The sequence below is a fragment of the Purpureocillium lilacinum genome (genome assembly GCF_023168085.1).
Source record: "Purpureocillium lilacinum CBS 284.36 DNA, scaffold_3, whole genome shotgun sequence".
Taxonomy (NCBI): domain Eukaryota; kingdom Fungi; phylum Ascomycota; class Sordariomycetes; order Hypocreales; family Ophiocordycipitaceae; genus Purpureocillium; species Purpureocillium lilacinum.
In genome coordinates, this window is record NW_027072113.1 from 2,351,926 (window position 1) to 2,608,010 (window position 256,085).

The 256,085-nt window shown below is 60.1% G+C and overlaps 73 protein-coding genes across 73 annotated transcripts; 42 read left to right on the forward strand and 31 right to left on the reverse strand.

Moving 5' to 3' along the window:
* Positions 1-510: 510 nt before the first annotated feature.
* On the forward strand, positions 511-2,193 carry PLICBS_004297 (uncharacterized protein; the record flags this gene model as incomplete). Its single annotated transcript, XM_018326979.2, has 5 exons — positions 511-812; positions 884-908; positions 961-1,280; positions 1,348-1,779; positions 1,827-2,193. 5 exons carry the CDS (start codon positions 511-513, stop codon positions 2,191-2,193), a joined length of 1,446 nt encoding a protein of 481 aa, XP_018174441.1.
* A 2,621-nt stretch (positions 2,194-4,814) lies between these two features.
* On the forward strand, positions 4,815-5,696 carry PLICBS_004298 (uncharacterized protein; the record flags this gene model as incomplete). The annotated part of the gene is made up of 1 exon (XM_018326978.2): positions 4,815-5,696. One exon carries the CDS (start codon positions 4,815-4,817, stop codon positions 5,694-5,696), a length of 882 nt encoding a protein of 293 aa, XP_018174440.2.
* A 1,043-nt stretch (positions 5,697-6,739) lies between these two features.
* Positions 6,740-8,794, reverse strand: PLICBS_004299 (uncharacterized protein; the record flags this gene model as incomplete). Its single annotated transcript, XM_018326977.2, has 1 exon — positions 6,740-8,794. The coding sequence occupies one exon, from the start codon at positions 8,792-8,794 to the stop codon at positions 6,740-6,742; it is 2,055 nt and encodes a 684-aa protein (XP_018174439.2).
* An 865-nt stretch (positions 8,795-9,659) lies between these two features.
* Positions 9,660-11,732, forward strand: PLICBS_004300 (uncharacterized protein; the record flags this gene model as incomplete). The annotated part of the gene is made up of 3 exons (XM_065600485.1): positions 9,660-9,761; positions 9,824-10,560; positions 10,610-11,732. 3 exons carry the CDS (start codon positions 9,660-9,662, stop codon positions 11,730-11,732), a joined length of 1,962 nt encoding a protein of 653 aa, XP_065456557.1.
* Positions 11,733-11,910: 178 nt separating this feature from the next.
* PLICBS_004301 (F-actin-capping protein subunit beta) lies at positions 11,911-14,542 on the reverse strand (the record flags this gene model as incomplete). Its single annotated transcript, XM_018326975.2, has 3 exons — positions 11,911-13,662; positions 13,723-14,196; positions 14,273-14,542. 3 exons carry the CDS (start codon positions 14,540-14,542, stop codon positions 11,911-11,913), a joined length of 2,496 nt encoding a protein of 831 aa, XP_018174437.2.
* A 1,011-nt stretch (positions 14,543-15,553) lies between these two features.
* On the forward strand, positions 15,554-17,329 carry PLICBS_004302 (uncharacterized protein; the record flags this gene model as incomplete). The annotated part of the gene is made up of 1 exon (XM_065600486.1): positions 15,554-17,329. One exon carries the CDS (start codon positions 15,554-15,556, stop codon positions 17,327-17,329), a length of 1,776 nt encoding a protein of 591 aa, XP_065456558.1.
* An 8,519-nt stretch (positions 17,330-25,848) lies between these two features.
* On the forward strand, positions 25,849-26,904 carry PLICBS_004303 (uncharacterized protein; the record flags this gene model as incomplete). The annotated part of the gene is made up of 1 exon (XM_018326972.1): positions 25,849-26,904. The coding sequence occupies one exon, from the start codon at positions 25,849-25,851 to the stop codon at positions 26,902-26,904; it is 1,056 nt and encodes a 351-aa protein (XP_018174434.1).
* Positions 26,905-28,364: 1,460 nt separating this feature from the next.
* PLICBS_004304 (uncharacterized protein) lies at positions 28,365-29,612 on the forward strand (the record flags this gene model as incomplete). Its single annotated transcript, XM_018326971.1, has 1 exon — positions 28,365-29,612. The coding sequence occupies one exon, from the start codon at positions 28,365-28,367 to the stop codon at positions 29,610-29,612; it is 1,248 nt and encodes a 415-aa protein (XP_018174433.1).
* Positions 29,613-29,820: 208 nt separating this feature from the next.
* Positions 29,821-31,260, reverse strand: PLICBS_004305 (uncharacterized protein; the record flags this gene model as incomplete). Its single annotated transcript, XM_018326970.1, has 2 exons — positions 29,821-30,879; positions 30,937-31,260. 2 exons carry the CDS (start codon positions 31,258-31,260, stop codon positions 29,821-29,823), a joined length of 1,383 nt encoding a protein of 460 aa, XP_018174432.1.
* Positions 31,261-31,968: 708 nt separating this feature from the next.
* On the reverse strand, positions 31,969-34,113 carry PLICBS_004306 (uncharacterized protein; the record flags this gene model as incomplete). The annotated part of the gene is made up of 3 exons (XM_018326969.1): positions 31,969-32,772; positions 32,829-33,724; positions 33,780-34,113. 3 exons carry the CDS (start codon positions 34,111-34,113, stop codon positions 31,969-31,971), a joined length of 2,034 nt encoding a protein of 677 aa, XP_018174431.1.
* Positions 34,114-39,744: 5,631 nt separating this feature from the next.
* On the forward strand, positions 39,745-40,584 carry PLICBS_004307 (uncharacterized protein; the record flags this gene model as incomplete). Its single annotated transcript, XM_018326968.2, has 1 exon — positions 39,745-40,584. One exon carries the CDS (start codon positions 39,745-39,747, stop codon positions 40,582-40,584), a length of 840 nt encoding a protein of 279 aa, XP_018174430.2.
* Positions 40,585-40,943: 359 nt separating this feature from the next.
* PLICBS_004308 (uncharacterized protein) lies at positions 40,944-42,469 on the reverse strand (the record flags this gene model as incomplete). Its single annotated transcript, XM_018326967.1, has 3 exons — positions 40,944-41,593; positions 41,701-42,040; positions 42,095-42,469. 3 exons carry the CDS (start codon positions 42,467-42,469, stop codon positions 40,944-40,946), a joined length of 1,365 nt encoding a protein of 454 aa, XP_018174429.1.
* Positions 42,470-44,385: 1,916 nt separating this feature from the next.
* Positions 44,386-45,405, forward strand: PLICBS_004309 (uncharacterized protein; the record flags this gene model as incomplete). Its single annotated transcript, XM_018326966.1, has 2 exons — positions 44,386-44,662; positions 44,807-45,405. 2 exons carry the CDS (start codon positions 44,386-44,388, stop codon positions 45,403-45,405), a joined length of 876 nt encoding a protein of 291 aa, XP_018174428.1.
* An 894-nt stretch (positions 45,406-46,299) lies between these two features.
* PLICBS_004310 (uncharacterized protein) lies at positions 46,300-46,780 on the reverse strand (the record flags this gene model as incomplete). Its single annotated transcript, XM_065600487.1, has 3 exons — positions 46,300-46,455; positions 46,555-46,641; positions 46,706-46,780. 3 exons carry the CDS (start codon positions 46,778-46,780, stop codon positions 46,300-46,302), a joined length of 318 nt encoding a protein of 105 aa, XP_065456559.1.
* Positions 46,781-51,453: 4,673 nt separating this feature from the next.
* Positions 51,454-53,804, forward strand: PLICBS_004311 (uncharacterized protein; the record flags this gene model as incomplete). The annotated part of the gene is made up of 4 exons (XM_018326963.2): positions 51,454-51,493; positions 51,664-52,136; positions 52,463-52,707; positions 52,766-53,804. The coding sequence occupies 4 exons, from the start codon at positions 51,454-51,456 to the stop codon at positions 53,802-53,804; spliced, it is 1,797 nt and encodes a 598-aa protein (XP_018174425.1).
* A 683-nt stretch (positions 53,805-54,487) lies between these two features.
* Positions 54,488-56,635, reverse strand: PLICBS_004312 (uncharacterized protein; the record flags this gene model as incomplete). Its single annotated transcript, XM_065600488.1, has 1 exon — positions 54,488-56,635. One exon carries the CDS (start codon positions 56,633-56,635, stop codon positions 54,488-54,490), a length of 2,148 nt encoding a protein of 715 aa, XP_065456560.1.
* Positions 56,636-57,522: 887 nt separating this feature from the next.
* On the reverse strand, positions 57,523-58,638 carry PLICBS_004313 (multicatalytic endopeptidase; the record flags this gene model as incomplete). The annotated part of the gene is made up of 3 exons (XM_018326961.1): positions 57,523-58,201; positions 58,255-58,508; positions 58,573-58,638. The coding sequence occupies 3 exons, from the start codon at positions 58,636-58,638 to the stop codon at positions 57,523-57,525; spliced, it is 999 nt and encodes a 332-aa protein (XP_018174423.1).
* A 695-nt stretch (positions 58,639-59,333) lies between these two features.
* On the forward strand, positions 59,334-61,458 carry PLICBS_004314 (histone deacetylase; the record flags this gene model as incomplete). The annotated part of the gene is made up of 4 exons (XM_018326960.1): positions 59,334-59,534; positions 59,590-59,890; positions 59,950-60,491; positions 60,541-61,458. 4 exons carry the CDS (start codon positions 59,334-59,336, stop codon positions 61,456-61,458), a joined length of 1,962 nt encoding a protein of 653 aa, XP_018174422.1.
* Positions 61,459-62,192: 734 nt separating this feature from the next.
* Positions 62,193-63,575, forward strand: PLICBS_004315 (34-kDa subunit of RNA polymerase III (C); the record flags this gene model as incomplete). Its single annotated transcript, XM_018326959.1, has 2 exons — positions 62,193-62,476; positions 62,636-63,575. The coding sequence occupies 2 exons, from the start codon at positions 62,193-62,195 to the stop codon at positions 63,573-63,575; spliced, it is 1,224 nt and encodes a 407-aa protein (XP_018174421.1).
* Positions 63,576-63,966: 391 nt separating this feature from the next.
* Positions 63,967-64,910, reverse strand: PLICBS_004316 (phosphatidylinositol transfer protein csr1; the record flags this gene model as incomplete). Its single annotated transcript, XM_018326958.1, has 5 exons — positions 63,967-64,153; positions 64,209-64,315; positions 64,376-64,545; positions 64,769-64,833; positions 64,897-64,910. The coding sequence occupies 5 exons, from the start codon at positions 64,908-64,910 to the stop codon at positions 63,967-63,969; spliced, it is 543 nt and encodes a 180-aa protein (XP_018174420.1).
* Positions 64,911-66,472: 1,562 nt separating this feature from the next.
* Positions 66,473-68,229, forward strand: PLICBS_004317 (epsin-3, clathrin recruitment and traffic between the Golgi and endosome; the record flags this gene model as incomplete). Its single annotated transcript, XM_018326957.2, has 4 exons — positions 66,473-66,554; positions 66,607-66,647; positions 66,689-66,768; positions 66,819-68,229. The coding sequence occupies 4 exons, from the start codon at positions 66,473-66,475 to the stop codon at positions 68,227-68,229; spliced, it is 1,614 nt and encodes a 537-aa protein (XP_018174419.2).
* A 1,465-nt stretch (positions 68,230-69,694) lies between these two features.
* Positions 69,695-70,363, forward strand: PLICBS_004318 (uncharacterized protein; the record flags this gene model as incomplete). Its single annotated transcript, XM_018326956.1, has 2 exons — positions 69,695-69,862; positions 69,962-70,363. 2 exons carry the CDS (start codon positions 69,695-69,697, stop codon positions 70,361-70,363), a joined length of 570 nt encoding a protein of 189 aa, XP_018174418.1.
* Positions 70,364-70,579: 216 nt separating this feature from the next.
* On the forward strand, positions 70,580-70,888 carry PLICBS_004319 (uncharacterized protein; the record flags this gene model as incomplete). The annotated part of the gene is made up of 1 exon (XM_065600489.1): positions 70,580-70,888. The coding sequence occupies one exon, from the start codon at positions 70,580-70,582 to the stop codon at positions 70,886-70,888; it is 309 nt and encodes a 102-aa protein (XP_065456561.1).
* Positions 70,889-71,800: 912 nt separating this feature from the next.
* On the forward strand, positions 71,801-73,630 carry PLICBS_004320 (uncharacterized protein; the record flags this gene model as incomplete). Its single annotated transcript, XM_018326955.1, has 1 exon — positions 71,801-73,630. One exon carries the CDS (start codon positions 71,801-71,803, stop codon positions 73,628-73,630), a length of 1,830 nt encoding a protein of 609 aa, XP_018174417.1.
* A 318-nt stretch (positions 73,631-73,948) lies between these two features.
* On the reverse strand, positions 73,949-74,682 carry PLICBS_004321 (copper Transporter integral membrane protein that functions in high affinity copper transport; the record flags this gene model as incomplete). The annotated part of the gene is made up of 3 exons (XM_018326954.2): positions 73,949-74,047; positions 74,108-74,470; positions 74,539-74,682. 3 exons carry the CDS (start codon positions 74,680-74,682, stop codon positions 73,949-73,951), a joined length of 606 nt encoding a protein of 201 aa, XP_018174416.2.
* Positions 74,683-76,713: 2,031 nt separating this feature from the next.
* PLICBS_004322 (uncharacterized protein) lies at positions 76,714-77,373 on the reverse strand (the record flags this gene model as incomplete). The annotated part of the gene is made up of 2 exons (XM_018326953.2): positions 76,714-77,227; positions 77,297-77,373. The coding sequence occupies 2 exons, from the start codon at positions 77,371-77,373 to the stop codon at positions 76,714-76,716; spliced, it is 591 nt and encodes a 196-aa protein (XP_018174415.2).
* Positions 77,374-80,515: 3,142 nt separating this feature from the next.
* PLICBS_004323 (uncharacterized protein) lies at positions 80,516-81,784 on the forward strand (the record flags this gene model as incomplete). The annotated part of the gene is made up of 6 exons (XM_018326952.2): positions 80,516-80,549; positions 80,608-80,675; positions 80,741-80,952; positions 81,014-81,095; positions 81,163-81,454; positions 81,522-81,784. 6 exons carry the CDS (start codon positions 80,516-80,518, stop codon positions 81,782-81,784), a joined length of 951 nt encoding a protein of 316 aa, XP_018174414.2.
* Positions 81,785-81,904: 120 nt separating this feature from the next.
* PLICBS_004324 (uncharacterized protein) lies at positions 81,905-83,316 on the reverse strand (the record flags this gene model as incomplete). The annotated part of the gene is made up of 2 exons (XM_018326951.2): positions 81,905-82,722; positions 82,800-83,316. The coding sequence occupies 2 exons, from the start codon at positions 83,314-83,316 to the stop codon at positions 81,905-81,907; spliced, it is 1,335 nt and encodes a 444-aa protein (XP_018174413.2).
* Positions 83,317-85,241: 1,925 nt separating this feature from the next.
* On the forward strand, positions 85,242-87,410 carry PLICBS_004325 (uncharacterized protein; the record flags this gene model as incomplete). Its single annotated transcript, XM_065600490.1, has 1 exon — positions 85,242-87,410. The coding sequence occupies one exon, from the start codon at positions 85,242-85,244 to the stop codon at positions 87,408-87,410; it is 2,169 nt and encodes a 722-aa protein (XP_065456562.1).
* Positions 87,411-88,826: 1,416 nt separating this feature from the next.
* Positions 88,827-90,156, reverse strand: PLICBS_004326 (uncharacterized protein; the record flags this gene model as incomplete). The annotated part of the gene is made up of 3 exons (XM_018326949.2): positions 88,827-89,147; positions 89,194-89,898; positions 89,989-90,156. The coding sequence occupies 3 exons, from the start codon at positions 90,154-90,156 to the stop codon at positions 88,827-88,829; spliced, it is 1,194 nt and encodes a 397-aa protein (XP_018174411.2).
* Positions 90,157-92,971: 2,815 nt separating this feature from the next.
* On the forward strand, positions 92,972-95,749 carry PLICBS_004327 (K(+)/H(+) antiporter; the record flags this gene model as incomplete). Its single annotated transcript, XM_018326947.2, has 4 exons — positions 92,972-93,571; positions 93,624-93,723; positions 93,776-94,338; positions 94,388-95,749. The coding sequence occupies 4 exons, from the start codon at positions 92,972-92,974 to the stop codon at positions 95,747-95,749; spliced, it is 2,625 nt and encodes an 874-aa protein (XP_018174409.2).
* A 1,047-nt stretch (positions 95,750-96,796) lies between these two features.
* PLICBS_004328 (inorganic phosphate transporter pho84) lies at positions 96,797-98,751 on the reverse strand (the record flags this gene model as incomplete). Its single annotated transcript, XM_018326946.2, has 4 exons — positions 96,797-97,164; positions 97,227-97,805; positions 97,869-98,101; positions 98,180-98,751. 4 exons carry the CDS (start codon positions 98,749-98,751, stop codon positions 96,797-96,799), a joined length of 1,752 nt encoding a protein of 583 aa, XP_018174408.1.
* Positions 98,752-101,217: 2,466 nt separating this feature from the next.
* PLICBS_004329 (uncharacterized protein) lies at positions 101,218-102,147 on the forward strand (the record flags this gene model as incomplete). The annotated part of the gene is made up of 1 exon (XM_018326945.2): positions 101,218-102,147. The coding sequence occupies one exon, from the start codon at positions 101,218-101,220 to the stop codon at positions 102,145-102,147; it is 930 nt and encodes a 309-aa protein (XP_018174407.2).
* Positions 102,148-103,476: 1,329 nt separating this feature from the next.
* On the reverse strand, positions 103,477-104,808 carry PLICBS_004330 (uncharacterized protein; the record flags this gene model as incomplete). Its single annotated transcript, XM_018326944.2, has 3 exons — positions 103,477-103,982; positions 104,113-104,443; positions 104,629-104,808. 3 exons carry the CDS (start codon positions 104,806-104,808, stop codon positions 103,477-103,479), a joined length of 1,017 nt encoding a protein of 338 aa, XP_018174406.2.
* Positions 104,809-105,606: 798 nt separating this feature from the next.
* PLICBS_004331 (Hsp90 cochaperone) lies at positions 105,607-109,429 on the reverse strand (the record flags this gene model as incomplete). Its single annotated transcript, XM_018326942.2, has 6 exons — positions 105,607-106,778; positions 106,840-107,001; positions 107,080-107,100; positions 107,568-107,712; positions 107,778-109,284; positions 109,359-109,429. 6 exons carry the CDS (start codon positions 109,427-109,429, stop codon positions 105,607-105,609), a joined length of 3,078 nt encoding a protein of 1,025 aa, XP_018174404.2.
* A 3,742-nt stretch (positions 109,430-113,171) lies between these two features.
* PLICBS_004332 (uncharacterized protein) lies at positions 113,172-114,716 on the forward strand (the record flags this gene model as incomplete). Its single annotated transcript, XM_018326940.2, has 1 exon — positions 113,172-114,716. The coding sequence occupies one exon, from the start codon at positions 113,172-113,174 to the stop codon at positions 114,714-114,716; it is 1,545 nt and encodes a 514-aa protein (XP_018174402.2).
* Positions 114,717-114,913: 197 nt separating this feature from the next.
* Positions 114,914-116,377, reverse strand: PLICBS_004333 (uncharacterized protein; the record flags this gene model as incomplete). The annotated part of the gene is made up of 2 exons (XM_018326939.2): positions 114,914-116,205; positions 116,272-116,377. 2 exons carry the CDS (start codon positions 116,375-116,377, stop codon positions 114,914-114,916), a joined length of 1,398 nt encoding a protein of 465 aa, XP_018174401.2.
* Positions 116,378-116,579: 202 nt separating this feature from the next.
* Positions 116,580-117,045, forward strand: PLICBS_004334 (uncharacterized protein; the record flags this gene model as incomplete). Its single annotated transcript, XM_018326938.1, has 4 exons — positions 116,580-116,609; positions 116,714-116,785; positions 116,838-116,912; positions 116,971-117,045. The coding sequence occupies 4 exons, from the start codon at positions 116,580-116,582 to the stop codon at positions 117,043-117,045; spliced, it is 252 nt and encodes an 83-aa protein (XP_018174400.1).
* Positions 117,046-117,307: 262 nt separating this feature from the next.
* On the reverse strand, positions 117,308-117,969 carry PLICBS_004335 (uncharacterized protein; the record flags this gene model as incomplete). Its single annotated transcript, XM_065600491.1, has 2 exons — positions 117,308-117,450; positions 117,612-117,969. 2 exons carry the CDS (start codon positions 117,967-117,969, stop codon positions 117,308-117,310), a joined length of 501 nt encoding a protein of 166 aa, XP_065456563.1.
* A 1,532-nt stretch (positions 117,970-119,501) lies between these two features.
* On the reverse strand, positions 119,502-122,479 carry PLICBS_004336 (uncharacterized protein; the record flags this gene model as incomplete). Its single annotated transcript, XM_065600492.1, has 5 exons — positions 119,502-120,727; positions 120,789-121,075; positions 121,133-121,918; positions 122,030-122,101; positions 122,325-122,479. The coding sequence occupies 5 exons, from the start codon at positions 122,477-122,479 to the stop codon at positions 119,502-119,504; spliced, it is 2,526 nt and encodes an 841-aa protein (XP_065456564.1).
* A 975-nt stretch (positions 122,480-123,454) lies between these two features.
* Positions 123,455-124,651, reverse strand: PLICBS_004337 (uncharacterized protein; the record flags this gene model as incomplete). The annotated part of the gene is made up of 2 exons (XM_018326935.2): positions 123,455-124,045; positions 124,103-124,651. The coding sequence occupies 2 exons, from the start codon at positions 124,649-124,651 to the stop codon at positions 123,455-123,457; spliced, it is 1,140 nt and encodes a 379-aa protein (XP_018174397.2).
* Positions 124,652-125,076: 425 nt separating this feature from the next.
* Positions 125,077-126,506, forward strand: PLICBS_004338 (uncharacterized protein; the record flags this gene model as incomplete). The annotated part of the gene is made up of 4 exons (XM_018326934.2): positions 125,077-125,288; positions 125,341-125,624; positions 125,678-125,819; positions 125,870-126,506. 4 exons carry the CDS (start codon positions 125,077-125,079, stop codon positions 126,504-126,506), a joined length of 1,275 nt encoding a protein of 424 aa, XP_018174396.2.
* A 437-nt stretch (positions 126,507-126,943) lies between these two features.
* PLICBS_004339 (uncharacterized protein) lies at positions 126,944-129,308 on the reverse strand (the record flags this gene model as incomplete). The annotated part of the gene is made up of 6 exons (XM_018326933.1): positions 126,944-127,359; positions 127,413-127,875; positions 127,928-128,186; positions 128,246-128,929; positions 128,996-129,087; positions 129,231-129,308. The coding sequence occupies 6 exons, from the start codon at positions 129,306-129,308 to the stop codon at positions 126,944-126,946; spliced, it is 1,992 nt and encodes a 663-aa protein (XP_018174395.1).
* Positions 129,309-133,391: 4,083 nt separating this feature from the next.
* Positions 133,392-135,154, forward strand: PLICBS_004340 (uncharacterized protein; the record flags this gene model as incomplete). The annotated part of the gene is made up of 4 exons (XM_065600493.1): positions 133,392-133,449; positions 133,506-133,598; positions 133,664-133,787; positions 133,855-135,154. The coding sequence occupies 4 exons, from the start codon at positions 133,392-133,394 to the stop codon at positions 135,152-135,154; spliced, it is 1,575 nt and encodes a 524-aa protein (XP_065456565.1).
* Positions 135,155-135,534: 380 nt separating this feature from the next.
* Positions 135,535-136,455, reverse strand: PLICBS_004341 (uncharacterized protein; the record flags this gene model as incomplete). The annotated part of the gene is made up of 1 exon (XM_018326930.2): positions 135,535-136,455. The coding sequence occupies one exon, from the start codon at positions 136,453-136,455 to the stop codon at positions 135,535-135,537; it is 921 nt and encodes a 306-aa protein (XP_018174392.2).
* Positions 136,456-137,327: 872 nt separating this feature from the next.
* On the forward strand, positions 137,328-139,058 carry PLICBS_004342 (uncharacterized protein; the record flags this gene model as incomplete). Its single annotated transcript, XM_065600494.1, has 6 exons — positions 137,328-137,586; positions 137,747-137,873; positions 137,934-138,182; positions 138,237-138,345; positions 138,400-138,604; positions 138,709-139,058. 6 exons carry the CDS (start codon positions 137,328-137,330, stop codon positions 139,056-139,058), a joined length of 1,299 nt encoding a protein of 432 aa, XP_065456566.1.
* Positions 139,059-139,445: 387 nt separating this feature from the next.
* Positions 139,446-140,361, forward strand: PLICBS_004343 (uncharacterized protein; the record flags this gene model as incomplete). The annotated part of the gene is made up of 2 exons (XM_065600495.1): positions 139,446-139,646; positions 139,729-140,361. 2 exons carry the CDS (start codon positions 139,446-139,448, stop codon positions 140,359-140,361), a joined length of 834 nt encoding a protein of 277 aa, XP_065456567.1.
* A 1,644-nt stretch (positions 140,362-142,005) lies between these two features.
* PLICBS_004344 (uncharacterized protein) lies at positions 142,006-142,476 on the forward strand (the record flags this gene model as incomplete). The annotated part of the gene is made up of 2 exons (XM_018326927.2): positions 142,006-142,129; positions 142,274-142,476. 2 exons carry the CDS (start codon positions 142,006-142,008, stop codon positions 142,474-142,476), a joined length of 327 nt encoding a protein of 108 aa, XP_018174389.1.
* A 739-nt stretch (positions 142,477-143,215) lies between these two features.
* PLICBS_004345 (uncharacterized protein) lies at positions 143,216-144,694 on the reverse strand (the record flags this gene model as incomplete). Its single annotated transcript, XM_018326926.2, has 1 exon — positions 143,216-144,694. The coding sequence occupies one exon, from the start codon at positions 144,692-144,694 to the stop codon at positions 143,216-143,218; it is 1,479 nt and encodes a 492-aa protein (XP_018174388.2).
* Positions 144,695-145,367: 673 nt separating this feature from the next.
* Positions 145,368-148,589, forward strand: PLICBS_004346 (uncharacterized protein; the record flags this gene model as incomplete). Its single annotated transcript, XM_018326925.2, has 2 exons — positions 145,368-145,532; positions 145,629-148,589. The coding sequence occupies 2 exons, from the start codon at positions 145,368-145,370 to the stop codon at positions 148,587-148,589; spliced, it is 3,126 nt and encodes a 1,041-aa protein (XP_018174387.2).
* A 3,204-nt stretch (positions 148,590-151,793) lies between these two features.
* Positions 151,794-153,193, forward strand: PLICBS_004347 (uncharacterized protein; the record flags this gene model as incomplete). The annotated part of the gene is made up of 2 exons (XM_018326924.2): positions 151,794-152,470; positions 152,728-153,193. The coding sequence occupies 2 exons, from the start codon at positions 151,794-151,796 to the stop codon at positions 153,191-153,193; spliced, it is 1,143 nt and encodes a 380-aa protein (XP_018174386.2).
* A 1,702-nt stretch (positions 153,194-154,895) lies between these two features.
* On the forward strand, positions 154,896-156,668 carry PLICBS_004348 (uncharacterized protein; the record flags this gene model as incomplete). Its single annotated transcript, XM_018326922.2, has 1 exon — positions 154,896-156,668. One exon carries the CDS (start codon positions 154,896-154,898, stop codon positions 156,666-156,668), a length of 1,773 nt encoding a protein of 590 aa, XP_018174384.2.
* Positions 156,669-157,161: 493 nt separating this feature from the next.
* PLICBS_004349 (uncharacterized protein) lies at positions 157,162-158,549 on the forward strand (the record flags this gene model as incomplete). Its single annotated transcript, XM_065600496.1, has 4 exons — positions 157,162-157,194; positions 157,343-157,478; positions 157,638-157,940; positions 158,020-158,549. The coding sequence occupies 4 exons, from the start codon at positions 157,162-157,164 to the stop codon at positions 158,547-158,549; spliced, it is 1,002 nt and encodes a 333-aa protein (XP_065456568.1).
* Positions 158,550-158,906: 357 nt separating this feature from the next.
* Positions 158,907-160,291, reverse strand: PLICBS_004350 (uncharacterized protein; the record flags this gene model as incomplete). Its single annotated transcript, XM_018326920.2, has 2 exons — positions 158,907-159,794; positions 159,860-160,291. 2 exons carry the CDS (start codon positions 160,289-160,291, stop codon positions 158,907-158,909), a joined length of 1,320 nt encoding a protein of 439 aa, XP_018174382.2.
* A 1,187-nt stretch (positions 160,292-161,478) lies between these two features.
* On the forward strand, positions 161,479-162,865 carry PLICBS_004351 (nitrogen permease regulator 2; the record flags this gene model as incomplete). Its single annotated transcript, XM_018326919.2, has 3 exons — positions 161,479-161,521; positions 161,582-162,046; positions 162,111-162,865. The coding sequence occupies 3 exons, from the start codon at positions 161,479-161,481 to the stop codon at positions 162,863-162,865; spliced, it is 1,263 nt and encodes a 420-aa protein (XP_018174381.1).
* Positions 162,866-163,092: 227 nt separating this feature from the next.
* PLICBS_004352 (tyrosyl-tRNA synthetase) lies at positions 163,093-165,060 on the reverse strand (the record flags this gene model as incomplete). Its single annotated transcript, XM_018326918.2, has 3 exons — positions 163,093-164,263; positions 164,400-164,756; positions 164,810-165,060. 3 exons carry the CDS (start codon positions 165,058-165,060, stop codon positions 163,093-163,095), a joined length of 1,779 nt encoding a protein of 592 aa, XP_018174380.2.
* A 520-nt stretch (positions 165,061-165,580) lies between these two features.
* PLICBS_004353 (membrane anchor subunit of succinate dehydrogenase, Sdh4) lies at positions 165,581-166,366 on the forward strand (the record flags this gene model as incomplete). Its single annotated transcript, XM_018326917.2, has 3 exons — positions 165,581-165,734; positions 165,882-165,899; positions 166,014-166,366. 3 exons carry the CDS (start codon positions 165,581-165,583, stop codon positions 166,364-166,366), a joined length of 525 nt encoding a protein of 174 aa, XP_018174379.1.
* Positions 166,367-167,210: 844 nt separating this feature from the next.
* On the forward strand, positions 167,211-168,808 carry PLICBS_004354 (uncharacterized protein; the record flags this gene model as incomplete). The annotated part of the gene is made up of 4 exons (XM_018326916.2): positions 167,211-167,669; positions 167,735-167,837; positions 167,916-168,191; positions 168,243-168,808. The coding sequence occupies 4 exons, from the start codon at positions 167,211-167,213 to the stop codon at positions 168,806-168,808; spliced, it is 1,404 nt and encodes a 467-aa protein (XP_018174378.2).
* Positions 168,809-171,558: 2,750 nt separating this feature from the next.
* On the reverse strand, positions 171,559-174,280 carry PLICBS_004355 (uncharacterized protein; the record flags this gene model as incomplete). The annotated part of the gene is made up of 4 exons (XM_018326915.2): positions 171,559-173,379; positions 173,446-173,763; positions 173,827-174,204; positions 174,269-174,280. 4 exons carry the CDS (start codon positions 174,278-174,280, stop codon positions 171,559-171,561), a joined length of 2,529 nt encoding a protein of 842 aa, XP_018174377.2.
* A 3,892-nt stretch (positions 174,281-178,172) lies between these two features.
* On the forward strand, positions 178,173-180,228 carry PLICBS_004356 (transcriptional regulator; the record flags this gene model as incomplete). Its single annotated transcript, XM_018326913.2, has 2 exons — positions 178,173-178,596; positions 178,745-180,228. 2 exons carry the CDS (start codon positions 178,173-178,175, stop codon positions 180,226-180,228), a joined length of 1,908 nt encoding a protein of 635 aa, XP_018174375.2.
* A 1,891-nt stretch (positions 180,229-182,119) lies between these two features.
* Positions 182,120-185,028, forward strand: PLICBS_004357 (urease; the record flags this gene model as incomplete). Its single annotated transcript, XM_018326912.2, has 5 exons — positions 182,120-182,140; positions 182,226-182,312; positions 182,497-183,683; positions 183,751-184,642; positions 184,708-185,028. 5 exons carry the CDS (start codon positions 182,120-182,122, stop codon positions 185,026-185,028), a joined length of 2,508 nt encoding a protein of 835 aa, XP_018174374.1.
* A 1,052-nt stretch (positions 185,029-186,080) lies between these two features.
* Positions 186,081-187,907, reverse strand: PLICBS_004358 (uncharacterized protein; the record flags this gene model as incomplete). Its single annotated transcript, XM_018326911.2, has 3 exons — positions 186,081-186,488; positions 186,545-186,922; positions 187,731-187,907. 3 exons carry the CDS (start codon positions 187,905-187,907, stop codon positions 186,081-186,083), a joined length of 963 nt encoding a protein of 320 aa, XP_018174373.1.
* A 3,669-nt stretch (positions 187,908-191,576) lies between these two features.
* Positions 191,577-194,685, forward strand: PLICBS_004359 (uncharacterized protein; the record flags this gene model as incomplete). Its single annotated transcript, XM_018326910.2, has 5 exons — positions 191,577-191,700; positions 191,770-192,327; positions 192,387-192,566; positions 192,622-193,166; positions 193,237-194,685. 5 exons carry the CDS (start codon positions 191,577-191,579, stop codon positions 194,683-194,685), a joined length of 2,856 nt encoding a protein of 951 aa, XP_018174372.2.
* A 6,352-nt stretch (positions 194,686-201,037) lies between these two features.
* PLICBS_004360 (uncharacterized protein) lies at positions 201,038-203,281 on the forward strand (the record flags this gene model as incomplete). Its single annotated transcript, XM_065600497.1, has 5 exons — positions 201,038-201,041; positions 201,115-201,139; positions 201,338-201,455; positions 201,499-203,182; positions 203,244-203,281. 5 exons carry the CDS (start codon positions 201,038-201,040, stop codon positions 203,279-203,281), a joined length of 1,869 nt encoding a protein of 622 aa, XP_065456569.1.
* Positions 203,282-204,454: 1,173 nt separating this feature from the next.
* PLICBS_004361 (uncharacterized protein) lies at positions 204,455-206,485 on the reverse strand (the record flags this gene model as incomplete). The annotated part of the gene is made up of 1 exon (XM_018326907.2): positions 204,455-206,485. One exon carries the CDS (start codon positions 206,483-206,485, stop codon positions 204,455-204,457), a length of 2,031 nt encoding a protein of 676 aa, XP_018174369.2.
* A 1,173-nt stretch (positions 206,486-207,658) lies between these two features.
* On the reverse strand, positions 207,659-212,676 carry PLICBS_004362 (uncharacterized protein; the record flags this gene model as incomplete). The annotated part of the gene is made up of 2 exons (XM_018326906.2): positions 207,659-209,268; positions 209,328-212,676. 2 exons carry the CDS (start codon positions 212,674-212,676, stop codon positions 207,659-207,661), a joined length of 4,959 nt encoding a protein of 1,652 aa, XP_018174368.2.
* Positions 212,677-213,731: 1,055 nt separating this feature from the next.
* Positions 213,732-216,358, forward strand: PLICBS_004363 (uncharacterized protein; the record flags this gene model as incomplete). The annotated part of the gene is made up of 10 exons (XM_018326905.2): positions 213,732-214,234; positions 214,300-214,730; positions 214,782-214,904; positions 214,964-215,111; positions 215,173-215,432; positions 215,484-215,627; positions 215,685-215,784; positions 215,854-215,987; positions 216,041-216,190; positions 216,249-216,358. 10 exons carry the CDS (start codon positions 213,732-213,734, stop codon positions 216,356-216,358), a joined length of 2,103 nt encoding a protein of 700 aa, XP_018174367.2.
* A 1,014-nt stretch (positions 216,359-217,372) lies between these two features.
* On the forward strand, positions 217,373-218,369 carry PLICBS_004364 (3'-phosphoadenosine 5'-phosphosulfate sulfotransferase; the record flags this gene model as incomplete). Its single annotated transcript, XM_065600498.1, has 3 exons — positions 217,373-217,623; positions 217,684-218,128; positions 218,190-218,369. 3 exons carry the CDS (start codon positions 217,373-217,375, stop codon positions 218,367-218,369), a joined length of 876 nt encoding a protein of 291 aa, XP_065456570.1.
* Positions 218,370-219,082: 713 nt separating this feature from the next.
* On the forward strand, positions 219,083-220,483 carry PLICBS_004365 (peroxisome assembly protein (Peroxin-2); the record flags this gene model as incomplete). Its single annotated transcript, XM_065600499.1, has 1 exon — positions 219,083-220,483. One exon carries the CDS (start codon positions 219,083-219,085, stop codon positions 220,481-220,483), a length of 1,401 nt encoding a protein of 466 aa, XP_065456571.1.
* A 1,155-nt stretch (positions 220,484-221,638) lies between these two features.
* On the forward strand, positions 221,639-223,894 carry PLICBS_004366 (uncharacterized protein; the record flags this gene model as incomplete). The annotated part of the gene is made up of 4 exons (XM_065600500.1): positions 221,639-222,067; positions 222,145-222,359; positions 222,456-223,172; positions 223,327-223,894. The coding sequence occupies 4 exons, from the start codon at positions 221,639-221,641 to the stop codon at positions 223,892-223,894; spliced, it is 1,929 nt and encodes a 642-aa protein (XP_065456572.1).
* A 4,312-nt stretch (positions 223,895-228,206) lies between these two features.
* PLICBS_004367 (adenine phosphoribosyltransferase) lies at positions 228,207-228,959 on the forward strand (the record flags this gene model as incomplete). The annotated part of the gene is made up of 2 exons (XM_065600501.1): positions 228,207-228,735; positions 228,814-228,959. 2 exons carry the CDS (start codon positions 228,207-228,209, stop codon positions 228,957-228,959), a joined length of 675 nt encoding a protein of 224 aa, XP_065456573.1.
* A 693-nt stretch (positions 228,960-229,652) lies between these two features.
* PLICBS_004368 (alpha mannosidase-like protein) lies at positions 229,653-232,808 on the reverse strand (the record flags this gene model as incomplete). Its single annotated transcript, XM_018326901.2, has 2 exons — positions 229,653-232,640; positions 232,710-232,808. The coding sequence occupies 2 exons, from the start codon at positions 232,806-232,808 to the stop codon at positions 229,653-229,655; spliced, it is 3,087 nt and encodes a 1,028-aa protein (XP_018174363.2).
* Positions 232,809-245,096: 12,288 nt separating this feature from the next.
* Positions 245,097-246,614, reverse strand: PLICBS_004369 (uncharacterized protein; the record flags this gene model as incomplete). The annotated part of the gene is made up of 2 exons (XM_018326898.2): positions 245,097-245,582; positions 245,655-246,614. The coding sequence occupies 2 exons, from the start codon at positions 246,612-246,614 to the stop codon at positions 245,097-245,099; spliced, it is 1,446 nt and encodes a 481-aa protein (XP_018174360.1).
* Between the last annotated feature and the right edge of the window lie 9,471 nt (positions 246,615-256,085).

Consider the following 256,085-nt stretch of genomic DNA (forward strand, 5'->3'; position numbering starts at 1 on the left):
TGTCCATCTGCAGACGTTGTGTCTACGAGAATAATGTAAGTTATCGGCATACTTCTCTAGATTTAAACCATTGCGGCATTTCTACGTGCTGCTGTGATATGTGACAGGATCAACAACACCGTCAACATTCAGCTGTCGTGACCGATGTGCCGAGAAAAGAACCTCCTGAATCACTCATACTCGACTGTCCTTGCTCGTGTCCTTCTCCACCGAACTGCAGGCAGCCTAGCGAGGAAAGACGTCCAACCAATGTCACCTCATGAGACGTCAAGTAGCGTTCTCATCGGAGACGGTGAAGTAATGCAAACTACATCGCGATGAACTGAAAACATGTACACTGCTCGCGTTTCGGATCTCTATATATGATCCCCTGTGACGCCCTTCTAACGAAACGTCTTTGCCCCCGACTCCCACAGCACATCGCAGTAGATTGCAGCAAGTCATCAATCGATCTCCGAAGTTCAATTTCTACGCATCATCATTTCGTACTCACGACATCACGCCGACAAGATGCCTAACCCACCCAACCGCCACATGCACAGAGTTGGAGGCGGCGATGGTCGAGGGAACACCGACATCAACTCGGCATACTGGAAAGCCTTCGTGATGGCGCTCCAGACGAGGATTGGAGGAGCCGGCAATGACAGGCTCTTTTACGCGGCTGCCGAGACAAACCGAAGCATTCCGGCCTCCGAGTACATTCCGATGGCCACCACTAACGAGTTCCTCTACAATGAGGCGGATGCGTTGATTCCGCTTGATGAGCCCGTGTACAACCCAGGCAACGGAGGATATTGCGCAGCTCTGTTGCAGTACAAACACCCACCATAGCTTACCGCAGGAGGGACTTAGTGCCAGTGCTGACAACCCCCGTCTTGTCTAGGTACTTGAACTTATACAGGGTTACCGTGGGTAAATTGCTCTTCAACTTGAACACGGATTGCTTACCTGACGTTGCAGCTCACTGACACGCACGACCATGACAAGGCAGACAAACTGAGGAAGGAGATGACCGACGCGATAGCCGAGCTCAGGGTCGCCAAAAGCGCCGCTTTGAAAGCATACAATGAGGATGTGAAGAATGGCATCACAGCAAAAGGCCAGGGCTTTCCCAAATGGTGTGAGCAGAACGATCCCAGCATCAAGGCATTGGAAGAGACCATGCGCACGAAGAGTGCCCTGTTCGATGCGTGTCAGAACGGCGATGGCGTCGCATCGAACTTGAATACTTTCCGCAACAGGGTTAACGACGCGGCCCTGGGCGCAGGGCAAAATCCGGGGTTAGTACGAGAGGATCGCAAACCCCAACACTGCCAGCCGACGCTGCCATTGCTAACTCAAATGAAGTATTTGCATGCAATGCTGCCCCGAACCGATTGGCGACATCGCAGCCAAGATCCACACGCCGCCTGGCCAGCCGAAGCCTCCGATCGCCCAGGAGCCTGACGTGAGTGCGTCGTACTGGCGAGCTGCATACGTACTCGACCCAACATACAGGGGCACCATGGACCGCTGGTCCTCAAACTTTGAAAAGTCTTCGGCCCACAACTCTATCAATCTGGACATCCAAAGCGCCATGAACAAGAGTTGGAAGGACCTTGGCTACGAGCAGGTGGCAGCTGGGTTCGACGCCAGCTGTGCTGGTTTCATTCGCGTCGGAGCTAGCGGCATGGAGACTTCCAAGTACGAATCAGCTGGCATTGAGCATCATCAGACCGGGGTTTCTATGTCGATGTTTTGGAAGGAGATGCAGCTCTTTAACGTGAAGCGCGGGACCTGGTAAGAGTCATCGCATTACCACGGGTCAAACGCTGATACTACGCCAGGGATGTCCCCAATGTTCGCCAAACGTTTGCACTCCCAGCTGGCCATGCGGGAACCGGGCTTGGTAAACGCGCCGTACCAACTCAGTTCCTTTGCGCTTCTGGGTTTGGCCTCAAGTGCGTCCTTCAGGGCGAGGCCAAGAAGGCGTTCAATGAAGCTTGGGAACGCCAGGTTGCCTCCAAGGGCGCAGCCAGCGTGCGAATTTGCTGCTTTGGTTTTGACGCGTGCGCCAAGTACGACAAAAAAGACGAGCAAGAGTCGTCGACTTGGGAATACGATGCAGCGAGTGGCACGATCACAATCAACCCAACCCCGACTTTCGGTAACGCGGTGCTGCTGGGCATCTGCTGCAGCGTGGTCGAGCTTTAGGTGAAGGAGGACGAAATTACTCGACCGGTCTTCTTTCAACAAGAGATCGGGGTTTGCAGCAGGCTGAATGGAACTTGGAACCGTCCGGTGCGGCACACCAGACAAAGAGACGACGACCAGGGTCTACTTTGACCATGGAGGGGGACTTGGTGGGATTTGCATCTCACATTCGCTTTGATTTTTAAGTCATTCTTTCCCCTTCTGAGGGACAACAGCAACACTCCTTTGAATATACGAAGATGCATCTCACATTGACGCGGGGCAATGATCGGGAGGTGTTTCGCAATCGCCAATGCATCGTATGTCTACATGCAATTTCGCTGACCACTCTAATCCCCACAAGTCTTCGCTGATGACAACGAGCATCATGGCCGCATTGATGTGCATCATGAGCTGGGTTGCTCCATGGAGCTCCGCACGTGCAGTGTATGAAACGGGTTGAAGTTGAGGGAAATGAAGTAGGTTTGGATAACGGCCATAATTGAACGTGATACGCATGACCCAACGGGAGACAAAAGCCAGTTCTACGGCATGCTGATAGATGCATCTGCGCCTGGCCCTCTCTTGAGTATTCCATGATGGCAAATGAAGTTTGACGGCATAATCTGATCGTCAGAGGCTGCGAACATCACGCACCGAGGATCCCCAAACATTGTTTGCTGATTTTCGCGGAGATCAATGGGGCACAACCCTTTTCGGTCTCGTGGTGGCGACAGCATATGCATGTTTGCCAGGTTGTCCTTCGCCGGGTTCTCGTCCTCCCGTCCAGATCCCGTCGTCTCGGGGCAGCCTCGCGAAGGCTGCCTGCAAAGCTCAGCTGACCCGCACTCGTCAATGGAGGACGTTCTGAAACATAACTACAAGGCCGGAGGCAGTTGGCCCGGCATTTGGGAAGCCACACACGCTCAGTCCCTTGTGCACAAGCGCTAACCTACTTCCGAGGCGACAGAGCGAGCTGTGAGGGCTGCAGGCCGATTGGGAGTTTCCGCCAAGACGGAGGTCAGCCGGCGGACACTGAAGGCTGTTATTTCCAGCGCGTCGAGACAAAGCGTGCCAAGATGCAGGCCGTCAAAGTGGCTGTGCGCCGCACCAACGATGGCCTAATACTGGCGACGTGCAGGGGCTGGGTGCCACCAGGAGTTTGCCAAGCCACTGGGCAGAGGATCTTGAAAACGGGTAGATCATGTTCCGGCGGCTCCCTGTTCCCGTTCGGCGGGGTGGAAACTGGGCTTTGTGATCGTTGAAGTACGAAGAAACAAGAACGTGAGCTCGGGCGTCGCTCGGGCCTACAGACATGGAAGGAGGCTTCTTCGACGCCCGCAAGCGCAAGCGCAGGCCTGGCCCTTCAGCCATTCCGTCGTTGCGGCAATGGTGCACAAGAGCTTCAGACGTCAGCCCCGTTCTCCGTCATGCGGTGGCTCCTCAAAAAGCATTGTCAGTCGAGTCAGTGAGCGACACTTGACGGGCGCACCCCATGTCCAGAGGAACCGCTGCCTTGGCCTGGTGGTCTGGATTGGTGACGGGGCCCCTTCCCCAAGAGTTAAGCGGTAGCGACGACGGGACTTAGACTCTCTTTGGTGACAGATGGGGGGCTTGGCTGGCGTTGCAGGTTGTTGTGTCAGGTTCCAGGGGGCAGGGGTTCGTGTCAACGGCGCTCCCGCACGGGCAGCGGGGGCCTACCGAATCGGGCAACGACGCCACTTACACGGGGGGCTTGCGAGACGGCGAACGACGGGACTTGGACCGTCACGGAGCTCGTTCTGCGGCACGACTCCGTGCTCCCTCACCGACATGCTGAAGATGCGGCGGGCGGGCTGCTGGAGAAATCGCCAAGGCCCTCGCTTCGTTCCGAGAAGCAAATCCGCATCGGCATGCAGCACGCGCCACAAAGCACGAGGTATGCTGAACAAGACATGGGCCCGCTCCTTGCGTCGGCCGCATCCGAACCCTCGAGCCCGCCGTCCCCACGCGCGGCAGCGCTCACTCACTCAACCGCGTACCGTGACGCCGGGGCCCTTGAAACTCACCTGGCACATTCGTGACGCTGGAAGCTCGTGTGCTCGCCCAAACTTCACGAGGTGCTTCGTTTCGACTGATCTTTTGCCCCCTCGCGCGTCCAATGGCGGCCGCCCCCTCGCGGCTCACGATCGCTTCACCTCACCCCGGACAGCAGGGCCATCCGGGGCCCTGGCGCGAAAGAGATGGGCCTCCTCAAACGGGCTTGTGAGCTCAGCGCTGGTCATGAGCGCAGGACAGGAGCCTTCGAGAGGCAGGAGCCGTTGAGAGCGAGGCGCTCGGCAGCTGGGACCCTGGCCTGTTTCGATGCGCGCCCGGCGCTGCTGATCATCGACGGCGGATCATGGCCGACGATGGATGGGAGAGGGCGAGGGGCCGGCGGATGCGAGTATAAAGCAGGCGGGTGATCGCCAGTCGTTGGCATTCGATTCATCACCAGCAGCCTCACTCAGCAGTCTACTCCCCAGAGCCCACTCTCCCCCCTTTCCTAACATCTTCACTTCAACGGACTCTTTGCAGTTCTTCCTGCCGGCCAGGTTTTTTCTCGACATACACAGCTTATTTGTACCATTTTCTCTATTACATTTGACATCAACACTTCCGCCATGTCTCTCAAGGTCATCCTCACCACCTCGGCCCTGCTCGCCGCGCAGCTCGTCTCCGGCCACGCCGCCATCATCAAGGCCGTCGGCGACGCGGGCGGCTCGGGCATGGCCATCGGCGTCGACCCCAACACGCCGCGCGACGGCACACGCCGTCGCCCTTTCCAGGCCGACTCGACGCGCTTCCGCGGCGCGTCGGCCAACTCGGTCGGCGAGACCATCGGCGCGGGCACCAACGACGCCGAGTCGGGCACCGCAAAGGTCATGGACCTGTCGGGCGGCACCCTGCCCCAGATCACGCCCGGCGGCTCGCTCCAGATGACGGTCCACCAGGTCAACGCCGACGGCGCGGGCCCCTTCAAGTGCATGATCAACTCGGACGGCACGGCCCAGAGCTGGGAGAACATCCAGGTGACGACCAACGTTGCTGGCAACCAGCGCGGTCGAAACAACGCTGGCAGCGCTTCGGACCACCCGCTCGTCGCGGCTATTCCCGCTGACCAGACGTGTACCGGTCAAGTCGCTGGCCAGGACGGCGTCTGCATGGTGCGCTGCCAGAACCCTGCCAATGCTGGCCCCTTTGGTGGTGTCGTCCCTGTCCAAATGGCCAATGCTGCTGGCGCTGGCAATGGCACCGCCCCTGCGACTGGAAACACTGGCAAGACTGGCAATGCTGGCAACACCGGCAACACTGGCAACACTGGCAACACTCCCGTTGGAAACACCGGCAACACCGGCAACACCGGCAACACTGGCAACACTGGCAACACCGGAAACCGCGCCGGACGTGCTGGCCGCCAGGGTGGCCGCAACAACAACAACAACGCTGGCAACGACGCCGGTGCCGCCAACAACCGCGCCCGCGCGGTCGAGTTCACCGCCTAAGTTGAGGATACCTGGTCCGCGCTATGGACTGCCGGCACACCTGTCTACGGGGTTGCGACATGGAGCTTGTTGAGTTTACAAAACCGCCGAGTTTTGTGAAACCATGTCAACTTGTCGACGGCGATGCTCTGGCGTTTGATTAGACCGCGTGGGACATGGGATTGCGGGGGAGCTGGGCTCTGCTGAGAAAGTACATTTTGTCATAATAGTGCTGCTGCTACATTATTTCTTATGTCTGTTCAAAATGGTATATTTTCGCATGAGTGTGTGTGCCGTTACCATCATTGTGTAGTTGTGCCCACATGGTGACTGGATTGCCTTGTGATACTCACAGACATGTCGCGCCGCTCTTGTCAAGTGCCTCTGAACACTCAAAACCGCACTTGCACTCGCATGTTTCGTGCCACCAACCCTTAATCCTTGACCTTGACCCTGACTCTCATCCTGGTCCCCAGCAGCCTTGGCACCGAGGCCGAGCATCCGGATCGTCTTGTCACACGACGCTCCAGATATCCCCGCCTCCGCCTCCGCCGCCGCCTGCGACCGACGGCCGCGGCCAGACACCAAACGTCACTGCACCCGCATAAATGATTTGCCCGCGCGATGTGCGAGCTAGTCGAGCGGAAACGACAACCCTGCCCTCCAGGTTAAACGCCCGTTTCGAGAAATGCGATTGGACGGTGGTTCGCGGCGGTGATGCGACAGACGTGAGACGCAGAGCCGCCTAGCGGGCTGGCTGGCTGGCTGGCGGCCTGGCTGAGCGAACCGCCCAAAACCCATGGCTTACCCGTTTATAGTGGTTACGAGAGTAAAAGAGAAAGAACAAATATTGCTAGTTTGAAGCATCGTGAGGGGCTGTGCGGTCTCAGGACACGATCGATGCGGAATCAAGCGTCGCGATGCATGGGAAGGGCCTCCCGCCGGCGCAGACACTACAGCACATGACCCCTCCCAGTTTGCCATACAAGAGTTGCATTGCTGTGCTATATTGAGGGCAGGTAATCAGTTGACCCCAAGCATGCCCAAACCTGACAGGAATAGAATTACATGCGCCTCGGGAGCAGCCCAGGGTTGACCAGCGCCAGCTCCGCCAAGTGCTCCTCCCAAATCTCGAGCGGGCTCTGCGTCTTATGCTCCGTCACCGTCACATCCCCCTTCTTGACACCGTACAGATACGGCTTCTCGTTCGCGTAGCAGGCCGTCTCCTGCTCGTCGGGAACGACGCCCTCAAGAATAAACTTCTTGGCAATGGAGTCGGTGCAGTTGGACGTGTCGCGCGACGAGTGGCCGTAGCCGTGGTGGGCAATGAGCCTAGCGTTCTTACCCATCTCATTGAGGAGCCTTCTTCCGTTGCGCAGCGGCGTCGCCGGATCGTACGTCTCGGCAATGAGGAGCACGGGGTGCTTGAGCGTGTGGTTCAGATCGCCTCGATACACTTCGGCAGGCTCTGGCCAGTACTTGGTAAAGTGACGACAGGGAAACACGTTGGAAAAGCGCGAGTTGCCCGCGATCCACGAACGCTCCGTCATGTTCTGCCACAGGCCCTCCCACCAGTCCATGCCGCCCTCCGGCTCCTTGGCGTCGTACGAGTCGGCGCAAATCACCAGCGTGCCGAGCTCCTCAGAGCTCGGACGCTTGTTCGGGGGTGACGGCAGCGTGGGGTCGTATCCCCATGCGACACGCTCGAGCATGGCGGCGGCGAGGGTTGCGTTGCCCGCCTCGAGCTCAAAGAGCATTTGCGCGAGCGCCGGCCAGCTCTTGGCGTTGTACATGGAGCCGTACAGGGCACCAACAAGACTCGAGTAGGTGATGAGCGACGGGCCACTAAAGTCGGTATATCCGGGAAGAGGGCGCTCGATGAGGGAGCTGATGAGGGAGTGCATGCGTTTCTCCAAGGACTTGAGCGTGACGGACTCTGCGCTGACTTGCTTCGCGAGAGCGCAGTGCTTGGGACCGGCGTTGAGGCACTCGCCGAGGAAGCCATCGTGCCAGGCATTGGTTCCGTTATCCAGCGCCGTCCATCCAAACCCGCCGACCAAGCGATGGTCTCTGACGTACTCGGTTCCGTCGAGAATCATCCTGCCGACACTATTGGGAAACATGCTGGCGTACGTCTGCCCGATGCCCGTCCCGTAGCTGACGAGGTAGCCTGTCAGCTCATCCTCGGCGAGAGCCTTGCGAATCTCTTCAAGGTCGCGCGCCACAATTGCGGTGGTCATGAAGCGTGGAATGTCCCCGTGCTGCTTATAGCAGGCGCTGAAGACGGAGTCGCTCATGGCATCTACAAACTCGAGCTGCGCTCGGGGAGAAGGCGAGGTCTCGCGGTACTGGTTGGAGCGCAGGGCCCAGTGATCGCGATCGGCGTCAAAGGGGAAACAGGAGATGGCCGGTAAAGAGGCGTTGACGCCGCGGGGGTCCCAGCCGAGAACGTCGTACTGGCCGTCACTCAGGCGCTTCGTGATTTCCTCGGACAATCGCCAGGCCATGGAGGTGCCGCTGCCGCCGGGGCCGCCGGGCTCAATGACCAAAGTTCGCTCGCTCTTCTTGCCACCCTTGTGGTGGCCGCCATGTCGGCCACGGCGGTGGCGCCCGTGAGGGACCAGCCCAGACACCTGGAACTTGGTGACGGCGAGACGGGCGATGCGTTCATCGGACTTGTTTGAGTAGTCAAGAGGGACGTCGAGATAGCCACAGAGGTAAATGCCGCGCCCGGAGAAGGGGGTATGGGGATGGTGGTGGCCCCCCTCGTGGTCGGCCGCGGAGGCATTGCCCCAGTTCCAGTTGGTGGGATCTGGGTCGAACAGCCTCACCCAGCTGCGAAGAGGGTCGGGGTCCTCAAGAGCCGGCGGCGTAGTCCTGTCGGTGCATGGAATGAAGTGGAAAGGGTCGTCGGGGCGGGGGAACCTGCCGAAGGGCGAGTCCTTCCCGTGGCGGCCTCGGCAGAGATGCGGTGCGAAGGGGAGCTTGGGGTTGACGGTGGCGAGCAGCACGACGGCGGCAACGCCCGCGCCGACGAGGAACTTGGAGATGCGACTCCGTGGGCGGGGCCGGCGCGCAGGCAGCTCGACCGGGTGGTCGACGAGCGGCTCCTTCTCCATCTTGTGGGGGGGAAGCTACGAGCACGAGGGTGAGTGCGGTGGCGATGAGCAAGGTTCAAGGTGAAGGTTGAGAGATGAGGATGGTTCGTGGCGTTGCGCGTCCCTCGTTCGGCGGCGCGTGTCACTGCATCAGGACGGGACGGGAGCTGCCAGCGCTTGCTTCAGTGCGCACGTCACCAAGCGGGCAGCTGGATAGGCTACTGGCTGCAGTGGCCGGTGCCTGCTGCAGCGGCTCCACCGCCTGGACCGCCCCGCCTGCCGGGGGTGGCGTACCCGGATGCCCAGTGGCCATGATCGCGACTTTCCTCTTTGGGCAGTCCTAGGTACAAGTTACGGAACAATCAACTCAACGCCGATGCTCGTCGGTGCCGGATGGTACGGAAGCAGATGGGCATGCGTATACGAAGCGTCGATTCCGGCTATATCAACGGCGTGGGACCCTGGAACAACGTCTCACGGCGCCGCATAATACGAAGTAGCTCGACAAAAAGCCCCCCCGTCTCCGGGCCGCGGGTATCTACAGTACTTGTCCCATCTCACCAGCCGCCACCACGCAACCCAGAGTTTCATCACCACGCAACCCGCAGTCCGCAGCCCGCTTGAGCCTGAAGGCGAACCACCCGTCCCCACTTGCAGTTCTGACGGACAGACGACCAAAGGCGGAAGCGCAGCCTTTGGCATTGCGGGGGCGGGGGGACGTGGATCGTCCACGGCACAGCAGGGCCGATGTGCAGCGGCAAAAGCAACGTATAAGAAATGCCGGCAGACTTTGTCAGAGACACGGAACGCCGAAGACCGCACCTCCACATCCTGAAGCTATCCAGAGGACTCCCAACTACTCAATTGCATCGGAGACATTGCAGCCATGACTGTCAAACAAGTCGCTCGTTACGGAGACTGGACGTCCCCCATCACCGTCGACTCCATCGTCTCCAAGTACAGGGCCATCTCCGCCCCCAGGGTAGCCGTATGTGCTCTACCCTAGATCAAACACGATGATACACGATAGCGAGCGCTGACGTCCGGAAGCCCAAATCCGGTCGGGCATTCTATAGAGAAACGACACCAGACGACCGCGGCACTCTAGTCGAAATTATCGGCGACGCCATCACAGAGGTCCTCCCCGCGCCATACAGCGTCACCAACCGCGTCTACGAGTACGGCGCTTCCCTATACGATGTGCTGCCCGACGACCGCATCATCTTCTCCCACAGCGACGACTCCGTGTGCGTCCTGGACCCGGACACAAAGGATGTCAAGGTCCTCATAAAAAGCCCCGTGCTGCGGTACGCCAGCTTCAGCGCCAATCCGCATCTCCCATGGGTGCTGGCCATCGAGGAAGACCACACTCATGACAGTCCCCTCGAGATCCAAAACTATGTCGTGGCCATCAACGTCGACAGCGGCGAGGTCAAGCGTGTTGTCACGGGCTCCGACTTTTACTACATGCCGCGCTTCAGCCTCGACGGGAAGCAGCTCGTCTGGATGCAGTGGGATCACCCGGACATGTGCTTCGACGCCGCCGAGCTTTACCTCGCGGACTGGGACGACGGCTCCGTGTCGGGTCGCAGACTCGTCGCCGGTAAGGGGTACGAGAGCGTGGGGGAGCCGCGCTGGGGCCGCGACGGGTCGTTGTTCTTTGCCAAGGAGGCCGGTCCTTACAGGCAACTGTTCCGGCTCGCTCCCGGGGCCGAGGCAGCGGAGCACATCCACCTCAAGGGTCTTGAAGATTCCGAGATTGGACAGATGGGACTGAGCGAGGGAAGGTACGTTCACCTGAATGCATGTCATTTTCGAAACACTTCAGCGACTAAGCCCAGCCCGCGTCATCAGCTGTACCTACGTGCCGTTGTCGAACAACGCCCTCATCGCCAGTGTCGGTCATGACGGAGACCGACGACTCATCACCGTCAATCTCAAGACGAAGGAGTGGCACCAGATCGCCGACGACGACGACGTGTGCCAGGTCTCCGGCGACGCCATGGCCCGGCTCAGCGACACCTCGTTCCTGGTCGTCTCGAGCGGCACCACGACGCCCACCTCCATCCGCAAGTTTGACGTCGCGCGACCTCACGAGAACAAGGTCATCCGCAAAGCCACCGACGAGTCGTACCCGCCCACTCTCTACTCCAAGGGCGAGCACATCACCATCCAGTCCAAGGGCTCCCCGTCGAGACCCATCCACGCCTTCCTGTGGATGCCGCGCAACCCGGACTTCACAGCCCCAGAGGGCCACCTGCCGCCGCTCATCATCAACGCTCACGGCGGACCGACCGGCCGCACGGGCAGCGGCCTGGACCTGCGCACGCAGTACTTTACCTCTCGCGGCTATGCACTCCTGGCGCTCAACTATACGGGCTCGACGGGCTACGGGCGCGCCTACCGCAACGCACTGTTCCACGGCGGCTGGGGCGTGCTCGACGCCGACGACGCCGCTGAATTCGCGCAGCACCTCGCCTCGGCCGGACGCGTCAAGCTCGACGGCATCGCCATCACGGGCATCTCCGCCGGCGGGTACAACACGCTGCAGGTGCTGACGCGGCATTCGTCGCTCTTCGCCGCGGGGCTGTGCGTCTCCGGCATCAGCGAGCTGGAGCGCTTCGACGGCAAGACGCACAAGCTCGAGTCTGACTACTCGGCGAAGCTGCTCCTCCCACAGGGCGGCGTAGACGATGATGTCAAGAGGAAGCTGTATCGTGAGCGCAGTGCATTGTATCATGTGGAGAGCATCAAGTCGCCGCTGGTGCTGCTCCATGGTAGGGACGACTCGGTGGTGCCGGTGGAGCAGGCGACGCTCATGGCGGACAAGTTGCGGGACATGGGTAGAGATGTTGGGATCGTGGTCGTGGACGGGGAGGGGCACATGATGGCCCAGCCGCCGAGTGTGAGGCTCTGGCTGGAGGAGGAGGAGAAGCTGTGGCGGAGGACGCTGCTGTAGGGATATGCCTGGCTATACAAAGTTACAATCGGCAGTCTCAGTGGCAGTCCCGGCAGGTGAGAGATGGCTGCTGAGTGCCAGTCGTCTTGAATATACCAAGTTCTATTGCGGCCGTTGCGGAAATCATGAAGCTCATCCACCTCCCCCATTCTTGTCTTGTCACAGCCCCCTTTCCATGTCACATGGCCTTCCGTCCCGGGTCCTGTATCCTCGCCAACTCCAACAGCAATCTATACACGTATATAACTCTATCCTCCTCCCTCATAGTCTTGGCCGCCCACTCCCTCCCCCGATCCGCCACCATCTTCGCCCTCCTCCTCCCCTCTTCCGTGCCCATCAGCCACGCCACCATCTCCGGCAGCTCGCCCAATCCCTGGCTCACGGGGAAGTAGTGCACCCAGGGCACGAGCCGCTCATCGTGCCACTCGCGCAGCAGCGTCTGCTTGAGCACCGCGGAGCGCGACGCGAGCAGCTTGTTGAAGCGCCCGCTGATGCCGTTGCCGTCGAGGTCGAATACGAGCTTCGACCCGAAGGGCGCGTTTTGGTCCGCCCGGCCGTGCATGTCGAAGTACTTCTCCTGGGCCTTGCAGATGTCGTCGTCGCATTGGATGGCGCTGGAGAATACCACGTCGAAGAGGTCCTTGCGGAGAAGGGGCGAGGTGAAGCGTCGGAAGACGCCGTCCCGCTCGCGGAGGTACCAGTGCTTCTTTCCGGGATTCAGGCCCCGCGCGAGTGCGACGAATCTTTGTCGGTGAAATTTCTTCCAGTCGTCGTTGTGCCCGTATCCCCCGGTTGTCGACCCGGCCCAGTAGAGGTTGTCCTTCTTCTTGTCCCACTCCACGTCATCGCTGTCGTGGTAAGTGAACCCATCGCCCATATACGACGGGCTCGGGAATAGCACGTCTCCCATCGTCGATAACGTTCCCGGTGTCAGTACCGGCACTGCCCCCTCAATCAAGATGAACGACGTGGGACTTATCACCAGCCCATGCATGTCTCGATACTCGGGGTGTCGGCAGAGGTCCTTATCCACGCGCGTATCCGTCACAAACGGCAGTCCGTGTGGGAAGCCCTCGAAGCCTGCCAGGCCAGGGAGAGCGCGGGTAAGCTTTGGCGATTTAGGGCAGCTTCCCGTGATCTTGTCAAAGATCGGCCGCCTGCCAATGTTGCTCACCTCGACTTCGTCATCTTTTGCAGAGCCTGCGCCGTGCAGCATCACGCGCGGCTCATCAAGGTAATTGGCGAAAAACTCCAGATCCGGGAGTTCGGCCGTCGGGCCCTTAAGCCACCTCTCAAAGGCATCCTTGATGTAGGCGTCGTTCCGAAAGGGGTGGTTGCAGTTCACTTCCTTTATCTTGCCCTTCAGCTCGCACTTCCACAAGTCGACGCCATCAATGCCGTTGGCCTTTGCCATCACCTCCCTGACCTTGGGTCCCGTCATCCTCAAGAAGGGCGCAACGGCTTCGTGAATCATGTCGAAGTCGTCGATGATGGGCGACTCGTAGGCTCTCGAAAAATTGTACCAGCCTTCGAAGCCAGGTGGCGGCTCGATGCCATATCGTCGGCGGTACTCCGATTCGGCGGCGACGTAGGTGCGCGATTGTCGCGCTACGAGAGCATCGAAGCGAGTCTCGGCGGCCCGGGCGAGCGCTTCAATTGGGTACATCTCTCGGAGCTGGAGGATCGTGTCCATGCTGTATATATTGGCCAGCAGAAAGAGCAAGGGAACGACAGCGAGAGTCCATAGATTCGATCTTGGATTGGCGCCTTTTGGGCTCAGGCGGATCGTCTGACCGAGAGAGAATAGGGCGGCGACGATGTGAGATGCGGCATATAGGTAGGAAAGCTGACCTGCGAACAGGGTGTTGCGGGTGGAGGTGATGGCAAAGGTGCCTATCGTGCCGGCGACGCACCATGACGAAGATCGAGCCTATGGATGTGCGTCAGCATGCGCTTCAAGAACGAATTTAGCAGAAGGAGACGTCCATACCGCCCTGAAAGTAGAGAACCAGCTCAGTGCCTTGACGGCCCCGACGACAACCGCCCTGACGAGAGTCCCGCTCGGCCTGTGTAGGACTGACGACCTCACGCACGCGATGATCACCAAGAGCGGCAGAATGCAAAGTGCCAGCGGCAGAAGAAGAGCCTCATCGCCAGAATTGAAGCCCACAGCCGTATCGCCTGTCGGCTGCTTATCGTCTGCGCTCTCCGGATCGACGTCCGCTGCCAGTGCTGCAGACCTTGAAGCTGCGAGGTAGCCTCCGTACAATAGAGCGATTACGACGACGCAGACGGCAAGCGCTGGGAGACTAGGCTCGTTGGAAGTCACCAGGGCGAAGCAGGAAAATGTGGCGATGAGGACGGAGTTCCATTTCGTTGTCAACGGGGCCCAGACTATCCGTGAGTCGGTTACGATAGGAGGCGTTGGTCGTATGCCGAAGACGAGGAGAGGCGTCAGTACCGGCTGACATGGTGTATTAGTATTGCATACAGCATTCTCGTGCAGTGATTTGCTGTCCGCAGCGCGGAAGATGACTTACATAAAGGACAACAGTCCGTTCTTCCGCGCGATACCAGCACGCAGCCGCGATACCCAAGGCGAACAGCCACGCCCTCGTCGAGGCAACGGCGCTGGAAGCTATCTGGCGGATGTCACTGCTTATCGCTCCATTGCTTCCTCGGCGCCTCGACAGTTGGATAGCCGCAGCGAGGGCAAACCAACAGACAATCTCGGACGCGAGTTCGATGTCCGGCGTGGATATGTAGTAGCCCAGCGACGTGCTAAGCAAGGCCGCGCCGACTGGAATCATGGTTGCCGTTAGAGAGACGCTTCATTGACGGCATTGTTCGTGGGAAGGAAGAAGTTGTTGAGGGGGAGGCGGCGGCGGCGGCGGCGGCGGCTCGCCGAGCAGATTCCGTGCCGTTCAACATGTACGACGTCCCAACATGGTGATGAGGCGCTGTGCCACGACGGGGAGTTGCACAAGCGGCTGCTGACGGGGCCCTTATCTCAACGCAGCAGGGAGAAGAGGCAATATGGGGCACAAGCGACCCCTGTTGGCGTCCCGCCTTGGTGGCCTGACCCGGTCACCGACGTCAGCTCCCTCATCTGTACTTTTCTTGTCAAAGTTTCGACCGGGAGGAATGCGAATCCCAGTCGGGTCCCGGGGCAAGGTCAGGGGCAGAGTTTGCTGCGAAAATGTCCCATCAGTGCCACCCTGAACTCGGGCTCACGTAGCACAGCTTATTTCCTTACCCGCCTTTAAGCTTCGTGGTTGCTTGTGTGAGGCCCCGTCTGTGGTTGCACAACATCCCATGCAGGGCGAAATGCTTCCCGCGCGCCTGATTGCCGAATTTAGCATGTGGGACAGCGAATGAGAAGGATGCCAGGGAGCCACAGGCCTATGAGGAGCATTGATCACGGTGCGGAAGCGAGCCAACATGCCTCCTACGTCCCTGGTCGTATGAGCATATACATACATTGGACACCGGTGAGGCTGCAGGTTTCAGGCCGAGTAGTGCGTAGCGCTCGTACCACTTCAAATGTACTTTGTATGGCTAGCTGGACGTCCTGGCAAGTGCGACGCTGGTAGCAGGATGTGCAGCTGTGATCCGTGCTGGGTAACACAATTCACGCTCATGTTCTCAGCTCAAAATTCATCCTTATTGACCAACACTTGAAGATGGTCACCTCAATTTTTCTTCTCAATTTTCTTGCTCGTCTGTCAAGGTTTCACATTTTCGTTGCCTCAGCATGAATGCACTTTAACTCGAGACCCCATGTCCTTGAACGAGGGACGAGTAATTCACCATTCGAGTCAATGGCCATGCTTCCAAACTATGCCGCCACCAACACGCTCCCTCTCGTTGTCCTCGCCCTTGCATCCGGCGCCGTTGCCGATGCTAACCCCAAAGCGGCAACCTGGCATGACACGCCCATCGGTCCCGATGGTCCCTGGAACGCCGTTGAGGTCAAGCTCGGTACGTTGGGCCAAACCGTTGCGCTCTTCCCCGGCCGCAATTATCAGAGCTATGTCATCACCTCCGACTACTGCGCGTACAATGCGTCCATCAGCCACTGCGGGGCTGGGACGTACTCGAAAGACGAGGCCATCCAGAAGAACCTCGCCGGGATCCAGTACAAGCCAGACGCGCAGGACTTTCTTGCCGGCGCGGAGGTCAAGGGGAACAAGACTAGCATGTTCATTGACACGATTGACCTGGGCTGCGAGGACTGTGTCATTGCAAATACGACGCTGAGCTTGCTGGAGTCGCAAATGATTGCGTACCCCGGCGGTGTCTGGTACCCCATCTTTGCCGGCTGTCTGAGCGTTGGAGCAGAGGCCGTCAACCAGACTTATACCCAAGATGATGCACCTGCCATAAACGCCAGCGTCATCCCGTGGTACCTGTCAAGACATCGCAGCACGCCGTCCAGTTCCTTTGGCATGCACGTTGGCTCGGCTATATCGAGCTCGGCCATGACTGGCTCGTTGCTGTACGGCGGATACGATCGAAATCGCGTGGTGGGAGACGTTCTCGGCATGGACGGTGTCTTTACGGATGCGATCCCCCTAAAAGACATTGGCATTCGCGTCGTGAGAGGCGTTTCGCCCTTTGCCTTCGAATCGAAAGATGGCCTCTTGGCTGGCGGCAATACCTCACTCTCGTCGGGCGTTTCTGTCCGTTTGGATGCTTGCAGTCCCTACTTGACACTCCCAAGGTCGACCTGCGATAGCATCGCCGCCAACCTCCCTGTCCACTACAACGCGTCCCTGGGGCTCTACCTTTGGAACACCGAGGACCCCAAGTACGACCAGATTGTGCGCTCCGCATCGGCTTTGACCTTTACCTTGAGCAGCGCCAACAAGGAGCTGACCGTCAATGTCCCGTTCCACCATCTGAACCTGACGTTGGCCCCTCCGCTGTCCCATAAACCGACCCCTTACTTTCCCTGCAGCACAGGGGGGACGGGCTCTTACGTGCTTGGACGAGCCTTCTTCCAGGATGCCTTCATGGGTGCCAACTGGGAACGGAAGAGGTGGTGGTTGGCTCAGGCCCCGGGGCCAAAATTCCAAGCCGGCTCCAACGTCGTCAGCATCCTCAAGGGCGACACCAACATTTACAGCGGCGGCAGCGATTGGGCATCATCCTGGGACGGTGTTTGGACGGAATTAAAAGCGCCGGGGCCCAACAACAGCACGGGTTCCAACGGCACAGTGTCCAACGGCCCGGGCGCTGCGCCTCCGAGCTCCGGGCTTTCAACGGGTGCGAAGGTCGGCATCGGCGCTGGAGCCGGAGTTGGTGTGATAATTTGTGCTTGCGCTGCTGTTTTCCTCTGGAGGCGCAAATCCCAACGCGCACGACAGACCGAGGTGGCACAGGGCCAGAACGCGCAAAATGGGTCATATCCCAATGACGATGTAAAGATCGCGGGCATGCTTCAACCCCACGCACCTGCGGAGGTCGTAGGCACTACAGCAAAGGGCCCTTGGGACGGCTTCGACTTCGAGTTGGCTGGCGATGAGCGGCATCCCGGTTCACGCATCAACAGAAAGCCTTCGCCGTACAGCGGCGAACTGCAAGAATTACCATAGCGATGCGGTTCTGTATTTTCTGCTTGGGGTTGGAGTTGGGAGAAGCACGTAGGCTTAGTGGTTGGCGTTTGGAATTGAGCTTGTGAAATACTTTGTACGCTGTTAACATTAAAGTTCAAGAAGGTTGAGAAAGGCTCACGACGATGCTTGTAATACAGTGTTTAGGATGTATTGCCTGTACTTGCGCTCAATTTTGGTTATCGAAGACGCACACGCGGGACAAGCCGGCGCTTCGTTTAGATGTCAATTGACAAGCTGAACCTTGCCTCGTCCATCGCGATTGACACGCTCAGCAATGACAAGCAATAGCAAGGCATATTTGCGGCCGCTCATCCCCAATGCAAGGACGATCTTGATTGAGCCGGATTTGTTCACAGCTCAATCCCTTGCAGAGCGTCATTCAACTTGAAGATTTATAATTATAGATCTGCAGGACTAAGGCACGCCGCACCTCGTTCGCAGTGTGTATTACTCCATCCAGTCCCTGCCGACTCAGTGGAAGATGCGGATTTAGCTCCGGTGGGGTCGCGCGAGCTACCTGAGCAAAGCATGGATGACTGGGGCGAGCCGCCCCGAAATGTCGCGCGACCGTCATGCGACCGAGACGATATATCTAGCAACCAATATCCGTATTTTAGCTACTAGGAAATATGTAATCTACTAGCATATCGTCGATAATAGTCGCGTCTACTCGTACACCATCATGATCTGGGAGGGGAGGAACCCTAGAAGTCTTGGACCCATCTATCACAAGGCATACGGACATAGACATCGGCAAGCTGCTCTATAAACACCCTTTGGATAGGTCGATATAGATAACTATCCTACGTTGAGCAGATATAGCCCTCGCTAAAGTGCTAGCGAGTCGCGTCGGACCGTAAGCCTAAAGACTTGTATCTAGAGTAGCAAGGAAATTAGGCGCTATAGCCACACCGTTAGCGATAATGCTTCCTATTGCCTCATTGTCCCGATGTGCCCTACTTAGCAGCGCAATATCTGGCATGAGGAGCAGATATGGCTGTGTCTTTTCCCGGCGTCCACTTTAGCATGCCAGGTGGCATCCACTTGAATCTATCAATTCGATAAGGACCAAGTTTACAGCCAATGGAGCGACAACGACGTGGCCACGTGCTAATCTCTTGCCCTAGAGGTCGCCAGCCTGTCACCACATGCAAGGTGAGAGAACATTATAACACGACGAAGGTCTGAGACTTCCATATGTCTTGCGTTTATACAGTACATCCAGCGGCCTGGACGAGTCACTCCTATATTCTGTTCTATCGGATTCCACAGGGGTTGAGGGTGGTGGGAATGTACAAGCATGTCGTCCTAATGCTTGAACTTTCTCATTTGGGTCAAAAGGAAAGGAGGAAGGGTAGGCGCATCGCAACGGCGGCTTTGAGACGGCTACGCAAGTCGAATGTACATGGAAAGACAGCAGGAGGGGCATCTCGATATTTATGTTGACAAGCTGTTGCGCTCGCGACGAGGGGTAGCCTGTGGTCACGTAGAAGAATCGCAGCCAAAGAGCGGCAAGGGCGTCTTACCCGATTGGGGCGGGCGCCCATTCCGGAGGCGGAAGCAGCGTGTTCGAGATTATCCTTGAGAATACAGCACATGTAAATTACCTACTGTAAAGCGGGCTATGGGCGACTCATATTATACCCCGCGCCGCCGCGCGTCTTATAAGACCGAGCTGTCTAACATCCGCTGCCTACGCCCTTTTCCATCTCCTTCTACATGCCGTCAGTATGAATAGGCACACTCGGCTTCATACGCTGGAGTCTCTTAATGCCGATGTTCTTATTGCAATTTTAGCCGCATGCGACTCTTTTAGCGACCTTGCCTCCTTTATCCGTGCCTCGCCGATCTTTCTTCATGCTTTTCTCTCCGCCAAGGCCACCGTGCTCCTGCACGTCGTCAGCAACATTCTCGGGCCTGCAATTCGAGACGCTGCCTCACTCGCGCAAACCTCCGGGTTCGACGGCGAGGACCGCGAGCGCAAAGTCGACGCAGCTGTCCAAGACTATAGAGCTCGCTTGCATGTCACTAGCGCGCCATGGGTAACGACTCTAAATGCTGATATGGCACTTGCCCTGGTCCGCGTCACACGGCTCGCCCAATTCTACGTCGACCTCTTCAGCTACTTCCGCTTTCAATATTTCGCGCATAGGCTGGATCCAACTCCAGTGGAGCGTCCTCCCCCTCAGCCGCGTCTGAGTCGGACCGAACGTGGCCGGATTGCACAGGCTGTCCTGCGCTGCCAACTGCTCAAGCATATCCACGAGGGAAAGTACTGGGAACCCCGCGATTATCACCGATTCTCCAGAGACGTCCTTTCGCTCTTTCACCCATGGGAATTGCAACAGATCTCGGATATGGACGAGTTTCTAAGCCAGCTCGTCGTATCGCTGGCAGAGTACCAGGTGAAGAAGCAAGACCACAATAGCGGGCACACTCCCCCGCGCTGGTACTTCTGGTGGCAGCACTACGCCCCCGGCCTCGAGGAATTCGCCACGAAGATAAAGCGTGCTCTCGATTTAGACAGCTCTCTACTTGACAGTGTATGTCAGGAGGGAGAGGTTTATAGTGGCCGCCTATCCGCAAGCTATGGTTTCTTTAACATCTTCAAGGGAAGTCACCGCTTTGCAATACCAACTTCTTCACAGAGCAGCCAAGAGTTGGCTGGCAATATCGCCGCCACCGACTTTAGACAGGAAACCAGTACGAGCAGCAAACCCTGGGCTTGGGACGATGCGCTCCGAGGACACGAAACATCTCGATGGGGTCGTGACCTGGTGAAGGCATGTCCGCCAAGCAGCGCAAACCGACGAGAATACGAAAAGACTAAGAGTGCACTTGACTCTTGGAGGTGGTTTGGTATGGTCTTTTGGGACGGCGAGCGAGCCGAGCAGCTTACACAATCGAGCGCGCTCAAGTCATGCAAGTCTGGTTGGCTCGTACCGTGGCAGGATTGAGACAAAGCCCTACTCTACCAACTTGCCAACCCCTATAGTAGCAATGGGAAAAGGCTCTAGACGTCGCAATTGGCGTGCGCGGCCCTCTCATAGGCATGCATGGCTTCATCGGGAACGCGCAGGAGTTCGGAGAGGCTTCCTGCGTCGAGTGTCAGCGTGTTGCCCGGGAAGCTAGCACCTGCGTCTTCACCAATCTGCAGTCAGACAGCCTCGTTTACGACCTTGATGCAGTGCATTCGGAACATATAGTCGGGCTGGATACTTGACAACGGAGTCACTTGGCCGTGGTGCAGCATTTGCATTATTGTTTGCGGCGGACAGTGGTTTGACATGACAGGAGAAGGTACTAGGTAGATGGATGAGACGACACACTTGGCATGGCCATTGCATGGACGATGGCCAAAATCTACGGGATCAGGCAAAGAGACATGTACCGATTGTCTCCGATGAAATCCAGCGACGATGGAAAATCTAATGGAATGGACAGGGTGGCTACCTGCGGGTTGTGTGGCGGCGCTGGCTATCGAGGAGGGCCTCCCGTGGAATGCCCTGGAGGGGGTTCTTGATCTCGCCATTGATGTTCTCGGAGAAGCTCGTCTTCAGGCGCTGGCCGTCGTTGTCGATACCCTCGTTGCTGGGAACGCTTGCATTATCAATCACCGGCGAGTCACAGCCCAGAATCCAATGGAAACCCGATCGGGTCTGGAATACACTTGCAGAGCTCAGCAGGGCCCGCCCGCCCATTTTGTCGTCCGTCAGTTTTGCCAACTGGCTAGATTGGCATGCGATACACAACCCTATATGAAGGCCCGTCAAGCACGATGCATGATGAAGCTTCTCTGCGCCTACGCTTCCGAACGATCTGTGTGGAAACGTTGTATGTCTTGTACGTTTATGATTGGAACGGCTGGGATACCGTGGATCTGGTTTCAATGGGAGACGCTGCCGGTCCCAATTTCCCGCATGGGCCGTACTTGCATTTCCCATGTCCTGGGAGCCCGAGTTCGGGACGGACATGTTGAGTGGTCGCATTCGCCACCGTCTGGCCTAGTCCTTGCTGGAACAGTTCATGCACGAATATTCGGCCACCAAGGCCCGCGTGCTCTCCTGGCCTGGATGGGCTGCTCCAATCTTATCGCGGCCAAGGATGAGCTGTCATGTTGGAAGTTGCGTTTCCCCATGTCCAACCACTAGCAAATTGCTATGGCACGTTTGACGTGGCACTGTGACCATCAATGGCCGTCAAATACAGCCACATTTTGCAATTGTGTGTACACCCTCGAAGACGCACCGTCCTGAGCGGGCATGCTCCACTTGAATGAGTCCTTCCCAGCACCTCACAAAGGTGTCTTTCGGAGCGCAATTGCAGGTATGTCCTCTGGAAAATCTGAGAAAAAATCAGCAACCGTTTCCCTGGGGTGCCGGGGGGTCGTGGGCTTCGGGCCAGGCAGCAGCAGCTGATGACCTGACTCGCCTCCAAATCGGCTAGAGACACGATTTCAGCCCCATTTCGGCGCAAGATCATCGCGGTGGATGGTGAAGCAGCTGCAAAACCGCCACCAGTTACGCCTGATCAATCACTATCCCAGGCCATGACTCTGTCCTCGTTCCATGGCAGCCCTGCAACGCTGTTCCAGGAACACTACACGCTGCCCATCTGGCCGCTGCCGCCCAGACGGACGGCAAGGGACCAGGTGACGGGAAATTCCAGCGAATCAATTGTTGCGGAATGCTGCTGCCTGCAACTTGCCCCTCGGGTCATAGTGCGTAGCCAATACTTCGTAGTGTCCGCACCGCAATATGCACCGTGATTGGACTTTGTCAAAGGAGAGAACTGTCAACGACCTGGCGCATAATCTTGCAACGAGTTTGAAGGATCATATCATCTTGCCTTCTGTGGCCGGGGGGGCACTGAGCATGAGGCGCCTGCGCCAAAGCCCAGACAAATGAGATGGCTCGCATTGTCCTGGGGACTACCTGCCGGCAGCCGTCCAAGGGCGTTTGGGGCCGAGTCGTCGTTACTGGTCGGTTCAAGCTGGGGCGGTTGGAGCGCGTCCAGTGACGCACAGGCTTCACCAGTTCATGTGGTGTCATTCGGTGGCCTAGTCAACGTGCGTCTACTACTCGTAAAAGGATGTGGTGCCCAGACGGGCAAGGTGGAACCATTGTCCCGCTGCAGACGGGCCGGTGGACTGTTGATGTGGATTCGCTATGGCCATTACACTTCATTTTACTGGCTATTCTTAGGCAGAAGCAATAAAAAGAAAAGCTGGGGTAAGGCCAAGTCATGGATCGGACCGTGGCTTGTCTACGAGCGGACGGAGGGAGCTGCACTTCGCCTGCCGTGTAGTGGCAACGAGAATAATGGAAGTGGGGAGTGTGTTGGTTGGAGCTGTGGCGTTTGCGGAGTTGACGACTCTAATTCGGCGGGTAGCTGAACTCTACTTTTGTGGCGCAACTAAGAATCCTTCGTGCCACTGCGGTTGGATGGGGGGTCCCAGGCATCCAGGGACCGCATGTCTGTCCGTGTACCACGCTGTGGAAAGCCACAATTGCTCCCCAATCTCGGGTCGATATTGGCCCACCCGCCGCTAGAACCACAACTTCAGTCACTCGCAGGTTGATGCCTGATGCAATCAAAAGGGACCGCAAGCACTACACAATGGCTGCCATCTCATGAGCCCGTGATTCCTTGCAATGCAACAGCCAACGTCACTGTCGACTTAAATCTCACTAAGCCATCGACCGCCCAAACATTATGACTATCCACGCGCCATGGCTCCAACGGTATGGGCTCTCCACCAAGAACCAACAAGTTTTCCACACCACCGTCGTGATCGTCCTACTTTTGGAAACTGGCGAGATGTAGATGACAAAGAGGCATATATTCTGGAGGGATGGGGCGAAGGCTTCATGTTCGGCGCCTTGCTGATCATGGTAATTATCACCGTCGCGAATATGAGAAAAGGTGTCCTTCTGCACAAGGTCATTCTACTCGAAGTAAGTGACGAGTTGTCGAGACGACGTAGGTGCATCCCGCTAACGGAGTCAGTTGCTGCTTGCGATGAGCCATGGCACCTTCTGCTTCATGTCATTTCATGGCTATGGGTTTTATCTCTCGTCCACGGCAGCACTTCTTTATTGCTCCTATTTCACGCATAATGTTGCGGCGTGGATGAAGATAAAGCCATTCTTCACCGGACCCCGGCCGCTATTTGGGCCACGATATTGTGAATGGGTACGCTGGACGTATCTGACGACGCTTGCGATGACAATACCTGCACTCATCTTCGAGATATTCAACAACTTTCGCTACTTCAACAACTACAGTACATTATACCGGGCCGTTCGCCCATATGAGCCATTGATGAGAGACCCTTGGTGGATCTTCAGTTGTTTTACTCTATTCCAGGTGATTAATAAGAGTTACAGCTTGAAATTCGTCACGTTGATAGGGCGCTCTACAAGATTTGTGATCATGGTCGGCGCAATATTGCTGGCTATAAGTTTCACCATCATGGACATTTTATCGTCAGTCATCCGGGGATTGAGCGGTACAGATGGGTACGTACCAAATTGCTAGCTTCTCACCCACTTCACTAAACGCCACGACAGAATCAATCCCTACTGGAAATTGGCACTCGTCTTCAAGTGCCTCTCGGATAATATCTTGCTGGATGACTTTAAGAGCGTGCTGCAACGTCTGTGCGACCTGAACGCAGATCTAGTGGCCCCGGTGCTACTGAACTCGGTGCATACGAACCCAGGTCAGGACGGAGGTTCAGCTGATAACTGCGAAGAACCGCTTGTAGCTTCTTCATCACGAGAAGCCAGGGTTCAGCCTTCGGACGCGGTGCCGGACCACACCCAACGACAAAACGATTATAACGATTGGTACAAGGCACGGGATATGTCAGCAAACGTAGTCGGAAAGGTTGGGATAGTAGTCCACGAGTTGCCGAGGCTACCATCGTAGTCGTGGGGCTAATGGTGTCAACGAATCTGTCAGAGGATATACCGTCACAGTCGAGGAGGCTCCAGGCGGCCCGGCCCAATTCGACATCGCTGTTAAGATAACTGCGACCTTTCTTCCTCTTGACGAGCAATAAAGAATAGCCAAGTCGAGCCGTTCCGTTGCCGTCGCAAATTGGACTGCTGCACGCACGGGCTTCATGTCTGGTGTCTCGTATTCATGAGTGGCTTCCATCCGGTCCGTTTCCACCTCTACCATCATCGAACGTTCCAGAGGGATCACAGTTGGAATCGCGTCAATTGATGAGAATTATCTTCAGGAGATAACATGTTACCAGATTCCTACGCCTTCAGCAGGTCGAGGTCCTCCGGACCGATCGCAAAGGAATGAACATCTGATCTTCTGGCCTTTGCATAAGTACACGTTACGTCGAAAAAATGCCAAACTCATGACCCTCTGCGAAGGCAGTCACATGGGGCCCGACAGGCACCCATCCCGACCGTTTTTTACTTGGCGGCACAGGGTGCTCGATATGGAACTATCCTCCGAGCCGAGCGGCCAACAAGGTATCTCAGTCGATTACGGAGAGTCCGAATGGTGGTGTCCTGGTCGACCTTTGCTTCGGAATTGAGGATCGCCACAACTTTGAATCCCGACCAGCCAGTTTCTAGCGACAGACAATGCCCAGCCGGCCCCTAGCCTCCAAGGTCGCAGTAAACCCTGCTGTATGGGAAAACTGGCAGAGTTTTACAAATAGAATGTCAGCATCTACTGAGGAGCTTTCGCAGATGCTTGGGTTATATCCTGTGCGGTTGAGTTCAAATATCGTGATGAACTGGGCGGTATGGTTGGAGTTAGATTCGCTCTCACGCAGTTTGTTTCAATTTGAGATATTGTTTTGGATTTATCCAGTCCGATATCCTTTGGTATGTTTGGCGAACAGGTTCGAGTTGGCGACCTATGGTCTAAAGCCTGCAGTTTACCGGCATTACCATTCGTCACATTTCACATCTGGAAAACTTCGTTCTCGTTCACCGAGGATACTGTTGCAGACCCATATTACGGTAAGGAGAGGCCCTTGTATCGCCGGCAGATTGTGATACAGGTGGCGTAGGTGGCGGAGTGTCCGCACCAGATCGGTGGAATTCGCCCCGCCTGGCAACTGGCAACCCTACGGCATTGACCACTATAGGTGCAGCAGACGGGCGAGGAACGTGACGGGTAATTCCGTCTATGGCCTCGGCTTCACCGAAATGACCATGGTTCAAGCCGCGCGCCCAACCCAATTGAGTCACGTCTGGGGTTGGCGGAGCGAGATTGACAATCCCGAAACGGTGTATCGCTTTGCAACGCCTAGATATAGCCCGACAACGACAGGTAGCGTCAAGCTGCAGCGATAGGAGAATCGGAATTCAGAACTCAAACCGGCATTCGGGGCTCTATCACCGGGTTGGGACGCACAACAGGTCAAATTTTTTGCACCATGCGAGGGAGTGATATATACCCAGAGTCGTCAAAGCAAACCGGCAGCTCCCTATTCAAAAACACAATTCTCCTCTCAGCACAAAATGGCTTCACCGTCGCAAATTCTTGTCCTTGTCACTGGCGGCTCAGGTTTTGTGGGCTCTTACTGCATCATCGATCTGCTTAATGCCGGCTACAACGTTCGAACCACTATACGGTCCATCTCCAAGTCCTCTGCCCTCAGGGATGTATTGAAGAAGAGCGGCCGTATTGAGGAGGCATCACTCGATCGACTGTCTTTTGCAGGGGCTGACCTGACCAAGGATGACGGCTGGGAGCAAGCGGTCTCCGGCTGCACATACGTCTTGCATGTCGCCTCCCCATTTCCTCCCGGAACCCCTAAGCATGAGGATGACCTTATCATTCCCGCCAGAGATGGTGCGCTCCGAGTTCTCCGAGCTGCCAAGGCTGCCGGCGTCAGGCGGGTCGTCATGACCTCCTCCTTCGCAGCAGTCAGCTACGGGCACCCGCAGCAGGCAGCTCCCTTTACAGAGGACTCTTGGACGAACACTGCTGGTTCAGACGTCTCGCCGTATGCGAAATCGAAGACACTTGCTGAGCGTGCTGCCTGGGACTTTATTGAGTCTCCGGAAGGCGAAGGGCTTGAGCTTAGCGTCATAAACCCTGCGGCTATCTTTGGTCCTATTCTAAGTGCAGACACCTCTGCCAGCATCCTCCTCATCCAACGACTTCTAAACGGCGAACTCCCGGGCTGCCCGAACTTGGTATTTGGCATTGTGGACGTCCGGGATGTTGCTTCGCTGCACTTGCTGGCCATGACAAACCCTGCTGCTGCTGGAGAGCGTTTCATCGCCATCTCTCCGAAGTCAATGACTGTGCAGGAGATCGCCATCACGCTGAAGGAGAGGTCACCGAACTTGGCGACGAAGACGCCAACGAGGGTCATTCCGAATCTTTTGCTTAAATTTACAGCACTCTTCGACAGAGAAGTGGCATCGGTGGCGCCGCAGCTGGGCAGGTGGAAGGAGGGCACAAATGAGAAGGCTGTCAAGCTGCTGGGATGGAAGCCAAGAAATAGGGAGGATGCTATTGTAGCAACTGCGGAGTCGTTGGCGAGGCTGGGCTTGCTGAGGACGTGAAATGCACTTGCGTCTCCCCGACGGCCATAACGTCTGTATCAGCACGGTGCTTGTCCAATCCATCTCTCGTTAGACAATCTAAACAATGACAGGAGGGTTAGTCGCAGGTAAATTGACGTGTCCGAATGTCATCGAACGATGTCATCAGCTCACCGAAGAGGGCTGCGTTTGTTTCCACTTCACTCTTGATTCAGCCAAAGGCTGACTTGAAGGGTTAGTTCATGCCCTGCGACGCAACCCCTTATCGCTGGTTGCGCGTCGGTTGGAACACCAGCTATTCTTTACGCCGCGTAATCCCGAAGCAGTATTCGTAGATGTCGAGTAGAGGCCTGCCACCGGCGATTGATAGGGCCGTCTGGTCGAACAGCTCATGGGCTCAGCGAGCCGATGGTGCTGGCTTGCTCTGGTTTGAGGTTGGAGCCGTCGGGACGGCGAGATTGACCGCACATCCATATATCCGGTCGAGGGCCTCGAGGCAGCTCTGTCCATGCGCGTGACGAGAACCAACATGAATGAAATGCAACCAACCCAGGCGCTGAGCCAGCCGCCCGTCCTCCTGCGCTTCAGAGGTGCCGAGCTCAGCCAGGTCGCGCGATCACACCTACATCGCTGACCTGCATGGCTCACCCGGCTCACCCAAGGTCGCGCGATTGGCCAGAGCGCCGGAGCTACTGGCGCATATGCCACAGAGTCCCCCAGATGCCGGCGAGCTAGCGGCTGTCAGCGACAAGGGTAGCCGGGCTATAAATAAAGGAGTCGCCGCCCACGTGTTTGCATCACTGGCTCTCAGTGCTCGACGATGTTGAGGCTCAGATGCCGTTTACCCCCATCCAGTATGCACTGCGCTGGAGATTTTGATGGAATGCGCTGACAGGACCGATGTTCTGGCAATGTTGCGAAAGATGTCGCTGTCCGTGTGAGGCAGCGCAGGACAGCACGAAGACGGCGGCACATGCGTGTCTAATCGGTGACACTTGAACACATGCATTGACGATGAGCCCAGACAGCCTGCTGCTCCTCGGCTTTAGGAAGAGCCGGGTATGCTACAGAAATTGTGAGAACAGTGCTGGAAATGCTTTAAGGCGATGGCGTCTCACTGGTCGCGTGTCCCTGGGCTTCATGCGGCTCAGCTGGCGTTTGGTCAACGCAGACACTGATGGCGGTAAGGCTCACGGAGTCCGGAAAGGGGCTCAACACCGATTCGCGCCGCCTTTCCTAAAGGAATAAGCTTATTCTGTACAGGGGATCCGGTCGCGTTCAAGCACCGCATTACCCGAATCGGACGCCGCTTGAACCCCGTGTCGCGCTCTGGCAGAGGCTGAGTACGATAAGCTCGGCCATATTCAACATCCGACCACAGGCATGGATCGTTATATAAGTTTACTGCCTTTGGCACGCAAGAAGACGGCACTCCCCTGACTGGTGCAACAACAGACCGTTTCTGGCAGACCAACTCAGCCATGGCAGTCACGTCGTTCAAGCACTGGCTCGGAGCCCTGCTCCTTGCCGTCCTCTCCTTCAACCTCGCGTCGGCCAAGGTCGTCGATCCCGCCAAGGACACGGCGCAGTACCACAAGGCCTTCCCGCTTTTCCGCAGCTCCAACATGGCCGGCGCCGACAAGCTGGCCAGCGGCATCGGCTTCCACTCGTTCCGCATCCCCAGCGTCGTCACCACCAGCACGGGCCGCATCCTCGCTTTCGCCGAGGGCCGCCGCCACGACAACCGCGACTTCGGCGACATCAACCTCGTGTACAAGCGCACCAAGACGGCGACGAACAATGGTGTCAACCCCTCCGACTGGGAGGGTCTCAAGGAGGTCGTCGGCTCCGGCGACGGCACCTGGGGCAACCCGACGGCCGTGGTAGACGGCACTACCATCTACCTATTCTTGAGCTGGAACGGCGGCGAGTACAGCCAGAACGGCGGTGACGTTCTCCCCAACGGCAAGCGCACCAAGGGAATCAACAAGAGCTGGGAGGGCCGCCGCCACATCTTCCTCACGGAGAGCCGCGACGACGGCGCGACGTGGTCCAAGCCCGTCGACATGACCAAGCAGCTGACGCCCGAAGGCAAGGCCTGGGACGCCGTCGGCCCGGGCAACGGCATCGTGCTCAAGTCGGGCGAGATCGTCATCCCCGCCGACGGCCGCAACATCATCGGCCGCGGCACGCCCGGCAAGCGGACGTGGACATACCAGAGCCTTGCGGGCGCTGGCTCCGAGGGCACCATCGCGCAGACCCCCGACGGGAAGCTGTACCGCAACGACCGCTCCCCCAAGGAACATGGCTACCGCAAGGTGGCGCGCGGGTCGCTGACGTCCCTCTCCGCCTTCTCGCTCGACAAGGGCCTGCCCGACCCCGGATGCGAGGGCTCTACGCTCTTCTATAACTTCAAGGAGCCCAAGGCGCCCTCGCGTGTCGTCTTCCTCAACTCGGCCCACAAGACGAGCCGCCGCCACATGCGCGTGCGCATCAGCTACGACGGCGACGCCGCCAAGTGGACGTACGGCCGGTCCATGAGCGACGTACCCGTCGCCGGCGTCGGCAACGAGGGCGGCTACTCGAGCATGACCAAGACCAAGGACTGGAAGATCGGCGCCCTTGTTGAGACCGACTTTTGCCAGACCAAGTGTGACAAGGATGATCACCGCGCCATCATCTGGCGCCGTTTTAATCTGTCATGGATCGTTCACGGCCCGAACAACTAAGCCATCGCATGTCACAACCACATGCACAAAGTAGCATTGGCGGCAGTCAGGGGGCTCAGCCTCTACCACTCCTCAGCAGGGATTCTTCCGTACCTTTCATACCATATTGTAAATAGTACATGTATATAATCATTTCAAGCATATCAGAAAGGTGTTTAACTTACAGCGACAAGCGCTCAGTTGTGCCACGCTCCATGTCCGCTCTTACTTAGAGCCTGGACAAAAGCTCATCGGCAGATGGACTGATGGCGCGGACTACCTCATCTGCCACTCGTGAGCCGGCCGCAAGCGCCCCCTCCGCGTGCCCTCTCCACACGAAGCCTGTCTCGCCGCCAGCGAAGAAGACATTGCCTTCCGGTCGCCACTGGTCCTCCTCCAGAGCCCGCAGGCCGGCGGCAGGCACAGCAAGGCTGGGCGCCTGCTGCTCAAGCTCGACGATGGAGAACGGCGCGGGCACGTCGCATCCGAAAATGCTCTCCACATGCTTGACGACGCATGCCTGTCTGTCGGCAACCTCCCACCGCCAGAGCTCCCTTCCCGGTTCGCCCGCGACAATGCATGTCAGCGAGTATCCTTCCTCCTCGTCGCGCGACGTGTCCTTGACCAGGCAGACCGGGCCGTCGACACCAATGCCCCAGCCCGAGAGCCCGCGCTCCTGCCACCACGGCTGCTCGTACGACAGACGCACCGCGGCGAGGAACCCAGATGGCGCGCTCGCCAGCCACTGCTTGCCCTCGCTCAGCAACGGCGCCAGCTCGACGTCTCGGCACTGTGCCGCCGCGCTCGCGAGCACGACCTTGGCGCACTGAAATACACCGCCTGACTTCGTTGACACGATACACCGGCTCTCGGAAGTCTGGTCGACACGCTCCACGGCCTCTCCCAGGCGGACAGTTCCGGGGCGGAGCTGAGCCGCGAGCGCCTCGCGCAGCTGTTGCTCTGCTCCCGCGCTGCCCGCTATACGCCATCTACTGCTGCCACTGCCGAGACCCTCAAGAGCCCGAACGAGGCCGCCCGAGCACTTGCAGTGCAGCAAGAAGGACAGGGCGCCAACTTCTCGCGCCGAGAGGCCGAAAAGGGCGTAAGTCCAGGCGCTGGCAAGCTTCTGGACGGAGGGCGTCGCGCCGTGCGAAACGACGAGCTCGTGGGCCGACATGGCGCCGTAGTTGGGGAGCATCTGCGCAGGGTGGTTGACGTCGACGCGCTGGCTGAGCTCCTCGATGTTGTCGACAATGCGCGTGTACGAACGCAGATCGTCCTCGCTCAACTACAGAATGGTCAGCGCGAACCCTCGATACCGCATGCACCCACCAGGAAGACGTACGCTGGGTGTGCCGTCTGCGTGGGAGGCTCCCAGCCCTTCCACTGCGTCACGCCCACTGACGAGATGACGCTGGATATCCAGGCCCAGGCTGCGAGCGAGCTCCAAGACGCGGACGTGGGCGTCGCTGAAGCTGTCCTCGGTGGACCAGCCGCCAATGCGCTCTCGGCGTTCGAGAAGCAGGCATGACGCGCCGGCCTGCTGGAGCTCGTAGGCGGCTGCCAGACCGCTGAGACCACCGCCGACAACGATGACCTCTGCCGAGGTCGCTGCGTGGCGAGAGGGAACACCTCGCGGTCGGTACGCCATTTCTTGAACCGCGGCCATGGTGTGGAAGGTGAGCTGTCGGAGGTTATTCGGTGTTTCGGACCACAGCTGTCTTTTTTTCTCAACCAGGGACCCGTATTACTGAACGGCAGGGGGGAAAACAGTCAGCGCTCCTTTTCGCTTGGAAAACACAACGCTCTCAAGCAAGGTAGACGCTGGGCAGAGTGACAACTAAAAGACCAGCCAGCTTGGAGTCGAAGTTTGAAATCACCAGCGGGGTAGGATCCATTGCGTGAAGGAAGGAAGGGATGGGTCCCGCGGCACGGTCATTATCGATAAATCGCCAACATAAACGGCTGTCGGGGGACTCCGCGGCACCCGCCCCCATCGTGACGGCCGGTGGGGCGGCGAATGGCGACGGCAGGCTCGGTGGATCGGCGCGCCCTCCGAGTCTCGCCCGACCCTGGCCGGCCCCACTCGTGCCGGCACGCCGGATTGGCCCGGCAGCCGTCCCGATGCATGTCCCGATGCACATTCCGATGCATGACCGGTGCACGGCCGGACGCACGGGGCCCGGAGTGAGCTGTGAGCACTGGGAACGGAGGACTCGGGACTCGTACGGTGAGAAGCACCTTTGTGGTGTCATTCACTGGGCGCTCATACCGCGCCCGTTTGCTATTTCGTATCGCATGTGTCTCGTACCAACATGAACATAGAACAAGGATAAACAGTCCGTCATCGCCAAATACATACACGGTCGCCCCGCGGCTAGACATCCATCGTCTTCTCCTTGACCAGCTCCATCTTGTCGTCGCCGCGGTGGTGCAGCGCCATCTCCAGCGTCGGGTACAAGACGTCCGCCTCGCCCGTGCGCTCCTCGCCCGCCTTGGCCAGCTCCCACTGCGAGCGCGCGAAGCGCTCCCTCACCGGCTCCGACATGTTGACGAACCGGAACTGCAGGTCCTTGCCCACGTAGCGCCGCAGCTCCATCTTGAGCTCGATGAGCGTCAGCACGCCCGTGATGTCGATGAAGGACACCATGCCAAAGTCCAGCACCACGTGCCGCAGCGGGCACACGTCGCCGTGCAGCGGCGTGATGCCCTTGCGCTTGCGCACCCGCCCGACCGTCTTGCTGGCGTACGAGTTCCACCGCCGCTCCGGCGCCGCCCCCGAAACGTCCAGCGCCGCGTCTGAAGCTGGCTCGTAGTGCACCTTGACTGACTCGACGACGGCCGACTTGACGCGCTCTGCGTTGGCGAAGAGCACGTCCTCGGTGAAGCGCACCATGTATGCGTCCGCGGGGACGTCGACGCTGGATGCCGCCTCGTGGTTTGGTACCGTCCAGTGCGTGTTCTCCGTGTCCATGTGGGACAGCCCGACCCAGCGCGGGAACGCGAGCCGAAGGAGCGTGTACACGATGCTAAAGCCCACAGACGCGGCAAGACCGATTTCCGTCGACGTGAAGAGCGTCACCCAGAAACCGACCTGCGAGGCGACAAAGTCGATGAAGCTCATGCGCCAGTAGCGGTAGAAGAGGCGTGGTGGAGAGATCAAATGCACAACCGCCATGATCTATAATTCTCGGGTTAAAACATGTGCTATAAGAGGCATAGAGAATTATTACTCACAATGATAGCTGATAGTGTCGCCTTGGGAATCCAGTAAAGGACGCCGCTCAGCTCGTAGAGTGTAAGCAGGATCCAGCCCGCGGTGAAGAGAAAGTTGACCGGCGAGTGCACGCCGCACGAGTTATTGACTGCCGTCCGCGACATGGCGGCGCCAGTCGTCATGGACCCAAAGAAGCTGTTGACAATGTTCTCCACGCCCAGGTAGAAGAGCTCCTGGCTCTGGTCGATCTTGTAGTTGCTGCGCAGGCCAAACGCCTTGCCAACGCCGAGATGCTCCACGCTCATGGCGATGAGGGGCGCAAAGGAGCGCGCAAACACCTTGGACAACAGCTCATTGTCGTGTGCGCGTGGTGCCAGGATGCCGTTCGTGTGAGGCTGCGCCAAGTCCCACTTGTAGGAATCTTTATCCAGATTGCGGTTCACCAACCACGAGATGAGCGTGTAGACGAAGAGCACAATCACGGCACGGCTGGTGCTGATGAACTTGATCCACTTGTTCTTCTTGCCCCACGTTGTGCCCATCTTCTCGAGCGCATAGAGAACCGCGAGGCCCGTGAAGCCAATGGCAAGTGTCAGGGGCTTGATGCGGCCGAGGTGGCCCAACACGTCGCGAATGATCTGCGCAGTGCCGGAGCCCGTCTTGAGCCCGACAAGCGAGCCAACCTGCCCGAGGCCGATGACCAAGGCCACTGCCGAGATCCAGCCTGACAGTACGGGGCCGGAGACGAAGTCGAACAGAAAGCCGAGCTTGAGAAGGCCGATGCACAGGGCGTAAACGCCTACCATGAACGAGATGCCGGAAGCAATATCGGCCGGCGCATAGCCTTCCTTGGAAATGTCCGCCACGGCCTCTGCCGTCAGGAGGCCGAGAATACTTGTCGGGCCGACGGACAGTTCTGAGCCATGTCAGCCACCCATCACTCACAAACGGTTCACATCGAATTTACGCACCCTTAGACGTCCCCAGGAAAAAGTACAATGCCGAGGGGATCCAACTTGAGTACAGGCCATGCTCGACAGGAATGGTCGCAATCTTAGCGTAGGCCAGCCCCTGCGGGATGAGCATCACGCCCACCGTGATACCGGCAATGACATCCCGCAACAACCACTTGTAGTCATAGTGCGGCAGCCAGCTCGCGACGGGCAGCTTCTCGACGAGGTACTCCGCCGTGGCCGAGGGCAGGCGACGCGCGATGGGCCCGACCCAGCTACGCGCCCTGTTGAGGTTCGGGTCGGTCCGGTACGCCTCGACAAGGCCCGCCTTGAAGTTTTGGACCTTCTTCATGGCGGGTCGACTGCTGCGTGCCCGGGTAAGGTCGGAGACGGACTGGACGAAGGGGGCCCTGCCTGGAGATGGCTCGGGATGTTCGGCGTTGGTGGTGTTGGACCGCGGCGAGGAGGAAAGGGGGCCTGCGGCGGTCTCTCGGCGTTGAGAGGTCCGGACGGGAAGCTTTAAACAGCTCTCTCGTCGCCAGTTGTGCACATGGGTAGTAAGGGGAACGATATATCGCTGGATGGGACGACGGAAACGAGGTCACGGATGGGAGGAAGAGGGGGATTACGACGAAACACAATGCTGGAGAGTCAAGAGGGGAGCAGCAGTCCGAGTATATACTCGGGGCGCGGCTGCTTGGTTCTCTCGTTTCCCTGATCGCCCGGCTCGTCCATCAAATCATGCACGGGACCCAGCATCAACGGCCAACTTCCCAAAGAGCAATTCGCCCTTCAAAAGCCCCAGGTTTAGCCTCGACACGCGCACGCCCCCGCGCCATTCAGAACCGGGCACACACACACACGCACTTACTCCTCCCCTCTCACTCGCCGTACCATCGCTCCCGGCGCACGGGGAGCGGGATTGAGTTACACGACGCGGGGGCAGACCGTGAGGGGAGAGCAGGTCGTTCGGCCACCCACGAATGGGCGACGACACATCGGCCCAGGAACTACTTGCTAGGGGGGGCTTGCCACGAACGGGACGGGGGAGGAGAAAGAAGGTGTGGCCAGGTGTCTGCGTGTGTGTGTGTGTGTGTGCGCCGCAGCAGGCAAGCAGCCATTCGCATCAGCGCCATCCTTCGCGGCATTGCCAGATCTGGGAACTGCAGTCTGCGCTCCTTCTCGCGTCGTGCCGCCGCACTGCCTCGACGGATCCCGTCCCGTCGCCGAGACAATGCATACTTCATATGTAAGTCCCAGCGCCCGAGCGGGCCTTATCACGACTCCCGGTGAACGGCTCTGGGTCAGTAGTGTAATAGTGTCCCGTCCTTCGCTTTCTTTCTGGGGTGAAGGCGGGTCCCCATGTCAACCTCGTACTTTCGGTGCTGACGCTGCTGACGGGCTGGTCGGTAGTGCGATGCGTGATGTGGACACGGCCGAAAGCTGGGGCCGGATGCGCCAGTGGCTTTTTTCGGCTTCGACACCCGGAACCAAGTAGACAGGATTGCCTGGCCACTCACGCTTGAGATGCGCCAAGGGAGAGGGCGTGTCACGACGAGCCATTGGGCCCTCGGTGCTGTGTTCTGGAGCCCGTTCAGAGGCGACGATCGCCCAGCCCTGCCATTGAGAGAAACGCCACGAGGAACAACCATGCACGCGGACAAAGGCCCGTGCAAGCAAGCGACGGGAGGAGAGTTTCGCTGCTGTGTGGCTGGCTGGCCCCTGCCTTCCCGGCCGAGACACAGGCCGTCGTCGCTCCCCGGGCTGTCCCTGTTTCGACGAAACGCGGCAGTACTGGATCATCGTCGCCGTCATCACCACGAAGGCAGAGAAAAAGAAGGTAGTATCAAGGCGGGTCCCTCGATTGTCTCGATTTCGCAACTGCCGCGGATGGGTCCTCTGACTGCAGTACCTGGGCTGCTCTAGCTCGCTGGGGGGGGAGGACACCGAGCACGACTTGGACGCAACGCAACGCACGACTGTGGTGAGAGCGGCTCGAATGGACGGACAGGCCCACAACGCAGTCAGTCATCACGGACGGAGGGCTGAGACGATGCAACGCAACTCAGAAACGTGCCGTCTTTTCCGGGCGCAACGCTGGGCAGGGACCTGCCAAGAGAGGCGCGTCCAAGAGTACCCTTCTCTGGCTTTCGCCAAGGCAAGCCGTGGGTGAGCCTCCCGCTTCGTGGCTGTTGCCTTGGAGAGACGGTGGTGGTGGTGCGTCCAACGCCGACACATCTCCGTAAACAAGTGCAGTACTGTGTATGCAAGCTCAAGTAGCCATGGATGAGGTGTAGATGTCGGCTGCGGCGTCAGCTCGGTCAAGGGATCAGAAGCCTGGATACCTGAGGGATGCTTCGGTCGGTCTCGCCCTCTCCCGGGGGATGTTGGCGGCGCTCACTGCTGTGCTGACGGGCTGCTGCCCATGGATTCATTCATGGCGGTCATGCGTCAACCCTCAGATTGAATTCATAGATGCTCCCTCTAGCGCCGCATGCCAGCAGCCAACCCCACGACCTGAACGGCAAATCTGTGCTGAATGATTTGAAGCGAGGTGAGTGAGGGAGAGGAGGGAGACTCATTTGTGGAGTTTTTGGTGCCCAGGGTCGCCGCGGCCACCCGCCAACAGCGACGGAAGAGCCCCGCCGCCGCCGCTACAAGGCCCAGGTGCCCCAGTGAACCCCCTGTACCCTGCAGAGGCGCTCTCGCTAGGGCGCCACGGGGGCTGCAGGGCCTCGATTCGATGCCCGCAGTGGAGGGCCTGCAGTTTCCTACCGGGTGGGCTCCAGCGCTCAAGGTTTACGGTAAACGTCCCGGGCCATGGAATCCAGTCCTGGTGTCGACTCGGCCCTCGGGGCATTTTCCAAGTGGCGAGACCGCCGTCCTGGCACCCAATGCTGCTTCACGACGGACAAGCAACTCCGTACCACATCACGTACTATCCTTCATCGCTTCACTAGCAGCCACCCCTCCGTCGCTACACCGGCTAAAGTGTCAACCACATGGCACTCTGATCGTCGCCTCGCAAGCGGCCAAAAGCAACAACAGCCTGTTTATTGCCGTTCAAGCTCTCGAACGTATAGTTGTAGGAGCAGTGCCATCGGAGCGAGGCAAGCGAGGCTATCGGGGTGGACACGATGTGAGAGCGGGGAAGCTGTACGATGCGGCGGGGCCGTGATGCGGTGGCCCGGTCACTTACACCCTTGCTGGCGCCAGCCTGGTCCGGCTGGGGACGTCAGACGGTAACCTTATGCAAGCTGACTACGAAGTACCATTCCCTCATATTAGCTTGTTTGCGAATGCTCAGCGTAATAGCGATGGGATGCTGATCGCCTCGACGTCGCCTGTGCTGTGCTTCATCGCCGTGAATATGGTACTGGCCCCTGACCACCATGGCCAGGACGCTTTACGCCCTTGGCAACCCAGGTGCAAGGATGATAAACATCTCGAGCTAACGAGGTTCTTACTGTAGTGGCGCACAGTCGAGGCCTTCTAATCAAAGTGCTACCTGCATGTCACGATGCAACATATTGAGTGTTTGAAGACAGGACACAACACACCGAGCATCACCGCCATGGCACATCAAAAGCTCTCTGCTTCCCCTCGCTCAGGGACATTGCAGCTGTTGATCCATCCCTTGACCCTGACCGTGATCCCCTGGCAGGCAGTCACACAGCGCGCACATCCCAACCCATGTCACACCCCTTCCATTCGTCCATCCTTCGCCGCCTCACCTTAGCCGGCCACATCCAGCCCCCCTCACCACATCACACTGCAGCCAGCATCCCCCTCTCCGTGCTAACCTCCGCCGACATGGACACGGCTGCCATCTTCGGCCTGGTCTCGGTCACGGTCGGCAACGACATCGACACCGACATTCGTCCGAGCTGAACTCATCCCCTGAAGCTCCCATGACGATCACACAGCACGCGAAGGACAATCAATATCATCCGCGACGCGGACTTACGCGCTGCGGCACGGAGCAACTGTCGAGCCCTTTGGTCTGGTGCTAGGATTCATGCAGGAATGCGTAGCTTCGCCCGACTATCGAATACGCCGTCCCCGCTTGAACCACCACGGCTGTCAAGTGGTCGAGGCCATGCCAAGCTCCGAGCCGCGATGCTCAACCCGCTGCACGTCTATCTGTGACGGACTTCGCTTCTCGCTCGGGGAATTTAGACAGCGGGATCCATGGGGGCGGCGAAGCTCCTGCCACTGACCTTCCCGACCAGCTTTAGAGACTCACGGGCATCTGTGCCGCATCAGAACCTTGATCAGAGCCCCTATCCTGCAATCCTCATGCCGGGACCTGCTCCATGCCGTGTGCACCCGCCATGCCCAGTTGGGGTTGTCACCGAGCGTGGCAAACCGGCCACTTCCCTCACGGGCACCAAGTCCCGTATACAGACGGAAAGCTGTGGATTTGGTCCCACTGGGGCTGCCGTCAGCAGGAATTGTCCGACGACAGCCGAACGGCGGCGTACGGTGATAAAGTTGAAGTCTCGAAGCCGAGGCGAGAGAACATCCATTGCAGGCACACTGGCTGAGGAACTCAAAGGTACTTTCATATTGCATAGTGTTTAGTATCCTTGATACCAAGAAAGAAATGAGTATCAGCTCGAGACAAGTTTGAATTGTGAAGAAAGAGGACACAGTACGGGAGTGGTAATTATAGACACCAGACTAGGTTCATGTCTGTATGGTGTTGGATAACTCAATGACTAAACGAACCCACGACATTCCCGCACCGTATCTAGCTCTTTACAGAAGCCAACTTCAGTGTTGTCAAGCACTGACGACATGGTGAGATAAATGTTACCGTAGTGCTGAGAAACCGCACCGGGGAAGGACGAGCTTCGGTGCAACTTAATCTCTGGTTTCCTGGCTGCGGAGGCAATAGGCCAGATATGGACGCGTCCGTCGTAACGAAGCCACTAATACTCTCATTTCTGAGCTTTATATCGATGTTTTACTTGGAAAGCTCCGTGAGTTTGCCACCGTACTCACTGGAGATAAATCAAGCAACCATCGCCATTATTCGCGATGCATGTGCTCGTGCACATGCAAACGTCCAGTCTTCCAGGCTTCGATGTACGTACATATGCTCCTCGTAGCACGAGGTCCGCGGTGTGAGGATCAAGGCATTTTTTATGAGAATCTCCAGTTCAAAAGCATTGCTGATTCGTCGCCAGTGCTTTTGATCAACGTCTCGAAACATAGAATTCCGAGGTACATGTAATCCTCTATATGGACGCAAACCGTGCTCATAGCCAACATGGCGGCGAGGTGTGGTGATACTAAGGAGGCCCAAAACATGAAAATGCGATGGGCCAGCTTCAGGGCTTTCAAGTTGGAGGGGAAAAGCTTTGAAGTTTTGGCCTGCAGGCAAAAACTTGTACAGCCAGGCGCCATGCGTGCCGGGTAGGATGCTCTCGCGAGAAGAGGCCGCCCTTGGGCAGGGTTACATGCGCCGTAACTAACCACCATGATTACTTTTTTAAAGTAGCAAAGTAATTCAGAACGTGTAGACGGCCTCAGAGGGAGCAGGTTGCGAGGGCTTCGATTCGGATTCGTGAAGGTCGAGGGGACAAGGCTGATGCATGTTGTACTTTGCCATATTGCACCGCAGCACAGGACGTACGGCGGAATCGGCAGATACATTGGGGCCGGCCACCAACGCCGACCAGCAACAAATGTCTGGGCAAATGTCCAATTCTCGGCAATCCCAACCGCGCAAAGAATGTCTCGGCCCATGATCCGCGCTGGATCAACATCATGCGCCCGCGCACTGTCAGCACCACGGACCCACCGCCAATTGCATTCGCGCACGGCGGCCGTCAACAGTGACGCGCTTCTGGCCGCGCCGCCGCGCCTTCGCCATCGCCGCTGGCCAGCACAGCAGGACAGCAGCCGGCGTCCCCGGTTCATGTCATCCGGTCAAGCATTGCACTTGAAGAAGAAGGAGTTCATCGCAGACAAAAATATGCCGCCTAACTGGAGGGAGGAAGTCGAGGAGAGCCTCGCCAAGGTGGATAGGGCTGCGGCGGAGGAAGGTCTGAAAGCGAACAAGTCTCATCTCGAGGATCTCGAAGAGACGCTCAGCAGGAAAACCCTCAAGCCCGACTCGCCATGGGGACTCGCCGTCTACCGCACGTGCTACAATGACGAGGCCGCGTGGCAGGAGATGAAGGAGGACTTGGAGGCGAGACCACGTGAAAGCATGGAATTCTACGTCGACGACGGCCTGTTTGACCGCCATCAATTCGTATTCATGGACGACAAGGCGCGGTTCGACGGCGCAACGCCCTACGAGATTCGAGGTCATTTCGCGAAATGGGCCAGGGAGGAACTGGCGAGGTATTGGGCCGTGCAACCCGTGACGGAGGAGATGCTGCAACGCGACATCGACCAGCTCATAGACACCGCCGGGACGCGATACAACGTCTGCATGGTGGTTGACGACGTGAGCCTGCTGTCGCTGAGCAAGGAGGCGCTCATGGGGCCCCTGACGATGCTGGTCAATAGGAGACTCGGACCCCCGGTTGTTGAATCCCTGGAGGATGAAGATGACCAGCATCCCGACTACGCAGATGGGTGGATGCATGATCGCAACGAGGGCTATGGCGGGTGGGTCTACTCCAGCACGTTGGAGTACGTCGACACGTACGACAAGTTGAGCGACTGCAACAATTGGGAGGAGGATTGGATGTTTGCGTATCCGTCTGTAGTGTACGACAACATGGGCCTCGAGAGGTCGCCGGCGTTTTGGAGGGATGATATTGCCGCGGAAAGGGCAAAAGCTGCCGCCGCGAAGAAGCAATAGGTTGAAGACTTTTCTGGACCGTAGGGCGCGACTCAAGCGTCATGGACCTGGCGCCTCCCCTGTGTGCTGGGAGGGGCGTTGCGAGTCTGCACGGACATGGACTCTGAGACACCGGACGGCCTCGGCCGAGACATGGCGGGCCGTTGGCGCCGTGCCGTGCTGCACGTAAGTTGCAGTAATGGGAAGGCGCGGGCATCAAAACGCAAGCCGTTTACATGCAAGGAAAAATATAGATTGACGACCGATATAGTCCGTAGTCTGGTGTATAATTACAATTTTTTTTGGTTTCGTCTTTGACACGACATCCAAAGACATTGATCCAACGACTCGCCAGTAGCAGTTGGTCTTTACTGTCCCGTTCAGGGCTTGGTGATCTCGTCCTTCTTTGCGTCCTGAACCTCCTTCCAAAACTTCTCGCCCGCCTCCTTGTCGTCGGCAAACAGGTGGTCGAGGACCATGCGCTGGGGCGTCTCACCCATCCACTGGAAGAGCGAAAAGTCGCGGAACTGGTCGGAGCGGAAGATCTCGAGCATCTCGACGGGCTCGTCGCCAATGTTCTCGACAAAGTGGCCCATGTTCTTGGGGACGATGCCGACGTCGCCGGGCATGTAGTCGAAGGTGCGGGCGTTGCCCTCGGCGGCGAAGATGGTGACGCGGGCGCGGCCGCGGATGAAGAAGGACCACTCGTCGGCCATGGGGTGCCAGTGCATCTCGCGCAGGGCGCCCGGCTCGATGATGGCGTGCGCGGCGGCGACCGTCTTGGAGAGGGGGAAGTTGGTCGAGTCGGCGATGCGCACCTCGCCGCCGCTCGTCTTCTTGGGCTCCTGGTCCAGCATGCGGTGCGTGAAGTTGTACTTGCTCTTCTTGACGTGCTTGCCCGTGGGGCGCTCCTCGTCAATGGAGCCGGGCTTGGAGCCCTGGAAGATGTACTTTTCGCCCGCGGGCAGGTGCTTGAAGACCTCGGGGTCGAGGTGGAAGTTTTCGGCGATGACCGACTTGGGGGTGTGGGCTGGGTAAGGGTCCCGTCAGTATATACGGTGCCGTCTAAACACAGATCCATCCCCTCCACACTCATCATGAGCGTGGATGATCTCGGAGGGGGGTGCGAGAACTCACCCAGCCAGTCCGTCAGGATAAAGGTCGACTCCTCGGAAAAGTGGCCGTCGTCAAAGATGAGCAGGAACTCGGTGCCGTTCTCGCCCAGGCCCTGCAGGGAGTGGGGGACGCCGCTGGGGAAGTACCACAGGTCGCCCTTCTTGAGGTCGTCGATGAAGTTGCCGCCCTCGTAGTCGAGGGCCGTGACGCGGACCTCGCCGTCGAGGACGTAGGCCCACTCGGCCTCCTTGTGCCAGTGCAGCTCGCGGATGACGCCGCTGTCGAGGCGCATGTTGACGCCGGCCAGCTCGACGCTGGTGGGCAGCTCGCGCACCGTCGTCTGGCGGGTCCAGCCGCCTTCCTGCACGGCAGTCAGCATTTAAGATGTCAAAAAGTCTAGCTGGCGAGGAAGTACCTCGATGCGCGTGTGCGAGTCGGTAAAGCTCCAGCGCATGTTGGCGACGTTGCCGTGGTCGGTGCTCGGCGGGCGGATCATGTCCGGGCTCTGGCGCGAGCGGTCGCGGTTGTACGGCCCCAGGACGGAGGCGCCGAGGCCGTTGCGCCAGGGCCGCGGGTCGAGGTCCTCGCCGATGGGGTCGACCTTGGAGTCGTAGGGGTCGCGGTGGCCCGGCGTGTATGGCCGCCCGTTAGTGTTCGCCGCCTTGCTGGCCTTGCCGAGGAACTTGTCGGGGATGTCGAGGCCGTTGAGGAGGCGCTGGCGCGGGCTGTCGTAGTGCGGCAGCGCGGCGCACATGCCCGCCAGGAGCAATTGGCTCGTCGAGAGCTTCATCTTGTGTGGTTGGGTGAGGCACGGGATGGAGGAGCACGCCCTGGCTATGCTACGGACGAGAGGAGGGGAGGAGGACGGAGGAGGGCAACGGTGGTCGGTCGGTCGCGGGTGGGAGGACGAGGGCCGGAAACGGGGCAGGCCGGGTTATAAGGCAGAGCTCACTTTCTGCTGCTGCTATTGAGGTGTGCCGGGGAGCTCCCAACCATGTCATCCAATCCGTCAGATGTCTGTACTCTGTACCGCAGTACGTATGTACAAGAGAGCGACTACCTTCCAGCTTCCCAATTCCACCTATTCCCGATGCGTGGCCGGCCGCAAAGTCAATCCGGCGATTGGTGGGCGCGGCCTTTAGCTCACGGCTACAGTCATCCATCATCCCGCGGCCGGCGGTCCCCCCGGTGATGAATCCATGATGCGCGACGAGCTCTGTGGAGCTCCTCGAGCGGAGCGCGTGGGCGGGCAAGGTGGAGCATTGCGCACGAGGGAAAGGGAACGCTGGGATTGCTTGGCTGGCTGGGCCGGGGCTTGGCTTGGCTCGGCCGGGAGACCGGGGAGGCATATTGGCATCACGGGCGTGTTTGGGGCAGGCAATGGATGACGGACGACAAAACAGGCACTTCGGCGAACGCCAGAACCAGCAGAGGGAGGGAAAAACAGGCTGATGCGAGACCGACTTGCCGAGCAAAGTCCGCCCGTGACCCTGTCACGGAGGGCGTCTGCAGGGGGGGGGGGCTGTGTCGTGTGTGCGCCGCTGAACCTGATGAGATGGGCAAGGCTCGGCATGAGATGGATTCAGATGGGATGGGGGGTTTGCGGCGGGCGGGCAGCTTCCCGGCGAGGAGCGAAACCCTACTTGTAGCGCCCGCGCCGGCTGTTCTTCTGGGGCCCGAGACACCACCTCCAGCGCACCCCGGCCCCCCCAAGCGCCCCCCCGAACCGCCCCCCCGAACCGCATGGCGCCCATGCGATTGATTCGGAGGCATGTGTGTCGCATGCTTGCAGCAGGTTCCGTCTGTCTGCACTCTGCAGCACCATGCATCAAACCTCCAGCCACTTGCAGCGCTGCAGAAACAAGAACGCCTATCCGCCCGACGTCAGGGCGGCCGACCGTGCTCCTTTTGAAGGCTTGGCCGACGTCCCTTCCATCCCCTTTTGTCCAACACCGAAGCAACAGCACCGTCAGCTCCATGCAGCACTCCGAGATGCCGAAGCGAGCGCGCTGCTGCTGCTGTCTGGATTCCCAATGGCTCGTCCCCAGCCCATGTCGGCGCTAGACCTGGGCGAAAAATGTCGCCATTTTTTTGCAAAAGACGGGAGCGATAGAGCAGACCCGTCCACCGACACCGGGACGGGGTGACGCAGGGGACGACGTCCCACAGGTACTGCACCGGGCCGTCGCAACAGCGGGCCTCGGCGCTACCTAACAGTCACCACCTCTCCACAGGGCAAGTGCTCGGTGGACCACGGGCCCTGGAGGTACCTGATGCGCGCTGAGGCACGGTTGACGACCTGCCTGCCTGTGGTGCAGAAAGGCTCAATGGATTGATCGTCGGGCCCCACGCCGTCCTGCGGCAAAAGGACCACCACCACCGCCACCACCAGCCCGAGCAGTCTCCGATCGCCGCCGTCCGCCGCGGCTCCCAAACGTCTCACACCGGCCCCAGCGTCGCAGAGCTCCCGCCCGCCTTCACACATCCGCCCTCCGACACAGCACAGCTCGCGCGCCGGGTATTCCGCCCACTCCTCGCCCTCCCCCCCTCCTCCTCGCCCGCGATCGCGCAGCAAGCAGCCGAGCAGCAATACTTCAGACATCCGTCCTGCTGCTGCTGCCGTCGCCGTCCCTCCCTTCCTCCGACCCCGTTCCCCGACCCGGCGTGCGACAGACTCTCGGCGCCGCCGCCGAGTAAAGAAACACCATGACGTCCAGCTACGGCACCGCGACCGCGCCGCCCGCTGCCGGCAACGGCAACGGCAACGGCGTCCTGCCCGGCGACGAGGAGGAGCCGCTCCTCGGCGGGCGCCACGGCCGCAAGCCCGTCTCCAAGTCGCTCCTCGTCCGCTGGCGCAAGCAGCTGCGCGCCGAGGTCTCGCGCTCCTGGGCCGACCTCGTCCTGCTGCTGTGCTACGTCGTCACCGGCCTGCTCGACAGCTCCTCGACCCAGGTCTGGGGCGCCTTTGTCTCCATGCAGACGGGTACGTTCCTGGCCCTCCCCATGATCCCCATCCATTGGCAATGCAATGCAACCTCCTATGCGCGCGCGGTCGCCGTCGAGTCGTGCTTCCGCCGACGTGTGTGGTGATGCGACGAAATCACTGACTTGGCTTGAATCCGTGCAGGAAACACCGTCTACGTCGGCCTCGGCCTCGCGTCCCTCATCTACCCGCCCACGAGCCCCCGCCTCTACAAGTCGGGCATCTCCCTGCTCTCCTTCTGCATCGGCTCCTTCTTCTTCGCGCGCTTCCACCGCTTCTTCTCGCCCAAGCGCCGCTGGGTCCTGTGCGTCTCCTTCGGCGCCCAGGCCCTGCTGACCATCGCCGCCGCCTGCATCGTCACCTTTGCGCGCAGCGGCTCCTCGGACGACAAGGACGCCGTCGACTGGACCGTCCTGGTGCCCCTCGCGCTCGTCGCCTTCCAGAGCTGCGGCCAGGCCGTCACCAGCCGCGCCCTCAAGTACAACGCCCTCACCAGCGTCGTCCTCACCAGCATCTACTGCGACCTCTTCTCCGACCAGGACCTCTTTGCCCTGCACAACGTCGAGCGCAATCGCAGGGCCGCTGCGCCGATTCTGCTGCTGCTGGGTGCCGTTGCTGGCGGAGTCTTTTCGCACAGCGCCGTGGGCATTGGCGGCGCGCTGTGGACTGCCGCCGCCATTAAGCTGTCCATGGTGGTCATGTGGTTCTTCTGGCCTGCCGAGCCGGAGGAGGATGAATCCTGAGGGAGTTGTCAAGCGGGGAAGTCTCACGGCGTAATGCTAAGAGGTACTTGTATAGAGGCTCCAGACGTAGTGCACGTTTACGTAGCCATTAGTCGCAGCGGCGTGCCCCATTGCGCCCATCGCCGTCTTCGACAGACTTGGATAGTCCATGAAAAATTACACATCAAAACACTAGCGATGCCACGCGCGGAGTGTCTAATTCACTCTAGACCAGTAAACATGGACTAAGCTCGCTGTTTACTTGCCGACTTGCGTTGTCGTATTAATTTTCGGCCGTCCTCGTCCCGAGTTCTGCGGATCCGCGAGGCATCCGTATCTAGGGTAGTCGAATATGTCGCAGTTGATCGCACCACGAGACGACGTTTCTTTCAGCATTCGGAAACCGGATGGAGGTACAAGAGGCGCAATTCTTGTATACGCAGATGCAGCGGCCTCGCTCGCGCACCGTAGCAGAGGAATTGGAACTCCCTAAGCATTGGTCCTATATCCACAACAGGACATGAAAATACGCGCTCTCCTTCGACCATCTCCGATTGCAATGTCCAGTCCGGTGTAAGCCAAGTGAATATGACCTGAAGGAGATATACAGCACAACAGCGTTGTTACTGTCGCTTAGATCGTGGCTCAAGGGGCCGCATATAACTCGGTGGGAAGACCCCTTGGTGTCTGAGCAGCACAGCGGGCCACGCAAGTCGGCACGAGATTTGCTCGGTCTTGGATTCAGTATATCAAGCTCTGAGGGCCGAGGTCGCCACCGCATAACCATCTCAATAACTTTCATCCATCGTCGTTACAAATACAACGTGCCTGTGACTTGCAGAGTAGTCTCGGCCAGCAGCCCTCGTCGCTCACAGCGCTTGCGCTTAAACAGTTTCCCCTAGATGGTAGCCTCAACTACGACACAGGCTCGACCTTGATGCGCTGCTGGCACTCGACCGGGGTCTCGAGAAAGTCGAACATTTCCTGAAGCTTCCGTACACCGTCCTCGTTGCACATCGACCGGTCCTGCCCGTGAATCAGCGCGCACTTGCCGCTCGCGAGATGGTGGCACTGCACGAGGTCCAAGCCCGTTAGCACGCCCCTTGTAGACGCAGTATATACGGAGTATGCTCTGCAGATGATGAAGAGGGTTTAGTCGGGGCGACTCACCGGAAAGTCTGCCCGGCACGGCACCACCTTGGCCGCCTTGCCGCCCATGATGGGCTCCGATACCAGGCACCCGTCGGTGTAGCAGGTCTGTTGCGTCACGTTGAGATAACATTCCATGCGTCTGGGAACTTCTTTGTTGCGCTTGACTCACCCCACGGAGAAGTTGCAAGGCGGCATGTGCCGTCGCACCATAAGCGACAACCAAGACGAAGAGCGTCTGCTTCATTGTCGGGACGCGGCGATGCCTGCTGCTATTCTTTCACAATCCAAGAGCTTGCGGGGCGGCAATAGATAGCGGGAACAATATTACACCCACTTGCCCTTGGGGAGGGCGTCCTGATAAGATATATACGTTCACTTACTTTATGTGTGTGTGGAACGGTGACGTTTGTTAAGACGAACTGGTTTACCAATATATGATATCTCGCACCCGACGCTAAACCCCCACGACGCGGCAGGGCGACGAAGGGCACGCAATGAAATACGCAATGGAAAATAAGGCCGTATGTATTGGGTTGGGTGAAACTGGTCAACGAGGCACTGGCTGGTCCTTGCCTGACGATTCGCGCGCGATCTTTCGTTGCTCGGTGCTGTCTGAGCGCTAGATGAAGAGAAGCCCGGACCAGCTTCGTAGCCCTGCGGCCAGGCACGTCCTATGGGGGTTACGCAGGGTTTCAGGGCCCTGCTAGGGTTTATAAAAGAGTTTTGTCCGGCATTGCCTACCAGCTGTCCGTATTGGACACTCTTGATGCCCTCCTGCGCGACGAATCGTGACACAACTGCTTTGGCAACGTACTAGACCGGGGCGAAAGAAAATGGCGTGTTTGCTCTGTTCCGTTATTTTACCTACTGGTACCGTGATTTGCATTGTCATATTCGGGGATGAGTTTGGCAGGTCCAGCATGTATTCAACTCAACGCTGTTTGATGGTGTGTCTCACAGACCTACCATCATGGATGCTTCGGCGTTTTTGGGTACACGACTGTGGGCAGGGGCAGACCGCCGCATCTGTACTATGCAAGTGACTACGGAATCATGAATTCCCCGCATTGTTGCATCTTGCCGTCACATCTTCTGGGCTGGTCGTGCATACTGACGTTCAAGTTTGTCAAGGGTGACTGACGAGTCGCGATACGTTGCGGCGAAGTACCAAATTGGGGCTGCTGAACACCAAGCCCAGAAACTTCAGGTACTTGTGGAGGGTGGCGAGCCACCGGAACTACAGAGCAGATACCTAGAGTCTAGGTGATTGTCGTGTGCTATAGTTGTTGAATGGATATCGCCGTCAGGCCGTACGTGGGTCATGTAACGTGCGATTTGGTCAGAACATTTACGCCGCGGCAGGCACATCTAAGCCGGTGGCAAGCAATACAGACAGAGAGTGGGATAATGCCTCTATTCGCGTCTCCTGGCGGCGCGAACGGGCGGTGGCGGGACAGGACTGCATGCGACGGATCGATCACCGAGGACTTGTGTCATGTGGCTGGCAAGATGCCTTGCGTCGAGCACCAGGACGCCCCGGGGGGAACGCCAGAATGTCGATGCGCCTTAGCAGGCAACGACTGCCGATCAGCGCAGTTCCGTGGGTGAACTGACCGTGGCCGTGTCAGCGCGAGTCCTTGCCCAGTTTAACCAAGGCAGGTCCGAGGCCGAGCCACCATGAACTCCCGGGCAGACCTCACAGACGTCATCATAACGCAGCACCGCGTTCACCACGCGCGCATCGAGCTTCCCTGATTGCCTGACACGTACAGAGGCATACGCACGACCGTGCCAAAGTACATGGTATTGTCTTCGCCGTTTTTTTTTTAAATAGTGTCAGTTTCGCGATGCAGTGAGTGGCGCCGATTCCTGATGCCATCCGGAGCAACCCCTCCGACGACGGCGCCCCGACCCGGTGCCGGATGGGCCTGCAGGGCGAGCGATGCAAGCGGACGACATCCGGACCAGAACCAACACACGCTGCGGTAGTGGCCGCGGCAGCGCGGCAGAGAGACAGCAAGCAAGGTGGCGCACGTGGGTGTCATGCGGACGATGGGCTTATGACATCACGTGGTAGGAGTCAGGAACGAGCCGTTCGCCACAGACGTTGACGGTTTGACGTCTCAGCTCAGGGCGGCAGGGCAGCGGGCTAGTAAACGCGGCGTCGCGGGCATCGAGATTACCTGCCGTGTTTCACAGAGATGATATGGGCCACGGTGACGACGGGAAGTAGCAGGGCCAGGCATCCAGGCATGGCATGGTTCGCCAGCCGCTTACGGAGCGGAGGTGAGAGGGGGAGCTTGGGAGGTGAGCTGATGGCAGGGCATGCGCAGTGACGGGGCCCGGAACGCGCGCCGATCGGGCTGCCGAAACAGTGGGGGGGAAGCCCGAGAAGGGAGCGTACGCATCCCACTGCGCCAGAGCCTCACACTCCCCTGGGACGCTGCGCGCTGCAGAAGCCTAATCAAGCAGGCACGCGGAAGCTATGAGATTGAATTGTCCGGGCTGGGATAAATTGAAATCCATCAGAACTCGTCCGGCCCGGCGACGCCGTGTGTCCTTTGCGCCTGTGACTGGCGGACCTCTGAAATGCCGTCGTCGTCGTGCCTCTGGGGAGCTCCGTCCCGGTTCCAAGGCGTGGTGGAACAGATGGAACGGTTTCCAGGGCCTGGATCGGTCGACGGCAGGGGTCAGGTCCGCTCCGTAGCGCCGGGCCACGCCAGCCCACAGCGCGCGTAGCGACGTAGCCCTGGGACGTCGCGGGGAGTTGGCTGGGCCCTCGCCACGCGCATCGTTTGCCGAGCGGACCAAGAACCCACCCCAGGCGATAGGCGACATTCACACTTTGTCGGTGCCCGGCCACATGCTCCATCGTGAGATACTTGCCCTGCGTTTGGCGAAGAGAGGCTCGCTCAGCGCCGGACAGACCGGACATTGGAAAGCGTGCCCGTTGGTCGTCGGTCCAGGTTGGGTTCGACTAGCTCCATGCAGAAAGGGTCTCGAACCTCAGCTGCCGCCGCTGCGTGACGCCCGCCGTGGCCGTGGATGGACCGCTGCCGGCGGCGGCGGACGCGGCGGCGATGACGGCGACGACGGGCTGGTCGCAGAAATGTCCGGCGATGGGGGAAACGCACGTGCGATGACAGGTGTGTCGCGGGAAATGGCCCTATCGACGACGTCTGGGTGTCGCATCCGGCCTGTCTGCCGCCTCGCTTCGCTGGGTCGACAGAGTGGTTCAAAGGCAATCATGCAATATCGTGTCGCGGTGCAGGCAGCATTCAGGTGACAGACAGCCCAGGAACCGAACCAGGCAGCCCGCCCCCGCCATCACGTCGTCGCGCAGCTCGTGCGCCGCAGCGGGTATCCGCCTGGAGAGAGGCGCCAGGCAAGTGATTGGCCGGCGGTGTAGTGGGCAGCGCAGGGCTAGCGGGGGGATGCCCTGGGCGACCTGCCTGCCATGACGTAGCCAGGCGCGTCATACTTGGCACCTACGCTTGGGTCGGGATGGACGCTGCTGCAAAAATTCCGCCAACGCGAGGAGCCCCGCGACGACGACGCATCCGTCCGCGAGAATGAGACGGCGAGAGGAGGCGGCGTGTTCATTGCCAATGCGATGCCAGGTACCTGAGTAGGCATTTGCTTGGCTGCGAGGGATGGTATCGAGAGAGGGAGAGAGCAAAGAGACGAACCTTCTCCATCGCCCCCAGACGCCGCTGCCGTGCTGGAGCGAGGGCGGCGGGGACCATCTGTGTGAAGGTGTGTGCCGGGGAGCGGACGCGCGGGCTGAGGAATCTCGACGACCAGGACTCGACCTTGATAATGATGATGATGCACTTGCAAATTAATGATGATGATGATGCCCAATTACCCTGTCGGCAGCCTATCCTCCCCCTACCACCCACGCGAGAACTGATCATCGCCTCCCGCCTGCCCGCCGACCCAGACCCAGACAACCTCGCCGCCCCATGACTGACTTCATCGCAGCGCAACCCCCCCACCACCCACCTACCCAGTCCAGTTCCTGTGGGTGAGGCCCGCCCCAGTTGCCTCCGTCATAGGGCCCTCTTCCACCTCGCCCCCCCGCGACCAGCAGCAGCCCAGCCAGCCTGGTTTCTAAGCACCCGCCCGGAAGATGTAATACTGCCCGCCCGTATATTCCATCTCGCCCAGAGCAGTTGACCTAGTGACAGCAGCCTGCCTGCCTGCCTGCCTGCCCGCCAGCCAGCCGCCCAATTTCCAATTTCTCTGAGCCCGCCGCCCGTCACCACCCGCCTAGCCAGCCGTCTTGCGTCACAAAATCCTCGCCGCGCCTCTCGCCCACCCCCAAAACCACCCGTCGTCCTCACCTTCAGCAAATCGGCAATTTTTCCTCTTCGCCCGACATCAGCGTCCCGCATCCTCCCCCGTCTCGAACCGTGCCCCCCGTCGGTCTGCAGCAAGAAACATTGGCCGTCCGTCCCGTCGAGCGCGAACATTGTGGAACGAAGCAAGCCCGCCGCCGCCGCCGCGCTCCATCAGCAGCACCATTAAACCCCGCATCCTGCTCCTCGCTCTCCGACCGGCCCTCCGTCATTCTATCCCACCCCTCCCTGCCTGCCTCGTTTTCCTTTCGCCTTTTTTTGCATTCTTCCGCGACGGTGCGTTTCGGCTAGACGACCACGGACACGACTGCTCGACTCGGCTCGGCTCGACTCCATCTCGAACTCGGTTCGCTTGCTCCGTGCACCGGCACGCACGCACCACACGCGGGCTACGCTTTCTGTCGGATTTCATTCGCCGCCTGGCCGTCGACCGTGTGCTGCGCCCTCGACTCCAATTCCGGCCGGACACTTTTCCAGCCTCGAGATCTCTCTTCTCTCCCCCCCGATTTCCCAGAGCAGAAGAGCAGTCGCGAAGGCGCCGCCCCAGTAGCCCGCCATGTCGACCATACAGCAGCTCAAAAACTTTATCCGTCATGGTATGTTGTCTCGCCGAGTGCCTGCCTCCCTGATGGATCGCCCGCCCACCTGCCAGGTCCCCTGGCCTCTGACCTCATCCTTGCTTCTGAACCCCCAATGACGGCATGACCTCCGCGACCACGCCACCGTGTCTCGGACGATGCTAACATGCCCGCCTCTCTCTCGCCAGGAAAACAAGCCCGCGTCGCCAACATCAACGACGAGGCCCCGCGCAAGGAGGACGCCCCGCAAGCACCGCATCCTGTGCAGGACAGGAACATGCACGCCTCCGAGCCCGCCTATGGCCATATGCCGGCGCAGCAGGAGCCCCTCGACGCCTACTCGCAGGGCCCCGGTGACGCCCACAACCGCGCCGTGCAGGCCGGCTTCGCCGCCGCCCACCACGTCGAGCACGCCCAACCCGCCGCCGCCAAGGGCACCAAGACGAAGCGCGTCGACGAGGCCGAGCTGAAGCAGCTCGTTGCCGAGGAAAATGCGAGCAGGGCAAAGTTCCCCCGGTATCCCGGCCTCGAGCGCTGGGAGCTGATCGAGAAGATGGGCGATGGCGCCTTCAGCAACGTCTATCGCGCCCGCGATTTGCAAGGCGGAACCGGCGAAGTTGCCATCAAGGTCGTCCGCAAGTACGAGATGAACAGCATGCAGGTGAGTGTGTGCTGGGCTTCTTGTCGCCCTGTTTCTGTCTTGTCTGCCCTGCCTCGGTCTTTTTCTGTCCAATGCTTGCCTCGTCTCCGTTCTGCCTGCGTCTCCTTTCCAGCCGCTTAACCAAGGGGACTCATCTCATCCCTGAATTAGGGAAACAAGCATTTACATCCGGACTTCAAGAAGGTTCCGAAGGCAGCAGAGGTGCGAGCAAATACTTTCCTATCGTCACTATCTTCAAGCTCGCTTTTTGTTGATTTTCTGTTCTTTGTACTGCGCGGGCGACACCACTATGCTGCTACCGGCGACGCGAGACTAACGAACCACAGCGTTCCAACATCCTCAAAGAGGTTCAGATCATGCGACAGCTGGACCACCCCAACATTATTAAGCTCGTCGAATTTTCCGAGTCGAAGCAGTACTACTACATCGTGCTAGAGCTAGCTCCCGGTGGCGAGCTATTCCACCAGATCGTCCGCCTGACATACTTTAGCGAGGAGCTGTCGCGACATGTCATCGTCAAGGTGGCCAAGGCCCTCGAGTACCTGCATGAGGAAAAGGGTGTCGTCCATCGGTGTGTTGCTGTTCCCGTGTATGATTGTCCCACGACTCAGTCTAACTGACCGCCACAGCGACATCAAACCGGAAAACATTCTCTTCAACCCGATACCATTTGTCCCGTCCAAGGTCCCAAAACCGAAGCAACCGGGCGACGAGGACAAGGTCGACGAGGGCGAGTTCATTCACGGCCAAGGTGCGGGCGGCATCGGCGAAATCAAGATTGCCGACTTTGGTCTCTCAAAGATTGTGTGGGAGACTCAGACCATGACCCCTTGCGGTACGGTCGGATACACGGCGCCCGAAATCGTCAAGGATGAGCGGTATTCCAAGTCCGTCGACATGTGGGCGCTGGGTTGTGTCTTGTACACGCTGTTGTGCGGCTTTCCCCCGTTCTATGACGAGAGTATCGAGGTCCTCACAGAAAAGGTGGCCAAGGGCCAGTACACCTTCTTGTCGCCCTGGTGGGATGACATTTCCAAGTCGGCCAAGGACCTCATCACGCATCTCTTGTGCGTTGATCCCGACAAGCGCTACACTATCAGGGAGTTCCTTGCCCACCCTTGGATCCGCGCGAGCGGGCCCACGCCCCGCGAGGAGAAGAAGAAGTCGGATGTTCTCCGGGCCTTCGACGCGAGCAAGTTCGAGGAAACCGGCAAACGCTACGACTTCCGTTCGCCAGCTGCCGTTAACCTGCGCGAGGTGTTCGATGTCAGCTACGCCGTGCACCGGCAAGAGGAGGAGGTCAAGAGGCGACAGCAGGTCGGCGCCCGGGCTGGCGGTGCCCAACCGCTTGCAGGCCTCGACGAAGAGGAGGAAGACGAGGATCGCATGCAGGTCGACCAGGAGGCCGCTCAGAAGCCCAATGCGGCGACTCAAGCGCTGGAGCAGAGCATGCGCAAGGCCAACCTGAAAGACCAGGAGCAGGCACGAGGTCGCGAGCCGCATCGCGCCAACGAGAAGGGCTACGGCCAGCACTCGGCCACTGTAACGGCCGCGGCGCGACAGCAGGTCAGGGACCGCAACCGCCAAAAGGGCCCCTTTGAGCTAAACCTCGACAACGCCACGCTTCTGGGCAAGCGCGGCAAGAAGGTCCCCGCCATGGGTGCTTAGGAGCCTACCCATTCCAGAGGCGGCGGAGCTGCCAATTCGACCACACAGGCTGGTGGTGGCGGTAATTGTCTAACGACGTTGCACGCCACTGCACGCTCACATGGAACATGTTGTCGGTGTTCGACGTGGCCTTCCAGCGGATGATACCCATGCGAATAGGTGACGAGGGGGACTTGATGCGGCCAAGGAGCAGTGGGCTCTTGGCGGCGTGCGACGGACGGGATGAGGAGTCGAGGACGGGGCCTGGCGCTCGGAGTTTACTTGGCAACGCGGAATACTGCATTGACGTTTGAGAAACTGGCCTACTGGGTTGACGAGTTCAACCCATGGTTACTACCACCAAGGGAGAGACGGAAGGTTCGAGTCTTGTGTAGCGGTTGTGCATGCCAGCACCGGGCACATATACTATACGGAGTTTGGGCACCTCATGTCGGCACGTTTTCTGCCAGCGACAGCTACATGAATTTAAACGTTATAACGAAGACTTGATACTTGCGTGATGTGATGTTTATTACGAGTGCTGTTGAACAAGAAGTGACGAAAGCTGCGAAACGCCCCATAAGTGTACGCTCCGGTGTAAATGCATGCCAAACGACAGAGTGCTTCCCCAAACGCCCCGGTAGATGATGCGACAAACGCTAATGAACAACCTCGATACATGAACTGACAACCGTGGATACACGCTACTTTCCTTCATCCGTCGCCCTCGAATCACAGCTACTCGCCTCCCCGCTACTACTACTCGTCGCCGCCGAGTCACTCCCGCTCGTCGTCGTCGTCGTCGTGGTGCCGCCGCTCGCGGCCGTGTCATCCGACGACGCCGGCGGGGACCTCTTCCGCGCAAGGATCTCCCGCTTGACGCTGGGCCATGCACGGCTGCGACGGATGGACCCGAGCTGGGACAGCGGCAAGCCGCCCGTGGGGCGCGCCGGGATCATTATGGCTGCACCCCCTCTCGTTCGGCCGGATGACTGCGTCGTCGCCGTCGTTGTGGATGTCGCCGGGTGGTGCGGCGGGCGGAGGTGTGACGATGATGCGGGTTTGGTGTAGCAGCTGCGGCGGCGGGGGAGGATAGGCTTGGAGAGGGTGAGGGCGTCGAAGTGGATGTGTCGTTTGGTGCTGGTGCTGGTGCTAGTGCTGGGGGAGGAAGATAGCGGGTTGGCTGCGGTGGGTGGGTGTTGTTGATCCTGTTGCGAGGGGATAGGTTGAGATATGGGTGGTGGAGTTTTGTTGATGGGCCGATGTTCGACGGCTGGGTCAACAGTGTCAACCTCTTGTCGTTGCGGCGTCGTCGGTGAGAGAGGTGACCGCAACCCGTGAAGAGCCTCCAGGGCGAGCACCTGTCTCTTGAGGCTGTGGATCTCGCCCATGAGGTGGAAGCGGGCTACCGCGCAGAGGAAGTGGCCAACATGGCTGAGTCGTAGGTTCGGACGAGGTGCGCGCGCCTCGTCCTGTCCGAGGGCACTTCCGTAACGGGGGCCTGCGCCGATGCCGTCACGGTCATGAAGCGGGTCCGGGCATGGTGCTTCCGGCTGTTGCGGGCTGTCCCGTGGAATAGTCTGTGATGACGCCTCGCGGACCGGGATGGGCTGCTTTGTCGGAAAGGCCGGGGGCAGGCCGCGCTGCTGCTGGTGCAGCTGGTGGCCTGCGGCGAGGTCAGCGGACACGACTCGAGCGGGAGGTGCTCGCCTTCCCCGGCCGCGGCGCTGGCGGCGGCGACGGCGGCGTTGCTGAAGTCGTGAGGATAGTATCCGTACCTTGTTACCGCTTCCCCCTTCCGGTTCAGACGGACGTCCCGTCCCAGCGCCACACACGCGGTGATCACCACACCCCGACGGCAGCGCCAGGCCCGGCACCTTCGAAAGATCCAGCCCAGCCCTGTGCAACAAGTCCACCGAGTACACATGCGACGCCGTAAACGGCTGCAGGAACCTCGCACTCGCAAACACCGGCGCCCTCTCCGGCGTCAACGCCTGCCGCTCGTCTCCGCCCTTCAGCGCCGCCATCTTGCGCAGCAGCCAAAACACATCCCCGGCACGCAGCACGATCGCGCTGTAGTCCCCGCCGCCCAACGCCCGGATGTAGTCCGTCGCCACCGCGTCCGCCAAGCACGGCAACGTCAGGATACACGCGCCGAACGCGTCCTTCGCGGGGAGGGCCCGCAGCGTGGTGAAGAAGCCGTCGTAGGGGCGGACGCGGACGGGGCGCGGGATGCCGTCTGCGGCGGTGGGCACGCAGAAGCCTACGCCTTCGCCGCCGCCTGTGCCACCGTTGCCGTTGTCGTTGCCGTTGGACTCCCAGCGGTCGCACAGCGGGAGGCCCTTGGCGACGGCCCAGCGGAGCAAGGGCGCGAGCGAGTCGGGCGGGCACACGAGGGAGACATGCGCGGGGCGTTTGAGGGGGGTGTCGCCGTACCACATCATGGCGGAGTGGCCGCACACGGCGTAGGGAATGTGCGGGAAGAGCTGGCCGATGGTGGCGATGACTTCGCGGACCTGCGTGCGCGTCATGGGCGTGGAGGAGCCGGCGATGCGGCGGAGGAGCGGCGACGGGGCGAGACCACGGCGGGAGGAGCGGGGTGAGACGGAAGACGTGGTGGAGGATGTACGGACGACATTGTTGTTGTTGGGCTGCCTGGAGTTGGGGTTGCCGTGCTGGACGGAAGGGGCTGGTCCTGTCGTAGGGGGCGGGTTGGTGAGCGTGTTGACGTTGACGGGCCACAGGCAGGAGCTTGCCATCACGGACTGCTGTGTGCCTATCGGGGCCTGCGTGCCTGTCATGGGCTCGGCGTGCTGAGTGTTCGACGGGTGTCGGGCCTGCGAGTCGTCCATTATGGCCGAGCACTGCCCCGTCGGCCGCCTCTCATGTATCCGTACAGGCATCTGAGCCCGTGGACCATCCGAGGCCGATCCGTATGCCGTCGCCCTTCTTCCTTCACCGTGCTGCGGCGAGGACGAGTTTACGAGCTCTCGCTGCCTTTGCTTCGGATGCGAACGATGCTTGCCAGCCTCGTCAGCATCCGCATCAAACCGTATCGAGAGCCGAACCGGAGGGCTATCCGGCTCAGCAGCCCTCCCTCCCCTCCGCCGCCGCCCGCCCCTCGTCTCGGCATCATCGCCGGCGCCGAGCCGGTGCCCATGAGCGCCATCAGTGCGATAGCAAGACCGGAGAATAGATCGCAACCCCATGGTACAATTATCTCAGCCAGGCGAAACTCCTCGTCTCCTTGAGTGCTCTAAAAGTGGTTTACGGAATCTGTGCCTAAATCAGCCAAAAGCTCTGACGCAGTCAACGAAAACCATGCTACCTAGCCAAAAGGGTCTTGGTTATGGTGTAGATATCAGCGATGAAAGCGAGTATGAGAGTGTCAAGAGTGCACGGTGTGAAGAGAAGAGAGAAAACGGCCAATAGTTGGGGATGAATCCTGACTCTTTAAATAGCAACGACGGCGGCTCGATCGAACACAAATGCCGTGATTGCGATCGTTGAGTGCCGCAAGGGTTCGGTCCGGTCTTTGTTGCGAACCCGTCGATAACAAAGGAGCACACAGCCGGCCTGATCTGGAACATGTTTGGCCTCACACGCGACCGCTCAGTGAATGACCCAACGCAGCTTGATGCCTCGTCTAATCGTCTTGTCCCGCCCGCCTCTAACGCCTAGTAGTCGTACAATGCAAGTGCAAGGCTCGAAACCCGGGGGAATAACGCGCTCGTCGTCCCTACAGATCCTCTTCGACGTCCATCCGCTCGCCATTAGCGTGCCCGGCGTCCTTCTTCGGCATCGTCGCCTCCTTGTCAATCATCTGCCGCGACACCGAGACGATGTTGTCCTCGATCAGCTCCTGGCCGACGTCCTCCAAGTGCTTCTTCGGGTCCAGCTTGCCGACGTATCGCGTCTTCAACTGCTCCTTTGTGAGCTCCGTCTCTTCTTTGACGCGCTTCTCGTAGCCGTCTGCCAGGGTCACCAGTCTCTGCAGCCGCTCCTTGTTCTTCTCGCCCTCTGTCCGGAAGTCGTCCATCTGCAGGGCCTCGGTCCACACGTGCTTGTGCAGGTTCATCAGCATGTTCTCCTCGAGCGCCGTCTTGCGATAGTTGATGCCGATTGAGTAGTAGTGGCGGTTCAGGCCGTGAATGAGCGCCTGGATGGAGGGCTTGTTCAGGTGTCCCAGGTTGCTTGTGCTCTGTCGAGGCTCCTGCCCCATCATGAGGAGTTGAGGATTGATAAGGCGGAATGCGTCGATGACAACTTTACCCTTGACGGACTGGATGGGGTCGACCACGACGGCCACGGCGCGGGGGTTCAGCTGCTCAAAGGACTGTTGGGTGTTGATATCGACCGAAGAGAGCCAGCAGCCAAAGCCAGGATGCGAGTGGTACCAACCCACGACGGACTCGGGCCTGCAGTCGGTTAGCTCTATGGTCGCCGCGGCGAGGGTGCTGCTTCTGCTTACCTCCCCGTTTGCCGCAGCATGTCCATCATCTTGGTCTGGAAGACGGGGTCGACGGCCTCTACACTGACACCCGTGCCGCTCTGGGGCATGGCAAAGACATCCATGACCTTGACGGTGAAGTCGTCCACGAATTCGCCCAGCATCAAGCCCATGACCTCCATGGGCACGCCGGCGCGGCCGTGCCGAAGCATCTTGAGCAGAGCCAGGGACGAGATGTAGACGGTCTCTGAGTTATCGATGAGGTTTGTGTTGTCCTGCGGGGCGAGTCAGCACATCTGCGTCGTGGCATCACGGCGGTTCCAGATGGGAGCAGCTTACCGTGCCGGGCGCAGCTCCCCCAAGGCCCATGCCGCCGCCGCCCAGCAAGTTCCTGAAGCGCTCCATTGCGGCGTGACTGTGAGATGTAGCGGTCGATGTGGTGTTGCGGAATTAAGGTAGTGGTGTGACAGCTGGATCCGCGACGTGTTGTGGAAGGGTCGAGGTTGTGCGGTAATGGAATCGGTGACGGATGGAGCTTGCGGCGAGGCGAGTTGACTTGACTGACGCCAGTCCCGGCAGCCTGCTGGTGGTGCTTGAGTCGCCCGAGCTACTGGGCCTGCAGAGCTGCGCTGAGTAATGTCACGTGTGGGTCTCCCTGCAGCTCACAGAGGTGAGGTGTGGCGCGCGCGCCCTGGACGCGAACCTGCCAGCGCAGCCTCGCCAGCAGCAGCGCCACCGCTGTGCTGGGCGCCTCAATGAGGGCGGTGGGCCGGGCGAACAATGGCGCCAATAGGCGCACCGCACCGTTCTATACTCGCGCGCACTCAGTTTCCTGCCAGCCTCGCCGCCCCAACTTTATTCCGCCGCCATTCCCAGCGAGCCGCGTCGTGCCGTCTTCTCGCCCTTCTTCATCACCTTCTCGCGCCGAGGCCGCACTCTCCCCCTGCGACGACATCAGCACGCTATGCGACGCGCTCTTTGAGCATTCGTCTTGAGAATCTTTCGACAAGCATCGCAACGTCCCTCGCGCCCCTGCCACGCTTTGCGCCGAAGCTGACACCGACCCCCGATCTGCGCTCCTCGAAATCGCAGCCGAAGCCATGGGCGAAGGCGATTCCAACATGGCCGCGCTCGGCTCCGTGGCCCTCAACGGCTCCTCGCCCAAGAAGGTCGCATACTTCTACGATTCCGACATTGGCAATTATGCCTACGTTACGGGCCATCCCATGAAGCCTCACCGAATTCGCCTGGCGCACAGCCTGATCATGCAGTACAATCTCTACCAGAAGATGGAGATTTACGTGAGCACTCCTCGCGACTGTGCCTCGCCTCCCTGCCATTGACTAACCCATCCAGCGCGCGAAACCTGCCACTCGCGGCGAGATGACGCAGTTCCACACGGACGACTACATCGATTTCCTCCAAAAGGTCACCCCCGACAACATGGATAGCTACATGCGCGAGCAGGGCAAGTACAACGTGGGCGACGACTGTCCCGTATTCGACGGACTCTTTGAGTTTTGCGGTATCAGTGCTGGTGGCAGCATGGAGGGCGCCGCGCGCCTGAACCGCCAAAAGTGCGACATTGCCGTCAACTGGGCTGGTGGACTTCATCACGCCAAGAAGTGCGAGGCTAGCGGTTTCTGCTACGTCAATGGTGAGTCGCTTCCAACTGCGCCCGTGAGAAGAAGTTCGTAAAGACTAACTCTGTCGCAGACATTGTCCTCGGTATCCTCGAGCTGCTTCGCTTCATGAAGCGCGTTCTCTACATCGACATTGATGTCCACCACGGCGATGGCGTCGAAGAAGCCTTTTACACCACCGACCGCGTCATGACCGTCTCGTTTCACAAGTACGGCGAGTATTTCCCTGGAACTGGCGAGCTTAGAGACATTGGCATTGGCCAGGGTAAGCACTACGCGGTCAACTTTCCTCTCCGTGACGGCATCACGGACGAATCGTACAAGTCGATTTTCGAGCCCGTCATTGAGAACGTCATGAAGTATTATCAGCCCGAGGCCGTTGTTCTCCAGTGCGGAGGCGACAGTCTGTCGGGCGACCGACTTGGCTGCTTCAACTTGAGCATGGATGGCCACGCCAACTGCGTCAACTATGTCAAGAGTTTCAACCTGCCCACTTTGGTCCTCGGCGGCGGTGGCTATACCATGAGGAACGTCGCTCGCACTTGGGCCTACGAGACTGGCGTCCTCGTTGGTCAAGACATGGAGCGTACTCTGCCATATAACGAATACTACGAGGTATGACCCTTGCTTACAGGTCCTCCAACCACGACTAACCATGCTCCAGTACTACGCCCCCGACTTCGAGCTGAATGTCAGGTCGTCAAACATGGAAAACTCGAACAGCAGGGAGTACCTCGAAAAGATCACCGCGGCCGTCATCGACAACCTTCGCCAGACGGGCCCGGCACCCTCGGTGCAGATGCAGGATGTCCCTCGCAAGCCATTTGGTGGCATGACTGACGAAGAGGAAGCCGAGCTTGACGACCTCGATGAGGACGAGAACAAGGACGTTCGTATGACGGAACACCGCTGGGACAAGCACGTCACGAATGATGCCGATTTTGAGGCGAGCGACGACGAGGACATGGCCAGCGCCAATGGCGCGACGCGTCGGAATGGCAATAAGCGTACCTTTACCGACTTCCGTAAGGGAGAAGCCGATGTGGAGGCTGAGACCACCACTCCGCGAAGCCGCAAGGAAGGCGACGCCGACAAGGAACCTGCGGAGGAAGAGACTCACGACATCAACGATGACACGATCGAGGATGTCGGCGCCACCGAGGAAGCCGACAAGAGTGAGGCCGTTCAGGAAGAGGCGCCTAAAGAGCCAGAGGAACAAAAGGTCGACAACGACGGCGATGTGGGCATGACAGACTCTGCTCCAGCTGACGAGACAACCGTCAAAACGGAAGAAGTCGAGCCCGAGCAGGCACCAGAGGCCGAGGCGGCCGATAAGCCCACCGAGGAGAAGCAAGATGAGCCAGAAGCTCCCAAGGAAGAGGCCCAGGCTGAGCCTGAGCCGGCCGCCACAGAGGAGGAGAAGCCCGCAGAGCCGGCCAAGGAGGCTGAGACCGAGAAAGCTGCTGACTCTGACAAGACCAAGGAGGATGAGGCTCCGGCGGGTGAGGCCATGGAGGTTGACCAGGACAAGGAGGAGCCCAAGAAGGACGTTGAGGGTGCTCCTGACGGCCCGGCCAGCTAGCCGGCGCCCACAAACCTTGACCTGGCAAGGTCTCCTTCGACTGGCCTTGGCAGCCTCTATTCAGGCTCGCCATGCCCTTCCTGTACTCTAGAAGCTGGGGTATGGCCAAAGCGGCGTTCAGGCGTATGGCATAGCGATTGATATCAGGGGCGGATACCGTCGCGGTCTGGAGAGGGCTGGTGTATTTCTGGCTCACGATTTCTCTTTTAGCTACACAAATCACGGTGCACGTCTATTTCATGCCTCGGGTACACGGGTCCTGATCTGTATGCTCGTCTCCTCGAAGAGTTGCAAATGTTTGGCAATTGAATAACGACTATTCGTCGTCGAGGTGGGCGACCCTGCGAGGCTGGCTGGGACCCCGTCTACAGGACCCCGCTGTGGTGCTAGCGCCACCTGCAAGGCTGTAAACTCCAAAGTTTGGGGGCAGGCAGCGGGGGCCAAAATTTATCGATGAGCAACACTCGTCACCAACCTCGACAACGACCGGTCCAGCCATCCATTCTTCCCAGTCCTAATTCCGGCGGCGTTTTCTCAATTCTTTCCATGTAGCATCTTCTTGAACCTCTCACCCCCGCGACTCGTCACCGGACCCCGCGCGCATCCTACCTCCGCCGCTCGCACCCTCTAGCAACCGCTACGATATTCCTCCCCCCGTCGAGTCACCCCCCGCGACGCCCTCTCTCTGCAAGCAGCAGCAACGACGAACCCGCGTCCCTCCCCCCGCGCCCGCGATGCCGACGCCAGTCCCGGCCGCGGCGGGCACGCCCGGCGGCGGTGACGCCGAGTCGGCGAAGCTGGCCGTCTGGAAGGAGGCGCTGTACGACCGGTGCAGGGAGTCCGGGACGGACCTCTTCTCGCAGGACGACCTGCTGCGGCTCGATGTCATCCCCAACCGCGACCTGATGCTGCTCGCGCGCGTGGTGCAGTCCCTCAGCGATGACAAGCTCTTCATCACCATGCGCGAGGCCTCGGGCCAGGTGCTCTGGAAGTGGCGCGACGCGCAAGAAGCACACAAGTGCGTTTTCTTCTGTCCTCTTCTTCTTTGTACCATGTCCTCATTGCTCCGGGGACGCAAACCACCTTTGAGCAATTGGGAGATCTCTCTTACGCCCCGATGATGGCAAGACTCATTTGGGGGACTGTTGGGCTAATTATTGCGGTCGTCGTCGCACAGGTACAAGCAATGCTCGACGGACGAACAGGTCATGGTGTACTCGCTCATCGACGACTCAGGCGGCGACGGCATCTGGTCGCAGACGCTACAGAAGCGCCTCAACATGCACGACTCGGTGCTCAAGAACGCGCTCAAGCAGCTGCAGACCAAGGGCCTCATCGCACCCTTCAAGAACGTCGAGCACCCCAACAAGAAGATGTTCATCAAGGCCTCCATCCGGCCCTCGGACCGCGCCACCGGCGGGCCTTGGTACACGGACCAGAACCTCGACGAGGCCTTTATCGAGGAGCTGCAGCGCGTCGTCTTCGACTTTGTTAAGCGCCAGAGCGGCTACCTGAGCACCCATCATCATAATTCCTCCTCCGCCGCCGCCGGCGCTGGGGCCGGTGCCAGGACACAGGTGCCGAAAAAAGGCGTGCTGAAAGGCAGCGCCTCTGCCGCTGCAGATAGGGGCAAGAAGCGCGGCGCGCAGGAAATGAGCGGCAGCACGTCCGCCACCCCGACGCCCAAGACGGCCCGCATCTCGTCGACCAGTCGGCGCGAGCCCGCCTTGCTGCCCCTCCCGGCGGGCTACATGGGCTACCCGACAGTGCGGGACATCGCCCGCCTCCTCTCCAGCAGCGGCATCACCAACAACACCATCTTGTCCGAGGACGACGTCAAGAAGCTCGTCGACGTGCTCGTCTGGGACAACCTCGTCGAGCCCGTCAAGATCGCCGGCAAGGTCGGCTACCGCGTCGCCCGCGTCGCCAAGCAGTCCACCGAGAGCTGGGCCGGCCGGGAGGACCCCACGGGCCGCGACGGCGGGCCGCAGCCCTACCTCAGCCCCTTCACCGAGGCGCCGTGCGGGCGGTGTCCCGTGTTCGAGCTGTGCGAGGAGGGTGGCCCCGTAAGCGCGAGCAACTGCGAGTACTTTAAACGCTGGCTGGGGGTAGATTAATGGCGGACCCCTTCGCGGAAAATAGTTTCAAGGCGCATTGACGACGCCTTGGCACGAGTATGGGGCGGCACACTGCCGGGACAAACCTTGCATGGTCGGAGTTGGGCGGCATGGAATTTGCGGATTTACAAGGCATTGGCGTGGATTTAGACAAAGCCCCGGCATTGTAGTACAGTAATGGCATCACTCGGGGCTTGCCAAGAACACACTGTTACGAGACAACGATCAAAACATCATTGAACAGAACAGGAATTGGCTTCAGAAGTCAACTTTTATTGTGGCGTCAGCTAAGCTAGGTGACCATCAGGCCGTCTTCCGAGAGCTCTGTCTGCTGCCGTTTTTCGCGTGCCTCCATTGACCAAAGGTCCCCGATACACAGATGCTACACAGCTTACAGCTCACCAGACTTGACAATGGTGGGGCGCTTGTTGTACTTGACGCTGCCGCTGGCGGAGCCGGTAGCCTCGAGGGCCTTGACGACGTCCAGGGAGTCATTGTCAGCGACCTCGCCGAAGACGACGTGGCGGCCGTCGAGCCACGAGGTCACGACGGTGGTGATGAAGAACTGGGAGCCGTTGCTGTTGCCAGAGGGGTTAGCAAAGACGTCTTGTGATGCAACATTCAGAGGCTTACGTGTTGGGGCCAGCGTTGGCCATGGACAGCAGACCGGGGCGGGTGTGCTTCTTGGTGAAGTTCTCGTCGGCGAACTTCTCGCCGTAGATGGACTTGCCGCCAGTGCCCTGCATGGGGGGTCAGCATGTGTGCCCTCGGAGAGACGAAAAGACGACAGCAGAACGTACGTTGCCGCGAGTGAAGTCACCGCCCTGGAGCATGAACTCAGGGATGATGCGGTGGAAACCCGAGCCGGCGTAGCCGAAGCCCTTCTCGCCGGTGCAGAGAGCGCGGAAGTTCTCGGCGGTCTTGGGGACGACGTCGTCGTAGAGCTTGAAGTTGATGCGGCCAGACTGGGCTGCAGTCCCAATTGAGTCAGCTGAGTGTCATGACGTGTGGCGCAGGAGCTCGGCGGGTTGGGGCAGTGCAATTGAGAGAATTCGAAGTTGTGTCGCCGTCGACGGCTGGGCAGCTTCGATGCGCTCGCGGCAGCATGCCAAGTCTTGCCATGAAAGCTTCTCTCAATCTCGTGGTGATGGAATACAGGGAATGCCCGGTCGGCGGATGCGCACGGTACTCACCCTTGACGGTAGAGGTAGGCTTGCCGCCCTGCATGACGGGACCCTCCCACTCAATGTCGAAGTAACTTTTGACGTAGATTAGCTTTGTATGCTTGGCAGCAGAGAGCGGGACGACGATCAGTACTCACACCTTGTTGCCCATGATTGCGGTTGTGGCTGAGAAAAATCGAGATGCTCGGAAAGTGTTGGAAGAAGATGCGAGTTGTGGGAGAGAGAAGGACCTCGAGACGGGGGAGCAGAGGTTATAGCGGGGTAGGAGGGGTCGAAGAAGCGTTGATCTCATTTTGAAGGGCTGCTGGAGGGGTAACAGGTTAGTGGGAAGACACAGGCCAACCAGAGCGCGCGATCGCGAGAAACGGTGGGGTGGCGAGGGAGACAGCGGCCAGTCACGTGGAAGTGCGGCGCCGAGATGGGTCGCTTGGAGGCTCCAGGAGCTTCCAGGGCGCTTTGGCATGACCAGCCACCCGCAGGCAGAGCTGCCATTGCTGCAGCTCCCCCTGCAGCTCCAGCTGCACTGGAGGGGCGAGAGGCGAGGACAGCGTAGCCCGCGAGCCCATCTCAGCAGCGCGACAGCTCGACGACGGACCCGGAGCAGCTCGGCCATCCGCGAGGGGACCTCAATGGACTGGCGTTGGGCCGATGCCCGGCAGCAAGCTCTGACGCGAGCTGAGAGCCGAAGCCTCTGCTGGTTGCTGGGCCGCCCCGGAGCTGCAGGAGCAGAATAGTGGGGTCGCGGTTGGCTGTCAGGGAGACCCCGGTGGCCAACCAGCGAACCCGTCCGGCTGCCCGTGTGCAGAGTGCTGGCGTGGCCGGGTCCCCACGAAACTGATGACGCTCCTCATGCGGCCGGTCCAGGTTGACGCCGCCGACGTGTCGAGCGTCAGCTGGGCCAAGGCTCGAATGGGCCGGCAAACTGCGCGACTTTCCGGGCTGCTCGGGACTGTCGTCTGCTGCGAGGGACTGGGACCGGGTCTTGGTAGTCGCGCGTTCGTCCCATCCGAATCGACGTGTCTGTGAGGGAAGCGGCTCGCGCTGCTGCGCATGCAGCGAGAGGCATGTGACGACAGCAAAGGAAAGGCACCTACCTGGATATTACAATTGGTACAAGAGTGGCGAGGTTAAAATACAAGAGCCGGATGAATCGCAGTCACGAGTTGCTCGATGCTGTGCTGGAAGTCTTCGGAAGGGGAAAAGTTGGCCGTCGGTGCTCAGCAGTCAACACAGGGGCTAGTGCCGGGCAGCCTGGGAGTCGGCCTGAGACTTAAGGTACCAAGAAGCCGAAGCGAAGCCACCACTCCCGGCAATCCATCGCGTTGGCTCAATGGCCTCGACGTCGACCCAGGTTGTTGCAGCAGGGCTGCGGAATTGTTCATCATGCCGTTCGTCCCAAGAATTCAAAATCTCGCCAATTGGAACGAGTTCGATGCCGGCTTGCGCGGCGCTTTGTCTCTTAGCTGTCTGAGCACCTTCGTGGTAGCCCCAAGCTTGAGATTGGCATGGTCACGTGATGGGTCCCCTGACCCCCAGCGCCGGACCCAGTCGGGCAACTGACGCCGCTCGGCAGCCCGAAAGTCCAGCTGTCCATCGCGACGAGTGTCACCATCTCTCCCCAGGACACGCATCACTGCACCACGCATCCGCGGCCGTGGCCTGCATTCACTCTCTCGACCCTCGACCCCCGGTGTTTGCGCTTGATCTGCCAACATGGATTTGAACGATTTGAAGAACACGGTCTCGAACCTGACCTTGTACGACCTCAAGGCCGGGTTCCGGAAGGCCCAGAATGGTGCGTGAGCCATCGGGAGCCCCGGCGCCTCCAATGCTAACAGAGCGTCCAGCGGTGATGAACTATACCGAGATGGAGTCCAAGGCATGTCGGGTTGCGGTCGCGGCATGGGACACTGGCTAACGCGGTCACAGGTGCGGGAGGCGACCAACAATGAGCCCTGGGGAGCCTCGTCGACCCTGATGCAGGAGATTGCAAACGGCACATTCAACTAGTGCGACAAACCATCCTCGCTCTCGTCGCTACCAACGCTAACAGAGCCAGTCAAACACTCAACGAAATCATGCCCATGATCTACCGTCGATTCACAGAAAAGTCGGCCGAGGAATGGCGTCAGATCTACAAGGCCCTGCAGCTCCTCGAGTTCCTCATCAAGCACGGCTCCGAGCGTGTCATCGACGATGCAAGGGGGCACATTGCCCTGCTAAAGATGCTCAGGCAATTCCATTTTATCGACCAAAACGGCAAGGACCAGGGCATCAACGTTCGGAATCGAGCAAAGGAACTCGCGGAGCTCCTGAGCGACGTCGACCGGATCCGCTCTGAGCGCAAAAAGGCACGCGCGACGAAAAACAAATACACGGGTGTCGAGGGAGGCATGTCGTTCGGTGGGGGCTTCTCGGGCGGCAGCAGCAGCGGCCGCTACGGCGGCTTCGGTAGCGAGTCGGCCGGCTACGGCGGTGGCAACGCCAATTATGGCGGCTATTCCGGCGGCGTTTACGGCGATGGCGGCGGCTTCGGCGGCCAAGCCAGCGATTTCCGAGACACCAGCGGCAGGTCAGACAGGTTTGAGGAATACGACGAGTTTGACGAGGGCGAGAGACCCGCGGCCTCGTCGAGACCAAAGAGGACGACGGAGCGCGCGGGTGTCAAGAAGACGACTGGAGAGGTAGCCAAGAAGAAGGAGCCAGAGGTGGACCTGTTCTCCTTCGACGAACCCTCGCAAAGCTCCTCCGCGGCCGCTCCGACGCCTTCCAACGGCTCCGGCCTGGCAGACCTGGGCGGCCCGAGCGGCAGCGCTGCGAACGATGATGACGAGTTTGACGACTTTCAAGAAGCCACGCCGGTCACACAATCCGCGGCGCCGTCGGGCGGCTACGCCCAGCCGCTGTCGCCCCCCCTCACCTCGGCCGCGACCTCCTCTACCCAATTTGCCGCTCCGCAGCCGCTCTCCGCTCCTCAAAAGGCGGACCTCAGCCAGATGGTCAGCACGTCGTCCATTTCGCCGGCGCCGAGCGCCGGGGTCAACTACTCGGCCTTTGCGTCACCCCCCGCTCAGGCACAGGCTCCGAAGCCGTCCGGCTTCCAATCCACAGGTCCCAACTACTTCGGCACGGTCTCATCTCAGCCTACTCAGGCGAGCGCGGGCATGTCAGCCATGTCCCCAATGGCGACTTCCAGCGGCCCGACCACCATGGCCAGCATGAAGCCCGTCACCAGCCCAGGGGCCAAGCCTGCCGCGGCAGGCGGCGATGCGTTTGGTGCGCTCTGGGGCAAGGCCAGCGGCGGAGTCAAGAAGACGGGAACACCTACCGCCGGGGCGTCCATGGGCCAGCTGGCCAAGGAGAAGAGCGCGGCGGGCATCTGGGGAGCTCCGGCTTCCGCGTCCTCGCAGCCCGCAGCGGGTCGCCCTGCGCCAAGTGGTGGCTCGGCGTCTGACGACCTGCTCGGGTGAGGAACTTGAGACGGAGTTGGCATGGGGATGGGCCAGATGGCAGCACGCTGAACTGGGTGACGAGTGGTGCGCGACACGGAGCAACAAGGTGATGGTTGAGGAGCATGCGTCTTGATTGGGCCTTAGATAGGCGTAGGGGCGCACAAATTGAATTGGCATGTCATGTCCCTTGTTTGCGGATGACATTCGTCCTGGTGGTTACTAGCACCGAAGCTCCAGAAGAGCTTGTGAGCGAGCAAGCTTGGCCAGCACATGCAAGCCAAGCAGCGCGCATACTCTGAGACGGACGCGGCATGCGACGCCGGCTCCGCGAGCCTTTCATCTGGCCCATCTGGCGACCGCGGCTAACCAGGATCGCAGCCTCATCGCCACAAACCAGCGACATGCGTCCTGACCCAATCACGTGGAATTCGAGGCCAAAGTCTCTGGCCACGTCCACCGGATGTCTTCCCCGTGCGCGCGCGTCCCGGTACTGCGTGCATTTTACGCGCTTGCAGTGCCGGGCTTGTGTCAGTAAGCGCCCGACCCAATGGCGCCGCACCGCCGCATCGCGGCACCGCGACTTACACGGCGACGAGCGCCTGCGATTGGCTGCGCCCGGCGGCTGCCCACACCGGCGGCAGTGTCAGGTCGGCTGCGCTGCTACGTCGAGGGCGAACCGAGCAAGGCAGGGCAACCTTTTTCCTGCTCGTTTCTCTGCATGGCTTGTTCTTTTCGCAGGGCGGCCGGGTGGGCTGCCGGCCCTAGCTGCTGAGCGGCTTGCTGAAGGACGGAAGGGAAGGGAAGGGGACATGGATGCCGTCGTCGTCTGGGTTGCTGAGGTTCTGAAACAGGGACGGCGACGTGCCCATTGGATGGGCTTGCTTGCGGCTGTCTTTGACGCTGCGTGATGCTGTATTTGGAAACGAGTTGGACTTGCTGCGAGGTGGTGGCTGGTTGAGCTTTTGGGGTTGCGCGTGAGGGCCGTCTGTATAAAGAAGGGAGGGGATCACGCCGTTGATGGTTTGCCTTCTCAGCAAGCAACTGCCAAACAACCACTCGCATCTTCTTTCCCCATCTCTTCTTTGTCTCTTTCCTAGTGTCTGCACTTTTGGGTTCTGCTTTGGGTCTCGTCATTTCCATCTTTTCCAGTGTGCCATCACGCTGCTCTGTCTCTCTCCGTTCGTCTACTACACGACAAGACCGCTCTGCACCAGTCAACCCATCCCTTCTCTTCGCTACGCACAAGTTCCGGGCTAGATCGCCGGGTACTTTCAAACGCACACGTCCTTCTTTGGCAACTCTCGACCGCGCCGCGAGTCGGGCTCTCGTGTCAGGCAAAATTCCGACTCCCACTTCGCCGTCCTCGGCTATTCTGCCGTTCCACGCCAAGCACTTTCCGCTCCGCACGGCGCGCTGTTCCTCGCGGCCGCGTCTCTCACTCGTCACTCCGTCAGCGACCACTACGAGCACGTGTACCGCCAACATGGGTGCTCCTCCGGCTCTCGGCGCCCTGGGCCTCACCTTCACGGCCATGCGGGGCATGCAGGCCATCGCCCTCATCACCATCATTGGCCTGACGTCCAACTTCATCTCGGAAATGGTGGCGGCCAGCTACGAGGCGCCCTCTGCCCTCGTCGGCACGCTCGTTGTGGTAAGTCAGGGGGGATCTTTTCGAACCTCAAGGGGGGGGCTGGACTCCTGGAACCAGACAAGGGGCTGACAAATAGTGCGTTGCGTGGGTGGTGTGCAGTCCTGCCTGGCCGCCGTCTACACGGTCATTACCTACATTCTCTACTGGGATTCGATGCTCCCGCTGCTCATCTCGACCGGGGCCGACGGGCTGTGCCTCATCGCCGTCATCGTGGTGGCCTGCGTCGTGGGCAAGCCCGTCAGCTACCTCTCGTGCCCAGCCCTGCCGGACAAGGGCAACACGGCCAACTTCATCCACTCGCTCTTCCTCAACCTCTCGCGCAAGGACTACTTCGAGTGGGTCGACCCGGACAAGGCGTCGTGCTTCGAGATCAAGGCCGTGTGGGGGCTGAGCATCTGCCTCTGCATCCTGTACTTTGTTTCGGCCGTCACCTCGGCCTGCCTGTGGAAGCGCATCAAGGGCGGCGCCTCGCGGCCCGCGGCCCCCAAGGACTTTGAATGAGGGTGCGGCCGTGGGGAGCCCGCGGGGGCGTCGGGGCCGTCGGCGGCGCGTCGCGAGGAGGATTCAGGGGCGACGAAACCAGCGCGCCGTCCTCCCGCCGTGCTGAAGAAGGCCCGCAGCCTGGGTACCGTGGCGCTGGGACCGCGGTCGGAGAAGCAGCGAGTGCCACCCGCGTACGACAGCGACTCTGTGTCGTCCACGTCGGACGAGGTGACCATGAACATTGCCTATCCGGCCCCCAGCGACCCGTCGTACCCACGGTTCCCCCCGCCACCCACGGCGCCGCTGCGTGACAAGGCGAGTGAGCGTCCGCGCCCTCGTCCCCTCGAGAAGCTGCCTCCGGTCCCGGCAGTACTTCCCCTTGCGGTGCCGAGTCCCGGGCCGCAGAGCCCGCAGGGCAGGACCGCGAGTAAGTCGAAGCGGAAGACCATATTGGAGCGAATCGAGGGCTGGTGGGATCTCGGCCTGCTCGAGAAGAGACAGACGCTGTTCGGCGGTGGCAACAAGTTGCCGGGACCGCGATGAGACTGCACAACTGCTATTTTTGTTTGGGACATGGGTTTTTGGGTTTTTGGGTATAATGCATAGATTGGACTCGTCGAGTGTTTTTTGCTTGGTGCTAGTATTGGTTCGTGTGGTATAATGGTTTGGGTTACGGTCATGTCTGGGTCGGGTCACCTAAAAGCAGAAAACCTATCAATGGCATTCAATCGTTTTAGTTCATGCAGGTGCGGCCCCATATGCATAATGACTCTTGTCAGTTGAATTCAGGCTCAAATGCCGCTTGGCATTCCTGTTGGCTGCAGCGGCCTACTCATGTTCGTGTATCGATTTCTAAACACGGTCAGTCTGCCAGGGAAGGCAACGTTTATGTCTTCATTTACCCGTTCTGACCTCAGACCAAAGGGCGTGGTCTAGCCTGGACGCCGGGAACAGAGACCGATCAGGAAACCCGACATTGCCATTGTGTCCTTGATCATGAGAATGCCTGCCTATTAAAATGTTGATCATTCCAAATAAATGGCGGCTTTTGATGTAAGACGGCAAGGAGCTTTAAGTGCAGGGTAGTCTTGTGGGCTCAGCTTATTCCGAGGTTCTTTGTATGCGCCTCACAGAGGTTGCACAGCATTATTATCCCGCCACTTATCAAGCATCAGAGCAACTCAGCGGCAAAGATAAAGCCTCCTTGATTGCCCCTCGACGACAACTTCATCGCCTTTAGTTTCCGCGTCAGCTTCTTCCCTTCGGCTTTGGCGAGTCGCGGCCCCTCGAGCGGGATTCGACTGCTTACAAATCCGGTCCGGCACTTGAAAGGTACTTGAGGCTTTGTACCTCCACTCCCCATCTCATTCTCCACTCACGGACCTCGAGTCGCCCCCTGCGTCAACCAACAGCCCACAGCAGCTGGTCGCTGAGACGCATTCGCACTGCACCGCCATGTCGCTCTTTCGGCAGCTCATGTCCAACAGCAAGACCCGGTCCTCGGGCGGCTGCTGGACATGCAGGGTGAGGAGGAAGAAATGCACAGAGAACAAGCCCGAGTGCGACACGTGCAAGGCCCTCGAGATCACCTGCTACTTCCAGGACGAGAAGCCGGAATGGATGGACGGCGGGCCCAAGCAAAAGGACATGGCAGAGGCCATCAAGGCCCAGGTCAAGAAGCAGGCCAGCCAGCGCCGCGACCGCAAGTATCTCGAGATGCTCGAGGCCGGCACCCAGTCTGTCTCACTCAGCGATGACACTCTGACACCTTCAACCGTTCGCAAGGATCGCCACGACGGCATGTCGGGGACGTCAGACACGGATCCGTCCCCGCGGAGCAATGAGATGGACTCCACGCCCGCCTCCAGCAACACCAACGGCACCTCGCCGCCCGAGGCACCCTGGCACAGCCAGCTCTTTGTGCGCGAAGAGGACCCGGCTTCGGCACCGGACGTCGACATTCACTTCCTCATGATCTACCTCGACTACGTCTTCCCCTACCTCTTTCCGCACTACCGGCCGCCCGTCCTCGCCGGCGGCCGCGGCTGGATCCTGGACGTGCTGCAGAGCAACAAGTCCGTCTACCACACAGCCATTTCTCTCGCCAGCTCTTTCTTCGCCGTCGTGCTGGCCAATGGCGAGGAGGAGCACGAGGAGTGCACGCTGCGCATGGTGCACAAGCTCGAAAGCCAGCTAGAGCTGGGCCTCGCCGAGCTGCGCAAGGAGATGCGCCTCTTGACAAGCGGCAAGTCGGGATTTAACAACGAAAAGGCCCTCATTGTCATGCAGAGCATCATCCAGATGCTGTTTTTCGAGGTCTCTACGTCGAACAAGGACAACTGGAAGGTGCATCTAGATGCTGCCGTCTTTCTCTTTCATCAGATCCTCCCAAACCCGGAGCAGTGGTCCGAGACGCTGAACAACTTATACACGCCAAAGTGGCCACCACCCGCCATGGGCCTTCGGCGGCCTTGGAGCACAAACCAGGCAGCCTTGCGCTTCTTCACCGCGACGCTCGTGTACATTGACGTCCTCGCGAGCGTCACGCTCGGCAATGCGCCCCGACTGCACCAGTACCAAGCGAGCGTCATCCCCGGCTGCCCATCCGAGGACCGCACGCCCGATCCCGTGCCGGTGGGGCCTCTCATGTTGGAGGAGTTCTTTGGCCTACCCAACTGGGTCGTCCAGGTCCTGGGCGACGTCGCCGCCCTCGAGTCGTGGAAGCGAGTACAAAAACAGACCGGCTCACTGTCTGTCAGCGAGCTGGTCTCTCGCGGCCAGGTGCTGGCCGATGCCATCAAGGGCGGCCTCCAGATCCTCGAAGCCGGCTACGAGACGCGGCCACATACACAAGAGATTACGTTCCAACTGCTGGTCTCAGACCCCGTTGGTGGGGAAGAGGTTCGGCGGCCGTCGTTCCAAGTGATATGGCTGCTCGCGACCCTGAGCTACCTCAATGTCGTCGTCAACGGCTGGCAGCCGTCGAGCCCGGACGTCCGGTGGCCCGTGTCCAGGGCCACGGAGCTGCTGTCCAACGTGCCCAGGGGCTCGTGCCTGCGGGCCCTGGCGTGGCCTATGTGCGTCTGCGGATGCTTGTCACCAGAGGAAGACGAGCCGGCATACCGCGCAATGGGTGAGCGGCTCGGGCCCCTGAAGATCTTTGGGACGGTCAAGGAGGCTCTGGAAATTATGGAAAAGGTGTGGTCGATGCGCGGCCAGCTCGACGAGTCGTGGGATGTGTCCAAGTGTCTCAACATTCTGGGACATGGCGTTTTGCTTATTTGATACCCTGGGTAATTGGAAATTGCGAGTCAACTGGTCGGTACACGACGGGCTGGAGACGGGTCAATGGCAACTCGTTTCTTCTATTCAGCACCTATTAAAGCGACCCTTGATCGGCTAAGCGACGTGCGCACTGGGGTATAACGACCAAATCATCCTCTACGCGCGATGGCCCTCAGCAGTTCTCCTCCTGGCAAGTCGAGACGTCCTCCCGCTGTTCGTCAGCCACAGCAAACGGTGGCCTCCTGTGCAGCGCTGGTCTGTTGTCCACTGCGTCACGGTCAGCATCTTCTCGCGTCTCCGAGGGGCACAGACTTATACTCACACAAGAGGCAGCGTCTCCCACTGGAAGATGAAGGCCCCAAAGAAGGCGCCGAGGATGATGCTCACGATGATGTAAATGTTGAAGTACATGGCCAACTATGGTCCTGTCAGCAACCCAAGAGAGCCCTTTCCGGTCAGAAACCAGCAGACACCTACCAGCATGAGAAAGTACGCGACCGTGAACTGGAGAAAGTGCAAGAAGGCGCGGATCGCCTGTTGGAAGACGTTGGGCCGGAAGGGCGGCACGACGGCAGGACAGACACCGCCGGCGGGGGCGGCGATCGGCGCGGCAGCGTCCTTGCTACTGACGGAGCCGCGGTCGGCACCTGCGCCCTGGTGCTTGGCGATGTGCTGGCGGACGAGGAAGCGGTCGAACTCCTTGACGGAGCGGCGGATGAACTCGAGCGACATGGCGAGGAGGAAGACGCCGATGCAGGAACCGGCGAACATGCCGCGCGAGGTGACGTGCCACTGGCTCGAGAGGAAGCACGCGTCGACGGTGTAGAAGTTGAAGAGCATCTGCAGAGGCGGCTTCCCGTCAGCAAACGATCCGGTCATGTCTCTGACGATGGGTTCGGTCATCTTACGGAGATCTTGCAGCTGTTGCCGCCGCCCATGCCCATGCCGCCCATGTCGTGGCCCGCGTGGGCGCCCGAGGTGGTGGCGGGCATGTCCATGGACATGGTGGGGGACATGGAGCCCATGGTTCCCGTCATGGTCGCGTGGTCCATTGCTGCGCGCGCGCGTTTGGTATTGTCTCTCCTCACGAGGTGGTCGCCGCGCGGCTCGGTGCTTCAAAAGGAAGACGGGCGAGTTATTCTCGTTTGTGTACCTTGGGAAGGGCGGAGGTGAACTGCGACGGTGAGTGCGGGTGCGGTGGGAGGGAGGAGGAAGAGAAGGTGAATGTCGGAAACCGGCAACGAGAAAAAGCACACGAATGTGTCCAAGAGAGGAGGAGACGGAGGACAACTGCGGGTTTTGTAAAGGGAAGTGCGGTCCCGATAAAGTTGGACAGGCGTGCAAACTTAATAAACGAAACCCTGACATGCGGCAAGCCTCTGCGCGACGGCGCGCGGAGCCGGCTGTCGAGCCGATGCAGCAGCACCTCGTCTTGGCCAGTTGCGCTGGTTTTTTTGTCCCTTTCTCTCTCTTTCTCTTGCTCCTCTGCAGGCGCGCCATACGCGGCTACTACACAACCTGGTTACCCGAACGCGCGAGGGGAGCCCAAGCTTCTTCCTTCCCTGCGCGCGCGCGCGCGCAAACGCGCTCACAGGTCCACTCCCCTTCGGAGACTTATGCCGCTCGCAGGTCGCAGGTGTGCCTGTTGGCCCAGCGATTGCATGTAGTACATCGGACGAGACGGAGGGATAGCCACGGCCCGTTCGTTCGTTCGTTCGTTCGTTTGGCCTAAGCAGGCGCGGGCGAGTGACCCGTGAGGGCGTTTGCGCAAGTTTTCCTCGCAGCAGGGCCGGAAGGTGGGACGATTCTGCGAAAATCGATATTGTCCCCCCCCTCCCGCGCTCTATGCTCCTTCGTATTTTATTTGTAGTCACTGTACCTTTTTGCAGTGGAGGGCGGGCGGCAAGCCAGTGTCCGGTATTCACTCCGTAGCACTCGCACAGTAACTGGTTGCGGGCATGCATGCCGCCGCGACGGCTTGGCCATGGCCAGTGCGCGGCGAGTGGTACAGTAGTGGTGGTGATGCCCGAGTTTGAGACACTGGAGGGGGGGCCGGGGCGACGCGGGGAGTCGTGTGACGATGCCCTGCAGCTGGCGCATGAATGAATGAATTGGGGTTCGAAGAAACCACGGGCACTTGCGCCGGGCGTGACGAAGCCCACCAAATTCATGAAGTCGGCAACGATGCGTATCGAACCCGGGATCGAGGCGGTACTTCTCTGTCGACTATTACGTGTGTTGTTGGCTGGCCTCCCCACTGAGTCAGTCCCCAGGGTCTTGACGTCTGCACAAGGAGGAGGGAAAACCCACAGCGGGACATCATCATCAGGCAATCGTACAGATCCGAGGCGCGGTGCCGCAAGGGATGGGGGCCCCGACTGGTTGGTTACACCTCACTTCCTCGACCCGTGTTTTGGTGAGCACGAAAGAGCCCGTTGTGGTGCCACGGGCGCTCGATAGTCCCTGTCTGCTCGCGGGGACTGGCCCTCTTTACGAGCACATAGTCATACTCATGTGAGCGCAAGTTTTGGACCCCAGACGAGGCGAACCTGATGACATGTGTTGTTTCCCTTTCGGTTACGTGAAGCAATCCACCGTGGTCAAAATCTTTCACGCGACAAGACACTTACGAAATCTGAGGCTTAAAGCCACTGTAAGTTAACGTGCGTAGACTCGATGTAAACCATTTTTGGAGAATTGCCTGAAGGTCTTAGCTAGGTGGACCAACGCGTCAAAGCAGCAACAGAGCGATGGGAAGATGAAGTACATAGTCAGGGACATAGAGGGGTCCCGTATCGAATTGATCAGACACTTTGGCCTTGTAAAGGTAATCTCAGTATCACGTATAGTACGCACCGCATGAGTAGGCCAATCTACATCCTACAAGCCAGTCTATTACAGAGTCCTCCTAGCCAAGTCACGCCATGCATGCGCGTTTCATATTTGGCCCGTTCAAATCCCGGGGCTTGCCATTACATTAATATCGCTGTATCCCATCCCGCATCGCCCGATGCCTGCCCGACTCGGAGTCTTCCCTTCCATCACCAAGCACTCCCTCGCGTCTATCCGTTCACGTCCCAATATCAAGGCTTGCTAAACGATAAAGGCCCGGAATCGAGCTCAATTGGTCCAATCTCAATCGAAGGTAACAGCTCCGGGAGCGGCAGCATCGTCGTCGATACCGCCGTGGCCGTCGTCGCCGCCGTCGTCGTCGAGGTCATCGTCATGGCGGGCTCCATCGACGCACCTTCTTGCGCCGCCGCCGCCACGGGCGCCGCCACCTCGTGGTCTTCTTTCGTGTCGATGAGCGGCTCCCCCGCCACAATGTCCGGGAGCTCCAGCTGCGGGGGCTCCGCCGACGAGAATCGTTTCCACTCGGGTAGCTCAGCCTTTGCTGCGTCAGTCGCGGACTCGCCCGCGGCACGGCTCGTGTCGTCTGCCTCACTCTGTGATGCCGTGTCCTCCGAGGGCGGGAGCTTCGCCGCGCCGCCCGTCAGGCTCGCAGGCTCTCCCGTCGCGAGCGCCGTGGCGGCACTGAGGACGGCCGCGGCGCCGATGGTGTCGCCGTGATTATCGTGCTCGGGATTACTGCCGTCTCTAGGGTTTGGAGAGACTCGCCGTCAGCATCCAGCGCAAATCACGCCTTTCGTTTCGGGATATCCTCACTTTTGGTCCGCTAGGGCTGGTCGAGGTGGGCCGTCGTCCGCCTCGAAGCCGTTGTGTGTGCTCATTCCGCAGCCCATCGTGGCGGTTGGTTGCTTTTCTCTGCTCGTAGTGCGGTCTCACAGTCGACGGTCATGCAAGTGCTGCGTATCGCGGAAGAGGTCGGCGTCGGTACAGCTCGATGGAGAAACTGCGCTGCTGCCAGGCAGTCGAAAAAAATATTCTTCCTACTGAGGCATGAACGGCACCCATGCAGCATGAAGACGGGTCTCGATGGAGCGACCAAGCGACAGGGCACGCCGGCCGGCGGTGAATCACTTCACTCACTGCTTCTTGGTTCGTTGGCACAGCCCGCAAGCTCAGAGGGGCGAAAGCAGTCGAAAAAGAAGCACCGTTTTACCACGACCCAAGCAAAATAGCTTGGACGGAAACGCCCCGTGCACGGCTTTGCGAGATTGCGTGGCCGACATCTCGTCCAGCTTTTGCGCGACTCCGCAAAAGGAGGCGCGTATCGCAAATGATGAATGTCTGGGATGCTCACGCTGCCGTTGGACGACTGCCGGCAGCGCTGCTTTTTGAAAGAGTCTCGGTGGCTCATTGTGCATCCTTGTCGCGGCCACCGCGCACCACCGCCTGCTTCATGTTATTGGCATCGCTGCTCCCTTCGGGATTTGGGACGCAATAGCCGGTGCGAAGTGCGGGCAGTCCGGTGTGCAATCTCGGTTGCACCAAGTCTCCACGGAGGCAAATCCCATTGCCCCGTCTTCCGTCTTGGCTTCTCATTCCCGTGACTCGTGAGTCGCGGCTCCGTTACGAGTACCGATGGAGCCCCCAGCTGGGTTGCGTGTCGGCATTGGCAGCCGCGTCGACTTTCCCCATCGAATAACCTGCGGCTCATGTCCGGCCCGAGCGGCTCGGGCAGCCGCGAGCCGTACGACAGCCGCGAGAGGCACGGGAGGCGCGAGGGGGCCTTTGCCATGAGACGGCTGCAATATTGACTCTGGAGAGGCCCTTACACGTAGGTAGGACGCGAGTACCTTGGGGCGTCCATTTCTGAGGAGGATATCGTAGCGCTCCAGCGACCACAATGCTCGCCTCTCGTGCTTAGTTACAAGCCAGTCGGTTGAGGGACGCGATAGAATCACTTGATGGCGTCACCAAGATCCCACGAATGCCAACCAGGATACGTATTAATCTTTACCTGCGCTGCTGTCCGTGCCGATGCGACAAGGGGTTCATGCCATGACTACTGCTGGGTTCTCCCCATGGGGCAATGTGATCCGGTGCTCGGTCTCGATGGCTGCCATCGTACCCGTGCCCACTTCGGTGCCCACTCCGGTGCCCGCTCCGGTGTCCGCTCCGATGGCCATCTCGGTGTCCGTTTTGGTGGCTGTAACGTAAGGAATTCGGCGGGTTAGCGCGTAGCCTCTACTTGAATGATGCACGAAAAACATATGCGGCCGGACGTCAGAGCCTACTTACCTACGACAGGGGCGATCGTACTCCGGATCGCGTTCGCCGGAGCCGAAACACATTATGATGTAGGCGCTATAGTCTGAATTGGAGCAGATTTCCAAGTTTTCCGGTTTTCTGCTGATGGGAGAGGCGGTGAGCTTGCTGGATAGGGCGACGCTTCAAAGGCACGGAACGAGAAGGACGAAGCTCTGTGGGTGTCTCAATATATATGTTATCTTCCAATGTCGTGACGAATGGCCACCATGAAGCACCGTCGGCAAGACGTTCTCTCGTCAGAACGATGGGTCAAAGTGATGGACACACAGCTTCATTGCCAGGCTGCCGTGAGTCGCTGGTCAATCCGAAGGATTCAAGAGCTGCAAAAACGGAGTGTGATTCGGAGGATACCACGCAAACTTGCACAACAGCAGGGTAAGGTTTTAAACATTTCATTATTCCAGACAAAGCGAGCAGTGTGAACGACCATCCAGGTCCTTTACAAGAGCCACGTGTTGACGCCCAGCTGGATTACAAAGTTTCTAGTATAAACTAGCCCGCCGAACTCTATGGCCTGATTCATGGCGATGGTAGTTTGAGAAGTGCGATCCTCTACGGCGTGGTGGTGCAGCAGGGTCATGGACATGTACCGCAGCCGAGTTGAACGCCCAGTATGCCACTCTGGTTCTGAACTCTGCGTCATCCTCCGCGTTCGTGCGCCCGTAGCGAAGTCTCCTTTCGTCAACATAGCGAGGGCGACCCGTGTAGGGCCTTTTTAGGTAAATACAGAATCGGGGCATAGTGAACTCGAACGCAAAGATCCTACTCACGGCAAACTATAGGTTGACTCGTCGTCGTAGTAGTCTGAATAGCCTGAAAAACAGCACATGATGGGCTAGTTTCGAACATATGTGATGCAAGCGAGTTTGCCGAGTGTTTCGAAGCGAGGTAATACGACCCGTGGCTTGAAAGCGACATGGATGCATGGAAACTTACAACATTCAGGCGACAACGATTGAAAAAGACAAACCCCCTGGCGAATTTATGTAGAAACTACGAGTCTGTCGCACGAGAGCCGCAGGGATTCACTCGAGTGATACCCACTGCCCTTTGGAATGCGAATCTCGGATTCATGTCCTACTGTGCTCGTCACCCGCCTGATACGATTTCTGGACAGCGTATCACCGCTGCAGGCGTAAACATGTAGGTTGGGAAACAAGAAACAGAGTGTTACCATGCTAGTGGCTATCTGTCCCCGAGATCGCGACCGATCTAGAGCATCTTTGTTGAGAAGTCGAATCTGGCGTCCGGTGCGGGAGAGTGGCTTCAACGCTTTATTCCACGGATTTGAATGCGCTCAATCTCCAAACAACTCGTAAAGAACTTCATATATGGCAAGGGGCATATATGCTGGAGTCGCACTTAACCCACAGGATCGACGCGGGGATGTCGTCCACGCATGTGGACTAGCTCAGTGTTCGCCCGAGCGTCGGCGGAACAAGACGCGCGGGCATCGCGCAAGTTCGGCCGAACCAGCACTTCGGCCACACCTGAGACAGGGCCCGACACCGAACCCCCCAGGCTATAAGTAAAACTCAACATCCGTCTAAATCCTGGGAGATGTATTGCAATGCCATCGTAAAGAAGACAATTCTCACATATTTGCGCGAGCTCTTGCGATTCCAGACCGCGTGGTACTTCCCATCCTCACTCAACCAGTTGATATCAAATAAACTCAGCCAACGCGACAAAACATCACGAACAAGAAAAATGGTCAAGATTGCCATCGCCGGAGGTTCTGGCAGTTTGTCTCCCTCGTAGCCCTCCGTTCACCGAAATCCAGTCCTGACCAAGCGCCGCAGATGTTGCCCAGGAGATCATTGACGTACTTGCCACCAAGAAGCACGAAATTCTGCTTCTGTCCCGAAACGTGCGTGCACATGCCCGACATCATCCCTTTATATCATCTCAGGTACAAATAGCTGACTTGTCTAGGATGCGCCCGCTGGATGGTCCGTCTCTGGCGTACGCTGGGTCCGCACGGCCTACGAGGACACTCAGGACCTGGCAGAGATCCTGCAAGGGGTACACACCGTGCTCTCGTTCATCGTCGTGCACTCCGACGTTGGCAATGTGTCACAGCGAAACCTGATTGACGCAGCCGTTCAGGCGGGCGTGAAGCGATTCGCGCCAAGCGAATGGGCATCGTATGCCGCACCACCCCATCGCGCGACACGTTCCACCGTACGTCTTTGCTCATCGTTGCAGGTCCTCCTTCGATTACATGGACTGGTACGCTGGCAAAGCTGAGATTCGTGAATATCTAAAGCAGTTGAACAAGGATAAAAAGGTGAGAACTATCGCTGTGAGGTGGACAGCAGCGTAGACAAGCAAAGACAGCTGAAGATGCAGCTCAGATTATCGAGTATTCGCTATTCCAGCCCGGACTGTTTGTGAATTACTTCACCTACCCTTACAAGTCCGCCAACCACGTTGTGCCCATCGAAACGCCCATCGACTTCAACAACAGCCGAGCCCTGGCGATAGACGGCGCCGAGGAATCCCGCCTCACGCTCACAACGGTCCAGGATCTCGCTCAAGTCGTGGCGCGGGCAGTTGAGTATGGCGGAGAATGGCCAATTATAGGTGGTGTGCAGGGCACGGAGATCACCGTCGGGCAACTCATCGCGCTGGGCGGCAAGATTCGCGGTTTGTGGCCTCCCCGTCCGTGAGTCTTTGGAGGGAAACGGTTGGTACTGACCACAAAACGCTCTAGGCAAAGAATTCAAGATAGAACGGCTTCAGTCTGTGGACCTCAAAGCTGGCGAGCTAAAGTCCTCGTGGAAGCCGACCGCTGGACATCCGGCCTTTTCCCCAGAGCAGTTTGAGGCCATCTCGACAAAGCTCATGGCAGGAATCCTGCTGGGAATATCTGCTGGAGCTTTGCGCGTCTCGGATGAGTGGAATCGCCTATTGCCTGATTACCGATTCACTCATGCCGATGACTTTTTGACCGAGGCATGGTGTGATAAGCCGTAGTCATTGTGCTCGTAAACCCAGAAAGGCAGCAAGATGGGGATTACGTATCGGATGTATAGGGTTACAAATCGCCTTTAAAGCGCCCAAGCATGGTTACTCTAGTGTGCTCCGTCGTTGCCTTCAGATCTCTGATCCGTCCTGAGGTCCAGTTGAGACCGTCTCATCAGACTGCGCTAGGGCCGTCTGAGCCTTGGCTCTCTCCTGTTGCCTCTCCCAAGCGGGCATCGCAAACTTTACAAAGTACTCCGAAGCCATCATCTGCTCGGCTGTACGTCTCTCTGCGGGATCAAAGGTCAGCATGCCCCTCAGCAGATCCTCCAACGCCTGCAACTCTCCTGCCTGGACATCCCACTCGCACGTCTCGAGAGTCTTGCCACGTCCCATATTCCACATGCGATCGTGCAGCGGTCGGACAAATCCACGAAGCACAACATCTTGTTTCCAGGAGCCGTCCTGCTCGAAGAACTCCCCGCGCTCTTCCCAAATATTCCACCAACGTGACGGTAGAGGGCCCAACGCGCCGATCATGTCTGCAAGCATGTTCTCCGGGGCAGAAGGGAAGAAGAGTATCCCCGTGCCCATAATCTCGTACAAGTTGACGCCAAGTGTCCAAACATCTGCCGCGAGGGTGATTTGCTCCTTGAAGTAGTGTTCCGGCGGGAGGAAGTACGGTGGCGTACAGAGCTTGGGGGATGGTTCGGTAGCGACATCGAAGGAAGTCCCAAGATCAGAGATCGTGACGATGGGGTCAATGAGCTTGTCGGCTGACATTATGATTTGCATGGCTTCCAGACCGTATCGCGGTGCGTGCTCGTCGATAGGAGCACCATCGACCCTTTCGACGGGGATCTTGTACAGCAGAAAGCGCTTGTATAGCTCATGCGGCTCAAGATTGTTGAGGTTTGGTCCTCGCAAGAGGATATTCATGAGATGCAAGTCTGCGTGCTGTGTGAGAATTATTGCCAAATGCTGGATCATGTTCGCTCAAAGCCGAGGTGGGTGCGGCATGACTTACCGCCATGACAAATTCCTCGGGAATGCAGAAAGGCAAGGCCCATGATCACTTGAGCCGCAATGGACCTTGCAGTCTCGACGGGAAACAAGCGGTGCACCGAGCAATCCTTTGCAGCAGCTAAGTTGCAGCCCGCGGGCTCGAGCACGACGCAGGTGTGTTTCCCATTGGGGCCTTCGATAGTGAAATGGTCCAGCAAACGAGGTATGAATTCTTGTCCGGTGATCGGGGCATCGGAGCTTTGTAGTCGATGAAGAATACCTGCTTCTTTGCTGGTCCCGAATTCCCAGGCACCGAGTATCTTCAGTGCAACGTAACGATCTGATTCTTGATCGCGTGCGAGCCATACGGTCGAGTAGCCACCATGACCTAGCTTGTGAACCACTCTATATCGGCCACCCTGAAACGTGTCTCCAATGATTGTTGGATGAAAGCCACCGGCTTTATAGCATTCGAGATCCTCAAGCTCGGTATTCCCGATGTAGACATCCTCTGGCCACTCGGATACGTCGGTGGCCATAGTGTAAATTGGCGAGCAATTAGGTGGCGGAAGCCGGTGCTAAAACGGGAGGTGAATGGGAGAGAGTAAGAGCTCGAGAAACTGGTGGCCAATGAGGGAGATGTCATCGTTCAGTGAATGGCGATGATGGCAAGATATACGAACAGCGGGACGCTATGGCCCCCTGTGCCAGCTGGGCTAAGGGAGGAGCTCATGTTTGCTGTTGCCTGGAGGCGGCGTTGGGTCCAGGGCAGGGCCTTCATGCGGTGCGCGGACCGGTCCTCGCAATGGTTGCCGCAGCGACTGCTACTGTATGGAAGTACGAGCCGTGCAGGCAGGCCTGGTAAGCCATACTGTAACAGCAACCGAACGACATGTTATCGCATGGCTCGGGTAGAAGTCTGGAAAGTCAACGCTACTGCTACTAACGTCCAACAAAAACTGAGGTTCAGTACTCTGAGAATCTCCTTGGTAAAACATCAAACGGGGGTTTGTTCGCGGACCACTGCATGGGCGGATGCAGCGCCATACGAACGAGATAGTTTGCTCTGACAGCCTTGACCCTGCACAAAGCAATACTCGCCAGGCCGGTAAAGAACAATTGGCATTTGCTATTGTCGACACGTTACAAAGAATCTTGACAAAGACGCAAATAGCATGTGCAAAAATATGCGACGGCCCAATGATGGCAACTCTGAAGACAAAGGGCGGACAGATCACCCAGTTTGAGAATGAAGTAATTACCTGACAAAAGCGGATGAACAGAGTACCCAGCTTGAGAATGAGGTTGACGGCTTTTGACGAACAAGGACATAGGCGGACAGAACACGCAGCTTGGGAAACAAGTTGACCACTCTCGACAAGAGAGGATGGATAAAACACCCAACGTGGGATTGAAGTTGCCAACGTCCCTGACAAAAGACGGACAGAATAGCCAGCTTGAGAATCAAGGTAACGACTGAACACCTTGTCTTTGCATTTCTCTCTAGTCACATATAAATCATGTTGAGAGTCCCGTCAGTAGTCCCGACTTCTTGGGATGCAGTCATCTTGGTACTTTTGTCTTGGTACTTTCATCCTGGGACTTTCATCTTGGGACTTACTTCTTGGTACTTTCGTCTCGTCGTGTAACCATGTCTCAGGAAATCGTCTACATCTGGAAGGTTGAACGACCGGTCAAGGAGGAGGAAGCGATAGCTATGATGCGCGCGGCTTACCATATCGCTATGCAAACGGATCCCAAGACGACTCAAATCTTGATTCGGTAAGCCTAACCCTACTTACAAGCCATATTTGATGTTATCCTTCAACTGACTACTACAACCCTAGGTCCCATGTTCACTGTACCACTATGGTGGGTGGTTATCCCAAAAAAGACGACCCCCATCTAACCGTGTCTGTGAAAACCCCCGCCACTGCAGCGCACAACAAGCATCAGACCAGCCATGGTTACACGGCACATCTGAAGTCTTACGATGTGCTCAGCGTCAAGCCTAATAAGTTCAAGAAGCCGGATTCTGAGCAAGATTGGCCAGCGCACATGGCGACGAAACCCAGAGAGATCGTCCGGGGGGAGCCACGTCCTTTGGCGCCGCAGGCTGGTCCCTCCACTCAGCCTTCGAAGTCTTCGAGGCCGGCGAAGAGGGGCGGCAGGTGAGAGACTCGAATGCCTGACAACCCGTTGGCATTGATGGCGGCTGAGGGCATTCTTTTTTCTGTTGATCGTTGTGAGCTGCAGTGGTTTTTCATGGGCTTCGTGTACTGCCTAAGTGGGCAATGTACGTGTAAGCTGAGGAGGACTCTATGGCGTGCTGTCGAGCGCTGTTTAGTGGGCTGTGCTTGACCCTTCGTTAATTGACCTTTCGCTGATTTCCTGCATCATCCACACATTTGCATCCTTTTGATACAAACGTCTCATTTGATCACCGTGAGTTGCACCTGCGAACATGACAGCGCACAACAATACCAGCGGTGACGCCGTCGAGCCACAGGCCAAGAGGCGGAAGGTCCGCAAAGGCACGCAGAGCTGCTGGCAGTGCAAGCACCGCAAGGTCCGGTGCTCATTCACCACCACCCCCTCGTCCGCACGCCTGGCTACCGACACCATCTGCGACGCTTGCAGGCGTCGCGGCACGAGCTGCATCAGCCAGGAGTTTCCGGACGAGGCTCTGAAGGCTGCGCAGGAGGTTGGGGATAGGCTGGGCCGCGTGGAGGCTCTGGTTGAGCGGCTGACGAGCAGCGCCGGGTTCACAGCTGGCGGCGCTCGTGAAGAGGCGGCTGCTTCAACTGTGGTGGTGAGCGATGGCAGCAACGGGTTGCGGAACGAGAGGCCTCAGCCAGCTCCGGCGGTCGCGACGAACAAGTTTCTGGCTGATGACGACTCGGCTGTAAAGCATCGCGATGTCTCTGATCGGCTTGCCGCAGCATGGCCCAGTCCGCGCGAGATGGACCTCATCCAGGCCATCCCCGCCACCATCCCAACCCTCACAAGCACCTCCTGCACACCCCCCAACCTCGAACCACACCCACCATCCTCCCGCGACGCCCTGCACCTCCCCTCACCCGGATCACATCCCGTACTCATAGCCCGCAAGTTACTCCTACTCGGCTGGTTCCTCCAAGGATGTCCTACCCAACATCTCACCCATCTGGGCATCGACCGTCGCGACGCCATCATGTCGCACGCAATGCGCACGGCTCACGACGCGGTGACGTCGCAAGACCATCTCGTCGGCTCAGTCGAGGGCGTGGAGTGCCTCTTGATTGAGAGCCTGTATCATAATCACGCGGGGGACCTTCGGCGCGCGTGGCTCGCTGTCCGGAGAGCGATACTCATCGCTCAGCTCTTGAGGCTGTCCAGCGGGGTGAAAGAGACGGCGCTCGACGATGACGCCGACACACATAGCGAGATCGATCCGGTGTTTCTGTGGTTTCGTCTGATGCAGATGGATCGGTACCTCTCGCTCATGCTCGGTCTCCCACCAGGCTCTCTCGACAATAGCTTCGCAACGCCCACAGCCCTCGCGACATGCACGCCCCTAGAACGCATGCAGCGCATCCAATGCGTCGCCGCCGGACGCATCCTGCAGCGCGACCAGGCAGACACCCACACCGATGAACAAGAGCTCAAGGACACCAACGAGATCGACGCCCTCCTTCGTGAAGCTTCCGCCCTGATGCCCCCAGAGTGGTGGCTCCCTCCCAGCGCCGACACCGACAAAGACACGACCCGCATCATGGACCTCCTCACTCACCACCATTTAGTACTTCGCCTCCACCTCCCATTCCTGCTCCGGTCCCCAAACAACAGCAAATACGACTACAACAAGCTCACAGCCGTAAACGCCAGCCGCGAGGCGCTCTCGCGCTTCGTCTCGTTCCGGAAATCCAAGTCTCCGTTGCCGTACTGCCGGGGCATCGACTTCCTGGCCTTCATCGCCAGTGCAACGCTCTGCGTCGCACACATTGAAGCCCATCGACATTGCTACAACCCGCTCGGTGATCTTTCGCGCCGGAATGCAGCCCTCCAGTTTCTCGTGCACCAACGCCATGCCGACCGGGCGTTGATGGAGCTCACTCTTGAAATCATGGACTTCATGGCCTGCGGCGGGGCGGATGCCATCGCTCGCAAGATTGCCACCATATTGCGGCGCTTGCTTGGAATCGAGGCCGATGCCGCTTCCGGTGCCGCATACAGGGCCGACTCCTCGCGTGACGGCTTCTCCTGTGAAGAGAGAGAGTTTGACTACTACAGCGACCTTGCGGGAGGTGACGGCACAACTACGCTGCGTGTCCACATACCACATCTCGGCACAATCAAGATTGAACAGGTCGATGTGTGCAAATCGCCTGCGCTTGACCTAGTTCTTCCCGCGAATTCTGCTGAGGTCCAATCAGGGATCCAGGCTGCTCCTCTAGACTGGCCGACCGCCTTGTCCTTGACAAACGCTGCGGCAGACGATTCGCCCACCTTCACAAACGTGGATGGATCGCAAATGCTTCTCCCTGAAATGGGGTTTGATGATGTGGTGCTACCTGACGTCGCAGGAAGTTGGATTCTTCACGTGAGCGACAAGAACCCCGAGCTTGCCTATCAACTCCAAAGATCTGCCTAGCGATCGTACCTCAGCGCCGCCCGCGCGATCACCAAGAATAGCTCTTGGGCGCATTGCGCTGCTCTGTCATGGAGCTGCTGGGGCCTCTTCTGGGTTGGGGGCACCGGCGTCGCATTTTAAGCCAGTTCCCTGCCATTGTCCTTTCCGGCCGAGCGTGCCCGAGTGAGATCTCTGACAGCGCAATGGCGAATTAGTCTGCCGGAAACGTCGATTGCTGCCTGCAAGAGTTGTGCATTATGGACGTGTTTCAAGGTTAAAAAGAACATCGTATTCGTATTTCGTTTTTTCAAGTCGTTTCCATGGATTGATCCTCTGAACCGAGCTCCGATCCTGACTGGGAGTCTTCAGATGCGGAGTCATTGGTTTCTTCCAGGGACAATCGGTCGTATTTGCTGGCGAGGGCCTCCAAAGAAGACGCCTCTGGATCGCCATCGCGGCCGAGGATTGCCAACGGCCACTCTGACTGAATATGCTGGGCCACAAGAGGCTCGTTCTCATCAACCGGGTTCCATTGGGCATGGCCCCGAACCGCCGACAAGTCTTCGGGTGACAGCCTGCTGCGAAGAAGCCTATAGGTGGCTGCAGCCATGTGAATGTGCTGTCCCTGGTCACGCAAACCTTTGATGCTGAGTATAAGCGTGGACCGAACATCTCTCAATATTGCGGCATCCCCCTCCGCTTCGCGGAGACTCTCCAACGCTGCCATTCCCAGCGTGGAGAGGAAAAGGAGCAAAAAGGCATCGCAGAACTCGAAGCTATGTCGGACGAAGTACAGACGAGCGACCGTTTCGAGCCGGCGCAGGGCGCCTAATCCGCCGCCCTGCCATGTTTCGGCTGCGCCTTTCTCGTCGGAAGATGCAGGCGATACTGGAGATGGCAGGTGCTCCGCGGTCCGTATTTGCGTCACGGCAAACGCTAATGCTTGGTATTCCATGCTGCAAAATCCAATTAGCATCCCTTCGCGTTGCCTCCTGAAGACAATGCGGCAGGAAGATAGCATGCAAGATACTCACTGCAGCTTTAAATGCCATGGTAGTGCAATATTATCAGGGCCCAAGGACGGTGGCAGACTCGCATACCAAGATTCAAGCCTTGATTGTATTTGGCGCACGCTCTTGGCGGTCAAGCCCTGCACGTCTTGAGAGTTGGTGTTCCCAAATTGGAGGATGGCAAGGTCGTTGATAATGACCCTCAGCCTCGAAACCACGTTGAATAAAAGTCCCAAAGGCGACAGAAACGGTGTCGGATTTAAGCTGTATCGGAGAACAAGGCCACCATACCAAGACGGGTGGCGGTCAGGGTCTGGAAGCGCTGATGCCGGCGGCGCCTTGATGATGGGGGCTCGGAAATAGTAGTAGCCCATCAAACTAATTCCAACGTCAGTGTTGTCGCCCGGTTGCACAGAGGGCTGCGGGCTTACGTCTGCCAGTTGAACAAGCACCACGCAGTGAAGTCGCGTGCGTGTCTTAACCGGGTACTGCGAATGTGTTTGTTACCATCTAGCAGGCGGAGCTGCTTCGCCATCGTCACAGCTCTGACGAGATAGGGGAAGCCGATTTTGTCCATGCCATGCATGCTGTACGTGATGTGCAAGATCAGGGTCGCCTGCAAAGTTGGAAGGTCGACTGTGGTATCCGCGTAGAGTTCCCATAGGCGTTTTGCTTCGGCAAGAAAGGAGTAACCCAGAGTTTTTGGGTTCCAAAACTGGTCACGGTGCGGGAGGCCAATAAAGCAGTGCTGCGTTTGTCAGTCCTTGCGCATGGCGGGTCACCGGGTCACTTACCGATGCTTCTGCCAAGAGAGCATTGACGAGCAGTGGAGAGCAGAAGCGCTTGTCGTTGTCGATGGCTGCCTGAAGGAATATGTCTTTGTGGAGAGCCGGGAAAGTCGGGTATTCGTGCAGTAAATAGGCGTGCAGCATCTTTCTCATGAGCCGATTGTCTGCCGTTACTGAGGTCCAGCGAGACAGTTCGACCTCGGAGAGACGATCATCGATGATTGTGGCAGAGTGATATGGCTGCACATACACCCCGCGACAGTGGCTGAGTCTGTCGTCGGGCTGGAGAGATGGGCTCGGTCCGGGGACAAACCGGTCGTCGATGGTGATACCGTAGACGGGAGAACGTAGATAGGGGTTGTCGGGGGTCTGCAGATAGGCGGGCATGGTGGAGGAGTAGGGAAACTCGTACCGCCTTCGCGACTCCGGGACCAGAGACAGTTGGAGGAGAAGGTCGCCCTCTTTGATTTGACGCAGGACAGTGCTGACATCAGCGCCCAGCCGTAGCTTGTCAAGCACGGCGCGGGAGTCCTGTTCGCTCATGGTCCGCAAAGCCGCATAGAGGCGCTCATGGTCTTCGATCCTCTGCTGCATCTCCGTGACCTTTCGCTTGAGGGCTTCGGAGTTTGTTTCGGACGCGGTGGCCGAGACGTATTGGCAATGCAGGCCGCGGTGGATGCATGAAGCGCATCTTGGCCGCTGTCCGTTACACTGTGCGTGGCCATCCGGTCAGCAAGATAGGAGCAGAGGCGGAGGAAGAGCAGGGGGGAGCAACAGAGCCCACGACGCGAATCAACGTACCCTCGACTTGCGCTTGCGGCAGGGCTCACAGGCGACGGTAATGCCTATGCGGGCGCGGCGCGGGGGCAGCGGACGAGATGGCGGATGCATGGCCTGGCCGGGACGAGGCGCTGCCATGGCCAAGGAGCGCAGGCTCGCGGGGACCTCCTCAGGCGTGTCGCTCGACATGTTTGCATCGTGGAGCGCGGTGGTCGACGGCTGCCAGCGTCTCTCGACGAAGGTCCCGTCGACGACCCCGGGCAGAGGAGGCGAGAGGTTTGCCGGGGGAGTGGGACAAGATGGGATTCTACTTTGCCATGTTGCCGTGGTCGAGGAAACGGTCTTGGGGGAGCGGCGTCTGGTGGCCCTTGGGTGGCTCTGGGTGGCCCAGCTGGGTCCGTGCCCCACTACGTCATTCCAAGGCAGGAACAGCCAAGGCGGATGCAGCGATCGCATTGGCCGACGAGGCCAGACGGGATCGGAAGGCACGGCCTGGCGGGGTGAACCCTTGGAAAGTTGGAAAGAGCGTTGAACCCTTTTCCTGCCTTGCTTGCCTTGCCTGCGTCGACTGCCTGAGCCTGCCTTGATTGGGTGACTGCCGCCGGCGCTGCTGACTGGGCGAACACCCAGGCAAGCCGGGCAAAGCACCCTGGTTTTGCTTTGGCCAGATGGATCTGTGGATCCACCCATGGATGCCTGGCCCGTGCGGCTTCCGCTGCCAATGTCTGCCCAGTAGCAGTGGACGGAAGCTGCTCCACGCGCCGTGTCTCGTCCACACTGGCAGCTCCCTCGCTGTTGTTCGTCGAGGACATCGCACTGTCAGGTACGATGCTGAAATATATACGATTGGCGTTCCACGAGTCGGACGCGTCCCGTCGCCGAACATCCGAGCCGGTCACACGGCATGCCTTTTCGGTACCTGCGAGGAGGTGCCACAGTCAGCAACCTGCCGTCCCGGCAATGAAGCTCATCATCGGCTTCAGCCCCTCACCCGCCCCAAAGCAACCCATCTAGACGACAACCTTGCGATGGCATTCCGCTCCCTTTCGATGAGCGCCTTCTTACTCAATGGATTCTCAGTGAAGAGCGCGGCCTGCCCAAGGTTTGAAAATTGGCACGCGCAAGCCAAGCCCCCGATTTACTTTGCACGTGAAGCGGTCACACCGCCGCGCTGCCAAGACGTGCTTCAGACTCGGCTGGTGACTCGGTGAGCTGTTGCCAACGCGGCCGGCCACTCTAGTCGAGCGCGTTTCCGTTGCTCGGGAGCCTGGACAATGGCTAGTGAGCACGGGAAAGATCTCGAGCGCATGGCCCGGATATACAGATACGAAGCACGTCGTACAGTCATCTCAAGGGCAAGGTGTTGGCCAACGGCGCGCATCAGCCCATGGAGCGAACGCACAGTCGACTGTGAAGGGTCCTGCGTCCTGGGGGGGGGGGACGGAACCTGCAGCTTGCCGATGGACGCAACGCAGCGCCGGTTGACGAAGGCCCTCCTCATATCTTCGTCAACTAGGTGCGGATGCAGAGGAGCATCTGGGGCGCAGTGGCCGCCGTGTAACCATGCCCGACATGACGATATCCCAGCCGGACGCCGATGGCAAGCGGTCAGCCCCCAAATGCGAGCTTTTGGGCGTTGCGGGCGTTGCCAAACCTCGACCTGTGACAACGGTTGGACGCCACGCAAGCCCTGCCGCCGCCGATAATGCTGGGCGGCGAGCGATCGGCGGGCATGCCTCAGACCCGAACCAACGCGCCACACTCTGTCAATTCAGGCTGTTGCACCCTGGCCCTCCATGACAGCCGATCCGTGCGGCCGTTGCTGCCCGCCACCGGGATCGTGCAGCGAAGGCACGGCATCCTTGCTGCCCGGGGGCTTTGCCGCCTTGAGCGCCGTGCACACGGCGTTGAGAGCTCCCATCACAGTCATCACAAGGTCAGTGCAGCTGCTCCGGCACACCCTCTCGGCGGTGGATGGGGGCCCTTGGCATTCGTGGCAGGGCATCGATAGCTTCTCGCAGGAAGCGCCGCCTGCTTCCGCTTCTGGGCCCTATGGCCTCGTGCGGCTACCACCTCACTCAAGCAACTGCTACCCTTAAGCGTATGCGAGTTCAGAGTATATGCGCGCTGCTGTTGCTGTCACTCAGCCTCAAGGTCTCACCGCCCCGCCGCTTGCGCGATGGCACTGTCACATGGCAGCGTGGCAGGCAGGCCCAGTGCCCGCCTCCACACAGGCTAATGCACGGACGACGACGCCATGGGGAGATGCGCGAGTTGATTAACGTCGGACGACCCCCCTTGGCCATTGCGAATGACTATCTTGGCGGCCCGTAGGTATTGTTGGGGGATGACGAAGCTGCAAGGAGGCTTGCTCCAAGGTGTTGCGAGTAATTTAGCGGTGCCAGTGGGCCAACGGGCGGCTGACAGGCGGGGTCGGGCGACGCGCTGCTAGTGGCTGACTGCGCTGAGATGCGCGGGTCGTGGATTCGGACAGGCGACCTCCCGTCAGCAGCAGCTACCCGTGCGGCCAGGCGAGGTCAAGGGTGCCCGTCCGGTGGGGTGGTTGGTTTCGCAGGGTCCCTGGTAGTTGGGTGCCGCAGCTTGTTTTGCGTGAATTGGTGGTGTTAAGGTATGCGAGGTAGGGGGCTGTTGGCTGCTGTTCGCGTACAGGCGCCGCTGCTTGGCTGCTGCGCCCGGCGGCGTGGGGTGGTGGGGGAGCTTGTCGGGTTCCGACGAGCACGGTGGACAACGTGCAATAAATGGACCTGTTCATCCGCTGTGTATCCACGACCGCTCCCGTCGTCTTGTTCGATCGTCACCCATTACCGCTGCCTGCGCCCGCGCTCGCAAACCTCCTGTCCTCGTCAGCCTGGTCCTGACTGCCATTGCGAGACGACATCGTCGTCGACCGCGGCAGGACGTCGCTGTTTCCACAGCGTCCTAAGCCAGCAGCGCCCGTCGATCCCAGCCAGCTTCGGCATCGTCCCCACGGGGTTGTCTCACCATGTCCACCTCCATCACCTCGGCCGCCTTGTCCGTCGCGACAAAGACGCTGACCGTCACCGCGGCGGCGGCGACGACTGCCGCTGGCGATGCGAACCGCGCACCTCCTCAGGGCGGTGTCCTCGAAGGCGCCAACCCGTCCAAGTACGACCCGAGCAATCCCATCATCCTCTTCATCATCCAGACATGTCTCATCGTCATCGTCTGCCACGTCCTCCACTGGCCGCTCGCCAAGATTCGCCAGCCCCGCGTCATCGCAGAGGTCGTCGGTGGCATCATCCTGGGCCCCTCGGTCATGGGCCACGTCCCGGGCTTTCGCGAAGCCATCTTCCCCAAGGCGTCACTCCCGAACCTGAATCTCGTCGCCAATCTCGGTCTGGTGCTGTACCTTTTTCTTATAGGCCTTGAGACCGATGTGCGCTTCCTCGTCAGCAACTGGCGAGTTGCGACCTCTGTCGCCTTTGCCGGCCTCGCACTGCCATTTGGTCTGGGCTGTGCCCTGGCCTGGGGCGTCTACCATGCCTTCCGCGAGGATGCCGGTATCAAGCCCATCAACTTTGAAGTCTACATGCTGTTTATCGGTATCGCAATTGCCATTACAGTACGCTCTCTGCTGTCGGGCATGGCTCTGCGCTTTCGCTAACATTCACCAGGCGTTCCCCGTGCTTTGCCGTATCTTGACGGAGCTCAAGCTCCTCGACACCTCTGTCGGCGTCATTACTCTGTCGGCTGGCGTCGCCAACGACGTCGTCGGTACGTTCACGGGCTCGCTATACACATCTATACGTGCTGACAGGACCCGCAGGATGGATTCTCCTCGCCCTCTGCGTCGCACTCGTTAACGCGGGCAGCGGTCTCACGGCCCTGTGGATCCTGCTTTGCTGCTTGGGATTCATGCTCCTGCTGCTGTACGGCGTCAAGCCAGCCCTGGTTTGGCTCCTCCGTCGCACCGGAAGCATCGAAAACGGCCCATCGCAGGGAATCATCTCGCTCATCCTCGTGATTTGCCTGGCGTCCGCCTTCTTCACTGGCATCATTGGCGTTCACGCCATTTTCGGTGGTTTCATGGCCGGCCTCATCATCCCGCGCGAGAACAGATTCAACATTCGCGTCACGGAGAAACTCGAAGATCTCATTGGCGCCATCTTCCTCCCGCTCTACTTCACCCTGTCTGGCCTCAACACGAACCTGGGCCTCCTCAACTCGGGCACCGCCTGGGGCTACGTCTTCGGTACCACCATTGTCGCTTTGCTCAGTAAGATTATTGGCGCGTCGCTTGCCGCCCGCTTTACCGGTATGGTGTGGCGAGAATCGTTTTCTATTGGTGTCTTGATGAGCTGCAAGGGTCTCGTCGAACTGATTGTGCTGGTATGTCCACTTACCAACAAACTGCTCTGACTTGCACTAACACGCGCAGAACATTGGCTTGAACGCAAACATCCTTAGCACTCGCACCTTTACCATCTTTGTGGTCATGGCCCTTCTTACCACCTTTGCAACGACTCCCATTGTCTCCGTCCTCTACCCCCCGTGGTACCAAGTCAAGATTGCCGCTTGGAGGCGCGGAGAGATTGACTGGGATACGGGGGCGCCAATTTCGCCTTCGGACACTGATGAATCAACCAAGAGGCAAGCTTCGATGAAGAGGGTCGGCCGGATGCTGGTATATCTCAGGCTGGATAGCATGCCTACGATTCTCAACCTTCTGTCCCTGTTCGGTAGCTCCTCGGCGGCACAGAACCCTACTCGCTCTACCCAGGACGGCGACATCGAGCCCGTGACGGACAACTCAGTCTTGTCCGATGGCCCAGCCAGGGCAGTCTGGGCCCACGGATTGCGTCTTCTGCAGCTCACCGACCGAGACTCCTCTGTCATGACTGTATCCCAGGTCGCAGAGTACAGCAAGCACGACCCTGTTGTCAACACGTTCCGCACCGTCGGTCAACTTCACCACCTCGCCGCGTCAGGAGAGGTGGGTATCATGCCCGAGACGCGCTTCGCCGAGGCGCTCGCCACCAAGGCGACCAAGATGTCGTCAGACCTTGTGCTCGTTCCTTGGAGTGAAACTGGTGGCATTGGTGACTCGCCTATCTTGTCCTCGGCAACTGTGGACGACAAGATGGGTTCCTCATACGGAGCGTTTGTGAGGTCGGTCCTGGAGTCGCATGACCACAACATTGCCGTCTTCTTCCCTCGCAGCGACGATGCCGACAGCAAAGACAAGATGGCAGAGCGAGCCAAGCTCACACGACAATATTCCATCAGCCACCTGAAAGAAGACATGCCGGCTGCCCCCCAGGCCAACAAGCCTTACCATATCTTCCTCCCGTACTTTGGAGAGGAGGACGACAAGCTAGCTCTCGTCATCGTCCTGCAGCTTTGCGAAAAGTCCAACGCCACGGCGACAATCTTGCACGTCACCACTCACGCACCTGGAACCGCATCGTCTGGCGCCGAGGACCTCTTCGAGCTGGCCGCAGAGAAGCTTCCCGCCGAGACGGCCGCGCGCGTCAAGTTTGAGCGCTCCAACGGACCGACAACCATGGAAGAGCTCCTTCAGCACAGCGCTGCCGACACCAACGCCGACGAGGCCAAGTCCCAGAGGCTCATTGTCGTTGGCCGTGGCAGCGGCGCCAAGATGGACGAGGGGAAGCTGAATCACAAGGCGAGAGAGGAGCTGAGAAGCTGTCTGGGCGCGGTGGCCGGCCACTTTATCGCGGGCGGCGCGCGGGCGGACATGATGGTTGTGCAGTCGAAGAAGGTTGCGGAGAGCTCTTGAGTCATGATACCACGAAGCTTGTTTGCATGCACGCATACTTGCGCGGCAAGTACGAATTTGTGATTAGAATTTGATGTTCATGTACACAGTACGAGGCGCATATAGCATGTACAACCAGTTTAGCACCCGGGCAATGGCCTGAATTGCCATGAAGATTCCCCCTTGCAAATACAGGTTTCTTGACTTAATCAGGCCAATATCGGAGCATCTGGGGCGATTTCCACGCACGCCTTTAATGCTCAAAGCCCTTTGTCCACCCAGTATCCCTCGCGAACCGCATGTGCCCGTTGCTACCATCGCTCTCCTTACTCACTTTGCCAGGCTTGTGTCTGCCACATCAAGCAGATACGCGCTGGAAACCTTGACAAAGTACATACTAGCTTAGAACCGCCTAGCTACTTCGCGAATTGCGAATAGGAGTATTCCCTACGAGTCAGGCTCGGTGCAATCGAATATATCGTTGTGCCCCCACAGACGTCAGGTCCGCCATCCCGCGGCGAGAAGCCGAATTATGTTCCTATTGAGCCCGCAGGACAATAGCTGTTCGCGTGGAGCTCACCCATGGCGCTCGGCCACTGAGACGGAGCGCACCACGTGGATCGCGCCGGCCACCTGAGTCCAGGTCCATCGTGGCCCGTGCATCACAATGAGCGGGCCGACCCGGCACGCTGGAAATAGTGTGGCTTGGCAAAGCTGCAAAGGGCATCAAACGGCGGTTGGCACTTTGCATGGTCGGAGTATTTTGGGCAAATCGTGTCACCATGTCGCTCAAGCCAACGGCCGGGCATCATTGGGTTGCGATCTTGATGGAGGTGTGGCTGAGATCACATACGTATCTTGACAGCGAGGGTATGTAACTAACTATATGTAACGTTATGATAAAACGACCTTGAACAGCCAGCCCCCTTTCAACCAACCGCCGAGACCGAGCATGGAACACCAACATCAAATCGTGAAGCGGGTCTTGATTACATGATTGATACGTTTTCTGATTTGTCTACAAGGAATGAAGGGGGGCGGTTGCCGAGTGCCGGTAGAAAGTGCCGCTCAGGCCGCCTTGACGGGTTCGTCCTCGTTGCTGTTGGCCCGGTCGTGGGCGCTGACGGAGCCCAGACGGCCGGTGACGGCAAAGTCGTCCTCGCCGCTGAGCTCTTCGAGGGTCTTGCGGGCCGTCTCGGGGATGAGCAGCGTGGTGAAGCACCCCAGGAGCATGAAGAGGGCGTAGATCTCCAGCACGTGGTCCATCCAGGGGGTGTCGCCCGACTTGACGGCGCCGTGCGTGCGGAGCGTGGAGATGGCGCCCTGGCCGATGATGGAGCCGATCTTGCCCGAGGCGGCGGAGATACCGTGCGAGGTGGAACGGTATCGCGTGGGGAAGACTTCACCGGGCACGATGAAGGTGGTCGTGTTGGGACCTGTTGATAGACGTATTAGCAAACTTGACACTTTCTGGCGCGGAGAGACGCATGCTACGTACCGAAGTTGAAGAAGAATTGCGCCAAGACATAGATGGCAAGCAGGCCGTTCTTGGAAATGTTGTGGTAGGCGAAGCCCATGACGATGAAGAGGATCGTGAGGATGATGAAGCCGCCGAGCTGGATCTTCTTGCGACCGAGCGTGTCAATCGTCGCAACCGAGACCCAGTAGCCCGGCACAGCACCCGCCAGAACGATAATCAGGTTGCCAATGGCGGTGTTGTACAGGAACTCATAAACGTTGTGGACGTTGCTGGTGGAGAAGCCAATCGCCTCAAGGATAACACCGTTGTTGAGCGACAGGCCGTAGAAGGCGACGTCGAGGCAGAACCACGAGCCGGCAGTGCCGAAGAGGAGCAAAAAGTTCTTGGGCTTGCCGTAGTGGCGGCGGAAGTCGGCCCAGCTGGCCTTGGGCACCTCGAGGTTGTCCTTGGCGGCGCGGGAGGTGGCGACCTGGGCCATGGCGTCGGGGTCGCCCTCGCGCTTGCCCGACATGTAGGCCTTGACGTCGTCCTGGGCCTTTTCGACATCGCGGGCGACGTCGAAGGTGTAACGGGGCGTCTCGGGGATGGTCAGACGGACTGGGCGCTAGTGTTAGTGACTTTCAAGTGAAAGCGATTTTGGACGAGGAAAAGGGAACGTACAGTACAGCGCGATGCAGGCGGGAACGGCACCGAAGCCGATCAGGGTACGCCACATCTTGTCGACGGCAACCTGGCAGTCGCCCGTGCACGACTTGACCGAGGCGGCGCCCTCCAGCGAGCCCTTGAAGCCGAGGGTGACGAAGAGCATGACGAAGGCAGCGCACAGCTGGCCCATGCCCTGCATGGCAAACACGGCAGCCATCATGGCGCCACGCCACTTGGTGGTCGCGAACCTGATCCGTGCGTTAGCACTTACACGGCCACCACTTTTCCGCCCGTGCGGTGCGGTGCGGTGCGACCAATCGACTTACTCGGAAGTGATAATGGACGACAGCGGGTAGTCACCACCAATACCAACACCCATGATGACACGCCAGAAGATGATGAGCCCGATGATGTCGCACGAGGGCGAACCGCTGGTCAGGGCCTGGCCAATGGTGGCAAAGATGATGACAATGAGCTCCAGACCGTACATGCGCTTACGGCCGACCAAATCGGCGAGGAAACCGAAGCCCAGCTGGCCGACGACGGTGCCCGCCGAGGTGGCCAGCTTGATGGCGTTGTCGGAGCTCGTGGGCATCTTGCCGACGCCCGGGTAGTAGACGATGCCCAGCATGATGGTGAGCAGCGAGGCCGTGAAGATGTCGTACGAGTCGGTGAAGAAGCCCACACCGGCGACCACGCAGGCGCGGACGTGGTACCACCCGAACGGCGCCTTGTCGACCTCGGCGAGGGCCAGGCGCCGGCGCTCGTTGAGGTCGGCAATGTGCGTGAAGTCGTTGTGGAAGTTGTGGTAGGCCGAGTTGCCGCCGGCGGTCTTGGCGACGACCTGCCGCGGCGCCGCCGCCGTCGGCGACGGGATGTTGGTCCCGTTCTCTGCCATTATCGACTGTCCTGTTTCTGAAGGCGAGCTGTTAAGGTCGTGCACACAATGTTCACCGGCCTGGGGAAAGAGGTCGATGAAGCAAGAGGGCGACACTCAGCAAGTGAGAAAGAAGTGAAGCAGTGAGAAGAGGAAAGGAGAGGACGAGGCGCGCCAAGAGGGCGGGCCAAGACGGGAGGAGCAGCGCCCAGGATCTATATACGGGAATTTATTCCCGGACATGGGACATGGGGCTGCAGGACGTGGGAGCCTGGCAGGAGGGTCGCGACATGGAACTATGGATGCTACACCGGCTGGCCCCACGAGAGCCAAGCAGGACGACGGATGCCGGTGCCGAGTTTGACCAGGTTATGGCAGGCTGTCCCGCATCGTCAGCAGGGGGGGCGCCACGGGCAGACACGGGCATCCAGGGCTCGAGCTGATGGGCCCAACGAGCACAGCACCGGCGGGCCGAATACGGCAACAGGGCTCTTTGGTGACTGTCTCTCGACCGAAAGCCACGGCTAATGGATGGATGGATGGATGGATGCGCGGAGGGGCAATGGGGGCGTCTTCTTTCCCAGCCTCAGCGACACACTGCCCATCCACTTTGCCTTGAGCCAACCGTTCAAAGATCAGGACCATCGTCATTTATGCCTCACCATTGGCGCGGGACTCCGTGGACCTGCTGCGCCAAACGGGGGCAGTTAGGTTAGGTCAGAGTGTCGCGCTGTGCTGTGCTGTGCTGGCACACTATACATGGCAACGGACGTGGTGCTGCTGAAAATCGAATCGAAGCTGACACGCGTGGGCGGCACGGCGACGGCCACTGAGGATGTAGGAACAGGGGATAGTGGCCAGAGGCGCAGGGCGTGAAGCTCGCAGAAAGGGAAAACCTGCAACGGTCGACTTACACGGAGACCGGGCACGTTGGAAGTTGGAACAAACGGGCCAATCAGCGGCGCCGTGGCCGACACGTTGTCGAACCGGGCGCCGTGCTTGGCAAATCCGGGGGACCGGGGGTTGGCCCGGCTAAGTGGGGCGCAGCCCAGTGTCCCCCTGCCGGCGCCGGAGCGGCGCTAGTATTCGAGACTCAGAGCAGGGGAAAAAACCTCCAGTTGGGTGTGTGTGCTCGTCGCCGGAAGAGAGAAACGCCAACCCGCGCGCCCCCGTGGCGCCAACGACACACGAGCATGGTGCACTTCCCGCTTCGGGCGACCGAGATCTCTGGTTCCATGCGCGCGCCGAAGGAGCTGGCTGCCGAGGGCCCGGCTTGGCCTGCGTGGGTTTGGGGGCGCGCACGAGGCGGACGTTCGGTCGGTGTCTGCATCTGGGGAGTCGGCGGCGCCAAGAAGGCTGGGCGATCAGCTCCCGTCTCTTCGCGGCGTTGGCACGTCGAAGCATGACGCATTGGTGGTGTATGTTGTAGAGTAGTATGTATGGCTCTTCGGATCCCAGAATGGAGCAGCCTGTTGGCGAGTGCTGAAACGCAACTTGCAGGCTGCGGCACAGCACAGCATTTGCTAGTAGATGACGGACGGGATGAGCAAAAGCACGGAGCAGAGATTACACAGCACGTTCTACGTTCATCCGTACTTGCGCGCAGGTGCCTCGGAGTTCATCATCTGAGTTTGTGCCACCCCTGGTGTTCCTCGACGGGGTGGCCACCGATGTGGCGCCCGCGAGACCGATTCGGGCAACGCGACCCTGTCCCTGGTTCGCCCGTGGCCCCAGGGTTCGACGTGTGTGTGGTGTGTGCCAGACCGACAGGCCCTTTCGAGTCGACCGAAGGACCAGGAAGACGGCGGCGGGCGTTGCAGAAACTGGACGCACGCCTCGCAGCAGCTGGTGACTCCGCCCGGCAACTTGGATGCCGAGAGGGCCCCAACTGTGGATGCTCCGTGGCGCGCGTGGCATGAACTAGGCGCTCAATTGAGAATTTGAGGCTCGTTGGGGTGCTGTACCACCACCACCACATGCACCTTTACCCAGCATCTCCGGGCGGGTTGGGCAGATTCGGGGCGGACGGAGCTGCCGCAGCACACTCACTCACTCACTCACACTCACTAAGAAAGGGTACCAGAATGCGCGGTCCTCGTAGACAATCGAGTAAGCTTATCCACTTGCTCTGACACGGCTGCCCACGTGCGTCAACGCAGCATCGTAGCCCGTCCCGTCGGGCGGACACGCGATATAACAAGTCGACTATTCCCTGACGTGGGCCGACTGTTCCGGGCTGTAGCGCACGTGTGCCACGCGGATATTGTCCTTTTTTTTTTTCTATTCACTTGGGGCCTGTTTATCTCTCGGGTGGACAAAGTGCGAGGCTGCTTGTTTTGGGTGGCAGCTGAGGCTCGCATTTTCATTTGCCATTTTGGGAGCGGAGCTCCAAACTCACGTACCAGCTCACTCAACACCGTCGAGTGGGTTGCAGGCATGGCTTCGTCAACCTCAACCTCAAACACCACAACCACCTTGGCCGCGGCCATGGCGCGCACCACCCGCGGCGCAAAGTCGCCAGCCCAGCAGCCAAGCTCACAAACATCATCATTATCATCACCATCCTCACAAACACAATCACAGTCAGAAGCGGAGCCGCCGCCACCGCTCACGTACGAGGTCCTCACCAGCGACGACGCCAAGCGCGACGCGCTGCAGCTCGTCGCCGACAGCATCGCGCAGCAGCGGCAGGTCGCGTCCCTGGCCGTCATCTTCCACCCGGCGTGCTTCGTCGCCGTCGTCGTCGCCTGCACGCTCGCCTGGCGGCACAATGCCGCGCGCGACGTCGGCACCGCCATGACGGCCTGCTCGGGCCTCGTCATCGCCTTCCTCGCCGCCGTGCGCCTCCTCACCTCGCGCTACGTCAATATCGCCGAGGCGTTTCGCTGGCGCGACTTCATCGCACCCCCAGCGCCGGGCCGGGCGGAGGACCTCGTGCTGGGCGCGCGCTTCGGCGAGGAGCTCATCGGCGCGCTGGTTCTGCGGCTGGTGCCTCCCGCTGACGGCGACGAGGGAGGTCGTCAAGCCGACCCGTCGTCGTCGTCTACTCCCTCGACGCGGAGCAAGAGCAAGAGTGGGAAGAACAAGAAGCTGCAGCAGGGGGAGAAGGGTGGCGCGCCGCACGCTGGCGGCGGCGGCAGCGGCGGCTTGGTGCGCGCGTGGACGACCAAGCTGCGGTACCGCGGGCGCGGCATCGGCGGCGACCTGCTGCGCTTCGCCGTGGTGACGACGCGCAGCGCCTGCGACGACGACAGCGCGCCCGTGTCCTTTGACCCCGCGCACGCCAACAGCGCGCTGCCGCTGCCCTCCATGTTCAACCGGCCGTTCCGCACCCGCGACGACAAGGCGCGCCGGGCGCTGGCGCACGCGCTCCGCGACTGCGACTCTGGCGACAGCAGCGCCTTTGCGTTTCGGTAGCAACAGGAGGTTGAGCGAGATGAGCGAGGGCCTTTTTTGTCGTGAGCGTGGAGGCAAACTACCGGCGGCAACGGCGGTGATGGCGGCGGAGGGGGGGCCCGGGACCGCGCGATCTGTCGTTTTTGGGTTCGATGGTTCTGCGCCGGAACAGGAAACCCTTCAATCATATATATATATAATATAATGAAGGCCCCCACGCACGCGACCATCTACCTGCACTGCTGCTGCCAAGGAACGTATGCCGGCGTTTCGTGACCCGGCTTGTCCAAGGAGGAAGCGCCGGGAGTGGGCGACAACGTCTGAGCGTCCGCCGAACATCCCGAGGATTCCGACGGTGATTCCAAAAGGTGAAGTCATGCCCAGCCCGCGCTGATCAAGCAAAGAATATCCTGTTCTTGTTTTCCTGTCCGGTAGCAATTCACAATTTAATTTATATCGAGCGTTCTCTTATATGGTGTGTTGGGGCTCTCGGGCCGGGACGAGGCTTGGACAACAGAGTGACAGACGCAACGGCTTACAGCTATAATGTCTACTATCACGACGACGGCGCGGCGGGTCAAGACGGCCGTTGAATTCCCCCATTCATTTGTGCCTCTGGTGCCGGCTACTATTACGACGGCGACGACAGAGGTATCGACCGCAACGGCACCATCGGCGGTAGCAGTACGGAAAGGCGGCGATATATGGGCGTGGCTGCGGCGCAAGCACTTTCTCTTTGAGATCACGCTGTGCATCAACCTCTACACGCCCGGCGAGAAGCTTGCATTCTGTACGTCACCTTCGGTCTCTGCTTTCTCCTCCTCCCCGTCTTGCCATGGCGTTTCACCCCGTGTGCCATTGTGGCCCAATGCCGGCCATGGGAGTGAGCGGTCTTCCGTCCCCTTGTGATCGACCGCTGCATGGTTGGAGAGAAGCAAAGGGTCGAAACCCAAACACTCAAATATATGCACTCTAGGCATCATCGTGGACGTCGTCTGCTAACATGATTTCCTTTTGCGAGCATAGATTCGGTTCTCTGCTTCCTGTGCCTGGCGTTTGTTGCCGCGATATGCATCTTTTAGCAACGCCGGAGCTCCCGGAGGTGCACGGACCGGATCACGACCAAGCACGGTTGACACGGCATGAGAGGACCGACATGATAGACGATGGGATGAACATTTCATGCAGGGGCGATGATACCAATACTGAACGTGCCTCGCTAGCCTTGGGAGGCAAATGAGATTAATACAACATGCATCGAGCAAGACTGTGATGGAACTAATAGCTGACATGCACCTCAACACCAAAATACATACACACATCACTCCATAATCCATTTGCGTGCCCGCCTCACAGCTCCGCCTTGCCCTCCTGCTCCCTACGCCTCCTCTCCGCCGCCCTCCGCACCGCATGCAACTCCCTCGGCCTACCCTTCGCATCGCAGCTCGCAAACCTCCACCACCCGCCGCGCACCGCCCCCGCACCATTGACCAGCCCCCAGCGCACCGGCTCCGGCATGGGCGGCCAGTTGGCCCAGCGGCCCTCGTCGTCGGCGACGGTGCGGTCCACGTTGAGCAGGAAGAAGGGCACCACGTCAAACGTCCCGCTGACGCTGTTCTTGCCCCAGTTCATGAGCGTCTCGCCCGCCACGGCGCCCGCGAAGCTGTCGCGGGCGGGCGCGGACGGGTGCGTCGCCAGGGACGCGAGCAGGGTGACTTCGTGGTGCAGGTGCTGCTCGAGGGGCGCGCGCAGGGCGGAGAGGTGCTGGAGGAGGGGGCCGGGGGAGTAGGCGGAGGCGTTGGCGGAGAGGTGGGCGAGGTGGGTGTCTAGGGCGCGGAGGTCCTCGAGGAAGGACTCTGTGTTGGTGTTAGCGACTTGGCAAAGCAGTGCGCGCGTGGCTTGTGAATGGCTGCTCCTCTTTCTCCTCGTACACTTCTTCACGGTGACAGAGAATAACACTGCAAGGAGAGAGAGGTGGAAACGCACCGTGCTCCTTCTTCATGTCTCCCCACAGCGTCTCGTCTTTCAGGATCGCCGCCAGCTCCGGGAACAGCACCTCCTCCTCGTCATCGTGATGGTTCTGCAGGAACTTGACCCACGTGCGCGCGTAGCCGACAAAGTGCGCCGCCTCGTTCTCGTCCTCTTCCGCGCTACCGCTGCCGCTGCCGCTGCCGCTGTCGCTGTTATCGTTGTTCGCCGCAGCGGCCTCGCCGGGGGCCAGCACGTGCGGCGCTTGCAGGAAGATGGAGTTGTAGCCGCGGATGAGCGCGTTGTGCAGCAGCGCCATGTGCTGCGCCGCCGTGATGAGCACGTCGCCCTAGTATTTCGACAATGTCTTCAGTCAGCGTGATGGCTCTCTCTGTGTCTGGGTGAAAGTATGCGCGCGCGTGGGTGTACGTGACGTGATATCCCACATGATTGGGAGCCAGGTATGGAACCAAAACATGACATCGTCGATGGGTTGGTTCGTGTGAATAGTTTTTGGGGAGTGAGTGTGCCAACCTTTACGCCCGGTTGCTGCAGCTCCGGCTGCGTCGCCGGCACGGGCACCAGCTTCATCGGGTGGTCCGCCCACTGCCTCACTGGCGGCGTCACCTCGTACGAGTACGGCGAGCGCTTCACCACGGCGGTGCCCCAGAACGCCGCCGTGGCGGCGAGCACCGAGAGCCAGACCCTCGACATGTCGTCTGCTGATACCTACTAGCTCGATAATCCTCCCCTCATTCAACGTTTCTTTCCCTTCGCGTGACGTGGTGGCGGACTGCGACGACGGCGATGACGACGAGCCTGTGCGTGTCAATTGAACGGGCGGCGAGCTGAGGGGTTGCGACTGGTGGAGCTGCGACAAATAACTGGGCAAAAGGACGGGGAAGACGCGGGAAAGAGATGGAAAGATGAACAACGTGTCGTGAGGGGAGGGAGAGAGGGACTGGGAAAGGTGCGCGTAGGTGGACAGTTGGGTGGTGAGTTTGACGTGAGCTCAGTTGGTTGCCCGTCTTGTCCTGTGTGTTAACGGCAGCGGCCCGATTGGCGCCATCCCCAGACAAGGAGGTCGGACGACTTTGTTGGCAGGCTGGCACCACCACCACGACCAGGGGTTTGGGGAGTGAGAAGGGGGGAGGGGCCTCCATCACCCGTGGCATGTGGCCGGGACGAGCCGCGGGCGGGTACAGACAAACAGCGGAGGTAGTTCCGTCATTCACATGGGACACTCAAACGGCATCCACGTCCTAGGCAGTCTGGATAAACATGTACAACCCTCTATTAGACGGCGGGTGCGCTGCAGTATATATGTAGCTGTCTGTCGCTCTATCGTGAAGCCGTCCTCTCGCCAGCCCTCCAACGCCATGAATGCTTTCTGCAATGAACCTCCAAGACCAGAAAAAATGCCATATCAAGTGCCAAGTAAAGCAATCCAGAGCCGCTCACACCCAATGTACACATACACATAACGTTACGCTGCGCCTCCATCCGCATCGCTCACGCAAACGCGCCCACCAAGGCCATGAGCACCGCGCCGCCGCACACGGCCAGGTACGCGTGCAGCCGCTTCCGCCCCTTGAGCACCTTGTAGCTCTTCTCGGTCAAAAAGTCCTCGGCCAGGAGCTGCACGAGCCCCGCGTACAGCAGCAGGCCGCTCGAGATGGCGTTCATAAAGCCCACGACCAGCAGCCCGCCCATCGACGCCGGGTCGTACATGGTGTGCACCGCCAGCCCGATGGCCTGCCCCAGCGGCGTCGTCACCCCGTACGCGAGCACCATGAGCCACGGCCGGATCGACCCGCGCGGGAACTGTATGGCGGCGATCCGGCTCCCCAGCGCCAGGCCCTCGAATGACTGGTGGAAGCTGATGGCCACGAGAAAGACGACGAAGGCGGGGCCCGTGGCCACCGAGATGGCCATGCCGATGAAGACGCTGTGGAATAGGATGCCCGCCTCGAGGAGGAGGCACTGCAGCAGCTGGCGCTTCTGCTCTTCGGGCGTCTGCGGCGGCAGCCCCGAATCGACGTCCCCCCTGCTGCTACCGACGCCATTGGGCTTGAGCGACGCGTACGGCCCATTGCGGTTGTCGCTCGTCGGCGCGGGGTCCAGCTCGTCCATATCCAAGTCCAGGTCCGAGTCGCCGTCGTCAAACTCCCTGTCCGTAGACTTGCGATTCCGCGGCGTGGCCGCGGGCGTCGACTCGGGCAGCGGCGATACGCCCGCCACGAGCCCCTGCGTCGCCTCCATGTCATCCAGCGAAATGTCCGCAGGCCGGTGTCCCCGCGCCCTCGTCGCCGACAGGCCGCCGGCATCGTTGTCGTTGAGGTCCACGTCGTGGAAGTGGCCGTCGCTGCTCGCCCCGTCGCTCTCGTCAAACAGGCCGTGCGCGTGCGAGTGCGAATGTCCCGCGCCGCGCGCCGTCAGGTACGACTCGACGCCGACGACAATTATCGCCGAGATCATGGCCACGAGGCCCGGTAGCGGCTTGTAGCCCTTGCTGAAGAAGTGCGGCAGGCATGGGTCCGTGAGCGACTCAAAGGCCGTCGGCAGGAGGTGGACAAAGGCCGTGGCGAGCAGCACGCCGGTGCCGACGTGCTGGCAGTAGAATATTATCGTTCGCTGTCGCTTGCCCGTCGTCGTTCGTCTCGATATCAGGGGGAGTCCACAGGCTGTCCGCAGTCAGCATCTCTCGGGACCAGCGCCGGGGCATCAACCCCTTGGTCGACTTACCCAGCGTGCTCAGCGTCAATATCAGCAGCAGCGCAAAGATGTGCGCGACCGTATCATACCATCCCGACTTCCGCGAGCCGCATTGCGGCCGCTCGCCTTCCTCCTTTCGCCGGCGCAGCTCCTGGAGCAGCAGATCCGTAGAGACCGACGACCAGGTCGCACCTACCAAGGTTCATGTCAGTGCACTGCGATCCGCGCACCGCGATCAAGGCGCCGCCGGTTGACAGGGACTTCGCTCACCTGCCGTAAGCTCGTCGAGGGCTCCCATGATTGTCAAGCTCGCGAATCCTCAGAGCCGAGTCGGATTCGATGGCATGGCAGCGGACAAAGGGTTGTCAGGGACCATGGCCAAGAGAAATAAGGGTGATGGTGGGCTGTGCTGCTTCAGAGAGTGGACAGCGCCTAATCCTCGGGCGCCCCGTGCCAACGCGTTCCCTGCATTCTTACTCTACGTTCTCGGAGCCGCTCGGCCCCACAGGCGGCGCCGCGGGTCAGGCGCAGCCTGGACGCACCACGCACCCTGTTTGGCGTGGAACCGCCAAACTCGACGCCCGGCCAGGTTGCGGGCATGGAACATTTCTTGGCCCGTCTTATACAACGGCTGGCGAAACGCCAAGAATGCAACCACATAACGTAAAAACCAGCGCTTGCAACAGTTCATATCTCATTAACTGACAACAGTCCTGCTACACGTACACTCGCCTTGATCCTTCCACCGCTTTACCGACCCACGCGAATAACGCCCGCCGCAATCAGCTTCTGGATCTTGGTCCGCACGTTGGGGTTGCGCATGTGCTCTTGCAGCGCCTTGGGGTCTGACTGGGCCTGCTGCAGAATCGACTGCATGACAGGGTCCTGCATGATGCTCATGATCTATTTTTGTTCGTCAGCAACTACTCAAAGCACACAAAATGTTCCCCAGCGGAGGGCCGACTTACTTCAGGGTCCTGCATCAGGCGCTCTCGCGTCTGCTCCTCCGTCTCGTTATCACGGGTAGAGTACATGGCGCCAAACGCCTTTTGCTGCTGCTGCTCAATCTCGCGCGCGTTGGCGCCGTTGTGGTGCTCCTGGTCCACCTGCTGGGCCTCGCTGCAGGCGTCGACGCACTCCGAGTACTTGCGCATGCCAAAGTAGGCCTGCGCCTTGCGGATGTACGCCCGGATGAACTTGGGATCCCGCTTGATGGCGGCGTCGCAGTCCTCGAGGGCGCTCGGGAACTCAAAGAGCTTGACGAACGCAGCCGCGCGGTTGCTGTAGCCACGCGGGTCCTCGGGAGCGCGCTTGATCATCTCCGTGTACGCGGCGACGGCGCCAGGGAAGTCCGTCTCCTTGAACTTCTTGTTGCCCTCCTCGCGCGCCTCCTCGGCCTTTGCCGGGTCGATGTAGGCCTTCTTGTCGGCTTCCGTCTTGGCTCGCTCCGTGGCACGCAGCTTGCTGAGGACGTCAGGGGTGCGGTGCTCGGTGAGGGAGCGGTTGAAGTTCTCGATGGCCTGGGCGTGGTCGCCCTTCTTCTCGTACGCCGAGCCGATGCGCGCATAGCTCTTGGCGATCAACTTGAAGTCGGCGTATATCTCGCGGCCCTCCTCGACGGCCTTGGTGCAGGCCTCAATGCACTTGTCATAGTCGCCCTTCTCATAGTAGGCGGCGCCCAAGTTGTTGAGGTAGGTAATGTCCTTGAAGATTTCCCACGCCTTGCTGTAGTGAGCAATTGCCTCGTCAAAGTTGCGCTTCTTGTAGTTTTCAGTGCCCAGGGCCTTCTCCTTGTCGGCTTCCTCCTTCTTCTTCTTTTTCTCGAGGGCATCCTCGTCGACCTCCTCAGGCTCAGGAGCGGGCTCGGGGGCCTTCTTGGCAGGCTCGGGCTTCTTGGCCTGGGACGGGGCGTCGGTCATGGGCGTGTCCTGCGTGGGGTCGCTGTCGCGCATCTCCATGTCGACGCCCATGAGTACGCCAAGGACCTGGATCATGCGGGGGTCGCTGAAGAGGTCCTGGGCATTGGCCGGGTTCTGCTTCATGGACTGCAGCTTGGCCATGAAGGCGGGGTCGGCGAGGAAGGACGCCGTCTTGGGGTTCGAGGCCAGCTTCTGGATCATGTTGGGGTCGTTGAACATCTGGCCGAGACCGGCCGCCGGGTCGCCGCCCATGCCACCGGCCTCCTGCTGCATGGCCTTCTCGACCGACGCCTGGCCGCTCTTGAGCTGGGCATTGTTGGCGTCGTGCTTCAGGCCCTCCGAGTAGGCATCGTTGGCGCCCAGCAGGTCGCCCTTGCCGTGCAGGGCGGCACCCTTGCGGCCCCAGCCCTTGGCCCAGTCGGGCTTGATCTCGGTCGTCTTCTCGGCATCCTTCAGGGCGTCGTCCCACTGCTTCTTGGAGGCGTGCGCAGCGGACCGGTTGCTGTAGAGGATGTGGTTTTCGGGCTGGAGGGCAATGGCCTGGGTGAACTTGTCGCTGCGAGCTTGTCAGCACGGGGCTTCCGGGAGGGCCGCGGACTATCATGGGAGGGTGAGGAACGGGCAACTCACATGGCGTCGTCAAAGTTCTTTTCGGCAATGGCCTTGTTGCCGAGAGCTTTGAGCTCGTCCGCGGAAGCCATGGTTGTTATGTGTCTAGACGTATTACAGGCGGGTGGACGGGAGATTGTTGCACGTTCGGTCCGTCTCGTTCAGCGTGGCTCGAAAGGCAAAAACTTGGAAGGGTTCTGTCCTCAGATGTTAGAGTTGGCGTTGCGTTCGGCGGTGCTGGTGGGGGAAAAGAAGAGCTGCCGTCCGACTTCTAGCTCCTTCGATGGCGGCCAGCGACTGGGGCCCGCTATTGGCCACAGCTGGTGTGGGGCCCCAGGCGGGCGTGCCGCCCTGCAGCAGCCCTTCTGGAGGTGAGGCGCCAAGGTGCGGTTCAGGTGCAGCCCAAGTGCGCCGCCGCTGCAGGGCTGAGGCGCTGAACCGCTGGCTGGCGACGCCCGCCGGTGCTTCATCAGTGCTGACCGAGAAGCGCCGTTGCTACCTAACGCACAGCAGGTGTGCGGCGACAAGACGTCAAAGATGGTCGGTCTAGATGATTTGGGCAGGCGTCTCCCGAACAACATCGGTCAAGGGTGCTTTTGCGTTGGGCTTGCCTGCAAATTGTATACTTGCTTCTTCAGCGTGCCCACTGACTGGCTGGACCAGAAACGTCGTCTGCATCATGCGTCCCCAGAATCCGGTTCCGTGTCTCGACTTACACCGACCAGACATCACACGCCCATTCCTAGTCGCGTCGCACACGTCGCACAAGATGCCAGCCAGATTGCATCGCTTCCGCGGTCGGGTGTAAGACACGGCGCCGTTATCGGTGCTGCACGTCATGATCTGGATTGAGACAGAGAACAGACCCTGTGCAAGCGGCGTCTCGCGACGAGACCCCTAGGGTAGGCCGTTGTTTCGCAGGAGTACGAGAACCGTCCGCCGTCAGATGCGAAATGATTCCATGTTTTCTGGAAAAGAAATGTCCGATCCTCGATGGAGCTCATTTGCTTTCAGATCGGGTGTTCCTGAACGACTCGGACGCGCACATTGTGCGAAAGTCTCGCGGCAACCGGACGAGGCATGATGAGTCGGCCTTGGTTCACATTAAGGAACCACCAGAATTTCACGTATGACGTGCACGACATCAGTTTTCGTGCTGTTTTTGTCCAGGATTTGTGGCTGTTATACACTTGAATCTATCAATTACGTGAATTTCGCTATTTGTTGGACAGCTTGGGTCCGCTCGTGCTCTCTAGGTTCTTTGAAGCTGCATCGGCGGCTTGGTCTGGCCGGCCCATGAGGAAGAAGTAGCATGCCCCGATACCAACACCAACGGCGCCTACAAGCGCAACTTGGTTTCTAGAAGACGTGTTAATTGAGCTCGGAAACCAGTGATGGAACAGACGTAGAGCATCCAGCGTGCGCAAGATGTGGGGGGTGAACGTACGTGCTCTTTATCTCCTTGGGAGCCGCTGGGCGTGCCTGCGATCGCGGAGGCTCGCTGCTGTACCGCCTAGCCGCAATTATCTGGGCAGGTCGTGCACCTGTCCTCGCCAAGCGTATCGCGGGTTGTCGCAGAAGGGCCATGATGGGGTTTGTTGGATATAGAAAGGAAATAGAGGTAGGACTGAGGACAGCCAGGAAGAATCGGGAGCGTTTGTTATTTCGAGCACCGATAATTAAGCAGGGCAGTTGATACGGAATACTGTTCGCCGTTTCTCTTGCGCCCTTTGCTCTACTATATAATTGAGCGTTGTCTGCAACCGATTCATAGCGTCATCCATCCATCACGACGGACGCAGGTGGGTCTCGGTCTCATACCTGAGTAGAGTCTATGGACCACGCAGTATGGGCCACCTGATTCATTGTTGCCTGGTCTGGCTACCGAATATGGTAGACTGCCTTCAATGCCCTCGGGCTCAGAGGATACGGCGCTGCCACGTTATAGGTATACACGAACTTGCCCATGCCGCCCAAGCTGCACATGGCAGCTCTTGCGCATGGGTGCGGTTGTTCAGCCTGTGTGAGTGATTGACGGATTAGCATAGAACGGGTCTGTCGAGCGTCAATTTGCTCCAGAAAAGCTTTGCTGAACATTTCCTACTCGCGATGCATCGCAATTGTAGCTTGAGGGAGACTCTGATGTCTACTGCTCGATGGGTGCAACGGATGAGTTGGCTCAGTCTGGAACGGCGGGCGCCGAGCCGTACTCTTCAGTCACCGTCTCCGCTGTAAAGTCTGTCCATGACCACTCCATGACGCGCGCCGCACTTACACGCGCACAGATATCACCACAAATATTTCCATTAGGCAGAGCCCGTCTGTTGCGGACATGTATACGTATAGGGTACCGGCGAACGACTGCTGCCCGACCCTGAGCCTCATGACGCCAAATGTGTTACCCTAGTTCTCTCCGTGCTCGGAGCCTTCAGTGCTAGGACCGCAGGCTCCAGGAGGTGGTGGTGCAAGACACGACAAGCGATGAGCTTGTACGTGTTGAAGGAGCGACTCTTCGGTAATGCAGGCCGATTACTGAACAAGAGCCGGCTCGCAGAGGAATAAGAAACGAGTGGGCTAGCAGATGTGCAAGTCGGCTTTCCTCTTTTCTGACGGGGAAGCGAGGCCTACGGATTTGGGGGCGGCGCGTAGGCTGTGCGAGTGTTGTGCACCCCGAAAGATTGCATGGAAGAAAAGCAACGAAGCGCCCACGCCACTGACTATCGTCGATCACGACTCTTGCAAAGGCCCCAATCACTCTAAGCGCACCCAAGACACGACAATAGACGAGATACTCTTGTAAGGACTTGAGACCTTCGTGGCCAGGGTCGCTCCATGTGCGAGGCCTCTGGATACCGAGGCGAGCGAGCGAGCGCATTTGCTCCTTCACATGTCGTGTGCTCACTTACACGCACGACGCGCAACGGCTCTGCTGCCTCCTGCATCGCGGCCTGTCGTCTTGCTGCAAGCTCACCCCCGCGCCAGGATCCTGCAGACAGCCAGCCATCAAATTCCAAGCTAGGAAACGATGCGCCGTACTTACGGACGAACTGCTGCACTGCCCAACTACCGATTGGCACATATATGCGTCACGCCTGATATCTGCCACGCCATCGACGCAGTTGCCTTGGCCAACCATGCAGTAAAGATCTCTGTCTAGGTGGTTTGAGGCCCGAACGCCGTGCCGGTTCTCCGGGGCGGAGGGTATCATGCCCCCGCGCCGGGAGGTGCAGCGGCCAGCAGCATCCCGTCCGGGGCGGATTCCAGAGGGTCGGCCGGCACTGTGGCCCCATCCGGCAAGTCCCACAGGGCGCTGGCCACGCTGAGTGGCTGCCTAGGTTGGCTGCGTTGATCTGTCAGTGGGAAGACCCGGACAGTTGAGGCGTGGGGCCCGCGGCGGGGGGGTTTGGCAGCTGGAGCCGCCAGGAACAGGTGAGAAGTTTAATGTCCCGACGGCCAGTCTGGTGGCGGCCTGGCGCCAGATGCGACTGGCGGTGGCGGCTGGCTCTTTTAACAGGTCCCCAACTGGTCGAAGACTTCATTTTCCCGGTGCGGCACAAAAAGGACGTGGTTCCCCCCTTTGGACGCTACTGCGAGCCGGATCTCTCTTTGCTTGCTTTGTCTGATCATCCTCAGAGGATCGCAGGTTGTTCGAGAGTTATCCCCAGCCTTGGAATTGGGCGCTTCCCCCAAGTCGTCCCAGTCCGCGACCCATCTGGACATCGCTGGGGCAAAGAAACTTGCTTCGTCCACGAACCTCACCCCCCCGGTCTGGTCAGGTTACACAAACACACAACACACTCTCTCACATCGCACCCCGCCGTCTGTACAACCGCCATGGGCTCCGCGGGCACGGCCGCCGCCGCCGCCGCAGCGGACGATGACATCGCCGAGCACCTCGACGTCGTCGTCCTCGGCGCCGGCATCTCGGGCATCAACTCGGCGCACGTCCTGCGCGAGCGCCTCCCGCACCGCTCCGTGACCGTCCTCGAGGCGCGCGCCGTCGTCGGCGGCACCTGGAACTTCTTCCGGTACCCGGGCTTCCGCTCCGACTCGTACATGACCACGTTCGGCTTCCGCTGGCACCCCTGGCCGCACGCGCGCAAGATCGCCGCCGCAGGGGACATCGCCGCGTACGTCGAGGACGCGGCCCGCGCGGACGGCTCCCTCGACAGGATCCGCTTCCGGCATCGCGTCGTGGGCTGCGAGTGGCGCGACGAGGATGCGTTTTGGCGGCTGCGTGTGCGGGTCGGCGGCGGCGATGATGATGATGATGGAGGCGTGACGAAGGTGTTTGCTGCCAACTTTGTCGTCGCGTGCACGGGGTACTACTCGTATGAGCGCGCGCTCGAGGCTCCCATCCCGGGCATCGAGTCGTTTGCCGGCCAGGTTGTGCACCCGCAGTGGTGGCCCGAGGACCTCGACTACGCCGACAAGAAGGTCGTCGTCGTCGGCTCCGGCGCCACGGCCTTCACCATCATCCCCGCCATGGCCTCCTCTGTCGCCAGCATCGCCATGCTCCAGCGCAGCCCCTCATACGCCGTCGCCATGCCCACGCGCGGGTCCCTCGTCGATCGCCTCCTGCGCCTGCTCCTGCCCGCCGCCTGGGCGCACCGCCTCTGCTGGTGGAAGGACATTGCCTTGGAGATGCTCGCCACCCAGCTGCTGCTGCACTTCCCTGCGCTCGGCCGCTGGGCCCTCACCCTCCAGCTAAAGGCCAAGGTGCCGCGCGATCTGGACGTGGGCGTGCACTTCAACCCGCGGTACGACCCGTTCCGCCAGCGGCTGTGCATGTGTCCGGACGGCGACTTCTTCAAGACGCTGCACCGGGACAACGTCGAAGTCGTGACAGACACTATTGACAGCGTCGTGCCGGGTGGCATCCGCCTCGCCTCGGGCCGCGTTCTCGACGCCGATATCATCATTACCGCCACGGGGCTCTACTTTGAGATCATGAACGGCATCAAGCCCCTCGTCAACGGCCAGCCCATCGACGTCGGCAGCCGCTACACCTGGCGCGGCGGCATGCTCGAGGGCCTGCCCAACATGGGCTACGTCCTCGGCTACGTGGTGCAGTCGTGGACACCCGGCGCCGACGTCATGGTCAAGCTGCTGTCCCGTGTCATGCGCACAATGGAGACCCGCGGCGCGAACAAGGTCGTCCCCGTCATCGAGCGCTACAAGGGCATGCCGCGCCGCATTGCCGTCGACGCCAACAGCAACTACTTCGTCAAGGCCGCCGACAGGATCCCAAAGGTCACCGGCCAGGGACCCTGGTACGGCCGCACACACTGGCTCAGGGATGCCTGGGGCCTGTGGTTCGGCGACATGGACGACGGCTTAGTGTACAGTGGCGGCGGCGAGGCCAAGAAGACGGCGTAATATCGAGAGCGAGTATATATGGCCCTGATAAGGCACTATACCATAATCATAGAGCATTTCCGCGACCGTATGATCACACATCAGCTGTTGTAAAGATACAGTCCTGTGCAGTAATCGTAAATCATGACGCGTCGCTTGTGGTCGCGTGACCATGGCGACGCCAATCCTGCTTGTATCGTGGTATCTTATATCTACATTCACAACATGTCAACATCCTCTTGATCCGCGCGCTGCGGCGTCGTGCCCAGACTCTCCAGCCCTCGTTCCCCACCAAGCTCCAACGCCGCCTGCGTCGTCCCCGCGGCAGTCGGCGCTGCCTCCGTGGTGCCCTTGCCCATGGCCGCCTGGTACTTGCGCCCCGTCTCGTCCAGCAGGGCCTGGACCTCGGCCTCGCGCGCCATGATTTCCTGCTTCTCCTTGCGCAGCTGTTCGACCCTCGCGTTCTTGGTCTTGATATCCTGTTCCATGCTTTTCAGGCTGGCCTGTAGCTTGGCTATGCACTCTGTCAGGCTTGGCAGCGGCGTGATCTTAGGCGGCACCTTTAGCAGGTCGTCGGTAGCGTTCTTCGTGGGCTTCTTCAGTCCGTCAAGGCCTGCTCTTGTTTGAGCCGACTCGTAGGCGATCCGCCGCTCGGCATCACTATCTGATGATGAGTCTGACGTGTGGCCCTCGGCGGCGGATATCAGCTCGGCCATTTGCTGGCGCTCCTTCTTCCGCCTCTCCTTCGTGGCGCGCTTGCCGAGCGACAGGCCACCGTCCTCGACGTATTCATCGAAGCCCTCGCCCAGGTCCTCGTCCTCGCGCTGCAGCCGGGTGTCGTCCTTTTTCTTCCCGAAGCGGTCCTCCTCGTCGTCATCCTCAACGGAGAGAAACCCCTGTTCCTTGGCCAGCCGAGCCCGCCGCTCCTTCTTCTCGCGTATTTCAGCTTCGGAAAGAATCTGCGTCGTGGGCTGAGGCGACGGCACTGGAGAGTCGACGACCAGTGCGCCTTCCAGCTCGCTGGCATCCAGCTCCATCTCGTCGGCGTCGCCAATGTGCAGCGTCGAGATGTCGCGGGGCGTGTTCGGGGTAGACGACTGCAGCTCGCTCAGGTATTCCTTGCTGTACTTTGGCCGGTCGTCATCGTCGTGCAAGGAGCGTGTCGGGAGCCCTCGTAGGGGAACGCCGCGCTTGGCCGCGCTATTCTCCATGGCTTTCAACCCCAGAGGCGCCTTTTTCGGCATGCTCGGCTCCTCGGCGTCTCCATTTTCGGCGTCGCCCGCGTCGCCGCCGAAAGAGATCCTCGGTTTTGGGATCTTCTTTTTGTGTTTGGACCCGGCTCGTCCGATGCTGGGCCGCACCACTACCGGCCCGTCGTCCTCGTCGTCCTTGGCTTCATCGCCACCGGTGCTTGGGGTGTCGTCGTCGGCAGGATTAAAGCTCTTGCGCAGACCCGACTGGCGAAAAGGTTTGCGTGCAAACTTTGCCCCGGAAGATTGTTTTAGAGGTTCTGTCCGTGTCCATGTCAGCCTTGAACTCATCAGCCCAGGTTGCAAGCCACGGTCGCGATGCTTACCCTCTCCCGCGCTGCCAGTTTCTGTCGGGGCAGACGCGCCTTCTGCCTCACCATCATCGGCGACTTTTATGACGCGCGCCTTGCGCTTTGCCGCGAACGAGCTCATGTTGCATGCATCGTTGAAGTGATCGCAAGCTCGCCACGGCGTGAAGTCGAGGTGCTAACATGAAGCATGGGCGTTATCTAATCTCCACGTGACCCGACTTTTTGGGTCGGCCCCCCAGTGCAGCCTTGCATCTGCGTCGCGGTCGCGCGACAGCTTCAGAGCATCTCAAGCTCATCAATCCACCGCACATCAAACGCTCAAGATGGCGCCCCCCCAGCCTGAGCTCAAGAAAGTATGTGCTGTCGTGGGATCTGTCCCCTGAGGCCATGCGATGAACTGTTTCAGTCTTGCGCCGCCTCGAAACCTGGCGAGGAACGCCGCTGACCCTGTTTGCAGTACCTCGACAAGAGACTGTTTGTCCAGTTGAACGGCAGCCGCAAGGTGACGGGCGTCCTGCGAGGCTACGATGTATGCGATTCGGCTCTTACGTATTCCACGGGCGTCTTACTGACCCACCTAGGTGTTCCTGAACATCGTCCTGGACGAGGCTGTGGAGGAGACGGACGGACAGGGCCGCAAGAACATTGGCATGGTGGTGCGCAGCGACTCCGATGTCATTCCGGCTCACGAGCCCTCGGCTAACAGCTCTACAGGTCATCCGCGGCAACTCAGTGGTCATGCTCGAGGCGATGGAGAGAATCCCGGGCGACGAGCGCGGCGGACGATGAACACTCCCCCCCACAAACGACAGTGGGCATCACGGTTCCACGATCATCGGGAGTGCATAGATGGCAAAGTGTTTGGCTTGGCGTTATTCGGTCGAAAACGGGGCGACGCGAATTTGGGATTACACGCACATGATGATTTGGTCTTCTGTCTGGTAGAAGAAATGCCCAGGAGATACAAAAAAAGATGTCCGAACCACAGAATTTGACGCCGATACCCTCCCAAAGGATACACACAGACGGGACGGGAATAAACGCTTTAATTTCAGCACGAGCCCTGGTTGCTGCTCCAGAACTTTGGGTCGTAGGCGTCCATCATCCTCCCGCCGTACGTCTTCTGCCACCCCTTGATGCCGCCCTTGAGGACGGCGGCAGTGACGCTCGCCTCGCCCACCTCGTTGAGGTAGTCTTGCATCCAGCCCGCGCAACGGGGTCCTCTGCCGCTCGAGCTCCCTTTTTGTGGGCGGCGCATGGGCAAGTCAGCCTTGAGCTCGCTTTGGCATTGCGCTGCCCGGCGCGGACAAGCGATTGGGGTTTAGTGGTAGTGAAAGAGGGCCGTGTGGACTTACCGCAGTAGAAGATGATGGTCTTGACGCCGGCCTGCTTGCACAGCTGGTAGATGACGGGGCGCGTCTGGTAGAGCGTCTGCGCGGGCAGGTTGATGGAGGTGGCGACGGTGCCGCCCTCCCAGTCGGTGCGGCGCACGTCGACGAGCAGGAAGCTCCTGTCGCTGTGGGTGCCGAGCGAGGCGTGGCTCTCGAGCAGCTGCATCACGTCGGCGGCCTCGAGGCGGTGGCAGCTGGCCTTGGGTTCGGGGAAGGCCGCCCACCACGGCGGCGGCGATGCCTCTTCTTGGCCAGCGGCTTGCTGCTGCTGCTGCTGTTGCGCGGTAGTAGTGCCGCCGGTGCCATTATTTGACGACGCCATGGCGGAGGGACTGGAGAGTAGTAGTAGGCGGATGGGTGATAAAGGTACCTCGGCCCAACTTCGTGTACTTGTTGGGTTGAAGAGCCAAGGTAGGTAGTAGGCAAGGTTGGGTAAGCGTGTAGTTTGACTTCTAGCTTGTTGTTCCTTGCAAGACGAAACGTCTAGATGGCTGGACGGACGGACGGACAGACGGTATGACGGAGGTGGAGACCCCTGTGATAAATAGTAGACCTCGCGCTATTACCATCCGCTGCTCACTGCCGGCATGCCGGACGACCTCCTCCGTACGTACATCCTTCGTACATCCCACGTACATACGTACATACATACTACCTCATGCGCAAGGCAAGTACGTACGTACGTAGTAGAACACATACTGTGCCGACCTGTGACCCTGTGACGATGCCCTCCCCCACCCCCTCTCCTCCCGGCCCCCCGGCGCTGGCCTGCGCACGATTGCTTTTTGTAAGCCAAAGCAAACCGCCAGGGCCTGCCCGCTCCCTCGGGATCCCAAAACCGCCCCAAAAGCGAACGCCGAAACCCAGGGATCTGGTTTCCCCTGGTTGGTGGTCCGCGGCGCCACAAACCGACCACCCACCTCCACCTACCACCACTCACTTACTGTACCACCACCACAACCACCATCCACCCCCAGCCTCAAAGCCACCTATGGAAACCCCCCTCCCTCCCTCCGCCCTCTGTGCTGCTCATCAGACGTCCCAGACACACACCGAGCGTCAAGCGCGGTACCACCACCCAGGTCTACGGGACGTCCTCCCCCAAAAGAAAAGAAAAAGCAATGCAACAACACACCCCCCCTCGCCCTCCCCCAGCCCGCTTCCTTGGGCTCTTTGTCCAGGTTGCGGCGCCTGTATTTCTTTTTCTTCTTTCTGCTCGCGCAGCTGCCAATGGGGCGCCGTGGTCCTGGCCGGGGAAGGGCAGGCTCATGTCATCATTTGTGATCATAGCTGGGCTGCCCCCCCCGGTTCTGCTTGGTCCTTGTACATTCTTACGAAGGAATACGAAAGAAGGGATCGGATCTCCCCTGTTGAAACTGCCCATGTGCGTAGTCCCCCGTCCATGCATATGTATCATGACGGAAGAGTGGTTGTTGCACCTGCGTAACATGTATTACAAGTTTCAGCGGTGAATGGAAGACTCAGAAGAAGGAGACGAAGAAGAAGAAGCGGGGTATTATTTCGAAAACAGCGACCATCATTACATGCCTCCCCGCTGGTCGTCGTCGTGACATAAAATACAATACAATGCTCATACCTGGTTGCGCCACCGTCGCCTCTATGTCTTGTCCTTTGCCCGTTTGTTGTCCGCCCAAGGCAACCCCATGCCTCCAGAAACGCCACTATACTGTACGCGAGATGCCGCTCGTCCCTTGCCAGATTTCCCCGGTCATAATACCTTGTCTTCCCCTCAAAGAAAATGTGATGTGTCTTGTCTTGTCTGCCCCGGACGCCGTCGACTCTCCCCCTCTTGGATCCCTTTCGTTCCCGCCGAGTCACTCATTCCAACTCGTCTCACTGCTCGACCGTCCCCATCGAGTTCATCACCACGGCGCCCCAGTCCAGGTACCCGTCGAACCAGACGGTCGGGTCGATGCCGTCGAGCATGTCGCTCGTCCAGGGCGTGCTACCGAGGAAGTTTTGGATCTGCGTCTGGTCCTGCGCCAGGCTGCCGAACTGGTGCATGTCGCCGCCCATCCCTTGATGTTGCTGCTGCTGGGGGTATGACCCGCGCCATTGCGCAGGGGGGCCGCCGCCGCCGCCGCCTGTCGTCACTGGCGGCTGTTGCTGCTGCTGCTGCTGTTGATGCGGGTGTTGTTGCTGTTGCTGCTGCTGCTGTAGTTGCTGCTGCTGTTGCGGCGGCTGCTTGTTGTTGTCATTACCATTATGACTATTGTCGCCCCCTTCGCGGTTCGACGACGCCTCCGCGCCCGCGGACACCAACTCCGCCCATCGCTCCAGCTTGACCCTCGTGATGCGCACCTTGAGCGCGCTGAAGCTCCAGATGTTGCCATCCAGCTTGCCCGACTCGGACGACGCCGCCACGTGGAACGACGAGTTGACCTGCTCGAAGCGGCTGCAGATGGCCGACAGGATCTCGGGTATGTTGACCGTCAGGCCCGGCTGCATCTGCAGCTGCGACTGGAGCGCGCCCACCGCCGCCGGGAGCCCGGGTTCCGTCTCGTGCGTGCAGTCCTTGCTATCGCACCGGAGATGCGACCACGGGCCCTGCTGCGACGAAGATGATGACGACGAGGGACCTCCTTGGTTCGGGTTGTGGCTGCGGTGGGCAGCAGCGGCAGCGGCTGCCGCTGCCGCCGCAGAGGTCGCCTTGGTCCCGAGCCCGGACTCGCGCGCCGCCGGCGGTTGTTGCGGGTCTGCATTGTACACGGCCAGGCTGGTGTTGCCGGCGCTCGAGCACCGGGGCATGGGCGTGCCGCCTTCATACATGGTGCGCGGAGTGGCGAGCTTCGCCCACCGCCCGAGCATGGTCAGCGCGTACACGAGCTGCGCCGCGATGGCCGCCGGTTGCCGGTAGTACACGGACACGGGCACCGACAGCCAGGTGTCGAACCACAGTCGCAGCGCCGAACTCGTCTGGTAGATCCTGTCGAGTGGCGTGCCGGACCCGGCGGAGCCCATGGTGAGCGACTCGGAGAGCTGGCGTATGAGCGCCATGTCGGCCACAGGCGGCTCGTAGAGGCGCAGCAGGGCAGTGTTGATGTAGACTTGCATCGTGCCTGTCGAAAGTTAGCAAGGAAGAAGAGACGAAGCTTCGGTGTGGGCAATGGGCAAACGTACTGTCCATCTTGAGGTGGTGAGGAAGGCTGTTTCGTAGACGGTCAAGTTCGTTTTGGAAAGCAAGGATGTATGCGGATGAGGGGGCAGAGGGGATCCCGGGGATGAAGTCCTGTTCCCTCTCGCCCGAGTTGACATCCCATATCCGCTCCGTCAGGTGCTGCACCCGAACGAGGAAGACGACCGTTGCGTCGCTGTCGTACTCCCTGCTGGCTTCGAGCTCCCTTACGCACTTTTGTAAGTAGGATGAGTAGCGCATGGGCTCTATCCGACCAAAGTTGGTCGCCATGCTGTGCCGTGTGTTAGCAGCTGGTGCGATTACGTGGCGAAGAGGAAGCGCTGCTTACGCCGAGGTCATGAACCACACGCCCGCCAGGGCCCTGCGCTCCTCGTTTGTGCGCGCGGGGGGCTCGACGGGCCGGGCGACCATGAGGCTGGTCTGCTCGCGGAGGACGGGCGGCTTGTTGAGCCCCAGCTCGGCGACGAGGCTCGTGGCCAGGTAAAGCAGGTTGTTCATCTGAGCGTGCATGAAGCAGTGGTACTGGTACCAGCCCAGCATGACAATGATGCCCTGGAGGAGGTCGAGGGAGCGGGCAGAGCGAATGAGCAGGTGATCGGCGAGGTGCGTCATGAGATGGTACATTTGGGCGCGCATGGAGCGCAGGCTGCGGAACGAGGCCACCATGCGGATCGCCGACATGAGGAACGGCCGGCTGGCGTAGAGGGTGCCGGCGTCGCAGTCCGGAGGGATGATGACGAAGGGGAAGACGGGCTGCATGTCGCGGCGGTAGAGGTCGAGCAGCACGTCGTCGGACTCGGGCGGCGGCGGGGCGTCGCCGCTCTCGGGCCGGCAGATGCAGGCCGGCACGGCGTGCTCATTGTACGAGGGCGGGATGGTCCATGCCGAGCCGCCGCCGCCGCCGCCTCCGTACTCGTGCTGCGGGTGAGACGTGGCCGTCGTGGAGCTGCCCGAGGCCGACGGCGTCTGCTGCGTCGGCGTGGGCGTCTGCGTCTCGAGCTTCTGGCTGTGGCTGTGAGGCGACGCCTGCACGGACCGCGGGCCGTTGAGCTCCCCGGACGCCTGGAGGAGGTTGACGAGGCCGTTGAGGCGCTCCTCGATCTGGGCGGTGCGGCTACTCGTGGTCACTCGATGTCAGTGCCGAATGTCTCGGGCCCGGGCCGGGGTTTGTCGGTGTCTCTGCTGCACGACGGGCGACAGCGGCAGCAAAGCTGTTTTCACTCACCTCGGTTTCGACTGTCTCTTCTTGCGCGGCCGGTGCACCTGGCCCGTACAATCTTTAAGCAGTCGCTGGCATCTGTCGTCGTGGGCAGTCGCGCGTCAGATCAGCAGATTCATATCAGGAGGCGTGGTGGTGGCCGTTGAAGTGCCGGATCCGCCGGCGCCGCGCCGAACCAAGTGCCGGGGGTAGCGGCCGCGGCAGCCACGGCCATCGCGCGACTTGGCGACGGCGGCGGGACAGCGGACGTGACGCAGCAGGGGAGCGAAAATAGAGACAATAAAATGCAAAAACGACTCACCTGTCGCACTTGGCCCCGGGCGTCTCGTCGGAGCGGATGCACTTGGCCTTGGCCGAAGCGCAGGGTGCGCAGGCGGCGCCCCATTTGGCCGTCGGCAGCTTGCTCTTGTCGGGCGTCCTGCCGCTGCTGGCGGTGGTGGTCGTGGCGGCCGACATTGCTTGCTTGACAATCAATCAATCAATCACCTTATTCTCCGCGCGCGCACCACGACAAACCTTGCGCGCGCGCGCGAGTACCAGCCACAGCTGCCCTTGGCCTTGGCGCGCGCGCCGCGGAGACGCTGCGCCGTGAGTTCGGGGAGTGAGATGCGCGCGCGCGTCGCGTGCCTTGTGCGGTTGCGTCGTTGCTGGTTCGACAGGCAAGGCGACCGGTGATGATGGCTCAAGTCCGCCGGGCTTTTTTTCTGCAGTTGGTAGGGGGGCGGGCTTGGGGCTTGGAGGGGCTGATGCGGTTTGAGGGAGAGGGATGCGGTGCTAAAAGAACCTTGGCGAGGTTCCTCGGCTCGCGCGCCCGACTTTCTTCATCGAGGCGAGGCGAGGCGAGGCGCTCCTTCCTTCCCGTCCGTCCTCCGTAGAAGCCGCTGGTGCCGTCGAACCCGCTGGGCGCGCAATGGCGCAGAGCGGAAAACTCCGCCTGCCAGTGGCAATGGATGATCTGACGGCCTGGCCCACGGCCCGCCGTGATTGGGCCCGCTGCTAAGGAAAAACGGAGAATATTCCCAAACGCCGTTTCGTCAGCGCGGCGCGGCGAAGGGGCTCGAAAGGGCTGATGACAGGAGACGGCTGGCTGGCTTTATTAATGCTGCGCTGTGCCTCGTGTTTCGGCGCTTGGCTGCCCGAACAAGACATGTCTGCCGACGACGGGCTCCCTTATCAGCCCTGGAAATACACTTGGACGAAGGGCCCATTTGTTGGAACAGTTCGAACCTCTCTTCATGAGCTCTGCAGTCTACTGCAGCGTCTACATGCAGATTGTACCAAGCGCAACATACTAACCGGACTGACTAAAACGGCGCCATGTATCGATACACCATATGCTACATTCCCATGCTACCCGGCTCGTGGCAATAGTAGTTGGAGCCTCCCATAACCGCCCGTTGTAGCGCCACCCTCCTTCCTCGCCTCGCCCGTCTACTTGGACCTCGACACGCCCGCCCCAATCACGCCGGGCAACTTCTCCTCGCCCACGTTGAACAGCATCGAAATGGCCATCCACAGGATCCCGACAATGGCCAGCGTGAACCCCGCAAACAGCCAGAACGGCGCGCTAATGTCCGACTTGGCGCACGTCGGGCCCGCCCAGTGCGTCAGGCTGCCATTGTTGGTGCGCGTGCTCAGGCAGTGGCACGCGTAGCAAATCTCCTTGCCGTCCGTGCCGTCCTCGTTGGCGTACTTGTTGAGGCACGAGCCGTGCTGGGAGCAGTTGCCCGTGGCCTGGATGCAGCTGTCCTTGGAGTTGAAGCAGGCTGCGATCGGGCCCTTGGCCGTGAATATCGTGCTCTGGCCTGTCGGCGTCGACGGCGCAGGTGACTGTACCGACTTGTCGAGCGACGTCATAACCTGCTCGGCCTGCCGGCGGCGTAGCTCCTGCGACTGGTCGGACCACGACTTGGACGTCGCGGTAGATGGTAGGAGAATGATGGCCGTCTCGAGCTCGCCAGCCTTGGCAAGCTTGGATAGCTGGGCAAGCTTCTGGGTGACTTGCTTGAGGACATCGGGATCCTGCAATTATCAGCCTTGTCCGCAACGTTCTCGTCCGCGAACCGCAATCCAACATACCTTCTTGACGTCAAACTTGGCGACGGCAGCCTGCTTGCCGCCCCAGCACTCCTCCAGGGGGTTGACGACCTGCTGGACGCTGCACCTGTTATCGTTGGACACGCCCGCGCGGCTGAAGTCGATCCTGATGAGCTCATCGTGAGCATTCGACGACGGCGGGTCGGCAATCGTAAACGCAGGCTTCGTCTTGAATTGGCGTCCCACGCTCTGGATCTGCTCCTCCGTCATGCCCTCCAGCATCATGACGAGCTGGCTCGGCGGCTCGCTGGCGGCGTTCGCGAACAGCGCGGGGGGCGGCTTGCCAAACGTGTTCATCGCGGAGACGGCGGCATCGACATCGGTGTTCGTGGGGATGTCGTGGACGGACGGGCCCTGCCCGGTCGGGGCCAGACGCTGCAGCAGGACGAGGCGAGCGAGGCTGCGCGACATGGAGGGCGTCTTGGACGAGGAGGCCTCGCGCGTCGGCACGAGGAACACCTCGGCGGCCGGCTGTGCAGCTGCTGCGGCACAGCCAGCAAGGGCTGCGAGAAGCCCGGCGGTGAGCTTCATGATGGCGGCGGCGGACTCGCGAAGCTGTGGTGCGGTGCGTTGCGTCGTCGTCGTCGTTGCTGGGAGCTTCCAACGTCACCAGCGAAGCACGATCCACGTACGCAGCTGGAGTGGACACACGGAGAGCCGCTCACCACCAGGCGCCAGCCTCCAGCCGCCAGCGCCCCTCGGAACCCCGGGCCCAGATAACTCCGGCCCCAGCGCCACCACTGCACCGCTGGCCGCCGTTCGTCGCAGCACCTGCGCCACTGCCCGCCCGTGTAACCACCACCGCCCAGTAATTTATTGCTCCGTCATCAGCCCGTGATTCCGCCAAGCGACGGCGTAGCGAGACCTGTTCTTTGCATTGTTTCCCTCTCCTCAGTATCCGTATTGTTCCAAGTTCATCGCCTTTCCTATCCCATCGGTCTGCCACGGCATACGGCATGCTGCCACGCGCGGCGGCCGCCTTTGGGCGCGCCTCCAACGCACTCATCCCCGCTACGAGACAACGACTAGCCGCCCGCCCGCAGCTCATCGTCCGCCGGAACATATCGCTTCTGCCCTGGAAGCGGAACAAGGTCCAGGAACCACTGCCTGTGTACTTCTCCAGAGCGCCGTCACAGTCAAGCCCGGGAGCATGGCGGGGCCGCCTCGGGTACGTTGACTCGGGAACACTGCATGGGCCGGCTTGAGACTGACTTGCATAGACGAGTGGCATTCACGACATTTGCCCTGTACGCGTGCTGGCAAATATTCGCGACCGTCGTCTTTGACCCCCTGCTCGACTGGGCCGAGCACGAATGGGACTCCCTCTCCGAAAAGGAAAAGCAAGAGATGGAGGGCTTCGCCGAGGAGGACGAGCCCATCCTCTTCCTGCCGTTCCCGTTCACGACCAAAGAAGTCCAGCAGCCGCCATACAAGGGCTCGGACCCCGAATGGGCCATGTTCCTGGCCGTCAACAAGGACCAGCAACTACAAAAGGACATCAAGTGTGCGTATTGCATCGGCCGCTCGGTGGTAGGATGATACTGACTGTGTTGTTAGTTGGCCTTGCAGAGGTCATACGGCGGGGCGTCGAGCGAAACCCAGCCTATGTGAGGCTCCTCGGAGGCAACATCAAACTCAAGAAGATGTGGCTCGACATCATCTACCCTCCACGACCGCCGGCCAGGCATTTTATCTCTGGGTACGCCGTTCGCATCTTTCCATGTCCTTCACGAGCTAACCCCGTACCAGTGTTGTGGTCGATGATGACGGCATCTACTGGGGCGACCGACCTATAGACTCCTTGGCTGCGAGCCACCTGAACATGGCCATATACCCCAAGGCCGTCGCCATGACCGTCTGGACGTTTGTCAACTTCCTCTTCAAGCAGACAGCCCAAGACGTCGCCAAGGCCCTGGGGCTCGGCTCGGCGCCTGCCGAGGAGACAACCTGGCAGTCCGTCGCCCTCAACCGGTGGCGCGAGCAGGGCTGGCGCGAGCAAGGCGCCTTCGGCGGCCCGGGTAAGCAGCCCGCCGGTGCCCCGGCCCAGCAACCACAGCCCGACAAGCAGCCTGCCGGCTTCCCCATCCAGACGGCCGGCGGCGACATCCTCGGCACGCCCTTCAGCGGCGAGTCCCAGCTTGACCCGCGCATTCAGGCCGCCCTCCAGGCCGCCAGCCTGACCTTCTCCAAGAACTGGCAGCCCGCCATGCAGCCCCCCAACCGCGGATGCATCCGCGTCGACGGTCTCATCGAGCTGCAGGGCAAGGCTGCCGTCATGGCCGTCTACGTCCTGGGGTGGTACGACCCCAAGCAGAGGAAGTTTATGGGCATACAGACGGGGCTGAAGCACCTGATTCAGCTTAAACAGCGGCCTGCCGGTGGCTGATGTTGATTAATGCTGTTGACTTACGGTCACGACGATGGCAGATTTTGTGTGTACGTATACTTGTACAGAAGTAGCACGAGCATGGCTAGGCGCTGGAACGGCTCTGTTTTTGATACCATAGAGCGAGGGGTCCATTTATGGAAGTCACCAATCTTCAATACTCGTCGGCTTTTAAAAGTTTAAAATCTGTTGATGATGCTAGCAACTTGTACGAAACTCGACCCCGGCCCATACGCCCAACCTCGCCATCATACAATTCAGATCCAGCCGCCAACTATCCATCAGCCACATGAGCTACCCACAGAACGCCATAGCTAGTTCGAAACGCCTTTATTCTTCTGGGGCATCCTCATCTGGGACACGCCGTGGATACCGCTTGGGACCGACAAAGCCACACTATTCAAGCGCAAGAGGGATCAACAGACGACACCGGCTCCTCAAGACCTCATCACGTTGGCAAAGACGGTGAAAACCTCGAGCTCCGCGTCCGGACCGCCGGGCTCACGCTCGTCACGCGGGATCGCCGCGATGAGGTGCGCCTCGATGACGTTGACTCCGTAACTGAGGCCGACCTCGAAGGCGCGCTCCTCGCGTAGCTGGCCGGGGAGCGGCTGCATGACCGGCTTGAGGGCCTGCTTGTTGAAGAGCACCCAGAGGCTGTACTGGCGCTCGTAGAGGAACTCGGGCAGCTTGACGACGATGAAGAGGCGGTTGTAGTGCGGCGGGAGGTTCACTGTGCCGGACTGCTGCAGCTCATTGGGGTGCGGGAACAGGGTGATGACGTTGGGGTGCTCGATTTGCATGTTCGGGTGCAGCTGCAGGCGTAAACGAGAGATGAGGGCGTCTTTGGAGGCTAAGTAAAGTCAGCGAAAGCGCAGACGCAGATGAGACGAGGCCTCAACGTACTGGTTCCCTTCCTGCGGAGTCTCTTAGGCTCAACGTAGGTGGTCACCGGGGGAGGAAACTGTGCGACGGGCTGCTGGGGAGGCATCGGGGCCTGTGGATATGCGCCGGGCACGGCCGGAGGCGGGGGCCCCGCAACCACGGGCGTCGCACGGGCGCTATCTTCCGTCTTCAGACCGGCCTGTGTTGACGGACTGGGAGATGGCGCCGAGAGCGAGACGCTGCGTGCGGCCTCGAGGCGGCTGGACGTCCGCATCGTCCCGTTGACCGCAGGAACCGCGGGCGAGTTTGCGGATTGAGGCACGGGCGACTCTGCCGAGCTTCCGCGACCACCGACGTGGATGGTGATCTTTTTCGACGACGTTGGAGTTTCGGTGCCCGACCCAACCTTGAGCTTGATCTTGGGTGGCTGCGCCGGCTCCGCCACGGCGGCTTGGGCCTCCTTCAGCTGTTCCGCAAACGCTTGCTGCAGAATGTTAGCATGAAAACACAGAGACATACCGGATTGTCAGGCTCACCTCTAGCTCCTGTGCCAACTCGTATATCTCACTGCCCTCCTCATTGTAGAAATACGCATTGTTCCATAGCAGCTTCGACTTTTCCTCAAAGGCAGCCCACGTCTTGAAATCGCTGACTCCAGTGGCATCGCCGCGGCCGTGCACGCCCTTGGCCATTTTTTGCAGCTTCTTCAGCGACAATGGGTCCGAGATGACCTTGTAGTAGTCTTTCAGAGCCCGGGGAGGTAGGTTGTGAAACGGCTCAAAGTAGCCTTCGTATCTGTAGAGTGGTTAGGCTGCTGTGGCGTTGGGCTCAGGAAGCGAGAGCGGAGTGCCTACTCTGGTTCTTGCCAACGCAATAGCTCCTCGACGACCTTTTCCTGCGCCTGCTGGAAGGTGAGCCCCTTGTATGGGACGTTCTCGTACTGGTGGTCGGGTCGGTTGGAGCTGATGCTCGCGCGAGGGCTGTCCTTGGCCTGCGAAAGGGAGTTTCTCGAATGGCGGCCAGACTCGCGTCGCTTGAGCACGATGGAGCGCCTCCTCGAGCCGCGCCCGGTCGTCTCTTCTTCTTCCTGTTCCTCGTCGTCCTCTGCTGCTTCTTCTTCTTCTTCTTCTTCTTCACCTTCAGCGTCTTCGTCCTCCGCACCGTCGTCGGCCTCTTCGACTTCCTCACCATCAGCATCTTCATCAGCCTCTTCACCGTCCTCCGGCGGTAGGGGCGTCGGCTGCGCTTGATAGCCGCGCGTTCCATACGCAGGGTTGGTCTTGGTCATGTAGTTGCTCAACGCCTTGCGCACGCGCTCGGCATCGTCGAAGATGGAGGAAGACCGTGGGTAGAACTCTTTGGCGTTGCAGATCATGCGCTTGAAGTAGCTCTCGAGCTCCGCCAGAGTCTTAAACTCGCCGTTGTTGAGCTTCTCCTCTATCGTCTCGAGGGAAATGGGCATGCGCGTCTTCTTGTAATACTCTTCGTTTCCTTGGCGCGGAAGCAGTTTCTCGAAGTAAGTTGCGACACGGCGCCCACTGCAGTTCAAGGGTCAGCATCTTCGCGGGAGGCGTCGCAGCCAAGGCCGGAGTCGATCGCCATACCTCTTGTCCGACGTACGCCGCATCTGCTCCAAGAAAGCCAGGCCGTACGCGGTCGTCGAGTCACGGGATTCGCCCTTGGTGAGGTCAAAGTCCTGTCGGGCGCAAGTCAGCAAACTGCAGCTTGAATAAGCCGCACCCAAAGCTTGATGCATTGCCGCCGAACGTCTTGGATTCAGCTCGAAGAGTAGGCGCCAAGCGTGGAGGCTGAGCCGTGCGTGAAGGGGAGCTTGCGTACCGACACCTTGCGTCGCTTCGACGAGCGGTCGTCGGAATCCGACGCCGCAGCGCTGTTCGCCTTGCGTTTGCTGTCCATGGTGATGCCGTCTATCGAAATCGCTGCGACTGGCACATGACAAGTCCTGGTGCATCAAAACGCGCGACCAAGGTATTGAGGCGCAATGGCGGGTTCAATCTGGAATCGCAAACGGAGGCGCTGGCACTTGTTGAGCTCGGCCGACGCGTGCTGGGTCGAGTTGGCGCGTTGTCCGTCCAGATTGCGAAGTCGCGACAGGGCCGAGGCGCTTCGCGACCCTTGGATGGAGTCGGGGGCCCCAAGCGATGCTATGCGTCTTCCCCACGGCCCTGGGCAGATTTTGACGGTGAAAGGCTGTGCGGCGACAGCTTGTCGAGGGCGACCCAGGTGGATTTGTTGGTGAGTTGCAGCTCTGGCATTTTCGACTGGAGGTCGACGCCAGGTACGTGGTACGTACTGGGGGGTAGGGAGGGAGACCCGCGCCTTGCCTGATTCGGCAGTAAGGCAACAAGGCAGAGACGGAGAAACGAGTTGGGACGGGCAACTTGTCCCTGCGTTTCGGTCCCCTGGCCAGTTCAAAATTTCCAGAGCAATGATTGACATCAACGTGGACAATTACGAGCTTTTGTTACACTGTCGAATATCGGGGGCCATGGTGGTCGCGAGCTAGTACATAGGCCAACGCGATGAGAGCCCCCCCTGGCGGGCAGCACGGCCAGTGGCCGCCCCATGGCGCCCGTCGGCGATGATCCAAGGCGGCCTCTCCCCTGGCCGGAACACTTCGTGCGAGCGGATGATGATAGGATTGTTTTTCAAGAGTGTGCGCAAGTTTCAACATCTTTGAATAGTAAAGCTGCTTCAACTTGCATAGGTATTCTGGGACACCCAGAATCGCCGAGGCTGCCCAGTCGCGATGTTGGCGTCGAATATTAAGTTACAGGATCAGAAGATGTCGATGACTCGCCAATCGTCTTCTTGGGACATGCTCAAGCTGAATGAATGCGGGACATGCCTGGCATGACCACATGGTCGGGAATGAGCAAGCAGCCATCGCTTCTCTGGGGACCTTCGCCAGACATCACCACCAAGGCGCTGGTTCCTTTGGCGACCATGTAACGGCGGTGGCCCACTACCACTTACACCTTCGGGCTTACGACTTACAAGCTAGCTCGGCAGCGGCAGCATTGTGGAGGATATGCGCAGCTGGGCGAACGAGTTCGATCTGATAGGGGCTGAGCCTTTCGCTAACCAGGACCGCGACAAGCAGCCTTTACTCACTTGCCAACCCGAAACAAAGCAGAACTTCTTGCCTTCATACATATGTGTCAGCTGCTCTGGCATGTGCGCGCCATCGGAACACAGCCGGTAGTGGTGCATGTGTTTCGCGCCATATCTACCCGTCTAATCCTGTGCAGCTACAGTAGTTGCTTTCTTCACCATTTTTCGGAACCTCTCCCGAGTCGAGTGCAATAATCCATGAACCTCGTCGCCGGGCCGAATGAGCCGCATCTCCGCGCCAAAATTGCACAGCCTGATCAACTCGTCCATCAAGTGCGCGACCTTGTCATTTCAGCATACTACGCAACTGGTATGGCGGTTAGCCTCCAGCACCAGTGAGAGATTCGCGATTTTGAGACTTGCGACGCTACTCATGCTCCTGGATATCCATGTTCTATGCAACGCAAAACAAGTTTGAATCGACAAGTCCATCCATTCTGAGAGGACGAATGGTACCATCAAAAAGCATCAACGGGGATAGTGTTTCTCCCCTACCAGTCCAGGTCGGTGAGCACCAGCTGTGCGGTGGCTTCCATGCGTGCGGCTGCAGGCTGCTACTCGGCGAGGGAGGAGCTCAAGATCTATCTAGTCTTGTCGCGCACCTTGACATGGCCAGACTAGGGCTCTGTGCTCGGCTGAGCAGTCATCTTACTCCGAGTTGGAACGAAGTGTCCGTCAGGCCTGTCGTGCCTAAACGCAGCTCCGGTGCGACTTCACAGCCTGCATTTACGTGTGCTCCATCTAGTCACGGATGCAGTGTCATAGTATTGATTATCACGTACCTTTATGGCCACGACATCCTTCGCGCATTGCTTTGCATCCGGGTACACCTAACAGATCCCCAAAAGCCGTTGGCCTTCTACTGAAACGGGAATTCACCGAAAGCGCGACGGGCAGGTGATTGCTGGAGCTGCCATGGGCCAACAGCGCAGCTTGAGGGCCGCGTTGCGCTTTCGGTAGCCAACCTGCATGCAACAACCACAATGAGAGATGCGTGCGTTGGGGATGACGACAGCGGCCTGTTTTATTGCGGTCGGCCGTGAAATACGGTTGGTTCTTCACTAAATAGTCAGCGCGCTTACGACTGTCCTTCGTCGGCGTCCGCGTATGCATGCAACAACGGGGAATCGTACAAGCGCATGCTTCATCATTGCCCGCCTGCCGATTTGCCCTTACCTTCCGCTGCTTATCACCATTGCAGAGCTCAAATGACAGAATGCATTAGCATCAGATTCATGCTGCCAATACCGGAACAAGATGTCTTCCTACGTCGGGCACTACATGCTGCCCTGGTATTATGACGCGATTCTTAGCAGCGCGAGCTTTTCCCGCCAGCTCGTCGATAACCACTGCTCTCAGGAAGCCGACCGTCAATTCGGTCCTGTCGTGGACGCCTGCCGTTCCCGGTTCGACTTTACGGTGCTGTTCGAGGAAGGGATTCTGACCATCGCGCCCTCCGTCATATTCGTCGCTTGCGCGATAAGCCGGACCGTTGTTCTACATCATCGGCGCGCTGCAGTGAAACCGGGCTGGCTACGCGGTGCCAAATGAGTAGGGATATGCTGACATGGATGCAAGCCCGCCGCACCGAACAAGGTCAAACTGACGATTCAAAGGGTATCGCTTTGGCATCGGTAGCTTTACGAGCGGCCATCTTGACAGAGCAATGCGTCGCCGATCGGTTTCGCACGGCAGCGTCCGTGTCGGCCGCGGCGGTGGCCCTGGTCGCGGCCCTGGTCGCGACTGTCCTAACGTTGTACGAACACCAACATGCAAGACGACCGCCGTCTCTGCTGCTCGCCTACTTGTTTGTCAGTGTGCTGTTCGAGTCCGTCAAGGCACGAACATACTGGCGACTGCCAGACAAACCGGCTACAGGAATTACCATAGCCAATTGCTGTGTTACGGCGCTGTTCTTCGGATTAGAAGCCGTGAACAAGACATTCCTGCTCGTGGATCATCTAGACTCAGTCTCCAAGGAGGGACTTTCTGGTCCCATCAGCAAATCGTTTTTCTTGTGGCTCAATGGCCTTTTCCGCAGAGGTTATAAGAACTCGCTTCTGCCTGCGGACTTGGCTCCCATCGACCGCTTATTGTATTCAGAGACCATCTGTCCTCGGTTTGAGCCGCTGTTCAAGGCCCAGAACGGTAGACTCACTCAAGACCCTTCGGTGAAGATGGACAAGGCTGACGCAAGATCCCGCAAGATGTCACCTCTGTCATGGATTTTGGCTACCTTGTACTCAGATGCGTTGCGGGCCCAGCCCTGAAGCCCATCCTTCCTAGACTAGCCCTCATCGCGTTCACATATTCCCAGTCGCTGCTTGCGGATGCAATTTCCAATACCTCTCAAGTACCTCTCCAATAAGCAATGGGTACGGGCTGATCGGTGCCTGTGTCTTTGTGTACGTTGGCATCGTGGTAGGGCAGTGCATCTTCCCCACATGTTGCGCGTGGTCTGATACCTGTATCTATACAGGTAGTAATAAGCTGGTACTGACGACGTTGTTCTCCTTGACGACGCCTTTAGCGCAATGGACCGCGCCACCAGAGAACATGTTGCCGCACGGCTTCTTGGGCCCGATGGGCTCTTTCGACGACGGGAAACTACAGTTATTTACACAACCCACGATAGTATGCGTCTTCTTTATACGGTCTGACCCGTTGCTTCAATCTGCCTTCTAACGATTGCAGAACGAGTCGCCGGCCTCGCAGACGAAATATACGAGATTGATAGCGACGGCCACATACAGCCAACTTCATCTTCGCGTACGGACATGACTATTCCAAAATGGGCTACAGGAAGTGATAGCGGCGATTTCACTGCGGTGAGTGACGACGAAAAAGACGCTGCTCGACAAAGGAATGAAGAAACGAAGAGAGAGGAGCATCGCGACGTTGATCCTCGATCAACTGCGTCCATGTCTCCTCCCAGAAGCACGCCAATTGCAACTTCGACTGCTATTTCTGACAGAGCAGTGTACAAGAGATATATCCGGTCAATGGGGCTCATCAACGCCGGCGTCTTTCTGATCCTAGGCCTGGCGTTTGCCTTTACTCTCAAGTTTCCGCGTGCGTATATACCTTGCCTTGCAACGTTGGTGCATATGTACCCATGCGCTAACAAAGTCACTCAGAGCTCTGGGTCAAGTGGTGGTCGACTGCTCTTGTGCACGAGGATCCTCGCGGCAACGGGTACTGGTTGGGGATCTTTGGCTTGCTTCAAGTTCTTCCGCTGATCACAATCGCTGTGTGGGTGCTGTAAGGACACCCTCCTGCCTCCGGTAATATAGAGCCCGATCCAGCTGACGCAAAAGTCGCATTGAAGGCACCTCATGCTGGGAATAGTCCCCGCATCCGCGACAGACTTGCACTCCGCACTTCTTTCATCGACTCTTTACGCTCCCTTTGCCTACGTCAGTCGCGTGGACACTGGAGAGCTTCTAAACAGATTCAACCAGGACCTCGTGTTTGTCGACGGATTTCTTCCAATCAACATGTTCAACACCTGCGCTGAACTCTTTTCTTCCGTGTTCCAGATAATTCTCATCGCCATCGTTTCTAAAGAAGCATTTGCCGTGCTGCCTGCACTAGCTATCACGCTCTACCTGATTCAACGAGTATACCTGCGCACAAAGCAGCTGCGTCACATGGACTTGGAGTGGAAGGGCGCCCTGCATACCAAGTTTGGCGAGACTTGTTCCGGCCTGGTGACGATACGCGCCAACGGCTGGGTCGAGGACATGCGGCTCAAGTTCAGAGAGAAGCTCGATCGCTCCCAAGAGCCATTTTATCTGCTCTACATGGTTCAGAGGTGGCTGCAGCTAGTCCTCGGACTCGTTGTTGCCGGGCTTGCCATCACCACCGCCGGCGTGGCAGTTTCGCTGAGAGACAAAGTCGTCGCCGGGGCGGTTGGCGTGGCATTTCTCAACGTCACGACACTGGGTTCTTCGCTAACAAATTTCATCATTGCGTGGACCTCTTTGGAGACATCTCTAGGAGCAACCGCTCGGATCGCCCTATTTGAACGTGATACTCCCAACGAACGTCGGGGCAAATACATCGCTGCCGCCGGTGTGGCCTCAACATGGCCCGAACGAGGGCATGTGCGGTTCGAAAACGTCCACACCAGCTATGAGACGGGGTCAGATCTGTCAGACTTGGATTGGACATTGTGCGGAGTAACATTCGACATCTTACCGGGCCGGAGGGTTGCTGTGTGCGGGCGCACTGGCTCCGGAAAGTCTACTCTACTTCTGGCACTCCTGGGACTGTTGAAAGTGCCCAAGGGGCGCATCGTTGTGGATGGCGTAGATGCCTCCACCGTAGAGGCGTGCACTCTCAGACAACGGTTGACCACTATATCACAGGACTCCTTTGTCGACTCGTCGACGTTTCGCGAGGAGCTCGATCCTGACGAACAACACTCCGACGATACGCTGATTGCGAGTCTGATTGAGCTCAATGTGTGGGATAAGATCAGCGCGTGTGGCGGCCTTGATGGAAAGAGAATCGAAGCCAACTTGTCCAGTGGCGAAGGGCAGCTGGTGTCCATTGCCAGGCTGATAGCCAGTGCCTCCAACGCGGCTGGCAGCGTCGTGATACTTGATGAGGCCACAAGCAGGTAATAAAACACCCTTTGGAGTAAAGGGTTCGAGTAATAGCTAATTGGCTCTTTAGTCTGGATTATGAGTCCGCAATTTAGGCAGAAAAATGGTTTCAACAAGGTTGCAGGGAAAGACCATCATATCGGTGCTGCATCGGCCAGAGCTGGCGGTAGAATACGACGAGATCGTGGTGTTAGACAAGGGAACGTTGGTAGATATCGGCGGCGCCGCGGATGTCATAGATAGATGTGACTTGTTTGCATCGCACAGGAAGTAGAACGCCGGCGGTCAAACACAACCAGATAGTGTTCATGTTCAATGCTCTGGTGGTCTCAGACCATGTAGGCACTCTGCCAACGATATGGCAGTGTGCAAGGTATCTGAGCCGATGCAGAGATCTCTCAGGTAGTCAACTGCAAGACTGCCCAAGTGACATCCATGCTTTCGACCTTCTTGAAGGAGCTGCGCTCCACAACTTCAGTGGCGTGCTTCGCCATCTCAATGTACATGTCCAACTTCTCGTTGGCTTCGTCTGAGAGTCCCTCTGCCTCAATAGCCTTCCTAAATGCGTCAGAGATCACGTACTGGGCTTCCCAATGCCCGTCCAACATGTCCTTCGGAGCTGGGACGGCGCCCTTCCTTGCCGTTCGCCAGCCCTCGGCCTCGGCCATGTGCAAGATATCCGCTGCAGAAAACGCAGCGCGCACATTGGGCTCAAGCACCGCTAGGGGCCTCTTCGGGGGCTTCTGTGAGTGCAAAAATGCCTGCGCGCGGGCTGCGAGGCTGTGCGGCTCCTGCTGGACGTGTGTCGCCTCGCCCTTCCACTCTGCGATGTAGATACGGGGCACGCGGGCCTTGGCCAACAGGGAAAATATGCGGCGTATGTCCTCAGCAGAGTCAAAGTACCAGAGACTGTGGCACAGGATCGCTGCGTCAAACGGCGCGCCAGAGGCACGCGTGTCACCAGCGCCATCCGCCGGAAACAGGGCCGCTTCGACCTCCCCGCGTTTGAAGCTGATTCGAGATCCTAGAGCAGAGTGTAGGATATGCTCCTGGCATTGGCCAACGGTGAATGGGGCGCCATAATCAGGCGGTGCAACGTCAGTGCCCGTGACATGCCCTGTTGGGCCGACGACAGAAGCCAACACAAGGCTGCATTCGCCCTGACCACAGCCAATGTCAAGGAGCCTGTCGGGACCTTGGGCTATGCCCCAAGCCTTGCAAAGCGCCAGTCGATGTACGAACTGGGCTACAACGGCCTTTGACTGCTTGGCTGGGTAGCAGGCCAGGAGGCTATTGAGTGTTGGCTGCAAGTCGCTCATCTTTGCTTCTTGAACTTGGAAACGCGTATGCGAAGTATTCCTGCACAATACTGAAGAACAGGTATAGTTGTCTTGTTAGGATCAAGGGCGTTTCTCGCGATGATTGTTGGTGCAAGACAAGTCAATATCTGGTCTGAACAGGGCACGACGCCGAGTTAATGACAAGCATAGCCTTTGCCTGCTTGGATGAGGGGTTGTAAAGAGCTATCTGGTACGCATCATCAGCAACAAGCTAGGAGCTCGGTGGTTTCCAGATTCGTGTTTCTCCCGGACCGAGTACATGTATTAATTAGCAATCAATTCCGGGGGATGCCCCAGGGTTCTGCCGCACACAGCATCATCGTTGCACGCAGGGGACCCAAGGATTCGTCGTGTCCATCTTACAAGTGACGCAGCTTAACTTGTGCAATGCCCAGCCAGACGGCTACCGCACCCGGTACAGCACCGCCAACGGCAATACATGTAACCAACAAGGTATGAAATGTGTTGGCTACGTATACATACGCGTAATGACTCTGCACGCTGTACCTGGATGGCCTCGTCCGTCTTTGAGCGTCTGGCAGATGTTGGTCGACACTTGGCAGTCGGTGATAATTTGGCGGCAGGTTGTTTTCAATCTTGTCAATTGCACAAGACAACATTTCTTGCTCTTTTCTCTCTTCCCACATCATGCAGAGAGGAAGCGCCCTGGGCCACCTTGAGCCGGTATCATGACTGCGGAAAGAGAGCCTCAGGGGTACGGTACCGTCCCAGATGCCTCTACGTCTCGTGTATCCTCCACCACACGGCGCCCCGTTGACGATGCCCTGAATAGCCTACCCGCGCCCCGCGAGACGCGCCCGCGCACCACGAGATGGTTGCCGATAGTCATGATGTTGACCATCCTCGGCATCGACAGCCTGGGTTGGGTGATGTGCCTCGCGCCGCAGACTCAGTTGTTCGAGGACATCGCCTGCCGCAAGTACTACTCACTGGCGAACAGAGTCCATGTACTCGACGCGGGAGGCAAAGACCTGTGCAAGATTCCCGAGGTACAAGATACCGTCGCCCAGCTGTTTGGCTGGCAGGCCTTCTTCGACGGCCTGCCGGGGCTCCTGCTCGCCATGCCTTATGGCGTCATGGCGGACAAGCGTGGACGGCAACCTGTTACGTTCTTGAGCAAACTCGGGATGTTGCTGGCAATGAGCTGGATTTTGATCGTCTGTGAGTCGAAAGGAAGCCAGCTTCGCTCTTTAGTGTTGATGCTCCAACGAACAATCATTAACCTGCGTATCATCTTTGTAAGAGACAGGCTGGTTTGAGCTGCCCCTGCGGCTCACCTGGCTTTCATCTCTCTTCACCATCATCGGAGGTGGTGGCACTGTGGCCAGTGCCGTGCTGATGATGGTTCTGGCCGACTCGACGACCGAGGAGAATAGGTTCGCACGCCTCTCCTTTCCTGTTCAGAGTTGAAACTACTCTAACGCTGTTCGTTGTAGATCTCGGATATTCTTTCAGGGCAACGCCGTACTGATCTTCGCCGAGCTCATCGGGCCGTCCCTCTCCACGTTGATGATGCAATCCAACGTCTGGTTGCCACTTATCTTTGCCCTCGCATGCACCATCTTGACGACGTTCTTATCGGCTTTTCTCCCGGAGACGTTGCCGCCCAAGGCAGTAGATGCCGCTACCGACCAGATAGGCGATGAATATAGCCCATCGCTCAACAAGGCTTCGAAGAAAACCCTGTCAGCGACCTGGCAACACGCGTCGGGAACAATAAGCTACATAGCAAGTCACAGGAGCGTGCTCTTTCTGGTGGTGTCGTTCCTCGTCATCGACTTTTCCCGCCAGTCGCTTGCTATACTTCTGCAATACGTATCGACGCGATATTCTGTGCCAATCGCCAAGGTTTGTGGCTTCAACACCTGCTTAAACTGACTGTTGTACTGAATGGTGTCACAGGCCAATCTCTTGTTGTCATGCAAATCGTTCGCACAACTTATCGCGAGCGCAGTGCTCCTTCCGATCACAGATTCGTTCGTCCTCAATACACTTCGAGTTCCAGCAAAGGTTAAAGACCTGAGACTAGCCCGGATGAGTATCTCGCTCGTCATGGTCGGCTTCGCAGTCTTGGTACTTGCGCCGAGCGTCTGGGTAGTTATTGTTGGTAAGAAGCCTCGAAATCCCATGTCTCGCATACCCGTTCGTCATACGAGCGAAGAGCTTACCCGCCGACGCTTTGTGCCACAATGCTAATGCAGCCTCCAACAGGGCTCGTCTTCTATACGATGGGTTCCGGCTTCGGTGCATTCGCACGCTCTCTCGTCAGCTCCCTGGTCGAATCACGCATGATCGGGACGCTCTTCACCACTTTGTGCATGATGAACACAATAGGGTCACTTATTGCTGGCCCGATCGTTGCGGGGACGTTTAGTTGGAGCTTGCGACTGGGTGGCATATTGCGCGGCATGCCATTCATTTTCCCCTTTGTCCTATGCGGCTTGGCGACTCTCGCTCTGATGCAGGTCAAATTACCGTCTCGGTTGGCCATTGCTGATGAGCCTGAGGATGAGGAGTCTAGAGGGCTCCTGCGCTCGGAGGGACCTCGAGATGGCGACTAAGTCATGGGGCTATCTTAAATACCTAACTTAGTACGTTCAGCGCATTTGTAGACAGACTGGCAAATATATTGCAATCATCAGCTTCGCCCCAGCAGTGCTGTTTCGAAGTCAATGACAAAAGGGGGAACCAGGATGTCACGGAAAATGGATAGACATCATGGTGTTTACACGAGGCATTGCCTTGGGCAGGTGCAGCCCTGGACGGGACTTTCATAGCGGCCCGCCGCCAGGCACCCCTGGGACGCCGCAGCCGGCGGGGCCGCAGCACGCCCGCCCGCCGACCTTGCCGCGAAACCCCACCGACGCCGTGCGTGGCAGATCGAGCCTCGCAGCGCTCGCTCCTGCATCATCGCCGTCAAGCAAAGGCCGCCCGCTCGCCCGCCCGCCATGACCGACTCCAAGATCCCGAGCGACCCCCCGCCCGAGTACTCGCCGGCCGAGCACGCGGCGGCCGGCACTGGCCCGCGACCCGGGGGCCCCGTCCGGCGCCCGGTCCAGCCGCTCGACATCCCCATCATCCGCCACCTCAACGCCAAGAGGGTCGTCCTCGCCTCGGCGTCGCCACGGCGCAAGGCGCTGCTGCAGCAGGTATGCAACGGCGGACTGGCCTGGCCTGACCCGTCCCCTTGCCATTGGTGCGCAGCCGATCACTGACTGACGAAACGGCTAGATGGGCCTGACCAACCTCGAAATCAACCCGTCCGACAAGCCCGAGGACCTCGACAAGTCGGCCTACGGGCCGTGGGAGTACGTCGCCGAGACGGCGCGGCGCAAGTGCCTCGACGTCTACACCAAGTGCCTCGAGACGCAGCTGGCGTCCATCCCCGACCCGGAGCTCGTCATCGCGGCCGACACCATCATCGTGACGCGCGACGGGCGGATCCTCGAGAAGCCGCGGAGCGAGGCGGAGCACGTCAAGATGCTCAAGTACATGCGCGACACGGAGATGCACCGGGTGCTGACGGCGGTGACGGTGCTGGCGCCGCGCGAGGACGCGCGGCACCCGGGGTACAGCATCACGAGCCACACCGAGGAGACCAAGGTGTATTTCTGGGGCGAGGAGAACGGGCTGCCCGACGACGTCATCGAGGCGTACGTCAGGACGCGCGAGGGCGTGGACAAGGCCGGGGGCTACGCCGTGCAGGGCATCGCCGGCATGCTGCTGGTCGAGAAGATTGACGGGAGCGTCGACAACGTCGTCGGCCTGCCGGTGAGGAGATGTCTGTCCATGGCCGAGAAGGTCATTTTCCGGCAGGACGAGGAGGGCGACGAGGAGCAATCGGGCGAGGAGGATCTACTATGAGGAAGCGACGCCGACAGGTGACAGGGCGCTCGCATACCATTAGGGGAGGGAAAGTCAATTGCGCCGCGAATGCGTGTCAATTGACCGGAACACGCGTCGGGCCCAGGCGTAGACAAGCTCAGAAACGCATCTAACAATGGCCGAGATAGACAAACAGCTAAAACAACCACATGTATTGTCCACGCAGTCTGCCGATTCGACGGCAACGAGTGAGCGCGGAGCCTCACGGCGCGAGTCAGACCGAGTGTCCGAGAGCGCGCGTGCGGTCTGGCGGCCGAGGCAAGCCACCTCGAGTGTGACGTCAAGGCAGCCCCGTCTCACAAAGGGTCGATGTCGAACACCCGATGCCTCGGGAGTTTGGCAACAAGGAAGCCCCTCGACGTTTGAGCTAATGCAGACAAAGAAAAAGGGTCCTCGGAGGGGGGCTCCCCAGGAGGGAACGGGCGCCGGCTTATATCCCTCGGGACGGCGCCGAGGATGCCCGCCGGACGAGGCAATGCTTGCGGGCCAGGGGCAAGCAGTGGACGACGTCGTCGTCGCTGTCGTCAGCGGGCGTTGGAGGGACGTCCGGGGGGAGGCGGGAAGTGGGATGTGGAGGGAGGGGAGGGGGAACTGCTGGCATGTGAAGAGCGGCATGTCGCGACTGGTCCGGCGATGCAGGAACGGCGGGGCCCCTGTTCCCTAATTAATTCCATGGAGGTTGTTCTGTAGGTGGGTGGCCTGCCAGCAATGGCGATTAATACAGAAGGTGCCGGTTCCGCTAACCGCGTCCAGGTGCCACAGGTACCTGTGGTAGGGGACCCGTCGGCTGATTTCGGTGCAGTAGTAAGGCGAGTCCCTTCTCTGTGCTCGCTCTCACTGACCATGGATGTCGGCAGCGTCGAGCAGGGTTCAGAACCACGCACCAGGCAGCTAAATCGACAGAACTCACTGCCCGCAAGCCCGTTCCGATGCCGCCGAGCGCTGGCGCCAGTCCATGCCGCGACGGGGCCAGCCACTGTACGAGTGAGTACTGGCCGAAAGGTTGGAAGAGGCGACACTTTCATCATCTCGACGCCCGCTAATCCCGATGCAGGGGAAGCTTCCCATCTTGCCTGGGGACCTCCGAAGCGGGCACCCTGGCCTGTCGCACCGCGCCAGCCCGGCCACCACGGGATGCGCCCAGAAATCCGGGGCAAGTACCTAGCTAGAAAAGCTGCGGCGCCATGCGCTTCCATCCAGCGTTCACGGCATGGGTCCCCATCCACACTGCCTTGCCTTGCCGCGTTTGCGCCCGCGCTCGCGCGCCTGCGGAAGGGCGGGCGGATCCCTGCCCTCCACTGCCCGTGCGGCGTGTGGTCCGTTCCCATTCCCATTCCCCACGACGTCGACGGGCTCCTCCCCCAAAAACTGAGCATGTGATCCATAGGTCCCTCCCATCACGGGCATCCTTTTTGTTCGTCCAAAACGCCCGCCGCCCTTTTTCTTTTTTGGGTTTGTTTCCCTCTCTTCTTAATACATTTGTCTCTGTCTCCCCTTGGATTCACTTCCCGTCAGACGCCTTTTTCCCATCCATCGCAACCGCCACCATCATCGCGACGCCTACCTACCTGCGACTGCTGCCTGACCTGCGCTCACACCCACGCGACACTTGCGACAAGAAGCATGTCTTCCCCAAATAACACGTCCACCTCGCCCGGCGACGGCACCGGGGGCGGCGCAGTGCAAAACCCGGACGAGAAGCCGCGCTTGACGGAGGAGGAGAAGAAGCAGAACCACATTGCATCAGGTGCGCAAATCCGTTTAACACTACAAGGCCCGTGGCCCTTGTCGCGCTCTTCTGGGCACAGGCGGCTTCGGCTTCGTCTTGTCGTGCGCTTCCGAACCAGAACCAGCAAAGCTGACCGATGGCGCACGCGCGCAAACCGCACAGAGCAGAAGCGTCGCCAAGCCATCCGCGAGGGTTTCGACCGCCTGACGGAGCTCGTCCCGGGCCTCGAGGGCCAGGGCCGCTCCGAGGGCCTCGTCCTCAAGCGCACCGTCGAGTTTATGCGCCAGCAGATCGAGGAGCGCCGCGTCATGGTCGACCAGATCGAGCGCGCCGGCGGCCGTGTCGACGACGAGCTCAAGAAGTGAGTGCGCCCCTCCTCGTCCGTTCCTCGGGGCAGGAACCCCCCACGCCAACCTTTTCCCCCGTCTTGGTGGTTGACGGAGGTTGGCTCCGCGCCGTGGGAGGCTGCGCACGATGGAGACGATGCATCCCACCACGCAGGGGGGAGGAGTGCAGAGGGGAGCGTCGGCAACAGACGGGCTAACATGCATTCTCTCTCTTCCACGCGCAGGCCCTTGAGTAACAACAACTCGCGAGGCAAGGGTTGAGCCAACACGGCCAGCGTGCAGCCCATCCCATCCCCATCCCCATCCTGCGTATCCCCGGCACACACACACACACACACATTTGATGGCGCCGAATAACGCCCGCCCGCGACGACATGCCCGCTCGCACGCTCGCACGCAGTAGAGGCCCGTTGCGATGCGCTCACCGTGGCCGACGGGGCGGAACCACATTTTGGCGCGACGCTGCCGAGCCGAGCCCAGCTCAGCCCACCGGCCGTCCCACCCGTCGGCGTCACCTGACGCCATGAGACGCGGCACGAAATTAACCTTGCAGCTCGCTGCCGTCACTGAATGCGCCGAGCCAAGAGACCCCGCTGCGCGAGGAACGAGGCCGAGACGAGCAGCGCCGGTCCAGTTTGGACCGTTGTAATAATAAAGAATCTGGAAAGAGAAAGACAGACTGGTCATGAAGTGGGTATATATGACTCGGCTCCCTCCAGAGGTAGTGTACAGAAGTGGTGTACAGCGTCTATGTAGGCTATTGGAATGAATCTACCATGGCGCGCATCCTGTCGCGCATCGCTTCCGGGCTCATCCTCTCCTTGCCGAGACTGACCTGTCTATTCTTGACATCGTCCTCGCCTACCACGAGGATCTGGCCGTATCCAGCCAACCGCGCCTCGCGGATCTTGGACCCCAGCGACCGTGCCGTGGCATCAACATCCACGGCCAGGCCTGTGGGATTCACCAAGTCCTCGTGCGACCCATTGCTCTTGATTCCCACCAAGACGTCGCGAACCTCGTCGGCCCAATCCAAGACCGGCTCGGACGTGTTGACTGTAAGGACAATGGCCTGGCGCGGGTTGAGCCAAAAAGGCCACTTGCCGTTGTACGACTCGATAAGCAGAGCCATCAGGCGCTCTACCGAGCCGAGAACGGCGCGGTGAATCATGACGGGCCGCACGGGGCCGTACTCGGCGAGCAGGGCCGGGTCCTCGGTCGTCTCGCCGCGAGCTTCGTACTCGGGGGCCGGCGCCTGGTACTCGAGCTCGAAGCGCTTCGGCAGCTGAAAATCGAGCTGTATCGTAGCCGTCTGGTGCTCCTTGCCATCCGAGTCCTTGAGCACGATGTCGATCTTCGGGCCGTAGAACGCGCCATCGCCCTCATTGATGCTCCAGTCCATGCCCGAGGCGTCGAGCGCCCTCTTCAGCCGGTCCTCTGCGCGGTTCCACTCCTCCTCCGTGCCGATGTAGTGATCCTTTGGCCGTGTAGACAGCGCGAGTCTGTAGCTGACGCCGAGGCGCAGCACGCCGTACACGACTCGGACAAAGTCGAGCGTCTTCTTGATCTCCTCTTCCACCTGGATCGGCCGGCAAAAGATGTGCCCGTCGTCCTGGTGGAATCGGCGCACCCGCGTCAGCCCCGATAGTGCGCCGGAAATCTCGTTTCGGTGCAGGGGGCTAAAGTCGGCGTATCGCACGGGAAGGTCTCGGTAGCTGTGCAGCTTCGACTTGAAGATGAGGCAGTGGCCGGGGCAGTTCATCGGCTTGAGGCCATATTCGTCGTCGGCGTCCTCTTCATGGGCATGCTCGCCGTCGCAGCACCCTGTCCGCTCAGGCTCGTCCTTTTTCGCGTTCCCCGTCACCGAGTACATGTCGTCTGCGTAGTTCTCGAGGTGGCCCGACTTTGCCCACAGCGCCTTCTTGTAGATTGTCGGGGTGATGACCTCCTGGAAGCCATAGCGGACGTACTGCCTGCGCAGGAAGTCGACGAGGCGGTTGAAGATGCGCGCGCCGTTGGGGAGGAAGATTGGCGACCCCGGGCTGTAGACCGAGGTCATGAAGAGCTCCTGCTGGACGCCCAGCTTCCTGTGGTCCGGGGGCTCGGTTGCGGACGCGGCGGTGGGCGCGGCGGGTTTCTTCTGAGAGTAGGGGCGGCGGGACAGGCATGCTGGACACGTCCACGGCCTGCGTGGCAGGGCGGACAGTGCCGCCCTGGCGGTGCGCGGGCGGAGCATGGCGACTGCGCTCGCAATCGCGGTTGTTGTCGTCGTCGCCGTTGGCGGGCGGTTGTCGCGTTGGAAAAGTGAGGGTGATGCGAGTCGCAAAAAGTTGGCGCCATGTACTGCCAACTGAAGGTGGTTACCGCTTTGGGCTCATGGCCGGGGGGGTTCTTGAGCAGCCCGACAGGGCAGGGGTACATCTTACAGGGGTTTTCACGCGCTCACAGCGTCCATCGGGAGTCGGGACCTGCCATCAGTAAACCAGAACCAGCGTCTGGGTGCCTGTCGCTGCTGGGCTGCCGGATGCCAACTGATATCGGCATGCAGGCTCAGGCGCCGTAAAAGCCCCAATACCCATCAGATGCGAAGAATAACTTGCAGGGGAAGAAACTGCCGATCTATCATCCAGGCGCCTGTAGCGCGACCTGCCTCGTATTCAACCTGGCACTCGAGACATATAGGTAGACAGACTGTGCCTCCACTTATACTCGCAGCCCGTTTGCTTTGACCAAAACCCCACCGCCAATTTTCCAGGTTCCGCCTCAGCTCGCGGCCCCTCATCAACTCCCTCTACTCCCACCCCGCCAACGACGCGACACCGAGAGCTCGAATCCGTCGCGCTACGCACCCACGGCGACGTTTGTCGATTGTTTCCCTCCAAGGCCGCGAGACGGCCGCGCCAGTCGCCATGAGCTTCGCCATCGAGGTGCCGGGCGAGACGAACCCGCTGAGCTTCCAGACGCTCTGCCGCGCCCTCGAGTCCGCCACCTCCCATGACTTTGCCCAGCGGCAGGCCGCGGGCCAGCAGCTCACGTCGTGGGAGCAGCACCCGGGCTACTACTCGTCGCTGCAGGTATGCTTTTGCGCTTCCCGATAGTCCATGCTCCAACAAACGGCCGGGACGTGGAGGCGAACGTTGACTGACTGACCCGACTCCAACTCGCTCCAGGCCGTCTACCTCGACAAGTCCCTGCCCACGAGCATCCGCTTCCTCGCCGTCATCCAGCTTAAGAACGGCATCGACAAGTACTGGCGCCTCTACGCGCAGGTCAAGAACGGCATCAAGCCCGACGAGAAGAACCTGATCCGCTCCAAGCTGTTCCAGGGCACGCTCGACGAGGAGGAGAAGAACCTGGCTCTGCACAACGCGCTGGTTGTCGCCAAGGTCGTTAGGATCGACTATCCCGCCGACTGGCCCGACGCCCTGCCCAGCATCATCGCGTTGCTTCGCTCGTCCAAAGACAACAATCCACGCCAGCTGTACGGCGCTCTCCAAATACTGCTCCGCGTCGTCAAGGAGCTCGGAACGGCCCGCTTAAGAAAGTCGCAGACTGCGCTGCAATCCGTCACGCCCGAAATCGTCTACGTCCTCGGCGAGATCTACTCGGAAAAGTCGTCAGCATGGGCCTCATATCTGGGCAGCGGCCAGGGCGCCGAAGAGGATGCCAGCCTCGCCATGCACAGCAGCCTCTTGGCCCTCAAGGTCCTGCGACGCTTAATCGTCTTGGGCTACGAGCGGCCACATACCGACAAGTCGGTCGAGCAATTTTGGACCTTGTCTCAAAACCAGTTTGGCCAGCTCCTCAGCATTGTCGACCGCGAGTCCAAGAACCCGTCCGCCGTCCAGGACCTCATCGGCAAGCACCTGCTGCAGTTCACAAAGCTGCACATCGACGTGGCTGAGCAGCAGCCAGCGAGCTTTTCTATCCTCCCCAATTCTTTGTCCCTCGTCCATGCCTACTGGGACCTCGTCTCCAAGTTTGCCGAGGTGTTCGACAAGTCCGGTGGCATCAGGCAAGGCTCTGGTGACGCCGCAAAGGCCAAGGTGGAGGGGCCTCTGCAAGAACGGCTGGCTTTAAGAGGCCTTCTCCTCCTCCGGGCCTGCGTGAGGATCGCCTTCCAGCCGGTGCAAACCTTCAAATACCGAACGCCAGAGACCAAGGCGGAGCAGGAGCAAGCAAAGACCATCATCAAGACGGAGCTTCTCAAGGACGACTTTGTTATCCCGATTGCCAACGCCATCATCACCCATCTCTTCGTGTTCCGTAGGTCGGACCTCGAGGCCTGGGAGGAGGATCCCGAGGACTGGGAACAGCAAGAGCAGAGCGAGGGAAACGCCTACCAGTGGGAGGTCCGACCATGCGCCGAAAAGCTCTTCTTGGACCTCCTCACAAACTTCAAGCAGCTCATCGTGCCGCCTTTGCTGTCGTACTTCCAGTCGGCTCAGTCGCCGCAAGCAGACATCGCCACCAAGGAAGCGGTGTATACTGCCATGGGCCTGGCCGCCGCCCATGTCTGCAACGATTTCAACTTTGATACCGTGCTGAGGTCGACTATTGTCAATGACGCGCAGCAGCAAGGTGGCCTCCACAAGGTGCTGCGCCGGCGCATTGCGATTCTCATCAGCCAGTGGGCACCGGTCAAGCTTTCAGACGACAGCCGACCTGTCGTGTATCAAATATATCAGCACTTCCTCAACCCCAACGACGAGACAAACGACCTTGTCGTCCGAATCACAGCCGCCAGGCAGCTACGATGGATCGCCGACGAGCTAGGCTTTAGCACAGAGGCATTCCTGCCATACACCTCGGATGTTCTCACGCAGCTCATCCAGCTTACACAGAGCGTCGATGTGGACGAGACGAAGCTCGCCATTCTCGAATCGATCAGAATCTTGGTGACCAGAATGGAGGAGCAGGTCTCACAGTTCGGAGACCAGCTCATGGCGGCCCTTCCCAGCGTCTGGGAGGGGTCCGGAGCCGAAGAATACATGATTAAGCAGGCCGTCATTGCAATTTTTGCCGCCCTTGTGATGAGCATGGGAAGCAACTCTCAGCGGTATCAAAACTTTATGATCCCATTGCTGTCTGAGGCTGCTCGACCAGGATCGGACTTGCACGTCCATCTCATTGACGAGTCGCTCGAGTTGTGGAACTCGATCCTCATGCAGAGCCACGCGCCACTTGCTCCCGAAGTCATCAACCTCGCCGAGATGGCGCTGCCGTTGCTGGAGTACCAATCCGACACCGCATACCAGGCGCTCACTGCCGTCGAGTCTTACCTGCTCCTTGCGCCAAGTGCGATGCTCGAAGATCGACTGCGCCGACCGACCCTCACTGCCCTGGCAGGAACGCTAGACTCTAAGAGCCGCGAGATGGTGCGCGTTGGGACAGTGTGCGTCGAATACCTAATCCGCTCAGCCGCCGAGCTGGGAGGCTCAAACGGCGTCTCCGTCATCATCCAAGACATGATTGAGACGGGTTTCATGAACAAGATAATGACCAACCTCCGGGATGCCTGGGAGGCGCACCAAACGACGGGCCCCAACCGGAGAGTGAGCAAGCTCAACACCGTTACCGAAGGCGACTACTTTGCCATACTTGCGCGGCTTGCCCTCGCCGAGCCCAACCTGTTTGTGCAGATGCTCACCACGTTCGGTAGCCTCGACCAGGTCTGGGCATGGCTCTCGTCCGAGTGGTTTGCTCACTTGCTCAGCATGGACCACCTCGAGCGGCAGAAGCTCTACCTGCTCGGTCTGACCCGGCTTCTCGAGGTCCAGTCCCCCATGCACGAGCTCGTCCTCAGCAAGCTACAAGACTACTTCGACATGTGGACCAACATCATCATGGAGCTGCAGGACGGCGTGGCCAACAACACGGACACGCTCATCACAGGGGAGCTCGAGGCCACCGAGTACGACACGCCAAAGACGGACGCCGAGCGGCGCATGATGACTAGAGACCCCGTCCACTCGGTGCACGCGTTTGGCTTTGTCGCGCCGCGGCTGCAGGACCTGGTGGCGCGTGCGGGGGGTGAGGCCGTGTTCGAGGAGACGTGGGCGGCCAACGTGGACAAGGATGTGCTGGCAAAGTTTCAGGAGATTGCCCGGGCGATGCAGCAGCAGCAATAAGATGGGGGGGTGAGGTGAGGTGGACTTGTGCACGACGTGACGAACCACAGCATGATGGCATTAGATAATGATATACCTGCATGCTCTTGAGCTCTTGAGCGCAATACATTGCCGTTTCCACATAGCACGACTCTTGCCCCACGCGTAGTCTCGGATCTTCCTTGGCCCATGTTATTGCCATGTACGAGTCCTTCCTCGCATTGTGCCGGCATACCCTCCATTTTTCTATGAGCTGCCTGATGCTATAGATGGATCTACAGCGGCGAGCACAGTAGTTTGTAAACCGGCCCGTCTCTTCTGCATCGAATGATAAGATGGATAGTGATGCAAAAACAATCCATTTTCAAATCAATCTATCTATTCGCTGCGGCTCCCCTAATAAAGCTCCTACCATCTCTCATCTACCGTCTCGCATCTTGCGTCTGCGCCCTGATCTGAGAGGCTTGACGGGACGTGCCGCGTTTCAGGTGTCCCGCTGCGGGGTGCATCTGCACCAAGTGTCGAAATCTGGCGAGGCCGGGAGGCGCAAAGCAGCGCCGCTCCCCGAGATCCTCTTTCTTGGCCGAGTTGTATTCCACGCCTCGCCGAAGCTCTTGCACGGAGGAGTGGGAAAGCTGGGACCAGGAAAAACGAAGACTGAAATCCTCCGTCTTCTCGTCGGTCTGTCAGTGCATATAGCGAGGACTAGGAGGTTACCACCACTCCAAGCAGCTGCATTCAGTCTGTCAGAAGCCAAAAGCGCTCCGCAGACCCATTGTCCCGAGGCCAGGCCGCATACTGCAGCCAGAGACATGCATATTACCCCAATGTCTGGCATGCACGAGCAGTCCAGTCCGTTGGATGCACTGCATCTGCACAGAACTGCGCCGTCGCCAACATGATGCAGGGGTGCATGTCTTGTCACGCACAGAAGGATTCGACCGACCAGGGCCTGGGAGGATTTTACGAGGTTGACGAGTGCAGGCCGGCCGGCTTGTCACGACTCACAGTTGGCCCGACGTGCCGTATATCACGGCCGGTGATCCAAATCTCCATCCGTAGCACCACTTAGGAAAGCAGCATCTCAGCATTTGGTAAAAACTGTATTAGAGGACTCATCTCGTACTGTAGCATTCATCGGAACAAGTCTTTCTCATGTCGCGGCTGTGTTCGCCAGTTGTGACGGATCACACGACATTCTTCAACGGCCAGAGTGCCAAGCGGCGTGTGCCTGTCTCACTGCGGGTCGGGTCAAGCCATCCCTCAGCCAGTCGCATCGCAACTTACACCCGCGATGCATGCTTGGCGGTTCTCGCCCCTGGTCGCTGCCTCGGCAGGGGCAGGGAAGGGAAGCCCATAGCACCAACAGTTCAACACAGGCAGCTTGGGCAGTTCATGATCAAACGGTCTTCCTGGTTGAGGACCTCCACTCGGGCGTATCATGCTCACCTCCCTTCGCGGCAATTGGAGCCTTTATCACTCCATGAGTCGATCAATGACTCGAAATGTCCAGTCCCGGGTTTCGACAACTTCACCCGTCCACTCGTATCCCTGGCGTCGTTCGCGGCACCGGGTCTCGTCACTCCCGGTTCGCGCCAAGAGGACGCGGGGCGTGGGCGACCACGCCATTTCATGCCTGGTTTGTACGTAATCCGCAGGTGTGCCTCGGTGTGTGTAGAAGTCGGTGCCTCAGCCACGCATGCATTGCAAATAGCTCGGATCTCATGTGCGAGGATTTGCGTTACCATCTTAAATGTAGCATAGTGATGCCGCGGAACTGTCCCGTCGTCTCAGCTCTCAGTCAGTCGTGCAAGGCCCAAGCCGCACGACGAATACAAATCTGCACTACCACGCGGGAAGCCTTGACAATTGACACTGACGGGTCCCGCTTGAAGGATCGCAGCGGGTCGTCGCAATCGATAGTCTCGCAGGCGGAGCCCCATAACCCTGCCTGCCATGAAAGACACATTTGACAAAGCAGCAAGGTTCTGTTACGCGCAATACCTTTAGGGGCTCTTTGGACAATGTGCCTGGACTCTTTTCCCTCCAGAAAAGGCATCTTCATCCAGGGCGGCCTCTTCCGTTGGCGTCTCCTGCCATGCAGTTCCCTCCCGACCGTCGCCGACTCCCGTCGCAACTCCCGGTGTCGACGTCGCACCAGTAATCAAGGGCCACTACCTCCACGATCATCGGCAGGTAGGTCCTAGAGCAGATCACCCTTCCACATCGGCAACCAAGAAGAAAGGTGAACGCCCTTCAGTTGGCCGATATCACAAGCCCCGCGGTTCACGTCCCGCGTTCACATAATGGGCATGTGCCTCGGCAGAGCCACAGTACATGCCGTGCTCAGCTGTTGGGTTCGGGGTCTTTTGGAATTGTCAACCCACGGGTAAGGGCTAACGGGCTCCGGGCGGCGCCGCTAACAAGGGGACACCCCAGTCCGCGGCACCCCAGAGCTTGGCTCTTCAGGGCAACACATTTTGCGGGGGTGGAGACGACGATCCCCCAGCCTGTGGGCTTGACAACCCGCCCGGCCGGGACGGTTTCTGCCGCATGGATTCGATGGGTAGAGGGAAGTGGACAATATCCAACTTATATCACGTTGTGGAAGCCCCCCCTTGACTCTTGTCCCGGGCCTCGTTTCACGTAATGCTTGTTCCTGGGCCCTTTGTTTCATGCATACGAGCCTTCGTAAGGCACATGTTCATCATTCAGCACAAGAGTTGTCGACTCAATCTAGGAGTCGACGGATGCTTATGCGCGACCTCGAATTCTGCACGGCGTCCACACGCAGAGAGCCGGTATGAGGCAAGCAATACGGCAATGTTTCCTTCTTTTTGTCATAACGCTGCCATGCCTTTCGCTGTGTCATGGAGATGCCCTCTGGGCACGGTTCGACAATGACTCTCTCGCCGAAACACTTACACGGGCGCCGCCATGTGCTGTACGTCGCAAGGACTAGTCTTTATGCTCTTCCTTGCCGTCAGGCTGAACACAAGATGAGGCTAACAGATATCAGACCGAATGCCTCAAGGCCGCATTCGCGGATCCGGCCTGCTCGGACAGCAAATGTCTCTGCTCCCATACGGGCATTGAAGACACGGCGACCAGCTGCGTGCTTGCGGCATGCAGCAGACCCGATGCCTTTAGTCAGTCTTTCTACATATCCATGAGCTATTCACACAATAAACCATTTGTTGACGCTTTGTGTGTGATGCTACAGAAATGAAGAACCTTACCGAGACAGCCTGCGAGCGCCCGCGTCGCGACGCCTCCACACGCTACGACGTCATGAACATCACCCTGGGCACCATCACAGGTCTCGTGGTCGTTGCACGTACCATTTTCAAACGTGCCTTCAGCCACCGCCGTGCCCTTGGAGCGGACGACTGGGTCGTGCTCGCAGCCATTACCATCGGAATCCCCACAACGATTCTCAACACTCAGGGGCTCACTAAACACGGTCTTGGAAGAGACGTATGGACGTTGCCTGCAGAAGAACTCACCAACTTTGTGCTCTACTTTTACGTCATGGAAGTCCTATATCTGACGCTCATGGCCATGGTCAAACTCGCCCTGTCCCTGTTCTATCTCGGCATATTTCCGGGCGTCGCTATCCGGCGCCTGCTCTGGGGCACGGCTGCATTTAATGTGGCTGCTGGCATTTCAGCAGTCGCAACTGCAATATTTCAATGCACACCGATCAGCTACTACTGGACGCAGTGGGTGGAGGATAGGCCTGGAAAGTGTATCGACATCAACGCGGCTGGATGGGTTCACGGCTCCGTCAACGTTGCCGTGGACATTTGGCTCCTGGCAATACCCCTGAGTCAGATACGCCGGCTGGAGCTACATTGGAAAAAGAAGGTTGGCGTTGCCATCATGTTCCTCACGGGCACGTTGTAAGTTCGAGTTCCAAGTTTCTTTCCTGCCCACGACTGTGTCTCCGCCGCCCGGCTCGTTCACATCACGCAATGCTGCCTGGCCATTGTGGCATAGACGAGCTACGCAGCTGCTGCTGCTGTCAGGCAGGCTAGCCCTCCGATTGCAACAGTGTTGTTGCGGAAAGTTGCCTTGATCTGGCTTCGCAGGTCTGGGTGTCTGGATACAGGGACACTCGAGATATTGCCTAGAGTCTGAGCTAACTTCTGATTCGCAGCGCCACAATCGTCTCCGTCCTCCGATTTCAATCCCTCATTCACTTCGCCAACTCATTCAACCCAACCTGGGACCAGTGGAACGTCGCCTGGTGGTCCACAATCGAGACCAACATCGGCATCATATGCACATGTCTGCCGACATTGCGCCTGATCCTCGTGCGGATCTTCCCGCGAGTCTTTAGCGGATCCGATCACAGCTCCTACGGCGGCCGCAACGGGACCGTCACCACCGGCCGCGGCACGATCGCCACCCGCAGCATCATTGTCCATCAGCAGGTCCGCGTGTCGACATCGACAGTCGAGATACCCATGACGGACGACCTGGCAAAGCACGTGAGCGGCAAGTCCTGGGAGATTACGACGCAGGGGAGCCGGGCGAGGAGCAGCCACACGCATAGTGTGACGGACTGGGGAGCGGAGCCTAACGTGGTTCCTGATGCACATACATACGGTCGTGCTTTGTAGGTTAAAAATGGGGGGTCTGGCGTTGGAGGCGTTGAAAGGAAAAGCGTTTTGACGTGCAAGGCTGGAACCTCAGGTCCGAAATCACCGTACATATTCAATGGACCACTGTCGCGGAAAAGTCATCGTCTCCTCATTTCTGAGGCGCTCGTGATATACAACATGAAGGGCGAAGTGATCAGCGACCACAACTACACAAAAGTGCTAATGTCTAACAGCTCTTCTCGCCTTACACAATAGTGTCGTATATAGTACACGTAGGCTCCGGCTTGCTGACCCCCCTTACTAGATACTAGATGATGTGCTTGCCGCCTCAGCACACACAAGCTGCGATAAACCCACACGTTTGCGAGAATATATTCACAAGGGGAATAGGCTAGCTTCCGATAGGCATAATTGTGTGTGATGAAGACGTCCTTGATTCAAAGAGAGAACAATCCTAGAAACCAGCACAACATGACGACCATCGAACACAGAGTTCCCCGCCGACTCTTGCGCAATCGCAACATGAAGCTTGGCGCAATCTTGGTGCGTGCTTAGCTATGGCGACTGGACTGGAGCCCCCTCTCCAATCTGCCGAGCTGCTCCGAGTTTCCATTGCATGTAACGTTCACGCTTGGAGTCTCACATACAAGAGCAGTAGTTATCGTCCGTGGTTGCCAATTCATGGGTTTCGTTGCTGGTATGTTTGCTTCTTTGACATTGCGGACACGCACATTCGGCGCGTGCAGCCAGGCGGCAGCCCCCTTTCGAGCCGCGCGTCTTTGGTGATTACGCCTTGTTGGATCACGCCCTTCATGTTCACAGGGCATACCTATGCAGATCCCTCAGGGTGCAGACATACTTCTTGTTCAATCAGGCTGTATCAATGTCAACTTTCTTGACTTGCATCACCAGACTCTTGAGGGGTGATGTTCAACACGGATATTCGGAACCCAAGGCAGCCCACAAGGCACCCTCATGTAATCTTCGGGCGAAGCTGCGCCGATTTGGTTGCACACCCAGCCCTTGCTTCATGCAAGACGGTTGAACATCCCGGGCCGCGCAGCCGTTCCATTGGCCGCTGACCCTCAGCCCCCCGCCGCCACAAACCATTTCAACGACGCAGACGGGCATGTCCCGGAGATGTGAGTGCCGTTGGAAATTACTTAGTGCTTCAGCCCAGTGGACAAATGAACCCTGGAGAGTGAGGACCCTTGCCAAGCAGCGAGATCCGTTGACCCTTGCTCTGTGACGCGTTCGCGCAAGGAACCGTTGGGGGTGAACCATCTCCGGAATCGCGGGCTCTGTTATGTGGTGCTGTTCTTGTTGTGGAATGGCAGAGGCAGACTCACACAACATTATTGAGCCTTATGGTTGCTTGCCATGAGTTGTCGCAGAGGCTGCGCAGAAGATTGCGCGAGGTGGTTGTGAAGGCTGTCCATCACTGCGCTTCACGGACTGAAGGATCGTCCTTCGCGCTCCCCTTTTGATGGCCCCCTGGCCAGACTAGCCTGAGCGTGGTCACTAGGGGCTCAGGTCGTGCCGAAGCGAGGCAGAACACGTTGATCAAGATGGTGGCTTCACGGGACGATATTATGTGCTTGGCGCCGCAAGAGTATTCCCTTCCTTTTCTGTTTCCGTTTCTAGTCATGTTGATGTGCCAACTATCAGGTTGCGCGGAGAGTCTCCCATTCAACATCTCACATATGCCCTCGTAGTCACCATGAGCAACCACCACGCCAAACACAATGCGCAGCCCCCATACAGCCTGCCTCTAGCGGTCAACCTCGCAGGGGCATTCTGTCTCGCTGTTCTGATTGCGCTGGGCGTCTACATCCAGCAGGTGCCATATGTGGTCGGCGGCAAGTCGTCTCCTGGATTCTCCGTCATCCACACCGATGTCAACAGCTGGAACGTGGGGTGCACCGTCCTCGGCACCGCCGTCGGCCTGCTCCTGGCTTGGGGCTTCTCGAGCTACGATGAGCTGCTGTCGCGCAGGGAGCTGGAGAGCCCCCGCGGCATCCTGGCCATGTACTTGCGTCCCCTGACCGCCAAGCGCGGGTGGCAGCAGCTTCGGCGACGGCGGTTTCCCGCGACGAGGACGTTCTTCATCCTCGCGACCATCGTTTCGTCCTTGACCAGCGCGGCGACTGTTGCCGTCTTTGGCATCCATACGCAGCAGGTCACCGTCACGAATCCGTCGGCATCATACTCCTTGGCCCAGCTTCCTACCGGGGGCGCGGTGCGCAATGCCGATCGCTCCGTCAACTTCGTCACCACGTCTGCAGAGGTTACGCTCCTCAGTAGCTTCCTATATCGAGACGCGTACATTCGTGCGTCGCAGGCGAACGGGCGGCTCTGGAACGTCGGGCCGGGTAACTACCTGACGGAGTCGGGCGCAATCGGCAGCACAAACTATCCAGGACTCAACACGTCTGGCATCGGCTTGAACATGTCGTCGTATATCCAATACTCGGGTCCCTCCGATGGATATAATCTGCCCACCTCTTACACCTTTGACCGGATGGACGCCGCCGTCTTTGGCACCATTGTCGATGTGACGTGCAACAACGCCACGGCATCCTGGAGCATCAAGTCCACCAAATACGGCAACGAGAGCAATCCCCAGATCGTCTCATTCGACTATAGCAAAGCAAGCTTTGGAGGCGCCACTGTAATTTACGACAGGAGCAGCACGACTCCGTTCAACATTGGCTCCTACGTCAACGACAACAACGGCGACCCCATCCACGGCTTCTTCTTCGCGGGAAACGTCATGGGCCCGCCCTTTGTGCTCGAGTGCACGTACGGCGGCCACGAGATCTTAGCAACAGTAAGCCTCGAGGACAGCCTCTCGCCTCTTCGGGTCAACGGCACAGTGACGCAAGGGTCTCCCCTGAGCTCGACCGTGAAGCAGCAGCTCGCCAAAATCATCGACCAGTACATGACGATCCACGGCCACGGCGGCCCAGGCGGCAGCCTCGCAGACGGCTGGGTCGCGGCCCAGTACGACGATTACTCAACCCAAGTCGGCACAATCGAAAAGACAATGGCGCAGGTGCTGGGCGAGCTGGGCGAGGCGTACTACAGCCTGCTGAGGCAAAACGTCGAAAACGCCAATCTGGTCCGCGACAGGGCGACTCTGATGCCCGACAACGGGAGCTACGTCAAGATGGTGGTTTCGGTGCTGCGCGTGGGCGGCTCGTCTCCCGCCTGGTTCATCATCTACGGGCTGCTCTTCGTCGCGGCCATGCTCGGCACCGTCTTGGCCGCTATACAGAGGCGTGCTTTGCCGTGGGCGCCGCAGGACCCCGTGGAGCTTTTGCAGAAGGTGCTTCCTGCGGCGGTTATTGATGAGCTTACGCCGCTGCGGTATGGAGGGCAGCTCGAGGTTGTCCATGGCCACATGGCTGGGAATACAGAACATGGAGCGACGGGGCCGTACGGGGTGAAAGAAAACCATCAAGTGTATCAGCAACAGCGAGCGTTTCAGTAAGCATGACGAGTGTGCCACGGCCATGACGCTTTAATATCAGTCTTTTGCATTTCAATGTCCACTTGGACCGTGTCATCCTCTGGTGAGCGTACATTGTCTCGAGTCAACAAGAATGTACGAACGCACTATAGGCGCGATGACATAGTATGTATGCAAAATGTGCATACCAATGCCAGTCCACACCAAGCTCTTTATCCCGATATGAAGGTTGAATGTATGTTGCTTATCGGAGGTTTAGGTGAGCACACCGGGGGGCAGGATGGATAGTTCGGCGCCCAGCGCGGCCGAATTGCCGGACTCGGAGTGGCGCGGCCGAAGATGCCTCGGCACGTCGCCCCGCACAGCCGCCCGCGCCGCACCGAGCCCCGAGTCTCACTCACTGCCGCGCATCTACCCCAGACTCCTCCGCGTTTCGCAGCGAGCCTGGCCGTGAACATTATCTCTCCCAAACCCATCATTTTTCTAGGGAAAGGTGGCCAGTTTTCATTACACGATGCGCGGAATCGAGATCAAGGAATACGTCAAGGTGCGTGTGTACCTCTCTGCCCTCCGTTTCTCACGCTTTGCCACTCCATTAATCTGCCACGGCTGCTGGGCAGTGTGTGCAATGGTGGTGACGATGAGGGCCCTCATGAGATATCATCAGAGATACTGACCAAATTTGAATCACGCAGGGCCCGGCGGATCTCAAGGTCATTGACCTGCCCGACCCGACGCCCAAGGCCGACGAATACCTCATCCAGGTCCAAGCCGCGGCGGCCAACTTCTTCGACATCCTGCAGGTGCAGGGCAAGTACCAGAACCAGCCGCGTACGTTTTTCTCTCTCCCCTCGGCCCCCTTCCCATTTCTCATCTTCCACGTTCATTCTTTCATTCCCCATATTCTGCGGATCAGGAAGGGGACAAGATGATTGCACAAGACATGAGAGAACAAGAAAAGCAAAGGACGCTAAAACGCCGCTGCAACAGCGTTCCCCTGGGTCGCCGGCGCCGAGTTCGCGGGAACCGTCATCTCGGCCCCCCAGGGCGGCAAGTTCAAGCCCGGGGCGCGCGTCTTCGGCGCCTCGCAGGGTGCCTACGCGACGCGCATCTGCGCAAAGGAGGCCGTCCTGCTGCCCGTGCCCGACGGCTGGTCCTTCCAGGAGGCCGCGGGGCTGTTCGTCACCGCGCCGACGAGCTACGGCGCGCTCGTCGTCCGCGCGGGCATCAAGGCCGGCGACCATGTCCTCGTCCACGCCGCCGCCGGCGGTGTCGGCCTGGCCGCCGTGCAGGGTGAGCTGGTCCCTGTTCTTCGGTTGTCGTGAGACCGCAATGAGTGTGCTGACCGTGGACCGTGATGATGATGATGCAGTCGCCAAGGCCTTTGGCGCCACCGTCATCGCCACGGCCTCCACGCCGCGCAAGCTCGACATCGCAAAGGCCTTTGGCGCAGACCACGTCGTGTCGTACAACGACGCCGACTGGCCCGCCAAGGTCAAGGCCCTGACGCCCAAGAAGCGCGGCGTCGACATCGTCTACGACCCCGTCGGCCTCGTCGACAAGTCGACAAAATGCACCGCCTGGAACGGCCGCATCCTCATCGTCGGCTTCGCCGCCGGCACCATCGAAAAGGTCGCCATGAACAAGGTCCTCCTCAAGAACATCTCCCTCGTCGGCATCCACTGGGGCGCCTACGCCGTCAACCAGCGCGACATGATCCCCGTCGTCTGGGGCGGCATCATGAAGCTCGTCGCAGAGGGCAAGCTCAAGGGTACCGTCTACGATGACGAGGAGTTTGTAGGGCTCGAGAGGGTCAAGGACGCGCTTGTCGCGCTGGGAGGCCGGGGGACCTGGGGCAAGGTCGTTGTCAAGATTCCGCAGGACGGCAACAGCAAGCTGTGATGGAGCCTCTGGTTTAGGCGTTAGATGCATCAAGCCTTGTTCGACGTTAGGCCTCGTGCCACACTGCTCATGGTTGTAATCATACACGTATCAAACCTGCAGTCTCAGAGTTGCGATACTATTATTGCCCAATGCCCAGCATCACGGCAAAGGCACAATTGGCATGCCAAGGTATCTCCTAATCTGGTCTCACTGGCAGCGCCGGCGGCTGTACACTGCCTCCATCCGCAACAGGGCGTCTCGCTCCGTCTGTTGTCACCATCAAACAACGGCCGACACCGTCGCATCACCGTGAACTGCAACTTGTCATACCTCCTGTGCTTTTCCACGGAATGGCTTTCCTTGCGTCATCATCAACTAATCCAGCGCGTTGAGCAGGTGCTCAATGGCACCCTGAACGCTGCCTCCGCTTCTTCTCAGCGCGGCCACGTTGCGGTCGAAGTCGAAGAAGCCCATGTCGTTGAGCTGCCGCAGCTGCTCCGCGTACCGCTCCTCCGGCGGCCGGTTGTCGGGTGGCGCGCTGGGCGCCGCCGCTCCTCCACCCAACATCTGCATCATCTGTTGCATCATCTCAGGGTTCATGCCAAAGGGGTTGCCGGCCCCCGCACCGCCCTGCGGTGGGAACAGAGCCGCGAACGGGTTGGCTTGCTGCTGCCCCTGGTTGCTGCCTTGTGTCGAATCCGTGGCGGCTCCGCCTTGTGTGCCTGTTTGCTGGGCACCAGCGGTGGCAGCGGCGCCTCCCTCTCGCGACTCCTGGCCTTGCGCCCCCTCGGCGCCGGCCGCGGGAGGAGCTCCAAAGGGGTTCGGACCCATGCTGTTCAGTGCTTGGAGCATCTGGCTGATGTTGGGGCGACCTTCGCCGCCAGCGCCACCACCGGGCATGCCCATCAGGAAGGGGTTCATGAAGGGATTCTGTTGGCTGCTCGCATTGTTTCCCTCTCCGCCGGTCGCGCCGGCCTGGCCCTGAGAGGCCGGATCGGTGGACCCGGGGGCCGGAAACGACGAGTCGCCTCCTTGCATGAAGCGCTGCATCTGCATGACCTGGTCCATCATGGCCGGGTTGGTCATGACCTGTCGCAGGAAGGGCATCATCTCTCGGGCGCCGGGCATATTCCTAAGCATGGGGTTCGACTGGATGAGCATGTTGACGAAGTCGGGGTTGTTGAAGGCCTCGTTTACGGCCTGCTGGACGTTGGGGTCCGACATCATGCGCCGGATGCCATCCTCGTCCATGGGCGGGCCCATCTGGGGATCAGAGTGTCAGCCAAGGGGCACGAAGTGACCGCGTCTGCGGGAGGGTGCGGACTTACGCCGCCGTCCGGGCCAAACATGTCCATGCCCGGGAGGTTGACCTGGTGGCCGGCATACCTAGCGCCGGTGAGGCCGGCGAGAGGGTTGTTCGCGGTGCCCGACGCCATGTTGGTGGGCACGGCCGGTGGCGCGGGCGCAGAGGACGAGGCAGGCTGGGTGGGGTTGCTGGCGGCGCTCTTGACCATGTGGATGGTGTTGTTGGGCTTGATCTTGTAGGTGCCGAGGGAGTCGTCGTTCTTCATGACGCGGCCCGAGTAGATTAACCGCTGGCGCTCGACGGGGATGTTCTCCATGTCCTCGCCGGCGAGCTTGGTCTTGAGCTCGAGGACGGTGGCCGACTCGGCCATGGTGATGGTGTGCGTGCTGTCCGACGACGTCTTCACCTTGAAGGTGACTTGGGCGTCGCCGCCCGCCTCGGCGTTGTCTGCCATGTCGCGGCGCTGGGCGTTTGGCTGGTATCGACGTCGGTGCGCAAGGTTGGCAGCGGGGTGACGGGGGTGGTTTGGAGCGAGGGTGCTGGAGTAACGCTGCGATGTAGGTAGGTCTTCTCGAATGTGGACGGTAGGAGATGACGGAGCTCGGGCGCAGCTGGAAAGCAATAACCTGCCGGCCAAGGACAGAGGGAGCGGCGCAGACGAGCGAGCAGCAGGTGTGAGGCAGAAGTCGGAAACGGGAGACGGATGTCGCAGCAGCACGGAGTAGGTAGGCAGAGAGGAGTGAGTGGCACGGTTCTAGTGGTGGCGAGGCACCGGGGCGTTGATTGACGTGGGGCAACCAGCCGCCAAGCGGTGCGGTTGCGGGTGGAAGCCAACAGCAGCCAAGAGAAGCGGGTGTCGCCTGGGCGGGCTGCCTGCCCGTGCCCGTCTGTAGGTGGTGCTAGACCCAACAATGACGCCAGCGGACTTCAGCCCGTGGCGCTGTGCGCGCGATATACCCCGCGGCGTTGGAGGAACGACGCCGTGGCAGCCATGTACTACAGCAGCAGGGTTACCTTTACTGATATTATTTCCGCACAACACCCATAATCCTGTGACAACGGCAATTGACGATAGATGATAGTTTGCGCATCGCTAGATTACCCTGCAAAAAGGACGCGAAACTTCATTAGGGTGTCCCCTGACCTAGATAGAGCTCGAGCCGTCCACCACGTCGCGTGTCCCACAGGCAGCAGCTGAAACTAGTTCGCTTCAGTCGCAAGTGGTCGAAGAAAGCTGTCACCGTCTCTCCAATGCTCATCAAGGTGTATGTATGTGCGTGTGCGCAAGTGTGTCCCGTCCAATTGTCGGCTGGTGCCGGGTAGGCCACTGTGGCTTGGCCATATCGTGTCTCACTCACTCACTCACTCACTCCCGCCGCCTTAACAGCGGGGCATCGTCAACGCTCACCAACTACATGTCTCGTCTCAAGCACCAGCACCCTTTGTCCAGCTCACACCATGGCGCCCTCCACGACCCCAATCTAGCTCCATGCATTTGCAGTCGTCAATGTGAAATGATCCCCAGGCGTGCAGTCCGGTTGACCCACCGACAGCCGGTATGAACGCTTGCGCTGCCCCGGTCTCACGTCGCCCTACCCTTCCTCAACCTCCGTCGCGGGTTGCTCCCGCGCCCACGGCACCATGATTCAGGGCATCTTTTACGCGCGCTTTTTCCCGCAAGAGGGTCCGCCTCACTCCTCATAACCACCCGAGACAAGCAAACAAGCTGACACGGCTCGCCCAGGCCCCAAGATCGTCGCCCAGTCGCCCCCGGGATGCATCACGGCCTCGGACGCCTCTGCGCGCCCGCCGCTCATCGACTTCGACGTCCTGCAAGAGTACATCATCCCCCGGCAGGCCTTTTGCAACCGCTTCGTCACCATCAACACCCCCGACGGCAAGTACACCATCCTCGGGCAGCCCGTCGTCATCCCCCACGCAAAGTACCAGCGCAACGAGTTCATCTTCAACTTTGGCCTGCTCATCGAGGCCGACGCCGACCACACCCCCTTTGAGCATGTCGTGCGATGCCTCGCCGTCACCTTTTCCGAGATGGAGAAGCAGAACGAGTACCTGAGCCGCGGCGAGGGCAAGGCGCTCCACCACCATCGGCCCAACGACGATGACGAGGCGAGGCGACCTATTGAGAGCCTGCTCGAGATTGTCAAGGAGGACCTCAACAACTATGGCGAGTGCATGATTCCTGTCGGTAAGTATTACGAATTGCGTCTCGACTGCTGAGTCTTGCTACGCCATGCTGACCCCTCGTCCAGACGAAGCCAACACCATCAACATGAAGCTCTTCCCTCACCACCCCAACCCCCCCGTCGTCCAAGGCTGGCACGTCCCCGTCGCCAAGACAAAGTTCTCCGAAATCGTCGACCCGACCTGGGACCTGACGCTGCAAAAGGTCGTCACCAAGATCGACGGCGTGTCCGACGTCCGGCGCATCGCCCACGACGCCGGCGTCTCCCTCGACCTCGCCAAGACGGCCCTCCGCCACCTCCTCTTCTACGACACCATCCTCCTCCTCGACATGTTCTTCTTCGCCTCGTGCTACGCGCCCCGCCCCGGCATCCACGACTTCATCCACAACGTCGACGGCATGGTCGACGAGTGCGCCGGCTACGTCTCGCACGGCCGCGTCCGCGTCGCAAACTACCACCTCATCAAGCTCATGACGACGCTCTCCCCGGGCAAGAGCATTCGCGAGTGGATCCATGCCCACCAGGAAAACGGCTTTGACGTGCTGACGTACGTCGACGTGCGCCGCTTCGTTCAGTTTGGCGTCATAAAGGGATGCCTCTACCGCGTCCACAAGTACATCATGTCCAAGCAGTACCTCGCCGCGCTCGTCACCGGCCACAGCAGGCCCGTGCCCGGAGGCGACTCCCTGCAAAAGTACACAGATGGGAACCATCACTTTGACCAAATCATGACGGAGAGGAACCTGACCGACGGGGAGATTATGGACAAGCTCAAGGTTCTGCCGGTGCCCAAGGGTGATCTCACCGTATTCTACAGATGAAACCTATCCCCTGTCGAGGCGCGAGAGATAACTTTCACCATCCAAAATACCGGCTCAGTTTTAGAGAGGATATGTTGGTATAGTCAGAATTGGCTCGATAACCCTGATGCTCGGTCTGAGTGACCTGATTGATGTAGAGTAATATGATGTAGCTGCCTTACATGCTCTATGGTATCATACAGCGTGACTAGTATACAGAGTAATACAGTAGGGTGTTTCGCGTCGGACTATTGCCTCGATCGCGACGAGTCTCTCCTCTCCCTCGCGCGCTCCCGCACCTCCTGCTTGTTCGGCAGTTCAATGTCCGGGTTGTTGGCCACCTTGAGCGTCTGCTTCTCCCGCAGCGCCCGGCTGACCTGCTCCGGCGACAGCTCCTCGCCCTTCTCCCCGGCCTCCTTCTTGAGCTGCTCCTTCATCCGACGCACCACGCCCGTGAACGGCTGGCCGGGGTAGAATTCGCCGCTCGCTTCCCACTCCTCGTCCGAGACGAGCTCCACGATGCGCACGTTGTGCTTGCCCTTTCGAAGGATCAGGATGCGGTCGTCGATGAGGAACTTGGCCGTCTCCTCGGGGAACCACATCTTCATGGGCGTCCACGAGAGGTTGCCCGGGACCAGACCGCGCGACTGTCCAGGCTGCGCGGCCACGTACGCGCCCTGCTGCGTGACAAGCCGCTGGCCGTCCGCGTTGCTGCTCGCCAGGCCTGTCGCGAAGAGTAGCTTCGCAGGCGAGAGCTTCATGACGGAGCGGGGCAGCTGGATGTCGCTCCGGGGCGCGTTGTTGGGCGTCACGATGCCGCTGTCCTTGGACGGCTCGTTGATGACATGCGGCAGGTCTCCGCCGAAGCGGAACTTGTGCTGCTGGGCCTCCTGCAGCGCCTTTTGCGACCCGTGTACGAGAGACAGGACCTCGAACGCGAGAGTGTGCTGGGCAACGCGCTTTGTCGGGTCCTCGCGATGCTCTACCATGGTCTCCTGGATCTTGCTCAGGGGCATGAACGTGAAGAGCCTGAGCAGCTTCTCAACCTCGTCGTCGGACCTCCGCATGAAGTAGCCGTACAGCTCGAAAGCCGACGTCTTGAACTCGTCGAGCCAGATCGCGTTGCCGGCCGTCTTGCCAAACTTGACGCCAGAGGCATCGGTCAGCAGGGGCACGGTGAATCCCATCGGTTCGTGCTGCCACTCGGTAGGCATCTGGGCGTAGGGCGCCTCCTCGGTTTCGCGAATCGTCTTGAGGGCGTCGATGCCGGCGACAATATTTCCAAACTGGTCGGACCCGCCGATCTGCATCTGGATGCCCAGCTTGTTGTACATGTGCCAAAAGTCCCAGCCCTGAAAGAGAGGGTACATGAACTCGCCGAGGGACATGCCGTCACCCTCAGTCATTTTCCTCTTTACACTGCAGGCTCTGTTAGCTCAGGCACAGCAAGGAAGGCAGCCGGGGGACTTGCGTGTCGCGGGTCAGCATCGGCCCAATGCGAGTATGCCGCGCCAGTCGCTTAGTGAAGTCGTAAATCGACAGCCCCTGGAGCCACATGTTGTTGTTCAACAGGTGGCGCTTCGCCGCCCAGTCCTTTTCGTAGCCGTACTTGTCCCGCAGCGAGACGACGTTGCGCCAGAGCCGCGACAGCTGGAAGTGAATCTTGGTGACGTTCTTGGAGATGTCCGAGTTGGACATGTGCTCGCGACTCGTCAGCCGGCCGGTAGGATCGCCGATGCGCGCCGTTGCGCCACCGAGAAGAGTAACGGCGGGGTATCCGTGGAACCACATCCAGAAGAGCGGCATGAAGGGCAGCAGGTGGCCGATGTGCATCGAGTCGGCGGTCGGGTCGACACCGACATACGCGCCTATCCGCTTGACGCGCATGATTTCCTTGATCTTTTCAGTGTTTCTGCCATGTGTTAGCAAAAAGGCAGAAATGGGCATGCGAAGACATTGACGCACCCCGCGACGTCCTTGATGTAGCCTCGCTCGTCGAGGACATCCCACACATGGCGCTGTTCTCCGTCTTGTATCCTTTGCGCCCGCTCTTCCCACCGTCGCTCACCGTCGGCAACCTTTCTCAGGTAGGACGTGGCAATGCCGCGAGCTTGATGAGTCTCAGCGTGCGTCCATGTCGGCCGTATCGAGTTGCATCGTGCGCCTGCTCGCGCTCGAGCTTGGGATACGCTCGCCAATGCGACTCGGGGCGCCATTGCGGCCGCGGGCGGGCAGCGCCCTCGAAGTTGGCCCGGCAGGGGATGAAGGGTCGGTGACTTCTGTTCGATGTGCCGAAACCGATTTTCGAGGCTGTGTTGCCGGGGCTGCGTGGTTCAGAGAAAATTCGACGGATCAATGCGACCCAACTCCGTCTGTACCTGACTGTCCTGCAGCTCTCCAAGTCCAACTCCAAAATATTCACATGCGACCAGCATCAGCTCAATCTTCAATTGCCAGCCAATGAGCGACGCGCACAGGGGCGCCCCGCGGAATCACGTTGTTGCGCGCCGGGCCATTCGGCTGTATGACGGGCGTCGGAAGGCACGCAGCCAATCAGCGAGCTCGCAATTCGAGATCCTCGGCAATGTCACCAAATCAACTGCATGATCCGTCCATCGCACCTGACTTCATCCACGCTCCCGACACCAAGCTGCTGCGCGCCGGCCTGACGACGACGACGACGCACGCTCCTATCCCCCCCTCCGCAGCCCGTCCGACACCGAATCGCCAGACGACATGGCGTCAATTGTGCGCCCCTCGCTGCTGCTGCGGCAGACAGCCCTGGCCTCGCGATGCGCCGCCCGCAATGCCTTCGCCAAGCAGCCCGCCATGAAGGCCGCTGCCCTGCACACGTCCAACAAGCGATCCGCCATCCTGCCGCCGGGACCCCGTGAGTCTCACCGAACCCTTTCCGGCGCCCAATCGCTACCCATCGGCCAGCCGCGTTGGCCATGGAGGTGGTAGTGGTGGCGGTGGTGCCATGGTGGTGCTATAGGTTATGCATGTGAGAATTGTGCTAACATGTGCCTGTCTGCAGAGAGAATTGAGGGCGGAGGTGCGACGCGACCTATCAAACAGCTGTTGCAAGCGCGCTTCAACCCGTCGAATCCGACGCTGAAGCCGCGCGCCACATGCTGCGTTCAAGAGTGTGCATGCTAACCTGCCGCAGTCAACGATCCCGCGCCCGTCCCCGAACCCAACTCGGCCCACGGCTCCTACCACTGGACGTTCGAGCGCCTCCTCGCCGCCGGTCTCGTCCCCCTGACGGTCGCTCCCTTCGCCGCCGGCTCCCTCAACCCCACCATGGACGCCATCCTCTGCGGCACCGTGCTGCTGCACTCTCACCTCGGCTTCCAGCAGGTTCTCATCGACTATATCCCCAAGAAGAGATACCCCGGCCTCCGCAAGGGCTTCTGGTGGCTGCTCAACGCCGCGACCGTCACCGTCGGCGTCGGCCTGTACGAGTTTGAGACCAACGACGTGGGCGTCACGGAGGCCATCCGACGGGTTTGGACTGCATAAACGGCTAGAGCGGGGACTATGGGTGTGCGGTGTGCGGTGTGCATGGACGGGAAAACGACTGGGATTGGATGTATGCGCGCGGCTCGCTGTCGCAGGGCGCCTGTATAGAAGTGTTTCGTTAAACAGGACAATGTATTCCCTTTGTTCGAATCGCGGTGTGCGCCTCGCGGGCTTAACCGCTCGCGCGGCTGGGACACCTGGCTCAATTGCTTCGGGACAAAATCGACTGCGCAACACTCTGCTAGTCGGATCAACTACAGACATGAATAGGTGCGTGAAACTTGCGTCTCCGCCATGCCTGTTCCTCTCTACCTCTGTTATGCCAACCAAAGAGTCGCCGACACGGATGACTCTGCCAGTTGAAACTATGTTCATGTAGCATCTCTGGCTTTTGCTTACACGACCCCGATCGTTTGATTGAAGAAAATTGTTTGCGACAGCTGCCTGGGGTCAATTTGGCCGACATGCAAAAGGCAGCAAGAGGCGGGAGCTGAGGGACGCCATTGGCCTATGCACCCGAGTGTCTCAACTGCCTACAGCAATAACGAACGCCGGCATCCTGATCCCAGCTGCTCCGACAATCGTACCACGTGAAGCTCCCGTGCATTCTGGTCTGAAAGCTGCCAGTTGAATGGAACCTTTGGCTCACCATGACCGTGAACAGGAAGACCCGTCGGTGACGGCACGGCGCAGCCAGGCTCCGCGAGATGCCTCGCAAGCGAAGTTATAAGTCGAGGAAACCCAATGGGTTTGGCTAGATCTCCCAGTACTAATGCAATTCACTGCGTTTCATGATTACGAGAAAGCCTTCAAAGACTTTGCAACGACTGCATATTTCTTGACCATGGCTCAAGACCCAGCGACCACCAGCGTCCCGTCAAGTTCAACGGGAAACCTCCTCGCCGCCGTGTCCGCCGCCCTCGCTGCCGTCGGCGACAAGGAGGTCTTTGCCATCGGCGGCAAAATTCCCGTCACAGGCGACACGAACCCCATCGTCGTTCGTTGGGACTCGCCCGCGATGCCCAGCCTTGGCCGCAAAGTCACTTTCCCCGTCCCGACCGACGAGCAAACCGCATTCGACCAGCTGTGCAGGGACTGCGAGCCCGCAGCGTTTGGCATCGGCGAGAAGGAGGTCTTTGACGAGGAGTACCGCAAGGCGGGAAAGATGGATGAGAGCAGGTTCTGCTCCAGCTTTGACCCCAGCGCTGACGGCGTCGTGGACACTATCGCGCAGGCGTTGCTTCACGGAGCGCGGCAAAACCAGATTGCTCGTGGGGTCAAGGCGCAGTTGTACAAGCTGAATGTATCAAGTCCTTGTCTCCCCCACGCAAGGTATACCCATAATGGCCGCTGATACAGAGTCGACAGGTCTATTCTGCCCCTTCTGGCAGGTTCAAAGCCCATGTTGACACTCCACGGGCAGGGAACCACATGGGTTCGCTTGTTGTGTGCCTGCCCTACTCTCACCGAGGTAAGCAACAGCCTTCTCTCCCTTTAGCGTCCACGAGGCATGCTATAAGGCTGCTGGAATATGGCTAAATGCCATCAGGCGGCGAGCTCGTGGTGCGCCACGGTAGACGAGAGACAACCTTCGACTGGTCGGGCGAGGACGCGAACGCCGTTCGCTGGGCGGCCTTCTTCTCCGATTGCGAGCACGAGGTCCTCGAGGTGACACAAGGCCATCGCGTCACCTTAACGTACAACCTGTACTCGGCGTATGGCCCCGCGCTCATGGGCCACCACTTCTCCGCGCTAGAGCTCGAGACGCTACATTTCTTTCGCGCTTTGCAGGAACTCCTCGACGCGCCAGACATCAAGTCCAGAGGTAAGGCTTGAAAAGTAGAGTACTCTTTACGGATGCTGAACGCGGGACTAGGCGCGACACTGGGCTTCACATGCACACACGCGTACCCACACACTTCCAACTCGTCGGTCAAGGACCTCGCACACTGCCTCAAGGGCCTCGACATGGTCGTGTACCAGTCCCTCCTTGCACTCGCCCAGTCCGCGCGTGTCACCGCCGTGCTGCACGATGCGAGAGACGAAGAGGACTTGCCTTTTGAGTACGAAATCACCTACCCCAGCTCGGACGAAGGCGAAGATCACACCATGGAACTTGCAGCCGAGGAAGAGGCTGCCCAGCCCGAGTACACGAGTCAAGCGATCCTCAACAACAGGACATTCCCGGAGCCTGCCGGTCCGTTCCGTGACCATGACTTTTACAACCATCACATCCTCGATCCACGGAGGATCGTCAACTTTGAAGTGCAGCCAGAGGATGGGAGGATGGTCACCAAGAACGCGTACGTTCGTCGGCCGGTGACCTGGCTCAACCACGCACCAGACGAGCAGACACCGAAAGAACTGGCCATCGCTTTCATCGCGGTAGGATATCTCCCCATTGGGCTCGGTCTCATCGTGCTCTTCGATAACATGTTATAGTACGGAAATGACCCTGGCCTGGGTGCGTGGTACTCGGCTGCGGCTATAACTGCCGAGATCATGCCCCGCGAGCTGGCACAGCCAAGCGCCTCGTCCTAGATACCTATGTTGATGGCAAGCCTGTCGTGTGAGCGAATCTGAGGCTTTCTTACAATGTTCCCAATAAATTTCAGTATACTATCCCATGAACATCACATTGCTATACATGCTGCTCCCATCGTAAACGTTGAGCGTTGGCTTAAACAGACCGAAGCCAGTCAGTTCATGTTCCATGCCATTGTTCATCACCTGCTAGTAACATGCTCTGCGGCCAGTCGTCTTGGCTACAGCTAATCGCATTGAAACGGCTTCCGCCACGCGTTCATTGAGAATACAATCGCAGCGGAGCAGGCTTCATGTGCCTGAGCAAGCCTCTCCCTTGTTCATTCAGCATCAGATTTGCCGGTTCAGAATTCAGTCAAAACTTAAATCCATGGAAGTATAAGTACTAGGCCAGCTGAAGTTCCGTGCCAAGGTCGCTACGCCAGCCCGAAAGCCGCCCCCCCGGCCGGCTCCTTTCCCACCTTCACGCAAACTGGCAGGCTGCTCACGACATGAAACCAGCAAACACGTTAGGTATTGGCATCGGCTGCGCCTCTAAGTCGGCCTGAGGCTTCCTAAAACAAACGAGCCGGGTTCCACCGTATGAATTCTGCTGTTTGCTAGAGCCACCTTAGCTCTCAACCTTACGAGTCAGTGAGCGGTTTGAGATAGAACGGCTACGCGCGCCTACGACGCCAGATACGCTTGCAAACGCCTCAGACGAGATCCGCACCCCCAGCAGTCTACTTCGCAAGAATGCTGATCACTTATCGAGGTGTTAGTAGAGGACCTCAACCGCATCGTGTAGCAGTGTGAAGTGATGCCCGGGCGAGATATGTACCTGTAACTATACGGAGTAATGAATCGGAATGGCTAAGTGTGCTTTCAGCTCGCCCTGGCGCTCGAAATAGTCTATTCCTCTAGCCGCATGAATGGTTCTCCGGATGTGATGCCATGCAAATTGTGCACTACAGGGGGCGCCCTGGGGTATAGATGGCCGCTTTCCCTCACCGTAATAGTCAGCTCGATGGATGTTAATTGGCATTCTCATGCCGCGGACATGGAAAACTCACGCTCGCGTACAGTCCCATTTCCGAAGGCTGCTAACTGAGTGGATCGCGTAAACGAGTGGACTGTCAACAGGTAATATCAGGTATAAAGTGCAAAACCCCAGCCGTGGGGAAAAAACAGTTCGTCAAGCTGATACTGCGTCATTTTAACTGACTGCCCGATGCTACAGACGGTATTATTCTATCAGTTTATCCAGCACGTATTTGAATCTCTTTCCACAGCACCAAGATGCGGCCCTCGACTCTACTGGTTGTCATGCTCAGTGCGGCCACAGGCGTATCTGCGGCGATTCGGGAGCCGACTCCGGGGAAGGACCCTCGTTCACCTGTAAGTCACCAGCTACGTAATGAACGAGGTAAATCTCAGGAAAGCTAATAGACATGAACTCACCAGTGTGTGAGTCTCACGCTGTGTGGTGGATGATGATAACTGCGTCCATATCTTGCGAGCTAAAACAAAGACGAACTAGAAAGTAAGCTTCGTCATGAGCGAATACTCAAAGCACTGCACTAAATAAGACGTGGACTTAGGGCGTATGTGAACCCCTCGAATTTGATGTCGCCTTGCAGCTACTGACTGACGCGATTGCGAGTTGGGTGGCAGTGTGTAAGTCCTTATATCTAAATCTAGCGATCCCCAGCCACGCAACTAACACCACTCATCTCCAGTTTTGCGCCGAGTACAAGGTAAACAACAGTTCTCCACAGCTCTATATATGCTCTGGCACAGAATTGACACGTTCCAAGTGTTCGTATCTGGGCCAAAGTGCCAACGTGACGAGCTGCCAGGATACCAATCGCTGTGTAAGTAATCGTCCCAGTGCGGCCCCCCACCCGTTATCATTTGCCCGTTCACCGTGCTAACGTGCGCTAATGGGCAGGCTTGTGTAAGTAAAGCCACGTTCCTATACCCCTAACAGCGCATGAACTGACCCGTCTTGGCCCGACAGACGGTGAGTTTCTCGACACATCAGTGTTATTTCGACGTCGAACAGTGTTGACGCTATTTGCGCACGATGCTGAGATATACATCGGCGAAAACAGGCGGTATGTAACCCCCTTGTAATGGCACCAATACTCCCTTGAGGCAAAATGCTGACATGGCCAAGTGCTACGTGAGTTTTCAGGTTACCAGAGGCTTCGTGTGCATCATGAAAGCTGACGCTCCGGAAGTGCGACAACGAGGGTAAACTCATTCGTCTTGAGGTACCCGACCAGAGGGTGGAGTAATTGTACGGCATCAATTGCGCCTCCCGTCTGAATGACCCATGGCTTTTTGGGGCACAGGTGCTAACGAAAGAGTCAGGGGATGCCTTCAGAGTCAGAACTGGGGGAATCTGAAGGCATATAGTGACCTGGTTTATGGGGCAGGCTATGGATCCATGCAAAAATGCAAACAGACAGTATCGAGTCTCTAGGGGCACATGCGGTCGTATTATCAGTGTGATCAGGGCACTCTTCATTCGTCGCTAGCGTCACAGACGCAGGTATACTACTTAATTCACACGCCGCTAAGTTTCATTTTCCAATCACAATTGCCAATCGTGATGTCGAGGACGCGGTGTTGAACGGCATCCTCTCCCAGACGCCTCACCCGACTCAGATCGTCAGGCTGGTAATCTCAGACCCGCCGATGCGGTCCATCTCGGGCGTCGGGGGCGGCAGGTTCTCCGTCTTGGTGCACACCCAGCAGCTGGCGTACATGTTGACCCTGTCGATGCACGCGCCGTCGATGCGCCCGCCGTGGCGCTTGGTCGTGAACCCGTGGCCCTCAAACACCTTGAGGTACCAGGGGCTCAGGGCCGAGGAGCGCAGCATGACGCGGCCGCCCATGGCGAGCGCGCGGTTCAGCTTGGTGACCTGCTGCGCCGCGGCCTGCGACCCCGTGTCGAACCAGTCCATGCTGTCCATGACCACGGCGACGGTCAGCGTCCCCGGGGTGATGCGCGCAATCACCTCCTCCAGCTCGTCCGTGTGGATGCGCAGCCCGTCGAGGGCGCGCGGGCGCGACAGCTTGGCGTGCGTCTCTGGGCGCAGGTACTCGGGGTGGCACTTGCGCGAGAACTTGCCCGCCATGCAGACGTAGTAGTAGGGGTTGTCGTCCGCGATGTGCGTCTCCTCGGCGACCGGGTCCAGCGTGTTGACCATGTAGTGCCAGATGGCGTGGGAGCGCGTGTTCTTCGCCTTGGGCTTGTCGCCCTTGACGAGGTCCGACTCGGCGTGGTCCGCCTCGATCATGGCGAGCTGGTTCTTGGGCACGCCCAGGGCGGTCCAGAGGAAGCTCTCCTGCGCCACGACGAGGTTGCAGACGAGCTTGGAGAGAAGCGCGGGGCGAATCTTCTGGCGCCAGATCTCGCGCTGCTCGTTGAGCGTCTTGGCCGTGAGGAGCTGCTTCACGGCGGTCTGTAGGCCGAAGAGGCGTGCCACCCACCTGAACACGCGGATGGCATGGCGGGAACCGCCAGTGTCGTAGAGGCCATACCCGCCAGCGTTCTGGAAAACATGCACGTTGTCGAGCCAGAATTGAAACGCGCGACTAGACAAATGAGGAGAAAGCTTGGACACCAAGAGCTCGCGGAAGTTGGAGTGTTTGCCGTCGCCAAAGATCTTCCAAAAGTCCTCGTAGGGAAGCGCAGTGTAAGCGGCCGCCTTGAGCTCCAGCAGGTGATTCTGTGTAGGGTTGAGGTCGACCGCGTGGACACGAGCCGGGCTCTGGGCAAGGTAGGAAAGAATGTTGTCTCCGGCCGAGGTGATTGCAAGGACCTTGTCATCCGGCCCCAGCTTCAGGAGTCGCTCATCAACGCGAGCATCCTCCCAGGTAAAGGCGTAGATGTACTCGTTGTTGAACTGCGTGTGCTTCTTCAGCTGGTCGTCGTAGTAGATGCGCCAGTGGTGGTTCTGGTAGAAGAAAGAAGGCAGAGGCAGGTTAGCCGACAGGTTCTGCGCGGCCGTAATGAACGCCTTGGAGCGGATCTCCGGTGCGGACCTCTCAATGGCGCGGGTCAAGGCGTCTCCCTGGTTGACCGGGTACAAGTACGGAGACTCGGTCGCCAGCGCGTCGATGCGCTCGATAATCTCGTGAGGCAGGCTGGACGGCGAAAAAGGCTTCTTGTGGCAGCCAACCCAGACGTAAAACGGAATGTAGCCCAGCGTGCGATTCCGGCCGTTCATGTTGAGGACCGTGCCAAACTTGTACTCGAGGTAGTCGCGGCGGCTTGGCTCCAGACCGACCCGGTCAAAGTCGAACCAGGCGCGCCAGAACACGCGGGACAGGGTATTGACGTGGCGCCCAACGAGGCCGCCGGTGTAGTTGCGGAACGAAAAGTCAATCTTGTTTTGGACATAAAAGTCGACAACACCCATGATGCCGTGCGGAGACAGCAGCGACGTAGTCGAGTCAATGACAGAATAGTAGTCGGGCTTCAGTCGACGCAGTCAGCTAACGGGGGCTTGTCGTAAAGTCGAATTGCTTCATGTTAGACTCACAATCATGGACAGGCTATAAGACATGGTGACCAGGTCGGCACCGCCGTGCTCCGGGCGCTGCTGCTTGAAGTAGCTGAGCATGGGAGAGCGAAGCGGGTTCTGCACCACCGGCATGCCACTCTCATAGTCCTCGAGCCGGAACTTGCGAGCGTCCTCGCAAACCACGGTGACATTGTTCCACCCAAGCCTCTGGAACCTCTTTCGAGCAACTTCGCAGAGGGAGGGGGAGAAGTCGACGAGGTAGACACTGGAGAAGAACTCGGGGACGTTGACGAACTGGGCCATGGCTTCAATGTTCCAGCCAGTGCCACCGCCGATCTGATCCCGGGCAGGTCACCTCATTAGCGGCAGTCGTGAGCGCGGATTTCTTTGTCCACCTACGTCAACCCAAATTCGCCTGTTCTGGCTCTTGCCAGCGGCCTTCATCTCCAGCGCCTTGGACTCGAGCTGGGCGGCGACGAGGCCGAGCATATCCTCGCGTCCATGGAGTAGGACCTTGCGAGTGGCGTCATAGGCGCCAGCCTGAGTCTTGTAGAAACTCTCGAGGGCATCCTGCTGGTTGGCCTTGGAGTCTCCCTGGTGCGGTTTGATGAAGGAAGAGTAGAAGAAGAGGAAGAAGGACTTGAACAGGCCAGGAGCGTCCTTGCCGTCCTTTGAGGGGGAGGAGAGGCGGGAGATGCACAGTCCGCCTACAAGGGCGAGTGCAATTCCAGCATAGAGGGGTCGGACTTCGATGCCAGAGGGCATAATGTTACCACCCTGAGGGGGGGCGTCAGTACAGCACGCGAGCGGAGCGCCGGCTGGATTGGGGCGGCGGGCGTACATGAGAAGCCATGGTATTCTCTCATTGTATGACGACAACGATGAGAGAGGTGCAATTGGTCAGCTCTGAGCCGTGTTGAAGGTGGCCTGGAGCTGTAGTATGGTTGAACGAGACCAAGAGGATGAAAGGGGGGACACGACAGAACGAGGGGCACGAGGGGTCGAGGGAAATACGGATGTATATACCGGGCGAGGGGTCGCTCGAGGGAATAAGGGTCATGCGCAGAATGGCAGCTTTGAGCCGAGAGGCTGGCGGCCCTTGTCCTTCGGGGAGATTCTGCATGTGTGTACTACAGGCAACATGCATTCTTCGGCGGCGGTCGGGCAGGGTCCTCGACGGTGGCCCGGGGGCTGTCGAGCGGCGAGCCGACTCCCCGATGCGGCGTAGAGCAGCGGTTACAGTACTGGCCTGCCATCCATGCGACGAGGACCCTTGGCTGATTCGTGTGTACCGTACGTGGACTTACACGAATACAGTACTGTACATGCCTTGCTGCCCTGCAATGGACGCGTGCTACAACCCGTGCACGACGCATACAAGACATCTCTGGATATCCCTGGGGCGGCCCCACCACCCCCGGGATCGTCGAGGATGGCCGGGGCCGGCACGGCGTGGGCCAATGGCTGGGCCACATGCTTGGGCAACGTGCTCCATCAGGAGGCTCGCGCTGGACGACTGTTGAACGCGCTGCGGTGCTGCCACGGGCGGCCAGCCATGCTAGGCGTCTGAACCTGAACGTTGCTGTGCACGAGCAAGTGTGGGTGGACAGTGGAGGGGCGCGGCGACATCCAGGCATCCAGGGGAGGACAACAAGAGGCTTCGAGTCAGGCGGGAGGCACCTCGAGGCTCTGAGTGTCTACTTCTAGACATGTTCGGCATCATGGTAGTGTTCCGTGGTTCGGAATGGTGAGCCTGGGGGGCGCTGTACGGGCACCAGGCTGAATGAGAGTTGGCGCAGGCGTGACGCTGGAAGACACCGCCCGGTGCTCTCTGCTGAACTCACAGCAGCGCAAGTTGGGAAGGAAAGAGTCGGTGGAGGGAGAGCAACCTGGAAGCACCTATCCATTGCCGCGATAGGCAGATCTCCCAGTGGAAGGACCCGCGGACGCGTGGGGTCCAGGTGCCACCACCTCCCCCATCGTACAACTGGAAGGTCCCGACGGTCCCCTAGCGCGAGCCTCACAGGCGGGCAGCAGCCGCCCCGAGCCCCCCAGATCAGGCACGGGCGCGCGCCTCCAGCCACCGAACCAATGGGACGGAGCCGGGCCACCACATGGAGCAACCGGCACCGCCGCACTGGTGTCAAGCACTTGGACGTGTTTGAGGTACGAAGTACGGTACGGTACAGCACAGTGCACCACCGCGCTGACATCATTTGCGAGCGGCCGAGCGATAATTGTTGAGTTCAGAGCCACTTTCACCCGTCATCAATTCTCAACCATGGGCAATGGCAGGGCAGGCAATTGTAAAGTACGCACGTCCAAGTTAAGCCGAGGCCAGCCAATGCCACACGCATGAAGCTCGTGATACGCCCAAAACGTTACACGGCATGTCGCTGCGTACAGGCAGTCATGTCCTTGCCACTTCCGAGGCAGTTGGTGGCGATGTAGCCAATTGTGCACACCCCAGACGGCGACGTCGAGGTCGTAAACAGTCCAGTAGCACAGCATCTCGAACGGGGCGACGGCATCTGCCGAGTCATCGGCGCAGATGACTAGGGCCATAACGGCCACCGGGAACGGCAAGAGCGAGGTGAACTTCATTAGAAATAAATCTGTCTCCGCGTGTAAAGGCCCCGACTAAGTCAGCCTCAGCTTAAAATACGTGAAGCGCCTTGACTCTGAGGACTTGTGACGTACGAGGCGCCGTGCACAAGTGAGGTCAACGTGAAGCCCCGGTGCCAGAGGTGATGAAGCTACACCCATCTCCTTGGGCGCCCGATTACCTCCAAGTCTCACTCGCGCACCTTGGAAACGAGCGTGGTTCCGTCCAATGTTGGGCATCGCGACAGCTATACGTGCGTGCTAGACGATCGAGTTGTGATCCTACCCACTCATCGTCCTCGTCCCACGCAATTCGAGCGCAAACCGCTCCGGCGTTCCCCGTTGCACCATACAATATGTGCACGCAAGCGCAGCCGCATACGGCAACCCTTTGCTGCTACTATCGTTCTGCTGCCATAGCCGCTTGCGCAGGCATGGAATCACGATACTCATCGGCGCGTATCTGCGGTAGAGAGGGCATGGTGCTGCGGGGCTGAAGGGCGCGTTTAACATCATCCGCTGAACAAAACTGTCAAGTTCACTTCTGGTCGACACCTGTCAATTTCACATGTATCACGATAAATTTGCTCGACAGTCTCACGTTAGGCTTCACACTGAACATCACTATCCTACAATCACCGCTTCAGATCTTCAATTATGGACACCAAGGATTCTACAAGCGACTTGATCCATGCTTTTCGTTCCGAGCGGCTCCAGTACCGTAAGGCTGACGAAACGGACGCGGACTATAAAGCCATCATCGCGAAAGTCGAACAGGATCCGGTTACACAAGCCCTCGCTTCTCCTGCTATTCTGCAGCCCAGGCGGCAGAAGGAACTCGACCAGTACGCCGAGAATCTTGCACGGTCATTATTGGGTGTGACCATATGCCTTCTTCCCGAAGAAGCGACCAGATTCAGGGCGCAAAGTGGTGTCGAAGTGGACGAGGACGGGGTTAACAGTCAAATCGTGATTGGCGTAATGGCTCTCGGTGGTGGCGGCATCCCTCCATCTGTTGCGCATCATAGAACAGCTGCACTTGGCATCAGAATTGCTAGTCCGTATCAGAATCGAGGTTACGGAAGGGAGGCGCTCAACTGGATGTTGGATTGGGCGTTTCGACATGCCGCACTTCACACCGTGAGCATCACGGCAGCGTCGTTCAACCCGCGTGGGATACATCTCTACCAAGAACTCGGGTTTAGCCTTGAGGGTCGGAGGAGGGAGACAATATGGTTCAACCGCGGGTGGCATGATGAGCTGGAATTTGGCATGACTGAGCGTGAGTGGGAGGAAGTGAGGCGCATTTCGGCTAGCGGACAATTGAGAGGTTAATTCCGTCTACCAGGAAAGAAGCCAGTAGCACTTGATCCAAGAGGACGATTTGTCTTTATAAATACAAATCGTCGTGGCAGCGGTTTGCACTTAATTAGAATGATGCAGCGAGTTGGTAGCGTTGACCCCGTGGGTACCGTTGAGCCTCCGGGTATTAAGCTAAAGTCCTGGCAATCACAGCGGATTCCTGCAAGTGGTTCGTCAACGCGACATCGAAATGAGTGCTACCGGGCCAGCCCTCGACCCTTTCGTGCGCTGCCCGCGTGCGGGGTTCAACTCTACAAGCATTCGCATTCCCGACGTGATATGTCGCGACAGAGTCCAGATCCAGTCTGAAGGAAACACCAGCTACGTGACTGCAGACATGCAGTTCAAGCTTCCGCCGTTCTCGCTCTGTCGGCTTCTCCATGCAAGCTTGACAGCTTGTTAAGCCAGTCGAACCGTCGTGGACGAATCAGTAAGGGTTAGGCTTCGCTGCTGCCGTGTAACCTGACCTGACCCCACCAGATGGCTTCGTGCCTGTGGGTGCTACCCTGACGAATGCGCCGGCGAATTGATTCTTCCGCCTCCGGCTTCATCGTTCCGGCGCGACGTCCGTCAGCGACGCATCAATCACCACACACGCCAATCACGAGCCGCGCTGTGACGTGCCAGCACCACCCACGACGCCTCTCGTCGACGCCATCCGCAGCAAGACATTTGACTTCACACCCGCCGCAGGACAGATCCATCTCCGTGTCGTGTCGCGTCGCATCGAGGCCACTATCCCATGATTTTATAAAGGGGCCCCTTCATTCCGCGCCACCATGGCACCCTCGAGCCAGTCGGGCCCCGGCAAGAAGAATGCCGCCATGTCCAAGCAGAGCCGCAACTCGACGCCGGCGCCGGCCAGCCTGCCGCCGACAGAGTTCTACGACCCAGACTATCTGAACACCAGAGTCATTCTTTTCTCCAACCTTGCCTATGACGATCTCGTCGATCAGGGCGCTTCCACCGCCACGGTTCCCGACTCCAAGAGCATCGACGTAATGCTCGACAAACTCAAGAGCCTCACCAGTATCATGGAGAAGCGCTCAACGTTCTACGACCGAGGCATGCGCCATCTCGCCGATGAGCGGAAGAAGCGCCCTGATGACGACTACATGCGTGTCGACGGCGAGCAAGAGGGCAAGAAGCACAAACACAAGAGAAAGAAGGGCTCCGAGTCACAGGGGCTGGGAGATGGCGGAGGTGAGTGGCTTCGTCCCGGCGCGTTGTCCTCCGTCATTGTGGCGGGCACCGGCCTGTTCAGTGAATCGCTTTGGCGCGCCAGAGCTAAATTTGCCCGCACAAACGAATAAGAGTGTAGCCGCAAACTAACTCTGCTTTTTCTCTCCAGAGCAATCATCACCGCTGCGAGACTCAAAACGAAAACACTCCCGCGACGGCTCCGCCAGCTCTTCCTTGTCGCCCATCGCCGCAGGCTCGCCTTCTGCTATGGACGTGGACAAGAAGCCAAAGGAAGACAACAAAGAGGAAGAAGACGAATCGAGCTCCGAAGACGAGGGCGCACCCCCGAGACGCGAGATGCCGCAGTCGCAAACCTTTGGCGAGGATCCCTCGACCTTCCCGGATCCTACGGTTTATGAGATCAAGGAGATTCAGCCGGGCATGTCGGACGAGGAGAAGAGGGAGATTTATTCCGTTGCCGTCTACCCGCGGAGCAACCTCGCGGACATGATTGCTGGTGACCCGCCCGACAAGGACTTCAGCAACGCAAAGCCCAGCAGCCAAATCAACTTCACCACCTTTTCGACGTACATCGATCCTTACTTTCGGCCATTTACAGAGGAGGATCTTGCATTCCTGCGAGAACGCGGCGACCGCGTATCACCTTTTGTCATGCCGAAACGTGGCAAGCGTTCCTACACGGAGATCTGGGCCGAAGAGGATGGCGCCATGGCGGTGGACTCGCCGCAGCAGGGCCGTGAAAAATTGCCGCCAAACCAGTCTCGAGGAACCATCGACAACATGACGGACAGCATAGGTGAGACGGACGGGCTCTCGATAAGCCCACTGGCGTCGCGCCTGCTGCAAATGCTTCGACCCGAGAACCGAACCCAGTCGTCCGACGACAAGACTGTCACTAACGGTGTCGTGAACGGAGACGTCAGCATGAACGGCGACATGAACGACGACCAGCCGCAAGTTAATGGCACAGGCGACGACAAGACCAACCCGCTGCCTCCCGCTACGTACATGTCGGAATCGTCCACGGAGGCGTGGAAGAAGGCGACTCATCCCAAGCTCGACTATGCACAAGTGGACGAACGTCTGAAGCAGGAGCTGAAGCACATCGGGTTCCTGCCGCAGGATGGCTTCGAGGTAGACTACGACGGCCACTTTGACGACGAGGTGGCCGGCAGGCTTCGATTCCTGCAGGAAAAGCTGCGGCAGCAGATGCTCATCAACGGGGCGCGCAAAGCGCGTCTGACGGAGCTGGTCCGCGAGAGGATGGCGCACCAGGAATACCAGACGATCCTGGAGGACCTGGATTCGCAGGTGCAGGCGGCGTACCTCAAGCGGACGCGGACCATGGGCAAGAGCAAGAAGACGAAGCGGCCCGGCGGTGCAGGCGGCGGCAGCCACGTGGTAGGCGGCGCGTCGGCCACGGCGAGACCGGGCATCGGCGACCTTACGAAGACGCTGATGGAGCGGAGGCGCCGGTGGATCGACACCATCGGGTTCCTCTTCGACGACGAGAGCCTCAGCAAGGTGCCGCGCGAGTCGGATCCCGACAGCTCCATCTTCAAGCCGGAAGACATGCAGCAGCTGATGAAGCAGGAAAAGAAGCAGTGGGACGAGGAGGTGGAGGAGGAATAAGGCGACGACTAGAACCGCCCTGCACACAGATGGGCTCGGCGTCTGACAGGGCTGGGCCTGCGGGTTGGGCGGCACTACGAAGTACACGGACTAGTTTTTGGAGAAGGGCGGCGTTTGGTGTGTCTGTTTGCCTGTTCATGCGCGGCGCTTGCCACGCCACGAGGGAATCCCGGGGCTAAGTAAGATGCGGCTCTGCCTCGTCGAGCTGGAGCGGGAGGCGGGCCGCGGGCGGCGTTTGGTGCGACAAGGATGTCTGCCTTCTTTGCGGGGGTGTTTCGGTTTGGGGATGTCACAAGCAGCAGCTGAGAGCAGAGCGCGTCAGTTTATTTGGTTGCACGACAGCGGAAGGCCCTTGGTACGGCCTGACGAAGCGCCTCCATTTTGTACTATGCAGAGCATCCATCACGCGTGCGGCGGGAGTGTCAAGGGGCCTATGCAGGGTTCGTGGATAGAGTATCAACAATGGCACTCCCTTCTGATTGCCCGTTACATGATGGTATTTGAGAGCGTTGTGCGACGTCGAGTCTCGGGCGCCCGATTCGATTCGATGCACCACCATTTTCCCGAAGCGTTTCTATGGGGCCCTCCTCCCCCGCCCACCCACACAACCCCGGCCCTGCCCGCGCCTACGAGCCAACAAAACAGGAGCCGTGTCCTGGAAAAGCGCGCCTCTGCGGTGCGTCGCGCTGTTTCGCAGTGCCATTTTCAGTCCTGTCCTGTCCCTGCACCCCGGACTCAGTCTTGGCAGCATGGCGTATGGGGGCCATCTTCCCCAATCAAGACGCCGTCCGCTGCGCCGGGGCGGCGACAAGGCAGCTCGGCCAACGTGGGGAGCCTGCCCGTTGATAAGGGACTGCTGCAGGGCGCCGGTTTTTTTCCTGATAAGTTCCATCCAACCTGGGCGTGCCGGGAAAGCCGTCTCGCCTCGCCGACTGCCGGTTCGGGCTGCGCGTGAGGTGGTTCCCCCACGAGAGGACCTGCCTGTTCAACAGGTGCCTGCCTGCCCTCGCAGATCAGATCGGTCTGACGGCATCAGACTCACCGCTCCGGAGGGGGGAAGCTCGACGACAGCCCCTCACTTTTTTGCCCATCTTCAGCCGTTTCTTGCCGTGTTTCTACTGCTGCTACTACCATCAACGGCCCGCCCGCCCGCCAGCCCGCCCGCCGGCGGCGAGTCGTCGTCGACTCCGGGGGCCCCCTTCGAGACAAAGACGTCCGATGGCGGCCAATTACACGCCGCTAGGTCCGACACTGATAACGCTAGAGCACCCCGGCTTGCCTTATCGCGGCCCGTCGATACCACCCTCACTCATGACTGTCAGTCAGCGTCCTCGGTGATAGGTAGTCGGCGCGTGGCCCGCAGAATTTCACACACGGGCGCGCCTGGAGAGAGAGCGGGATCAGAGGGTCTAACCCCCCTGATCTGGGGCGTGTCGGCGGGGACGAGACAGACAGAGACGAGAGGGAACCGGGTCGGCTCATTCAGGGCCACCATGCCAGGTCAGGCCAAGGCCAAGGCACAGGTGCTGGGGTCGGCTGGGTCGGCTGGGGGCGCCCGTCGTCGCCGAAAATGAAGCCCCAGCTCGGCCAAAAGCGCCGCGGCGTCGGGAATGGCCTCTTTCTAGCCAGCGCCGCGGGCACTGCGTGAAACCTGTCTCCCGTTTTTTGCTTCACCGTGGACTCTGTGCTCATTCGTTGCTGCTGCTGCTGCCGCTGTTGAATGCCTCTCCCTCCCCTCGACGCGTGCGTGCCTCCGTGCCTGCGTGTGTGAGTCTCGCTCGTCCACCACAAGACAGCTTTAGTAGCTCTCGCTCCGCCGCTGGCACCTCGCCCACCACCACCACCCCCCGGTCTCCCTCCCTTCGAGTGACGTACGAGTATACAACGCGCCATGTTGCTCGTGCCGAAAGAGGTTCGTCATCGCGCCCGCGCCCTGCTCTTGGACTGAGCTTCGCATAGAGGCGTAGACTAGACCTGATACTAACGCGCACGTGTAGCTTGATAAGCTCGTCATCTCACAGCTTGGGCTCCTCGCACAGAGGCGGCTGGCGAGAGGCGTGCGGCTCAACCACTCCGAAGCAACGGTGAGCTCCTTCTCGCTTTCTCTCTCTCAGTCTCGCGCCTCGTGCTTGCCGCGTCCGACGCCGCACTTGCCTTGTTAGCAAATTGCCTCTATGGCAGGGCAGGTGCCTCCGTTGGTGTTACCCTGCCCGAGTACCGTGTAGAAAGTCGCACAAAGGTCTCTTCACTCACACGTCATTCTTCAAGGCTCTCATCGCCAACAACCTCCATGAGCTCATCCGAGATGGCAACCACTCCGTCGCCGACCTCATGGCCCTCGGCTCAACCATGCTCGGGCGTCGCCACGTCCTGCCCGCCGTCTGTAGCACTCTGCGGGAGATTCAGGTCGAGGGCACGTTTCCCATGGGCACCTACCTCGTCACCGTCCACAACCCCATCGCCACCGACGACGGCGACCTGCGCCGCGCCCTCTACGGCAGCTTCTTGCCCATCCCGGACAATGAGGCCTTCCCGCTGCCGCCCGACTCCGAGTACGAGCTCCACCGCCAGCCCGGTGCCGTCGTCGCCGTTAAGGGCCGCGTTGTCATGAACGAGAACCGCCCGCGCATCCGCCTGCGCGTCACGAGCAGAGGCGACCGCCCCATTCAGGTCGGCTCTCACTACCACTTCATCGAGGTGAACCCGCAGCTCGAGTTTGACCGCGGCAAAGCCTATGGCTACCGTCTCGACATCGCCGCCGGCACGTCCGTGCGCTTTGAGCCTGGCGATACCAAGACGGTCACCCTCGTTGAGATTGGCGGCGGCAAGGTGATCCGCGGCGGCAACAACCTCGCCTCCGGTCCCGTCGAGCGCCATCGTGTCGAGGACATCGTCACAAGCCTCCAGGAGGCCGGCTTTGCCCACCGCCCTGACCCGTTTGTCGACCCAGTACACATCAACATGTTCCAGATGGACCGCGCAGCATACGCCACCATGTTTGGTCCCACGACTGGCGACCTCATCCGCCTCGGCAGCACAGACCTCTGGATCAAGGTGGAGAAGGACTTGACGTCGTACGGCGACGAATGCAAGTTCGGTGGCGGCAAGACGCTGCGCGAAGGCATGGGTCAGGCCACAGGCCGTTCGGACGCGGAGACACTCGATATGGTGGTCACCAACGCCCTGATAGTCGATTGGACCGGTATATACAAGGCCGATATTGGCGTCAAGGACGGTATGATTGTCGGCATCGGCAAGGCGGGTAGCCCAGATGTCATGGAGGGCGTCACGCCCAACATGATAGTCGGTAGCTGCACCGATGTCGTTGCTGGAGAGGGGAAGATTATCACCGCCGGAGGCATCGACACTCACGTGCACTATATCTGCCCGCAACAGGCGCTCGAGTCGCTCGCCTCTGGAATAACCACAATGCTAGGCGGTGGCACTGGTCCAAGGTCAGTCGGTGGACGATGTTTCCAATTTGCTCCTCCTGGACGTACATTGCTCACACGTCTCCCACAGCGCTGGCTCCAACGCGACAACCTGCACGCCCGGCAAGCATTATATGCGTGCCATGCTCCAAGCATCCGACGCGCTTCCGGTCAACATCGGCATTACTGGCAAGGGTTGCGACTCGGACCCCGGTGCGCTGCGTGAACAGATCATCGCCGGCGCCTGCGGTCTCAAGGTCCATGAGGATTGGGGCGCCACGCCGGCCGCCATCGACGCCTGTCTGATTGCTTGTGATGAGCTGGATGTTCAGTGCTGTATCCACACCGACACACTCAATGAGAGCGGATTTGTTGAGTCCACGATCGCAGCCTTCAAGGGCCGTACCATTCACACCTACCATACCGAAGGCGCTGGCGGAGGCCACGCGCCCGACATCATCTCTGTCGTCGAACACGCAAACGTCCTGCCCGCTTCAACCAACCCCACGCGCCCATTCACACGCAACACGCTCGATGAGCATCTCGACATGCTCATGGTGTGCCATCATCTATCGAAAAACATCCCCGAGGACGTTGCCTTTGCAGAGTCGCGTATCCGTGCCGAGACCATTGCGGCGGAGGACGTGCTGCAGGACATGGGCGCCATTAGCATGATGAGCTCCGATTCGCAGGCTATGGGCCGCTGCGGCGAGGTCGTTTTGCGAAGCTGGAACACTGCCCATAAGAACAAGGTGCAGCGCGGCAGACTCGAAGAGGACGAAGGAACGGACGCCGATAACTTCCGCGTGCGGCGGTACGTGAGCAAATACACCATCAACCCGGCTATCGCCCAAGGCTTTAGCCACCTGATAGGAAGCATTGAGGTGGGCAAGCTCGCGGATCTTGTCGTCTGGGACCCGGCTTGGTTCGGAACGAAGCCAGCATTTGTTCTCAAGGGCGGTCTTGTTGCGTGGGCGCAAATGGTAAGCACCTTTCCTGTTGGCTGTAAAAGCAAGTCAAGCATCATCTCGCTAACTGACAGCGCCAGGGCGACCCCAACGGCTCCATCCCCACCATTCAGCCGGTCATCGGCCGCCCCATGTACGCGCCCCTCGTGCCCTCGTCCAAGGTGCTCTTCGTCAGCGAGGCCTGCATCTCCTCGGGCACCGCCGCGTCCTATGGCCTGCGCAGCCGCGTCGAGGCGGTCCGCAACTGCAGAGACATAAGTAAGCGCGACATGCGGCTGAACGATGCCATGCCGCGCATGCGCGTCGACCCGGAGAGCTACGTCGTCGAGGCCGACGGCGAGGTGTGCACGTGCGCGCCTGCCGAAACCCTGCCGCTGTCTCAGGCGCAATACGTGTTCTGAGGGGCCTGCCTTCCAGCGGAGGTTGTGCTGGATGGGCGGTTTCTTGTTGGGCTTTGCTCGACAAGGCTGGGCGGTATGTGTCTCCGAATTTTACGTCTTGAAATAAGTAATGAGGCCGGGAAAGGTGGTTTTGATATGCATTGAGGAGGGGGAATCATCGGCGCTGAGGGGGCATAGAGGGTCGCACCATGCATCTATTACTGTACATATCACGTTTTCGTGCCGGGGTGTGCCCTCGGCCGCCGCGGCCGACGGCCCCGTGCATTCATGTAGCGTTTGCCAAGCGATGGGTTTTGTTACCAACTACCAAGTTCGAGTATAGCACACTCGCCATTTGTTCTACTGTGCACTTCTGTCTCGATCATTGTGGAACGGAGATCTGAGCCTCAGAGCGCGTAGAGCATACGGCTCTACAGAGGTTACCTTACCCAACTACAAGTACTCACTCTGAGGCTTGGTAACTGGCCTCAGCATTCACAACGCCAACACGCACACGATCAAGGCAAAGACCTTTTGAACTCATCTGCGTTCATTACGGCATTGCAATTTCAAAAACCTCCTGCATAAGTACAGCCCACCGTCCAGGTCAGGTCCAGAGCCAAACGGAAACCCCAATACAGAAACGCTTTACTTCACTTCCCGCACCGCCCCTCCCGCTCTCTCTCTCTCTCGCCTCCGGCAGCATAAGCACGTCCGAGGCAGCGAGTCTCTCCGGGGGAGGGGAGGGAGTGAGCGCGTGTTCGTGGCGCGTCTCCTCTCTGCCCAGTCGTCCCCATTCCCTCTCTCGTCATTTGAACAAGCCCAAGATATCAAAGAAACGAGGAGCCTCGTCGCGTGCAAACAAGACATTCCTAGCCGAAGGACCAACGACACCCACCCAATTCCCAAAAACAAGAGTGAGGAAGAGCGACATAAGCCACGGGCCCTCGCTGCCGCGCAGCCACGTATATATCATACTCCCCGGCCGGTCACGGCGAGCGCGCCGGCTGACCATGATGTTGACGCCAGGGCGCCTATAAGAACGAAGCCACAGAAAACACGGTCAGAGACGTCTAAGAGCTCTTAGTCTTCTTGCGTCCCGACTTCTTGGGCTCCTCCTTGTCGTCTACGGCCTTGGTGGACGTTCGCCGGCGCTTCTTGTCCGGGCTGGCAGGGGTGGCCTTGGGCTCCATGATGCTGGTGTCGGCCGCGGGCGTGGCCGTCTTGCGCTTGCGACCACCAGCAGCCTTCTTGGGCGTCTTGGCGTCGTCGGCCTGCAGCTGCTCAGCAATAGCGTCGTGGTCATTGCTGGGCGCCTCAGCAGGCGTATCCTTGATCTCCGGCATGGGGATCTGGAAGTCCTCGGCGTACTTGAGCGCCTCATCGTCGTTCATGTTCTTGGCCAGAGGGTTGCCCTGCTTGTACGAGTGCACACGGGCGTTGTACAGGCGCAGGTTATACTGATAAGCAGCATTCCAGCCCTGTAGAAGAGGCGTTAGCAACAGTTCGCGGACGGAGCCATAGAGAGGTCTCTCACCTTCTTTTCCGTAGGGCTCATGTGGGCCCATCGTCGCTGACCCTCTTCCTGGACAGCACCCTTGGGAGCCTCAGCACCAAGATCGTTGGCGATGATGGAGCGGGCGTGCTGCATGTACAGGAAGTAGGGGGTCAGGGGACGCTTGGGGGCATTGGGGTCGTGAGTTCGCTTCTTGCGCTCCTTCTTCTCCTCAACCGGCTGCTGCAGCTCAGGGGCGACACCAGGCATGATGAGCTGAGCTGCCGTGTTCTCAAAGGCGCTCAGCAGGTCAGCCCCGCCATCGGCAGTGGCCTCGCCGAGGAGCAGGTTCGTCTGGCGAACATAGTCGGTAGTGAAGGACTTGATCAGCTCAATGATGGTGTTGAGGCGGCCAACAGCCTGTGCATCGCGTGTTAGCCATCGGAATGTCTATGACGGAAGACGCGCTGCGGAAAAAAACATTATGACGGCAAGCATGCATGGGTGAAGCGAGGCGACGCGTCCAGGGCATGGCCAGGTGGGCCAAAGGCCACAACGTCAACGGCATTGACCGACGCCGCCAACGAGCTGGGGGTGCGAGCTCGCTGAGCCGAGAGCTGTGAGCTCAAGCCGCCGAGCTTGAGTGGCACCCCTGCAAACGCGCTGAAGACAGCCGGGCCCACTGGAGCTCTGGCGTGGCGCGCGGGGCCAGCAGGCGCGGCGCGGGGTCCCAATTGTAAACAAAAGAGCCCCAGCTGTGTCCGCGAGCGCGTCTCGCCCAGAGCCAGGCGCATTATGGGACTGACGTGAAAAAAAGAAACAGGGAAAAGGGTGAAATGAAATCATTTGTGCAGGAAGGATGCTGGGCTTTGTGCAAGCTGTGGGAGCGCGACAGACGGCTGTGCAGCTGGTCGCTTGGCCACAGCTGGTGCACCTGCTTGGAAGCGACTCAGAGACGACCAGAGTGCATATCAGAAGCGCTTTCTCGCGCTCATATGAGCATGAGACGGCCACCATAACAAGACGAGACCTGTTGCACAAGGCTCAAGGCCGTCTCCAGCTCGGTCAGACGGCAGCGCAGCCACGCGTGTCGTCGGCAGATGCGCTCGAGCAACGGCGCGTGCTGCCACGCCAGTTCGGTCGAGAGCATGGCGATCGCGGCCATGCAAACACCGTGCACATACTTGAACAAGGACAAGGAACGGTAAGGGAAAGCAAGGCCACTCACCGAGTCGCGCACGCGAAGGAAGCTATCCGGGTCGACGAGACGCGTCGGGACGCCCGCAGCGAGGCCGACAGGAACGGGTGGCACGGGCATCATGCCGACGGGCGGGTGAACCATGGTGGGCGCGGGGACAACGGGGACTTTGGCCTTGTCGTCTGCCTTCTTGGAAGGGCGAGGCATGGTAACAAAGCTGGGGCGCGGCGGTGTGTTTTGGCGCGGGCGTTGGCGCTCACTTTTTTTGGGCGACGGCGCTCTTGTTGCTGTTGTGGTGAGGCGCTGTGCGGATACTGAGAATGCTGGCTTAACGGCGGTGATGTGCTGGACCCGGGCGGCTTGAGAGCTTCGCGCGGCGTGCAATGAGTGCTAGAGGGGGATGGGCGGCGATGTGCAGCTGGGAGGTTTGGTTGGGGGAGCAGGAGAGACGAGAGTGCTGAAGAATCAAGGTTTTGGAAAAATTCGGGGGGCGGGGGGGGCTGCTTTTACCCTCGCGCGGGCGCTGCGCAATCAACGGCCTCGCAGCCAGCTCGGGCAGGGTAGGCGCGAAAATTTGCCTCGCACCCCCTCTTTCTGGGCTCCCACTGACCTCCAGTCCTGTCCTGGAGCACCACCCCCAGCCCAGCCCAGCCCAGCCCAGGCCGGGCCCCGTAGCAAAACAGGCCCCCCCAATGCTGCCCGCGGTCCGCCCGCCAGCCAGCCCCGCTCATTCTGGGCGGGCACCTCAGGGCACGCAGCCTCCTCAGTGGCTACAGCGCGCACCAGCGCCGCCGCCTGCACCACCTGCCTGCACCTGGGCTGCACCACCACCCCCAACTCCAGACGGGAGTTCCAGCCCGCCCGTCAACAACCTGGCCTGATGGGGGGAGGTCTGGTGTTCCCCCCCCGGCGTCGTCGGGCAACGCCCGCAGGCACCGAGACCTCCTGGCGTGACAGCAGGGCTTCTGTTGAGGCCCGTGACAGCCGCCCTCGCCGCCCATTCCGTCATCCGCTGCCAGATGGGGTGCAGCGCCCAGCGGTCTCCCCTATGACGGCTCCAGCGCGCCCCTCTTCCTCGCCAGCATTGCCTGTGGCCAGGCCCGTACCTCTCCTGCATCTCGGGCACCCATCCCCCCGGCCGCTCGCTCGAGGCTGCCCGCCCTCTCGTCCGTCGTTCCAGGCACACACTGTGGCCCTGGGGCTCGGGGCCATATTCAGGCCGACGAGAGGCACGACAAGACGGCACAGGCGAGCAGCCTCCAACCGGCCCGCCGCTCAATTACCACCGATCGACCTCCACTGGCCTTCCATCGTCCAGGGAGGAGCCCACGACACCTGTCGCCCACTACCAGCGGTAACCACCTGGCAGGCAGGCAGGTGCCAGGTAATGCTCTCCGCTCGACAGCCGCCGGTGCCTCCGTTTGCGGCACACAAAGTACACTCGCCGTACTCTGCTATCACGTGCATCTGGTCATTTTCTTCATTTCTGGTACTCAGGCGCGGGCTCGGTGTCATTTCAGCGTGTTCGGCCAAGCCGTTGCGGCGGCCGATGCGTGGGCGTCGCGTTGGTGGACTACGGGCGCTGCCTGAGCGACTTACACGGGGTGCCGTGGACTCGCTAAATTTGCCAAAGGACCTCGAGGGGACTCTGTGGTGATGCCCCCGGGACGCATTTCAGCGCGGTTAGTGAGAGTTTGAGGGGTGAGCCGGTGCGGCCGCGCCCACCCTTCCAGCTGTCCAATGGTGGCCCGCCAGCGCCACCCAGAGGCCCAGGTCGTTCCAGCGCCTGCAGGTGGGTGTGTAGATTTCAGCACGGCCGGCGTCAGCGTCCGCGTCCGCGTCTGTGCCCAGCGCTGAGGTGACCGCGGGAATGAGAAACAGCGCAATCCGGATGACCCAGGCAAGCCAGGCCCAGGCGGCCAGCCTGTTCAGTAAATCGAAGGGGTCGCCTGTGCGCCCCCCTCCCCCAAGCGTGGTCGGTTCAGTCCCATCCATCCTCCAATTCCCCTTCGGGCGGTCCTTGGGTCCTTCCCTCCAGCGACTCAAGGGGGGGGCGCCAGCCCGTCGCGCTTTGGGAAACGAGACACTGGAAGCCGTCAGTTTAGGGGGCTTCTATCCCGTCCAGAACCTGGCAGCAATTCTCTCCTGTCGTCCAGAGTAGCCACTTAGGCGGCCCTGTCCGGCTCGATTTACCAAGGCTGGTTCCATTCCCCTCTCTGAGGGAGGCGCCCGGCAGCCCGCGAGCTCTGGAGACAGCACCCCCCAAGGCTGTTCGTAGGCACGTAGTGAGGCGTTCGGTGGCCAAGTTCCCGTCAGCGTCTCCGACGTCCAGCGGGTTCTCAGGTGTAGTTTAGCCATTGCATGCTCGACACTTGCCAGTCTGACCTCCGCACACCCAGCTAGGCACGCCAGAGGCTGTCCACAGCGGTTCCAGCTCGCGCCAGGCTGGCCGCCGGCCTCGCAACAGACCATCCCAGGTCACGAGGCTTGGCGTCTTGGACGTTCCGGCTGGGAAGGCATCAACGTCGTCTTATCTCCCGGCCTAAATGTCCACAGCGCCCGTTCTGCGTGTACGGGCAACGCTTCGCCTTGTTACACAATTGCAAGAGGCTCCCATGGTGGTGACACGTCGTCATGCCTTGCTCGCCCGTGTGCCACCAGCACTTGTCCTGAATTCTGGACAATCCATACGTCGTGCTGAGCGAGTCTACAATACAGGCTACGACGCAAGCAATGACGCGAATGCCTGGGAGCAGCCGTCTCGTGTAACACTGGAGCGCGCCCATGTTCGGAAGAGTAAGGAAAAGGCTCAGTAGTAAATCCAAGCGAGACCCCGTGATGCTCAGAACGGGCAGCACAGGACGGTATCCTGTCGCGCGACGACCACGGACGGTTGCTTTGCCAGACGCAAGGAACGGCTTGGCTTAAACGGAGACGCGCAAACGAGACAAGATGCATGCAAAAGAGCCACGCGCTGCTCCACAGGGCTGCAGGTTGCTTGCTTGCCTGCTGCGAGGCGTGAGATGTCGTCTGAGGACTTACACACTCGCCATGTCCTCACTCACGTCACCGGAACCAAGACACCTCACGCGTTTCGACGAGCTCCCCCGCCCGCAGCCGTGCGTGTCGTCCGATGGAGGCACCTCAAGCAGAGCCCGGTCGCTGCGGGCGGCTCTGCCCAGCTGGGCGCCGCCTGGCTGGCCAATCGCTGCGGGGTTGCTTGCCGCCAGGGACCAAGCTTGATTCACTGATGTGTTTCAGGAGGCAAGGCCCCTGGACACGGTGGGGCAGCGAGGTACCTGGCGCGCCTAGCCGACACCGGCGGAGAGCTTGTAGCTGGGGCTGCTTGCTTGGTTCAGGGACTCGCCAGGCAACACGGCGGGGCACTCGAGTGGACGGGGCTCACTGTCCGCCCGCCCGGACCCAGGCATGAGGTGCCCCCTCCAAGGACTCATGGAGCACCCGACAGGCGCACTTCGGCGTGGTGTCCAGTGAGGCCGCTGAAGAGGGAGCCCGTGAGCGGAGGTTGGGTGACATCACTCGGACGCAAGCCAGCTGAGAGCTCCCCCCCCCCTCCCACTCTCACGGGGTCCCCCGGGGCCGCTAACAACAGCCGAGCTGGCATCGCATTCGCCGCCGCAGATTGCCTTTAGTACCTGAGGTGGTAAAACAAGGATCACCTCGGACGGCAGCTTTTCTTTGTGCCCCTCCCAAACCCCTCCTCCCCTCCTCCTGGGCTCCCTCCTTCTTGTCCTTCATCATCATCACTTCTCTCTTCTTGACCCCATCGAGCAGCATCTACTAGCTTTGCTCGCGACGCACCTACCCCTCCATACATAGCTATCAACACCACGCTGAAGCTTGCGGCAACCCGCCATGCTCGACTTCAGGAATCCCGGCCTCCTGCTGGGGTTGATTGTCCTCGTCGCCCTGGTCACCCCGGCCGCTGCCTTCGGTGCCGGCAACATTGCCTCCATCTCCAAGGTCGAAGGCCAGAACTGTGGGTTCCCGAGCCCCCTACCCCATAAACCACCCCGCGTGCAAAGCTGACCCGCCTCTCGCACGTTAGGGCGACACGGTGATATCGAAGATGCGCTCCTCACTTTGGCCATGGCCCGCGCCATGAAGCACAAGAAGTTCAACAAGATCATGGTTTCCCGAGTCTATTTTGGCAACTGGTTGCGTGACTACTCCCAGGCCATCGACGTCGGCACAGTCAAGTCCGTGTCTGCCGAGGCCATTCGCCTGCTCCTCTCAGTGCTCGGCTTCTTGACCTTTGGCTATGGGTCTGGCGAGTTCGAGATCACTGCGGACCGCCTTGGCTGCTACCGCCCTGAGGATCACATTGACAACCCCAAGAACTACGCCGACAACCAGGATGCTCGCCAGTACGACAGGCGGCTTCGCGGTCCTGTCGATGAGGAGCGAGAGCTGGCCATCGACCCCGAGACGGGCATGAAGAATTACATTGCCAATGAGCGTGCCGGAATCATGACCTCCGCTAAGCACGTGAAGAAGCTGTTCTCTGGCTGCATTGAGCTCGGCCGTCGCTACAAGGACCGCGGTAACAAGGAGGATCTGTACGAATCGCTGCGCCTCATGGGCACTGGCCTGCATTGTCTCGAAGGTAAATGATCGAGGCATGCTTCCCTCATTCATGGCCGGTTGCGCTGACACTGCTTGCAGACTTTTTCGCCCACAGCAACTACACGGAGCTGGCACTGATCGAAATGGGCGAGCGCGACGTCTTCCCGCACGTCGGGCAGAGCTGCCGAATTCGCCTCGAGGGCGCCCGTGGAGACGTTTACCCAATCGTCACCGGTACTTTCGGCGGCGTCGATTTTCTTCACTCTGTCGTCGGCGAAGGTAAGCAGCCGGGCGTGCATGCCTCTACGTACCGGTTCGCTGATGGATATTCTAGTGTCCGACAAGATGACCCAGAACGAGATTGAGGAGCTCGAGGGCACCCTTCAGGACAGCAAGACCGCGGACACCAGCCTTCTCCGTGACCTCCTCGACAAGATCCCCGATGGTCTGTTTGGCGACAAGCATCAGAGCTCCAGAATCGACGAGATTCAGAACAACGCCAACGCGGCGCAGATGCAGAACACCTCTGTCTCCCCGCGCAACCCCGAGGAGTTTACTGTCTACGTCCGAAACGTTTACCAGCAGATCATGCCCGCCATTCAGTTCCATGATGACATCATGAAGAGCATCACGAGCGCTGTTGAGAAGATCCCTGTGCTTCCCAAGATTATTGAGCAACTGGAGGAGCAGCTCTCCAAATTCGTCTTCTCCGTCATCGCTCCATTTGTCGTTCCCCTGATTCAGCAGATCCGCAACGAACTGCGCACCGGATCTGAGGAAATTGTCCACAGCAGCGAGCAGGAGCAGCACATTGTCTTTAACAACGACCGTTGCGACGATCCGACTCACTCGATGCTGTCCAAGGACCATTTTTCCAACGTACGTGCCATCCTTGATCCGGAGCCGGACAAATCGTAAGATATCGCGCAGTGCTGACTAGCTTTTGTAGATCCTGAACGAGATCGCTGGCCGGACGGCGGCGAGAATGCTGCACTGGGTTGTGCCTCAGCTCATGGATGCCATTGACGACGATAACACCGATGTCAATAGGCTCCTCGATCGCATCGTCAACGGTGTCATGCACCACCCTGCGCAGAAGGACATGGGGCGCGACGGCGTCTCCGAGGCGCGTAACATCATCTTCGGCCAGGTCCAGGAGTGGTGGAACCAGATGGGCGACGATCAGAAGAACGATTATCGCCGCAAGCTGTCTCGCCAGGGCGTCCAGCGAGGCGAGAACCACAAGGAGGGCGTGTACGACACGGGCCATGGCCATGGTTGCTGCGGCAAGCTGCAGATGCGCAAGCTGTACGGCGAACCTCAGGGGCTTGAGGACAAGATCGCAGGAGCTGCCGCCGATGCCATCTTCCAAGGCGCGACGGGCGCAATCTCTGGCATTGTGGAGCAGAACACGGGCTACAAGCTGCCTTCCACGCAGGGATCACAGCAGGAACAACATCAGGAAGAGGGCGGCCTGGGTGGCTTCCTCAGCGCCGCAGGCTCCATTCTCGGCGGTGCTTTTGGCAAGGATGAAACGGAAAAGCACAGCAGCCAGCGTCGGGATGACGACGGATCGTATACGCAGACCGAAACGGAGTACGGCCGCCACGGGAACCGCTATGGGCAGGCACAGTACACGGAGACCCAGCGTCCTGACGGCAGCAGCCAGTCCCAGTACAGCCGCTTCGAGCAGCAGGATTCGTACGGCGGGCGCCAGACGTCTGGCTACGGATACGAGGAGAAGACCGAGACTCGGCCGACGTATGGCGGCGGCTACCAACAGCGAACCGAGCGTCACGAGTATAAGGGCTCGAACGAGGACAGCTATGGAGGTGGCCGCACTGGCGGCTACGCCAGCGAGTACTCGCGTCAAGACAACGACAGCTACGGACGCCGCCAGGAGAGCAGCGGCTATGGCCGAGAGGAGAGCGGCTACGGCAGCGGGTCCGGGCGTCAGGATAAGGACAGCTACGGCGGCAGCCACCGCCGTCGTGACGATGACAATTATGGCGGCGGAAACAGACGCCGCGACGAAGACAGCTATGGCGGCGGCTATGGCGGAGGGAACAGGCGCGAGGAGGAGAGCTATGGCGGTGGCTACGGCGGTGGCGGCAGGCGCCGTGACGATGATAGCTATGGCGGCGGCGGCGGCGGCGGAGACAGCTATGAGCGCCGTCAGGGAAGCGGCTACGGTGGGAACCAGGGCCGCGAGGACAGCGGCTACAGTGACGAGTATGGACGCCGCGAAGAGGGCGGCTACGGACGCTCCGAGGGCCGAGGCGGCTATGCTGCCGAGTATGAGCGCGGCGACGACGACAACGACAACGGCCGCCGACGCCAGCACCACGGCCGTCGCGAGGAGGGCGGCTACGGAGGCGGCTACGGCGGTGGATACTAGAATGCTCGCGGCCATGTGCAACGGCCAGGCAGGGTCTGGTACTCTGTCGCACGCTTCTTCGCCAGCGCTGAGCATGCCAGCATGGAATTGCCGAAACGGCGGGCCGAGGAGGACCGGAAAACTAGGGCGGAGATATCTCGTACGAGCGCGGCTCGGGGAAGTTATGTCTGACAGGGCTGATAAAATTGCCAGATTGATGGATCGATCGGGTGCATGTCTCCCAGGTGTCCATGCCCCCCCCTTCTCATGAATTAAGTCTGTGAGATGCAGATGCATGTATGTGTGCGAGTACAGGACAAAGCACGAGTAATATACGACGTACATACCTTGATGGGAGTCGTCGTCGCCCCGTCCCGCCCGTTGCTGCCCGACACGGCACGACGCCGACCGCCCGCCTGCCTGCCTGCATGGCGCGATGCAGTGCGGCGCGGCGCGGTGCGGTGCGACCCGCTGCGCCGGTGCGCTGCACCACGACGACGAGCACGACGATTGAGGGGCGGACCGGGACGAAAAGGCGGGCCGCACCATTCATTCATTCACTCATTACTGATCAAATTAAAATCTCGGGGAAGGATCTCGATGGATTGCATCTCTCGGGGCCCTGCAGGCCCGCGCGCGTGGGTTGCTCTCGCAGAACGCTCCCTCTTTGGGGGGGGGGGGGGGGGGGGGGGGGGGGGGACGCAGGGCGAAGCACGCGCGGGGAGCACGCGCGGTGGGGGAGGGAGGAAGGCAGCATGGGAAAGCTTCCCGGCGACAGCGACGGCGACGGCGGCGATGCTCCCGTCGCGAGGAAGGACCGGGATCCCGCAGAGTGGTCACGAAGGAAGGAAGTAAGAAAGGCTTGTTGTTCCTCTGCGGGAGACGCGCGCGCCCGGCGCGTTGCGCGGGCGTGGCGTGGGCATGGGCCGGAGCGGGGCGATCCCGCCCGCGACTGTGGGGTCGGGGTTGGGCCCGCCGCCACATGGTGAATTGGGCTACCCTACACCATGGTGATGCGCACGTCGAGGGTTGGAGATGCTTGCGACTGGATGCTTTGGGTGGATAAGATGTGGTCATGGGTGTAGTTGACAATGGTCGTCGTATGCTCCTTCCTGGGTGATACCTACGTCTGGATATTTTAGGTTGTTCGCGTGTTTGGACACATGAGACGGAAGCGATCGAACACACCCCTGGAATCGAGCAAGCATCACCAATGTGACGCCCAGATTGCCGACAAAGGTCAGCCCAAATTGCGCGACTCAGTGTCACTCACGAGTAGCTGATTACTACAGGGCAAAGTCAATGCATACGCAGGGCCAACTGCGCTGCTCACCGAGCAATACCGGCGAACAAATTGGGCAGTTGGCACGAAGAGACGCATGCACCCAGTCTTCCAGAAGCCCAGCCGGGTCAGCGTCCCGAGCCGGCATGGCGATTCGATTCGGAACGGTTCAGCCGAGACAGGAGCGACACCACCACGCGACGCGCCGCCGCCCCAGCTCCTCAGCTGCCCGCCTCTCTCGCTTCGCGGCAGCAGCGCCACCAACAACAAGGCGGGCATGGGGGGACACGCGCATGCGCGACGACGGCCGGCGACGGTGCGGCACGTGCGTGCCGCTCGGATGCTCGCCGAGAAGAGGGACCTGCCCCTCAGGGAGGGACCTTGCCTGGCTTAATGCCGCAAACTATCGACAAGGCCGGGCGCCGCGGTCGCTGGGAAGGGCCTGTGGTCAGTCGCGGCAAATCGTCGATGGCTCTGCAGGTGGTTGAGATTGATTCCACTCGGGGCTGCGCGAATCTGGGGCGCGTCGCGCTCGGCGACGGAGCCGGCGTCAAGCCCGCCGTGGCTGCAGTCGCACGGCTGCAAGTCACGAGGAAAGGAGAAGCCATGGTCTTAGCTCCATGCGCGTGCTTGCAGACGCGGGAGGGGCGGAGCGGGCTGGCTGGCCTTTGGAGACGACGTTTGGTGGTGGTGCATGGTCGCCCCTCGCGAAATCTCGAATGGCAAATCTCCAGGTCAAATGATGCTTTCCGGGTGGGCGACACAGCTACGTCATTGAGCTTCCCTTCCCCATACTGACCATCACGGTGCCAGGGAGGATGCAGGGAGGGCCACGACGATACCGCGTACTTTGCACACGTGCAACAACGTGGTTGCCTGGCCGTCCCGGAGGTGCATGGTGTCCCGGTGGTCCAAGAGGTCGGGATACGCACCCTGTAAAGCAGATTCCAACTGCCGACGCGGAAGAGGAGGAGCAGCGCTATCGGGTCACTCGCCAGGAGAGCCCACCGTTCAATAGCGCAGCGGTGGCGCCGCTGACTTGGATCCTTCGCTTCGTGCGGGTCGGGAGCATCGTCACGACGCGACTCGAGCACAGTCCGCCGGGTGATGCGGACAGGTCCCAAGGTCACCACTGGGGATGCAGGCCGACCTGGCGCAATCCTCGTTCGCGACGCCATCGACGGCGACAAAGGAAGAGGTTGACTCGGCCTCCGCCCCAGGACGCGCGGGTGGTGGGCACGCTGCCACTGCCCGTGATGGCGCCATTTGCAACCTCCCTTGGACGTTTGTCGATTGCCCACGGCTGCCCATGTGCACGGGATAGCACCATGGCACGTCCTCCGACCGACCTAGCGTAGTCATCCCCGTGGTGACGCACCGACGAACCTTGTGCCGCCGTTGCGTGCTCGTACACTCGCACGAGGCGCCCCGACTGGTTTCAAGGATTGTGCATCGCCTGCCGTGGTACCAAGTACGGAGCTCGGGCTCGAGGCCAAAGAGAGAGGCCAATCGAACTGACACTCCTGATTCATCTCTCAAACTTAAATCGCTGGCAGATATGCAGCGTGGCCGAGTGCCTAATACACGGTAGCTGACCGGCCTGAATCTTCCGGCAGGCTGAGACGACACGTTGGTCGCATTGCGACTGTTATCGCGACGACTTCGCAATCCCGGAAACACGCCGGAGAGAGAGCGAGCTGTTGGTACCCACAGGTCTCGCGGCCAACCTGCATGCAGCAGCGCCTATCGCAGAGAGATACTTCGTTCTCTGCACCTATCAGCGCATAAAGGTCTCGCAGGAGCTCTCTGAAAGGACCTGTGCAAGGGCTCCGGTCCGAGACCTTTGACGTAGACTGAAGCAAAAATAGAACCTGGCATGGTGAAATTGTCATCTGCGAGCTGATCTTTGCTCACGTCTGCCGCAGGATTTGGATCGCTGCATTCCGTAGCTGCTTGCCGTCGGTGTCGCCGTCACTCCACAAAGGGCCTTGACGAAGATGCCGCTGACTGACTGCGTCGTGGAGCGAGCGAGCCATGCCATGCCATGCGCGTGGCCCAACGAGGCAACGGAGTGAGGGACGGGTTGGCGCGGACTGGCTGGACGTCCCACCAGGCGGCTGCGACGATCAACGACGACAGGAGGGGTCCAAATCCAGCTGTGGGCGGCCACCACGTTGGGCCTGGCGGTGGTGCCTGGGGACGGGCGCGAGACAAGCTTTCTTGTCGATGGTGCTTGGCCCTGTGGGCACGTCCGCATTCCGATTCGACGACGAGGGCCCCCCAGGAGCCACAGCCCGCAAGCGAGCTATGCTGCGGGTGTCGAGGGAGACGAGGAAGACAAGGCTGAGCTTGTTGCTTCGCACCGGCCTCTGATCCCAGCGCTAGCCGCAGCAATCAGCAGACAGAGAGTGTGAGGGAACCCACCGCCAGGCGACCTGTCTCCTGTGGTCGTCATCAGCGGCCCATCCCTTTGTTGCCCCCTGGGGCGCCGATCAACGGCGAATACGGGAATGCAGGAATACGCGGAGCCACGGCCAGGACGAGGACGAGGTGGACGTGACAGGAAGCCAGGCGGAGGGATCGACGGGTGAGAGCGGCCTCCGAGTCCCTCCGGGCGCGACGAGGGCATGAGGGGTCCTGGGGACTCGTGAGGCTATTCTTCCAGGCTTGCCAGGGCCCTGAGGGGGAAGTACGGACCTGCTCGATGTGGCTGCGGCGCGAGCGCGATCTGGACCCGATTCGAACCTCGCGCAGGGTCGCAGCAGTGCTGGTCTCGGGAATCTGGTGAGGGCGACTGACAGGGCAGGATAGCAGGCAGAACGGCTCCATGGCCGGAGGGTACAGTAGAGCAGGTAGCGGCGGATGGCGCCAGCTGGGATCGGGTCAGTCATGGGCCCGCCGGGTGGAGGAAGGGGCACCCGGCCAGAAAGGGTCCACGGGTGGAAAGCGCCAGTGGTGGTGGCCAGCAGCCAACTGGGTAGGTACAAGGGCGCAGGTCACTCGCCGGGGCGCTGGTAGTGTCTCCCCCGGGCAGGTACCTACCTAGAGTACATCTGGACATGTCGTGGTAGAGCCCTGGAGGTGGTCCGCAGCATCGACATCCATCACTCTGACACTCTAACGTTATCATGTACCACATCTGCATTCAGCTATCAACAGCGCATCAAGACGCGCATAAGAAACAACAATCCGTGCTGATGCAGCTCAGCACGCACACAGCACGCAGGCCCGGCGGGCAGCATCAACGGGGCGAGGGGCCGGCCCACCACCAACAGTCCACCACCACCACCACCACCACCACTATACTTGGGGATGCCCACCCACCACCACTTCGACTGCTCGCTCCTCATAATCAATCAGCCGGCGGAGAAACTGCCTGGCCTGGGATTGGTATCAGGATGCAGCCCTCGGCCCGCCAATGGCAATGGCATCGGCACAGCGCTCCACCGTCGCTCGCTGCGGGAGAGCAATCTTAGCTGCATCAGCCACTGAGTGAGTTATGCTGGGCCGGCCGGGCGCTCCGCCAGCCGTGGGCCGCCAGGCAGGGTTGTGTACCTTCTGTGTCCCGCACATGGCGCGCCCGCTGATGACGCGCCGGGGTACAATTTTTTACTCCGTACTGTGTGCCTGTGGTGCGTGCCAGGTGTGATGTGCACCGGGGCCAGCGGCGGCGGCGGCGGCGGCGGGTGAAGAAATCTTTGATCGACCTCTCCCCGCCCTCCCGACGCCTCCGTGCGGGCGGCGCCCTGACGATGGACTTATGCAGGGCCGACGTACATACAATGCGTACCGACGTCCCTCGTACCTCGTTGCGTCGTACGGACGGACGGGCCCGCTCTCCGGACGACGAGAGTTGGGTTGGAGCCTCAGATTCTTCACCGACACAAAAGCTTGACTTGCGTTGATGCCAACAACAGGAGCCTCCTCCGTCGTCGCGGCGGGGGAGGGAAACTGGTCAAGTACTCGTACATCTCACTGTCCGTTGCCCCCACCACCGTGCTGCTGTCTGTCCGTGGTGCGCCCGCTGCAAAGAACCCTGCACCGTTGGCCGTTTCACCCGCCATTGGCCCCCCTTTGGCGAGACAAGATCCATGAACAAATGCCTCCACGACCATGGACCTTCGTTGGCCGCTGCCCACTGCTTGGGCTGCAAGCCATCCCGCGCGCAAACGTGCCTTGGGGGGATGGGGCGGCTACCGGTCCTCGTCACTTCCACAAAGTATTATTAGTTTGGTACAGTACTGTACTGTATCCATGGTATGTATCGTACGAAGAATGCCACCGTTGTCCGCCCCAATATTATTCCCGTCTCGCCGCCTGCCGGGTGTCTTGAATCTCGGCTGGGCTGGGCTGGCCGCATGGCCCGTTGCCGTCGAGCGCTGCCCCGTGCCCCGTCCCTCGTATCACATCCAGGTCGCGCGCTTGAACCAGGAAAAAAAAGGAAAAAGAACAAGACACAGACCTGTTGCGTTGATTCCTTCTGGCCCCTCCCTCCCTTGCGCCGACATCCTGTCGGCCCATCAAGGGCCCTTTTTGTCGCTGGGGTGAGGCGCCGACTCCCGTGGAGGAGGACGGGGCGAGAGTTAGCGCCTCAGTGGCAGTGAGAGGGTGAGAGGTGACGACGACGTGCCTCTGGACGCACGCTGGGGGAGAGAGGGACGTACCTCCAAGGCTCCGCCCCCCCGCCGCTGCTGCAAGTCCGCCACCCAATCAAGCCGCCAGCGGCTGACTCCCCTTTCGACAACGGGGGACCGCCTGCTGGGGCCCTGCCGTCACTTCCACTTCCACTTCCACTTCCACATCCATCCGTCGTTTCCACCCGGTTCCCTTCTCCCGGCGCTCTCCACGCAACGCACGCACGCACGCACCTGCGCACTCTCACCAACCTGCCCAACCTTCGCGCTCGCCCCTCCGCCGCCGTCGCCGTCGACATACAACATATACCCGGTGCTGCTCCGTCGTCCGTCGTCCGTCGCCCGCCGTTCCGCCCATTCCTCGCCGCTCTCGTCGCCGCCCCATCGTCGCGCGCTGCAACGCCCTGTTGCAATGACATGTCGCTTCCCCCGATGACGCCGAACATGAGTTAGGAGAATGTGTAAGGACCGCTGCCCAGACTCAAAGTGGCCCGGCCTTGGCAACATCCCACGCTGACCTTTGCTCGCTTGCAGCGCTCACCGAACTTCGAAATAGCGTGTACGTCTGCTCGCTGCCCTGCCTTGTCCTGCCCTGCCCTGCCCTGCGATGCGATTCTTCACTCCGCCGTGACTCGACGACCTTGCGCTCGACTCCGTCGACATCCGCACCCCCCGCTGTCCCCGACCATGCCGACTGCCGTCGCCCGTCTTACTGCGCAACCACCCGTCGCTCGTTCCGCCACTGACTTGTCGCCAGACTCCTATTCAGCAATCCAGTATGGGCCGGCGCCAATACTGTTCCTTCGACGCTGGTCAGGAACATCACCGCGCGCTCCGTTCGTCTCTCCCACCGTTCTCGCCCCGTCCCCGGCCCCGTTGAGCCGTGTCGCTGACTGATTCTCTATCGTTGCCGAGCAGAGCCAGCTGGCGTACGAAGAGCGCTTGTCCACCAACCTCACGACGCTGAGCACCCGTAATGCGGAAAAGCTCGATGGCACCTTTGGTGGCCTGCTGTACGTGCCGCAGGTCACCAGCGTCCCCTCCTGCGACGCGCAGCAGTATGACTTCATCCCCCGCAACGTCACCCGCCGCCAGCAACTCCCTCCCAGCAACTTCAATGTCGTCGCTATAGCCCCCTGGTTCAGCATCGACTGCACCCTCGCCTATCTCCGATCCGCCTCCCACGGGCCCATCCGCGCCTTCATCTTCTACAAGCCCAACAACTCAACCAACAAGCCCCAAGAGGTTGACTCTCCAGTATGGAACCTCGACGACAATGGGGCGTGGAGGAAGAACTACCACTTCCCCATATTCGCCATCCCAGGCCTCGAAGGCCAGAAAATAATGACGCAACTGAGTCTCTACTCGGGCAACGTCAACCAAGTACCCCACGGGCCGGAGCTCAGCCAGCTGTTTGGCCCCAACCCCAACGACTACGTGCGCATATGGACCGACCTGACACTGGAGAACTCGACCAATGTTCCTGCCGTGTGGGCCTTTGTGCTGATTGTCATCGGTGCCCTTCTGCTAATTATTAGCGCCGTCTCCCTCACCATGCACTTCGTGCAACGTCGAAACCGAAAGTCGCTGAAGCGCCGAGTTCAGTCTGGCGAGGTCGACCTCGAGGCCATGGGAATCAAGCGGCTAACCGTGCCAGCCACGCACGTCAAAGAGTTCCCTCTGTTTACCTACAACGCCGAGCCGGACCTCGTCGATGCGCCACCGGTGCCCAGCTCGCCAGGTGCGAACCCCTCGCCGCCGTCCAAGAAGCGAAAAGGTCGCCGGCCCGAGCACCGCGCCCCGCCGACCGACTCGACGACCGTCGTCGGGTCTCGGAGTACCCGCAGCGTCAGAAGCATACGAAGCAAGCGTTCGAGCATCACCGGCACGGGCGACACGACAGCGACCAACAATCAACCGAATTGCCACATCTGCCTATGCAGTTTCGAACACCGCTCTTCCATCATCCGTGAACTGCCCTGCGGCCACATATTCCACCCAGCCTGCATCGACGAGTTCCTCACCCAGAACAGCTCCCTTTGCCCCATGTGTAAGCATTGCATGCTGCCGCGGGGGTACAGCCCGAAAATCACAAACGGCATGGTCCGTCGTGAGCGGGCAGTGCGACGACTGAGAGAGAGGGTAGACCTGGAGGACTCATCCTTTGAATCTAGCGACACGAAGCTCAAGGAATGGGGCAAGCGGCTGTTCAGCTCGCACGGGACGGCGGCACCGACGACAACGACGACGGCTGCAGACGTGCCCATGACACCCTTGTCGGCTTCTCAACCCGCATCGGATCAGGCCGAGCCGGACGCGCCAGCGGTTGCCACACCCAACGCGACAGCAGACACCGAGAGTGACGAGACGCAAGGCACGACCAACGCCTCGCCGATGGCCCCCGTGGCCAAGAACGGAAGACCGCGAAAACCCCGGCCTCGGGCCCTGCGGCTATTGCCAACGCACCATGAAGAGGGCGACCCCAAAGAGGCCGTTCCGCAGGTCGGGCGGTCCAGTCCCTCGTCATTTGCCAGGGAACGTATGCGACAGATTGCAGCCAAGAATGCGCCGTTTGATGACCCGGACCATCAACGGCCTAGATGTAAGATCCGTCAACGCTTGCGCACATCTGCCACGAGGACAAGAACTGACAGGTCACATAGGGCGGCGGGCACTGTCCAAGGCATTCCCGGGGTTCTGACAACGGTCTTATTTTGGCATCAGTGGAGGCGGCGATTTATAGCGGTGGGCGTTGGGCATCACCACTTTTGCATGGCAATGGCGTTTTGTCTTTTCTTTTTCCTGGGTCTGGGTCTCGTCTTTGGGAGTGTTGGGTCGGCAAAACAGGGAATGCATATCACGAGGATATCTGGAAAGGCGTTTGGACGAGATGGGGGGATTTGTTTTGTCGCTTGTGCGCACGGCGGGGACCGCGTCGCATGGAGCTCGGGTCGGACCCTGGCCATGCACACCCTTGGATGCGAGCCGCGTTGGCAGCGGCGCACATGGATGATTGATAACGGGCCGATGGGCCCTGGAGTCGAAGCTCGAGCCTCCTCCCCCGGCTGTCGGACGACGGAAATCGGGGGTCCTGGGATTTAAGGGTCGGCGTTGTTGGCGACAGCCCCGCGCGCCGGCGGGTGGGAACGAGCGCCGCTCCTCGGCGGCATGTATACGTGTATGGATGGGCATTTGTATGAAGGGCTCGAGGCAAAAGAGCCTGGAATACACAGCCAAATCAACGATGTGCCGCAGCAAGGCACACGAAAGAAATCGCCTTGCGCGTTGGGATGTCATCTGTGCGTGTCAGTGCCGTTATACTGTATCTCGCGTGTCAGATGTATACATTATATGTGATGACGGCTCGTGACGACGACCTGAAATAAGACTCATGTATGAGTTTGTATTACTGTAACTACCTGGCCGTGTGTGTACTGACTGTACTGTATGCCGCGCATCATCGTCATGTATGCCCTGGAGCAGGTTGTCCTGGAGCAGGTTGCGCCCGTCAAGACACACCCGCCCACCTACATACATACTCTGTACCGAGTAATCTCTCCAAAAACCAAACCTACCGCCCTGGAAGACCCTCCCCGAATTGTGATTTACGTGTAGTAAGTAATACTCAGTAGTTTCCAAAACGCCGGCCGGAACCCATCCATCCATGTAGTTTAAGCAAAAGAAAAGGAAGCACGCACGTCCCGTGAAAAGACAAAAGCCCACCGCCAACTCCTGGCATGAAAGCAAAAAGCGGGCTTTAGTATACTGTGTTGTTCCCAGAAAAGAACCTTTGATGTTCTGTGCAGCACGGATCGATCAATGCAGCACAGCAACGAGGCAGGGGAAGCAAAGGCGAGCCACGTCACGCAGCCCATCAGCGTCCGCGCGCGTCAATGAGGCGGTCCTCGTCGCTCTTGATGCCGCCCCTCGCCATGGCGTCCCTCACGCGCTCATCCTCCGCGACGCGCAGCCTCGCGCGCGCGCCCTGCAGGCGCTCGACGCCGCGGTCGATGGTCTCGATGTGCACGCTCAGGGGGATGCGCGGCGCGGCGGTGCTCGTGCCCGCGACGGCGGCCAGCTCCGGCTCGGCGACGCGGTCGCGCAGGTCCCCGAGGCCGGCCTGGATGCCCTCGAGCTCGAGGATCAGGGCGCTGACCTGCTCGACGGCCGAGGAGCGCTGGGCGTCGACCTGGCGCAGCAGGGCGAGCTGCTGGGCGAGGTTGTGGAGGCGCTTCGAGTTGGCGCCGACGAGGGTCCAGACGGTCCAGAGGATCTCGTCGCGGCGCGAGGCGATGCTCGACGAGGAGCGCGACGTGATGTCGTAGATGAGCGAGAGGTGGTCCTCGGCTTTCGTGAGCAGGCGGAGGATGCCCTGCGCCTCGAGGATGAGCGCGGCGATGCGGTCCGACACGAGCGCCGTGTGCTCAATATACTTGTCGAGGATGGCGCGCTCGCTGAACGGCTCGTCGGCCGTGGCGGGCTGGAAGGGGTAGAAGAACCAGGCGGCCCACTCGGAGAGGGCCGAGGGCGCGCCGTCGAGCGCCTCGGGCGACAGGGAGTCGATGTAGCGCGACGTCCAGCGGTTGATGGAGATGACGGCGTCGACGGCGGAGCCGACGTGCGTGTTGAACTTTTGCAGGTCCGAAGCGGCGCGGCGCGCCGTGTCGATGTAGCCGTCGAACTCGAGCACCAGCTCGCCGCGCGCCTGGATATCGCTGTGGCGCACGAGGCTGCGGAGGTCGCGCACCGCCGCCTCGGAGCGCTTCATCTCAAAGGGGAGCGAGACGCCGTCGGCGCTCTTCTCGAGCACCTGCTCGAACTTGGACTGCACGCCCATGAGGTCGTCGAACTCGACGTTTTGGTGGGGCTTGGCTGTGCCGTTGGGGAATAAGGGAAACGACGCCGATGATGATGACGACGAGGGCGGACAAAACGGCAGGCCGAGCAGCGAGGCGCCGGGGACGCGGCACACAGGCGAGACGGCCGCGTAGAGCGAACGTGTGGCCATGTTCTGCGCGACGATGAGCCCGCCAAAGACGAGATAGACGGCGAGCAGGGCGCCGAGCGGGTACTTTGCGTAGTTCATGGCGATGAGCACCACCTCGCCGGCCCAGAGGAGCAGTCTGTAGACGGTGGATGGGAGCGCGGCGAGCAGGTGTCTCTTAATCGCCTCGAGGGTGCCGCCGCCTTCTTGCGTGCGGCTACCACGGCGGTGCCTGGCCGCCTTGTGGTCCAAGTCGTCATGCACGTCAAAGGAATCCCTCCTGGCGCCGCGGCGACGCGCCCCCGCCGTCCTGCTCTTTGACGACGGGCTGCCGAGGGATGAAGCGCCCTTTGCGCGGCGGCGCAACGACCTGTCGTCGGTCGCATCGTCCTCGTCGGCGGCGGCAGCAGCCCAGCCGTAAGGGCGAATGGTGCGCGAGCTGTTGCCGCTGCTGCTCCTCCCGCCATCGCCCACCACGTCCACCATGGGCATGCGAAACTGCGGCTCGGGCGTGCGATACGTGATCCCGCTGCCCTGCGCGCTGCTGCGCCGCGACACCACCATGCTGGGGCGGAACGGCTCGCGCAAGATAACCTGCTCGTCATCCTGGTGCTTGGCAAAGTCGCGGATGCTGTCCTGGGAGGCCGCGCCGCCGGGCTGCGACTGCGATGACGAGCCCGCGCCGCCGCCGCCGGTAGAGAGCTGTGAGGGGAAGCCCGAGGACGGCTGGCCACTCGACAGGGGCATCAGGATGTCGTCGTCGTCGTCGGCGGGCAGCGACGAGGGCAGGATGGTGGTGTCGAAGCTGTCGTGCTCGCCCTCGACCATGCGCCAGGAGCCGTCGACGGGAAGGGAGCCCTCGGGCGCAAGGCCCGCGCCCGCCGCATCGTTGGCGGCACCGCGGCGCGAGCGGCGCGACATGCTCGCAAGATGGGCGGCTCCGACGGATGAGGCTTCTCAGAGCCGGTCCGCCTGCGTGAGCGACTGAGTGTATCACCCGCCACGAGGGCTCGATTCGCCACCCGCGTCTATATATAATCCAAGCGATGGCAGATGCCGACTCGAAGCCGCGGCGAATGCTTGTCCCTGGTCCGGCGAGCAGCAGGCAGCAGCGGCGTCGACAGTCGCGTTCGTCGTCGTGCGGGGACCGGCGACCCAGCCAATACTCGAAATCTCGAAACTAACTCGGGCGCGAGTCGGCGCGTCGCGTGGGCGGGTGGCGTGTGCGTGCGAGGTGAAGCGGAGACGCCAACTTATAGCTACAAACGCGGGGGCGTGTGTTTCGCAGGTTAATAGAGGCGTGATTGCGGTGTCGTTAAGCGAGGTGCGCGACGAGAGTGGTATGAGTCATGAGATAGGCAGGGCTTCGCGTGTGCTTCTTTTTTTCCGAAGAAGGCGAGGCGACCGGGGGGGAGGGAGGCAGAGAGAGGGGATGAAGGTAGCGAGATTGACGAGCAGGCAGGCAGCACGGCGTGGCGGCGAGGTTGAGCGAGCCGGCGGCCTGTTTTGCGACAGACGATTGTGTTGTCATTGGTGGGGCCACGCAGCGCGGCACAGCGCATCGCAGCGCAGCGCAGCTCAGGGGAGGAGCGGCCGCCGACCCTTCCATCCCATCTTTTTTAGCTGCTGTGTGACGCGCCGACTCGCCAGCTCATGGGCGCCCGGGGCCAACCCCGCGCCTCGCAGCGCAGGTTCCAGGCACGTTCCAGGTTCCGTGACGGTTGGCTGCAGCACTGAAGGCGACCCTGTGGGGCGGCGACGTCCACGGCAGATGGGCCCTCTGGATCCATTGCCTTGCCGCCCGCCCGCCCGCCCGTCGACGGCTGCCCGTGGATCACGGCCCGATGACCCTCCTTAGCGCGTGACACCCCCGGACGCCTCGTCCGTCCCCGTGATGCCTCCTCGACCACATCCGACGCCTACGTGCCTCCACCGAGGAACTCGAGAACAAGGTCCATTTCGCTACAATAACGTGACCAATCTGTCATGAAGAGAGCTAAACACACACAGTTCCTATCCCAGGCGGCCGTTCCAGAAGAAAGAACCAGGAAAAAAACGAGAAAAATCGTACCCAAACAGTGACAATGAAGCAGCTCACAGTGACACAATCGGCGCGCTCGTCAACACGCTCACGTCCTCGGCCCGCGCCTGCACGTCCCTCACCTCGCCCATGACCTGGCCCATCCCCTTGACGTTGCGCCTCGCCTCCTCCAGGAGCTGCCTGCCCGCCCGCCCGTGCCTCGCGTTCCTGGTGACGTAGTCGGTCGCCTTGCCCGCCATGAGCACCCACAGCGCCCGGCATGCCGCAAACTGCTCCTCGAGCAGCGCCACCACCGCCGCCGCCACCGCCAGCAGGCGCTTCGTCGGCTCCGGGCACTTGTCCCCGGCCAGGTACCGCCGGAGCGCCGTCACCACCCCGAAGAGCGACGGCCCCAGGCTCCCCTTGAGCTCCTCGTCGTCCCGGAAGTGGAAGCTGCCGTCCGACCGCTGGAACGTGAGAATGTCCCGCACGAACCGCTCCGCCGCGAGCTCCTCCTCCGTCTTGGGTGCCGACCGCCCGCTGTCCATGAAGAACGTCGACGCCGGCGGGTTGAACACGGGCGCCGACGCCGTCTGCGGCTCGCCGACCAAGGACGGCGTTTCCGGGTAGCTGCTTACCGGCCGAGACAACACCCTCATCACGGGAGGCATGGAGGGGGACGCATCCCACGCCGACGGTGAATAGTTGCCCCCCGCATAGCTGTCCTGCGACGTGGCAAAGCTTAACGGGGGTGCAGAAGCCCGCGGGACATGACCCCCGCCATGGGACCTGGTCGGGTTGCGCGCCGTGGGAGGGGCCGCGCCAAAGAACGGGTCCGAACCCATCGTCAGGGATGCTGGATCTGGTGTCGAGTAGGACTGGAAGTTCCAAGAGTCGTCAGAACCTATCGAGCTCTGTCGAGGCGGAGCACTGGGAGGCGGAGCACTGGGATACGTTGGCTGCTCCGAAGAACGCAAAAACGACGGCGAGAACGACTGCTGATGCGTCTGCTGTATAACGGGCTGCTGCATCATGGGCTGTTGCGTGATGGACTGCTGCGACGACGGGTTCGCGATATTCGACGCCGGGTACGCATATGAGCCCAGGGATATCGACGACGGATACACATCTGCGTCCAGGGTCATTGAAGTGGTGCTCGGAGACGTGGATGGAGGCATTCGCTGCAAGAGCGCCCCCCATCTACCTGGGCTGGCCGCCGAAGAAGAAGGTGGATACAGGGTCGGGGGCATCGCCGGAGGGGCGGGAGGCGCAGCGGCCCCCGGGCTGGCCGACTGAGTCGGGGGCGCTAGGGAGGGCCCAGTGCTGGGAAACCAGGACGCCTGGGACGCGGTAGACGTGGTCGACGTGGTGGTGTCTCTGGATGCCCTCGACCCGAACAGTCTCAGAGCCTCGCGCTCCTTTTCGCTTCGGCTGCTGGGTCGCGCGGTTGCCTCGCCGGGCGACGACGAGTGGCTCAAGCTGGTCGGGTCGACCATGCTGCCGTGCCTAGCCGCAGGCAACGGCGCGGTAGCTGCACTCAGGAAGTCTGACGGGGCGGTGTACAGCGATGCACCCCTTGCAGCTGCCCGCGCGGCGTCCCGGCTGGCGCGGCTGGCTTCAGGAATGGCCGCGCTGCCGGCGCCGGTGGCCAACTTTGCTTTCTTTAGACCGTACGTCCCTTTTGCTGCTGCATGGTCAGCACACATGAAGGGTGCCGAGAGAGCCCTAGGCTCGACGACTTACCTCTCGTGAAAAGGGAGCTACCTGCTGAGAAGGCACTCGTAGTAGTCCTGGTTGACCTGCTCGCTGCGGGGTTGGAGGACCACGGATAGGGGCTGGAGCTGTCCGGGAGCGGCTTCTCCTTGCTCGCCGTCGACTCCCACGCGTCGGAAGCCTGTCCCGACGGTGCAAACGGGTTGTCCGCGGGCGGCGCTGAGCCAACCTCGCAGTCCATGTTCGTGCTGTTGGCCGAGCCAGTGCTGGAGAGGTCATCGATCCAGTCTACACGCGCAAATGTTCTGAGGGTGACAGCCGGGTTCTCCGGGCTCCGACTCAAGCGAGAACTCCTGCGACGACTGGAAGACCTCGACCTCGCGCGGTCCCTGTCTCTGAAGCCGCCGCTGCGTGTTCGCCACGCGGATGCTGGTGCGGCTAAACCGGCAGCCACGACGGCGGCGCCGAGAGCGGCAGTCCCCTGGACGGTAGCGCGGGCGCCAGAGTGGTTTCTTTGGCGGGTTCGCGACCTCGACCGACTCCTGGACCGCGATCTGGTCCTAGACCTGGCGCGCTGGTGCTGCACAAGGCCGGCGGTCGCCGCCACGCCTCGCTGCCACATGCCCATACCGCGGTGGATTTGCGAGTTCGTTCGGGGCGCCTCAGACGCCGATTCCCAATCGTTGTCACTGACTTCCATGGGTGCGTTCAAAGCGTCGGCGTTGCCTCCAGTGAGGTTCTGGATGGCGTCCTGGTCGTACATTGGCGACTCCGCGTCGTCAGATCCACGATCGCCGGGACCATCAGGAGCCTCGTCAGGGTGGCCACCAGGAGCACCATCAGGGAAATTGTCGGGAGCGGCGTCGGGGCCAGCGCCGTTGTCGCCGTCCGGTCCCCCATCGGCCCCACCTGTACCGGAGCCGTCGCCATGCTGGCCGGCGGCGCCGGCCCCACCATCCGGCCCGTGATCTCCATCGTCCGCGTCGTCAGACCCACTGTCCGACCCGTCATCGCGAGTCGACTGGACGTCATCCTCCTCACTGTCCGAGACGAGGTCGCTCTCAGTGCCACCTCGACCAGCAGTCGCCCCGGGTCCCAGCAGACCAGCGTTCTGGTTTGCGCCGCCACGAGCTCGCAGGAGCACGTCGTTGTCGTCATCAGACGGCTCAAGGTCCGGGATCTCGATGTCCAGTGGCTCTGCAGTCTCCTCTTCGACCGCGTACAGACTCGTCCACTTGGACACGAGCGACCACTTCATGCCCAAGTCAATGGCCTCCTGGCGAACGACGGCATCGTCGACGCCGCCCCGGCGACGATGCAGCCAGCTCTCGCCTCGCTCCAGGTCGCCGAGCAGTGCCCGGACAGCTAGTTTGTGCAGGGTGGCGTCCGGCTGTAGGAGGCGCTTCGGTAACACTCGTTTGGTCACGGCTTCACTGCCCGGTACTCTGATGTTGAGTTTCACGGCGGTAAGCTGCGCCGTCTGCACGCCGGAGTCAAAGAGCAGAAACACGCGGTTGCGGATAAAGGGGCTGATGGCGGAGATGTCGGCGGGGGACTGCTTGAAGGACACGGGAGGTTGGACAAGCTCTTGGCCGTCTTCCCCGTGCCATTCGAGCTGCATCTCGACGCTGCCCACGTGGCCTGCCAGAGCGGATTTCAGGACCGCAACGACTCTATCTTCCCAGCCGCCGCCGTAGACATTGGTGATGACCTCGGCGTAGCCGCCGCCGGCCTTTGCCAGGCCCTCGACCAGCTCGTGAGACACCGAGTAGCCGATGCCCAGGGCGAAGCAGCGGAAGAGGCCCTCGCTGACGAGCCTCTTCTCCTTGACATAGTCAATGGTTTCCTGCGGACCCCAGATGGCGCCGTCGGTCAGCACGACAACGTCGAGGGTGTGATAGCCGCCCCTTGACTCGTAAATCTTCTTCAAGGCAGGGAGAATGTCGGTGCCGCCCATGTCGGCGGCAAAGTTGCGTTGGACGTAGTTGATGGCTTCCTGCCGGGTCTGCTCAGTAAGCCCCTTGGAGCGCGGCCACATGTACTCGCACTCGCTGCCAAAGCACCAGATATTGAATGGGCGATTCTCAGGAATGCCATTGATAAAGAACAGCATCGCCGACTTGAGGCTCTCAATTTTGTCCGTCATGGAGCCCGAACGGTCGGCGACGAAGATAATCTCACCGTCGTGAGAAAACCCTTCTCCTGTGAGGAGATATTCTGATGGGAGGGTGAGCATCACCGCCTTGTGGTTGTCTAGATCCGGGTGGACCTCGACACACGCGAGCGGGTTCTCCCTGTTTTCAGACTGAGCCGTGGTAATGGTAATAACCAAGTCCTTGCCAAGACTGGTGCGGCCGTCCTCGAGCTGAATCCTCCCCGTCTTTTGGCTCATTTCTGCGTCGTCGCGGCGCATGACAAAGTCGTCCCAGGTCTGGCATGCGCGCTGTCCGGCGGCTCTCTCGAACCGGATGTTGTGCGTGTCGCTGTTGACAGTGATGAGCTCGTCGGCAGTAAGAATATCCGCCTCGAAGTTCAACCAGTGGCTATTCTCCTGTTCCACTGCGACGCCGTGGGGCACGTCGCCGTATCGAGGGGCGATGAAGGTCGGCACCGTTAGGGTAAAGACGTCGCGGTTGTTCGACGTCCTGTGCTTGAGGAGACACATGAAAGACAGCTCAGCGCGCATCTTGGTGTTGGCCTCGATGTTGGCGAGGTTGATGGTGAAGATCTCGGCCGTCTGCTGCTCAACCAGGCCGCCGGTCCGGCCCTGGCGGACGGCATTGTCAAAGTCGCGGCGAGCTTCCTCTTTGCCCTTGACTTTGCCGCGAATTACCCTGTTCACGCCGATGCGACAGTTGAACTCGGTCACAGTCGCATCGAGCGGCAGAGGGAATTGGTATGTCCCTTGCTTGATGGTGTCGGCGCGGTTCCAAAACACGTGCGTGACGGTAAACTTTGCCGTGTCATGGACGACCTGGACCTTGACAGACGAGGACAGCGGCGGGAGGAAGCCCTGTCGCGGTTGTTGCGGCCGCTCGTACTCGTGCGCTGGCTCGTGGGGCCTGATGTGTGGTTCCGGTGCCCAGGGATCTATACGACGATGCTGGCCGTATCGATCGTTGCCGCCATGGTGCGGGCCATGGTGCGGGCCGACCCGCGCGAGGTGGACGAAGCCACGATCTTCCCCTCGTCCACCACCACCACCGCCACCAACCCCACCATCACCCAATCCCCACGGGTTCCGGTCGCGATTCCAACGGCCAAAGATGCCAGCGTCGTCGTCGCGATTGTCAACGAGGTGAGCAAAGCGGGGAGGCACCGGCTCGCGAGGGTCGAACACGATGCCCGGGAACATGCGAAGCGCCGCTGCTACGGCCATGGTGCAGACTGTACAGGGCCCGCACGCGCGGCGTCGTCGCTGCACAAGTCTCGTATACTGACTTGCAACTGCTAAGAAGGAGCGAGAGAGACACCGCTGTGCGAAACCTCAGGGTGGTGAACCTGGGGTCGGGCGGACGGTGGGCGCCTGCCTGTAGTCGTCCTTTTGTATCATCGACGCAACGCCCCATCCCATCCCGTCCCACACGTCCGAGTCGAGACCGACGTGCATTGCGTCCCAGAGTCTTGGTCCTTGGGTGCGATGTGGCGGCTGAAGGCGGCAAGTGGGCGATGCGAGCCAGGCGCCCGCAAGGCAAACAGCCAGGGTCTCATCCTGGCGGCATCATCGTCACCCACCTCCTCCTCAGGTTCAGCCCCAGCCCGAGATCAGCGGCACGCAGGACTCCGCCCCCAGCTTCGGTGACGGACGCGCGCAGGGGGGGGGGCTGTCGCGATGCTCGCCAATCATGCGGTGCGCCATGCCGCAGAGTCCTGCCCTGCCACGGGAGCTGGGCTGGACCGGGACACACGGCTTAATTCCAGATTGACGAGGGGTCGTCTGTGCCGGCATCGGGGTTCCAGGCGAGCGTCGATAGGGCGTCGATGGTTGCGCGCCGCGGGGTCCAGGGTCGCGGCGAGTCGACGAGGGTTGGGCATGTCAGGTGCAGAGTCTCGGGCGGGACGCTATCGACCAGCGACGTCCCTAGTGCTTCCCAGGCGTTCGCCTCGCCTCTGATAGTCGACGGCCGCCTGATGCACGCACGACAGCCGCACAGCCCCCATGTGCGCGATATGTCTCACTTGCCTGCTGGTGCCGGGAGGCTATGCAGGACATGTTTCTTTTTCCGCGAACGCCTTGGCTCCGCCCAGCGAAGCGCCTTGTAAGTGGGTGACGTCCGGCATCACCACCACGCAACATCACATCACGACGAAGGGAAACAGCTTCATCTGGCTGTCTCCCAGCGCGACACCACATAGCATCTGCGACCCAGCTCACCAGATCTGAGTCTTATCGAGTGCCCAGGATTAGCAAGAGCCCGGCAGCCAGTCGTCACGATGGTCTTCGCCGTCTCCTTTGGCGATGCCTACACCATGGCCAAGATCGCCTTCCGCATCGGCCAGGCCTTCACAAAGGGCAAGAAGTCGGCCCCGGCCGAGTTCCGCGAGGTCGAGTCCCAGCTGTACTCGCTGAGCGCCGCCCTCAACGCCTTCTCCAACGCGCGGCGCTCCAACGACAACGCCGCGCCCCTCATCGTCGACCGCACCCAGCTGCCCGGCAACGTGCCCGCCCACTTCTCCGACAACCAGGACATCATCCTCGGCATGCTGGCCAGCTGCAACGAGACGCTCACCCACCTCGACGGCATCGTCAAGAAGTACAGCGTCATCACGGCGCCCACCGACGCCGGCCAGACGCGCATGAAGCGCTGGAGCAAGGACCTGCTGGCCAACTGGCGCAAGGTGCAATGGACGACTGAGGGCGGCGACCTCAATACGCTCAGGAGCAACCTTACAATCCAGACAAACAGCCTGAGTCTCATTCTGGGAGTGGTCGTCAAGTAGGTTTCGTCTTGACCCGCGCTGGAGTCCCCGCATCCGTATAAGTCGACTAACACGGGCTCAGTTCCCAGGCGGACCGCCTGCAGACCGACATGGACCACATTTCGACCATGCTCGGCGACATACACGAATGGTACGTCGAAAACCTCAAGGGGAGACCTGGGGCCCCAGGCGTCGTAGGCGGTGTCGCGAATGCGCCGACATTTGGCTTAAACGCGACTGCCACATTCGGAGCTGTCGCTACGCCAGGTGCTGCTGCGCCGAATGCCGGCGCGGCCGATGAGGGCTATGCAGTGGCGCCTCCCAAGCCCCTGTATTTCGAGCTCCACGAGCAGACGGGACAAAAGTCCAAAGAGCTGTGTCCCAAAGCGTCGTTGAGCCAAAAGGTCTCTGGCGCGTACTACAGCTCGTCGCTACGGAACAACCAGCTCTTCAACTGCGGCTGCCCGAACTCGGGAGACGATGCGCATCGCTCTGCCGTGGAGGCGTATGGTTGTAAGTGAATGCCGCGCTTCACCCACTGTACATTGTCTAACGCAGGCTCAGTGTCTCCTCTCAGCTTTGCGGCAAGGATCGCAGGCGCCGAGCGCTCGTGGCTGCTCTACAAGGTCTCCAACAGAGTGACGGACCAACTTACATCGCTGATTGTGAAGAGCGTACCTCCTGAAGGTAATTCGAGCAGGACCATTCATTGCTCAGCCTACAGACTTTCTGATCTCTTTTCTCAGTCATGCACGACTTTGAGGAGCTGCTGATACACGGCCTCAGCGTCCTCCAGACGCGGCAGATGCTCCAGCGCAACATGAGCACCATGCTCGCACACCCCTCTGAAATGAACGCAGAGAACCCCAAGGCCAATATCCTGGACCTGGTGAGGTGAGTGTTCGCGGCGCCTGAAAACAAAATTGGAAGGACCTTTGATCTGACGCCGCAAAAGCAACGCGACGACACTGCACAAGTCCATCTCGTCCGTAAAGTTCTCCTCAGGCAACGTCACCTACACGCGCGACAACATTGACTTTGTGCAAATCCTGCACTACAAGTCCATCGAGCTCAGCCGCATACTGGAAGAGGCCATCCTGCCACAGAGCGCGTTTGAGGAGCACCGCAAGGCCGAGATCATCATTACGTACGGGAAGCCCGACCCCGACGCCAAGGTGGCACCAGCCGACAACCTTGCGCGAACGATTCTCCAGCGTACGTGCTCTGCATGCTGCCGGGGCGGGACCAAAGGCTGATGAAGCGCAGTATACAGCCAGTCGGAAGTTCAGCACAAGAGGGGCGAGGACGTCTTGTTCATCAAGAACGTCGAGTGCACGGGCTACGACGCTTCCGACACGCCGGGCGCGACGGCGACGGCGACGATAACGTTGGAGTTTGCGTCCGCCGACGGTACCATGAGTTGCAGAACCCCTTCTCGCTGAGACCTATGCTAACGCAGCCGCATAGCTGCCTATGACTGGTTCAAGGAGCTGGAGGCCATCCGCATGGACCTCTTTGTCATTGACCTGCAGTATCCGCGTGACGACGAAAAGGTGCTCGTGAAGCTGTGCGTGTCCCGCCGTCGCTTGATGTACTTCCACGACTTGGAACGGGCTGCTGCTGACTTGGCTCACAGGCAGGCACAGGACGTGCACACGGAGCGCATGCACATTACCGACGCCGACATCATGATACTGCAAAAGGCCAAGACGGAGCGCTTCCGGCTCGTCGTGCGGAGCAAGACGGGCTACTCGGTCCTCAGCCAAGAACGTTCGTGAGATCTCTCGCTTGAATTGTCACACAAGATAGACTGACGGCCGCAGTGACAAAGGACTTCTTCCAGACGCTGGCGACGCGCAACACGGCCGACTACAGCGCGCTGTCGTTCGAGGTGTACATGAACTCGGCGGGCAAGCGCGTCGTCAAGCAGTGCCCGCGGGGTTTCTCGCACCTCTTTTTCTCAGACAGCAAGAGTGAGTCCTGCCCTGGCTTCTGTTTATGTGAGCAGGATGATGCTGACCGTGTCGCCAGTCGAGCAAGTCTTCACCATGGGCCTCGCGGCCGTGGGTGGGCCAGTGACGCAGCACCAGATAGAAGGGCCGTCGCCAGCGACGCCGATGGAGGGCGTGGTGGAGGGCTGAGTGCCCAGCCCGGGCGCGTCTAGACGGCCGACGTTGTAATTAAGTTGTATAACGATTCTCGTTGCATGCATGTTCAAAAGGAAGCGTTGTCAGTACATGTTGAACAACGTCGGATGATCACGTCGTTGGTGCACGACAGGGAGAGAGTCTGCGCGCGCCCTCCAACTTCATTCGCCGCGCGCCGCCTTTAAACAGTAGACTTACGCCGTGTCATGTCTCGGCGCCCCAAGTGGGATCGGGACTCGACTCGGGCGCCGTCATGTCTCGCCATCACGTGGAGCGGACCTTCTTGGGGCGTGGCTTGGCGATGTTCGAGAAACGTGGCGAGGGTGCAGTCGGGAGTCGGGACAGACGAGTGCTGGTGCCGCTAGAACAGTCTGGGGGGCTTGGGCTTCGGGATGGTCGTGCTGCCAGCGATCCTCCGGCGGGGGCCAGCCCGACGTGCAGCCTGGCATAGGGCAGGCCCAGCCAACACCTGCCGACGCTGGACAAGATCCCCGGCCTCCATGGCCTCCAAAGGACGGGACGGGTGCCCGCCCCAGCGCGGTTGGCCACCTGTACGCTGTGCCTCGGCTGATGGTGGCAGGGCCGGCGTGTCAGTGTCCCCGTCCGCCACAGCGGAAGAGGGGTCCGTCCGTCGGTCAGTCTGGCTGACCTGTCCCCACGAAATTCCATCCATGGATCCCTGAACCCCACCACTGGCGAACCAACAGCGCACCCGAACCCCCCGACCTGGGCCACTGACGGAAGCTGGAACCGCAGCGCTTCTGCCGTGAGCCCCGCCCGAGCGCGGCGGCCCCGTGGTCGGTCCCGCGTTCCATAACGTTCCGCCGCCGTCCCTCCCCCCCAACTCTGCCTTACCTTGACGCTCCTACTCCTCCTCCTCCTACTCCTCAGCCGTCACCATCCTTATCCTCCCTCTACGGCCCGGTCCCACGCGCGCAGCCCGACTGACCCTATCTTCGACCGTGCTTTGCGCTGCGCTGCGCCGCGCCCCTACGACGACTGGCGAAGATGACACAACACTCGCACCCGCCGGTGACGAACGGCACCACGGCAAAGGTGCCGCACGTCGCGACCCCCGCCGACGCCAATGCCGATGCGCCGCCCCGAGCGCCTCGCGTCCTGCCCGACGTGTGCCACACCCTGCGCCGCAAGGTCCTCGCCTTTCTCGAAGGCGAGACCGACGACAAGGTGTTGCGCAGCACGCAGGCGCGGGCGCGCGAGTCTATGGTGGTTATTGAGGAGGCGTTGCAGCGCTACGGGTAAGACCTCGGTGTGCCCCCACGGATCCATGCAAGATCGCCTGCTGACGACGTCGCAAGACCCGACGAGCTCTCTCTGTCGTACAATGGCGGCAAGGACTGCCTGGTCCTGCTCATCCTCATCCTCGCCTGCCTCCCGGCCGCCACCTCCCACATTCCCCCGAAACAGTCAGCACACCCCTCCGAGAACGGCTCCCCGCCCTCGATACAACCTCTGAAAGCCATATACATTGCGCCTCCGGATCCGTTTCCCGAGGTGGAGGACTTTGTGTCCATATCGACGGCGCAGTATCACCTGGACTTGACGAGATACGCCCTGCCCATGCGCCAGGCCCTCGAGGCCTACCAGCGAGACCAGCCGCCGGTGCGGGCCATCTTCATGGGCACGCGGCGGACGGACCCGCACAGCGAGTTCCTCACGCCCTTTAGCCCGACCGACGGCGACTGGCCGCAGTTTATGCGCGTGAACCCGGTGCTGGACTGGCATTATACCGAGATCTGGACGGTAAGCGGCCTGCCCGTCGTGTAGAATTAAGTGGCCACTTGCTGACGCGCTGACGTGGCAGTTCATCCGACGCCTGGACATACCATTCTGCAGCCTATACAACCAAGGATTCACGTCACTGGGCGGCACCAAGAACACGCGCCCGAACCCGGCGCTGGCGCTCGACGGCGATACAAAGTCCTTCCGGCCAGCGTACGAATTGATCCGCGACGACGAAGAGCGCCTGGGGAGAGATAGGTAGAAGGCGTGGGAAGAGATGCGTGCGACTTGGGTGGATCCGGGCGCATTGCTTGTTACGAGAGAGAGCCATCATCATCAGACTATACTGCTACAAGATTTGGATATGGCCATTCGCGGCCTGGCTTGGACGAGCGGTAACTCGAAAGAATGAGGCATCGCCGTTTCAGCCTGCTTAGAAGATAGACACACAATTACATAGAGCATGATGGCGTTGGCGTTCAAGACATACATGATATCTGAATACGGTTGTGGGGGTGATGGGCGTGCTTGGCGTTCTTCTGGGCGACGGCTGCTGCCACATGCGCCGCCTCTGGCAGTGACAGCCGAAAGCCGGTCGTCGGCGGTGGTGATGTGTCGGGTCTGATGTTGAATTCTGGGGACGCGCTGCAGTGGCGTGGCGGGGCCCGCCGCCTCCGGCACTCCACCCGCATTTGCCAGCCGCGGGCCCCGACAGCAGCCTCGGCTTGTGATCGGACCGCCCCAGCTCGGCGGTGCAACCTCCATCCATCCAACATCCGTATCTCTGGTCAATCGACTTTACAGCTTCCATCAAACGCCCGTCCATCCCACCCCGCGGCGCAAAGGGAACCGATCGGCCCTCCTCGCCCAGGCTCCCTCTCTTTCATACACGCGAGTATCGACGACTCCCCCGTCCTCCCTCGCGCAAACCACACACAGCAGCAGCTCCGACTCCCCGATGACGCAACAACGCCAATGACCGACTCGAGCTTCCTCCAGGCGCAGCAGCGCGTCGCCGCCCGCCGGCAGGCCCGCGAGGCCCAGGCCGCCGCCCGGCTCGCCGCGCAACGCGAGTCGTCGCGCGCCGCGCTGCAGCTGCAGCGGCTGCCCTTCCCCTTCAACCGGCTCGCCGACGCCGTGGGCGCCGCCTCGTCGCGCGAGGGCACGCGCCCGGCGTTCCGCGTCGCCCAGGTCGACGCCGAGCTGCTCGACGAGGAGCTCGTCGACCTGCTGCGCGGTCAGGTCGGCGACGCGCTGCGCTACTTCGCCGGCGGCCACCTGCACGACGACTGGTCCGCCGAGATCATGCTGGCCCTGCGCGCCGTGCTTTTCAAGCTCACCGTCTGGGACCACGACGCTACCTACGGCGCCGCCCTGCAGAACCTCAAGTACACGGACGCACGCCGCGTCGGGCCCGTCCTCGTGCCGCCGTCGCGCGCCCAAAAGAGCCTCTACGGCCTCGTCACCGTCTTTGGCAAGTACGCCTGGACCCGCTGGGAGGACTGGCTGCTGGAGCAGGACGACGGCCACAGCCAGCCCAGCGCACGGGTGCGCCTCCTCTCGCGCTGGACGTCGCGGCTCTCGACGGTGCACTCGGCAGCAGCGTTTGCCTCGTTCCTCGTCTTCCTCCTGCGCGGCCGGTACCGTACGCTGCTAGACCGAATCCTGCGGATGCGGCTAGCCGCACCTACGAGCCAAGTCAGCCGCGAGGTGTCGTTCGAGTATCTCAACCGACAGCTGGTGTGGCACGCCTTCACCGAGTTCCTGCTCTTCGTGCTGCCGCTCATTGGCATCAACCGGTGGCGGCGCTGGCTAAGCCGGACGTGGCGCAAAACCAAAGAAATCATCCATACAGGCCCGACATCCGGAGACGGGAGTGATGCGGCGGCGCGCGGCGAGTACGCCTTCCTGCCAGAGCGGACATGTGCCATCTGCTACCAAGACCAAAATGACGCGGCGACGACAGAGACGGAGGTGCTCGCGGCGGCTGCATCATCGGGCGGCGTCATCGGCAGCGCGCAGACGGACGTGACGAACCCGTATGAGACGATCCCGTGCGGCTGCGTGTACTGCTTCGTGTGCCTGGCGACGCGGCTGGAGCGCGAGGAGGGCGAGGGCTGGACGTGCTTGCGGTGCGGCGAGCACGTCAAGGAGTGCCGGCCCTGGAGCGGCGACGTGCTGGAGCCGGCGGCGGCGCCGACGGCGCGGCGCAAGGTGAGCGGAGGGGCGGCCAAGGTGGTGGCCTTTTCTGACGACGTCACGGGCGGGCTGACGGAGCAGGACGAGGACGAGGACGAAGAGGATGAGGATGAGGAGGGGTTGGATGCGCTGCAGGAGTCCTCGGAGACGGATGGGGAGGACGAGGAGAGCAAGTGAGGGAGGCGTACGGCGTGGTTGCGACATGATGATATGATTCCCCCGGAGTAGGTTGGCGATACGACGCCGTGTAGAGATGTACTGTAGATGGCGATGGAGCAATGGTACCTGAGGCCGCGGGTGAAAATGTACAACATTCGGGTTCGCAGGTCGCATCTTATTCACGCGCTCATGCGTTTCGGCGCTCGAATGCCGTTTCTGCTCACTTTCCATTCAGTAACAAGACGCTCACAAAGCGTCCGATGCTCCATTACCTGATACCCTTCCCGCGTGCAGCCCCAAATACCTTACCTATCTATCCTCCGTCCGGATCACTACGCTGGCCGGCCAGTGGATAGATGCTCCAAAGCTTGTCCCAGACGGCCCGTCCCACGAGGCCACAAAAGTCACAGGTACCTTTAGTAAAGACACCCAGGTTAGGTGCTTGGCAGTGCCCCAGCCCCAAACAGCAGTGGCTTCAAGAGCGGGCCATCCCCCCGCTAGCGCAGCCTCTCCCAGAGCGTCCACGGCGCTGCCCTGAGGGAGCCCCAAGGTCCTCCAGCTGGAGCCCGTTCCGTCCATCCATCCATGGGAATCATCCGCACCACCTGCCGGGCCGGCCAGTCCGCCGCTCCTCCAGTCCCGTCAAGCTCACCGCCTGCAGGGTCCCCGTCCCCAGCAGCCCCCAGCCCAGCGGCTCGCGCGTCATTCTGCCCTGCCCCGGCGCGCGCGCGCTAACGGCGACTGACTGATGGCATCAGGCGACAAAGCAGCCTGAACCACCCCCCGTGCATGAGTTGGAGCTCCATCCGTGCCTGAACCTCACCTCTCACCGACAGACAACAAAACAGCTTCCGGCCCTTCCGCAAAACGAAACATTAGGGACAGAGACCCATCATCTGAAGAAGCGACCGCATCCCGTCAGATTATCTGTTACTGTACGCATCGTCGACTCTTCAGCGACGGGACACAGACGCCCCCGGAATGTAAACGCAGACGCAGCTCAACACCCCCATCGCGCCCGAAACGACAAGCCCTCCCGAGCACCGACCAAAGGGAGTGCGAGAGACCATCACGTCTCGCGCCCCGGGGCGCGCCGGTCCAGGCCTTCGCAGGAGCCGACGGCCACACCCACCCGTCCTCCGCTGCTCTGCCTCTCTGCCTCCATCCGCCGCGATGCCGAGCTTCTTCCAGTTCACGCAAGGCTCCGAGACGCGCTTCCGTCCCGCCGACGCCTCCTCCCCGCTGCTGGGCCGCTTCCGCGCCGTGCCCCCGCGCCCGGGCTTGGATCAGCGGCACCGCCGCCACAGCCAGCTCGGCCTGCTGGCGGACCGGGTCGGCGACGGGCGCGGCAGCGTGCACGTCGGGTACGGCGCGCTGCTGGCCGCCGAGCTCGAGGCCGAGGCCGCGGCCGCGGACGATGACGATGACGACGATGGCAATGGCGGCAACGGGGGGTTCGACGACGACCGCTCTGTAACGCAGCGCCTGTGGCAGGCCTACGTCGTCGACTTGTGGATAGACCCGCGGCAGACGGCGGTGAGGAGGGTGGTTGAGCGGTGGTGGAGTCGGTATGGGCTGCTGGTGTTTCTGCCGGCGTTGCTGGTGCGTGTCCGACCACTTCCCCCCCCCTCCGTAGAAGCTTCATTGCGATTTCATGCTGACGCTGGTGGGAAATGCAGGCCGTGGCCTGGTGCTCGGTCCCGTTCCCGCAGTATCCCTTGCCCGACTACAACGACGACCCCGACGGCACCGAGGACGGCCACAAGGCGCCAGGCCACGGCGAGGCCGAGGTGCAAGTCAACTTTTGGTTCTTCCTCTTTGTCTACTACGGCTTCTACAACATCACGGCCCTGATATGGATCACCAAGGTGTTTAACCTCTACAGCCTCAACTGGTGAGCCGCCCCTCGTCCCCCCATCGTCCCTCTATACGCGAAGAGTCTGTATATTTGAAAGGAGAAGACATCTCGTTCTGACACCCCCTCGACTAGGTGGCCGCAGTCGCTCGGCTTCCCGCTCACCGTGTCGCTCATCGCCGTGCTCTCCATCGCGGCCCCCATCCCCGTCTTCTTCATCCCCGAGACGCGCTTCCTCACCGTCCACAACACCGCCTGGATCTCGTGGACCTTCATCATCATGGCCATGCCCGTCGCCATCGCCTTCATCATCCTCACCACCAACGAGCGCCACATCGGCCTGCGCCACTCCCTCTCCGAGACGCAGCGCATCTTCACCACCTCGTGGTGGACCGGCGAGCCCGACACCCTGCCGCGCGGCGCGGCGCCGTTCTCCCGCGGCGGACGCGGCGGCGGCGGCTACCAGTCCGTCTCCTCCCCCGACGCCGCCGCCGTCACCGCCGACGCCTTTCTCGAGCCCGACGCCGCCGCCTCCCTGCTGCACGTCGCCGCGCCGACCCCCCGCCGGCGCCCGCAGCGCGTCGCCATCCGCCGCCGCTGGCTGCCCGCCAGCTTCGTCCGCTTCCTCTGGTTCTGCGTCGCCCTCTTCGTCGGCCTCATGGCGTACGTCATCGGCGAGGCCTACGCCGAGATCTACCTCCGCACCCTGCCGCACAACAACCTCGAGACCGTCGTCTACGTCTACGGCTGGGTCATCACCGTGCACCTGCTCGACGCCCTGACCGGATGGGTGCTCGGGATCCGCGAGGGCGAGCGCGTCGGGAGCTACCCCCTGAGTTGGGTGTTTAAGCTGTAAGCCGGGACCCCCTTCCCCTCACTCACTCACCCACTCACCCCTTGATCCTTGCTTCCCGCGCCGCACATGCGGATGAGGCTGTTTGGGACCCGGCCCTGCATGAAAAGTTACCTTGCCTAGCCGCTGCTAACGTCGTCTTCCACCCTCCAGGTACTTTATGCTCACCTATCAGACATATGTGCGCGCTCTGTACGCGCGCCTCCGCACCCCGTCACAGTTCATCACCCTGCAGGTCCTCTCCTCGACGGGCCTCGTCGTCGTCACGCCCATCATGATGACGCGGCTCTTCCACCGCGCCCTCACCGTCCTGGGCCTCAACACGCAGAGCTACGGCTCCTACCAGAAGCTCCAGACGCGCAATGTCTTCATCCGCTTCCTCGCCGAGAACGCCTCCATGGCCACCTTTGTGGGCAGCATCCTCGTCCTGCACTTTGGCGCCAACAAGCGCGTCTACCCCTACTTCTCCTTTGACCAGGACGACGGGCCCTACAACTTCGCCCTCACCCTCAAGTTCTCTCTTGTTACGTGGGGGTGCGAGCTGGTGGCCAGCCTCGCCGTCAGGGGCCTCATCCGCGTCTTCTTCGGCGTCGACGTCGGGCTCGAGGGCAGGCTCGACTTGGCCGTGTGGCCGGAGCTGCTACCCACGTGCGTGACGGTCATGCTGCACGTTTTGCAGAACATGCTCTTTTCCATCATCCGGCTGCAGTTTCACCAGTAAGGGGGAAGAGATGCATCGCCATACGATACATGTCGTCGAGCAAGGGCGTAGACGAGATGCCTGCCGGGAGCGAGTCCACTCTAGGATGCAGCGACCCGCTAGGCCGCCCTGTTTCAGTTTTCGTTGTCTTTCCTGCCATGTTGTTTTCCTGTTTTTGATGAGACTCCGATACCCCGATAGTGTCATTCCGTTGTTTGCAGAGAAAGCGTGCATCTGGCAGTTTCGGGCATTAGATATCCATCCCCCATTGTCGCGGATTTGGGCGCCATTGCCCACACAAATAGAGCTTCGTTTTATCTTCCTGCTGCAACTACCACCACCACTACCACACCACGTTGGACTCGACTCACTCATGCATGCATGCACGCGCCCAGCCATGTGGTCCGACTTGCTTCGCACTGAGCATCCTCACTCAGCCGCCTCTGTGACTGTGACAGCTCAACCCAACGCGCTCACCGACCTACCCGTTTCGACAACGGCCGCCTGCCGCCTGCGCAATCTCGCCTCCCACCTCCCGGGGGCTCACAGGCCCCGTGTCCAACCACCCTCCCCGCCGGGAGCCGCGAACCACGCGCCCCGGGATGAGGGGGAACAAGGCAGCCTCACAACGCGCGATGGGCTAATCACGTAGGACAGGAAAGCTTGGCCTTCGGAGGAATGGGGGAAAGGGTTGGGCTAACAATAGCACGCGTGTCGGCCGCACGCCCCCCCCGGGTACGACTGACGAGTTGGTGGTGGCCACCAAGACGCGGCATGCTTGCTGGTGCCAATCCCAGGAACCCGGTTGGTGCGGCGCCGTGCGGTCGGTGAAGGTGTTCGTGCATGGAGCCCCGGACGGGCGAGGAGCACGGCAGCCCGCCGATCGAGGAAAGACGGCATTGAGGCTTGCCCGTGCGGCGAATCGCCGGGGTATCGATCGATGTCGCCGATGTCCACGCGCAAATGTGCGATGTGCCACGACCCGAAGACTAAACAGGGGGGTTTGGCGATCGCCACCACAAGGCAACGTGTAAAGGTTGCGGCAGCATTATACAGAGTTGGGGAAGTATCTAAGTGGCAGTAGATATGGAGGAGAATGAAGAGCGTTTCCTCCTGTAGCAGCGATACACCCGCCATGGATGCCTCGCGCGAGCCGCGTTAAGAGGTGCATGATACGGTGCAGTGGGTGAGGTGAGCACCGTCAAGTAGCACATACAGTGCGTACGTTACCTGACCCGGAAGCTCGGATCGGATGAGACAGGTGCCGAGAATAAATTGCTGATTTGAACAAGGCAGCGCGACTGAGGTCTGTTACAACCTCTGTGAGTGGGGGCCTTCGCATCTGGACGGTACAGTCATAGGTAGTCGGTATGTGGGCACCGTACCGGGGACATGGAAGGCCGGCCAGGAAGCGTATGCGGGGCGATTGTGCTACACCAGAGAAGAGGCCGTTGAGCCGTTGAACCCAGCGAGCCGATGAATCGTGCATGGGCTGCCGCAATGTTATCTGCCTCAGACTGCAACTCGACGATGTGACTCACACTCTGGTGTGTGTGTGTGGGCGCGAGGAAGAGGACGGGCATTGCACTGGATGTTATCGGCCAGACTGTTCAGTAGTTTCTGACAACTAGACGCTGAGCTGCTCAATGCGTGCGATGGGGCCATTGGCCGCCGGCAGCCTTCTCAACGCCCGATTTTGTGGACTGATAAGACTCGGGGTTCGAATACCCGCCGGGGATTTTGCCAATTCGGTACACACGAGGGGATTCGCACGGGTACGAACTATGCAATGTGGAATCGCCAGCACGGAACAAAGGCGCCGGTCATCAAGGTTCGGAGCCCGCATAACAACAACGAAGAGTGCGGGCCGGACAGAAACCAGTTGGCGGCACAGGGAAGGAAAAAAAGTTCCCAGTGCTATGCCACAGGTTCTGCCGTACGACGCAGGCCAAGGGGCGCGGATGGTGGGCCCGGCCGCCGACACGTCAGGCCGGTAGACGAGAATCAGGGAAGCCGGAGCTGGGATGTGCGCGATGGATGGATGTGACGGATGTGTGATGGACGTCGCGGCCGGGGGCCTGTCGGCAGGACCCGCGGTGGTCCCTCTGTTCGGGAGCTAGGTAGCAGTTAACTTTGCATCCCGTCGTCCAAATGCCTCGTCGGCGTGCAGATCAGGGGAGCAACGCAACGGGGATGCGCGCCGCCGCCGTCGCCGCGTCGACATTGTCGGCCAACAGTCCGTCGCTAGCCATGGATGGGTTCCTTGGCTAACACAGCATACGGACCGCCACGAGATGCGTTTCGTGACGGTTGCACGGCGAGCTCCTGTGCTTGGTGGCACGGGGCCGTGCTGTCGAAGGGCTCTGGTTCTCTGGTGGCTTGCAGCAGGCCTTCTCACGCCATCAGTTGTGAGCAAGACGCACGACATGCTGCTCCACGGGGTGGGGTGGGTGAAGAAGTAGCCTTGGGCCTGCCGCTTGTAGCCTGTAGTCGGTGGCAGGCAGCCCGACGCAGGCGAATGGAATACTGGCAGTCGGCGTCGCATGCGAAGGATGAGGCGATGGTGATGTGTTATGGCAAGCGATTAGCCAATGCACGCCTCATCGGCTGGAGCTTCGAAGCATTGAGCACTTCAGCCAGATGGGGGAATCATGGCCAGACATGGCTCATCCATGTCGTGCTCAGAGGCATGGGCGGACTGCGATCTGGAGGCGTGGCATGGCAAGGCATGGCAAGGCATGGCATGGCCTGCGTGCTTACCGCCAGTTTCTCAGACGTGGTTCGTGCACGCCGGCCGCCCATCCACCCGCCACCATGCCCTCCACCTGCGTCCGCGACGCCTCGCCATTTGCTCACGACATCCATCTCGCCCGGGGCTTGGCTGGCCCATCGGTGGGTGCCCACGTCGGCGCCGTGCGGTGCGCGCGGCTTCCCCACCATGCCGCGACTTCAGTGCCAGGTTGACGTGATATCGACGGCGGGACGACGGCCGCAGGGCCGCGAGCGCAGGGCATGGTGGGCGGGATACGGCTGAAGAATACGAGCGTATCGAGCCCCGACTTGCGACTGTGCTCGGCACGGAGGAGCTGGATGCACAATGGCAAATGCAGACGGCACAGGGTAGTATAAGTGAGATAAACGGGCGGTCGACGGCATCGCATTCGTCTGGGCAGGGCAGGCAGCCGTCGAGTCGAGGAGGAGCAGGGGCAAAGAGCAAAAAGGTAAAGCGCTGGGGGACCATGGATGAACCCCGTCCAAGTGCCTCACGACACACCGACTTTGCGCAATGCAAGGCGAGGTACCTGCTTACCCCGCGACGGAGGCTCGCGGCGCGTTGTATCGCCGTGAAGAAGATTCATGGATGGATTTTTTTCTTTCTGCGTCTCATGCCGCCTCCGTGCCTTCCAGGTTCTTTCTCCCCCACTTCCGTTTGTGCCTGGACGGAGGGAAGGCACTCCCTGCGTGCCTGCCTGGCTGGCTCAGGTACACCCACTGTACCTGCCCGCTCACGACGCCATGCCCCTCGATCCGTGCCTTCCACCTCACCTCAGGTTCCGGTCAGCCAGTCCCGCCGGGCAGGTACCCCTCCGATCCCCCCATCACCACCACCCCTCCCACCTACCCGACGTTTGCTGCCCTGGCGCTGACCTTGCGGTGCACCGCTCGGCTTGCAGCGCGCCTCAGCGTATCGCGCTCAACGGCAGCCCCTCCCCCACCCCTACCTGGGCTTCCTGGGCTACCCCTCCTGCACCACCTCACCACCACCTCTCCCCAACTGAGGTGGTCGCTGGCAGGCGGCCTTCGGTAGGTTGCCCTGTCCTGAGGTGCCCTCCCGTCGCCGTCGCCCGCTGCGCGCCGCCGGAGCTGGAGTGCGCTGGCGCACACACTGGGCGGCATGCAGCCTTCCCGTTCACCGCAGGTAGCTGAGGTACCCTGCCTTACTCTGCTCAGCTAGCGGGAACATGAACCGCCAGCGCAGAGCTTCAAGGGGCGCCTACCTACCTTAGCAACCCGCCCAGCCCAGGCGCTGCTGCGGCCACAGCCCCCCCCGCCGGCGCCGCCCCTCCCCCTCCCCTCTTCGGCGGCCCTGTCCTGGCCTGTCCCGGCCTGGCTTGCTCACGTCGCTGGCGGCGGCCTTAGCATCCCAGCCGCGAAAAATCACACACCACCACCTTTCACCCTCCTCCTCCTCCTGTCTTCTCCCTCTCGTTTCCTCTGTTTCGTCTCCCACCGCCCGCCTGTCCGTGTCTCTCTCTCTCGCCAGCCCCCCTTCTCTCGCTCCTCTCCTTTTCCTTTCCTCCCTCTCTTCCCCCCTTCCCTTCCCCTCCTCACAATGACCGCGCTGCCACCCGACCACGCAGCCCCAGAGTCGTCGTCCTCCTCAACCCTGCCAGCAACCACCGCCACAGCCGCCCAAGATGCCTCGGGACGACAGCCCTCCTCCGCCGCCTCCGCCGCCGCCGAACTCGCCAGTGCAAAGATAAGCCTGCGCAAGTCTCTCCGCCAGTTCCCCGACTTCCCGATCCCCGGCATCGACTTCGTCGACATCATGCCCCTCTTCGCCAACCCTGATGCCCACGCCACCCTCGTCTCTGCCCTCGAGCTCCAGATCGCCCAGACTTTTGCCCAGGCCAAGCCCGACGTCATCGTCGGCCTCGATGCCCGCGGTTTCCTCTTCGGACCCGGCCTCGCCCTGCGTCTCGGCGTCCCCTTTGCCGCCGTTCGCAAGCAGGGCAAGCTGCCTGGACCTTGCGTTACCGCCGAGTACGTCAAGGAGTATGGCAAGGACCTCTTCCAGATGCAGGAGGACGCCATCCGCGAGGGGCAGAAGGTCCTCGTCGTCGACGACATCATTGCTACGGGTATGTTCCGCGTCCTTAGCCCGGGCTCCCCCATCGCCATGCGATGAGACACAACAGCTGACACGTCTGCTCGCACAGGTGGCTCTGCCAAGGCTGCGGCCGATCTCGTCGCCCAGCTCAAGGGCCAAGTCATGGGCTACTTGTTCATCTTGGAGATTCCGGGCCTCAACGGTCGCGACAAGCTCGGCGAGGCGCCCACCACGATCCTGCTGGAAGATGCTTAATGGCCTCACTACACCAACATGCGCTCAATGCACTAATACAATCGCCGCCATGTAACTTATACGATATATCGAGAGCTTGACACTGCCTCTCGCGGCATCCGCGCCGCCAATGGCGAATCGGTGCCTCGGCTGGACTCGGAAATTTGCTCACCGCCGCGCCATGCACCAGCACCACCTACCAATCCATTTTCTGCACTCACGGGCGTTTGGGGTATGCTTCACACTATACAAAAAAGTCGAGAAACAATCTTCTTGGGTATATAGACGGGATCTTTGGGAGCTTTGAAAGGAAAGAGAGGCACGTCGGTGCCTGCGCTGGCAGATACAACATTCACATGCATTTTCTCCCCACTTTGTTCGATGCGCCGATCCGAAAAAAAAAGTTTCGCGGACAGCACTAATACAATTCGCCTTACAATGGGTCTTTGTCAGCGTGCAGTAACCACCACCTTGGCGATGAGTTGCGTTTTTGTTGAGACTGCGCGCAAAAATGGACTTGAATTCTATTCCGCCAATGCTAATGTGCTAAAGGATACTTGCTCCAGGGGAATGCTGCATGGGATATCCTGCCCCTTGTGTGCTCTATCGTGAATTCGTCAGGTGGCGGAAGCAGTTGTACCGCACCACACACCCAGAAAGGGTGACTCATATGATACCTATGTACTCGCAAACAAATGGCCCTCCCGCCTCTCGCTATATGACGACGGCATTGGCAATGACCAGGCCCTGGCTCTCGATGCGGTACCTCCTGCGCATGCCCGCCGCGACGGCCTCGCCGAAGCGCTCGTAGTCGCCGCGCTCCCCGCCGACGAGCACGAGGGGCACGCCGTGGACGCGCTTCATGCCCTTGGGGGTGCGCTGCTCCGACGTGAGAAGGGGCCTGTCCACGCCGGCGTCGAGGCGGGAGCCCTCGTCGCCCTCGTCGACGATGACGACGAGCTGGAGGGCGGAGCGCGCGGGGGAGAAGCTTGGAATGTTATCGAGCTTGCGGCTGAAGGAGCAGCCGCCGCGGCGCATGACGATGAGCTGGTGCTCGCGGGGCGCGGCGTCGGGGAGGGGCCCGTCGCAGGCGTGCCCCGCGAGGTAGATGGTCGTCCAGGGGAAGTTGGCGGCCGGGTCGGTGGCGTCATAGCCGGGGGAGCCGAGGATGGGGGTGTCGGCTGCGAGGGCGGGGACGGGGTGCGCGCCCGCGCCGACGGCCGTGTGGCCGAAGAAGGAGAGGATGGTGGCGGCGGCGGAGGGCTCGTCGGCCGAGGGCGCGTCCGTGTGCGAGGGCTCGAAGACGGACGACACGGCGCGCAGGAGGTGCTTGAGGAGGGACTCGGAGGGGATGGGGATGAGGTCGTCGTGCGCGTCGTCGTCCGAAGCCGACTGCGTAGGCGGCGCGGTGCTGTCCGCGACGATGGGCATGGTCGCGTTCTGTTGCGGCGGGACATCGACCAGAAGTTCAATCTCGACCGAGTCGCGGCGGCGCCTGCACGTGAACGCCTCGTCCTTGAGGTGACTGACGTGCTCGGCGTGGAAGAAGACGGTCTCGTGGCGACCCAGCTGCGTGCTCCCGACATGCGTGATCCTCCAGACGTTGTCGCCGCCCGGGTCGTCACCGGGCTCCCTCTCCAGCTGGAGCCGCAGGCCCTCGAGGTTCTTGACCGTCGGGCCCGCGTAGTTGTACCACACCAGCGAGGCGCCAAACTTGGACATGAGCGAGCTCGCGGCGTCGCTGGCTGGGAACTCGATGGCCGAGATGACGCGCGGGATCGGGGCGGCGCACGTCCCGTTCTGGGGCAGCAGGCTTGGCGGCAGGGTCCAGGGGAAGAGCGTGTGGTTGGAGAGGGCTCTGCGCTGGATGATGCGGCCCTTCTTCTTGTCCTCTATCTGGACCATCTCGAGAGGCCCGTGGAGGTTGGGCGTGTTGTGCAGGTCCGTGAACCGGGAGGCGTCAAACAGATGCGGCCGCGCGGCGGTGATGGAACCGGATAGTGAGTCTGGCTTTGCCGGCGCGGGGCATGAATTCGTAAACGCTTCATCGTAATAGCTGTACGTGGATACGTCTTTCCGGTTGCCGCGTGGCGCTTTCTGTGGCCTCGAGTTCTTCTTCTTGGGTATGATAAGCGGGTGCCCCTCCGTGGTGAAGACGTACGCCGCATCGAGGTTGTTCAGGGGGTGGCTCGGGTCAAACAGCAAGTACATGTACTTGGTCGTCTCGCCGAGGAAGAAGCTCTCCATGCGGTCCTGCTGCTCACCCGTCCGCACATCCTGCAGGCCCGCCCACCCACAGGGCGCGTAACACCGCTGACGGATGTCCTTGAGGACCATCTCGCCGACGTGCAAGTACCACGGGTCCTGCGTCGCCCGGTATATGTGGTACGTGGACTCGATGAACTCGGGTCGACCGGGCCACCAGCCGATGCCGGCCTCGACGTTGTTCTCGCGGATGGACCAGCGTTCTGGAAGCGCCGAGTAACGCGTCCACAGCGCCGTGTAGACGAGGTTCGCCTCAATGGCCTCTTCGACCTCGCCGGCGAGAGCGAGGAGACCCGGGTAGAAGGCGCCAAGGCTGTCGATCCACATGGTGTACGGCTGGCCGGTTGCGCGGTGGCTGTTGGAGTAGTAGGGGTACTGGCTGCGGTCGGTATAGATGTGGCGCTTGACGGACGCATGCGCCTGGTGCCAGGCTTCGAGGAAGGCGTCCGCGGAGTGCATCTGAGGCGGGAGCGGCCCATGGAGGGACGCTGGGTCGAGCCAGTCGGTGGTGCTGTGGCGTCGAGACGTCGACGCGTTGGGCATGCCTTGGCCGGAGAGTAGGATGTGGCTTTTGAGCGCGTACTCGAAAAAGCTGTCCATGCCGGCTCCGATACCCGAGTGAGGGCCTATCCACAGTCCGCGCTCCGCGTCGATGCCATTCCCAATGAGGCCGATCTCACTCCTTCTGCGCCAGACCTCCCAGAAGGCCCGCTTGGCCGCCTGCTCGAAGCGCGGGTCGCCGGTCAGACGACTCAGCACTGTGAACTCGAGGGTCAGACTGCCGGCACCGGCGCTGCACGTCTCTGTGATCTCCGGCCGGCCCTCTGGTTCTGCCGTGTCGGCGGAGGCCTGGTTCAACGGCGAGTTGACGTAGAACGGTATCCCTGAGCGCAAGTTGACGCGCGGGTACGGTATGCCCGTGGTGGTGTAAAACGCGGGCAAGAGCCTCTGAGATAGGTCGAGCGCCAGCCTCAGGAGCTGGCCGTCGTACTTGAAGCCGTTCGGCCACGGTATCGGCGGCAACCCCAACGGGTCGTCGGTCGGGAACCCGTCCAGGGGCTTTGCTTCATAACCCGGAATGGGCAGCTCTCCGATCGCAAACAAGTGTGCACTGAGAAGACCGCCGACCCCACGAATGACCGTCTCGAAGACCTGGACCTTGCTGTCCAGGTCAAAGCCCCTCGCTCGAACGCCCGCGCCGGACGGGCCCGTCCTCCCATCACCGTAGTACCGCACAAACTCGGCCACGCCGTCTTGGAAGTCGCTAAGGGCCTGTGGTCCGGTGTATCTCCCGTCTTGCGGCCCTCCGGCGAGTATTGCGAGCGTCGAGAGGCTATCGATGAGGGTCAGGGAGTAATTCCCGAGTGCGTCGTTGAGCTCGATCCGCCCCGGATTGTCGCGATCTCTCGTCAACGAGGAGCAGGTGAGCGGCCGCAACTTTCAGTCGCCAGGTGTGTCAGCGAATTCCGTCTCTAAACGCGTTTCAACATTCTCTCGCATGCGTACCTCATCCTCTGGAAAGGCGTGCTTCATGTAGTTGCTGAAGCCGTGGTAGAACGTGTCCACCGTTTCCTGGCGGAGCTGTGCCAGGTAGTCGGCCCGCATCGCCGCCGCCGTCCATGGCTGCAGCGCGCATAGCAACAGCAAGGCGATCCAAACCATAGTGCCTCGAGTGATGCGAACGAGCACACGCTCGCCGCGCAATGTTCCAGGGGATCGATCGTGGCAGCGGCCTCGCCGACTGGCTCGCTAGTCGGAGGCTGACTGTCGGCAGGGCGCTACAGGGCGCAGAACGAAGGGGCAGCAAAGAACGCCATCTGCGCTCCAGATGTCGGCAAGAGCGCACGCGCAAAGGAACCCTTTGCGCCTCGATAAGTGGACCGCGAACACCGTCGACTGTGGTCGTTGTGACGATGGAGCATGATGGCTGTCCTCTTTGGGCGCCACACACGCGATCGGGACGGTTGAGCGTAATCGTGGCTGGTGTCTGTGGCTGGTGTATTAATCGGCCGCTCCACCTGTACGGCCATTGGCCAAACGCCGCTCTAACCTCATTGCCTCAACCTCGCCTCCGAACTCAGTGCTAACACGACTAACATCCAGGCAGCGCTGTCGGGGCGATGCCATGAAGCCGTCGCGGAGTTTGCGACCATGGCACCTGTAAAAGCCACGGTTCGGCCTTCGCCGCTGAAATTCGCCGATCCAGCTACGGCAGCGTGGTGGTAACACCACACACCCCTTCACTCGACCCACATCGCCGACGTCGTACAAGGCGAGGCGGACTCGTACTCGGCCCTATCGCCTCGTTCGACCAGGCAGTCAGCTTCAGCTGTTGCAGATTGTATCAGACATGCATGTGCCGCGCAAATACGATACAGATGCGTACAAGTACGCCCCAGGTCTCAAGCGGCTCTGCGACGGCATGACGATCGGGCAATAAGCACGAGTCTGTACGACCTCGTCTAATTATAGTTGGTAACAGAAACGAAAGTGTGCTTAACAGTACGGAAGCTTTGCTAGCCAACTCGATTCTCTTCTTCTATGTGAGATCTTTGGGAGCCTAAATCCTCCGGGGACATTTGAGCCGCCGCCGCTCGCAGTGCCTCCATGTCTGTCAGATAGCCATCGCGATGGCGGCACTGCCCCCTGGGCCGGTGTCATCGCCGTGCCGTCTCTCGTGCAGGGGCGTGCAAGTATACCCAGCCAGGGCCGAGACCTTTCGTCTTGTGTGACGAGACCACTCGTATCCGACGACAGAAAAGTATCGATACATGCTGACAAGGCTGAAGATAGGCTTCCACCAGGGCCGAATCCATCGATCTTGCAGGCACCGGGGCCCACAACCTTTGTAACCTACACATCAATCAAAGGCGGAGTTGGGGTTTCACACACTGCAAAAAAAGGGCGGCTACAGAACGGCAGGCACCACGCACCCGGGGGTTTCCTCACTGCTCAGAAGCAAAGGAACGTTACTCCGACCCGGCCCGCTCCAGTCGCACGACATTCTCTTCTCACACAAACTCTTCCTGCAGGAAGGCAAGCCGTTCCTTCCCTGAGCGAAAGTCGCTCCGGCGCTTTAGCCAGGTCCTTCTGAGCTTGACGGATCTGACAGGTCCAGGAGTCCTCAGCAAGGCCATTCTTCATCAAGAATCGCCTCTACATGATCCCCGCCCAAAGCCTCGTAAACAAGTCTCTCCGTCTGCCCCAATAGAAACACCAACGAAGCTCTCAAGTCCCCCTTAATGGAAGTTAGATATATGATTGGCTTCTCCTTGCGCGGCGAACGCCTGCGCACAACACACGCCTGGGCAGGACCAGCACCGTCGCCGAACGTCAAGACATCCACCTCTACTCCCGGCTCTAAGAAGCGCATGTTGGCTATGTCAGCCGTCAGCTGTGCGTGCGAGTCGCGCATGGCGTTTTGCATTGCCTTTGATCCTCTCTTCCAAGATGGGAGTATCTGGAAGCGACGCCGAGAGCTTCGAGGACATTGCTGATTGCATTGAAGGTCAACGGATAGTGATCAACACGGCAGTCATGAAGCACAACGACGTTCGAAGAGGAGCATTTTACTGGGTATTTAAGGCTGAGAGGAGCTATTCGGACACCACATACTCTCTATTCGGCCCCCATGCCAGGTGCCAAGGCCGCCGAAAGAGGTAAGTGTGGCAACAAATAGCTCGTCTCTTAAGGTACTTGTTCGCAAGCGTTGCTGTTTTGCACCGACAGTTGCCGCCGCGGACCACGTCCAGGTCAAACGCCTTCAACATACAACGTCAGCCTCACACGGAGAGCTGCCGCCTCAATGTCCATCACAACGCTGCGGGCAGTCGCTCGTCATTCGGTCGAGCGAAGCAGCACCGCGCCCCGGACGGAAAGAGGCAACAAAGCTCATTGGAACACGAATGCCAGGACTGCTGCAGCGCAGTCCTAGCTGCACATGCTGTGCGACATGGCAGCGCTCTTGCATCTGTCAAGGCAACTCTCACTGGCGAAGAGCCGACAAGTCATCCTTGCCCCCGTGCCGTCCGGCCTCAGTGGTTGTCCGCGTCCACGCCGGCACGGCATGCGCAGCAAGGGGCCCACAGCTCCGGGACGGGACCCTCGGGGCCGGGCGGCCGTCCGAAGTGCGGGTCGCGCCGCCGGCGATTGCAACGGTGTCAATGACGGATGATTCATCGTACGAGTACGCGCCGTGAGGTTCATCCAGGGGAGGGCGAATGGTCGCCTGGCCCGACGCTCTATCGGGAAATGGCCGAATGAGTCGGCTCCGCCCGCGGAGTAACGGTCTACCGTCCGTACGCGGGAGCGTTCAACTTGCACACGCCCCTCGGGCCGTGTGTGGCTTTGTATTACTACTAGCGGCCGCACTTAGGTCGGCTCCATCCCGTCACAACGAAGTTCACTTGCCGGGCCCTGCCAGGTCAGGTCAGGTCAAGCCTTGCCTTGCCAGCTTACAATGGGTGTACGAGCACCCAGGCTGGGGCAGTGTTACGGTGTTGATGTGGCTTCGCTCCTCAAAGGACGTCTTGAGGTTGCGCCTTCCCTTGTGTGCCTTGCGCTTTGAGCTAACTCGCAGTGGGTTAAAGATGTATACGTAGATGTATGAGCTTGAAACATTGCTCGGGGAAATCGGGGACGCTACTATATCTGCCTGATGTGACACTAGCGTAACGACCCGAGACTTCGCGCCAAAGGCCTTGAACGGATAGACGGCAGGAAAGCCGGCCCACGATGGCCTCGCGCGCGCAAGAGCTTGCGGACACGGCGTTCATCACAGCGCCCGCCGGCTTTCGTCGCGCACACCCCGCGCTGGGGGACATGAACCGCAACGTGAGCCTCGGCGCACTCCTGGAGTTTGGAAATTTTGGGTTTGGGGCTGCATCCGACCTCGGATTGCGCACCCACGACAGCGGGTGCCCAGCGCGCCGGGGCTCGTCATTATCGCCGGCGCCCTTGCCCTTGTCCCCCTTTCCCACCCTTGCAGCTCCGGCAGCAGCCAGGCAGCGAGTGCCCTTTGAGGGACATCTACACGACGAGCAGTTGCGACTTGCAAAGACAGAAAGAGGCGCTCGGCCGAACTCGTCAGGGGACCAACCCTTCAGTCCGAAACCTTCGCGCCACTCGCAACGGTCGTCAAATCCCAAGGTCCGGCGCCGTGCCAGCACGGCTCCGGCGGGCCGTCTGTCCATGTCTCTCCATTGATCTACACGGACGTAGCAGCATGCCGCGGCTAGCTAGTCTTGTCGACGAACAGACGATGCGGAGTCAAGTTACTTCTTATGCCTCCTTTGGGACGATCCTTGACGCTAAAAATGCTCCGGTCGATCGTGCCTGGGGCGGGTCTTCTGGGGCTTAGTTGAACGCCTTCCCCGTCATCAAGTCGTCAAGCCACTTTAATGCAACCCCAGAAACAGCAAAGGCGACGACAGCAGCACCAGTAGGGGGCGCAGGCCCAGGCACAGGAACGGGGTGAGGCTCACGCCCCATCCCCTCATGCGGCTCTGTTTTTGTGTCAGACCAGATCAACAACTCATGGTGAGCCTTATCGCATGCGGCCCCCGATCAGCTGGCCCCGAACACCCTGAGCTGGGCTCTAATAGGAAGTCTTCGGCTCGCTGAAACCTGCGATTGGATCGCGAGGGGCCGCAACAACGTCGAGCTTACTGCCCTAGCCTGCTCCGTAATTATCTGCCACGCAGTTTTGACTTGCTGAAATGGGTTGCACCGCGGTGTGGCTGAATTGGAACTGCCGCAGAGATGCCGGACTGGCAAAGTCAAATGCGAAGTGTATGGACCCTGCTTGCCGAAGCGGACCTTGTCTGAAGTCGTGGGCCGGCCAGCCGGCCAGCCCTCCATCTCGAGTCCCTACACAAGCAGTCTTGATCGACCTCAGACGCCGAGCCTAGTCGTTTCGGTCACCGAAGTGATCTCCTTCGCCAGACGCTATGAAAGAGACATTTTCTTTTTTAGCCCTCGGAGGAGATCCGAAAGCCTTGTGCTCGTGCATGCCTTCCTGTCTCGGCACTCTGTCCCGCTCGTCAGAAAACAACCTCGTGTGGAGAGTCATAGCGGGCTCCGTAGTTTCGAGTTCGTGTTCATTGCGCGCTGTAAGATGAAGGCATGCCGTGAAAACCAAAACTACCTCCTCGTGTCTCGAGATTAGTACAAAGCACATCCCTGCGCATGTTTTCCTTGTGACATGCTGTTCGTGTACTTCTCCGTTTTTTGATGAGGACGGAGCGAGGCTTCAGGCTGCATCAAGCGGTCAATATCTCTTGCTCATTCAACTTCCGCGCACGTACCATGCAAAAGAGCAACACCTACTCATGGACGTATGATGCAATAGCCCAGCAGGGCTGTTTCGTGCGGGCGGTCCCGGCCACGTCCGAGCACCAGTGTCAGCCAGGTCCTTATGCTTACTTGCGCTCTTTACGTGTATGCGGAAATACACGTATGTATTTACTTACACGCTATGTTTCAGCGGACACGTTCGTGTGCCAGGCCGAGCCCAGTCCTTGTCGTGGATGCTAGGACTGATACTGCAGCCCGCGGCCCTGCGGGCGGAGGATGGACAAGCGTGCCCGCCATCAGTTACTGTGATTGTCCGCTCAGGCCCAGGGATGGAGGTCTAGGCGCGCACTCCCCCAGATGCAGCTACTAGGCCAAACGCTCTCGCCGCCGTATCGCCGCATCGCCGCATCGCACACTAGAGTAGACATCACAGGTCGGAGGGTGGCGTCTCGGTCTCGGGAACGTCCCGTGAGGGTGTGTGCGCCTGGTCGTTTGACGGACGGACACGCTCGGCGTGCGGAGCGGTTAGTGTATGTACGGATCAAGGGGAGACTCGAGGGAACGGGAGGGAACCTTTACCACAAATCACAGAACAGCGTCTGGGGAGTTTCTACCCCCCTTCCCGTTCTCGCAAAGCCCACTGGTGATATCCTCTTGGTGCTAATGCATATGACTTTAAAACTTGCTTGCCGACTCATCAACCCTCCGTGTTGAATGAAGTCCTAGACCGCACCCCCACAACCACGGCATCCCAGTTCGGCTCTCGCTCGTTCGAAAGGTCTTGCTGGGGATGGTGCTCGGCATTTGCGGGTTCGAACCATGCTTGTCCCAGTACATGCTCGTCTATTCGTACGCCTAGATCCCCCGGAATCCATGTTCAGGATTGGCACCTGTCAACCCCGCGTGTCTCGCTTCCATCACGCTTTGAATGGTGGCCTTTTCTGCCGGGCTTAGCCTGGGATCAACGACGCCGTGACGCGGCCCCTCGGTCGGTCCACGATAGTCTGCACTTGCCCCTCGGGGGCGAAGGGCTGCTAACTCAACCGACCGCACGGGCCGCCCGGTCCCGAGGGCCAACAGTTCGGGGCCGGTTGGGCGTTGGATGCCTTTAACCTTGCGCGCTCGACGACCGACAGCCGAGCTCCGAGACAGGGCAGCAGGCTGGAGAGGCGCCGTGTAGGTACGCCACACACTCCCCATAGACTGTCCGTACTCGTATGCTGCCTGCTTGCCAAATCAGTGTCGGTGCCATACGGGGGCACAAAGAGGGCGGGCAGGTCTACTGGTCGCCGGGCGGAGTCTCAACGGACAGCCGCCCATGCAGCCGACGAGGTGCCGTACCTGTCTCCGCGGGATATTACATCACCGTACGCTGGTGAACCCATTTACCAAATTTTATTACGGGCGTAGTCGTGGCGTCGTCGTCGTCAACGTAGCTAGGACCTGCGAGGCAAAGTGCGTGCGGTTGCGTATCCACCAGCGTGCGATGCAACGCTGGACGTGGAGATGGATCGCCCAGAGTCGACGTCCGTTGAAACGAGGGCCCGCCCCGTCTTTGATTAAGCTCTGGCCTGATTTGCCCTGCTCCCTTCTTTCCTTCACCGGCGAGCACGTTCCCTGTTGGCCAATATCAATCTGTCAGTCTCCTCCTGCAACGGCAAGACATGTGATGGGCCGGGCGACTATACTTACTCTCTCGAGTGAAATCAAGCGAGTGCGACTGCGGATGAGCCGTCCGTGACATGCGCTCTTCTTGTAAGTATCTAGGTATTTGGCCTCTTTTTAAGAGCAATGACATGGTCCATGTACGAAATCCAAGCCATCATGACTCGAATTGGACAAGGCCTTCGGGGGTGTGCGGACCGCCACGACAGACGTGTGCATGAGGGTGGCGTTTGAGATGAAATACCAGCCTTCCACGGCACTTGGGGAATCCCGTAAATACACACCGACTACTGTAATGCTTGTACTTACCCCGTGGTGTAGTGTACGTCACGAAGCTGAGCTGCAATTTGAGATTGGTAGAGACGTGACGTGCCGCCACAGCCCACGAGGCAGCAAGCCCTCGACCAAGTTGAGCTCTTCAGCTTGAGCCTCTCTCTCCCTTCTTTGCATGCGGAGTGGGGGACCCATCTCTCTCACATGGGCCCGCCAAGCTGCGGTCAGCATGCTGTCCAGGCTCACAGAGTGCCGCAGGCTGTTGGCTTGGATTTGGACACGGACCGGCTCCCTGTCGCTCCCATCTGGCGCGGCAAAATGGGGCTTCCCCAGTTAGGCTGTGCACACGTGCATCGTGAGCGGCCAACGCCAACTCAAATCTCATCAGGGCGGATCTCGTCCCGTCAATCGACAAGCCCAGGTGAGCCGGCCAACGGCGTTGGTCACTTGTCATTGCAACGGTAGCAGAGGAGAGGGCGTGCCCCCCCCCCCTTGGGCGCGGCGTCCTTGGGGTTTTCGGGGCGCTGGCGCAGGAGCAAAGTTCCCGCCTCTGCCGCCTTTCTTGTCGGGCTGGACGATAGTCGATGCAGGAGAAAAGAACAGGATCAAGGCTCCGGACACTCTCCGCGTCATTTTCCAGAGTGTCGGGACCTGCGTTGCATCTCGTGGGCACACTCGGCGCCTGGCGTGCGTGATGTCTGGGTCGAGGAGCCAAAGTACCAGTACTTGGAGGCCATGGATTGCAGCAGCCACAGGCAAGATGGCGGGGGGGATTGGTGGAGCCGTCCACGGATGGATCATGGGAGCTATCACCACGCCCCCATCCGGCCCCCGGCCCCTGATGAGGTGAACCCGGCTGCGGTGGGGCTCCCTTGCCGGGGTGGCCTTCAGGGCCTGTTGCTGCTCTCCATTGCTGCTGTTGCTCACACGCCTCGTTTGCCGGGCGGAGCGCCTCCACTGCGCGTGCGTGCAGTCGGGTGTGCATTGGAGGCTGCCCCAGGTGAAGACGCGCCTCCTATTTTGGGCCACGACGCGAACGAGCGAACGAGCGAACGAGAGAACGAGCAGCGGCGATCGAGCCCTTGGAGGCTTGGACAATCTGGGGGAGTGAGAGTCAGTCAGTACCGATGCATGTACGGAGTACCTGCTCGCAGCATTCCGCACCTTGGAAGCCAGAGGCGCGCGCCATTGTCTGTGCTGCCCATCGTCGCTTGTCGCTTGTTCGAATCGAGAAAGAAGATGTCCATGTCTGGCGGCGCCGCAACGACGCGACACAGCTTGCATCTGCCGTAGGTCAGGCAAAGCTCGGTGGCTATCTTTTTTTCGGCTCGCCGTCCTCGTCATTGCGTTGGTGGTGGTGTCTCTTCCCATGTTGGATGTCGGACTGAGAATTCGGGCCACGTTTGCTCCAAGCCCGTGCTTTCTTCACTCGGCTCCTGCCCAACAGACGGCTGCACAGATGCCGCGCCCGCCTGCCGTTGTTCGCGCCTGCCTCGCCTCGCCTCGCCTCGCCTGGCGTTGCCCTGCCTTGTCTCGCCTTGCCCGGCCTGGGCTGGGCTGGCCCGGGCCTCAAGCGACCTTTTCCCTGCTGTTGCTCGACCAGACACCTTAGTTGTGCGCATGTACCATGCGGCGGGACTCAACAGTCATCACCCACCCCCACTAAAGGTATCGCCCGTAAGCTCACATCCGGAACCCAAGCCGAGCCTGAGTCCAAGCTCCCAAAGTTGAGGAATGAAGCCCCCGAACAGAGCGAAGAGAGCAAGAGAACCCTGCGTGCTTGATTAGGTGCAAAGTTACCTATGTACTTCGTACCTTGACTTGGCACTCGGAAGGCTGACGGAAGGCAGTCGCGCCTGGCACCTCCCCCCTCTGAGAAGGAGCGACTCAGCGACACTGGACTCCTCCCACTTTGCGCGCGACACGGCGAGTGCATTGCACAAGGTCACTATAATGTACGCGGTGCATTGATACGCTTCAGGGGCAGGAACGAATTTTCCCAAGCCTACCTACGCTGCTGCCTGATACGGGACCTGTCTCCAAAGCATGCTGTTCGATGGATCAAGTGACCTCCGTTCCAGGGCAGTACCTCCTCACAAAACGTCATGGCGAAGGCGAGGAGCGGCCCAAGGCCGGGCGCCGCCCTGTCACCTGTCGCACGCCCCCTCCTCCTCCCCTTTGCCCTACGGCAGCTTCCCTGTCCCTCCTTTCCCGCCCGTACCGTCCGTGGCCACCAACCCACCGTCCACAACCGCGAGACCCTTTGACATTCGAAACGAACAAACGTACAGACAAACGTACAGACAAACGAGCGATCGTGCGGCCGCTGCCGCCGCCGTTGCAGCATCGCACCTGCCCCGGAGCCACGGCCATTCACCGAGATGAGGCTCCTGTGGTCTCGCCAGCCGCCATCCCTGCTTGCATCTGCTTCCAGTTTGCGACTTCTCCTCCAGTCACGCCCACTTGACGGTGCAGCGAGCCACTTCCCAAGCTAGGTGGGGCACCTTGATCGGCGCTTATTGCCTGCCCTGCACGTATTCCACACGGTGACATTTGGGCTCGTCGAGAGACCTGCTTCTTCGAGCCGAGGAGCGCTTGTCGACCCTGGTCCCGGCCGCAGCGGGTTGACATGGCCCGGAGTAGCGACAATCTCGGCCTGCGGATTCTTCACCCGGCGCTTCCCAGCCACGATCTTGCTTCCACTGCTCCGTACGGCACATCAGGTATGTACGAACGCACGACTACAGACTAATGCGCAAATAGGGCACCCCGGCCAAAGCCTGCACCGTCTGTGCGAACGGGCCAACACACAGCATCAACCACATCACTTGATTCGTCACGTGGCGCCTGGCCAGGCATGCAGGCCAGAAGTAGTGGGCAAAATCAATTAGACTCTCGGCCTCGACAGACGAGAGCTCGTGGACAGACGCTTTGTTGCCCCGTGCCCGCCGCCGGCAGATGCATGAGCTCGGAGTCCGACACCGCTCCGCAAACGCGTCGTTAGAGCCTCTGTTCCATCAGCCCTTTGCGGCTGGTACGATACGCGTGCTGTTCATCTGCGGCTTGGAGTGTGTGGTGTCGCCAGAAGAAGCACTTGCTGGTTCAGCCAGGCAGACCCGCCTCGTGATTCAACCTGGCTCGTCAGGATCAGGACCAGGGACTCGGGACAAAAGCGCCATCGTGTGTAGCGAACTGATCGGACCAGGGAACCAGGCCATCCATCTAGAAGTTCGGTCCACGACCGATGTTCAGCCACACACAGGGCAGCAATCCGAGAAAGACATTCAAGAGATTGCCGGGCCTCATGAAAGTTTTCGCCGGCGGGAGAAATTAGCGCCACAGTGCGATTCTTGGCCCTGAATGAACCCAAACACCCCGGGCTCCTCGACGAACGACGCAACCCCTGTGTCGACGCTCGGCTCGTTGTCGTCGACTCGCACTGCCCGGTCACTTTTCGGACAGATGCTCGTGGGCAGCGGCATGTCCCCACTCGGCAAGGCATTGGGTCAGAACCACCTTGCAATTGGCACCAAAAACTGCCGCTGGAACGGCCTAGCCTCCGTTGTAAGTCATGGTCATCTGTACGTGTACAGTGCTGTACTGTACGAGTGCACAAAGTCTCTATTCCAAGGGGGCGTGGTTCTGGCTCTCCGTCACCCGCATCGATGAAGCTATCGGGAAGCCGCCGCCACAACCATCGCCTGACTCCACGGTACAATTCAGTCTCTTCGCCCTGGCTGACGTCGCAAGGAGCGGACTTTCCTTTCTGCGGCGTCGGGACCCATAGGCGGTTCGCCTGGAAGCTGCTGCCTGCTCCTCGCATCTACTTCCAGGTCTGTGGGCATGAATTGGCACGACGCGACTCTCTCCGACATGGAACTTGTCATGCCACGACGCATCTCTGCATGCTCATGTCCCCAGAAGCATAGGCACGGTGCTACATGCGCGAGAGATTTCACGATACCTACTGCGCAGACAAAGTACAGTGGCCGATGGTCAAGCGGATCTATATTGGGGCATCAGATGCGCAGCGAGGGATGCGGCCGGGCCAGTCGCAGATGACGTTTTTCGACACGGGTTACGGCCAACAAACGCAAAATGTGCCGCACCAACGCGCCCAGGAACAGGGACCGCATGCCCAGACAAGATGGCGGTGCGGTGCGGCTGCTGCCACAGTTGAAACTCAGGCCCCATTGCCGCCACGGCATCTTGGCTGGCACCTCCGCTTTCCAAGTGAAGGTGAGGGCGGAGGTTCACCATGGGGCCCGTGATGAATGGCGCCGTCCGGTGCACGAACCAATGCCACTGCTTGAAGATGAATCGAATTCGAAAATATATCATACAAGTGGCCCAAGCCCACGAGGCCCATCTCGACATCGGCGTTCCCGCGGGCCTTAACACCGACGCGGCCGCTGTGGGGGGGCAGCCGCCCGCGAAGAGGTGGTCGGCCACGGCTTCTCAGCACAGCCTCGCCCGCCTTGCCTCGCTCTGCCCTGCGGTCGAGGCTACCGCGCACTTTACTTGTGTCGGCATGGCGCCAAGCCTGGTCGGGCGACAACAATACCAGCGCCATATCCTGTCAATGACTGTCACTGACGGCTCTCAATAGGACATGACATGGGCAGAACCTCGCCAGCTTGTCGCTTGTCCGCACCCTCCACGGGGTGTCTACTGTTCGACGGCCTGGGAGGCTGGGAGGGACCCTGGCTCCACCGGGAAACGGCATTGCGAACGCCAGTACTCTGTGAGTCTGCAGTCTGTACTCCGTACTGCGATGTGGGTTTGCGGTTTGCACCCAAAGGTCCATACGAAATCGTCGCTCCATCTACTCTACTCAGCTTTTGCCTCAGAACCTCCAAAGCAGCACGAGTATGGGGCACGGTACTGTACCTTACTTACACAGGCAAGTTCAAGTATCCAACTTTTGGGCAGCGAGGCGCAAGTCACTGCCCAGCAATGCGCGTCATCTCAACGTGCGGCCGCCCCGACGCCGGCCAGGAAAAGCGAGACACCACCTGGCGGCCCCGGCCCCAAGGTACGTACTTGGAGCCTCGCATCTCAGCCACCGCGCACATGTACACTGCACCGCGCAAGGAGCACGAGTATACCAGATGTAATATGGGGCTGGCCCGATCTAATCGACGCCGAGGGATCGCTTGCTGTTGGTCGCAGGGCCCGATTCGGCATTTGCGAAGGTACTTGCATCGGGCCACTCTGCGCGTGGCTCCCGGTTGAGGGCCGCACCTCTGTAGCACTTGAACGTACGGCATGCACAATCATTATTGTGAAACAGATTGGGCCCCATGCACAAGGCGTCTAGAAAGGAGCGAAATGCGGCGTGAGATAGTCCTTGCGAGTCGATTCTGGTATCCAAGATTGTGACGAAAAGCTATGAGCCCTAGAGAAGAGGAAGAGCGCCCAACCAAATAAGACAGCGAGTGGTGACTCTTCGACGAGAAGATGACAACAGTCTAAACAAAAGGCACGGCCCAAAAACACCGCGACCACCCGGCAAACGCAGGTATACCCATCTCTCCGCCAATGAAGCCACACTGCGAACCAGCACGTGTTCCATAGCCCGGGCATATGCCCTCCTCCCTCGCCACCCGCCCTGGTGCCGTCATCCGAGCCCCGACGCCTGTGTAGGGGGCCCATGCCACCTCATTTGGGCGCCGGATAGACGCCGCGGTTGACTCCGTTGACCAGCCTCAAGCCTGGTGCTGCGTCCAGTTTCATCGACGCGCGGCTGTCCCAGACAGGCATGTCCATTATCTCCGTCGAATGCGCCGACGAGTCCGTCTCCCACCGCATCGGTTCCCTCCGGCTGTGAACTTGGTTGATCACGTCTTCCTCGTTGTGCGTCGTGCGCGGGTCAACTCCCATCATGTCGTCGCCGCCGGCCATGTCATCGTGGGGGCCGCCCGTTCGCTTCTTCGCCGAGACCTTGCGCCGCCTGCGGACATCCATGTCCCGGTAGCTTTCCATGTAGAGATGCTCCTCGAGCTTCAGGTCGTTGACTACCTTGACCTCAATATCACTCGAGTTGAGGCGCATGTTGCGCGAGCCGCCCATCTCGACGAACAGCTCAAGAAGGGTTTGATATCTGTCGCGCTCCATTCGCTTCCAGGCTTCGCGCAAAATGTCCTCCTATGCAGTGAAAGTTTGATTAGCTTCAAGTCCAGACCAGCCCCTCATTGAGGTTTTGCGAGATTGACGTACATCTCTTGGCAGCCACTCAATATACTTTGACCGAGCACGCTTGAATTTCATTTGGAGCATCTCCTTGCCGTGGCTCTTGTTGAATCGCTTGGTGAAGTCCTCTTGGATGCTGTCCCACATGTCCTGGCCCCTCTGGTGGCGGTGGCGCCAGCGAGATTCAAAAATACACCGCTCCTCTTCTGGGCAGGTACTCTTCAGGCGAGGCGGCACTTCCTCTCCGTTGCAGTTCTTGTGTTCTTCGGATGGGTCCGGCTGTTGGCTATTCCGAGGAGTCCCTGACTGGCGCTTGGAGGATCGTGCCTTCTTGACCCGGCTGTTGCCAGCAACTGCGCGGCGTCGAGGGGAGCCACTAGGGGAACGGGGAGGCTCGGGCATGCGCCCGCGTAGGAGCGGGTTGTCTGTGCTGGGGCGGCGCGCGTGCCTGAGATGCGGGTGGGGATGGCTTAGGAGATGGCTCGTGGATGGAACGGTGCGGCCAAGATCGCGATGATGAGGGTCGACTGGCATCGGAGGGTTGTCGCGGACCATCATGGGGTTCTGGTTCCCCATCTGGTTCATGTCGATGTAGTATGGTGGCCCAGAGTTGGAGATGTGCCCAGGATCCGCGGCAGAGTCGGAAACGCCAAACATGCCCATGTAGGGTTCGGGAGGGCCTGGGGTGCGTCGTTCGTCGGCGATGTAGAAGGATTCCGGGGCGACGTGGGCCGGAGTTGTCATGGGAGAACTAGTACTACTAGGTTGGCCGTTCATGTCGAACTGGTTGTTCCACTGGTGGTACATCTTGGAGCTACCGGGGGGCGTGGGCTCCTGTGTCTGTGGGCTGCCTGGGGGAGGAGGGTAGTGTCCCATCAACTTGCGAAGCTGATGCAGAGGAGGCGAGCCAGCAGTGGAGATGGGAGTCAAGAGGTTGGCGTCGCACGGCGGAGGGATGTTAAAGGACGAGACCTGACGGGCACACATGGTCAGTTGGGGGAAAGATGGCGCGACGAAGAGTTGGCGGAAGGGGAGGGAGGAGGTTGCCTCTCTTTAAAAGTAAAAGAGCAGCATGACGATGTCAAGGGAGAGGGGCGCGTACTGGGGAGTAATAGGACGAGGTCGACGACGACCGGGCACCGTCTGTCAAGTTGGGAGCTTCCGACAAAGCGTCCGAATGCGGCAGGGCAGGCGAGATATATTGTTGTTGTTCGACCATGATTAGGTGGGCCCCTGCGAATTGGCTGTGTGGGCAGCTGGGTCGCGAAGGACTTGTTGGCCGTCGAGGCATGCACTTGCAGCGGCTGTTAAGGCGCAGGGCAGAACAGGGCAAGGGAGTGCCGTCAGCGGTCGATGTAAGTGACGGAGCCGGAGAAGGATGAGATGAGCCAGCGGCAGCGTCGCACGAGCAGATTCGACGAATGCCGAGGGCTCGACGCAGATATATACGCCTTTTGCTTGCTCTCTCCGGGGACGGGACACAGGAGGACTAAGGAGGCGAGGCAGACCGCAATGGACTGCACAGGAGGCAGGGCCGGAAAGAATCAGCCCTCTGTGGCCGCGGCCGCGTCTAAGCCAGCGAAGGGGTCTGAGTAAGGGCCTGGTGGGGAGGCGAACTGGACGGGGGGAGGCAGGCGAGAGGAAGACTGTGAGGACAAGACGGGATGGCTGCGAGGATGGCAGATGGCCCGACCTCTTTGTACTTGTATAGATGGCGGCTTTCGGACTCGACGTAATACTGCTGATCCAGGCCAGGCCAGGCTCCTCTCTGTAGGAGCAGGGAGTTCAAGTCGAGTCGGTCGCTCACTCCCCCTCGAGCGCCATTCCGTCGGTGGAAAACGTCCAAGTACCTCGACTTCAGCGTGGTCCCGTCCCGGGACCCATCCAGGGATCTCTTCCTCGCAGTGGCCCTGTCCGACAAGGTGTGCGCCACTGCCTACCCATGTAGGGGGGCGTGAGCGGATCGAGCCCCCCGTCGGCTGGGGGGGTCTGGAAGTGAGCCGGGGGGTGACATCGGCAGGGCAGCGCGAGTACGGAGTACTTGGGGCGCTGTACAGTGCAGCAGCCCAGGTATTGTCGTGCATGCCTCATAGCCGCCGGCTGGGAGGGGGCTGCCAAACTCCCAAGATAGCTAGACCGCAGATGGGTGGGTATGGGGGCGGCTTCCTCGGTTTGGGGGGTGTGGTGCGGTGTGGTGCGTGTGCCTTTTTTTCGGTCGCCTGCGCGTGAGCCCCAGGCAAAGACAGAGGCAGAGGCCGACGACGAGATTGAGTACGGATTTGCAAATGTCGGGCGCGGGCCAGGCGGCGGCCCTTGCCTCACGAATTTCCAGACGGGGGTGCGCCGTCGTTTGCGCGTCGAGGACGGGACTGTGATGCGGCAAGGCCAGGCTGGGAACGCCTCGGTTCCGGGGCCGCCTCCATTATCTACCGTCGTGTGCGCTTTGTTCAGCCCGGCTGCCATTAGAGTTGATGCGGTCCCGGGCCATCCAACGGCGCCGCCAGCCGGTCCGCAACCACGACGAGACCACCTCCAGGGACGCTCGTAATGGCGTTCTGCGGGCGCTGCACCCTGATTCAGCGGCTGGCGCCTGAGGCTGCTGGGGAATCTTGCAAGCCATGCTGCGAGGGAGAACCAGGCCCTGACACGGGGTTGACGCCAGCAGTACGAGTACTGCAGGATCCATGGACAGGGCAGCCAGGATGCAACGAACCTGGAGGAGTCGGGACAGGGGATCAGACCAGCCCACTGTTCCACACAAGAAGAAGGCTGCAGGGGGGCGACTGGGCTGGCCGCGTATTTGAGATGGCATCGCCGACGGCTTCCACGAGGGGCCCAATCCGACAGCTAGGGGTAGATCTTGCTATTATTGCAAACCCATTGCCACAGACTGCCCACGAGGCGCCGGGCCTGCTCAGCCTTGATGCTTGCGGAGCCGTTGGCGAGAGCCACTGGGGAGCACTGCCCTGTCGCGACATGAATGCATCGGCGTGAAAAGTCGGACTGCTAACTTTAACCTTTGCGACAGGGCGCACGGCGCCGGAATGTACGTACTCATCCATGATGGCTGTCATTGGGAGAGGGGGGAGCACAGGCCGTCGTGGATGAGTGATATCCCAAGGGGCATCGGCAACCATGGGCAGAGGCATCCTGCACGCTCATGTGTCTGTTCGCCGATGCTCACACGGTGCCCTGGCTTAGGTCTGTGAGTCTGTGACAAACGGATTCAGACTGAGGTCGCCGAGGAAGCCGCCGTGAAACGCAAGTGCCTTACGAAGCGACGCTCTGCGTGCCTTGTTCATCGAGGTAGCGTCTCGTCAGAGAGAAAAGCAGGCGAACAGATGGGGACCACAGGTCGAGAGTCGAGTTCAGGCGCCGGCAGCCACCGACAGCCGCGCCCGCCGTAGAAAGTAAAGAGGCAGGCCGAGGCCCGCGAGAGGCATGCGGCGACGGCGACGACGACGCACAGGCCAGACCGCGACCAGCCGTTGACGACAGACAGGCCGCACACGCTCTCGAGAGGCAAGCGATGCCATGCACGGCGCTGCGCTGTGACGCGACGCGATGTGATGCGACGCGACCGTGGTAGCCGCGCTTGTCGAGTTGGCTGCGAGCGGGCGAGGAAGGCAGACGCCCGGCCATTGGCGTGGCGTACTCCGTACAATGGGAAGTCTTGGAGATCTGGCGAGGCCTGCATGATGGAGCCAAGGCTGCCGCCTGACAGGGCTCAAGGCGGTGAGCCGGTCGGGCTCGGTTGCGTGACCCTACGAAGCTACGTAGCCTGAGGCTAGGTGAGCACCGACGGCGAAATTGCCCACCCATCACAAGGCAGGCGCAGGCTGTTACCCAAGTACTTTGGTCCTCAAGTAAAGTTTGGTGCTCCGTGGGTACCCAGGCCGGTGCTTTACAGTTCCTTCCGGTCATGCCCATGAGAGCCTTGCCGCAGATAGCAGGTGCAATCGAGGCCACGCGTACATCTTAGCACATGCTCGTCCGTTTGCTGCGCGGGCAAGATAGGATAGTACTCCGTAGTATTTCCCGTCCATGCAGGAACGACCGCGACAGCAGCGGTTCAGGGCTGCCGCCTTGCGGACCAGAGGTGGCTTACGGCCTGTCCGGGTAACCGTTCGATAAGAGACCGTCCACTTTGCAGACGACCGCAACGGACGCTACCGGTTCTGTACTGTACCGTGCTGTGCCTGATTGAGGTACCTGGCCATGATGGGACGAGGCGGGCAGAAGAGGTCAGCAGTACCAAGGTAGGTACTGTGCCTACCAGGCTAGTATCGCCTGTGTGGTGCGTGGCTGCCATTGTTCGTCATCCACGTCACGGCGTGCTCCTGCAGTACTGTAATATCAAGTCCCCTTCCTTCCCTAAAGCCCCCGTTCCTACCCTGTGATCGTTTCTCGGAAGGCGACAGGCGCTGTGCCGTCCAATGCAATTGCCCGGCCAGCTCAGAATGTGTCCCACTCCCAGCGTCCCAGGTGGGAACAGGCAGAAGGGCTTGGACCATCACCATTTTCAGTCACCAGGCGCATCCCCCGCGCCTGCCACTGGTGCTCGATTAGCACCTAAGCTGCACGTCTGAGATACGGACTACTGACTGTACTGTGCAGGATGGGCTGCTGGGCGAAGAGAGACAGCTTCGTCTCAGCACTAACGTACGCCGTAGAGAGTACGATGTAGGTAGCGTAGAGACTCCCAGCGTGATAGCGGTCCGTGCGTTGACGCTGCAGCGCACCGTGAGGGTCGCCTCTTTATTGTCGCCCACCTATTGTCCCCAGTAGCGTAGCGGCCCCCAATGCCACTAAGTTCCTCCATGAAGCCTAGGTCCCGTCCCGTCCTCTAGGCTTCCGTGCCGTCCCATTCATCGCCCATTCACTGATTCATGGGTACGCCATCCCGCGAGACCATGCCTGCTGATGCGTTTCCAAGGTTCCTCGAGGGCACTGCCGCCCCAGACCACCGACTGCTGTGTCATGTATTGAAATGTCTGCCTCCACGGGGCAGCGTCAGATCCGCCAAACAGTTGCGACTGAAGTCGCTACTATTGGTAAGTATACGAGCGGACATGGCGGGGCATCTCGCGGACGGGCGAACTCCAGGTCAGCGTACTGGACGGTATGTATTGCAGGCTGTAAACATTAGGTTTGGCCATGCCGCCTCCAATCCGTCCTGAGCACCGGCTGCCAAGACGCCTCGTGCACGCAGCACTGGCCATTGGCCTGACGTGCAGCAAAGACAATGCCCGCCTTTACGATAGTGCCACCTCAATGAGGCCGACTTTCCTGTGTAGCTGGCGCGGCCACGGCAGCATATGTGTGCAACGAGGATGAGCTCTCGTTCAATGTTGCCCTCGCGACTACGAAGTAGCTGGTCCAGCGCAAGACTCTCCGGGTCGCCGACTTGGCCCTCGATTGCGGCGGTTCTCTCACCATGGTATCATTGGGGTCCAAAGGAGGCGTGCTGTTGTGCACGCGCACGGCGTCTCCGCTCCGCCCGCAGCGTCTCTTCCTCCCGCGTCTCCTTGTTCCCGATGGCATCGGATGGCATCGACAGGAAGCGCAAGGTTCCTTGCGACGTGTATCTTTTCATGCAGCGCGAGGTGCCCTGGCAATACAACTCGCCGAGCTCATGCTCATAGGCCACGGGCCCGGAACGTTGCCTTCGGGTACGTGCCCGAGGGCCCAGGCCCGGAGCCAGCTCGTCGACAAGTCTCATACAATACCTCCCGCGACCGACCGCGACACTGCATTTGGCCAAGGAATCTGCTCCCTCGGCCGTATTGTCCAGGTCCGACGGATGCAACGCAGCCACTGGACCCTGCCGGTCTCGAGCGACCACAGACGGAAGCAGATGCAGAGCACCGACGACAGCTTCTCTCCGGGCTGACGCCCCATGACGGTGGGTGACACGGAAGGCTGATCATGCACAGCGCGGTGCAGCACCCACCGACAAAGTTCCGTCCTTGCCAGGGGGTGACAGGCTGCCTTACAGAGCACGTATCTGATTTCTTGGCCATCGGACATTGACGAGCCGGGACCTGGGGTAACGTAGATGGACACCTGCAGACCCCTCTGAAGAAAGCAGCAGCCTTGGACACGATCAGTCGTGCTCATAGGCCTAGCGATGAGCCTTCTCGATGCGCAACCCAGATGAGGCCTTTGTCCGTGACCACGAGGACGTCTTAGACGCACCGGCAAACCCGCCGCACGATGCTGTCACGTTAACGCCGACGGCTTCCGAGCGCCCGCCACTAGCAAAGACCCTTTGTCGGCACACCAGAGACGTGCTGGGGCTTCCAACTTTCAAGACGGCGGAGCGTCATCTCGCCTATCACGATCTTTTATTTGTCAGATGGGGGGCCAAATACTGGGCATACAATACGTACTTTGTACGTGACAATGCACGCGCTGCAAAGAAAACTGTCCAGTACCGCACAGTGATGAAGGCGTCATGGGAATCAACCAGGCAGAACGTCGAGGGATACTTGGGCCTATCCAGCGATGTCCCCTCATCCTGCACACGGCACTCTGTGCATAGGCCCACGTTCCGCGGAAAAGCTGGATATAAATTACTTAGTCTTGGGTATTCAAATCATGGAGTGGGCGGAGCTGGGGCCTCATGACGAGTTGCAGAGGTGGGGCGTCAAGTGGTGTCAGCAGCTCAGAGACTCAGAAGCATTGAAGACGCGCCATCAGCTGGCCCATTGCCCCCGCCGTAGCGCCTTTACGGTGCGCCTTGAGGTGCCTGTCTTCGAGCCCTTTGAGCTCCATGTTCCGACGTCGTCGTGGTAAACCACCAGCCCCTAAAAGCAGCTCTTGCAGGCATTGATGATATCAAAAAGGAAACACTCGAAGACACGAAGCCAACGAGGACTCGGCAGTGCGTAGTTGATTGATTTTGGTGGCGACGGATCCCCCTGCTGATGCCTGCGATACAAGCCCACGGCAGTTCAGTGGACTGAACAAGCCGCTTCAGCCACCTCGAGGCCCCGCTGAACGCCATGATCACAAGTCCGATGGGGTTCCATGACAGGTCTAGGGAGACTCGGAGCGCGGACCAAGCAGTCGGCTTACAGCTGTGGCGTTTTCATCCGATGAGCATTCTACTGAGTTTGCAGGACCGACATGGTACAAGTGGCGTCTCGATGGCATCAATGCCTCTGGAGTTCTGTGGCGTGTTCCAGCGCAATAGCTGTGCGACCCAAGCCTCTGGCGCTGCCGCACACGGGGGCTGATCGATCCAGTGGTGGCGGATGGCGAGGACAGAACGGGAGTGAGTACGAGCAGGTAGGTCGCGCGCTCAGGAGGACGGGGGAGGCGGCTGGCCAGGCAGTTCAAACAAGAGAGAGGTGCGCCCAGAGGGTTGCGAGACAGAGCCCTGGCGGACGACAAGGTTTGGCCGGGGAGGGAGGTGGTGGCCCCGCGGGCGGCCAGTCAGGGAGGCCAGGCGCAGGCGAGCCGACCGGGGCGAACCGAACTGTCGGGACACGCTAGCCTTGCTACAGGGGATGCCATTCGCTGCCCACGGCGCACACCCCCCTCCAAGACATGCAGGCACGGCCCCGTTGCACGTCGCCGACACCCCTGTCGCTCCCTGTCAGCCCAATGAGCGCCGGCCCCGCGAGACAGGCTAACCCCCAACGAGAAGCCGTACGCGCGCGTCTACCCGCTGCCAAGTGCGCCGCCATTGGATACCGAGCCATGTGTAAGCGACATGCACAGCCAACGCACCGCCGGCCGTCTCCTCCCCAAATGCTACTCCGTATTCCATCCATCCACGGCTCGGCCCAACAGACACACGCGCACGCACGCACGCACGCACGCACGCACGCACTCACTCGACGCACTGCCGCTCGCTGCCTTGTCTTGTCGGGGCACACCTGGCGCTGCAGCAGCAGTGTGCAACAGTCCTCCTCTCCCGGTCTCACGCGCCTGCCAGCAGTCGTCGGCTCCCAATCCCCGCCATATCCCTGCATCACATTCACACCAGACATCACATCGCCGCCTCGGATCTGCGCCATTGGCTCCGTCCGCCGCCGCTCGGTAACATCCCGCATTCGGCCGCTCGTCTCCCCGTTCCGCCCGTTGATCTATCCGGGATCATGGACGGAAAACGTGCTCTGATCCGAAGTCCCCTTTCTAAATTGGTCTCGCCCGTCCCGTTGCTAGTTGTTCCGCGGGAAGAGCAGGCATATGACCACGGAACGGCAGGGGTATCCGGCCCCCATCCTTGACCTCATTTGTAGGTTCCTGCAGCTGCAGTAAAGACGCAGCATCGCTCTGCCTTCTGGCTCAACCGACGTTCTAGCACCGCCACAACCGCGATAGCCCACGATTCTATGGACATGCTGTTCTGATGAACCAATATGGACTGCGTTCTTTCACTGTCGACACAGCCTTGCGAGATGCTGCACGCACAGCCTCAACGCTGTGGTGCGTTCTGGAAAATCCTCGACTCAGAATCTCCGGCCGCCTTGGGGCCTCGGGAGGTCGCGGCCTGTCAGCCGGCGCTGTCTCAGGGGTCTACACGTTGAGCGCCTCACCGCGGCTATCACATCATCGCCGCGCCTACGCGCTCGATCCGGAACGGCGTACATCAACCCGCATTCGATCCGTACAGAACCCATCATCAAGTAGACAAGGCATAAGCGCCCAGTTCGCGGGGGATCTTCGGGGCCCCTTGCCCCTCCATCACCTCATCGTTGTTGAAGACAGCCGCACCCGAGGCTTCGACCAACCAACGACACCACCCACAGCCTCTGCTTGCGGCACTGCTGCTCAATCGTTGGCTGGCTAATCTGCGGTGACACAGCGCTACCGAATACTCGGGCCGCTGGACGTTGTCAAGGGCGCTCTCCTCTCTTGCTCTGCGCGCTTAAGTGCGCATACCACCGATTGCCATCACAGGATACGTCTTCTGGTGATGTACTGGTACAAGCTTGCCGCTGTAATTATCGGCCGATTCTATTTGACAAGAAGCTTGCGGGCGATGCTAAATCGAAACCGCTCGCGAGAAACGCGGCGTTAGGGCTTGAGACTGCCGAACGGCTGAGGCTGGCGTCGCGGCCAACACCACGCCGTCCATCCGCACCCGGCAGTCGCCCAATCCTTGCTCGGCTCCGCGTCAGTCGACCAACTCGCCAAAGCTGCTGGAATCGCAGACGGCTGGGCGCCCTGCGGTTCACGGGTCATGCGGTGTGGAGTCGCCAGCTGGGTATCACTTCTTGTCGCCGGTGCCACGCACGCGGTTGTGTCGCCTTGGCAGCCAACATTGTCTACACCAAACGGTGCCTGTTCCCCGTTGCCTGTTCCTTGTTCTTGCAGTGTACGGACTATTACTGGGCTGCAGACAACGCAATTCCTATCCTGACAGGCCAGCAATACGGATCTGCTGGCTCCGTCAACCACCCTCCATGAGCGAAGACTCCTGACTGACCCCGGGATTCACCCATACGAGCACTCCCCCATCTCGCCTGTCATTCCCCAAAGAGGGAGACGGCCTAAGGCTCTTGGAGAATTTGTCGCTGTGGGGCCGGTCAAGAATTCCAGAGAGGGAGTGCTTGACGGCGTCGTGTACCTCCAGCTTCCCCAAGCAGGAGGTACAGTACATCCACCACTTCATGGACGAGAGGAAGAGTTTGACAGCGCGGACTCCCCCTCCCACTCGCCTGTCTCACCCCTCCGTGGTCCTCCTGCGCATGACGCCTTTCCTGCCGGGGGCGGAGAGAAAGCCAGTGCCGCAAGAACCTTTGCCAGTGGGCATTTCCTTTTCCCTGTCTCTCCAAAGCAGGCGGAAGTCGGTGTCCGTCGCCTTTCGCCAATGACATTGCCACGGGCGGCCGACTCGGTCCAATCTGCAACTGAAAACCTCTAAGGAGTGGCCGCGTGGATGCCCCGTGATGAGTAACGACACGCATACATGGTGGCAAGGCCGGCATCGACGGAGTCCAAGGTGCCCCCCATCCACGCACCCCCTGCAGTGGCTGTCGCCCGTTCGTCACTACCATGCGCGAAAACGCACTGTGATGATCCACGCCAACGCTCGGTCCGCCTTTGACTCTGGAGCTCCCGTGAGAGGAGGGAACACGGGGCACATGCAGGGCTGTGCGGGCGTGGACGATGAGGAGCCGCGACTTTGTGGAGCCCAGATGATGGCCAGCCCATGGCATGGCTCCATGGTTTGGGAACTCGCTGATGAAGGGGATGGCTGTCGGGACTTCACACCCCCTGCGTGTGACGGGTCGAGGCCTCGCCATCGGTCAAGCCCAGCGAGAAAGAGGGCAAAATTTTGGCTTGGGACCAAATACTCAAATTTCACCGCCGTCAGGTCTCAAAGCAAGAGACGCTATTGGGATCGGGTGCCCCCTCCCCGTCTCTCTCTTGTCTCGCCACCGGATGAAATTGGGTGGCCGTCTTGACGATCAAGCTAGTAGACTCTCTGTCCATGGAAGA